This window comes from Triticum urartu, chromosome 4A (genome assembly GCF_056163025.1).
Source record: "Triticum urartu cultivar PI428250 chromosome 4A, HENAU_Tu73, whole genome shotgun sequence".
Taxonomy (NCBI): Eukaryota; Viridiplantae; Streptophyta; class Magnoliopsida; order Poales; family Poaceae; genus Triticum; species Triticum urartu.
Window position 1 is genome coordinate 559,613,436 of NC_141876.1, and position 288,358 is coordinate 559,901,793.

At 47.3% G+C, this 288,358-nt stretch overlaps 11 protein-coding genes, 1 long non-coding RNA gene, 2 other non-coding genes and 3 pseudogenes across 16 annotated transcripts; 8 read left to right on the forward strand and 9 right to left on the reverse strand.

Moving 5' to 3' along the window:
• Nucleotides 1–105,975: 105,975 nt before the first annotated feature.
• Nucleotides 105,976–139,269, forward strand: LOC147976608 (GPN-loop GTPase QQT2-like; annotated as a pseudogene).
• Nucleotides 106,287–110,195, reverse strand: LOC147976609 (uncharacterized). Its single transcript, XM_087519816.1, has 11 exons — nt 110,049–110,195; nt 109,829–109,954; nt 109,602–109,732; nt 109,339; nt 108,441–108,515; nt 108,074–108,366; nt 107,805–107,991; nt 107,617–107,736; nt 107,305–107,534; nt 107,153–107,228; nt 106,287–107,072 (listed from the first exon to the last, which is right to left on the reverse strand). Exons 1-11 carry the CDS (start codon nt 110,178–110,180, stop codon nt 106,914–106,916), a joined length of 1,530 nt encoding a protein of 509 aa, XP_087375942.1. The 5' UTR covers nt 110,181–110,195; the 3' UTR covers nt 106,287–106,913.
• Nucleotides 139,270–145,303: 6,034 nt separating the features above from the next.
• On the reverse strand, nt 145,304–147,393 carry LOC147976610 (uncharacterized). Its single transcript, XM_087518919.1, has one exon. It carries the CDS (start codon nt 147,391–147,393, stop codon nt 146,428–146,430), a length of 966 nt encoding a protein of 321 aa, XP_087375045.1. The 3' UTR covers nt 145,304–146,427.
• A 131-nt stretch (nt 147,394–147,524) lies between these two features.
• Nucleotides 147,525–152,833, forward strand: LOC125552765 (Pentatricopeptide repeat (PPR) superfamily protein). 2 transcript variants are annotated; one of them, XM_048716431.2, is made up of 5 exons: nt 147,527–147,913; nt 148,002–149,036; nt 149,379–152,052; nt 152,146–152,312; nt 152,405–152,833. In XM_048716431.2, the coding sequence occupies exons 1-3, from the start codon at nt 147,858–147,860 to the stop codon at nt 151,783–151,785; spliced, it is 3,498 nt and encodes a 1,165-aa protein (XP_048572388.2). In that variant the 5' UTR covers nt 147,527–147,857; the 3' UTR covers nt 151,786–152,052; nt 152,146–152,312; nt 152,405–152,833. The 2 variants fall into 2 exon arrangements, with proteins under 2 accessions (XP_087375044.1, XP_048572388.2); XM_087518918.1 differs by having other exon boundaries at nt 147,525–147,913; nt 148,002–152,052.
• Nucleotides 152,834–154,206: 1,373 nt separating this feature from the next.
• Nucleotides 154,207–156,139, forward strand: LOC147976611 (uncharacterized). Its single transcript, XM_087518920.1, has 5 exons — nt 154,207–154,339; nt 154,425–154,590; nt 154,704–154,932; nt 155,113–155,306; nt 155,376–156,139. Coding segments are annotated over exons 1-5 (741 nt in total). The 5' UTR covers nt 154,207–154,337; the 3' UTR covers nt 155,526–156,139.
• Nucleotides 156,140–157,944: 1,805 nt separating this feature from the next.
• LOC125552767 (uncharacterized) lies at nt 157,945–160,983 on the forward strand. The gene is made up of 3 exons (XM_087518921.1): nt 157,945–159,716; nt 159,984–160,142; nt 160,502–160,983. The coding sequence occupies exons 1-3, from the start codon at nt 159,439–159,441 to the stop codon at nt 160,551–160,553; spliced, it is 489 nt and encodes a 162-aa protein (XP_087375047.1). The 5' UTR covers nt 157,945–159,438; the 3' UTR covers nt 160,554–160,983.
• A 448-nt stretch (nt 160,984–161,431) lies between these two features.
• LOC125552764 (uncharacterized) lies at nt 161,432–168,646 on the forward strand. Its single transcript, XM_087520918.1, has 5 exons — nt 161,432–162,896; nt 162,981–163,212; nt 167,454–167,682; nt 167,980–168,193; nt 168,263–168,646. Exons 1-4 carry the CDS (start codon nt 162,604–162,606, stop codon nt 168,177–168,179), a joined length of 954 nt encoding a protein of 317 aa, XP_087377044.1. The 5' UTR covers nt 161,432–162,603; the 3' UTR covers nt 168,180–168,193; nt 168,263–168,646.
• Nucleotides 162,943–167,311, reverse strand: LOC147976612 (uncharacterized). The gene is made up of 4 exons (XR_015601603.1): nt 166,919–167,311; nt 166,606–166,822; nt 163,683–163,970; nt 162,943–163,542 (listed from the first exon to the last, which is right to left on the reverse strand). It is a non-coding gene; the product is annotated as an uncharacterized LOC147976612 (long non-coding RNA).
• Nucleotides 168,316–170,795, forward strand: LOC147976613 (uncharacterized). Its single transcript, XM_087520919.1, has 2 exons — nt 168,316–168,406; nt 170,086–170,795. Exons 1-2 carry the CDS (start codon nt 168,316–168,318, stop codon nt 170,793–170,795), a joined length of 801 nt encoding a protein of 266 aa, XP_087377045.1.
• A 15,132-nt stretch (nt 170,796–185,927) lies between these two features.
• Nucleotides 185,928–193,092, forward strand: LOC147976614 (uncharacterized). Its single transcript, XM_087520920.1, has 8 exons — nt 185,928–187,041; nt 188,431–189,457; nt 189,694–189,761; nt 190,173–190,369; nt 190,540–190,616; nt 190,893–191,029; nt 191,238–191,431; nt 191,501–193,092. The coding sequence occupies exons 1-8, from the start codon at nt 185,928–185,930 to the stop codon at nt 191,672–191,674; spliced, it is 2,988 nt and encodes a 995-aa protein (XP_087377046.1). The 3' UTR covers nt 191,675–193,092.
• Nucleotides 186,404–186,546, forward strand: LOC125555132 (small nucleolar RNA Z247; annotated as a pseudogene).
• On the reverse strand, nt 189,277–194,801 carry LOC125554188 (Pentatricopeptide repeat (PPR) superfamily protein). Of its 2 annotated transcripts, none has more exons than XM_087518923.1 (2): nt 193,099–194,801; nt 189,277–189,443 (listed from the first exon to the last, which is right to left on the reverse strand). In XM_087518923.1, exon 1 carries the CDS (start codon nt 194,734–194,736, stop codon nt 193,099–193,101), a length of 1,638 nt encoding a protein of 545 aa, XP_087375049.1. In that variant the 5' UTR covers nt 194,737–194,801; the 3' UTR covers nt 189,277–189,443. The 2 variants fall into 2 exon arrangements, with proteins under 2 accessions (XP_087375049.1, XP_048573738.2); XM_048717781.2 differs by lacking the exon at nt 189,277–189,443 and adding an exon at nt 191,236–191,363.
• Nucleotides 194,802–196,527: 1,726 nt separating this feature from the next.
• CYP704B1 (cytochrome P450, family 704, subfamily B, polypeptide 1) lies at nt 196,528–198,791 on the reverse strand. Its single transcript, XM_048717780.2, has 4 exons — nt 198,384–198,791; nt 198,080–198,295; nt 197,699–197,995; nt 196,528–197,605 (listed from the first exon to the last, which is right to left on the reverse strand). Exons 1-4 carry the CDS (start codon nt 198,729–198,731, stop codon nt 196,808–196,810), a joined length of 1,659 nt encoding a protein of 552 aa, XP_048573737.1. The 5' UTR covers nt 198,732–198,791; the 3' UTR covers nt 196,528–196,807.
• A 1,299-nt stretch (nt 198,792–200,090) lies between these two features.
• SDG35 (SET domain protein 35) lies at nt 200,091–202,114 on the reverse strand. The gene has a single exon (XM_048717779.2). The coding sequence runs from the start codon at nt 201,942–201,944 to the stop codon at nt 200,328–200,330; it is 1,617 nt and encodes a 538-aa protein (XP_048573736.1). The 5' UTR covers nt 201,945–202,114; the 3' UTR covers nt 200,091–200,327.
• Nucleotides 202,115–243,804: 41,690 nt separating this feature from the next.
• Nucleotides 243,805–243,878, reverse strand: TRNAI-GAU (transfer RNA isoleucine (anticodon GAU)). Its single transcript has one exon. It is a non-coding gene; the product is annotated as a tRNA-Ile (tRNA).
• A 1,322-nt stretch (nt 243,879–245,200) lies between these two features.
• LOC125552761 (uncharacterized) lies at nt 245,201–252,062 on the reverse strand (annotated as a pseudogene).
• A 4,008-nt stretch (nt 252,063–256,070) lies between these two features.
• Nucleotides 256,071–256,144, reverse strand: TRNAI-GAU (transfer RNA isoleucine (anticodon GAU)). The gene has a single exon. It is a non-coding gene; the product is annotated as a tRNA-Ile (tRNA).
• Nucleotides 256,145–288,358: the final 32,214 nt, after the last annotated feature.

Genomic DNA, 288,358 nt, shown 5'->3' on the forward strand with positions numbered 1-288,358 from the left:
TCACTCCGATGAACCGTTTGCTATTAGGGAGTGCAGCATAAACGGTTAGCCAGATCAAGGTGTGTGTGATATAGGGCATACAGTTCACTCGGAAAAACTATTTTTGATTAGCGAACGCAATAGAAATGGTTCAACTTAACAAGATGTGTGTGATATGTGGCAAACAGCCGACTCGGATGAACTATTTTCGATGAGAAATTACAACACAGACGGTTAATACAGTTAATTCGTGTGCGATTCTGTGTGTACAAAAAACTTTGAAAAATGCAAACTAGTTGCTTGCGGTGGCTAGGAGTATCACACACGATGCGTCTGCGAGACTCGTGTGTGATGATTAGTAAGTTACACATACGTTTCCTTATGTTAACACTTGTGTGATAAATAACACGTGGCACCGGATATGGTATTTGGGTTGTGTGTGCTCCACTTAGTCTTCCCGCGCTCCAACGAATGCTTCCCGCGCTCCACATGGATGAATTGTAAAATCCACACCTATTCCCTCACCGGTTTCCCGCCACCAGCTAACGGCTTGCTGCATATAACCCAGGCGGCAATGCACCGCCGCGGCACTCTGCGAAGATCTAGTCCTCACCCATCTACCATTAGTAATTCCAAGCATGTCAGGCAACGACCAAAGCTTCGAGGTCGACGCCTACCTGCTTTACATCTTCGGCGAGGAGAACGAGCTGGAGCAGGTCGGGGAGCAAGAGCTTCATCGGCCGGCGCAGGCACCATGGCCCATCGGCAACGATATCGGCGTCATAGTCCTTGGGAGCACAATCGACATATTGTAGAGGAGGTGTGATGAGCAGTTTGCCATCCACCATGCAAAAGATCCAGAGCTGCTCGGTGGCATGATTGACGACCCACCCGAAGAGCCGCCGTCACCAGTGCTCATCGAGAGCCTGATGCCCCGCAAGGAATGGGTAGAGGACCTCTGTGATTCAGTCAAGATAAAGGCAGCCTACGGCTTCATCATTGCCCGCGGCGGCCGTGTCAACCTTGATCCTGATGATGTGGTGGCCAGGCTCGAGCGCATCCTTGGTAGAGTTGACGTCCCTGACAAAGTAGAATATCGCCAACGTGATATCTTGAGGATGCAGGTGATCGACGGAATTTGCTACCAGGACAGAGACATGGAAATGGAGCGGTTCCGCGAAGTTGTCATGCGCGTGATTGCACGCTGTCAAGCTCTTCTGGAAGAGGCCCAGCAGCCCCAAGAGCCTCCCAGCGCCAGCAGCTCCGTAGGCGGAGGCGGGTCGGGACACTCGGAGTGAACGGCCGCAAGGGTGCTATGCTGATCATGGGGTCCGAGAAGACCATCGTTGGAAGGCCGCCAGCTCAGCCTTTTAGCTTATATTTTATTATAATTGTATGCATATGTAGGTCATCAGTGTTCTGGGCCTTGCTGCATTTGCATTTTAAATTATCCTGAATATGTAAGACAATTATTAAGAATTATTAACAGTTGCCATTGTAACTTTGCCTCAACGGCGAGCAGAGTGCACGCAGGGACGCCAGAGCGGAGCGCGCCGCGGCCGCCTCAACGGCAAGCAACCACGTGGTTAACCTTCTGTCATCAATAAATTTTGACCTTGTTTCTCGTCACATTGTTGATTACAATGCAATAAGTAATTGCAAATCTGTTCACACCTATCAAACTAATATGTGTTCACACTTAGCACCGGGCTATAAAAACGACCCACTCGAAAATTACTTCACAGTTCCTCTCCTCATCACCCACAAAACTGGTTTTCTGTGTCAAGTCGTTCCACCATGACCGGTAGGAGGAGTTTAGGGTGGACATGCATATAACCAGGCAGCAAAGACCAAGGCCGCGGAAGCACTAGAGGGGTCCCGCCGCGAAGCCGCAGCAGAGATGTACGGGCGCGCCGCGGAGCCCTCGAACGAGCTCTCATGGGCACACGAGAGCTCTCACAAGCGCATTCACAATGTCGGCCATCGCGACGAGCCGGTGTTCCTGAAGACCTTCGCCGGCAACGACGACATTCTCGCTGGCGTCACTACGCAGTAGGAGCTGGTCGACGGCTTGATGAAGCTGCTCAAGATCAGTGATGCCTCGGTTGACAAGTTGACCGGCCTCGTCGAGCAACTCATGGATGACAATGTGAAGCTCCTCAAGTTGGTCTCCAAGAAGGAGGAGGAGGAGGCCGCCGGCTGGAAGATGTTGCATGAGCAGAGCAGTGCCTCGGAGATGACGCTGAAAGCGGTCGTCGAGGAACTGATGTGTGGCTTGAGGAAGCTCCGGATCGAGTGCGAGCAGGAGGTGGAGGAATCCGTGGCTGCTTTCAAGCAAAGTTGTGAGGAATCGAAGAAGGAGCTGGAGGATTTCGCTGCCCGGCGATCCATCGACGAGTAGAGACAGTAGCGACCCAGATCGTTGTCTGCAATTTCCTTATTCTCTTGCCCCCGTGTCTTCCGGGATTTGCCGCATGTGGCATTTTAAATTATCGGGAATATGTAAGACAATTATTATGTGCGCCATTGTAAATTTGTCGTCGTATTATCCATTGCCATTTTATTTGTGGTTGTATTATCCGTTGCACTATGTGGCAATTTAAATCAGGGCGGAATACTAGTTGAAAACACGAACAAAGCAAATGTTGCCATGGGATCACAAGCAAACACCCTCCGTCCAGGTGCTTCAATTAACCCATTAATGGATAAGTTGTGAGCGACGCGGGCGGCGGCTGGTGCATGGAGGTCAAAGAGCTCGCTTTCCGGTGAGCATGGGTAGCCTTGCTGCTTGCTACCTCTTGAGCATGCGTTGGTTTTCCCTTGAAGAGGAAAGGGTGATGCAGCAAAGTAGCGTAAGTATTTCCCTCAATTTTTGAGAACCAAGGTATCAATCAAGTAGGAGATTACACGCAAGTCCCTCGTACCTGCACAAACAATCAATAACCTTGCAACCAACGCGATAAAGGGGTTGTCAGTCCCTTCACGGCCACTTGCAAAAAGTGAGATCTGATCAAGATAATAAGATAAATATTTTTGGTATTTTTGTTGTATAGATTGAAAAGTAAAGATTGCAAAATAAACGGCAACAGAAATAGCAAGTTGATAGGAAAATAATATGATGGAGAATAGACCCGGGGCCATAGGTTTTACTAGTGGCTTCTCTCAAGATAGCATATTCTACGGTGGGTGGACAAATTAATGCCGAGCAATTGATAGAAAAGTGCATAGTTATGAGAATATCTAGGCATGATCATGTATATAGGCATCACGTCCGTGACAAGTAGACCGAAACGATTCTGCATCTACTACTATTACACCACACATCGACCGCTATCCAGCATTCATCTAGAGTATTAAGTTCATAAGAACAGAGTAACGCATTAGGCAAGATGACATGATGTAGAGGGATAAACTCAAGAAATATGATATAAACCCCATATTTTTATCCTCGATGGCAGCAATACAATACGTGCCTTGCTGTCCCTGCTGTCACTGGGAAAGGACACCGCAAGATTGAACCCAAAGCTAAGCACTTCTCCCATTGCAAGAAAGATCAATCTAATAGGCCAAACCAAACTTATAATTCGAAGAGACTTGAAAAGATATTTAAATCATGCATAAAAGAATTCAGAGAATAATGAAATATTGTTTATAGATAAACTTGATCATAAATCCACAATACATCGAATCTCGACAAACATACCGCAAAAAGAATTACATCGAATAGATCTCCAAGAGAATCGAGGAGAACTTTGTATTCAGATCCAAAGAGAGAGAAGAAGCCATATAGCTAATAACTATGGACCCGAAGGTCTATGGTAAAATACTTACACATCATCGGAGAGGCTATGGTGTTGATGTAGAAACCCTCCGTGATCGATCCCCCCTTCGGCGGAGCGCCGGAAAAGGCCCAAAGATGGGATCTCACGGGTACAGAAGGTTGCGGCGGTGGAAACAGGGTTTCATGGTGCTCCTAGATGTTTTTGGGGTATATGAGTATATATATGAGGAAGAAGTAGGTCGGTGGAGCTGCGAGGGGCCCATGAGGGTGGGGGTGCGCCCAACCTCCTAGGGCGCGCCCTCCTGCCTCGTGGCCTCCTCGCTCCTTTCTTGACGTCCAGTCCAAGTCTCCTGGATCACGTTTGTTCCAAAAATGATCCTCGCGAAGGTTTCATTCCGTTTGGATTCCGTTTGATATTCCTTTTCTGTGAAACACTGAAATAGGCAAAAAACAACAATTTGCATTGGTCTTCGGTTAATAGGTTAGTCCCAAAAATAATATGAAAGTGCATAATAAAGATCATTAAACATCCAAAACATATAATATAATAGCATGGGACAATCAAAAATTATAGATACATTGGAGACGTATCAAGCATCCCCAAGCTTAATTCCTGCTCGTCCTCGAGTAGGTAAATGATAAAAACAGAATTTTTGATGTGGAATGCTACCTAACATAATTTTCAAATTGATTCTCTTTATTGTGGCATGAATGTTCGGATCCGAAAGATTCAAGATAAAAGTTTAATATTGACATAAAAATAATAATACTTCAAGCATACTAACTAAGCAATTATGTCTTTTCAAAATAGCATGGCCAAAGAAAGCTTATCCCTACAAAACCATATAGTTTGGCTATGCTTCATTTTCATCACACAAAAATGCTCTCATCTTGCACAACCCCGATGACAAGCCAAGCAATTGTTTCATACTTTAGTAATCTCAAACTTTTTTCAACTTTCACGCAATACATGAGCGTGAGCCATGTATATAGCACTATGGGTGGAATAGAATATAATGATGGGGGTTATGTGGAGAAGACAAAAAAGGAGAAAGTCTCACATTGACGCGGCTAATCAACGGGCTAGGGAGATTCCCATCAATTGATGTCAATGCAAGGAGTAGGGATTGCCATGCAACGGATGCACTAGAGCTATAAATGTATGAAAGCTTAACAAAAGAAACTAAGTGGGTGTGCATCCAACTTGCTTTCTCACGAAGACCTATGGCATTTGAGGAAGCCCATTGTTGCAATATACAAGCCAAGTTCTATAATGAAAAATTCCCACTAGTATATGAAAGTGACAAAGCAAGAGACTCTCTATCATAAAGATCATGGTGCTACATTGAAGCACAAGTGTGGAAAAAAGGATAGTAGCATTGCCCCTTTTATTTCTTTCTATTTTTTGGGCCTTATTTTTTTGGCCTTTTTTTATTTGGGACAATGCTCTATTAATGATGATCATCACACTTCTATTTATTTACAACTCAATGATTACAACTCGACACTAGAACAAAATATGACTCTATATGAGTGCCTCCGGTGGTGTACCGGGATGGGCAATGAATAAAGAGTGACATGTATGAAAAATTATGCATGGTGGCTTTGCCACAAATACGATGTCAACTACATGATCATGCAAGGCAATATGAAAATTATGAAGCGTGTCATAATAAATGAAGCGGTGGAAAGTTGCATGGCAATATATCTCGGAATGGCTATGGAAATGCCATAATAGGTAGGTATGGTGGCTGTTTTGAGGAAGATATAAGGAGGTTTATGTGTGATAGAGCATATCATATCACGGGGGTTGAATGCACCAGCGAAGTTTGCACCAACTCTCAAGGTGAGAAAGGGCAATGCACGCGGTACCGAAGAGGCTAGCAATGATGGAAAGGTGAGAGTGCGTATAATCCATGGACTCAACATTAGTCATAAAGAACTCACATACTTATTGCAAAAATCTACAAGTCATAAAAAACCAAGCATTAGGTGCATGCTCCTAGGGGGATAGATTGGTAGGAAAAGACCATCGCTCATCCCCGACCGCCACTCATAAGGATGACAATCAAAGAACACCTCATGTTTCAAATTTGTCACACAACGGTCACCACACGTGCATGCTACGGGACTTGCAAACTTCAACACAAGTATTTCTCAAATTCACAACTACTCAACTAGCACGGCTCTAATATTACCATCTTCATATCTCAAAACAATCATCAAGTATCAAACTTCTCATAGTATTCAATGCATTTTTTATAAAAGTTTTTATTATACCCATCTTGGATGCCTATAATATTAGGACTAATTTTATAGCCAAAGCAAACTACCATGCTGTTCTAAAATACTCTCAAAATAATATAAGTGAAGCATGAGAGATCAATAACTTCTACAAAATAAAACCACCACCGTGCTCTAAAAAGATATAAGTGAAGCACTAGAGCAAAATTATCTAGCTCAAAAGATATAAGTGAAGCACATAGAGTATTCTAATAAATTATGATTCATGTGTGTCTCTCCTAAAGGTGTGTACAGAAAGGATGATTGTGGTAAACTAAAATTCAAAGACTCAAATCATACAAGACGCTCCAAGCAAAACACATATCATGTGGTGAATAAAAATATAGCCTCAAGTAAAGTTACCGATGGACGAAGACGAAAGAGGGGATACCTTCCGGGGCATCCCCAAGCTTAGGATTTTGGTTGTCCTTGAATTTTACCTTGGGTTGCCTTGGGCATACCCAATCTTAGTCTATTGCCACTCCTTGTTCCAAAATCCATCAAATCTTTACCCAAAAACTTGAAAACTTCACAACACAAAACTCAACAGAAAATCTCATGAGCTCCGTTAGTATAAGAAAACAAACCACCACTTCAAGGTACTGTAATGAACTCATTCTTTATTTATATTGATGGTAAACCTACTGTATTCCAACTTCTCTATGGTTCATACCCCCCGATACTAGCTATAGATTCATCAAAATAAGCAAACAACACACGAAAAACAGAATCTATCAAAAACAGAAGAGTCTGTAGTAATCTGTAGGTTTCGAATACTTATGTAACTCCAAAAATCCTACCAAATTAGTAAGACCTAAATAATTTGTATATTGATCTACTGTAGTTGGAATTGGTAATTTATCGCTCTCTGGTTAAAAATGAAAATTATTCTCGTGAGCGCATACTTTCTGTTTTTTTCAGCAAGATCAAACAACTATCACACAAGAAGATCCTAAAGGCTTTACTTGGCACAAACACTAACTAAAACACAAAAAACACAATCATAACAGAGGATAGATGAATTATTTATCACTAAACAGGAACAAAAATAAAATTGGGTTGCCTCCCAACAAGCGCTATCGTTTAACGCCCCTAGCTAGGCATAAAAGCAAGAATAGATCTAGGTATTATCATGTTTGGTATGAAATTATTCAATAGAACAATTATAACCCTTGGGAGTTTCCTTATTTTTATTAATGATCAAACTCCTAGGCAAGAAATCAAGAAATTCATTTGTAGCAAAAGGTTCCTTAATAATAGCGAAAAAGTTGGGGTGAACACTTATTGATTTGAGATCCGCATTTTCCTTACTAGAAGATTCACCTTTATTTTTAGGCACATACATAAGCTTGGCAACTTTAGTAATAAGAGGATTTGGAGTATTTTTCACGGAAGAAAAGGCAGACCCTAAGTTGGTAATAAGATCCTCAAGTTTATCAGTTCTTGTGCAATCTTGATCTATCTTTTCGTTAACTATGGGTTACTTTTCTTTAAAAAAATCAGAGTAATAACTCCTACCTTAGATCCATATTGGGTAATTTGGTTGTGGATATTTTTATCCAAATTCTCAACCAACTCAATAGTGGCAACTTTGTTTTCAATAATTTCAAGGCTTTGCATCACATGTTCCAAAGTCAAAATAGTTCCATTAACCAAAAGAGGTGGTGGGCCAAACAAATCTAACATAGCATTATAAGAATCAAAAGTATGGATACCCAAGAAATTCCCTCCGGTAATGGTGTCAAGAATATATCTGTTCCAAGGAGTGATGCCTACATAAAAATTGCGAAGAAGAACGGAAGTAGATTGCTTCCTAGTAGATCTATTCTAAGCATTGCAAATTCTATGCCAAGCATCTTTTACATTTTCTCCTCCCTTTGTTTAAAATTAAGCACTTCATGATCGGGAGTACTAACAATGATAGAAAGACTAACCAAAACGACGAAACAAACGATCTAACACACTGACACACAAGAAGCAAACGGAAAGAGACGGGCGGAAAAGAGGCGAACGGAAAAGAGGGTGAATAAAAAGGCTGAAGTGGGGGAGAGGAAAACGAGAGGCAAATGGAAAATAATGTAATGCGAGGGAGAAGAGTTTGTGATGGGTACTTGGTATGTCTTAACTTGTGCGTAAATCTCCCCGGCAACGGCACCAGAAATCCTTCTTGCTACCTCTTGAGCATGTGTTCGTTTTCCCTTGAAGAGGAAAGGGTGATGCAGCAAAGTAGCGTAAATATTTCCCTACGTTTTTTAGAACCAAGGTATCAATCCAGTAGGAGATTACATGCAAGTCCCTCGTACATGCACAAACAATCAAGAACCTTGCAACCAACGCGATAAAGGGGTTGTCAGTCCCTTCACGGCCACTTCCAAAAGTGAGATCTGATAAACATAATAAGATAAATATTTTTGGTATTTTTGTTGTATAGATTGAAAAGTAAAGATTGAAAAATAAATGGCAACAGAAATAGCAAGTTGATAGGAAAATAATATGATGGAGAATAGACCCAGGGGCCATAGGTTTCACTAGTGGCTTATCTCAAGATAGAATATTCTACGGTGGGTGAACAAATTATTGTCGAGCTATCGATAGAAAATCGCATAGTTATGGAATATCTAGGCATGATCATGTATATAGGCTTCACGTCCGTGACAAGTAGAATGAAACAATTCTGCATCTACTACTATTACTCCACACATCGACCGCTATCCAGCATGCATCTAGAGTATTAAGTTCATAAGAACAGAGTAACGCATTAGGCAAGATGACATGATGTAGAGGGATAAACTCCAGAAATATGATATAAACCCCATCTTTTTATCCTCGATGGAAACAATACAATATGTGCCTTGCTGCCCCTGCTGTCACTGGGAAAGGACACCGCAAGATTGAACCCAAAGCTAAGCACTTCTCCCATTGCAAGAAAGATCAAACTAGTAGGCCAAACCAAACTGATAATTCGAAGAGACTTGCAAAGATATTTAAATCATGCGTAAAAGAATTCAGAGAAGAATCAAATATTTTTCATAGATAAACTTGATCATAAACCCACAATTCGTCGGATCTCGACAAACACACCGCAAATAGAATTACATCGAATAGATCTCCAAGAGAATCGAGGAGAACTTTCTATTGAGATCCAAAGAGAGAGAAGAAGCCATATAGCTAATAACTACGGACCAGAAGTTCTATGGTAAACTACTCACACATTATCGGAGAGGCTATGGTGTTGATGTAGAAGCCCTCCGTGATCGATTCCCCCTCCGGCGGAGCGCCGGAAAAGTCCCCAAGATGGGATCTCACGGGTACAGAAGGTTGCGGCGGTGGAAATAGGGTTTCGTGGTGCTCCTGGATGTTTTCGGGGTATATGAGTATATATATGAGGAAGAAGTAGGTCGGTGGAGCTGCGAGGGGCCCACGAGGGTGGGGGCACCCCCCCTAGGGTGTGCCCTCCTGCCTCGTGGCCTCCTCGCTTCTTTCTTGACGTCTACTCCAAGTCTCCTGGATCACGTTTGTTCCCAAAATGATCCTCGCGAAGGTTTCATTCTGTTTGATATTCCTTTTCTACGAAACACTGAAATAGGCAAAAAAAATAGCAATTTGCACTGGGCCTTCGGTTAATAGGTTAGTCCCAAAAATAATATAAAAGTGCATAATAAAGCCCATTAAACATCCAACACAGATAATATAATAGCATGGAACAATCAAAAATTGTAGATACGTTGGAGACGTATCACTTCTCGCACGTGTCCCATCGAGCCTGCGAGGTGGACAGGATGCACGTGTCCCGTCGAGCCTGCGTGGCGGACTGCTCGCACACGTCCCGTCGAGCCTGCACGGCGGACTTCTCGCACTCGTCCCGTCTAATTAAACAGCTGCATGCACGCCACCGAGTATTGTTAAATTTTGACACGGTAAATATAATACAACTGTTTGCGATATTAACGTGTCAGCTTTTTGTTTCAAAAAGGACTTCGTTGGCTACTAATGTGTGAGCCTCTTCACAAACTGGATGATTTTTTTTTACCATGGCATATATGTGCCATGTCATGAAACCATGCCAAGTTCCATGTTTTTCGGTGACTTTTTTATTTACTAGGATTTAAAAACCGAGATTCTCATTGTTTTAGGATGATGAAAAGTTTGTAATTCATTCTCATTCCTTAAACGAGACCTAAACATGCACCCAATGACACATGTACGATTTCCCACCCATTTTGCTTCACTGGAGCATGTGGTTGTAGTTCAAATTTGAATTATGGACTACATTAAATGCATTGAAAACTTAGTAATTAGTAATATATATAAAATGGCCAAACGAACCCTGAACAGTTTCAAATTTCAGCCCGGCACTCCTGTTATTCTATGTTGCCTGTAGAAAAATAAGTTCAAGGCGAGAAGAGGCATCGATTATCGTTTTGCCCACAAGAGGGGCATGTTTCCCTACCGGAACCATGAGGGTTGCGACAGGCTCCGGTTCGTAAAAGGCTTGTAATATAGATTCACCCAAATTGGACAATTATATATACCATGTAGTGACACCATGCCAAGTTTCATGATTTCCTGGTGAGTTTTGGATATACAGACATTTAAAAACCGAGATTCGCAATGTTTGTGCCCAGGCCAGGACGGTGAGACGGTTGAATTCATTCTCATTCAGACCATGGGACCTAAACATGCACCCCAAGGAAACATGTATGTTTTTTCTAGCCATTTTGGTGCACTGGATCAGTTATTTGTAGTTCGGATTTGAATGATCGACATTAAATGCCTAGAAAACTCAATTAATGAATAAAAAAGGTCAAAGAACCCTGAATAATTTCAAAGTTCAGCATGAATCTCTAGTTGTTCCGTGTCGCATGTATAAGAAAATACGAGGCTAGAAGAGGGAGTGATTATCGTTTGGCCCACAAGGGGACACGTTTCCCTATCGAAACCATGAGGGTTCTTGCGACAGGCTCCGGTTTGTAAGAGGTTTGTAATAAAGCTTGGCCCAAATTGGCAATGTTTTACCACGACATATATGTGCCATGACATGACACCTTGCCACCTTTGATGACTTTTTGGTGAGTTTAAGATTTATGGGGACTTAAAAACCAAGATTTGAAATGTTTGAGGAAGAGCCAGGACACCGGTACGGTTGTAATTCATTCCCATTCCTGGCATGAGACCTAAACATGCACCCAAGGACACATGTATAATTTTTCTAGCCATTTTGGTGAACTGGAGCATGTATTTGTAGTTCAAATTTGAATTATGGACATTAAATGCCTACGAAACTCAATTAGTGGATAAAAAGGACAAGCGAACCCTGAATAAGTTTAAATTTCAGCACGGATATCTTGTGGTTCCATGTTGCCCGTGGAAGAAAATACAAGGCGAAAAGAGGCAGTGATTACGTTTCACCCACAAGGGGAACACGTTTCCCTATCAGAACCACGAGGCTTCTTTGAGAGAAGCTCCAGTTTTTGTAAGAGCTTTGTAATAAAGCTTGGCCCAGATTGGACAATGTTTTAACCATGACATATATGTGCCATGACGTGACACCTTGCCACCTTTGATGACTTTCTGGTGAGTTTAGGATTTATGGGGACTTAAAAACCGAGATTCGAAATGTTTGAGTACGAGCCATGACACCACTACGGTTGTAGTTCGTTCCCATTCCTGGCATGGGACCTAAACATGCACCCAAGGACACATGTATACTTTTTCTAGTCATTTTGGTGAACTGGAGCATGTATTTGTAGTTCATATTTGAAATATGGACATTAAATGCCTAGGAAACTCAATTAGTGTATAAAAAGGCCAAACGAACCCTGAATAAGTTTAAATTTCAGCACGGATATCCTATTGTTCCATGTTGCCCGTAGAAGAAAATACAAGGTGAAAAGTGGCAGTGACTACGTTTCTCCCACAAGGGGGACACGTTTCCCTATCGGAACCACGAGGCTTCTTTGAGAGAAGCTCCGGTTTGTAAGAGGCTTGTAATAAAACCTGCGCCACAATGGACGAAAAAAATTCCTCGACATATAAGTGCGTTGTCGTGACACCATGGTAGGTTTCATGATTTTTAGCTTAGTTTTGGATTTACGGGGATTTAAAAACCGAGATTCTTCTCACAAAATTTTTCAAATAGCACATGGTTCACTCACGAAAGCCGATATTCAATGAAAACTTCATGGAAACCGTATTTTAAAGTTTCATAAAAATCCAAAAACAAAAATGTGGGATGTTAAGAAGGTGATGTTTTATAGCGACACAAAATTTCAAGTTGAAAAACATTACGAGATGTGAGCTATGAAAAAGACAAATTCCGCCCTGAATAGTGACATTACTATTTGGCACTATTCAACACTGATTTTGTCTTTTTCATAGCTCACATCTCTTAATGTGTTTCAACTTGAAATTTTGTGTGCCAATATAACATCATCCTCTTAACATCCCGTATTTTTTTGTAACTTCAAAACATCTTTATCTCGTGGTTTTCACCGGTTTCCACCGAATGTTGGTTTCCGTATGATATCCCCCCCCCCGCTGCGCGTGCGATCTGAGTCATGTGTTCTGACTGGCCAGAACCCAAACCCCACGGATCATACGGGTGCACCGTTGGATGCTCCCAGATCGAACGGCAACCCTGAGCCCTTTTGACAGCATATGCAGTACATGGGTAAGCACTCTGCGCATGCGTCGTGTATCTCATGCTTCCTTCTCTACTAGGTTTTCATTCAAAACAGGCTACCGTTTCTCACCACTCCTCTCATTGGTTTCCCGCCTCTTCTCCCAGATATGCATGATGTATATGTTCATTTAATTCTTATAGTTCATCTCATCCAAAATCAACTAGTTTTGTAAAAAAACTATTTTAAGATTCATGGAATTCTGCATTGTAAAGGTAAAAACAAAAGGTGACAATTCATTTACAAAAAAAGGTTTGGGAAATTAAGATATGGAAGATTTTAGAGAACAAAGGAGAAGTGCTTGTGTTTAGAGGTTTGTGCATTATGCTTAAGTTCAACCATGGAGTCTTCTAGATTGTGCATGTGGCAGAATCTGGTGGAATGTAGATGATATCCAACGGCCAGTAGTGCTCGGATTTGCCATCTCTGTACCGTCGGATTGGCTTCACCCAACGAGCAACTTTCATAGTCATTCGCACACTATATATGTGTATAGATGTACAGATGTATAGATGTATAGATATAAATAGATGTGTCACATGGTAGAAAAAATAAACTTTGAGCGCATGCGTGGGACGACCCCCCCCCCCCCGTTGTCGCCTCGAAGTTGGGAAACTGACATCATAGGTATTGAACCAGGCGTGGAGTCGGGTACGGTGTTCTGTTTGTAATGTACTTGGTGTGGGCCATCGAAGTTGTGCATTTGGGATTTAAACACACCATACACTGATACGTCTCCAATGTATCTATAATTTTTGATTGTTCCATGCTATTATATATTCTGTTTTGGATGTTTAATGGGCTTATTTATACACTTTTATATTATTATTGGGACTAGCCTATTAACCGGAGGCCTAGCCCAAATTGCTGGGGTTTTTTGCCTATTTCAGTGTTTCGCAGAAAAAGAATATCAAATGGAATGAAACCTTCGGGAGCGTGATTTTTGGAACAAACGTGATTCAGAGGACTTGGAGTGGACGTCAAGTAATCAACGAGGATGCCACGAGGCAGGGGGGCGCGCCTACCCCCTGGGCGCGCCCTCCACCCTCGTGGGCCTCTCGTGGCTCCACCGACCTACTTCTTCCTCCTATATATACCTATGTACCCTGAAAACATTAGAGGGAACCACGAAAACCTAATTCCACCACTGCAACCTTCTGTACCCGTGAGATCCCATCTTGGGGCCTTTTCCGGCGCTCCGCCGGAGGGGGCATTTATCATGGAGGGCTTTTACATCAACACTATAGCCTCTCCGATGATGTGTGATTAGTTTACCTCAGACCTTCGGGTCCATAGTTATTAGCTAGATGGCTTCTTCTCTCTCTTTGGATCTCAATACAAAGTTCTCCTTGATTCTCTTGGAGATCTATTCGATGTAATCTTCTTTTGCGGTGTGTTTGTCGAGATCCGATGAATTGTCCGTTTATGATCAAGATTATCTATGAACAATATTTGAATCTTCTCTGAATTCTTTTATGTATGATTGATTATCTTTGCAAGTCTCTTCGAATTATCAGTTTGGTTTGGCCTACTAGATTGATCTTTCTTGCAATGGGAGAAGTGCTTAGCTTTGGGCTCAATCTTGTGGTGCTCGATCCTAGTTACAGTAGGGGAAACGACACATATTGTATTGTTGCCATCGAGGATAAAAAGATGGGGTTTATATCATATTGCATGAGTTTATCCCTCTACATCATGTCATCTTGCTTAAAGTGTTACTCCGTTCTTATGAACTTAATACTCTAGATGCATGCTGGATAGCGGTCGATGTGCGGAGTAATAGTAGTAGATGCAGGCAGGAGTCGGTCTACTTGTCACAGACGTGATGCCTATATACATGATCATACCTAGATATTCTCATTTCTATCAATTGCTCGACAGTAATTTGTTCACCCACCATAATACTTATGCTATCTTGAGAGAAGCCACTGGTGAAACCTATGGCCACGGGGTCTATTCTCCATCATATAAGTTTCCAATCTATTTTATTTTGCAATCTTTACTTTCAACTTATATCATAAAAATACCAAAAATATTTATCTTATTATTATCTCTATCAGATCTCACTCTTGCAAGTGGCCGTGAAGGGATTGACAACCCCTTTATCACGTTGGTTGCGAGGTTCTTATTTGTTTGTGTAGGTATGAGGTGACTCGTGCATGGTCTCCTACTGGATTGATACCTTGGTTCTCAAAAACTAAGGGAAATACTTACGCTGCTTTGCTGCATCACCCTTTCCTCTTCAAGGGAAAACCAACGCATGCTCAAGAGGTAGCAAGAAGGATTTCTGGCGCCGTTGTCAGGGAGATCTACGCCAAGTCAAGACATACCAAGTACCCATGACAACTCTTACCCATCGCATTACATTATTTGCCATTTGCCTCTCATTTTCCTCTCCCCCACTTCACCCTTGCCGTTTTATTCGCCCTCTTTTCCTTTCGCCCTCCCTTTCCGTTTGCTTTTTCTTCGCTTGTTTGCTTGTGTGTTGGATTGCTTGCTTGTCACGGTGGCTCAAGATAATACTAAATTGTGTAACTTTGCCAATACCAACAATAATTATTTTATTAGCACTCCGATTGCTCCTCTTACCGATGTCTAATCTTGTGAAATTAATACTGCTTTGCTGAATCTTGTCATGAAAGATCCGTTTTCTGACCTTCCTAGTGAAGATGCCGCTACCCATCTAAACAACTTTGTTGATTTGTGTGATATGCAAAAGAAGAAAGATGTGGATAATGATATTGTTAATCTTAAGCTATTTCCGTTTTTGCTTAGAGATCGTGCTAAAGCTTGGTTTTCGTCTTTGCCTAAAAATAGTATTGATTCATGGAATAAGTGCAAAGATGCTTTTATCTCTAAGTATTTTCCTCCCGCTAAGATCATCTCTCTTAGAAACGATATTACGATTTTTATGCAACTTGATCGTGAGCATGTTGCACAATCTTGGGAGAGGATGAAATTAATGTTACGTAATTGCCCTACACATGGTTTGAATTTATGGATGATTATACAAAAAATTATGCCAGATTGAATTTTGCTTCTAGAAATCTTTTAGATTTGGCCGCGGGAGGAACTTTTATGGAAATCACTTTAGGAGAAGCTACCAAACTCCTAGATAATATTATGGTTAATTATTCTCAATGGCACACTGAAAGATCTACTAGTAAAAAGGTGCATGCCATTGAAGAGATTAATGTTTTGAGTGGAAAGATGGATGAACTTCTGAAATTGTTTGCTAATAAGAGTACTCTTACTGATCCCAATGATATGCCTTTGTCTACTTTAATTGAGAATAATAATGAATCTATGGATGTGAATTCTGTTGGTAGGAACAATTTTGGTAACAACGCGTATAGAGGTAATTTTTCTAGGCCGTTTCCTAGTAATTCCTCTAATAATTATGGTAATTCCTACAACAATTCTTATGGAAATTATAATAAGATGCCCTCTGATTTTGAATCTAGTATTAAAGAATTTATTAGTTCGCAAAAGAGTTTCAATGCTTTGATTGAAGAAAAATTGCTTAAGATTGATGAATTGGCTAGGAACGTGGATAGAATTTCTCTTGATGTTGATTCTTTGAAACTTAGATCTATTCCACCTAAGCATGACATCAATGAGTCTATCAAAGCCATGAGAATTTCCATTATGAGTGCAAAGAAAGAACCGCTAGGATGCGTGCTAAGAAAGATTGCTTTGTGAAAGCATGTTCTTCTAGTTTTCACGATAATAAAGATGAAGATGGGACTGGAGATGAGTCAACTTTAGTTAGAAGGCGTTCCAAAAATTCAGAGTTTTTAGATCTTGATGCAAAAATTGGTAAAAGTGGGATTGAAGAGGTTAAAACTTTAGATAGCAATGAACCCACTATCTTGGATTTCAAGGAATTTAATTATGATAATTGCTCTTTGATAGATTGTATTTCCTTGTTGCAATCCGTTCTAAATTCTCCTCATGCTTATAGTCAAAATAAAGCTTTTACTAAACATATCTTTGATGCTTTAATGCAATCTTATGAAGAAAAACTTGAGTCGGAAGTTTCTATCCCTAGAAAACTTTATGATGAGTGGGAACCTACAATTAAAATTAAAATTAAAGATCATGAATGCTATGCTTTGTGTGATTTGTGTCGGAGTAAATAGCTATGGGTAGCCAGGCCGGCTTCCCCTGGCCCTTCTGAAAAAAATACGAGCCCGTCCGGCTCTCTAGAACCCAAGATGTGGGGCCGCCTTCCCCTTGCTGGCCGTCACCCAGGCCGGCTGCCGGAAGGCGGCCCGACTATAGCCCTCGCAAAGGAAGCCACGGGAGGGCCGGCTTCGAGAAGCCGGCCATGAGAAGGCCGACTCCAAGAAGCCGGCTCCCACAAAGCGGTCGAGACCATACCCTCAAAGTTTGCATCCACCTAACGGCGGTGTGGCAGGGCGCGGCTACAGTAAAGCCTGCCACCCCTAAATCCCGGAGCACGACCGGCACAGTGTGCCGTACGGGTGACCATGACCCGTCCGGCGCAACACTGTTGCCATATTGACCTTGATGCCATCCACGATGGGTTGCCAGTACAGCCCACGGGCGGTGGGCCCCTTCGGGCAGAGAGACACCCGAAGGCAGCCACGCCTCCCCCAGTCGGCCCAAGACAGAGCCGGCTCCCCGCAGCCGGCTTGCCGCCTCCCTCGAAGGAGACGCCCCATTAAGGAGACAAGACGCGGTGAGGCTACAGCAACCGCCCGCCGGGCGGCGGCACTGTAGCCACGCCTACCTCGACGAAGCCCACGTCACCAAGATAGAGCAACAGTAACCCGCCGACGACCACGTCCTGGACAGTGGGGCCTTCCTGTCGACCAAGGGGCCGGCAGCCGGCGGGACCCACCAGTCGGCGGGCCCCAGCAGCCGGCACAGAAGCCGGCGAGCGCAGTCACAGACGGCTGGGCCCCGCACCCAGTCGGATTACCATTGTACCCCCGGGGGGTAGGCCTATATAAACCCCCGGGGCGCCCATGCAAAGGGTTCGTCCCCCAGCTAGTTTTAGACACCTCACAAGGAGAAGAAGCAGACCAGCCGACCCTTCTTTCTCCTCCCACCGAACAGCTCAAGGAGCATTGTGTAGTTACTTGTCCATCTAGTGATCATGCGGAGACCCCGCAGAGCAGCAGTAGAGGTGTTATCTCCACGGAGAGCCCCGAAGCTGGGTAAGATCCGCTGGCGTGCATGTCTTCGCCTCATCCCGTTTCCAGGCACCGGCGATGTCTTACTGGCTCCCACAATGATAAGCCACCCGTTGGCATATGTCGCACCTACCACCCGACATTTGGCGCCCACTGTGGGGCCAAGTGCACCGTGGTCCGGAGACCTGTTCTGGACAGGAACCCTCTTCCTCCCCAGCGAGCGTAGCCAGCCCGGCACACCCGATGGCGCTTGCCACGACGCGCTGCAAGGCGTCACCAGCATCTGCGCGGCGAGCAGCCTCGCCGATCTCCTCGACGAGACCCTCATCTCCGACGAGCTCGCCTCCGATGCGGGCACCGACCACCTCGCCAACCTCCTTGGTCAGCTCCGTGTCTCCAGCGAGCCTGCTGTGGATTTGGAGTCGGTCGGCTCCACTGACCCGATGCCCGTCGACTCCGACACGGCCTCACTCGACACCTTCCCCACCAACGTCGCGATCTACAACGACCCGCTTCCTCGGACCGATGGCTGCGGCACTGTCACCACTGAGGTGATGGTCATCGGCCATGGCGGCACGGCTGATGAGAGCGCCCACGACACCCCGCACGCGGCGGCCCATGACTTGTCCATCCCCCTCCCTGCTGATGCCGACGACGAAGCACTGGAGGCACGCCGCCTCGCTCTCCTCGCGGAGGGCCGGAGGCTGGCTTCCGTGAGACGCCTCACTGAAGCCTACCAGCGCGAAGCTGACCGCGCCGCCTTCGGCACGCCGGCCCCGGGCGGGCCAAGCCGGGCTGGCGTTGTCATCGCCGACACGCTGGGAGTCGACCGCCCAGTCTATGCCACTCCACTCGAGAACTTGCGTGCCGCCCAGGCGGCCGTAGACGAGTTGGACGGATTGGAGGCCGAAGAACTCCCCCACATGACCCGGCGCATCCAACAGCTGATTGATGCAGCCGCACGGTGGCACGAAGCCGACGCCCGTGCGGGAAGCCCTCCCCCGCGCTGAGATCACGGCGCGACGTCCCGGGCACCGACTACGAGCAACACCCACGCGCGGCGCGAGAAAGAGCCAGCGGCCAGCCGAAGCCGGACCCGAATCTCCATCGAGCAAGACGCAGAAGGCCATCCCCGAGCCGTGGAATTGTGGGGCAACCCGCCTCCGCCTCGACCCCGTGGAGAGATATATCCCACTCCGCCGCCTGTGGCGCACCCGACTCACAGCGGCCGACTAGGTCGCCGCGAAGGAGTCGGCGAGAACGACGCCCGCCATCGGATCGACCGCCTGGCGCGATCCCTGGCGCTGGAAGAAGAAGATGATGTCGGCCCGCCTTGTTTCGGCCCCCGAATCCGCGACGAGCCTTTCCCCAAAGGGTTCTCGCTCCCAAGAGACACGCCCAAGTACAACGGCTCCGTGAAGGCGGAAGATTGGTTGATCGACTACTCCACGGCGGTTAGCATAGCCAACGGCAACCGGCGCGTTGCCGTGAAGTACGTGCCCCTCATGCTGCAAGGCACGGCGCGGACCTGGCTCAACAGCCTCAAGCCTTTCAGCATCAATAGCTGGCTAGATTTCACTGAAGCTTTCATCCACAACTTCACCAGCACCTACAAGCGGGCTCCCAAGCCCAGGCAGCTCTCCTTGTGCGTGCAGGGCCCAGCCGAGTCCACTCGCGACTACCTCACGCGTTGGGCCGAGCTCCGCAATTCTTGCGAGGGGGTGCACGAGGTGCAAGCCATAGAATACTTCACTGCCGGGTGTCGGGAAGGCACCCTCCTCAAGCACAAGCTCCTCTGCTACGAGCCGACTACCCTCGACGAGCTTCTGGACATAGCGGACAAATATGCCACCGCCGACTCTTCGATGAAGACCGAGCTCCGGGTAGACACGTCCGGGAAAGTACTCAACCCGGCGCCCAAGACGCCGGCAGGGGATTCCGGCCGACGCCCACACCCGAACGACCACAAGCGCAAGGGCCCTGCGCCGCCTCCCGCCAGTTGGCAAGTGGCCACGGTCGAAGACGCGCCGACTGAAGGGCGGCCCGCGCTCAAGAAGCCCAAGGGCGGGCGGTCGACTTGGCAGCCGGCTTTCTCCTACGAGCAAACTCTCGACGCCCCGTGCAAATTCCACAGCGGCGCGAAGCCGTCCAACCACACAACCCGGAAGTGCCATTGGCTCACCCGAATCTCTAAAGGCGAAGGGCTCGCGCCGCCTCCGCCTGCCGGCCCGCCGCCTCCGGTCGCTCGTCCCGCAGTCGGAGCCGTGCACGACGAATTCCCCGACGAGTATGCGACCTACATCATCTTTACAAGCCAGCTCGAAGACCGGCGCGGCAAACGCCGAGAGCACCAGGAAGTCAGCGTGGTCGCTGCCAACCCCGCCGGACACATGCATTGGTCAGAAAAACCCATCAGCTGGAGCCGAGCCGACCACCCAGAGGTGATGCCGTCTCCCGGCTCTTATGCATTGGTCCTGGAAGCCACCCTCGCGACGGACAGACGCGCCGCCCGTTTCTCCTGTGTGCTGATAGACGGCGGGAGCAGCATCAACATCCTGTACCGTGACACCCTGGAGAAGCTAAATGTCAAGACGAAGCAACTCATGCCTACTCGGACAGTGTTCAATGGCATCGTACCCGGCTTGTCCTGCGCCCCCATTGGCAAGATCAAGATTGATGTACTCTTTGGGGACAAGGAGCATTTCCGTCGGGAAGCGATCTGGTTTGAAGTGGTGGACCTGGAGAGCCCCTACCATGTGTTGCTTGGCCGACCTGCCTTGGCCAGGTTCATGGCAGTTCCCCACTATGCATACCTCAAGATGAAGATACCGAGTTCCAAGGGCGTCATCACCATAGCTGGCGATTACAAGAAATCCTCCGAGTGCGCTGCCGCCAGTAGCCGGCTGGCCGAGTCCCTTGTGATTGCCGAAGAGAAGAAGATGTTGGACCGGGTCGTGGCCATGGCCGGCAAGCAGCCGAACCTGTCCCCCGACCCCAAGGAGTATGATGCCCAAGGATCTTTCTAGCCGGCCAAAGAAACCAAGAAGATACCCCTTGACCCCGAGCACCCCGAGAGGTTTGCCGTCATCGGGGCAAGCCTGAACAGCAAATAGGAAGGCGAGCTCGCCGATTTCCTCCGTGAGAATCGGGACATCTTTGCATGGTCCCCCAAGGACATGCCGGGAGTTCCAAAGGAATTCGCCGAGCACAAACTACACGTCCGAGAAGACGCAAAACCAGTCAAGCAGCCCCTCCGCCGACTATCAGAGGAAAAGAGAAGGATTGTAGGGGAGGAGATAGCCCGGCTTCTGGCAGCCAGCTTCATTATGGAAGTTTTCTTTCCAGAGTGGCTCGCCAACCCAGTCCTCGTGCTAAAGAAGAACAACAAGTGGCGCATGTGTATAGACTACACAAGCCTCAACAAGGCCTGCCCTAAAGATCCCTTTGCCTGCCGAGGATTGACCAAGTGATAGACTCCACGGCCGGATGCGAGCTGTTGAGTTTCTTGGATGCTTACTCAGGATATCACCAGATAAAGCTAGATCCGGCTGACCGCCTGAAGACTGCCTTCATCACGCCATTTGGAGCCTTCTGCTACCTGACTATGACATTCGGCTTAAGAAATGCCGGTGCCACTTTTCAGCGTTGCATGCAGAAGTGCCTCCTCAAGCAACTCGGCAGAAACGCTCACGTCTACATAGACGACATTGTGGTGAAGACGGAGAAGCGCGGCACCTTGCTGGAAGACCTCAAAGAAACATTTGAGAACCTACGCTGGTTCCAAATCAAGCTCAACCCCGAGAAATACGTGTTCGGAGTGCCAGCCGGCCAGCTCCTAGGCTTCCTGGTCTCCGAACACGGCATCGAATGCAACCCGGTGAAGATCAAGGCCATCGAGAGAATGGTGATCCCCACCAAGCTTCGAGACATCCAGAAGTTCACCGGATGCTTGGCCTCCTTGAACCGCTTCATCAGCCGGCTCGGAGAGAAAGCTCTCCCCCTCTACCGCCTCATGAAGAAGAGCACTCACTTCGAGTGGAATGACCAGGCCGACCAAGCTTTTCACGAGCTGAAGAAGATGCTGGCCACGCCGCCTGTCCTAGCGGCGCCGACTGATAAAGAGCCCATGCTCCTTTACATTGCCGCAACCAGCCGGGTGGTCAGCACCGTCATCGTAGTCCAACGCCCAGAAGAAGGCCGAGCCTAGCCGCTCCAAAGGCCAATGTGATATTTGAGCGAGGTGTTGTCCGCCTCAAAGAAGAACTACCCGCACTACCAGAAGATGTGTTACGGCGTGTACTTCACCGCCAAGAAGCTGAAGCCCTACTTTCAAGAGCATCCCATCATGGTCGTATGCACCACCCCGCTGGCCGAGATCATAGGCAGCCGGGATGCATCCTGCCGAGTGGCAAAATGGGCCATCGAGCTGGCCCCTTACACGATCTTCTACCAGCCCCGCACCGCCATCAAGTCCCAAGCACTGGCCGACTTCCTCGTCGACTGGGCCGAGACCCAATACCTGCCACCGGCTCCCGACTCCACCCATTGGCGCATGCACTTCGACGGGTCCAAGATGCGCACCGGCTTGGGAGCCGGCGTCATCCTTACCTCTCCCAAAGGCGACAAGCTCAGATACACGCTAAAGATTCACTTTGCCGCCTCCAACAATGTAGCCGAGTACGAGGCGCTCATACACGGGCTCCGGCTTGCCAAGGAACTCGGCATTCGCCGGATCCTATGTTATGGCGACTCGGACTTGGTGGTTCAGAAATCATCCGACGACTGGGACGCCAAGGACGCAAATATGGCAAGCTACCGCTTCCTGGTTCAGCAACACAGTGGATACTTTGAAGGATGCGAGTTCCTCCACGTACCGCAAGCCGACAACGAGCCAGCCGATGCCCTGGCTCGAATAGGCTCCACTCGGCAAGCAATACCAATCGGCGTCGCTCTACGACGCCTCCTCAAGCCGTCCATCAAGCCGTCTCCAGAGTCTTATTCCATCTTCGTATCGCTTGACCCCGACGTGGCCGGGTCCGGCTCGAAGAACCAAGCTGGCGACCCAGGGACTTCCGCAGTCGGCCCGGGGACTTCGGTAGCCGGCTCGGGGACTGCCACACCCGGCTCGAGGACTGCAGTAGTCGGCCCGGGGACTGCACCAACACAACAGCCGGCGGCCGACTCTAGCATTTCACCACCCAGCCCGCCCACCCTGGTGGCAGTAGCCACATTGGCAATAGGAGAAGTCGCGGCTCCATCATGGGCTCAGTCCATCCTCAACTTCCTAGTAAACCAAGATCTGCCGGCTGACGAAACAGAGGCAAGACAAGTCCAACGCCGAGCCGGAGCATACACAATCATCAACAAAGAGCTCGTCAAGCGCAATGTCACTGGAGTCCTCCAACGATGCGTCGAGCAAGAGAAGGGCATTGCAATCCTCAGAGACATCCACTAAGGAGAATGCAACCACCATGCGGCTTCAAGATCACTCGTCGCCAAAGCTTTCCACCATGGTTTATTTTGGCCGACTGCTTTGGATGACGCCAAAGAATTGGTTAAATATTGCAAAGGGTGCCAACTCTTCAGCTCCAAGCAACACATGCCGGCTTCGGCACTCAAGACCATTCCCCTCACCTGGCCCTTCGCCGTTTGGGGACTGGACATGGTGGGCCCATTCAAGACGGCGCGCGGCGGCATGACGCATTTGCTCGTCGCCGTGGACAAATTCACCAAGTGGATTGAGGCAAAGCCGATCAAGAAGCTGAATGGGCCGACTGCCATGACATTCATCACAGATATAACAACTCGGTACGGCGTGCCACACAACATCATCACCGACAATGGCACGAATTTCGCCAAAGGAGCCTTGGCACGTTTCTGCGCAATGCAAGGTATCCGGCTGGACTTAGCGTCCGTTGCCCACCCACAGTCAAACGGCCAGGTCGAGCAAGCCAACGGCCTCATCCTCTCCGGCATCAAGCCCCGACTGGTCGTACCACTGGAGCGTTCAGCCGGCTGTTGGCTCGACGAGCTGCCGGCTGTCCTCTGGAGTCAGCGCACTACCCCAAACAAGTCAACCGGCTTCACTCCTTTCTTCCTCGTGTACCGTGCCGAGGCGATCATCCCAACAGACATCGAGTTCGACTCGCCCCGGGTAACCATGTACATGGAGGCGGAGGCCAAGGAAGCACGAGAAGATGGCGTCGACCTGCTGGAAGAAGGCCGGCTGTTAGCCCTCAGCCGGTCTGCCATCTACCAGCCGGGTTTGCGCCGCTACCACAGCCGGAAGGTCAGACCAAGATCCTTCCAAGAGGGCGACCTTGTGCTCCGGCTGATCCAGCGAACAGCCGGCCAGCACAAGCTCTCGGCCCCTTGGGAGGGCCCCTTCGTCATCAGCAGAGCTTTAGGCAACGACTCCTACTACCTAATCGACGCACAGAAACCCAAGGCACGCAAGAGAGACGACTCCGGCAAGGAGTCGGAACGACCATGGAACGCCAACCTCCTTCGAAGATTTTACAGTTGAAATGCAGTATGCATCACGCTAACTTTTGTACTGAGTACGAGACAATAGGCCCCCCGAGGAGGGCTCGGGGACTGCCATCTTTTATTTATGAATGAAGAGTATCATGCTTATGACCTTGTCATTTCATTTACTTGTTCCGTCCGGCACCGGGTTCGACTAGTCGGCCTGGGGACTGGCCGACTGGAGTTATATTAGAAGTCCTACCCGCGGTCAGAAAAGTAGTGTGCCGACACCCAAGCTCAGCTCTTGCCAAAGTCGCAGTTCGAAGAATCGGCTGTCCGGCTGGCAAGAGTTAAGAGCAGGAAAGGATGCCCACACGAAAAATGGCTAGGGACTAACGGACTAATATAACGAAAGCGGGTTTGCCTCCTACCACCGACCGACTACCAGAGTAGCCGGCCGGCCGGTTTCCATTCACTTCACTTCAATCCAAGAAAGCTCGAGTACTTGCCTCCCCAAAGAGGGAAGTCGACAAAGGAAAAAGCCTCAGGATAAAAAGCATACGCGAATGGAAACCAAGCATGCACACAATAATATTTACATAAAAGACCTCCAAGAGGCCAGCATTCAACATAGTTTGGATACACCCACAGTGGGTGGAACCGCAAAAGCTTAATAAAAATTGTTCAAAAGGCAACAAGCAGGAAAAACAAGGACGGCAGATTAAGCCGGCGGAGTGACCGACGAGCCGGGCTGGTCGGTGGAGACGGTTGTGCCGGCTGAAGGAGTGGCCGGCTGGCGAACCTCGGCTTGATCACCGCCTCCTGCAGAGGGTGCGCTTGCGCGCGCCTCGTTGCTGGAGGCACGGTCAGCCTGAGGCCGGCCGGTTGTTCCACCGGCCGGCTCGACGTCTTCACCATCCTCTTCTTCGTCGTCTTCGCATTTGTCGCTGGAGGCGATCTCCTCCGCCGAGTCCTCGCCCACCGCCGGGTTCAGCCCGAACCACTCCTCCTGCTGGGCAACGCCGTCATCGTTGATTTTAGGCGCAAAAACGCTGATGTCGGTGCACTCGGCGATCGTCGAAGCACGCTGAGCGATAGCCGGCCGCACCTCCTCCAGCTCCGCGCCGGCCTCCAGCCGCCAAGTGCGCAGCTGGTCCAGGTTCAGCCCTGGGTACCAGGCTCGGACGAACTCCAACGCCCGCCCGGCTCCAAGCCGGGCCGCCGACGCCTTCCAAGCTTCAAAGCGACCGACTGCAACCTCTAGCCAGTTGGCAGTCCGGCTCGGGGTGCGGGGGATCGTCTCGCCGGGCCAGAGGGCGGCCAACACCTGCGCTCCGGCATGTTGGAGGCGGCGAAGCATACGATGAGCCGGCTGCAGCCGCGCTTGGACCGCCAAGAGCTGCTCCTCAGGCGTCTGATTCGTGTCCGGCGCGATGTTGACCCCCGCCTGACGGCGCGCCTCGCGGTGGGCCTCGATGGTTTGGGCGGCGAAGACGGAGTAGCCGGGAAAGTAGTCTGCATAGAGAACAGGAAGAAGCACAAGTCAGAGCAAAAACCAGGCGGCCAGGGGCAGGAGAGGAGCGAGGAAGGCGGCTTACCGTCGACCAAGTCCTCGATGCGGCCGAAGCCTTCATCCAGCGCTTGCCGGGTCTCAGCCCAGCCCGCCGCCTCAGTCTCGAACTCTGCCTTCAGGGCGGCTTCGCTATCCTGCGCTTTCTTCAGGTCCGCCTTGTGGCTCTCCTCCTGGTCAGCCAGCTTCTTGGTCAGGCTGTCACACTCCTGGACCAAGGCAGTGTACTCAGCATCCTTGGTGTGAAGGGCGGCCTGCGCTTCACTGAGCTCCCTCCTCAAGTCGGCGTTGGCCCCTGAAAGCACGAAAGACAAAAAGAAAAAAGCCGATGAGGAAAAAGTCATCAGGGAAGATCCAACCCGGCTGCTCAGCAGCCGGCCCGAATCTCGGGGACTACACCCAGTGGGTGCGCTCACGGGCCCCCACAGGAGACAAACAAGATCAAGTACTTACTTCGGCTGTTGACCAGGTCTTCGGTCTTCCGACCCAACTCCTGAGCCTGAGAGTTGAAGGCGGCAGCACGGGAGTTATGATACTCCTGGAAGATCAAACAGGAGGCGAGAATAAGGTAATCGTCAAGGAAGATCCGACCCGACTGCTCAGCAGTCGGCCCGAATCTCGGGGACTACACCCAGTGGGTGCACTGACGCGCCCCCACGGAAGAAATCAAGAGAACAAAGCGACTGAGGATAAAAGACTCACCCGGATGGCGGCCCGCGTCGAAAGGAACTCCTGGGTGTATTGCTGCAGCAAGGCAGCCTGGGCTTGAAGCCGGCTCCGGACCTCTTGGGCCGCCACGTTCAGCTCACCCGTCCCCCCGCTGGGAGTCCACTCGGACGTAGCGGTGCTGGCCGCCTCCAGGGCCTCCGCCGACTGGCCGACGCCCGCAACTCGGCGCGGCTCCGGCACAGCAGTGCCTCCTCCTACGCGCCGGCGCGTTACCGGCTGCACCTCAAGGCCGATTCCGACCTCCGGCTCGCCCCCGGCCGGCTCCTCTGGCGCCGCTGATGATTGGCCGCCTTGGCCCGCTCCGGTTGGCGCTGCCAGCAGCGCCCTCTCCACGAAGACCACGGAGTCCTCCCTCCTCTCCATCAGTGGAGGGTCTTGGCCGATTTCCTCCGCCAGGGGCAACGGGGTGTCAGGGGCCACGGCTCGGCGGGGAATGGCGAGCAGCGGAGGCTGGTTATGCGAGCCCTCCGCCTCCGTCTCCGTAGCCACCACCTCCGCTTGGGCCATGGCTGCCGCGTCGGCCTGCTCCTTCGCCGCCTGGGCGGCCGCTTGTTTCGCCGCCTCCCGATCCTCCCGCGCCTCACGGGCGTTCCGCTCCGTGGCCTCCCTGAGGTCGGCACAAGGGTCCACGCGGCGGGAGCCTGAAGACCCTCCAGTCGGCCCAACTACGGAGCCGCCCGGACCCCGCTCAAGGGAAAGCGGCGCCCTGTCCAGCGAGCGAGGAAAGGTTAGGAAGAGTGTTCAACAGAAGAGAACAATGAAAAGCACGTGTCCAAGCAATCGATGACTTACGCTGAGACCGCCTGAGGCTGCTTCACCGCCTTGCGGAAGCGGGCCGCCTTCGCGGCCGCCTCATCTCGTTTGGTCACCGCGGTGGAGGCCTTGGACTTCTTCGGCCGGCTGCCGAAGAGGATTGACGCGGCCCGGCGCTTTTGTGCACCGCCGCTGACAGCCGGCGCGGTGGACGAGCCCGCGCCTTGATGGTCAGGCGCCGGCTGGCAGCGCGGGCGACTTCGACTTCGGCATCATCCGGCCAGTCCTCGAAGCCGGCAGTAAGCCCCGTGCCTTCGGGCTCGTCGTTGTCCCCCACGACGGCGTCTTCCATGGCGGCCGCTCCCAAATCCGGGTCGTCGACGTCATCCACCGTGCGGTCGGGGACGTATTGGCGCTCTATCCCTGCTGCCCCATTCGTCGGCGGAAGGAGGGGGTTCTGCTAAGGAGAACCGACTGATCAGAAGCCGGCCATCATGAGGCCGGCTACCAACAAAAAGAAGAAAGAGAGGAAAAATTACCACGGGCGGACGGTTGGCGCGAGAATATGGCGCCTTGCCATATCGCCAGTCCTCGGCGAGCTTGCAATTAGAGATATAATTCACCATGTACGACACCTCCGAATGAGGTATCTCCCTGGTGCTTAGCCGGCTTGGGTCGAAGCGGCCGCTCATCTGACACATCATGTGGGGCTAGCTTTGGAGAGGAAGTAGCCGGCGCTCCACGAAGGCGGCCACCAAGTCGGCCTCGGTCAGGCCTTCCGACTAGATCATCACCCGAAGCCGAGAGACGGCTGCGTTCCCGGCCTGAGACAGTGACCTGGACCGGAAACTCCATGAGGGTTGCCTCCCAGCCGGCGGGCCGGCTACGTAAGCCGGCAGGTTGACGTGGTCTCCTTGCTGGGCGACGTTCTTCACGTAGAAGTACAACTTCTGCCAGATCTTCACCGACTAGATCAGGGGGATGGACGGGAACGGGTTGTTATCGCCCGACCTCCTCATGGCGATGTAGGCCCCGCAGGGGGCGGGCACGCCTGCGACGATGGTGCCGAGTTTGCTCTGGAAGAATTCCCCCCAGAGCTCCAGCGTGGGGAGCACCCCCAAGAAACCTTCGCAGAGAGAGAGACAAAGGCCGACGGCAGCATCACCGCGTTGGGCGTGAGGTGATGCGGCTGAAGATTGTAGAATTCGAGGAAGGAGCGCAGGAACCCGCTCGCCGGAAGGCCGAAGCCGTGCAGGAAGTGCGAGCGGAAGACGACCCGCTCGCCCTCCTCCGGTGCCGGCGAAATCTCCCTCTCCGGCGCCAGGCGGACCCGCACGAGGTTGGCGTCGGGTAGGCGCCGAGTCCGGCGGAGGAACTCAACGTGGTCCTCATGGACGTTGGAGCCGTCCCACGAGCTCGACAGCGCCATGGGAGCGAGACGAAGTGGCGGCGCGGCGGCGCTGAGACGGGAAGCTGCGGCAGCAACGAGAGGAAGAAGGAAGACGAGGGGGGCAGAGTGAGAGAGAGCGTGCGAACCTCTGTCTCTCCCCCTCCTCCCCCTACTTATAGGCTTGCGTGGCGGAGCCGAGGAGGCGTGGCATGGGGAAACGTGGGGATCGACTATGCCCACTCCCCCACGTCCCGCATTTATTGCGCCCCAACGGCGAAATAAAATCGCCACGGGGAGGCGAGGGGTCCACCTGGGCCGCAGAAGATCAGCGCTCGGGCCGAGGCCTAGGAGTGGCGGGCCCGGGCCTGCGGCGGCGTCCCGTCGCGCGCGTGCACTGGCAGGGTTTCGCTGGCACGTGGCCCGCGGGAGGGCCCACAGTCAGCACGCGGGTCAACCACGTTCCCACCTGCAAGACACAGAGCTCTTCGAAATCGGCATACACCAGCAAAGTCGGCTCCTCAGGGTAGGAAGCTGACCAAGCTTCTCGTCCCTCTGTCCGCCTCGAAGCTCGATCAGCTTCGGGGACTACTGTCGGAGTAAATAGCCATGGGTAGCCAGGCCGGCTTCCCCTGGCCCTTCTGAAAAAATTACGAGCCCGTCCGGCTCTTAAGAACCCAAGACGTGGGGCCGCCTTCCCCTTGGTGGCCGTCACCCAGGCCGGCTGCCAGAAGGCGGCCCGACTTTAGCCCTTGCAAAGGAAGCCACGGGAGGGCCGGCTTCGAGAAGCCGGCCGCGAGAAGGCCGACTCCAAGAAGCCGACTCCCACAAAGCGGTTGGGACCGTACCCTCAAAGTTTGCATCCACCTAACGGCGATGTGACAGGGCGCGGCTACAGTAAAGCCTGCCACCCCAGAGCACGACCCGCACAGTGCGCCGTACGGGTGACCATGACCCGTCCGGCGCAACACTGTTGCCATGTTGACCCTGATGCCATCCACGATGGGCTGCCAGTACGGCCCACGGGCGGTGGGCCCCTTCGGGCAGAGAGACACCCGAAGGCGGCCACGTCTCCCCTAGTCGGCCCAAGACAGAGCCGGCTTGCCGCCTCCCTCGAAGGAGATGCCCCATTAAGGAGACAAGACGCGGTGAGGCTACAACAATCGCCCGCCGGGCGGTGGCACTGTAGCCACGCCTACCTCGACGAAGCCCACGTCACCAAGATAGAGCAACAGTAACCCGCCGACGACCAGGTCCTGGACAGTGGGGCCTTCCTGTCGACCAAGGGGCCGGCAGCCGGCGGGACCCACCAGTCGGCGGGCCCCAGCAGCCGGCGCAGAAGCCGGCGAGCGCAGTCACAGACGGCTGGGCCCCGCGCCCAGTCGGATTACCATTGTACCCCTGGGGGTAGGCCTATATAAACCCCCCGGGGCGCCCATGCAAAGGGTTCGACCCCCAGCTAGTTTTAGACACCTCACAAGGAGAAGAAGCAGGCCAGCTGACCCTTCTTTCTCCTCCCACCGAACAGCTCAAGGAGCATTGTGTAGTTACTTGTCCATCTAGTGATCATGCGGAGACCCCGCAGAGCAGTAGTAGGGGTGTTATCTCCACAGAGAGCCCCGAAGCTGGGTAAGATCCGCTGGCGTGCATGTCTTCGCCTCATCCCGTTTCCAGGCACCGGCGATGTCTTACTGGCTCCCACAATGATAAGCCACCCGTTGGCATATGTCGCACCTACCACCCGACAATTTGGGTGCTAGTGTTTCCACAATCCCAAAAACTTTGTGTGATTTGCTAGGTTTCCGTGAATTTGATGATTGTTCTTTAAACTTGCACCTTGCGGATTCCACTATTAAGAAACCTATGGGAAAAATTAATGATGTTCTTATTGTTGCAAATAGGAATTATGTGCCTGTATATTTCATTGTTCTTGATGTAGATTGCAATCCTTCATGTCCTATTATTCTTGGTAGACCTTTCCTTAGAACGATTGGTGCAATTATTGATATGAAGGAAGGGAATATTAGATTCCAATTTCCGTTAAGGAAAAGCATGGAACACTTCCCTAGAAAGAAAATTAAATTACCATATGAATCTATTATGAGAGCCACTTATGGATTGCCTACCAAAGATGGCAATACCTAGATCTATCCTCGCTTTTATGCCTAGCTAGGGGCGTTAAACGATAGCGCTTGTTGGGAGGCAACCCAATTTTATTTTTATTCCTTGCTATTCGTTCCTGTTTAGTAATAAATAATTTATCTATCCTCTATTTTGGTTGTGTTTTTTGTGTTTAATTAGTGTTTGTGCCAAGTAGAACCGTTGGGAAGACTTGGGGAAAGACTTTTTGATCTTGCTGTAAAAAACAGAAACTTTAGCGCTCACGAGAATTTCTGCCATTTTTATTGGAGAGTGATATTTAGTTAATTATTTTTGAATATGATTAATATATAAATTCCTCACGTACATAAATTTATTTTAGAATTTTTTGGGTTCCAGAAGTTTGCGTTAGTTATAGATTACTACAAACTGTTCTGTTTTTGACAGATTCTGTTTTTTGTGTGTTGTTTGCTTATTTTGATGAATCTATGGCTAGTAATGGAGTTTATAAACCATAGAAAAGTTGTAATACAGTAGGTTTAACACCAATATAAATAAAGAATGAGTTCATTACAGTACCTTGAAGTGGTGTTTTGTTTTCTTTAGCTAACGGAGCTCACGAGACTTTCTGTTAAGTTTTGTGTTGTGAAGTTTTCAAGTTTTGGGTAAAGATTTGATGGATTATGGAACAAGGAGTGGCAAGAGCCTAAGCTTGGGGATTCCCAAGGCACCCCAAGGTAAAATCCAAGGACACAAAAAAGCCTAAGCTTGGGGATGCCCCGGAAGGCATCCCCTCTTTTGTCTTCGTTCATCGGTAACTTTACTTGGAGCTATATTTTTATTCACCACATGATATGTGTTTTGCATGGAGCGTCTTGTATGATTTGAGTCTTTGCTTTTTAGTTTAACAAAATCATCCTTGCTGTACACACCTTTTGAGAGAGACACACATGAATCGGAATTTATTAGAATACTCTATGTGCTTCACTTATATCTTTTGAGCTATATAGTTTTTGCTCTAGTGCTTCACTTTTATCTTTTAGAGCACGGTGGTGGTTTTATTTTATAGAAATAATTGATCTCTCATGCTTCACTTATATTATTTTGAGAGTCCTTTAGAACAGCATGGTAATTTGCTTCTAGGCATAATAAAAACTTTCATATAAGTGCATTGAATACTATGAGAAGTTTGATACTTGATAATTGTTTTGAGATATGGAGATGGTGATATTAGAGTCATGCTAGTTGAGTAGTTGTGAATTTGAGAAATACTTGTGTTGAAGTTTGTGATTCCCATAGCATGCACGTCTGGTGAACCGTTATGTGATGAAGTCGGAGCATGATTTATTTATTGATTGTCTTCCTTATGAGTGGCAGTTGGGGACGGGCAATGATCATTTCCTACCAATCTATCCCCCTAGGAGCATGCGCGTAGTACTTTGTTTCGATAACTAATAGATTTTTGCAATAAGTACGTGAGTTGTTTATGACTAATGTTGAGTCCATGAATTATACGCACCCTCACCCTTCCACATTTGCTAGCCTCTCTATTACCGCGCACTTTTCGCCGGTATCATACACCCACCATATACCTTCCTCAAAACAGCCACCATACCTACCTATTATGGCATTTCCATAGCCATTCCGAAATATATTGCCATGCTACTTTCCACCGTTCCGTTTGTTATGACACGCTTCATCATTGTCATATTGCCATGCATGATCATGTAGTTGACATCGTATTTGTGGCAAAGCCACCTTTCATATTTTTTTTCCATACATGTCACTCTTGATTCATTGCATATCCCGGTACACCACCGGAGGCATTCACATAGAGTCATATTTTGTTCTAAGTATTGAGTTGTAATTCTTGAGTTGTAAGTAAAAAAGAAGTGTGATGATCATCATTATTAGAGCATTGTCCCAGTTAGGAAAGGATGATGGAGACTATGATACCCCCACAAGTCGGGATGAGACTCCGGACGAACAAAAAGGAGAAAAGAGGCCAAAAGAAAAAAAGAAAGAAGGCCCAAATAAAAAAGAGAGAAGGGACAATGTTACTATCCTTTTTCCACACTTGTGCTTCAAAGTAGCACCATGATCTTCATGATAGAGAGTCTCCTATGTTTTCACTTTCATAAACTAGTGGGAATTTTACATTATAGAACTTTGGCTTTTATATTCCAATGATGGGCTTCCTCAAATTGCCCTAGGTCTTCGTGAGCAAGCAAGTTGGATGCACACCCACTTAGTTTCTTTTGTTGAGCTTTCATACAATTATAGCTCTAGTGCATCCGTTGCATGGCAATCCCTACTCACTCATATTGATATCTATTTATGGGCATCTCCATAACCTGTTGATACGCCTAGTTGATGTGAGACTATCTTCTCCTTTTTGTCTTCTCCACAACCACCATTCTATTCCACCTATAGTGCTATGTCCATGGCTCACGCTCATGTATTGCGTGAAAGTTGAAAAAGTTTGAGAACATCAAAAGTATGAAACAATTGCTTGGCTTGTCATTGGGGTTGTGCATGATTTAATATTTTGTGTGATGAAGATAGAGCATAGCCAGACTATATGATTTTGTAGGGATAACTTTCTTTGGCCATGTTATTTTGAGAAGACATGATTGCTTAGTTAGTATGCTTGAAGTATTATCAGGCCCGTCAATGAGGGGGAGCGAGGTGAGCGACCGCATAGGGCCCCCAAAATCATGGGGCCCCCATCGAGAGAAAAACCGCTTTGTGTATGATGCCTCCTTCCGCTGAAAGATCGCTAGAAAAACCAGAAAACTAACATATGTTTCTTTGAGGAAAAACTATGTGTGTTAACTAGATTTACGTGGTGAGAAAATCGCTTCGTGTATGATGCCTCCTTTATACGGGGCATCCGGGCTGCTAGTTATAGAGGCCCAAAAAACATATACTTACAAACAAGAAAAGAAGGTTAGAATATTTCACAAAAAAAGAAGAAGGTTAGAGGCCTAGTAGCACGATCAGAAGACTGGATACAAATCACTCGATTCTAGTGATTGCAACCGAACAGGCAGCGAACTGCCATCTCCGTCTCGCGACCGGCGATCCGGGATTGACGAAGCACCAGACCCTCGCCCTACGCGTGGCCCTAGCAGTCGTGTCGGCGCCGGCGTAGTCACCTCTGATCCAATACATTGCTGATCATCTTACCGCGTGAAGATGCAACAGTATGGACTGCGGATCCATTGGTTGCTTCAATTAGGATTGAGGAACACATCAGGCCAAACTACAGACTATGTTCTAATCTCCAAAAGCAAGGTTCTTTTGCAATTCATTTTCTTTGTTTTGAATGATCTAGTCATCTAGCGATCGATGCTATTAGAAACTAATTAGATTCTGTTTGATTAATAGTCACTTATAATTTGTTAGGTTTTGTTTCTGAATCTTCATCATGTCTACTAGAATTAGGAAGCATACATATGGTTCTGCAAAGCGTAAGGTACATGTGAAGATTTTATTTCAAGAAATACTAGACGGATGCTCCTTTTTGGTAAAACATGAGGTATGTTCATTGCTTTGCAATCCCTTCACCTTTTTAGCATTAGAGATTGATATATGCCTAAATAAGGTACAAATAAAACAGACTCAAAATTATATAACGAAGTGAGAGTATGATGTACGCATACTAATACTTATGTTACGTGAATTATTCGAAATTTTGGGCCACAATTTGGTTTTCGCCAGGGGCCCTGAATTTTTGGAGACGGCCCTGAGTATTATTATTTTTATGTCAATATTAAACTTTTATCTTGAATCTTTCGGATCTGAAAATTCAAGCCACAATAAAGGAAATTGCATTGAGAAATATGTTAGGAAGCATTCCAGATCAAAAATTCTGTTTTAAACATTTACCTACTCGAGGAGGAGCAGGAATTAAGTTTGGGGATTCTTGATACGTCTCCAACATATCTATAATTTTTGATTGTTTCATGCTATTATATATTCTGTTTTGGATGTTTAATGGGATTATTTATACACTTTTATATTATTTTTGGGACTAACCTATTAACCGGAGGCCCAGCCCAAATTGCTGTTTTTTTGCCTATTTCAGTGTTTCGCAGAAAAAGAATATCAAATGGAGTCCAAACGGAATGAAACCTTCGGGAGCGTGATTTTGGAACAAACATGATCTGGAGGACTTGGAGTGGACGTCAAGCAATCAACGAGGAGGCCACGAGGCAGGGGGACGCGCCTACCCCCCTGGGCGCGCCCTCCACCCTCATGGGCCCCTCGTGGCTCCACCGACCTACTTCTTCCTCCTATATATACCTACGTACCCTGAAAACATCAAAGGGCACCACGAAAACCTAATTCCACTGCCGCAACCTTCTGTACCCGTGAGATCCCATCTTGGGGCCTTTTCCGGCGCTCCGCCAGAGGGGGCATTGATCACGGAGGGCTTCTACATCAACACCATAGCCTCTCCGATGATGTGTGAGTAGTTTACCTCAAACCTTCGGGTCCATAGTTATTAGCTAGATGGCTTCTTCTCTCTCTTTGGATCTCAATACAAAGTTCTCCTCGATTCTCTTGGAGATCTATTTGATGTAATCTTCTTTTGCGGTGTGTTTGTCGAGATCCGATGAATTGTGGGTTTATGATCAAGATTATCTATGAAAAATATTTGAATCTTCTCTGAATTCTTTTATGTGTGATTGGGTATCTTTGTAAGTCTCTTCGAATTATCAGTTTGGTTTGGCCTACTAGATTGACTTTCTTGCAATGGGAGAAGTACTTAGATTTGGGTTCAATCTTGCGGTGCTCGATACTAGTGACAGTAGGGGAAACGACACGTATCGTATTGCTGCCATCGAGGATAAAAAGATGGGGTTTATATCATATTGCATGAGTTTATCCCTCTACATCATGTCATCTTGCTTAAAGCGTTACTCCGTTCTTATGAACTTAATACTCTAGATGCATGCTGGATAGCGGTCGATGTGTGGAGTAATAGTAGTAGATGCAGGCAAGAGTCGGTCTACTTGCCACAGACGTGATGCCTATATACATGATCATACCTAGATATTCTCATAATTATTCGGTTTTCTATCAATTGCTCGACAGTAATTTGTTCACCCATCGTAATTCTTATGCTATCTTGAGAGAAGCCACTAGTGAAACCTATGGCCCCCGGGTCTATTCTCCATCATATAAGTTTCCAATCTATTTTACTTTGCAATCTTTACTTTCAACTTATATCATAAAAATACCAAAAATATTTATCTTATTATTATCTCTATCAGATCTCACTCTTGCAAGTGGCCGTGAAGGGATTGACAACCCCTTTATCATGTTGGTTGCGAGGTTCTTATTTGTTTGTGTAGGTACGAGGTGACTCGCGCGTGGTCTCCTACTGGATTGATACCTTGGTTCTCAAAAACTGAGGGAAATACTTACGCTGCTTTGTTGCATCACACTTTCCTCTTCAAGGGAAAACCAACGCATGCTCAAGAGGTAGCATACACCATCGTACCCATACATATTTTCGAGCCGCATGCAGTGTATACGGGGTCTTCTGATCGACCATGTCTCCCTTGTGCGGTTTTTTGTGACGACACGGATATCTGTGGGCTCCCTTAGTGTATATATATCATCCCTTTGACCGATAATGAGGGGTATGTGTTGGCCATGAATGGTTTCCTCCTAGTTCATGTCAGGGCCGGTCACCATCAAATGTCGGTCAACCAAAGCTCGAGCTCATGCGTTGTCAGGATTCCCTCCCAGATGCTCATTGCTGGGGTCAACCTACATCAAACCCTGCATACGTATCTCGTCCTTAACTACCTTGCCTTCATGGTTGTTGTCTGTATCAAGAGGTAGGCACCACATCCAAATTGTACATTATTCTATATTGAAAACACACATCACCCCTTCCCAACGTACATCATTTTGGGCCGCATGCAAGAGGTGCTGGTTTTGTGGTCCCTCTCGTGCGATGTTTATGATGGTTTAATCTATTGGCCCAAGCGGTTTATCGACAACAACAACTGTCATTTGACCAAACAAAAGATTCATTGGTCCGTCTTATGGTAGGTCATGGCGACATGCATGTATGACCAAAGTATCGATCATTACGTGCATCCGCCCCGCTGACACGAAGTGGGAGGTGGTGTGCCAAGCATGCTAGCTAGGTACGACATTATGTCATTATATATATCCTAGCTAGGTGGTTGTTAGGGTGCATTCGGGTTTGCGAGGCAGGTGCCACCAAAGTTATGCATTTTGTATTTAAAGTTTTAAACATCCCCAATATTCGTACATATATTTGGCCACTCCCAGGTGGTTCTTGACTTCTGGACCCTCTCATCGATCTTCAATGACGCGCCCAACCGTGGGCCCGCGGGGTCAAAGTTGTGCATTGGAATTTTGAACATCACATACCACCCTTTTCACTCATATATATTTGGGCCACATGCTGGTATGGCTGTCTTTTGACCCTCCCTAATGTTATTTTTTGCCGCAAAGACCCTGATGATCCTCAACGGACACGGGGTATAATATCTAAACCGTGTGCGATACAAGTGCGATGTGAATCACCACGACCATGCAAGCGCAAGCAAATTAAGGTGGAGGTACTGGCTCAACCGTGTGCGATGCAAGTGCGCTGAAATCACCACGACCGCGCAAGTGCGAGCAAAGGGTGGAGGTACTAGCTCAACCGTGTGCGATGCAAGTGCGCTGAAATCACCACAACCGCGCAAGCGCGAGCAAAGGGTGGAGGTACTGGCTTAACCGTGTGCGATGCAAGTGCGCTCTAAAACCACCACCCGTGGAAGCTAAATGCAGGTAAGTTTATTTGGAAAATAGGACGAACCGTGTGCGATAGACCAGCTATCTAGAAATATAAAAACAAACTACCCGCCTTGAGTATTGCAAAAATCGACGGATCCGCGCCACTTTTCCTTATTATCATACACGCATATTGTTATTGGACCATGCGTGATCTTGGGCACTCCCTCCCCGCATCAATTCCTTTACCCAAATTTTAGTAGCTGTCGTACTTCAACCGTCGCCCACACTCCTCCAGCACCAACCTTATAGTAAAATTTTAGCAGCCGAGGCATTAGAACCGTCGTCCTCCCTCGTCCACCACCATCTCCACCCACCATTAGTAAATTTTCAGTAGCCGTTGAGTATCCTCAAACACCACCCCCCCCCCCCTCCATAGTTCCCCACCCGCCCCCTCCCCCCTTCGAACCCTAGCTCGCGGCCGCCGCCAACCCTGCCGGTCTTCCTGTTCCTCCTAGCTTAGATAATAAAGTTCAGCTTATCCAGCGATTCCCATACCGTCGCCCCACTACCCTGAGTTTTTAGATGAGGCCTGCGATGTCCCTCCCCACCAGATCCACATCCCTTGCTCCAGAATGTCGCAGCCTAAGCTCGACCACGTATCCCGGGAGCCCTACGAGCATTCGGCCAAGAAGAGGTTTATCATAGCCTCGCCGGTGGACGTTGGCGAGGTGGCCGCCGTTCGCCCCAACCTGTCGATCCCAGAGCAACACGTCGCCGTGGAAGTCGGCGAAGACGTTGACTACATTTCCATGTCGAAGGCTTCATGTCAGCGGGCTAGCGTATTACTGTATCTCGGGAAAGCTGGCTACGACATCAAGCTCGTCCACACCGATGGCTTCACGCGGGCCATGTCACAGGTTAAGTGGTCCATCCCCAACCCCTCTGGTTCAACCATTGCCGATCTCTTCGACGGCCCTGCCGCTGATCTCCTCCGCCAAGCGGTCAAGGATTTGCGAGCTTTATACGCCATCGAGCCAATTTTGTCACTTCTGAAGGACACGTTCTACGGCGGCGGCTTGGGATCCTCAATTGCCAAGTCAGATCTCATCGGCCACGACCACGACCACGAGGAGGGCACCCATGAAGGTTCTTCCAAGGTGAAACAGCCCATCTGTGACATCAGAGAGCGCACTGATGTCTACTACAGAACCTTCTTCTTGTAGACATTGTTGGGCCTCCAAGTGCAGAGGTTTGTAGGATAGTAGCAAATTTCCCTCAAGTGGATGACCTAAGGTTTATCAATCCGTAGGAGGCGTAGGATGAAGATGGTCTCTCTCAAGCAACCCTGCAACCAAATAACAAAGAGTCTCTTGTGTCCCCAACACACCCAATACAATGGTAAATTGTATAGGTGCACTAGTTCGGTGAAGAGATGGTGATACAAGTGGTATATGGATAGTAGATAAAGGTTTTTGTAATCTGAAAATATAAAAACAGCAAGGTAACTAATGATAAAAGTGAGGTAGACGGTATTGCAATGCGTGGAAATAAGGCCTAGGGTTCATACTTTCGCTAGTGCAAGTCCTCTCAACAATAATAACATAATTGGATCACATAACTATCCCTCAACATGCAACAAAGAGTCACTCCAAAGTCACTAATAGTGGAGAACGAACAAAGAGATTATGGTAGGGTACGAAAAAACCTCAAAGTTATTCTTTCCAATCAATCCGTTGGGCTATACCTATAAGTGTCACAAACATCCCTAGAGTTCGTACTAGAATAACACCTTAAGACACAAATCAACCAAAACCCTAATGTCACCTAGATACTCTAATGTCACCTCAAGTATCCATGGGTATGATTATACGATATGCATCACACAATCTCAGATTCATCTATTCAACCAACACATAGAACCTCAAAGAGTGCCCCAAAGTTCTACCGAAGAATCACGATGAAAACGTGTGCCAACCCCTATGCATAGGTTCATGGGCGGAACCCGCAAGTTGATCACCAAAACATACATCAAGTGAATCACGTGGTATCCCATTATCACCACAGATACGCACGGCAAGACATACATCAAGTGTTCTCAAATCTTTAAAGACTCAATCCGATAAGCTAGCTTCAAAGGGGAAACTCAATCCATTACAAGAGAGTAGAGGGGGGAGAAAACATCATAGGATCCAAATATAATAGCAAAGCTCACGATACATCAAGATCGTATCACCTCAAGAACACGAGAGAGAGAGAGATCAAACACATAGCTACTGGTACATACCCTCAGCCCCGAGGGAGAACTACTCCCTCCTCGTCATGGAGAGCACCGGGATGATGAAGATGGCCACCGGAGAGGGGTTGCCCCCTCCGGCAGGGTGCCGGAACGGGTCTAGATTGGTTTTCGGTGGCTACGGAGGCTTCTGGCAGCGGAACTCCCGATCTATTCTCTGTTCTGGAAGTTTTAGGATACGTGGGTATATATGGGTGAAAGGAGTACGTCGGTGGACCGAAGGGGTGGCCACGAGGCAGGGGGGCGCGCCCCAGGGGGGTGGGAGCGCCCCTACCCTCGTGAGCTCCTCCTTCATCTTCTGCCGTAGGGTCCAAGTCTATCCGGTAGGTTTCCTTCCAAAAATAACTTCTCCAGTTGATTTCGTTCCGTTTCGACTCCGTTTGATATTCCTTTTCTTCGAAACACTGAAAATAGGCATAAAACAACAAATCTGGGCTGGGCCTCCGGTTAATAGGTTACTCCCAAAAATAATATAAAAGTGGAAAATAAAGCCCAATATTGCCCAAAACAGTAGATAATATAGCATGGAGCAATCAAAAATTATAGATACGTTGGAGACGTATCAAGCATCCCCAAGCTTAATTCCTGCTCGTCCTCAAGTAGGTAAATGATAAAAAAATAATTTTTGATGTGGAATGCTAGTTGGCATAATTTCAGTGTAATTCTTCTTACTTGTGATCTGAATATTCAGATCCGAAAGATTCAAGACAAAAGTTCATATTGACATAAAAATAATAATACTTCAAGCAAACTAATAAAGCAATTGTGTCTTCTCAAAATAACATGGCCAAAGAAAGTTATCCCTAGAAAATCATATAGTCTGGCTATGCTCTATCTTCACCACACAAAGTATTTAAATCATGCACAACCCCGATGACAAGCCAAGCAATTGTTTCATACTTTTGACATTCTCAAAAAAATTTCAATCTTCACGCAATACATGAGCATGAGCCATGTATATAGCACTATATGTGGAATAGAAGGGTGGTTGTGGAGAAGACAAAAAGGGAGAAGATAGTCTCACATCAACTAGGCGTATCAACGGGCTATGGAGATGCCCATCAATAGATATCAATGTGAGTGAGTAGGGATTGCCATGCAACGGATGCACTAGAGCTATAAGTGTATGAAAGCTCAACAAAAGAAACTAGTGGGTGTGCATCCAACTCGCTTGCTCACGAAGACCTAGGGCATTTTGAGGAAGCCCATCATTGGAATATACAAGCCAAGTTCTATAATGAAAGATTCCCACTAGTATATGAAAGTGACAACATAGGAGACTCTCTATCATGAAGATCATGGTGCTACTTTGAAGAACAAGTGTGGTAAAAGGATAGTAGCATTGCCCCTTCTCTCTTTTTCTCTCATTTTTTTATTTTTTTATTTTCTATTTGGGCCTTCTCTTTTTTTATGGCCTCTTTTTTTATTTGGGCTTCTTTGGCCTCTTTTTTTTCGTCTGGAGTCTCATCCCGACTTGTGGGGGAATCATAGTCTCCATCATCCTTTCCTCACTGGGACAATGCTCTAATAATGATGATCATCACACTTTTATTTACTTACAACTCAAGAATTACAACTCGATACTTAGAACAAGATATGACTCTATATGAATGCCTCCGGCGGTGTACCGGGATGTGCAATGATGCATGAGTGACATGTATGATAGAATTATGAACGGTGGCTTTGCCACAAATACGATGTCAACTACATGATCATGCAAAGCAATATGACAATGATGAAGCGTGTCATAATAAACGGAACGGTGGAAAGTTGCATGGCAATATATCTCGGAATGGCTATGGAAATGCCATAATAGGTAGGTATGGTGGCTGTTTTGAGGAAGGTATATGGTGGGTTTATGGTACTGGTGAAAGTTGTGCGGTACTAGAGAGGCTAGCAATGGTGGAAGGGTGAGAGTGCGTATAATCCATGGACTCAACATTAGTCGTAAAGAACTCACATACTTATTGCAAAAATCTATTAGTTATCGAAACAAAGTATTACGCGCATGCTCCTAGGGGGTAGATTGGTAGGAAAAGACCATCGCTCATCCCCGACCGCCACTCATAAGGAAGGCAATCAATAAATAAATCATGCTTCGACTTCATCACATAACGGTTCACCATACCTGCATGCTACGGGAATCACAAACTTCAACACAAGTATTTCTCAAATTCACAACTACTCAACTAGCATGACTCTAATAGTACCATCCTCATATCTCAAAACAATCATCAAGTATCAAACTTCTCTTAGTATTCAACACACTCATAAGAGAATTTTATTATTCTTGAATACCTAGCATATTAGGATTTTAAGCAAATTACCATGCTATTTAAGACTCTCAAAATAATCTAAGTGAAGCATGAGAGTTCATTTCTTTCTTCAAAATAAAACTACCACCATGCTCTAAAAGATATAAGTGAAGCACTAGAGCAAATGACACACTACTCCGAAAGATGTAAGTGAAGATCAATGAGTAGTCGAATAATTATGCAACTATGCGAAGACTCTCTCTCATTTAATAATTTCAGATCTTGATAATTTATTCAAACAGCAAGCAAAGCAAAATAAAATGACATTCTAATAATGGCAAACATCATGTGAAGAAGCGAAAACTTAGGATCAACCGAAACTAACCGATAGTTGTTGAAGAAGAAAGGTGGGATGCCAACCGGGCATCCCCAAGCTTAGACGCTTGAGACTTCTTGAAATATTATCTTGGGGTGCCTTGGGCATCCCCAAGCTTGAGCTTTTGTGTCTCCTTAATTCCTCTCATATCACGGTCTCCCTAAATCTCAAAAGCTTCATCCACACAAAACTCAACAAGGACTCATGAGATAAGTTAGTATAAACCATTGCAAAAACCTTATCATACTCTACTGTAGCTAATCACTAAAATTATTATTCAACATTGCATACTAAATTCCTCTGCATATTTAATAGTCGTACACTCAAATAGAATCATTAAAGAAGCAAACATATGCAAACAATGCAAACATAACAGCAATCTGCCTAAACAGGATAGTCTGTAAAGAATGCAGCAACATCCATACTTCCCTAGCTCCAAAAATTATGAAAAAAAATTACCACTGTAGTAAATTGATCATAGCTTAATATTCAAAATGTTTCAACATTTTATCACATTCTGACTTTTCTAGGGAATTATTGCAACAGCGGTAAACTTTCTGTTTTCAAACAGTAACATGTATACTTGTAACATAGGCATAGTAAAGACTATCAATGCCACTTTTATTGAAATAAAAGGTGCAAAACATTGTTCTAAATAACAGCAAGACAATCCTAAGAAAATGAATTGACGCTCCAAGAAAAACACATATCATGTGGTGAATAAAAATATAGCTCCAAGTAAAGTTACCGATGAACGAAGACGAAAGAGGGGATGCCTTCCGGGGCATCCCCAAGTTTAGGCTCTTGGCTATCCTTGAATATTACCTTGGGGTGCCTTGGGAATCCCCAAGCTTAGGCTCTTGCCACTCCTTATTCCACAATCCATCGAATCTTTACCCAAAACTTGAAAACTTCACAACACAAAACTTAACAGAAAACTCGTAAGCTCCGTTAGTATAAGAAAATAAATCACCACTTCAAGGTACTGTAATGAACTCATTCTTTATTTATATTGGTGTTATAACTTATACTGTAGGATCTAGAAGTAGATGTGTCTAGAGGGGGGGATTAGACACTAAATGCTAAAGTTGCAATTTTTAAGCTTTTTCGGTTTAAGTGGAGTTTAGGCATAATTTTAGCATTCACAATACATATCAAGCAAGTATGCAAAGAGTGTATAGGCAGCGGAAAGTAAAGCATGCAACTTGAAAGAATGTAAAGGGAAGGGTTTGGAGAATTCAAACGCAATTGGAGACACGGATGTTTTTCCCGTGGTTCGGATAGGTGGTGCTATCCTACATCCACGTTGATGGAGACTTCAACCCACGAAGGGTAACGGTTGCGCGAGTCCACGGAGGGCTCCACCCACGAAGGGTCCACGAAGAAGCAACCTTGTCTATCCCACCATGGCCATCACCCACGAAGGACTTGCCTCACTAGCGATAGATCTTCACGAAGTAGGCGATCTCCTTGCCCTTACAAACTCCTTGGTTCAACTCCACAATCTTGTCGGAGGCTCCCAAGTGACACCTAGCCAATCTAGGAGACACCACTCTCCAAGAAGTAACAAATGGTGTGTTGATGATGAACTCCTTGCTCTTGTGCTTCAAATGATAGTCTCCCCAACACTCAACTCTCTCTCATAGGATTTGGATCTGGTGGAAAGAAGATTTGAGTGGAAAGCAACCTGGGGAAGGCTAGAGATCAAGATTCATATGGTAGGAATGGAATATCTTGATCTCAACACATGAGTAGGTGGTTCTTTCTCAGAACATATGAGTTGGAATGGTGTATGTGTTCTGATGGCTCTATCTCTCGAGTGAAGAGGAGGTGGAGGGGTATTTATAGCCCCCACACAAAAACTAACCGTTACACACAATTTACCAATCTCGGTGGGACCGAATCAGAAAACTTGGTCGGACCGAAATAGTAAACCTAGTGACCGTTAGTGATTTTGGTGGGACCGACTGGAACAACTCGGTGGGACCGATGTGCTAGGGTTAGGGAAAATCCAAAACTCGGTTTGACCGATTACTCAAACTCGGTGGGACCGATTTGGGTAATAAGTGAAACAGAGAGTTGGCCAAGCAAACTCGGTGGGACCGATTGCATATCTCGGTGGGACCGAAGATATTGTAACAGGTAACAGAGAGTTTGCAAGCCCATCTCGGTGAGACCGAGATCCGTATCGGTAGGACCGAATTGCTAGGGTTTGGCAGTGGCAAATGACAAGTGAAACTCGGTGGCGCCGGATAGAAAGAACCGGTAGGACCGAGTTTGGCTTAGGGTTTAGGTCATATGAGGATGTGGGAAAGTAGCTGAGGATTTTGGAGCATATCATTAAGCACTTTGAGCAAGAGGCTCATTATCAACACCTCATCCCTTCTTGATAGTATTGGCTTTCCTATGGACTCAATGTGATCTTGGATCACTAAAAGTGTAAAATGAAGAGTCCTGAGCTTGAAGCTTTAGCCAATCCTTTGTCCTTAGCATCTTGAAGGAGTTCCCACAATCTTTAGTCCATGCCACTCCATTGTTGAACTTATCTGAAACATGCTAGATGAAAACGTTAGTCCAACAAGAGATATGTTGACATTAATTACCAAAACCACCTGGAGAGCACTTGTGATTTCAATCTCCCCCTTTTTGGTAATTGATGACAACATACATCAAAGCTTTAGATGAAGATATAAAGACTAGCAAATAAAGCTTTGGAAGGACATGTAATAAGCATAGGCTCCCCCTACATGTATGCACTCATGTGAATGTGAAAAATAGAGACATGTGAGAGCATAACAATGACAGAGTGGGCAATGTCTTACATGTATCTTGGTCATATGAATCAGAGCAAAATATTTGTTAAGGAAAATACCTTCATGCTCATGAGTCCTTCTTGCAAACAGTATGTACATAAGCAAGAATTCCTCATACTCATGATTTTGATGCATATACTTACCTTGTAGTCTTTGGTTGGCTTAGGATGTAATGAACCTGCACAAACAAGGTTAGATAACACAGGTACACCTACTAACCAGAGCAAACAAAAGAAACCACAAGAATACCAAGACTGGGATGACATGTAGAGAGTAAGTACTAGGTACTACATTGAATTCAACATGTCCCCAAGAGTAAAGATATGCAATGAATCGGACTGATTTCTTTCCCTTTAGGTGTCTTGCTCCCCCTGAATCTTACATGGGATATTGGGAGAAGATAGGGAACAGAAAACCAGAGCTAAAAGATACAAATGAATATGTCTTTCCCCCTAAAAAGACATGTGACATCTCTCCTCTTGAACATCAAGCATCTGGGATCCTTGAGTATTTTCTCTCCCCCTAGAGATCTCTTTCTCCCCCTTAATACATTATCTGGGACATCTGGGATCCTTGAGACTTTCTCTCCCCCTTTAGTGCTTTGATGTGATCTCTCTCTCCCCGAAGATAAGCTTTGATTTGATCTCTCTCTCCCCCTTTGACATCAATTTCCAAGAAGGTTTTTCTGGAATCCGTCGAATAGGTTTGGTCCTTGAGACTCATCATAAAGCAAAGAATAAAATTGGGATGCTTGTAGAGGACAAGATTCATTGAGTGGAGCTGGATCAGAGGAAATATAGATTATGTGACAAACTGTTTTTCCTGTAGCGAAATCGGTGGCACCGAGTGGTATGTTTCGGTGGTACCGAAGGGATTCGGTTAGACCGAAAATTACAAATCGGTGAAGCCGAGTTCATTACAGAGAAGGCACTTGTCAGCTCAGCTCACTGGTCAAATAAGATCTCACAAAGATTTGCAATGAATTAAATGCAGAAAATGCAGAACAAAAAGAAAGAAGAAGCTGAAAGATCTAGATGAAGTTTTTTTTTGTTGTTGTTTTTTTTAAAAAGAGAAGGAAACAAATAAACAAGCATGAGACAAATGCAATAACACAGAAAAGAACACAAGAGAACTTCATCTAGAGTTGGGCGGTGACATAGTCACCTATGTTAGAGTATATTGACTTAGGAGTCAAGTGAGAATACTTGATCGTAGGTCATACTCATCATTTAAGCTCAGAATGGGGTTACCATTTTTCGTTTAAGCATCTTGATGTATTCACATCTTGTTGAGTTGCTTTGACTCATGTCTTGGAGTAAAGCTTCTCTAAGATGGAATAACATACCTTGGGTGGTGGTGTGGTTCTTGCTCATGTAGTTGAACTTGTGTGGGTGCTCAAGGTTGATGTAGCTCATCAAAAGTTGGGAGCACCACTTGGAGTGTGAGTTCATCTACCTACATGGGTTAGTTCTTGCAAGGAAGAGCACTTGTGTATCCAAAAATGACAGTCATGAAGCTTAACATAGAATTTGTCGAGGGATATGTTTGAATGACTTTGTGCCTCCTTGTCTTCAACCACCTTTGTGTAGAGACTTGGTGATGTAGAGATCGCTCAAGATGTGAGTGTGTTGCAATCTCATAGAATTAGATTCAACCAAGCACCTACATGGGTTAGACAACATGCAAGGTACAAATATATCCAAGACATAAGATATTCATCATAAGAGATATATCATGGATTAGTCATAAGCTCATGTCTTGCATATATCTAATGGAGTTCCTACTCCACGTTTGAAGCATCAATGATGTTCAATTCTCCTCTAAACCTGCAAAACACTTTCTCATCAAGTGGTTTAGTGAATATATCCGCTAATTGCTTATCAGTGCGAACATGCTTAAGATTAATGTCACCCTTAGCAACATGATCTCGAATGAAATGATGACGAACTTCAATATGCTTAGTTCGAGAATGTTGTACAGGATTATGGCCAATTTTAATAGCACTTTCATTGTCACAAAGCAGTGGAACATGTTTCACATAGATTCCATAATCTTTAAGAGTTTGGGTCATCCAAAGTAATTGAGCACAACATGAACCAGCGGCAATGTATTCTGCTTCGGCGGTGGATAAGGATACCGAGTTTTGTTTCTTGGAGGACGAAGACACAAGAGATCTACCAAGAAATTGAAAAGTACCCGAAGTGGACTTCCTATCGAACTTGTCTCCAGCATAATCCGAGTCGGAATAGCCAACAAGATCAAAAGAAGACCTCTTAGGATACCAAATGCCAAAGTTTGGTGTATGAATTAAGTATCTCACTATTCTTTTTACAGCCTTAAGATGACATTCTTTAGGGGCAGCTTGATATCGTGCACACATGCACACACTTAGCATAATATCGGGACGTGAAGCACATAGGTATAGCAATGAACCAATCATAGAGCGATAAACTTTTTGATCAACCGGTTCACCACCTTTGGTCAAATCATTATGTCCACTAGTGGGCATGGGCGTAGACATACCTTTGCATTCTTGCATATTGAACTTCTTGAATAAGTCCTTGGTGTACTTCGTTTGAGAGACAAATGTACCTTCCTTAGTTTGCTTGATTTGCAAACCGAGAAAGAATTTGAGTTTACTCATCATAGACATCTCAAACTTATCTGACATTAGCTTTCCAAACTTTTCACTAAAGAGAGGGTTAGTTGAACCAAATATGATATCATCAACATAAATTTGGCATACAAATAGTTCTCCATTAACCCTTTTAGTAAAAAGAGTAGAATCAATTTTACCAATTTCGAAACCACTTGCAATAAGGAACTTGGTCAAGCATTTATACCATGCTCTAGGAGCTTGTTTAAGACCATAAAGAGCTTTGTGAAGTTTGTAAACATGATTTGGTTTCTTAGGATTGATAAAACCAGGAGGTTGTTTAACATAAACTTCCTCTTCTATTTCGCCATTTAGAAAAGCACTTTTAATGTCCATTTGGTACAAGGTGATATTATAGTGATTAGCATAGGCAAGTAAGATGCGAATGGACTCAAGTCTAGCAACGGGAGCATATGTCTCACCATAGTCCATACCTTCGACTTGTGTGTATCCTTGGGTGACGAGACGTGCTTTGTTGCGAACCACTTGTCCATCTTCATCTTGCTTGTTGCGAAACACCCATTTAGTACCAATGATGTTGTGGTTGTTGTCGGGCTTCTCAACCAATGTCCAAACTTGGTTTCTCTCAAAGTTGTGTAGCTCTTCATGCATAGTGTTTATCCAATCCGGATCTTCCAATGCTTCTTCAACCTTCATAGGTTCAATGCTAGAGATGAATGAATAATTTTCACAAAAGTTAGCTAAACGAGTTTTTGAGCGAGTGATTCTCCCGGTGTGTATATCATTGAGGATTTGCTCGACGGGATGATCTTTGGCGATTCTTGCTCAAACTCGTGAGAGCTTTTGCTTGGGTCTTCGTTGAGCATCTTCTTCATCTTGTTCTTCTTCTTGGCCTTCTTAATTGTTGACGTTGTCATTCTCTTGTCGTGGTGGAGAAGGAGGTTGTTGATGTTCGTCTTGATGTACTTCCTTGTCTTCTTCATCTTGGCGTGTCCCACTTATGGATGCCTCCGTGTTGAATCTTGGTTCACCCTGTCGTGAAGTAGAAGCTTCCACTTGGACGGATGACGTACTCTCCTTCACCTCCGTTGGACGAACTTTGCCAATGGACAAGTCTTGGATTGCTTTTGAAGGGTCTTTGTCTCCTACATCAATTGGCAATTGCTCTACTTGCGAGCCATTAGATTCATCAAACTTCACATCTACCATCTCTTCAACCTTTCGGGTGAAGTTGTTGTAGACACGGTAAGTGTGAGAGTTTGATCCATAACCGAGTAGGAAACCTTCATGAGATTTAGGAGCAAACTTTGAACGACGATGCTTATCAAGAATGTAGCACTTTGAGCCGAATACTCGAAAGTATCCAACTTGGGGTTTTTTACCAGTGAGGAGCTCGTATGCCGTCTTGCCGAGTAGCTTGTGAAGATACAAGCGATTTGTTGCGTGACAAGCTGTCTCAACCGCCTCTGCCCAAAAGTGCTTCGGCGTCTTGTATTCATCAAGCATCGTTCTTGCCATTTCGATGAGCGTCCGGTTCTTCCTCTCAACAACTCCATTTTGTTGAGGTGTGTATGTAGCTGAGAACTCGTGTGAAATACCTTCCTCGTCAAGAAAGGTATCCACATTTGCGTTCTTGAACTCCGTTCCGTTGTCACTTCGAACCTTCTTGATCTTCATGTCAAACTGATTTTGGGCCTTCCTAGCGAAGTTTTTGAAGATCTTCTGGACCTGCGACTTGTCATTGAGAAAGAACACCCACGTAAATCTTGAAAAATCATCAACTATAACTAGACCAAAAGAATTTCCACCGAGACTCTTGTAGGCGTTGGGACCAAAAAGATCCATATGAAGTATCTCGAGTGGTCTCCTTGTGGTCATGATATTCTTCACGGGATGCCTTCCTCCAACCTGTTTACCTGCTTGACAAGCACTGCAAAGTCTATCCTTATCAAATATGACATCGTTAACTCCAAGGATATGATTTCCTTTAATAAGCTTGTCAAGGTTTCTCATGCCAACGTGACCTAGTCGTCTATGCCACAACCAACCTTTTGAGGATTTAGCAATAAAGCAAGTTTTAGGTTGTGCCTTTTCAGAGAAATCGACAATGTAAAGATCACCTCTACGCATACCGGTAAAGACCATTTTATGATTGTCTCGACGAAACACTTGGCAATCTACCTTAGTAAATAGAACATTCAAACCAAAATCAGCAAGTCTAGATACTGAAAGTAAGTTGTAGCCGAGAGATTCAACGAGCATGACATTTTGAATGGAGCTATCATGTGAGATGGCCACCTTACCAAGGCCAACCACTTTACCCTTTGAATTATCACCAAAGGTGACATATTTCCGAGGGTCGTCATTTTCAGCAAGCTCACGGAACATCTCTTCATCTCCAGTCATATGATCAGTACATCCACTATCAAGAGCCCATTCCTTTCCTCCTGACACATATCCCCGAAGATTTGCCGTAAGACCAAAATGTCTCATTGCATCATCAAGATCGAAGTCGCTATCATCATCATCAACATAGTATCCATGTTCACCATGATCTTGTGACTTATCATTTCCTAGAGAGGGTAATTCATTAGATAAATGATCATCAAGGTGGTCACTTTTATGAATTTTTATAGCTTCGAATATGATATCATTAATGATTCCAACATCTCCTTTAGCATGCTTGAGATTGGTAAGTTCAAATAGACAATTACCAAAACTAGGATCACTAGAGTTCATCTTACTCAAGGCAATAGATTTATGGAGAATTTCATCCAAATTTTTCAAGGAATGATCGGGAAATCGTTCCTCAAGAAATTTCCATATAGTATAGGCACAATTAAGAGTAGGCAAATTAGCAATCAAATTTTTGGGCAATCCTCTAATGATGAGCTCAATAGTTCTAAGATTGCGAATCATGTCAATATCTTCATCTAGGGTAGGATGCAAAGGATCAATATGAGGTGCACAAGGGCTAGCAATATACTTGTTTAAATGATATTGATTGAGGATTACAAGCATCTCATTTTTCCACTCATGAAAATACTCTCCATCAAGAATAGGCACTCCATGTCTAAGACTCCCTAAAGTAGACACATCCATCTTCCTTCAATGGCGATTAAACCAAGGCAATGGAGACCAAAGCTCTGATACCACTTGTAGGATCTAGAAGTAGATGTGTCTAGAGGGGGGGATTAGACACTAAATGCTAAAGTTGCAATTTTTAAGCTTTTTCGGTTTAAGTGGAGTTTAGGCATAATTTCAGCATTCACAATACATATCAAGCAAGTATGCAAAGAGTGTATAGGCAGCGGAAAGTAAAGCATGCAACTTGCAAGAATGTAAAGGGAAGGGTTTGGAGAATTCAAACGCAATTGGAGACACGGATGTTTTTCCCGTGGTTCGGATAGGTGGTGCTATCCTACATCCACGTTGATGGAGACTTCAACCCACGAAGGGTAACGGTTGCGCGAGTCCACGGAGGGCTCCACCCACGAAGGGTCCACGAAGAAGCAACCTTGTCTATCCCACCATGGCCATCGCCCACGAAGGACTTGCCTCACTAGCGCTAGATCTTCACGAAGTAGGCGATCTCCTTGCCCTTACAAACTCCTTGGTTCAACTCCACAATCTTGTAGGAGGCTCCCAAGTGACACCTAGCCAATCTAGGAGACACCACTCTCCAAGAAGTAACAAATGGTGTGTTGATGATGAACTCCTTGCTCTTGTGCTTCAAATGATAGTCTCCCCAACACTCAACTCTCTCTCATAGGATTTGGATCTGGTGGAAAGAAGATTTGAGTGGAAAGCAACCTGGGGAAGGCTAGAGATCAAGATTCATATGGTAGGAATGGAATATCTTGATCTCAACACATGAGTAGGTGGTTCTTTCTCAGAACATATGAGTTGGAATGGTGTATGTGTTCTGATGGCTCTATCTCTCGAGTGAAGAGGAGGTGGAGGGGTATTTATAGCCCCCACACAAAAACTAACCATTACACACAATTTACCAATCTCAGTGGGACCGAATCAGAAAACTCGGTCGGACCGAAATAGTAAACCTAGTGACCGTTAGTGATTTCGGTGGGACCGACTAGAACAACTCGGTGGGACCGATGTGCTAGGGTTAGGGAAAATCCAAAACTCGGTTTGACCGATTACTCAAACTCGGTGGGACCGATTTGGGTAATAAGTGAAACAGAGAGTTGGCCAAGCAAACTCGGTGGGACCGATTGCATATCTCGGTGGGACCGAAGATATTGTAACAGGTAACAGAGAGTTTGCAAGCCCATCTCGGTGAGACCGAGATCCGTATCAGTAGGACCGAATTGCTAGTGTTTGGGAGTGGCAAATGACAAGTGAAACTCGGTGGCGCCGGATAGAAAGAATAGGTAGGACCGAGTTTGGCTTAGGCTTTAGGTCATATGAGGATGTGGGAAAGTAGCTGAGGATTTTGGAGCATATCATTAAGCACTTTGAGCAAGAGGCTCATTATCAACACCTCATCCCTTCTTGATAGTATTGGCTTTCCTATGGACTCAATGTGATCTTGGATCACTAGAAGTGTAAAATGAAGAGTCCTGAGCTTGAAGCTTTAGCCAATCCTTTGTCCTTAGCATCTTGAAGGAGTTCCCACAATCTTTAGTCCATGCCACTCCATTGTTGAACTTATCTGAAACATGCTAGATGAAAACGTTAGTCCAACAAGAGATATGTTGACATTAATTACCAAAACCACCTGGAGAGCACTTGTGCTTTCATATACCTACTGTATTCCAACATCTCTATGGTTTATAAACTAATTTACTAGCCATAGATTCATCAAAATAAGCAAACAACACACGCAAAACAGAATCTGTCAAAAACAGAACAGTCTGTAGTAATCTGGACCAAACGTATACTTCTGGAACTCATAAAATTCTCAAATAAATTGCTGGACCTGAGTAATTTATCTATTAATCATCTGAAAAAAGAATTAACTAAATATCACTCTCCAAATAAAAATGGCAGCAATTCTCGTGAGCGCTAAAGTTTCTGTTTTTTACAGCATGATCGCAAAGACTTTCCCCAAGTCTTCCCAACGGTTCTACTTGGCACAAACACTAATTAAACACATAAAACCACATCTAAACAGAGGCTATATGGATTATTTATTACTAAAAAGTAACAAAAAGCAAGGAACAAAAATAAAATTGGGTTGCCTCCCAACAAGCGCTATCGTTTAACGCCCCTAGCTAGGCATGATGATTTCAATGATGCTCATATAAAGGATAAGAATTGAAACATAAATAGAGCATCATGAAGAATATGACTATCACATTTAAGCCTAACATACTTCATATTCATAGGGATTTTGTGAGCAAACAACTTGTGGGAACAATAATCAACTAGCATAGGAGGGTAAAACAAGCATAACTTCAAAACTTTAAGCACATAGAGAGGAAACTTGATATTATTGCAATTCCCACAAGCATATATTCCTCCCTCATAATAATTTTCAGTAGCATCATGAATGAATTCAACAATATAACCAGCACCTAAAGCATTCTTTTCATGATCTACAAGCATAGAAAATTTACTACTCTCCACACAAGCAAAATTCTTCTCATGAATATAGTGGGAGCAAACTCAACAAAGTAACTATCATGTGATTGAAAATTAAGATCAAGATGAAAAGTATCATGGTTATCATTATTCTTTAAAGCATACGTGTCATCACAATAATCATCATAGATAGGAGGCATGCTTTTATCATAATAAATTTGCTCATCAAAACTTGGGGGACAAAAAATATCATCTTCATCAAACATAGCTTCCCCAAGCTTGTGGATTTGCATATCATTAGCATCATGGATATTCAAGGAATTCATACTAACAACATTGCACTCATGCTCATCATTCAAATATTTAGTGCCAAACATTTTATATATTTCTTCTTCTAGCACTTGAGAATTATCCTTTCCATCATACTCACGAAAGATATTAAAAAGGTGAAGCGTATGACACAAACTCAATTCCATTTTTTATAGTTTTCTTTTGTAAACTAAACTAGTGATAAAACAAGAAACTAAAAGAATCGATTGCAAGATCTAAAGATATACCTTCAAGCGCTAACCTCCCCGGCAATGGCGCCAGAAAAGAGCTTGATGTCTACTACACAACCTTCTTCTTGTAGATGTTGTTGGGCCTCAAAGTGCAGAGGTTTGTAGGATAGTAGCAAATTTCCCTCAAGTGGATGACCTAAGGTTTATCAATCCGTAGAAGGCGTAGGATGAAGATGGTCTCTCTCAAGCAACCCTGCAACCAAATAACAAAGAGTCTCTTGTGTCCCCAACACACCCAATACAATGGTAAATTGTATAGGTGCACTAGTTCGGCGAAGAGATGGTGATACAAGTGGTATATGGATAGTAGATAAAGGTTTTTGTAATCTGAAAATATAAAAACAGCAAGGTAACTAATGATAAAAGTGAGCGTAGACGGTATTGCAATGTGTGGAAATAAGGCCTGGGATTCATACTTTCGCTGGTGCAAGTCCTCTCAACAATAATAACATAATTGGATCACATAACTATCCCTCAAAATGCAACAAAGAGTCACTCCAAAGTCACTAATAGCGGAGAACGAACGAAGAGATTATGGTAGGGTACGAAACTACCTCAAAGTTATTCTTTCCAATCAATCCGTTGGGCTATTCCTATAAGTGTCACAAACAGCCCTAGAGTTCGTACTAGAATAACACCTTAAGACACAAATCAACCAAAACCCTAATGTCACCTAGATACTCCAATGTCACCTCAAGTATCCGTGGATATGATTATACGATATGCATCACACAATATCAGATTCATCTATTCAACCAACACATAGAACCTCAAAGAGTGCCCCTAAGTTCTACCGGAGAATCACGACGAAAACGTGTGCCAACCCCTATGCATAGGTTCATGGGCAGAACCCGCAAGTTGATCACCAAAACATACATCAAGTGAATCACGTGGTATCCCATTGTCACCACAGATACGCACGGCAAGACATACATCAAGTGTTCTCAAATCTTTAAAGACTCAATCCGATAAGATAATTTCAAAGGGGAAACTCAATCCATTGCAAGAGAGTAGAGGGGGAGAAAACATCATAGGATCCAAATATAATAGTAAAGCTCGCGATACATCAAGATCGTATCACCTCAAGAACACGAGAGAGAGAGAGAGGTCAAACACATAGCTACTAGTACATACCCTCAGCCCCGAGGGAGAACTACTCCCTCCTCGTCATGGAGAGCACCGGGATGATGAAGATGGCCACCGGAGAGGGATTGCCCCCTCCGGCAGGGTGCCGAAATGGGTCTAGATTTGTTTTCGGTGGCTACGGAGGCTTCTGGTGGCAGAACTCCCGATCTATTCTCCGTTCTGGAAGTTTTAGGATACGTGGGTATATATGGGTGAAAGGAGTACGTCGGTGGACCGAATGGGTGGCCACGAGGCAGGGGGGCGCGCCCTAGGGGGTGGGCGCGCCCCTACCCTCATGAGCTCCTCCTTCATCTTCTGACGTAGGGTCCAAGTCTATCCGGTAGGTTTCCTTCCAAAAATAACTTCTCTAGTTGATTTCATTTCATTTCGACTCCGTTTGATACTCCTTTTCTTCGAAACACTGAAAATAGGCATAAAACAGCAAATCTGGGCTGGGCCCCCAGTTAATAGGTTAGTCCCAAAAATAATATAAAAGTGGAAAATAAAGCCCAATATTGCCCAAAACAGTAGATAATATAGCATGGAGCAATCAAAAATTATAGATACGTTGGAGACGTATCACGCACCATGGGTTTGTGCTCTTCCAACTGGAAGGATCCCGTCCAGGAAATGTGAGGCAACATTCTATCAGCAAATATTACCTTTTCTAGCTTGCCAACCCGTAACCTTTGTTGTAGTAGCATTTGTCGTGCGGTGCTTTAACTATACCATGTTTAATTATTTTAGTTATGAAAAAATGTATAGTTCAATAGGTCTATGTGATGTTTAAGTATGCATTGTCCACTTTAGTTTCATGAATGGCTATATTTGGTTGTTTATAGTGATTAGATGCCTTGTTTATCTGTATTTGATTGTTATGTTGGTTGGAGTGAGCATTTTTTTAGTTATCGAGCAGATGCCTTATTTATCTATATTTGGTTCTTAGTTTGGTTGCAGTGAGTATTTGTCCAGTTATCAAGCAGATGCCTTGTTTATCTACATTTGGTTGTTAGGTTGCTTTTTTTAGCATTTGTCCAGTTATCAAGCAGATGCCTTGTTTATCTGTATTTGGTTGTTAGGTTGCTTTTTTTTAGCATTTTTCCAGTTATCAAGCAGATGCCTTGTTTATCTTTATCTGCTTGTTAGGTTGGTTGCAGTGAGCATTTGTCCAGTTTTCAAGCATATGCCATGTTTATCTGTATTTTCTTGTTAGGTTGGTTGCAGTGAGACTCTGTCCAGTTGTCAATGGCTATATTTGGTTGTTATACTGGTCATTTACGCCTTGTTTATTTCAGTCATTCACAATGTGTGGTTCATTATGTGCAAGTCGGAACTGTGCCGCTCGACTACATCAATACCAGTTTGAACGGCTATATTTGGTTCCAGTTATTCCTGGTGTAGTTAACACATGCCCTTTATTTCAGTTTTACACATTTATCCAGTGTGATGTTTAAGCATTACCTACGTTCTATTCATTTTCAACAATACCAGTTTGAATTGCAATATTTGATGGCTGTTAAGCCTGCTGTCGATAACATTGCCTTCCATTTTATATCTGCTTTAACAGCATGATGAAACCAACTCATTCAAGCTATCATTTGGAGACGATGTTGTTTACCTTTGCTATATTTGTTTGATGTTAAGATTGTTATACTTATCATGCCTTTCCACTACTTATGCAGGACAACAATGGGAGTGGCCACCATTTTCCGCCGAGATTAGCTTCATCCCTCGACTTGTACTCCCCCCGTCGTTCCATAATGTAGTTCACATAGATTCAGGCATGGACACTAGTTAGCTTCTAATATTGACTTGTTGCTTGTAGGTACATATGCCCTTGGCAAGGATCCACGCATCGACCCTTTTTGCGTATGGGGCAATGAGATATTGATGAACAAGCATCAAGTGAGGAAACTGATAAGGATTATTAGCAAAAAGATACGAAAGGTGGCAAGCAAATTATTTGTTTATGCTCTATCGAACACAACAGTGAGCTATAGGATGGTAACTACAAACTCTGAAGCCTTCTCTTTTTACTACCCAAAATGAGTTGTTAGACAACAATGTCTGAATCTTTTTCGTTCCCAGTGCTTCCCGAAGCAGTTCACTCAAGATTAACTCGCAAAGTACATGATTGGTGGACACACAATGAAGGTTAAAGTATTTCATCTAGACTACAATGAGCATCGAGAAGTCCTAATGAAGATAGTGAAGGATGGACGGGCAGCCATCACAAAGGGTTGGCCTAGAGTCGTGTGTGCCTTACGCATGGAGGAGGGCACAATATGGGCATTTCACTTCACCTTCTCCAGCAACCAGAATGCCTTTCGCCTCTCTCTTTACAGTCTTTAGTACAATTGTGGTTCATCGTTCTTTACTTGGTGCTTCTGTAGTTCTTCAGTATATGTACCTGTGCATTGAATTGTGGATTCGTGGTTGAACCTATATTTGTCATAAACATGGTTGGATATGAAATAAGTGATTGCCTACTTTCAAATTCATAACATGTGATTTTTAAATTAGGGATTAATTGGATTAATTATGGATTAAATAGGGATTACACTGCACACGGTTTGCGAAAGCGAAACGTCTGTGATATACATGGAGATCAGAAACGTTTCTAGGATCCACTACGTGTGCGATCAATCCCCACTGCACACATGACTTTCTCTTGAAAACTGTCTGTGTTAGGCCACCTTGCGCAAACGTTTATCACATAAAAAGTGTGTGTGATGGACAGCCTTTGCCACACAGTTTCTTTATACACACCGTGTGTGATGCATTCAATAACGCAAATGATAAAATTATTAATATCCTGTGCAATGGCAATGCTATCACAAACGATTTAACGGGAAACATTGTGTGTGATGTACCTGTGAATGGAAACGTTTTCCTTGGAGCGACTGTGTGGGATGTACATACGAACGGAAATGTTTAGCGGGGACTGACTGTGTGGGATGTACTTGCGACCGGAAACAATTTTGCCGTATAATTGTATTTTTTAGTTGTACTGTACGTATTTCCGTATTTGAGTGCTCACCGGTCGCACACGACCTCATTTTGCCGAACGTGTGTGCCAGGAGGGCATATCCCCGACGGTTTCTAGGTCGTGTGGGAAGGACCCCCCTATCGCCCACACTCACTTGGCGATGGTTCCAGATGCCGTCGCGGAAAGGGGTTAAAAACCGTTTGTTTAGGACCGACGCGCACCAGTGTGTGCCTGGACATGTAAAGTTGGTCCGGGACACTTCATCCCACAATACCGTCGAATCAAAATAAGACGTTGGTGATAAGCAGTATGACTATCACCGTCCACAACTCTTTGTGTTCTACTTGTGCATATCATCTACGCATAGACCTGCTCGAATGCCACTGTTGGGAAATGTTGCATGGAAAACAAAAAAATCTACACACACGCAAGATCTATCCATGGAGATGCATAGCAACGAGAGGGGAGACTGTGTCTACGTACCCTCATAGACCGTAAGCGGAAGCGTTTAGTAATGCAGGTGATGTAGTCGAACTTCTTCTCGCTCCAACCGATCAAGTACCGAACGTACGACACCTCCGCGTTCAGCACACGTTCAGCTCGGTGACGTCCTCCGCCTTCTCGAGCCAGCAAGACAGCAAGGTAGTAGATGAGTTCCGGCAGCACGACGACATGGTGACAATGATGATGAAGTTATCTCCACATGGCTTCGCCTAAGCACTACAAAAATATAACCGGGGTGTAAACGGTGGAGGGGGCGCCGCAAATGGCTAAGACAATGTTGTGGTTGTGCTAGGCACCCCCTTCCCACATATATATAGGTGGGGAAGGTAGGAGGCAGCCTGGAGGCACCCCAAGTGGGGCCGAACCCCACTTGGGGTCCTGCCCCAAGCCGCGCCCCCTGCCATGTATAGGTGCGGGGGAAAGGCAGGGGAGGGAGCCCCCCTTTCCTTTCTCCCATGAGAATGGGAAGGCAGGAGGGGCTAGCCCTCCCCCCTTTCCTTCCCTAGGTCCGGCCTGCCAGAGAGAGGGGAACACTAGCCCCCTTTAAGCTGGTCTATACCCCCTTGGCCCATTAGGCCCATACATCTACCGTGGGTGTCCGGAACCCCTTGCGGTGACCCGATGACTACCCGGTGCATCCTGAAACTCTTCCGGTGTCCGAATATTATAGTCCTATATATCAATATTTACCTCTCGACCATTTCGAGACTCCTCATCATGTCCATGATCTCATCCGGGACTCCGAACAACATTCGGTCACCAAATCATATAACTCATATAACACTATATCGTTAACAAACGTTAAGCGTGTGGACCCTATGGGTTCGAGAACTATCTAGACATGACTGAGACACCTCTCCGGTCAATAACCAATAGCGGAACCTGGATGCCCTTATTGGCTCCTACATATTCTACAAAGATCTTTATTGGTCGAACCTTATGACAACATATGTAATTCCCTTTGTCCATCGGTATGTTACTTGCCTGAGATTAATTCGATCGTCGGTATCTTCATACCTATTTCAATCTCATTACCGGCAAGTCTCTTTACTCATTCCGTAATACATCATCCTACAACTAACTCATTAGCCACTTTGCTTGCAAGGCTTCTTATGTATTACCGAGGGGGCCCAGAGATACCTCTCCGATACTCGAAGTGACAAATCCTAATCTCGATCTATGCCAACTCAACAAACACCTTCGGAGATACCTGTAGAGCATCTTTATGATCCCCAAGTTACTTTGTGATGTTTTATAGCACACAAGGTATTCCTTTGGTATCCGGGAGTTGCATAATCTCATAGTCAAAGGAATATGTATTTGACATTAAGAAAGCAATAACAATAAACTGAACGATCAATATGCTAAGCTAACGGATGGGTCTTGTCCATCACATCATTCTCCTAATGACGTGACCCTGTTATCAAATGACAACACATGTCTATGGTTAGGAAATCTTAACCATCTTTGATCAACGAGCTTGTGTAGTCGAGGCTTACTAGGGACATGGTATTTGTTTATGTATTCACACATGTATTTGAGTTTCCGATCAATACAATTCTAGTATTCTCGGGTGGTTGGTGCGACATATGCCAATGGATGGCTTATCATTGTGGGAGCCAATAAAACATCGCCGGTGCCTGGAAACGGGATAACGCGAAGACATGCACGCCGGCGAATCTTACCCAGCTTCAGGGCTCTCCGTGGAGATAACACCCCTAATGCTGCTCTGCGGGGTCTCCGCATGATCACTATCTCGACGGGTAGCTACAGGATGCTCCTTGAGCTGTTCGGTGAAAGGATGAAGAAGGGCAAGGCTAGCCCGCTCCTCTTCTCCTTGTGGTGTCTAAGAACTATCCAAAGAGAGATCTCCCTGCATAGGAGCCTGGGGGGTTTATATAGGCCTACCCCCCAGGGGTACAATGGTAATCCGATAGGCGTGGGCCCCAGCCGTCTGTGTCTATGCCCACCGGCTTCTTTGCCGATAGGTGGGGCCTGCCGATAGGTGGGTCCCGCCGATTGGTGGGCCCTGCCGGCTGCCGGTCCTCTAGTCGACAGGCCGGCCCCACCGCTCAGGGGCTCTGTCGGGGGCTGGTTACTATGGCCCCGCCTTTAGTGGCGAGGGCTTCGTCTTGGCAAGCATGGCTATAGTGCCGCCGCCGGGCGGCTTATCACTGTAGCCTTACCTTGTCTTATCTCCTTAATGGGGCGCCTCCTTCGAGGGAGTGGACTGGTCGGCTACTGGGAATCGGCCGTACCCCAGGCCGACTGGGGGTGGCCCGGCCGCCTTCGGGTGTCTCCATGACGGATGGGACCCGCCGCCCATGGGTCGTACTGACGGCTCGCCGTGGGTGACATCATGGTCAATATGGCAACAGTGCCGTGCCGAACAGGTGAAGGCCACCCGTACGACGTACAATGGCCAGGCGTGCTCCGGGATTCGGGGGTGGCAGGTTTCGCCGTAGCCACGCCCCATCTCATCGCCGTTATGTGGGTGCAGATTTTGAGGGCACGATCTGGGCTGCCTGCTGAGGGGGGCGGCTTCTTGGAGTCGGCCTTCTCGTGGCCGGCTTCGTGGAGCCGGCCCTCTCCGGGCTTTCTTCTTGGAGATTTTTAGGCCTAGGCCGCCTTCGCACAGCCAGCCTGAGGGGCAGTCGGCTGGAGGAAGGCGGCCCCATGTCTTGGAAGCTTGAAGGCTTGATTGGCCTATAATATTTCCGAAGTGCCAGGGGGAGCCGGCTAGGCTACCCATGGTCATTTACTCTGTCAGTAGTCCCCGAAGCTGGTTGGGCTCCGAGGCAGAAAAAGGAGTCGAGAAGCTCAAACAGCTTCATGTCTTGAGGAGCCGGAGCCGGCTTTGATTAGGTGCGCCGTCTTCTGGAGGGCGTCGAAGTTCGTGGCCGGGAACCAAGCGGCGCGCGAGTTAGGCTGCGGGCTGACCACCCGCGCGCCATGTGGCACCCAGTGGCTGGACGGGCCTGCCAGCCCACACGCGCGACGGGACGCCGCCGCAGTCCGGGGCTAGCCACTACGAGGCCACGGCCCACGCTCGGATCTTCTGCGGCCCGGGCAGACCGCGCACCTCCCTGCGGCGGTTGCCACACGCCGTGGAAGCGCAACAAGCTCAGGACGTGGGGGGAGTGGGCGCAGTTAATCTCACATTCCCCCACGCCTCGCCTCCTTGGCTTCGTCGTACGAGGCTTATAAGTAGGGGGGAGGAGGCGGAGCGGCAAACGCTCGCCCTCGCCCCGTCCCTTCCGTTTCTTCTTCTCTGTCGCCACAACTCCCCGCCGCCGCCCGGCTCTTCCGCCAACCTCCTTGACTCACTGTTGCTTTGCCGCGGCAGGGTCGCGTGTCTCTCCATCGCCGCATCTTTCTCGTCGCAGCTCCTGGGATGGCTCCAATGTCCACGACGACCATGTCGACTTTCTTCGCTGGACGCGGCGGCTGCTGGGCAAAGACTACGTGCGGGTCCGTCTCGCGCCGGAGAGGGAGATCTCGCCGGCACCGGAAGAGGACGAGCGGGTAATCTTCCGCTCGCATTGCCTGCACAGCTTCGGCCTGCCGGCGAGCAGGTTCTTCTGCTCCTTCCTCGAATTCTATCATCTCCAGCTGCATCACCTCACTCCCAATGCGGTGATGCTGCTGTCGGCCTTCGTCACCCTGTGCGAGGGTTTTCTTGGCGTCCTCCCCACCCTTGAACTGTGGGGAGAGTTCTTCCAGTGCAACTTGGCACTGTTGTTGCGGGCGTGCCCGCCCCATGCGGCGCCTTCATCGCCGTGCGGAGGACGGGCGACAACAACCCGTTTCCGTCCATCCCGCTAATCCAGTCGGTGAAGCTCTGGCAGAAGTCTTACTTCTACGTGAAGAATATCGCTCCGCAAGGCGACTTCGTCAACCTGCTGGCTTATGTAGCCGGCCCGCCGGCTGGGAGGCAGCCTTCATGGTCCTTCGGGTCCAGGTCATTGTCTCCAGGCGGGGCCGCCTCCGTTGCCCGGCTCCGGGTGATGATCCAGTCGGAGGGTCTGTCCGGGGCCGACCTGGTGGCCGCCTTCGTGGAGCATCGGGTGCTTCCACTCCAGGGCCGTCCTCACATGATCGGCCAGATGAGCAGCCGCTTCGACCCATGCCGGCTAAGCACCAAGGAGATGCCTCACGCCGAGGTGTCTTATATGGTGAATTATATTTCCAACTACAAGCTCACCGAGGAGTGGCAGTACGGCAAGGTGTCGTACTCTCGCGCCAATCCTCCGCTGGTAGTAAGTTTCTCTTCTTTTCTTCTTTCCTTGTCGACGGGTTCATGATGGCCGACTCCTAACCAGTCGGCCTATTTTGGCAGAATCCCGTGCTTCCGCCGGCAACCGGGGCTGCGGGGGTGGAACGCCAGTTCCTCCCTGACCGCACGATGGACGACGTAAATGACCCAGACCTGGGGGCGGCCGCCATGGAAGATGACGTCGCGGGGGAAGGCGGCGACGCAGGCGGGTCCGGGCTCGGGGCCGCCTTTGAGGACTGGCTAGATGACGACGAAGCCGAAGTCATTCCGCGCCGCCGACCGGCGCCCGATCACCAAGGCGCGGGTCCATCTGCCGGGCCGGCTGCCCATGGCGGCGCACAGAAGTGCCGGGCCGCGACGACCCACTTCGGCAGTCGGCCGAAGAAGCCCAAGAGTACCACAGCGGCGACCAAGCGGGACAAGGCGGCCGCGAAGGCAGCCCGCTTCCGCAAGGTGGTGAAGCAGCCGCAGGCGGTCTCAGCATAAGTGTCGCTGTTCTCATGCCTTTCTTTTTTCTTCTTCTTCGGTTGGTGTTTTTCCAAACCCTTTTTCTCAATTTATCAAACATGGACCCTCTTTCCCTTGGGCGGGTCCCGGCCGCCTCCATAGTTGGAGCCATGGGAGGGTCTTCAAGCTCCCGCCGGGTGGATCCCCGCGCCAACCTCCTAGAGGCGACGAAGCGGAACGCGCGGGAAGTGCGGGAGGAGCGGGAGGCGGAGGAGCGGAGGGCGGCTCGAGAGGCGAAGCAAAAGTCGGCGGAGGCGCGAGCCATCGCGGCCGCCAAGGCCCAGGCGGAGGCCGCAGACGCGGAGAGGGAGGCGGAGGCCCAGCAGAACCAGCCTCCGCAGTTCATCATTCCCCTCCGCGCCGCGGCTCCCGGCACCCCTGTGCCCCCGTTGGAGGAGGCCGGCCGCAGCCAGCCGAAGATGGAGAGGGAGGTGGCGCCATCGCCGCCGACTGGAGCGGGCCGAGGAAGTCGGCCTGAAGTGCCGCCCATGCAGCCGGCTGGAGGCGAGCCGTCCGTGGGAGGGGATCTTGTGATCTCATCGCCGTCTCGCCGGCGCGCGGGGAAGGTGACTTCAGTGCCGTACGCGCAGAAAACCGTGGACGCCGGCTCGTCGGCCCAGGACCTAGAAGCAGCCAGCGATAGCTCGTCCGGGTGGACGCCAGGCGGCGGGACAACCGTGCTGAATGTGGCGGCGCAGGACGTCCGGAACCGGCTTCAGGCCCAAGCCACCGTGCTAAAGCAGTACACCCAGGAGTTTCTCACGACGCGATCGGTTATCCGGGTGAGTCCTCCTGCTCTTTGTTGATTGCTTTTGATTTCTTCCGTGGGGGCGCGTCAGCGCACCCACTGGGTGTAGTCCCTGAGTTCCAAGCCGGCTGCTAAGCAGGCGGCTTGGAACTTCTTGGAAAGCTTGATTGCCGTTTTATTCTTACTCGCGTCCCTTGTCTTATCTGCAGGAGTACCGCAACCTCCGCGCGGCTGCTTTCAACTCCCAGGCCCAGGAGTTGCATCAGAACGCCACTGATCTGACCGAAAGCCGGAGTAAGCGCTTCGTTTTTCTTTTAAGTGGGGGCTCGTCAGCGCACCCACTGGGTGTAGTCCCCGAGATTCGGGCCAGCTACCGAGTAGTCGGGTCGGATCTTTTCCTGACGACTTCTTTCTTCATATTTGCAGGGGCCAATGCTGACTTGAGGAGCCAGCTAAGCGGAGCCCAGTCCTCCCTTCGTGCCAAGGAAGACGAGTGCGCCGCCCTATCCCAGGAGCATGATCGCCTGGCCAAGAAGCTGGCTGTTGGTGTCAAAACCGGCGGATCTCGGGTAGGGGGTCCCGAACTGTGCGTCTAGGCCGGATGGTAATAGGAGGCAAGGGACACGAAGTTTTACCCAGGTTCGGGCCCTCTCGTTGGAGGTAAAACCCTACGTCCTACTTGATTAATATTGATGATATGGGTAGTACAAGATTAGATCTACCACGAGATCAGAGAGGCTAAACCCTAGAAGCTAGCCTATGGTATGATTGTTGATGTGTATGTTGTCCTATGGACTAAAACCCTCCGGTTTATATAGACACCGGAGAGGGTTAGGGTTACATAGAGTCGATTACAATGGTAGGAGATCTGAACATCCGTATCGCCAAGCTTGCCTTCCACGCCAAGGAAAGTCCCTTCCGGACATGGGACGGAGTCTTCAATCTTGTATCTTCATAGTCCAGGAGTCTGGCTGAAGGTATAGTTCGGCTATCCGAACACCCCCTAATCCAGGACTCCCTCAGTAGCCCCCGAACCAGGCTTCAATGACGATGAGTCCGGCGCGTAGATTGTCTTCGGCATTGCAAGGCGGGTTCTCCTCCAAATTCCATGTACCTGTTTGAATAAAGTCTGGTTTCTTGTAGATGTTGCGCTCCTTGGCTTCTACGCCCAATAATGGCCGTCTCCCACGTGTCAAATGAATATGAAAAGTCTGTGTGTTTTTTCATTCACACCCCTAGCCACGTAAATGAGCTGCCCTATTTAAGGGGACGAGGATTTAGATCCAATCCACACCTTCTCCCCTCCACGAGTGTTCATCAGAGCGCATCCGACAAAGGTCCATTCCACATGGCCAGCCGCTGCAACTCCTCTGCTCGCCCTTCTAGCCCTAAGCCTGGATATTGGGAGAGATGTTCCAATCTGCATAGCGAGCTAGTGACGCTCCAGACCAAGGGATTTCTCCCCCCGGCCTATATGGTCCCAGTTCGAGCCGGTCTTGCCGTCTACAACGGCGGAGAGCAAGCAGAGAATGCCCCTAATCCATCCAAAGGAGAGCGGGTGTGCCTTGTCCCTTACTTAATAAGGGGGCTCGGATTTCCCATCCACCCATTTCTCCGGGGGCTGCTGGAGTTCTACGGCCTCCAGCTACATCATCTCACGCCTGCCTCAGTATTGCATATCGCGGGCTTTGTAGCCCTCTGCGAGTTGTTCTTGGGTATTGAAGCTCATTTCGGACTGTGGAAGGAGCTATTTGCCTCGTGCCCCATTCCAAGAAAGGGTCAATGTATCAAGTGGGCAGAGCCGAAGTATGGCGCATCGCCGGGACCGGATATCTGTCCGGAACCCCAAAGAAGGCGTCCGAAGATTGGCCCTCGGAATGGTTCTATATAGAAGACGTCCCGCTGCCAGATCCTGTCCGGATCGGCCTCCCAGAATTCGATAGTGCTCCCTTAAAGAAGCGCCTAAGCTGGCATCCACGAATCCCTCAAAGGGAAAGTGACAGGAACATCATTTACTTGATGGGCCGAATAAGATTGTTGGCCCATTCCGGACTAACCATGATCGGAGTTATGGCCGAATGCATCATGCGGGGGGTGCAGCCGCTTCAGTATAAAAGTCACCCCATGTGGGATTTCAACGGGGAGGACGACGCCACCCACTACGGCCGTAAAGGGCCAGATTCAGTTGCCGCTCTATTAAAGATCTTGTCCACTTTGTACAAGGGAGAAGAGGAGGAATTTCTCCACGTCAACCCACAGGGTGGATTCACTATGCACAATCCCCCAAGCTGGGTAAGTGGTCGCATTTACTTGCCCATCCATTTAGTGTTCCCATTGTTAAATACTTAGTCCGATGACTTCAACGCAGGAACTGCGCCGGGCTGTTAAGGAAATAAGCAGCCCGCCTCCACAACCCGAGGACCCAGGACAGTCTCTCGACCCGGCCTCTCAAGAGGATCCGGACATATCTATGGAGCTGATTGATGGAGTGTTCCATCAATTGAGCGAGGACAACGCTTTGGTGGCCATTACGGCCGATTACCCAGGGCTAATCCCGACGCCCCAGGTACTTGAGATCGAAGTCCCAGTACCCCGGATAGGGGTTCGTCCACACGTGTTCAATTTCCTGATTGCAACCGAACTTTGCAGGGGAGGTTGTTGAGGCGGAAGGCCGAACCTGCGGCGACAAGCCAACGAGGGGCCGCAGGGCCCCGTGGGTAGAAAAGAGGTGCAATCCGGACCGAGGCATCAGCGCAAAGGTATGGCGCGCCCTCTATCCCAGTTGTTATACCTTCGAGGCACATTTGACACTCGTGCCCTCTTCAGGACAAAGAGACCTCGCCGGACTATATCCGGAGAGGCTGCCAATCGCGCCTCCACCAGCCAGGCTCCAAAGCCTGGTTCAGGGGCGGAGGCTAACGCAAGGCGCGTGCCGGACGTTCCTCCGACGGAGGATGAGGACGGGTTGTCTGCCACCAACTCTGAGGTGGAAAGTGCCATGAACCACAGGCGTCGCCGGACAATTCTTCGCGACGCTTGCTTCTCCCAAGAGGCGTTAGATGCCTTCAATTTGGGAGATGCGCACCTCCGTGCTGCTCAAAATAGTCTGGCCAGAGCCACGGAGCAATATGTAAAAGACATACGGGTAAGAAAATTTTGGTAAATATATATGTAGCAGTAGCCCCCGAGACTTGAAACAGTTAGAATAACTGGTTTAAGGATCATTTGATATGCAGGTTCTTACAAAAAAGAATTCCCTACTATCCCAGGACCTGGAAGAGTGCAAAGCCCAACTGGAGGCCGCACTAGCCGTGGCAGGGGAGCCTAAGGAGGCCCCCTCTGGTAATATACATTTCGAAAGATAAGTATTTTGCGAAGCACGGCTTTGGTGCGAATCTGACAAATAAAATTGCAGATGGCGCCGGATTGAATCCAGAGAAGCAACATCTCCTATGCCAGCTAAAGGCTGGTGAGAGGGTGCTATTAAAGGTGATGGGGGAGAAGAACGTTCTCCAAGATGCCAACACCCGGCTGGGCGTCGAGCTGAAAGACGTTCGTGCCCAGCTATCAGACTCCGTGAAGGAGAATCGGCGGCTTCGGCGCGGCATATTTAGTAAGTTCTTGAATGAACCTTTTGAAAGAAAGTTCAGCGGGGAAGTCGACTGACAGAGCAATGTCTGTAGGTGTGTTAACAGGTCGTCCGGCGGAGGAGATGCCCGGTTCTATGGGTGACCTTCTTCCCGAGCTCTCGCAACTGCTCGACCGAGTTCGGCAGGCGATGCAAGGCGTCGCCCATGCCCTGTGGCCATCCGTCTCCATGCCCGAAGGTATTGGAGAGCTTGCGGGGAAGCTAAAGGGAGCACGGCGGCGCTTCCAATTGTTGAAGATATCAGCCTGCCGTCAAGGCGCTAGGGAGGCCTGGGCCATGGTGAAGACGCGGTACTCAAAGGCTGACCCCAACCACATGGCCGAGGTCGGTCCTATAGGGCCCGATGGGAAGGAGGTCCCTGTAAGCTTAGTGTACGGCCAAGTAGAGTTGGCCGCAAAGTACTCCCAGCAGGACTGTAAATTAGACAGCCTGTTAGATGGTATTGAAGAGGAATACAATCAGTCAAAATGACTATGTAATCGAATTGACATTTATAATGCCTTCTAGCCGGATTGTAGATCATTTGTCATGGCCGACCTTTTCGCTTCAACCTTGGGGCCTGATGGTCCGGAGTGTGTCTGAATTCCCATGTAGTTATATAGGAACCGGGGAATGCGTGGAGACCAGGCGTAGGGGTCATTAATGCGTGAATAGACAAGTGCCCGACTAGTTATGTTATATTACATGGTTAGTAAGAAACATCTTCCAGGGAGAATAGTTCCGTTAGGGGTTCCTTTCCCTGGGGGGCATGCCCTAAAGTGCATGTCCATGCTGCGAAAAGAAACGCAGGAAAAACGCCTAGGGGCACATAGATAAAGAAAAAGATCATCTTTAGTTCACCGACCGAATATTCTCTTAAGAACGCTAGCTTTCGGCTTCACCCAGTCTGAGGTACACGTCCGGCTTATCCGGCAGTAACAATCGCAGAGGTGCTCCCTTTACCACCTAGCCGAATAATCGGGGACGTAGGGGTAAGCACAGGAGCCAGGCAACCCAGCTTGGCCAAAACTTAAGTCATATCGATGCATATAATGGTGAATAAAAGGTACATGCGGAAGTTTGACACATGTGTTAGGCATGAAGCCCGTATAAATAAGCTTCTGTTTAAAGAAGCCCCCAGGTTTACTGAGCGCGGATAGCGCGTCAATTTGTGAGCCTTTAAAGGTTATAAGAGAGAGGAAAGGGAGAAGGAGAGAAATGTAAGACGGACAGTATATAAAAAATGGACAGAGTAAGGAGACAAACACAGGATCCGCCGCTAGGCATAGAATCTTCGGAGACGGGCTGCGCTCCATGGGTTCGGCTCGAGTCAGTTATCCGATGCGTTTCGCAGGCAGTACGCTCCACCAGTCAGGACTTGGTCAATTATGAAGGGACCTTCCCACTTGGGCTTGAGTTTGTCCTTTTTCTTGTCCGGCAGGCGTAGAACTAATTCGCCAACGTTGTAATTTTTGGCCCGTACTTCTCTGCTTTGGTATGTTCAAGCTTGCTGTTGATAGAATGTGGAATGGGCTTTCGCCACGTCATGCTCCTCCTCTAATGCGTCCAAACTGTCGTGCCGATCGAGATCGGCTTCTCTTTCCTCGTACATGCGCACTCGAGGTGAGTCATGAATTATGTCGCAAGGCAGAACTGCCTCTGCGTCATACACCATGAAGAATGATGTGTATCCGGTGGTGCGATTCGGCGTGGTCCGCAGCCCCCAGTGTACAGAGTCGAGCTCCTCTACCCGGTGCGTGTTAGATTCCTTGAGGGACCGCACTAGTCTGGGTTTGATGCCGCTCATGATAAGACCATTTGCACGTTCGACCTGGCCGTTAGTTTGTGGGTGATAGACAGAAGCATAATCGAGCTTTATGCCCATGTTTTTGCACCAGAGTTTTACCTTGTCGGCCGTAAAGTTCGTGCCATTATCAGTGATGATGCTGTGGGGGACGCCGTAACGGTGTACAACCCCGGATATGAAGTCTATCACAGGTCCAGATTCGACCGTCTTAACAGGCTTGGCTTCTATCCATTTGGTGAACTTATCCACCATGACCAGTAAGTATTTGTGCTTGCGGGTTCCGCCTTTAAGGGGTCCAACCATATCAAGCCCCCAGACCGCAAAGGGCCAAGTGATGGGGATAATTTGGAGGGCGGTGGGTGGCATATGGCTTTGGTTTGCAAAGAGCTGGCAACCGGTGCATCGTTGGACTAAGTCCTGAGCGTCTGCCCGGGCCGTCGGCCGATAAAAGCTTGTATGGAAAGCCTTGCTTACCAGGGACCGGGCTGCAGCATGATGACCGCCGAGTCCGGCATGGATTTCAGCCAGGAGATTCCGCCCCTCCTCTTCAGAGATGCACCTTTGAAGGACTCCCGTAGTGCTTTTCTTATAAAGCTCTCCCTCGTGGCTCTGTAGGCTTTGTATCGCCGCACTATGCAGCGTGCCTCATTCTGGTCCTCAGGGAGTTCCTGCCTAGTAAGGTAGGCAAGGAATGGTTCTGTCCACGGGGCGATGACGGCCATTATTACATGGGCTGAAGGTGTTATTTCAATGGCAGAGCCTCCAATTGTGTCAGAATGTTCGGTGTCGGGCAGTGCGGTTGGGTCCGGGCTGTTATTGTTTGGCTCCCCTTCCCATGCCACGGATGGCTTGAAAAGCCTTTCCAGGAAGATGTTGGGGGGGACTACATCGCGTTTTGCGCCGATGCGTGCCAGGACATCTGCCGCCTGATTATTTTCCCGGGCTATATGGTGAAATTCAAGCCCCTCGAACCGAGCTGACATTTTTAGGATGGCGTTGCGGTAAGCTGCCATTTTTGGATCCTTGGCATCGAAGTCTCCATTTATTTGGGAGATTGCGAGGTTCGAGTCCCCGCGCACCTCTAGGCGTTGGATGCCCATGGATACTGCCATCCGGAGACCATGTAGAAGGGCCTCATATTCAGCTGCATTGTTGGAGTCCATGTACAGAATCTGTAGTACGTATTGAACTGTGTCTCCTGTGGGGGACGTCAAAACGACGCCGGCCCCCAGTCCAGCCAACATTTTGGAACCGTCGAAATGCATGATCCGGTTTGAATATGTGCCGTACTCTTTAGGGAGTTCGGCCTCCGTCCATTCTGCGACGAAGTCGGCCAAAACTTGTGACTTGATGGCTCGTCGTGGCTTATAAGTTATGTCGAATGGGAGGAGCTCGATGGCCCATTTCGCAATCCGGCCCGTTGCGTCACGGTTGTTTATAAAGTCGTTAAGTGGTACTTCCGAGGCTACTATTATTGAACACTCTTGAAAGTAGTGTCGTAGCTTCCGGGATGCCATGAATACCGCGTACGCAATCTTTTGATAATGCGGGTACCATGATTTGCAGGGAGTGAGGACAGTGGACACATAATAGACCGTCCTTTGAAGGGGGAATTTGTGTCCGTCCGCTTCTCGTTCGACGACGAGCACTGCGCTTACAACCTGATGTGTTGCTGCGATGTATAATAGCATTGGTTCGCAGGTGTTTGGCGCGGCCAGGACTGGGTTTGTTGCCAGTATGGCTTTTATTTCGTCGAGTCCGGCCGTGGCTGCGTCCGTCCATTTGAAGTGTTCGGTGCGCCGAAGGAGGCGGTAAAGGGGAAGGGCCTTTTCTCCCAAGCGGGAGATAAAGCGGCTTAGAGCCGCCACACATCCGGTTAACTTTTGTATTTGTTTGAGGTCCTTTGGGATATCCAGTTGTGACAGAGCTCGGATCTTGGCTGGATTTGCTTCAATTCCTCTACTGGATACAATGAAGCCCAAGAGCTTTCCGGCTGGAACGCCGAAAACGCATTTTTCCGGGTTGAGCTTGATGTCGTATGTTCGGAGATTATCGAATGTGAGCCTCAAGTCGTCTACTAGAGATTCAACATGTCTTGTTTTGACGACCACATCATCTACGTATGCCTCCACTGTTTTACCGATCTGGCTTGCTAGACATGTCTGAATCATGCGCTGATATGTTGCGCCGGCGTTTTTGAGCCTGAAGGGCATTGTGTTGAAGCAGAATGGCCCGTATGGTGTGATAAATGCCGTTGTGGCTTGGTCTGGTTCTGCCATCTTGATTTGATGGTAGCCAGAATATGCTTCGAGGAAACACAATGAATCGTGTCCTGCGGTAGCATCGATAATTTGATCGATGCGGGGGAGGGGGAAGGGATCCTTTGGGCAAGCCTTGTTAAGGTCTTTAAAATCAACACACAGGCGCCAGGATTTGTCCTTCTTTGGTACCATCACCAGGTTTGCTAGCCAGTCCGGATGTTTTATATCTCTGATGAATCCGGCCTCTAATAGCTTTGCTAGCTCCTCTCCCATAGCCTGTCTCTTAGGTTCGGAAAAACGCCGAAGAGCCTGTTTGACAGGTTTGAATCCTGTTTGGATATTTAAGCTGTGCTCGGACAGCCTGCGTGGGATTCCTGGCGTGTCTGAAGGGTGCGAGGCGAAAATGTCCCAGTTCTCTCGTAGGAACTCTCGCAATGCGGTGTTGACATCATGGTTTAACTGTGCCCCAATGGAAGCTGTTTTATTGTGGTCCATTGGATGGACTTGGAATTTGACTATTTCATCCGCTGGTTTAAAGGAGGTGGATTTGGATCGTTTGTCGAGTACCACATCGTCCCTATTCATCGTAGAGCGCAGCGCAGTCAGCTCCTCAGCCGCTAGGGCTTCGGATAGTGCCTCGAGGGCCAGTGCGGCTGTCTTGTTTTTGGCGCGGAGTGCTACGTCCGAATCACTAGCGAGAGTGATGATCCCATTAGGCCCGGGCATCTTGAGCTTCATGTACCCGTAATGGGGTATTGCTTGGAAGATTGTGAATGCTTCCCGCCCTAACAGAGCGTGATAACCGCTGCTGAACGGGGCCACATGGAACGTGACCTCTTCGGACCTGTAATTGTCCGTCGTGCCGAACACCACATCTAGTGTGATTTTTCCTGTATAGCGCGCTTCCCGACTAGGGATTATTCCTCTAAAGGTTGTGCTGCTTCGCATGATGCGGTTCCAGTCTATATCCATTTTTTGAAGAGTTTCCTCATAGATGAGGTTCAATCCGCTGCCGCCGTCCATGAGTACCTTGGTAAGACGAAAGTCGTCCACTATTTGACTGAGGACCAATGCAACTGGTGCTCAGGCTATTCAGAATTTAGGTTCATCACTGGCATTAAAGGTAATGGCCGTGTCACTCCATGGGTTTATTGTTGCTACTTGGTAGACTTCGGCAAGGCTGCGGAGTGTCCTTTTTCGCATATTATTTGATGCGAAGGTCTCGAAGACTGTTAATACCGTATTGGTGTCTCTAGGGTGGCTTTCTGTGGCCTCTGGAATTAGGAGGTTTTTGCCAATTTTGGCCACCTGCCGGAGTATCCAACATGCTCTAAGGCTGTGAGTTGGTGTGGCGTCCTCTGTACTATGAATTTTACAGGGTCCGTTAAGCCATCCTTCCAGTACGGTTCCATGCCCTGTAGAGGGTTTTTGCCTTTTGGTGTTTGACCCGGGTGTCTGGCGATGATGCACCCTTTTATTTCGGACTGGGCTTGCCTTGAGGGCCGGATTGTCCCAAAATTTTGTTTCGGTTTTCCGGGCGCTTTCCATCGCACCGTACATTCGTACTATGGACGCTAAGTCAGCGAAGCCTGTAATATCACGGCGACTTATGGCGTTGAGTATTCCCTTGTCCGTGCAATTATTGCAGAAGAATGAAATTGCGTCTTCCTCGCAGCAGCCCTTTATCTTGTTCATAACCAGGAGGAATCTGGCCCAGTAATGATGTACTGTTTCTTTGGGCTCTTGCCTGATTTGGGATAGATCGCTAATGTTCGGGTGGGTGGGTGGAATTAAATCCGAAGCCTTACCCCTTCTGAGGCTTAGAGGCCGAGGAATTTCCGAACTCAAGAATTTGGATTCCTGGATGTCGTCCAATGAATCCAGTCTGCCGCCTGATTCTAGGTTCAGGTCTTGAGTGATATCCTCCCCTCCGCGGACATCCGGCTTGGAGGGATCGGGAATCCGGACGTAGCGAGTCCTTAAGATAGATGAAGGGTCGTCGCACTGTCCCTCTACCACGGCGACGTGATGGGTGGCTTGGGAAGAGTTAATCTCTCTCAGATCGGTTTTAGGCCCAATCTGGTCGTAATCCGTAGCGACTCCCAGGGCGGCGAAGCGATCCAAGAGCTCATTTATGGAGGAAAGCTCTATTGGATCTAACTGCTCGGCAAGTTCCGAGTTGACATGAAGATTGTTTTCGATGGCTCCAGAGGTCATCGTCGGCGCAGAAGCCGAACAGGTGGTCATAAGAAAACCACCTAGCCGGAGGGTTTGGCCGACAGCCAAAGCTCCCTTAGCAATGGTGCCGTCTTTAAAGACGGGGCGAGGCATCCTTCCTGATGGTGATGACACAGAGGAACTCTCAATGAAAGCACCAATGTCGGTGTCAAAACCGGCGGATCTCGGGTAGGGGGTCCCGAACTGTGCGTCTAGGCCGGATGGTAACAGGAGGCAAGGGACATGAAGTTTTACCCAGGTTCGGGCCCTCTCGATGGAGGTAAAACCCTACATCCTGCTTGATTAATATTGATGATATGGGTAGTACAAGAGTAGATCTACCACGAGATCAGAGAGGCTAAACCCTAGAAGCTAGCCTATGGGTATGATTGTTGATGTGTATGTTGTCCTACGTACTAAAACCCTCCGGTTTATATAGACACCGGAGAGGGTTAGGGTTACATAGAGTCGGTTACAATGGTAGGAGATCTGAACATCCGTATCGCCAAGCTTGCCTTCCACGCCAAGGAAAGTCCCTTCCGGACACGGGACGGAGTCTTCAATATTGTATCTTCATAGTCCAGGAGTCCGGTTGAAGGTATAGTTCGGCTATCCGAACACCCCCTAATACAGGACTCCCTCACTGGCCGACTAGGAGGAGAGCCACAAGGCGGCCCTGAAGGCGGCACAGGACAGCGAGGCCGCCCTCAAAGCCGAATATGAGACCGAGGCGGCAAACTGGGCTGAGACGAGGCAGGCGCTGAGCCAAGGCTACAGCCGTGTCGAAGACTTGATTGACGGTAGGCCGCCTTCTTCTTTGCTTCCATGCCTGCCTCCCACTATCTGATTCATTTTTTGACTTTGTGCCACTGCTTTCCTCTTTGTGCAGATTACTTTCCCAGCTACTCTGCCACCGCCACCCAAGCCATCGAGGCCTACCGCGACACGCGATGGCAGGCGGGGGCCGAGATCGCGCCGGGTGCTAGCCGGTCACTTGAGGAGCAGCTTCTGGGGCTTCAAGCCCGCCTACAGCCGGCCCACCGCATGCTCCGCCGTCTTCAGCGCGCCGGGCGCAAGTGCTGGCCGCCCTCTGGCCCGGCGAGGTGATCCCGCGCACCCCAAGTTGGACCGCCGACTGGCTGGAGGTCACAGTCGGCCACTTCGAGGCTTGGAAGGCGTCAGCGGCCCGGTCCGGCACTGGGCGGGCACTGGAGTTCGTCCGAGCTTGGTATCCTGGGCTGAACTTGGACCAGCTGAGCACCTGGCGGCAGGAGGCTGGCGAGGAGCTGGAGGCGGTGCGGACGGCTATCATCCAGCGTGCCTCGGCGATCGCCGAGTATACCGACACCAGCGCCTTTGCTCCTGAGGTGGATGACTCCAGCGTCGCTCAGCCGGAGGAGTGGTTCGAGCTGAACCCGGCCGAAGGTGAGGACTCGGTGGAGGAGATTGCCTCCAGTGATGAGGGCGAAGGGGAAGAGGGAGAGGATGATGAAGACGTTGCGCCAGATGGTGAAGCGACCAGCCCGCCTCAGCCCGATCGTGCCTCTAGCAATGATGCCGAGACTCGCCAGCCGGTCACTCCTCCAGCCGGCACCGCCGACTCCACCAACCTGCCCAACTCGCCCGTTGTCCCCCTGGCTTGATCCGCCGTCCTTGATTTCCTGCTTGTTACTCTTTTGGACAATCTTTAAATTTGCACAGTTACACCCACTGGGGGTGTATTCAGACTATGTTGAATGCTGGCCTTTCGAAGGTCTTTTGTGTAAATATTATGCATGTGTTTCGCTTCCGTTCACGTTTGCTTTTTATCCTTTGGCTTTTTCCTTTGCCGCCTTCCCTTGGCCGCTGCCTTCCCAGCCATACAGCTGCTCTGCAGTCTGTGGCCGGAGAAGGACTTGGTCGTTTTGGGAAGGCAAGTACTCGAGCTTTCTCAGATTGCAGCAAGGTGAATGGGAAGCCGGCCAGCCGACTGCTCTAGTAGCCGGCTGGCAGGGTGGGAGGCCGGCTCGCATTATATAAGTTCGTTGGTCCTTAGCCGTTTTTCGCGTGGGCATCCTTTCCTGCCCTTGGCTCTTGCCAGTCGGATAGTCGATTCTTCGAGCTGCGACTTTTGGCAAGAAGGGGCTTGGGTGCCGGCACACTACTTGTCTGACTGCAGGTGGAACTTCAGATATAACTTGAGGCGGCGAGTCCCCGGGCCGACTGGTCGAACCCGGTGCCGGATGAAGAAAGCAAATGTAGTAACATAATCGTATGCGTGATACTCATCATTCATAGATAAAAGAGGGTAGTCCCCAAGTGCTCCTTGGGGCACCCCTTGTCTCGTACTTTAGTACAAAAGGTAGCGTGCTACGTACTGCTTTTTAACTGTAAAATCTTCGGAGGAGATTGGCGTTCCACGGTCGTTCCGACTCCTTGTCGGAATCATGTCTCTTGCGTGCCTTCGGCTTCTGCGTGTCGATTAGGTAGTAGGAGTCGTTGCCTAAAGCTCTGCTGATGATGAAGGGGCCCTCCCAAGGGGCCGAGAGCTTGTGCTGGCCGGCTGTTCGCTGGATCAGCCAGAGCACAAGATCACCCTCTTGGAAAGATCTTGGCCTGACCTTCCGGCTGTGGTAGCGGCGCAGACCCTGCTGATAGATGGCGGACTGACTGAGGGCTAACAGCCGGCCTTCTTCCAGCAGGTCAACGCCATCTTCTCGTGCTTCCTTGGCTTCCGCCTCCGTGTACATGGTGACCCGAGGCGAGTCGAACTCGATGTCAATTGGGATGACAGCCTCGGCACCATATACAAGGAAGAAAGGGGTGAAGCCGGTTGACTTGTTTGGGGTAGTGCGCAAACTCCAGAGGACGGCCGGCAGCTCGTCGAGCCAACAGCCGGCCGAACGCTCCAGTGGCACGACCATTCGGGGCTTGATGCCGGAGATGATGAGGCCGTTTGCTCGCTCGACCTGGCCGTTTGACTGCGGGTGGGCAACGGACGCTAGGTCCAGCCGGATGCCGTGTGTTGCGCAGAAAGGTGCCAGTGCTCCCTTTGCAAAATTTGTGCCGTTGTCGGTGATGATGCTATGCGGCACGCCATACAGGGTTGTAATATCTGCGATGAAAGTAACGGCAGTCGGCCCATTCAGCTTCTTGATCAGCTTTGCCTCAATCCACTTGGTAAATTTGTCCACAGCGACGAGCAGATGTGTCATGCCGCCGCGTGCCGTCTTGAACGGGCCCACCATGTCCAGCCCCCAGACAGCAAAGGGCCAGGTGAGGGGGATGGTCTTGAGTGCAGAAGCTGGCAAGTGTTTCTTGGAGCTGAAAACTTGGCACCCTTTGCAGTGTTTGACTAGTTCCTTGGCGTCTTCCAAAGCAGTCGGCCAGAAGAATCCATGGTGAAAAGCTTTGGCGATGAGTGATCTTGAGGCTACATGGTGGCCGCATTCGCCTTGGTGGATGTCCCTGAGGATTGCTATGCCCTTCTCTGGTTCGACGCAGCGCTGGAAGACTCCAGTGAAGCTGCGCCTAACAAGCTCTCGGCTGACGATTGTGTAAGCTCCGGGTCGGCGTTGAACCTGTCTTGCCGAGATCTCTGTCGGAGTAATAGGCCACGGGTAGGCCAACCCGAGCCCCAGAACCTTTCAAGACATCGGGGCAGGCTGTGCCCCTCAAGACCCCAGGACGAAGAGCCGCCTTCTGAGAAGTCGGCGGCAAGACGGCCGACTGCCCACTCGCGGCCGAGTCCCATGGACGACTTCAGGATAAGCCGACTCCTGACTGGCGACCTCCAGAGAAGCCGGCTTTGGGGAGTCGGCCCGTGACTCCAGCAAAACCCCATGTCCTCATCAAGAGGGACAGGACAGGGGAGTGGCTACAGTGAAGACTGCTCCCACCCCTCTCCAGAGGCAGGCATGGCTACAGTACGCCGTACTCGCGGAGATCTCCGAGAGGCGTGGCACTGTTGCCATGCCAGCCCTGCCATCAGCACTAGTGGACCGAATCCTGCGCCCACGACGGCTTGTCCGTACGGCCTTGGGGCAGCAGGTCCCACCAGCCAGCGGGACCCCAGAAGACGGCAAGTGCGCCACCAGTCGGACTCGTTGGGAGTCGGCCCCCGGGAGTCGGCCAGCTCCTCCCCCGGGGCCCACGCGCAATTAATCAGATGTGACGGAGAGTGGCAATAGTGATCGCCTGCCAAGCAGCGGGGCTGTTGCCACGACTCCATGACGAAGCCCGCGTGATTAGAAGCATGGCTACAGTAATCAGCAGCCGGCAAGACCCGCCCGCGGCGGACGCGGCCTGTTGGCTCCGTACCTAGCCAGTCGGCGGGCCCCACCAGTCGGCGGAGAATACGGAGGCTAGAGGCACTAACGGCTGGGCCCGCGTCCAGCCAGATTACCATTGTACCCCTGGGGGGTAGGCCTATATAAACCCCCCAGGGCACCCATGCAAAGGGTTGGAACCCATTAGCTCTAGACCAGATCATATAGGAGGGAGAGAGCTAGCCTTGCCCTCTCCTACCTCTAGGAAACAACTGAAGGAGCAATCGTGTAAACACTTCGCCATAGTGATCATGCGGAGACCCCATAGAGCAGCAGTAGGGGTGTTATCTCCCCGGAGAGCCCTGAAGCTGGGTAAGATTCGCCGGCGTGCATGTCTACGCCTCATCCCGTTTCCAGGCACCGGCGACGTTCTACTCACCCCCACCATGATAAGCCATCCTTTGGCATATGTCGCACCCAACCCCCGACATTTGGCCCCCACCGTGGGGCCTGGTGCACCGCCGTCCGGAGACCTGTTCTGGACGGGAACCCTTTTCCTCCCTGGCGAGCGCAGCCAGCCAGGCACGCTAGATGGAGTTTGCGCCGACGCACTGCACGGCGTTGAGATCGCCTGCGCAGCTAGCTGCCTCGCCGAACTTGTCGGCGAGGTTTGGCTCTCCGACGAACCTGCATCCAACGCAGGCACGGGCGGCTCCGAGAGCCTCCTCGCGGGCCTCCTCAATCAACTCCACATCTCCGGCGAGCCTGCCGTGGACTTGGAGTCTGTAGGCTCCACAGACCCGATGCTGGTCGACTCCGACACCGCGTCGCTGGACGCGTTCCCCACTAATGTGGTGGTCTATGACGAGCCTCTCCCTCGCGCGGAGAGCGACGGAAGCACCGTCACCGAGGTGCTCGTCATCAGTCATGGCGAGCTCTCCAGCGGAGGAGTGCATGACCCGCTTGGCACGGCGCTGCAAGACCTAACTGCGCCCATTCCGGGAGACGCTGACGCAGAGACGTTGGAGGCGCGCCGCCTTCAGCTCATCGAAGGCGCGAAGAAGCTGGCTAGCATGAGACGCTTGTCAGAAGCCTACCAGCGAGAGATGGATCGCGCTGTTGGCGGCTCGCCAGCCCCGGCTGGGCCCAGCCGCCTTGGCACGATCCAGCAGCGCGGCGTAGCCATCGCCGACCTGTTCGGGGCAAGACGTCCTGTGTACGCTACACCAGCGCAGAACATCCGAGCCGCCCAGGCGGCGGCGGACGAGCTGGACAATTTCGAGGGCAAAGAACGCCGCCTGATGATGGAGCGAGTCCAGCGGCTCCTCGACGCGGCTGCCGCACGGAGGCGCCGCAGCGGCAGAATGACAACCTGCGCCGAGATCAAGGCGCGACGTCTCGGACGCCGACTAGCGGTGCCCGAAGAAGAAAAGACCAGGATCCGGCTGTCAGCCACAGTCAGACTCACATTACCATAGAGCGCGACCGAGACAGCCGCCCGAGAGTAGTGGAACGATGGGACGACTGTCCGCCTCCTCCTCCTCGCAAGGAGAGGCGAGTCTCCCCGCCACCTGTTGACCATCCGACTCTCAGCGACCGCCTTGGCCGTCGAGAGGGAGTCGGAGAAAATGACGCCCGCCACCGGATCGACCGACTTCATCGATCCCTGGCGCTGGAAGAAGAAGATGAGTTGGGTCCGCCTTGTTTCGGGCCCCGCATTTGAGACAAGCCCTTTCCCAAAGGGTTCATGCTCCCAAGAGACACGCCTAAATATACCGGCTCCGTGAAGCCGGAAGACTGGCTAGTCGACTACTCTACGGCTGTCAGCATAGCGAACGGAAACAAGCGTGTCGTTGTAAAGTACGTTCCGCTCATGCTCCAGGGCACGGCCCGGACATGGCTGAACAGCCTGAAGCCCCGCAGCATCAACAGCTGGGTCGACTTCACCGAAGCGTTCGTCCGCAACTTCACCAACACGTACAAGCGTCCTCCCAAGCCTCGTCAGCTCTCCTTGTGCATGCAAGGTCCCGACGAGTCGACTCGCGACTACCTTACGCGTTGGACCGAGCTTCGGAACTCCTGTGAGGGCGTGCACGAGGTGCAGGCTATCGAGTACTTCACCGCCGGGTGCAGAGAAGGCACCCTCCTCAAGCACAAGCTCCTCTGCGACGAGCCAGAAACCCTCGACGAGCTACTGATCATAGCAGACAAGTACGCCACGGCCGACTCCTCCATGAAGACAGAGATTCAAGTCAGCGCAACTGGCAAAGTGGCCCCTCAAGCTCCAAGAACTCCGGCGGGAGACACCAGTCGGCGGCAACAGCAGAGCGACCACAAGCGCAAAGCCTCGCAGCTGGCTTCCAGCAGCCGGCAGGTCGCGACAGTTGAAGCCCAGCAGCCGGATGGGCAGCCTCTGCCCAAGCGACAGAAAGGCGGCAAGCCCAACTGGTTGCCGGCCTTCTCCTACGAGCAGACTCTGGATGGACCTTGCAAGTTCCATAGCGGCACAAAGCCGTCGAATCACACCACCCGTAAGTGCCACTGGCTCACCAGGATCGCCAAGGGAGACGGCCTCCTACCTCCCCCGCTTGCTGGGCAGCCGCCTCCGCCTCCGCCCCAGCAGCCGGCTGTCAGGCCAGTCGGTGCGGTACAAGACGAATACCCTGAAGAACACGGAGCCTACATGGTGTTTACCAGTATGGCTGATGATCGACGCAGCAGGCGACTGCAGCGACAAGAGGTGAATGCAGTAGCATCAGAGACACCATAGTTCATGCACTGGTCCGAGAAGCCAATCAGCTGGAGCCGGGCTGACCACCCAGAGGTGATGCCGAGTCCGTGCTCCTATGCCTTGGTCTTGGATGCCACCTTTGCTATGAATAGACGAGCCGCGCGTTTCTCGCGAGTTCTGATAGACGGAGGCAGCAGCATCAACATCATGTACAAAGACACCATGGAGAAGTTAGGAATCAAGCAAAGACAGCTTCAAAACAGCCGGACTGTGTTCCACGGCATTGTTCCTGGGCTTTGCTACTCACTAATCGGCAAGATCCTGATGGACGTCCTCTTTGGAGACAAAGATCACTTCCGCCGAGAGTCAGTTTGGTTTGAGGTGGTGGACCTTGAGAGCCCATACCATGCGCTACTCGGCCGACCCGCCTTGGCCAAGTTCATGGCGGTCCCCCACTATGCCTACCTCAAAATGAAGATGCCCAGTTCCAGGGGAATTCTGGCTGTAGCTGGCGACCACCGGAAGTGGTCTGCCTGTGCGGCTGAGAGCAGTCGGCTAGCCGAGTCCCTGGTGATCGCAGCCGAGAAGCGGCTCCTGGAGCGGGTTGTGGCGATGGCCGGCAAGCAGCCTGAGGTGTCGCCCAACCCAAAGGAGTCGGAGGCTGAGGGTTCGTTCAAACCAGCCAAAGAGACAAAGAAGATACCCTTGGATCCGGAGCACCTGGAGAGGTACGCTGTCGTAGGGGCAAACCTCGAAAGCAAATAGGAAGGCGAGCTCGTCGATTTCCTCCGTGAGAATCGGGACATCTTCGCATGGTCCCCCAAAGACATGCCAGGTGTACCGACGGAATTCGCCGAGCACAAGTTACATGTACGATCTGATGCAAAGCCGGTCAGGCAGCCCCTGTGCCGCCTATCAGAAGAGAAGAGAAGAGTTGTCGGAGAAGAGATAGCCCGACTCCTAGCAGCCGTCTTCATTATGGAAGTATTCTTTCCAGAATGGCTAGCAAATCCAATCCTGGTACTGAAGAAGAACAAGTAGTGGAGAATGTGTATTGACTACACGAGCCTCAACAAGGCCTGCCCCAAGGACCCATTTGCTCTACCAAGAATTGATCAGGTGATAGACTCCACAGCCGGATGGGAGCTGTTGAGTGTTTTGGATGCATACTCAGGATATCACCAGATCAAGCTGAATCCGGCTGATAGACTGAAGACCACCTTCATCACGCCATTTGGAGCCTTCTGCTACCTCACCATGACGTTCGGCTTCAGGAATGCCGGCGCCACCTTTCAGCGTTGCATGCAGAAGTGCCTCCTCAAGCAGCTCGGCAGGAACGCCCACGTCTACGTGGACAACGTGGTGGTGAAGACAGAAAAGCGTGGAACACTGCTGGAAGACCTCAAGGAGACCTTTGAGAACCTGCGCCGATTCCAGATCAAGCTCAACCCCGAGAAGTGTGTCTTCGGAGTACCAGCCGGCCAGCTCCTTGGCTTCCTGGTCTCTGAACGCGGCATCTAATGCAACCCTGTAAAGATCAAGGCCATTGAGAGAATGGAGGTACCCAGCCGACTGCTGGATGTGCAAAAATTCACTGGCTGCTTGGCGTCCATCAGCCGATTCATCAGTCGTCTAGGCGAGAAAGCTCTCCCCTTATACCAACTCATGAAGAAGACCACTTTTTTCGAGTGCAACCACAAGGCGGACGAAGCTTTTCTCCAGTTGAAAAAGATGCTGACTACTCCACCCGTTCTGGCGGCTCCGACTCCTAAGGAACCTATGCTCCTGTACATCGCCGCCACCAGCCGGGTAGTCAGCACGGTCATTGTAGTGGAACGCAAGGAGGAAGGCAAGGCACTACCTGTCCAGAGACCAGTATATTACCTGAGCGAAGTACTGTCGACTTCCAAGCAGAACTACCCCCACTACCAGAAGATGTGCTATGGCATACACTTTACCGCCAAGAAATTGAAGCCTTACTTTCAAGAGCATCCAATCACTGTGGTCTGCACGGCCCCACTTGCCGAGATCATCGGAAGCCGAGATGCTTCTGGCCGAGTGGCCAAGTGGGCCATAGAGCTGGCTCCTTACACCATCCACTACCAGCCCCGCACCGCCATCAAGTCACAAGCACTGGCCGACTTTCTCATCGACTGGGCCGAGGCCCAGTACCTGCCTCTAGCGCCCGACTCCACCCATTGGCGTATGCATTTCGACGGTTCCAAGATGCGCACTGGCTTGGGAGCCGGCGTCGTCCTCACTTCCCCTAAAGGCGACAAGCTCAAATACGCACTGCAAATCCATTTTGCTACCTCCAACAACGTCGCCGAGTACGAGGCGCTCATTCACGGGCTCCGGCTTGCCGAAGAAGTCGGCATTCGCCGGATCCTGTGTTATGGCGACTCGGACTTAGTGGTCCAACAGTCATCTGGCGACTGGGACGCCAAAGATGCGAACATGGCGAGTTACCGTTTATTTGTGCAGCAACTCAGCGGGTATTTTGAGGGGTGCGAGTTCCTCCATGTGCCAAGAAACGACAACGACCAAGCAGACGCCTTGGCACGAATCGGTTCTACCCACCAAGCGATACCATCCGGCGTGGCCCTTCAGCGCCTCCTCAAGCCGTCTGTCAAGCCTTCACCAGAATCAGACTCCATCTTCGTGCCGGCTCCTCCTGAAGAAGTCGGATCCGACTCCAGAGCCCCAGCAGATGGTACGAGGATTTTGGCAGATGGCTCCAAAGGCGCCACAGCCGAAGCCGGTCCAGGGACTGCAGTACCCGGCCCGGGGACTGCGGCAGCAGACTCGAAGACTCCAGAACTCGGCCCAAGAACCGCGCCAGTCAGCCTGGGGACTTCATTAACCCAGCAAGCGGTTGTTGATTCCAACCCACCACCTCCTAGCCCAACCGCCCTCGTCCAAATCGCAGTTCTGGCAGTCGAAGAAATAGCAGCACCCTCATGGGCCCAGCCCATCCTCAAATTCTTGGTGAGCAAAGAGCTGCCGACTGATGAGACCTCAGCTCGGCAAGTACAACGCCGAGCGGCAGCCTACACCATAGTCAACAAAGAGCTGGTCAGGCGCAGCGTAATTGGTGTTTACCAGCGCTGCGTAGAGCCAGAGCAAGGCCAAGCAATTCTCAAAGACATCCATCAAGGCGAGTGCGGCCACCATGCGGCTTCAAGAGCACTTGTCGCCAAAGCCTTTCGACACGGTTTCTTCTGGCCGACTGCCTTAGAAAAGGCCAAGGAATTGGTCCCAAAATGCAAAGGGTGCCAGAAGTTCAGCTCCAAGCCGCACCAGCTGGCTTCTGCACTCAAGACCATCCCCATTGCCTGGCCTTTCACAGTTTGGGGTCTAGACATGGTGGGACCATTCAAGATGGCACGAGGTGGCCTAACTCACTTACTTGTCGCAGTGGACAAGGTCACCAAGTGGATAGAAGCGAAGCCAATCAAGAAACTGAACGGTCCGACTGCCGTGACTTTCATCTCCGATATCACAATTCGGTACGGAATACCACACAGCATCATCACCGACAATGGCACAAATTTTGCCAAAGGCGCCTTGGCCCGTTTTTGCGCAACACAGGGCATCCGACTGGACCTAGCATTCGTCGCCCATCCTCAGTCAAACGGCCAGGTGGAGCGAGCAAACGGCCTCATCCTGTCTGGCATCAAGCCCCGGCTGATCGAGCCTCTGGAGCGCTCGGCTGGCTGCTGGCTCGACGAGCTGCCAGCCGTCCTCTGGAGTCTGCGCACGACTCCAAACAAGGAACCAGCTTCATGCCTTTCTTCCTTGTCTACGGTGCCGAAGCCGTCATCCCAACGGACATAGAGTTCGACACCCCACGAGTCACCATGTACACCGAGGAGGAAGCAGAAAAGCACGACAAGACGGCGTCGATCTGCTGGAAGAGGGCCGGCTGTTGGCACTCAGCCGGTCCAGCATCTATCAGCAGAGCCTGCGCCGATACCACAACAGGAAGGTTAAGCCAAGATCTTTCCAAGAAGGCGACCTTGTGCTCCGGCTGATCCAGCGAACAGCCGGCCAGCACAAGCTGTCGACGCCTTGGGAAGGCCCTTTCATCATCAGCAAAGTGTTGGGCAACGACTCCTACTACTTGATTGACGCTCAAAAGCCCCGAGCACGCAAGAGGGACGACTCCGGCAAGGAGACAGAACGGCCATGGAATGCAAATCTCCTCCGAAGATTTTACAGTTGATGCAGTATGTACCACGCCACCTTTTGTATTTAAGTACCAAGACTTCGAGCCCCCCAAGACGAGCTCGGGGACTGCCCTCTTTTGTCCGTATGATACAAATTATGCCTACAAGTATGTTACTCTTTGCTATGCCGCTTGGCACTGGGCTCGACAAGTCAGCTCGGGGACTTGCCGCCTTGCACTATGAAATCCTTCCTGCAGCCGGACAAGTAGTGCGTAACGCCTAAACCGTCTCCTGTCAGAAGCCGCAGCTCGTAGAGCGATTGTACGGTGGGCAGGAGTAAGGTAGAATGGGCGTTCGCATGAAAAATGGCTAAGGACTCAAAGCATAAAACATAGCTCAAGACGGCTTCCAGCCTTTTTTCGCAAACCGACTCTTGAATAGTCGGATTGCCGCCTTCTATTCAACTTGCTCAAAAACTCTTAAAAACGGCTAAGTACTTGCCTTCCCAATGTAGCCAAGCATTTGATCCAACGGCAGTCCGCAGAGCGGCTGTCCGATTGGTAAAGCAGGCAATTAAGGGAAAGCGGCAAAGGAAAAAAAGCCAAAAGAACAATGAGCAAGAAAAGATAGAATTTGGATAAATATTTACATAACTTAGGCCCTTGGCCGAATCTTCGAGCAGAAGTTCAAAATACACCCCACGTGTGGAATTGTGCAAATTAACAAGTTCTTCAAAGACTACTAAAGCAGATAAAATAAAGATAAGGCGGCAGCTTAGGAAGCAGCAGACGGATTCGGAGGGTCGGAGGAGGCGGCAGCGTCAGGCGTTGGGGCGGTCGGCTGGGCAGTTTCGGCTTGATCGCCTCCGGCGGCAGTCGGCTCGGTCGCACGCGGCTCGTTGCTGGAGGCGCGGTCGAGCTGAGGCTGGCCGTCCGTTTCGTCTTCTAGCACTTCCGTCTCACCTCCGTCCTCCGCCTCGCCTTCCTCCTCGACGCTGGAGCCGATCACCTCCGCCGAGTCCTCGCCGTAGTCTGGGTTCATCCCAAACCACTCCGGCAGTACCTCCTCGCTGTCTTCAGACCACTCGGGGACGAAGATGTTGGTGTCGGTATACTCAATGATCGTCGTGGCATGCTTGACAAGGGCGTCTTCCGCGGCTACCAGCTCCGGCTGGGCCTCTGACCGGAGGGTGGCCAGCCGGTCTAGATCCAGCCCCGGATACCACGCCTTGACGAACTCCAAGGCCCGGCGCGCTCCAGCTCAGGCCGAGGAACCCTTCCAGGCCTCAAGACGACCAGCCGCGACCTCTAGCCAGTTGGCAGTCAGGCTGGGGGTGCGCGTAGCCTGCATGTCTGGCCATAGGGCGGCAACCGCCTGGGCGCCGACACGTTGAAGCCGGCGCAGCATCCGGTGAGTCAGCCAAAGGCGAGCCTCAATGCTCAGGATATGCTCATCAAGGGTTCGGGGGGCGTCGGCGGAGATCTCTGCACCTTCCGCTCTCCGACCTTCACGGTCAGCCTCGATGGCTTGGATGGCGGCCTGCGAGTGCCCAGGGAAGAAGTCTGCCAAGACGGAAGAAACGAAGAAGCAAGTCAAAAACCAGGAGTCGGCACGACTTATAATCGGCAGCTCGAAGAAAGAAAGTAAAGAAACTCACCATCAACGATGTCTTCAATCTCATGGAAGCCGGAGGCCAACATCGCCTCCTTGTCAGTCCAAGAGGAGCGCTCGCTCGCGAACTCGGCTAGGAGGGCGGTTTTCGCTTCCTCCGCCTCCTTCTGCGTCTTCGCAAGCAGCCCCATCTGCTCTGCCAATTGAGTGGCCAGCAGATCGCGCTCTATGGCGAGCTTGATGCACTCCTCCCCCTTGGCGCGCAACGCGGAGTTGGCGTCGCTCAGCTACTGTTGAAGAACAGCGTTGGCTTCTGAAGAGAAGGAAGAAAGAAGGCGTTAAGTCATCAATAAAGAAGGTCGCCGGGGAGATCCGGCCCGACTGCTCAGCAGTCGGCCCGAATCTCGGGGACTACAGCCCACGGGTGCGCCAGCGCGCCCCCCAAAGAAGAAAAAAGGACTTACTCCGGCTCTCCGACAAGTCGGCGGTCCGCTTGCCCAGCTCTTCAACGTTATGGTTGAAGGCAGTAACGCGGAGGTTGTGGTAGTCCTGCGACAAGTGTTTCAGACGAAAGTTAGTACCCGGAGCTCACCAATTGGAGTTCCGGGCCGCCTGCGCAGCAGCCGTCCCGAAACTCGGGGACTACACCCAGTGGGTGCGCTGGCGCCCCCCCACAGAGAGGAACAAGAAAACAAGGACCAAAGAAAAAACATACCCGGACGGCTGCCCGCGATGCCAGGTACGCCTTGGTGCAGTTATGGAGGGCGTCGCCCTCAGCTCGAAGCTTCGCCTGGACGTCCAGAAGCGCCTGGTTCAGCGGCCCTGTGCCGCCTCCTTGCACCCACCGAATGGGCGCGGCGCTCGTCGCTTCGGCGTCTGGGATCGCCGAGCTGGCGGTGCCGGCCTCCAGGGGGCGGGGCGCCGAAGTCGCCTTCTCCAGATGGCGGAGCGTTGACGAGCCGACTTGGAGGAGTAACCTCGCCACGGCCTCATCTTCGGTCGGCGGCACCAGAGGGTCCGCTGGCTGTTTGCCCTGCGCACTCCCAGACGGCGGCGGAGGCGGCGGCAGAATGATCACGTCCGGCGTAGAGGAGTCGACGCCTTCCTTCTCCATGATGGGGTTCTCGCGGCCGGCTTCCCCAGTCTGCCCCGTGAACTCTGGAGGTGGCGGCGCAGAGTTCAGCGGGGTAACAAGCACCGCCGATTGGCGGCGCACGGCCTCCTCAGCCTGCCGCTTCGTCGCGGCGGCGGCTTCGGCCTCCGCCAGTTTCTTCTTGGCGGAGGCCTCCGCCTTATCGGCCTCCGCTTTCTCCAAGCGGGCGGCCTCTTCCTCGTTGCGCTTCTCCTGCGCATTCCGCTCCATCGCCTCCCGGAGGTCAGCAGTAGGGTCAATCCGCCGAGTGGTGGCGGACGTCTCCGCTGACCCCATGACGGAGGCGGCGGCAACCCTCTCAAGAGTAAGGGGAGCCCTGAAGCAAGGGAAGCAAGCAAAAGACTCAGACAAAGCTACAGAGAAAGAATAAAGCGTTAAGATGGAATACTCACGCGGAGACCAGTGGCGGCTTCTTCACTTCCTTACAGAAGCGGATGGCCTTCGCAGCCGCCTCGTCCCGCCGGGTCGCCGCAGCCAAACCCTTGGGCTTCTTCGGCCGACTGTCGAACAAGGTCGGCACGGCCCTACGCTTCTTCCCGCCGCCTGGAGCACCCGGCACGGCAGAAGAGCCTACGCCAGGCTGGCTGGCTCCTGGCCATTGGCGGGGAGCGACTTCTCCCTCGGCCTCGTCGTCAGGCCAGTCGGCAAAAGTGGTCGAAGGCCTGGAGCTGCCTGCTGCTCCTCCTCCTCCCTCCGCGTCGTCTTCCAAAGCCGCCGCTCCCAGATCAGGGTTGTCGACGTCGCTCTCTGCCCGGTCGGCAAGGAACTCGCGGGCCGGCCCCGAGGTGCCGGCTGGTGGATGGAGGAGGGGATTCTGTGAAGGAAATATGCCCTAGAGGCAATAATAATGTTATTATTTTATTTCCTTATATCATGATAAATGTTTATTATTCATGCTAGAATTGTATTATCCGGAAACATAATACTTGTGTGAATACATAGACAAACCAAACGTCACTAGTATGCCTCTACTTGACTAGCTCATTAATCAAAGATGGTTATGTTTCCTAACCATAGACATGTGTTGTCATTTGATTAACGGGATCACATTATTAGGAGAATGATGTGATTGACATGACCCATTCCATTAGCTTAGCACCCGATCGTTTAGTATGTTGCTATTGCTTTCTTCATGACTTATACATGTTCCTATGACTATGAGATTATGCAACTCCCGTTTTGCCGGAGGAACACTTTGTGTGCTACCAAACGTCACAATGTAACTGGGTGATTATAAAGGAGCTCTACAGGTGTCTCCAAAGGTACATGTTGGGTTCGCGTATTTCGAGATTAGGATTTGTCACTCCGATTGTCGGAGAGGTATCTCTGGGCCCTCTCGGTAATGCACATCACATAAGCCTTGCAAGCATTGCAACTAATGAGTTAGTTGCGAGATGATGTATTACGAAATGAGTAAAGAGACTTGCCGGTAACGAGATTGAACTAGGTATTGAGATACCAACGATCGAATCTCGGGCAAGTAACATACCGATGACAAAGGGAACAACGTATGTTGTTATGCGGTCTGACCGATAAAGATCATTGTAGAATATGTAGAGCCAATATGAGCATCCAGGTTCCGCTATTGGTTATTGACCGGAGACGTGTCTCGGTCATGTCTACATTGTTCTCGAACAAGTAGGGTCCGCACGCTTAAGGTTTCGATGACAGTTATATTATGAGTTTATGAGTTTTGATGTACCGAAGTTAGTTCGGAGTCCCGGATGTGATCACAGAAATAACGAGGAGTCTTGAAATGGTCGAGACATAAAGATTGATATATTGGACGGCTATATTCAGACACCGGAAGTGTTCCGGGTGATTTCGGAGAAAACCGGAGAGCCAGAGGGTTACTGGAACCCCCCGGGGAGAAGTAATGGGCCATATGGGCTTTAGTGGAGAGAGAGAGGGGCAGCCAAAGGTGGGCCGTGCGCCTCCTCCCCCCTGGTCCGAATTGGACTAGGAGAGGGGGGGCGGCGGCCCCCTTTCCTTCTCCCTCCCCACTTCTTTCCCCCTCCTAGTAGGAGTCCTACTCCTACTAGGAGGAGGACTCCTCCTTGGCGCGCCATAGGGGCCGGCCGGCCTCCTCCCCTTGATCCTTTATATACGGGGGCAGGGGGGCACCCCTAGACACATAAGTTGATCCACGTGATCATATTCTTAATCGTGTGCGGTGCCCCCTTCCACTATAATCCACGATAATATTGTAGTGGTTCTTAGGCGAAGCTCTGCGGTGGTAGTACATCAAGATCATCACCACGCCGTTGTGCTGATGGAACTCTTCCCCGACACTTTGCTGGATCGGAGTCCGGGGATCGTCATCGAGCTGAACGTGTGCTAGAACTCGGAGGTGTCGTAGTTTCGGTGCTTGATCGGTCGGGCCGTGAAGACGTACGACTACATCAACCGCGTTGTCATAACGCTTCCGCTGTCGGTCTACAAGGGTACGTAGATCACACTCTCCCCTCTCGTTGCTATGCATCACCATGATCTTGCGTGTGCGTAGGAATTTTTTTTGAAATTACTACGTTCCCCAACAGTGGCATCCGAGCCTAGGTTTTATGTGTTGATGTTATATGCACGAGTAGAACACAAGTGAGTTGTGGGTGATATAAGTCATACTTCTTACCAGCATGTCATACTTTGGTTCGGCGGTATTGTTGGACGAAGCGGCCCGGACCGACCTTACGCGAGACCGGTTCTCCCGACGTGCTTTGCACAAAGGTGGCTAGCGGGTGACAGTTTCTCCAACTTTAGTTGAACCGAGTTTGGCTACGCCCGGTCCTTACGAAGGTTAAAACAGCACCAACTTGACAAACTATCGTTGCGGTTTTGATGCGTAGGTAAGATTGGTTCTTCTTAAGCCCGTAGCAGCCACGTAAAACTTGCAACAACAAAGTAGAGGACGTCTAACTTGTTTTTGCAGGGCATGTTGTGATGTGATATGGTCAAGACAGGATGCTAAATTTTATTGTATGAGATGATCATGTTTTGTAACCAAGTTATCGGCAACTGGCAGGAGCCATATGGTTGTCGCTTTATTGTATGCAATGCAATTGCGCTGTAATGCTTTACTTTATCACTAAACGGTAGCGATAGTCATGGAAGCATAAGATTGGCGAGACGACAACGATGCTACGATGGTGATCAAGGTGTCGCGCCGGTGACGATGGTAATCACGACGGTGCTTCGAAGATGGAGATCACAAGCACAAGATGATGATGGCCATATCATATCACTTATATTGATTGCATGTGATGTTTATCTTTTATGCATCTTATCTTGCATTGATTGACGGTAGCATTTTAAGATGATCTCTCACTAATTATCAAGAAGCGTTCTCCCTGAGTATGCACCGTTGCGAAAGTTCTTCGTGCTGAGACACCATGTGATGATCGGGTGTGATAGGCTCTATGTTCAAATACAACGGGTGCAAAACAGTTGCACACGCAGAATACTCAGGTTATACTTGACGAGCCAAGCATATACAGATATGGCCTCGGAACACAGAGACCGAAAGGTCGAGCGTGAATCATATAGTAGATATGATCAACATAGCTATGTTCACCAATGAAACTACTCCATCTCACGTGATGATCGGACATGGTTTAGTTGATTTGGATCACGTAATCACTTAGAGGATTAGAGGGATGTCTATCTAAGTGGGAGTTCTTAAGTAATATGATTAATTGAACCTAAATTTATCATGAACTTAGTACCTGATAGTATCTTGCTTGTTTATGTTTGATTGTAGATAGATGGCCCGTGCTGTTGTTCCGTTGAATTTTAATGCGTTCCTTGAGAAAGCAAAGCTGAAAGATGATGGTAGCAATTACACGAACTGGGTCCGTAACTTGAGGATTATCCTCATTGCTGCACAGAAGAATTACATCCTGGAAGCACCGCTGGGTGCCAGGCCTGCTGCTGGAGCAACACCAGATGTTATGAACGTCTGGCAGAGCAAAGCTCATGACTACTCGATAGTTCAGTGTGCCATGCTTTACGGCTTAGAATCGGGAACGACGTTTTAAACGTCATGGAGCATATGAGATGTTCCAGGAGTTGAAGTTAATATTTCAAGCAAATGCCCGGATTGAGAGATATGAAGTCTCCAATAAGTTCTATAGCTGCAAGATGGAGGAGAATAGTTCTGTCAGTGAGCATATACTCAAAATGTCTGGATATAATAATCACTTGATTCAATTGGGAGTTAATCTTCCAGATGATTGCGTCATTGACAGAATTCTCCAATTACTACCACCAAGCTACAAGAGCTTCGTGATGAACTATAATATGCAAGGGATGAATAAGACTATTCCCGAGCTCTTCGCAATGCTGAAAGCTACGGAGGTAGAAATCAAGAAGGAGCATCAAGTGTTGATGGTCAACAAGACCACTAGTTTCAAGAAAAAGGGCAAAGGGAAGAAGAAGGGGAACTTCAAAAAGAACAACAAGCAAGTTGCTACTCAAGAGAAGAAACGCAAACCTGGACCTAAGCCTGAAACTGAGTGCTTCTACTGCAAGTAGACTGGTCACTGGAAGCGGAACTGCCCCAAGTATTTGGCGGATAAGAAGGATGGCAAGGTGAACAAAGGTATATGTGATATACATGTTATTGATGTGTACCTTACTAATGCTCGCAGTAGCACCTGGGTATTTGATACTAGTTCTATTGCTAATATTTGCAACTCAAAACAGGGACTACGGATTAAGCGAAGATTGGCTAAGGACGAGGTGACAATGCACGTGGGAAATGGTTCCAAAGTCGATGTGATCGCAGTCGGCACGCTACCTCTACATCTACCTTCGGGATTAGTATTAGACCTAAATAATTGTTATTTGGTGCCAGCGTTAAGCATGAACATTATATCTGGATCTTGTTTGATGCGAGACGGTTATTCATTTAAATCAGAGAATAATGGTTGTTCTATTTATATGAGTAATATCTTTTATGGTCATGCACCCTTAAAGAGTGGTCTATTCTTATTAAATCTCGATAGTAGTGACACACATATTCATAGTGTTGAATCCAAAAGATGCAGAGTTGATAATGATAGTGCAATTTATTTGTGGCACTGCCGTTTGGGTCATATCGGTGTAAAGCGCATGAAGAAACTCCATACTGATGGGCTTTTGGAACCACTTGATTATGAATCACTTGGTACTTGCGAACCGTGCCTTATGGGTAAGATGACAAAAACACCGTTCTCCGGTAATATGGAGAGAGTAACAGATTTGTTGGAAATCATACATACAGATGTATGTGGTCCGATGAATGTTGAGGCTCGTGGCGGATATCGTTATTTTCTCACCTTCACAGATGACTTAAGCAGATATGGGTATATCTACTTGATGAAACATAAGTCTGAAACATTTGAAAAGTTCAAAGAATTTCAGAGTGAAGTTGAAAATCATCGTAACAAGAAAATAAAATTCCTACGATCTGATCGTGGAGGAGAATATTTGAGTTACGAGTTTGGTGTACATTTGAAACAATGTGGAATACTTTCGCAACTCACGCCACCCGAAACACCACAGCGTAATGGTGTGTCCGAACGTCGTAATCGTACTTTACTAGATATGGTGCGATCTATGATGTCTCTTACTGATTTACCGCTATCGTTTTGGGGATATGCTCTAGAGACGGCCGCATTCACGTTAAATAGGGCACCATCAAAATCCGTTGAGACGACGCCTTATGAACTGTGGTTTGGCAAGAAACCAAAGTTGTCGTTTCTGAAAGTTTGGGGCTGCGATGCTTATGTGAAAAAGCTTCAACCTGATAAGCTCGAACCCAAATCGGAGAAATGTGTCTTCATAGGATATCCAAAGGAAACTATTGGATACACCTTCTATCACAGATCCGAAGGCAAGACTTTTGTTGCTAAATTCGGAAACTTCCTGGAGAAGGAGTTTCTCTCGAAAGAAGTGAGTGGGAGGAAAGTAGAACTTGACGAGGTAACTGAACCTGCTCCCTTATTGGAAAGTAGTACATCACAGAAACCTGTTTCTGTGACACCTACACCAATTAGTGAGGAAGCTAATGATAATGATCATGAAACTTCAGAACAAGTTACTACTGAACCTCGTAGATCAACCAGAGTAAGATCCGCGCCAGAGTGGTATGGTAATCTTGTTCTGGAAGTCATGCTACTAGATCATGATGAACCTACGAACTATGAAGAAGCGATGGTGAGCCCAGATTCCGCAAAATGGCTTGAAGCCATGAAATCTGAGATGGGATCCATGTATGAGAACAAAGTATGGACTTTGGTTGACTTGCCCAATGATCGGCAAGCAATTGAGAATAAATGGATCTTCAAGAAGAAGACTGACGCTGACGGTAATATTACTGTCTATAAAGCTTGACTTGTCGCAAAAGGTTTTTGGCAAGTTCAAGGGATTGACTACGATGAGACCTTCTCACCCGTAGCGATGCTTAAGCCTGTTCGAATCATGTTAGCAATTGCTGCATTTTATGATTATGAAATTTGGCAAATGGATGTCAAAACTGCATTCCTGAATGGATTTCTGCAAGAAGAATTGTATATGATGCAGCCGGAAGGTTTTGTCGATCCAAAGGGAGCTAACAAAGTGTGCAAGCTCCAGTGATCCATTTATGGACTGGTGCAAGCCTCTCGGAGTTGGAATAAATGCTTTGATAGTGTGATCAAAGCATTTGGTTTTATACGTACTTTTGGAGAAGCCTGTATTTACAAAAAAGTGAGTGGGAGCTCTGTAGCATTTCTGATATTATATGTAGATGACATATTACTAATCGGAAATGATATAGAATTTCTGGATAGCATAAAAGGATACTTGAATAAAAGTTTTTCAATGAAAGACCTCGGTGAAGCTACCTACATATTGGGCATCAAGATCTATAGAGACAGATTGAGACGCTTAATTGGAATTTCACAAAGCACATACGTTGACAAAGTTTTGAAAAAGTACAAAATGGATCAAGCAAAGAAAGGATTCTTGCCTGTGTTACAAGGTGTGAAATTGAGTAAGACTCAAAGTCCGACCAATGCAGAAGATAGAGAGAAAATGAAAGATGTTCCCTATGCTTCAGCCATAGGCTCTATCATGTATGCAATGCTGTGTACCAGACCTGATGTGTGTCTTGCTATAAGTCTAGAAGGGAGGTACCAAAGTAATCCAGGAGTGGATCACTGGACAACGGTCAAGAACATCCTGAAATACCTGAAAAGGACTAAGGATATGTTTCTCATATATGGAGCTGACAAAGAGCTCATCGTAAATGGTTACGTTGATGCAAGCTTTGACACTGATCCGGACGATTCTAAATCGCAAACCGGATACGTGTTTACATTAAACGGTGGAGCTGTTAGTTGGTGCAGTTCTAAACAAAGCGTTGTGGCGGGATCTACATGTGAAGCGGAGTACATAGCTGCTTCGGAAGCAGCAAACGAAGGAGTCTGGATGAAGGAATTCATATCCAATCTAGGTGTCATACCTAGTGCATCGGGTCCAATGAAAACCTTTTGTGACAATACTGGTGCAATTGCCTTGGCAAAGGAATCCAGATTTCACAAAAGAACCAAGCACATCAAGAGACGCTTCAATTCCATCCGGGATCTAGTCCAGGGGGGAGACATAGAGATTTGCAAGATACATACGGATCTAAATGTAGCAGACCTGTTGACTAAGCCTCTTCCACGAGCAAAACATGATCAGCACCAAAGCTCCATGGGTGTTAGAATCATTATTGTGTAATCTAGATTATTGACTCTAGTGCAAGTGGGAGACTGAAGGAAATATGCCCTAGAGGCAATAATAATGTTACTATTTTATTTCCTTATATCATGATAAATGTTTATTATTCATGCTAGAATTGTATTATCCGGAAAAATAATACTTGTGTGAATACATAGACAAACCAAACGTCACTAGTATGCCTCTACTTGACTAGCTCGTTAATCGAAGATGGTTATGTTTCCTAACCATAGACATGTGTTGTCATTTGATTAACGGGATCACATCATTAGGAGAATGATGTGATTGACATGACCCATTCCATTAGCTTAGCACCCGACCGTTTAGTATGTTGCTATTGCTTTCTTCATGACTTATACATGTTCCTACGACTATGAGATTATGCAACTCCCATTTACCGGAGGAACACTTTGTGTGCTACCAAACGTCACAATGTAACTGGGTGATTATAAAGGAGCTCTACAGGTGTCTCCAAAGGTGAATGTTGGGTTGGCATATTTCGAGATTAGGATTTGTCACTCCGATTGTTGGAGAGGTATCTCTGGGCCCTCTCGGTAATGCACATCACATAAGCCTTGCAAGCATTACAACTAATGAGTTAGTTGCAAGATGATGTATTACGAAACGAGTAAAGAGACTTGCCGATAACAAGATTGAACTAGGTATTGAGATACCGACCATCGAATCTCGGGCAAGTAACATACCGATGACAAAGGGAACAACGTATGTTGTTATGCGGTCTGACCGATAAAGATCTTCGTGGAATATGTAGGAGCCAATATGAGCATCCAGGTTCCGCTATTGGTTATTGACCGGAGATGTGTCTCGGTCATGTCTACATTGTTCTCAAACCCGTAGGGTCCGCACGCTTAAGGTTTCGATGACAGTTATATTATGAGTTTATGAGTTTTGATGTACCGAAGTTAGTTCGGAGTCCCGGATGTGATCACGGACATGACAAGGAGTCTCGAAATGGTCGAGACATAAAGATTGATATATTGGACGGCTATATTCGGATACCGGAAGTGTTCCGGGTGATTTCGGAGAAAACCGGAGAGCCGGAGGGTTACCGGAACCCCCCCCCCCCCCCCCGAGAGAAGTAATGGGCCATATGGGCTTTAGTGGAGAGAGAGGGGCAGCCAAAGGTGGGCCGCGCGCCTCCTCCCCCCTGGTCCGAATTGGACTAGGAGAGGGGGGGCGGCGGCCCCCTTTCCTTCTCCCTCCCCACTTCTTTCCCCCTCCTAGTAGGAGTCCTACTCCTACTAGGAGGAGGACTCCTCCTTGGCGCGCCATAGGGGCCGGCCGGCCTCCTCCCCTTGATCCTTTATATACGGGGGCAGGGGGGCACCCCTAGACACACAAGTTGATCCACGTGATCATATTCTTAACCGTGTGCGGTGCCCCCTTCCACTATAATCCACGATAATATTGTAGCGCTGCTTAGGCGAAGCTCTGCGACGGTAGTACATCAAGATCGTCACCACACCGTCGTGCTGACGGAACTCTTCCCCGACACTTTGCTGGATTGGAGTCCGGGGATCGTCATCGAGCTGAATGTGTGCTAGAACTCGGAGGTGCCGTAGTTTCGGTGCTTGATCGGTCGGGCCGTGAAGACGTACGACTACATCAACCGCGTTGTCATAACGCTTCCGCTGTCGGTCTACAAGGGTACGTAGATCACACTCTCCCCTCTCGTTGCTATGCATCACCATGATCTTGCGTGTGCGTAGGAATGTTTTTTGAAATTACTATGTTCCCCAATATTCTGACCAAGGCCGACTGGTCAGGTCGCACAAAACAGACTCGGCAAGAAAGAAGACAATCCAAAGAAAGAAAAGGCAACTCACTTCGGGCGGGGGGGTTGGCGCGGGAGTACGGCTCCTTGCCGAACCGCCAATCCTCCAGGAGCTTGCTGTCCGAGAGGTAGTTCACCATGTAGGCCACCTCCTCGTGAGGCATGTCCTTGGTGCACATCCGACTCGGGTCACGGTGCCCGCTCATTTGGCATATCATGTGGGGGCGACCTTGGAGCGGGAGAACTCGGTGCGCCACGAAGGCGGCCAGCAGGTCTGGACCAGTCAAGCCCTCCGACTGCGTCAGCACTCGGAGTCGCGTGACGGCACCGGCTCCCGCAGGCGTCAGCGACTTGGCCCGGTACGACCAGTTGGGCAGTCTCCCAGCCGGCGGGCCGGCTACGAAAGCCGGCAGGTTGACCCAGTCGCCCCTCGCGGAGACGCTCCTGACGTAGAAGTACGAGCGCTGCCACATCTTCACCGACTTTATCAGCGAGATGGCGGGGAAGGGGTTGTCGGCCCCCGACCTTCGCACGGCGATGAAAGCGCCGCATTGAGCCGGCACGCCAGCAGCCTGGGTGCCGAGCTTGGAGAAGAAGAACTCCCCCCAGAGCTCGAGGGTGGGGAGGACTCCGAGGAAGCCTTCGCACAAGGCCATGAAGGCGGATAGCAGCACCATCGTGTTGGGCGTGAGGTGGTGCGGCTGGAGGCAGTAGAACTCTAGAAAAGAGCGGAAGAAGTTGCTCGCCGGCAGCCCCAACCCGCGCAGGCAGTGCGAGCGGAAGATGACCCGCTCGCCCTCCTGCGGCACGGGGGAAATCTCCCCCCTCGGCGCAAGACGCACCCACACGTAATCTTCGCCGGGGAGCCGACGAGTCTTGCGGAGAAACTCGATGTGGTCGTCGTGAACTTCTGAGCCATCCCAGGTGCCGGAGTGCACCGGGGGAGGCGCGGTGGCAGAAGAAGAACTCATCACGAGCTGATCGCCGCGGCGTTCGTCGAAGCTTGGGCGCGCGGCGGAGCAAAGAAGAAGAAGAAGGAGAAGAGCAAGGAGTAGTGAGAAGGAGGGACGCGTGTGCGCTGCCGCGCCCCCCTCTTTCCCCTACTTACAGCCTCATGGGCTGCGAAGCTGAGGGGGCGGTCGTGGGATTTACTGCGCCCACGACCCCACGACCCCCACATTTCCATGACAAGTTACTGTGCGCAGTAACTCCACGGGAATCCCAACCGTCCGCCTGGGCCACAGCGGATCTGCTCGGGTGCCGAGGCGTGGTAGTGGCGGGCCCCGCCTACGGGCCTGTCCCGTCGCACGCGTAGGCTGGCAGAATGGCCCGACCACGTGTTATCACATGACAGGCCTGGAACGGGCGGCAGCCTGGAGGCTTAGCCAGCATGCTACTTGGATCCCGCCGCGATGTTCGAAACATTATGCGAGTCAAAGTTGGGCGAGTCCGACTCCTTCTAGTCGGCCCAGTGGAAGTCAAGCAAGAACCATGTGTCAAGCACCTGGAAAGAGAAACTGCTGAGGCTTCTCGGTCGATCGTCCGCGGCGCCTCACCAGCTTCGGGGACTATTGTCGGAGAAATGGACCACGGGTAGGCCAACCCGAGCCCCAGAACCTTTCAAGACATCGGGGCAGGCTGCGCCCCTAAAGACCCCAGGACGAAGAGCCGCCTTCTAAGAAGTCGGCGGCAAGACGGCCGACTGCCCACTCGCGGCCGAGTCCCATGGACGACTTCAGGATAAGCCGACTCCTGACTGGCGACCTCCAGAGAAGCCGGCTTTGGGGAGTCGGCCCGTGACTCCAGCAAAAACCCATGTCCTCATCAAGAGGGACAGGACAGGGGAGTGGCTACAGTGAAGACTGCTCCCACCCCTCTCCAGAGGCAGGCATGCCTACAGTACACCGTACTCGCGGAGATCTCCGAGCGGCGTGGCACTGTTGCCATGCCAGCCATGCCATCAGCACTAGTGGACCGAATCCTGCGCCCCCGACGGCTTGTCCGTACGGCCTTGGGGCAGTAGGTCCCACCAGCCAGCGGGACCCCAGAAGATGGCAAGTGCACCACCAGTCGGACTCGTTGGGAGTCGGCCCCCGGGAGACGGCCAGCTCCTCCCCCGGGGCCCACGCGCCATTAATCAGATGTGACGGAGAGTGGCAATAGTGATCGCCCGCCAAGCGGCGGGGCTGTTGCCACGACTCCATGACGAAGCCCGCGTCATTAGAAGCACGGCTACAGTAATCAGCAGCCGGCAAGACCCGCCAGCGGCGGACGCGGCCTGTCGGCTCCGTACCTAGCTAGTCGGCGGGCCCCAGCAGTCAGTGGAGAAGACGGAGGGCAAAGGCACTGATGGCTGGGCCCGCGTCCAGCCAGATTACCATTGTACCCCTAGGGGGTAGGCCTATATAAACCCCCCAGGGCACCCATGCAAAGGGTTGGAACCCATTAGCTCTAGACCAGATCATATAGGAGGGAGAGAGCTAGCCTTGCCCTCTCCTACCTCTAGGAAATAGCTCAAGGAGCAATCGTGTAAACACTTTGCCATAGTGATCATGCGGAGACCCCGTAGAGCAGCAGTAGGGGTGTTATCTCCCCGGAGAGCCCTGAAGCTGGGTAAGATTCGCCGGTGTGCATGTCTATGCCTCATCCCGTTTCCAGGCACCGGCGACATTCTACTCTCCCCCACCATGATAGGCCATCCTTTGGCATATGTCGCACCCAACCCCCGACAATCTCGTTGGTTGGCAGCTCTCTGTTTACTAAGAAGTTGAGGATGGGCTAGGCCCATGATGGAGCTGTGACTTCTTCTATTGTCAGGACTGCCACTGTGATAGGGGTGGGTGGGCTGGGTGGTGAAGAGTTGGAGTCAGAGTCGGCCACCGCCTGTTGTGTTGATGCAGTCCCCGGGCCGCCTGCAGTAGCCCCCGGGCCGAGTTCCGAATTCCCCGGGCCGGGTGCGACTATGGCAGTCCTAGGGCCACCTGTTGGAGTCCCCGCGCCGCCTGCTTGGTTTCCCAAGTCGGATCCGACTTCGTCGGGGTCAGGCGGCACGAAGATGGAATCAGATTCTGGAGACAGCTTGATAGACGGCTTGAGGAGGCGGTGGAGAGAAACGCCGGCTGGTATAGCTTGCCGGGTGGATCCTACTCGTGGGGCATCTGCTTGCATGTTGTCGGCACATGGTACATGAAGGAACTCACATCCTTCAAAATATCCACTGATTTGCTGGACGAGGAAACGATAGCTCGCCATGTTTGCGTCCTTGGCGTCCCAGTCGCCAGATGACTGCTGGACCACCAAATCCGAGTCGCCATAGCACATGATCTTCTGGCTGGCTTGTAAAGACGACGTAGGCAGCATGCTCGTCGGGGTACTCGTCTTGAACTGCCCCGACCGCTAGTCGAGCAGCCGGCTGCGGAGGAGCCGGAGGCGGCTGACCAGCAGGCGGAGGTGGCGCCATCCCCTCACCCTAGGAGATCCGTGTGAGCCAGTGGCATTTTCGGGTTGTGTGGTTTGGAGGCTTTGCGCCACTGTGAAACTTGCAGGGGGCATCAAGTGCTTGCTCGTAGGAGAAAGCCGGCTGCCAAGCCGGCCTGCCGCCCTTTTGCTTCTTGGGTGCGGGCCGCCCTTCGGGTTGTTCGTCTACGACTGTGGCCACCTGCCGACTGGTGGAAGGCGGCAGGGGAGCCTTGCGCTTGTGGTCGTTCTGGTACGGGCATCGGCTGGACTCTCCAGCCGGTGTCTTGGGACTTCGAGCGAGCACCTTCCCGGAGGCGTCTACTTGGAGCTCGGTCTTCATTGAGGAATCGGCCGTGGCGTATTTATCAGCTATGATCAGCAGCTCGTCAAGCGTAGTCGGCTCGTCGTAGAGGAGTCGGTGCTTGAGGAGGGTGCCTTCTCGGCACCCGGCGATGAAGTACTCTATAGCTTGAACCTCATGTACTCCCTCGCAGGAATTGCGGAGCTCGGCCCAACGCATGAGGTAGTCGCGAGTCGATTCGTTGGGTCCTTGGACACACAAGAGAGCTGTCGGGGCTTGGGAGCCCGCTTGTAGGTGCTGGTGAAGTTACGGATGAAGGCTTCAGTGAAGTCTAGCCAGCTGTTGACGCTGTAAGGTTTGAGGCTGTTAAGCCAGGTGCGCGCCGTGCCTTGGAGCATGAGGGGCACATATTTTACGGCAACACGCCTGTTGCCGTTCGCGATGCTAACCGCGATGGAGTAGTCGATCAACCAATCCTCCGGCTTCACGAAACCATTGTACTTGGGCGTGTCTCTTGGGAGCGAGAACCCTTTGGGGAAGGGCTCATCGCGGATGCGGGGGCCGAAGCAAGGCGGGCCGACATCATCTTCTTCTTCCAGGGCCAGGGATCGCGCAAGGCGGTCGATCCGGTGGCGGGCATCATTCTCGCCGACTCCTTCACGGTGACCCAGCCGGCCGCTGAGAGTCGGATGCGTGACAGGCGGCGGGGTAGGGTATGTTTCCCCACGAGGCAGAGGAGGAGGGGGGTTGCCCTGCCACTCCATGGCTCGAGGGCGGCCCTCTGCGTCACGCTCGATGGAGATTCGAGTCTGGCTGCGGCTGGCAGCCGGCTCCTTTTCTTTTCTTGCGCGGGTGTTTCCCGCGGTCGGTGTTCGGGACGTCGCGCCGTGCTCTCGGCGCGGGGGGGGGGGGCTCTCAGCGCAGATGCCGGCTTCATGCCGCTCCGTGGCCACGTCGATAAGTTGCTGGATGCGCCTGGTCATGTAGGGGAGCTCATCAGGCCCCAGCCCATTCAATTCGGCTGCGGCCGCCTGGGCGGCGCGCAGGTTCTCGAGAGGCGTGGCATAGACTGGGCGGTCTGCTCCCAGCATGTCAGCGATAGCCGCGCCGTGTTTCTTGATGATGCCGACGCGGCTCGGCCCGTCGGGAGGCGGCGTGCCGAAGGCGGCACGGTCGACCTCGCGCTGGTGAGCCTCGGTGAGGTGTCTCATGGTGGCTAGCTTCTGGCCCTCCGCAACGAGGGCTAAGGGGCGCGCCTCCAATGTCTTGGCGTCCACGTCGGCTGGGACGGGGACGGACAAGTCGTGCAGCGCTGTCTGCAGGGTGTCGTGGGCGTTTTCGCCTGAGGCGGTGCCGTGGCTGATGACCAGTACCTCAGTGATGGCACTGCCGCTGCTGTCGGCTTGAGGAAGAGGGTCATTGATGATTACCACATTGGTGGGAAAGGCGTCAAGGGATGCCGTGTCGGAGTCGACAAGCATCGGGTCAGTGGAGCCAACTAACTCCAAGTCCGCGGCAAGCTCGCCGGAGACGTGGAGCTGGTCGAGGAGGCTGGCGAGGTGGCTCTTGGGGCAATGCGGGCTCGTCGGAAATGCGAGCCTCGCCAAGAAGATCGGCGAGGCAGCTCGCTGCGCAGGCGTCGGTGACGTCTTGCAGCGCGTCGTGGCAAGCGCCATCGGGCGAGCCGGGCTGGCTACGCACGTTGGGAAGGAAGAGGGTTCCCGTCCAGAACAGGTCTTCGGACGACGGTGCACCTGGCCCACGGTGGGCGCCAAATTTCGGGTGGTTGGTGCGACATATGCCAATGGATGGCTTATCATTGTGGGAGCCAATAAAACATCGCCGGTGCCTGGAAACGGGATAACGCGAAGACATGCACGCCGGCGAATCTTACCCAGCTTCAGGGCTCTCCGTGGAGATAACACCCCTAATGCTGCTCTGCGGGGTCTCCGCATGATCACTATCTTGACGGGTAGCTACAGGATGCTCCTTGAGCTGTTCGGTGAAAGGATGAAGGAGGGCAAGGCCAGCCCGCTCCTCTTCTCCTTGTGGTGTCTAAAAACTATCCATAGAGAGATCGCCCTGCATGGGAGCCCTGGGGGGTTTATATAGGCCTACCCCCCAGGGGTACAATGGTAATCCGACTGGGCATGGGCCCCAGCCGTCTGTGCCTATGCCCACTGGCTTCTTTGCCGACTGGTGGGGCTCGCCGACTGGTGGGCCCCGCCGGCTGCCGGTCCTCTGGTCGACAGGCCGGCCCCACCGCTCGGGGGCTCTGTTGGGGGCTGGTTACTGTGGCCCCGCCTTTAGTGGCGAGGGCTTCGTCTTGGCAAGCATGGCTACAGTGATAAGCCGCCCGGCGGCTTATCACTGTAGCCTTACCTTGTCTTATCTCCTTAATGGGGCGCCTCCTTCGAGGGAGTGGATTGGCCGGCTACTGGGAATCGGTCGTACCCCAGGCCGACTGGGGGTGGCCTGGCCGCCTTCGGGTGTCTCCATGATGGATGAGACCCGCCACCCACGGGTCGTACTGACGGCTCGCCGTGGGTGACATCATGGTCAATATGGCAACAGTGCCGCGCTGAACGGGTGATGGCCGCCCGTACGGCGTACTGTGGCCAGGCGTGCTCCGGGATTAGGGGATGGCAGGTTTTGATGTAGCCACGCCCCGTCTCATCGCCGTTATGTGGGTGCAGATTTTGAGGGCACGATCTGGGCCGCCTGCTGAGGGGGGGTCGGCTTCTTGGAGTCGGCCTTCTGGTGGCCGGCTTCGTGGAGCCGGCCCTCTCGGGGCTTTCTTCTTGGCGATTTTTAGGCCTAGGCCGCCTTCGCACAGCCGGCCTGAGGGGTAGTCGGCTGGAGGAAGGCGGCCCCACATCTTGGAAGCTTGAAGGCTCGATTGGCCTATAATTTTTCCGAAGTGCCAGGGGGAGCCGGCTAGGCTACCCATGGTCATTTACTCCGTCAAGCATGAATAATAAATCTTTATCATGAATAAGGAAATATAAAATAACAACTTTATTATTGCCTCTAGGGCATATTTCCTTCACCGACATGAACAACAACAGTTGGGTGATACTCGAATGATTTCCTCGAGTGTTTGCCTGAGTGCGATTTTGGGAAAAGAATATCATTCGACTGAGATGTGTTTGTCGTAGAAGCTCGGGTCCTAGTTTTGGCGGCCAGGGTTACCTGATATCAACAAAAATCCAGTTCCACTGGAAGCTCGAAATAATAATTCGATAAAAAGAGCTTGTGACTGCCTGGGTGAAGACGATTCGACGACACATTTCTGTGTCATGATCTGCGGCAGTGGAGATTAGGCCCTGAACCCTATCTAGCCACTACCCAAAGAAAGTCAAAGGGGGGGGGTCGGCATGAGCGTTGATATTCAACACCGAGCTCGCTCCCCCCTCGAAAGGATCCATCAGTCAGCGCAGGCTCTGTAGCGATTCCATCCCCTATAACCATCTCTCAATGTAGGGTGCTGGAGCTCCTTAGTGAACCCTATCTAGCCACTACCCAAAGAAAGTCAAAAGGGGGGTCGGCATGAGCGTTGATATTCAACACCGAGCTCGCTCCCCCCCCCCCCTCGAAAGGATCCATCAGTCGGCGCAAGCTCTGTAGCAATTCCATCCCCTATAACCATCTCTCAATGTAGGGGGCCGGAGCTCCTTAGTGCGGGTACAATAATTCCATACATGCACACTCATGGGCGTGTAAGATGACCTTATAGCAATAGTCGTCATATCTTCCCCTAATAATAAAGCACGGGTTGAGTCTGTCGGCTTCATCGTCGCGCCCTTTTTGCAGAAAAGCCCCTACTGTTTTCTGGTAATTAACCCGCGGTACTAATTTAAGTGGTCAATGGTGAAAAAACGTTTCGTTCATGGGATGACGCACGGGCTCTCCTCCCCCCGTGCAGTGCCCCCCCCCCCCGAACTCTAAATCGGGAGGGGAGCTCCCGATCCAGAGCCCCTCGCCGCCCCACTGCCTTCGCGCTCGGCCTCGCCACCGGCCGCCGCGCCGCCGTCGACCATAGCCGGACCTCCACGCCTCGCGCCCCCTCTTATGGTTGTCCCTCTTCTCCGTTTCCTTCCCCTTTGTTTCTCTCCCTCACACAAGGATTGCCTCTCCCCTTATTCTACAGGAGCAGCCATGGCCACCAATGACCGCCGCCTCGCCCGGATCCAGTCGGAATCGACCTCCTGCGGCTGTATCCGCCCCATCCCGACCTCGCCGACCTTCCTCCCGCTCTTCATCGCGATCCATCGCCGGTCTCGAAGACCAGCGCCTCCCTCCGAATTTTAGTAAGTTTTGTATGTCCGTCCCACAATCCCATTATCTAGCAGCAACCGCCGCTGCCGCCAGCAGCAGCAGGCGCGGCTGGAGATCCCCTCGTGGGCCAGCGCCGGCCAAAGAAGCCCATGCGCGATGACGATTAGCACGAGGGCGTCGCCAACTCGGACACCCTGCTCGCCTTCCCTCAGGACAACGAGCACGACAAGGCGGCAGCGGAGGACGAGGCCAAGGACAGCGTGCAGGACAAGGTGAGCCGCTATTCAGTTGCCATTTTAGTAGGATGGATGGCCGACCGAACCGGTGATATGTCGAGCTTTTATTGAGATTTTGTGATTGGAAGCTTACTCTGTTTTGGCCTACAATGTAGGGACGGGGAAGACCAGCTTAATGCACCGTCTGGTGTGTCATATGCAAGCATCGGCGAATATGAGGGGTTATGTGCTCAACCTTGACCCTGCGGTGATGACACTGCCATTTGGAGCCAACATTGATATCTGTGATACTGTGCGTTACAAGGAGGTGATGAAAGAGTACGGACTTAGTCCCAATGATGGCATTCTTACCTCACTCAACCTGTTCTCGACCAAGTTTGATGAGGTACGCATCTTATATGCATCTCGAATGTTTAGAATGGTAATGTGCACTGTTTACGTACTCTGCTAGGCTATAAAATTCAAGGCAGTACAAACGTACAACCACTCAGTAAACTGGGTTGTTTCATTTTTGCGGGTAACTGATTCATGTAATTCCATCATTCAATGTAAGATGTTGCAGAAATTGTGCTTAATTTATAGTGTGATGCAGAGTTTGTAAAAATTATCTGATTCTGCTATGAATAGTGACAACTTATTTTTGCGAAATTGTATATTTATGCTACATTTATGGTATGTGAGACATCTTTTTCCCCCTCTATCATGTGCCATTCAGCTAATAGATGTCCAATATTCATCCTTGAAGGTTATATCTATTATTAAAACTAGTAAGCATGCACGTGCAACGCACGTCTCAAACAAAACATGTTCACATGATATAATACTAAAATGATTTTTACAAAAAATTCAGATCGCTACAAAATGTTATCATATCACTCAAATTGTATTTTCAAAAAGTGCGACATATTTGTGATCCAACACACATATCATAAACATGTCTTCGCATAAAATTCACTGTCACATAATAATTGTATTATAATTGCTACAAGAATATATTCTCAAATCCGCAACTAAGCATGTTTTGAAGGTCCATCTTTTGAAGCAATGAAGGTCCATCTATAGATGCGATCAATGATGCTTCGTTCAATGTATGGGATATTATTTTTAGCTTCATTCTCTTCGTACTTTAAAATATGCACCAAAAATTGCTTCCTCAGTTGAAAACCATCCTACATTGGCATTATACAACATTGTTATAACAAGTTGTATGTGCAATGTGTATACAAATAAGCATGGTGTAAATAGTCACCTGGGGTATGGGAAAATATAGATTTCCATCGCGCAATGAGTGCCTGTAATTAAAAACCAAATAACCAGACAAGGCACTGCATATATGAAATAAACACATAATGTGCGTTGAGTGAATCAATTAATATTGTAATGCGTTTAAAAGATTCATACCAGCATGAGTTTGTTGGAGCATCAGGAACTATGCATTCCCATTTAGAGATATCATCCTTGAATGCAGGGTTTGCAACTTTAAGCGCAAGGTTTAGATTATCGGCCACAGTTTTAAGTACATTCTTTCCAAAAGTAGGTATTGGTATCGGATCAAAAATTAAGACAACTTTTCTATTTTGATCCAAGACAAACAATAGAAATAACCCAAACATATACCAAGGCAATAAAATCTGCAATGATGAAATAGTTTAGAAACACATAGAATATTAATTAAGACCAAGTAAAGCACTGTGACAAATGAAAAAATCTTACCATATCACATTGAGAGATATGATAATCATTACTGTCAGGCCAGCTATGAAACAACCGTTTCAATGTAGCAATTTCCATATGTTCACGATGGCTTGAGTCTCGTGCATAGTGGAACATGGACTAAAGTAAGAATGAGAAAATATTAGTGCAATGAGAAAAAAATGTAGTACGTAATTATAGTAACTTACACAAAAGTTCAGATCCATATAGTGAGATGGAATGTCTCTGAGAAGCTGGACTTCGTGGCGCGCTAGTATTCGCACAGCCACATTAAAGCAATGAATATCCATGTATTCATCATTGCTTAATATGTTTTTAATTTGTCTCAAATTTAAGCTAATAGGGTACGGATCAGAGCTTTTCACCCATTCGCTCCTGTAAAATCAAAATTCTATAAATTATAATGACATCAAAGTAATTTGTTGGAATATAAAATAAACTAAAAAATATGGCTTACTCTAGTAGAGCGACATCATCAACCATACTGATGAACAAACAAAGTTCATCTATTAAATCATCGTTTGTTGGGTTGACAGACGGTGAAAGAATAAATGACCGCGGGATGAGCTCAACTTCTGTTGATGTATTTGATGTTTTGAAATTCTTAGGGGGTCTATCCAGAATCATACATTCTGTGGGATCTGTGTTGTTTTTGTCCTCTTCCATGTCTCGATTTCTTATATTATCATCATTCAATTCTGAGTCCACCAAAATGACAGCTAGTTTTGTTCTAAAATCTGTCATATGTTCCTATTAAAATAGTAATAAAAGTTAAATAGTGATACAACATAGAATAAATGTAATGATACACAGTAAAAAAATACCTGTGTAGGAATGTCAGACAATATAACTCCTGTGAAGTACTCCATAAAATTTACCATCCACAGACCACAAGATGACTTGCATGATTACAAATATAAAACTTAAATAAACTCAATCATTTTTTATCAAATTTATAGATATTTGTATAAAAGAACTTTTAGAATCATCAAATGATCATGACTGAAACAAGCCGTGATGAAAACAAAATTTTCACAAACTTAGTGAACCGGATATGCCCTATGAAATATAATGTTTATTTCGAAGGTGTAATACAGTACGGTATATTTTTGTAGTATTTTTATTTGGACAACGCCGCACTCAGTGAAACTCCCACCGCCCCCTCATTTCTCCTTTCCTCCCCATTCTTCCCTCGTTCGTGGCCAAGAGATCCCCATCCACAGCCGGCGGCCCGGCGATCTGCTCTGCGCCACCCCTCACTCCTACTGGCGACACCGGGGCCATCCGTCGCGTGCGCTCTCTGGTGGCCGCTCCCCCCCACCCCCCTCCCCTCGTCACCAGCGCTGGCGGACGGGTAGGCCCTGCTCTGCCCCGCCCCGCCCCTCCCTCCTCCTGGCGACGCCGGGGCGCTCGAGGTCGGCATGGTCGCCGGCGACGCCTTGGCCCTCCGTCGTCCTGATGCGATGTAGCTGCCAGGAGCCTATCCAACCTCTCCCGCGCATCACGAATTTCCCTCCCCCCTGCTTGGGACGCTATCAAGGTCTGGTTCCAAGTCTTCTTCTCCCCTGGATCCGGATGCTCTACTCTCCGATCCCATCTAATTTTCCATGTTTGATTCGGTCAGGAGCAGGAGCAGTTGCTGCTCGCGACCTCCATCTTGATTAAGATGACAATGAAGACCTCCGCGTGTTGTGCTGCTGCTCGGGGGATGACCCTCCCTACGCTTCTCCTCACTCGTCCGGGTCCAGGTTAGTCTCTCTGACCCCACCGCCTGCTCCTCCCCGTCAAATTGGTGCATAGCCTCACTGTGTGCAATGTTCGTCCCCTAGGGTTAGCTGCTCGGGGGCCATGGCGTGTTCCGAGCAGGCGCTGCCTTCGGCGCCGCTGTTGATGATGTGTCCCTTAATAATTCAGATATCTTGAAGGAGAACAAGGAGGTGCCTAAAGGGGATGAGAGCAAAAAGTTTCAATCGAAAGAGGTATACCCATCTGTCTGCAGTTTGATCTTAAGACACTCCTCCCTTGGCCATGCTGTGATGTTTACATCTTTCCACTTATCCAATTTTAGTTCCATTTGAAGCGATGCATATTGGAACATATTTTTCAGTCCTTCCAGCTATTACATGAATAAATGACCAAGTATTAGCATCAGAATCAAAGAATGATAGAAATTGTCTTATCAAAAGATGGTGCAGTGGGACTAATAACTAACCATAGCGGTAAGGTCTTGGCAGGGCATTCCTGGGCCTAGCGAGTCGAGCACCTGGATACGTTTCACCCGGGTATTTATAACTGCTAGGTACCAATGAAAGTGTTCAATGTTTACTGGAATGAATATCTGAAAAAGGGATTTGTTAGTTTAGGTCTCATCTATACAAACATCCGTCCTCGATTGAATTCATCATAGTAATATGTACGGAACTGAGACTCACCATATCATGTTCTAAATAAGTTGTAGCTCTCTTTAATACCCATCTTGGTACGTCATCCCGTATAGAGCTAAATTCCTTTATCATTTTAGAGATGCATGCATTCTCTAAGAACACACTTCCAACTGACCTCATCTATAGATGCTCTTTAGCACTTGTGCAATGTATGTATGCGTCTATGATCTACAATATCAAGTGCACACCTTGGTTATAAGAGATATATGAACTTATGTTAAAATCGTCTTGTCATAAAACTACATATACTTACTTCGTCGCCAACAAATTCTCCGGCGGTTAAAAGACATAGTAACTATTTTTTTAGATATGAGTCATTGATGCTCACTAAATTTCTTTTATCACTTGGTTCAGACATGATATTTTCAATGACGGACCAATCATCGCCGGTGCAGGCGTAATCTATCATGATGTAAGCAAGAAGAATTATTAATAATGAAGAAAATTAGTGTAGCAAAAGCAGGGTATAGAAGGATTTGTTCATGCCTTCTGGAGCCACCACGTAGTCTTGTGCCTTCTTAGGTTTGTTATGCATTCGGATAGGGATAGGCTTCCCTGTTTGTGCCCCTTTCATGCCGGATGTGTGTGCTAATTCTTCGTCCTCTGATGCCTCTGTCACTTCGGAGACTTTGGAATCAGTGGACTGCATGCTATGCTTTTTCTCCACTTCTTCTTCGTCAGCTATTCCATTTGATTCTGGCATCGTCTCCCCTATAGTTTCTGCCCCTTCTGCGCCGAATTTTTGTGCTAATTCCTCATCCTGAGCTGGCTGCATTTGTTCACTTGTTTCATTGAAGGTTAATTCCTGAGAGCAACATTACAAGATATAATATAATTAGAATTAGAACTATATGGGACATAGTTGAAAAAATATATATGCCTATGTCACCTCGGATTCAGTGAACCGTGAGCTCTTCATTTTGTGCACTTCATCTTTGTCGGCTATTCCATTTGATTATGCCAGCTTGTCCCCTATATTTTCTCCCCCTTCGGTGTCGAATCTTTGTGCTAATTCATTGTCTTGAGTTGGCTGCATTTGTTCACTTTTTTCCTTGAAGGTTAATTCCTGAGAGGAACATTACAAAGAATAATTTGTATGGAGGATATAAAATAATTAGAATTAGAACTATTTTGGATACCCGAAAAGAAAGCATGCCTTTGTCACTTCACAATCAGTAGCTTGTGTGCTATTTTTTTTCTCTACTCCATCTTTGTTGTCTATTCCATTTGATTCTTCCTCGCTTACTAACTGAAACACACAATAATACAATATTATCCAGTAATTATAAAACAGAAAATATTATTAAGGTGAGCAAAGAATTGTAGGCATGATATTATTATACTACAAATTACATATTGTTTTGTCCCACTAGAATAAAAATAATAATGACATGTGAAAATAAAAATCGCCTTTGTCGACTTAGAGTATCACCTCATCAATCTCCATATTTTCTGTATCATCCTTGATGGTTTGGTCTTCTATCGCCTTTGTTGACTCGGTGTTCATATCCTCATCTTTGATTATCATGCCTTCAATCTGAATATTTTGTGTATGCTCGTCCTTGGCTCCCTTGTCGATGAGTTCCTGAAAACCCAAGCATATATAAATCGTATGCTGCTGGTGGTATGATATTCTGTTAAATACATATATATCACGCACCTACAGATTCTATGGATTTGCAGATGTTTTGATTACACAATAGCGTTGTTTACCGAACTGAAGTTGTGTCATATTCAGAGGGTTAGTATAGTCCTGATATGACTGGCACCTCACGGCCAGGCAAGTTAAATTCTGTTCTGGAATAGATATCCATCTGACATAATTTTGCCATTGTTTCATGTTCAATGGTTACTTGGGCTGAATTGGTGAATGAATTGATGGCAGAGCTCATGTGGTAAATAAGCACTCCTATTTGTGTGTGGAAACCACAGTTTCTGATCTGCTCTTACCATTAGACCCTATGTTTTGTACATCACAACTGGATGCAGATATCCGTACACGTTTACTTAACATAGTGCTACCAGAATATTGTTTTCACCTAAATTATAATGATCTATTTCTTTGTTCAATTATCCAGTCAACCTTTTGAGATTCACTTGCATGACTAATCATCTGGATGTTGCAATAATAAGAATTTCCTAAGTCACACGGAGCATGTTGGTAATTTTGTAGGGTCACACAGATCATCTAGATGTTGCAATAATAAGAATTTCCTAAGTCACACGGAGCATGTTGGTAATTTGGTAGGGTCACACAGATCATGTTGTTTTACTTAGTTGGATCCCCTTGTTGTTTTGCAGATGCGAAATCATGAATAGGATGAAATTGCAGAGAGATACCATTACCATGATTATTGTAGATTGATCCGTACAGGCCACCGGGGATTGTGGCGCAGACATGGAGGACGATGGTAGGTCACCACTGGCAGATGTGTGCGGCAAGGTGGAGGCCTTCGCGGCGGAGGAGACCTTCGCGGTGGAGGAGTGTGAGGATGTGGCAGCGAGCTCGCAAAGCAGGATTCAGGGGAGGTTGAAGGGAAACCCTACGGTGCAAAACCCTTTGCTTATTTGGGCTCCTGATGGAGAGGTCGTTAGGTCTAGGCAATATACAAGGTGGAAGTCACGGGAAGGACTTCCATAGCGTGAGGAAGAAAGGGAATCATGATCGCTATGTCAGGCCCCACACTTCCCTTTGATTTATCTCTAGCCCCACGCTTTCCTTTGATTTATCTCAGGCCCCACATTGTTTTTCCTTTTTATTTATACCCAAGCACATTAAATTAATTGAGTTATTTTCATAATACATTTTATACAGAAATATTGAGTTAAGCTAATTGGAAGGTTTCTTCGATTTTGTGTCTTCTTTCCTTTACCATTTTGTACAGATAAAACTTAAACCTTTCCGTAAAGAAATATAATTCGTGTTTCCTTTCTCTTGCCAGTTTATTGTACCATCAGTGGCCGTGCTGGATAGGAGGGGCCAGCTAAGTGCTTTTAGTTATGAGTTTGCTAACCCGGCGGAATCTAATATTCCAGAGATTGAAGGATGTAACATTGCAAATGTTGTACTACAGCTGAAAACTCTTGGCATTGATGTGTAACCATCAAGATGAGTTTAGTAATTTTGTTTTCTCATTATCCCTGGTCATAAGTACAAGGAAAATTTGCATTGAGAAGATAGACGCTAGTAAATCCAGCCATCATAAAGTTACAATATTTCAGGTGTGCTAGTGTGCCTTTTATTTACAAATAAATAAATCACACAAATAAACGACATAGACATGCAGATTCGAAGGTCACATCGACATCCTTCTTCTTTTATGATTATTATATAGTGCTATCTGATAAAAACCTGGAAGTAAAGAAAAGATAAGTGCTAGTAAATCCAGCCATCATAAAGTTACAATATTTCAGGTGTGCTGGTGTGCTTTTTGTTTACAAATAAATAAATCACACAAATAAACGACACAGATATGCAGAGTAGAAGGTCACATTGACATCCTTCTTTTTTCATGATTATTATATAGTGCGATCTGATAAAAACCTGGAAGTAAAAAAAACAAAGATAAGTGCTAGTAAATCCAGCCATCATAAAGTTACAATACTTCAGGTGTGCTGTTGTGATTTTTATTTACAAATAACTAAATCACACAAATAAACAATACAGATATGTAGAGTCAAAAGTCAAATCGACATCCTTCTTCTTTCATGATTATTATATAGTGCGATCTGATGAAAACCTGGAAGTAAAGAAAAAAGATAAGTGCTAGGTCCAGAATTAGTTATAGAAAAGTAAAAGGTGCAAAGAAAATACGAACGATCGCACGTACCTCACCCCTCTAAAACATCTGTGTACATAATGTTTTTGGTGCTTCTCCAAGATTTATCAACCTCCCTGTTAGGCTTGGCTAAAATCCGCGTTGTCTGTCTTGAGACACCTCTTGACAATGCAACATATACCTGGCCATGTGAGAATACAGGCTCTGGAAGGTAAATACCAACGTTTGGGATGGTTTCACGCTGTGCCTTGTTAATGGTCATCGCAAAACTCAGGCAGATGGGGAACTATTTTCTCTTAAGCTTGAAGGGAAGTGAGGTGTCCTCCGAGGGTGGCATAGGGATCCTAGGTATGAACACCCTCTTTCCGGCATGCTGACCACCAACAATCTCCGCATCGATTGCATTATCCTGGAAAGCTCTGATCGTAAGTCGTATTCCATTACATAGCCCATTATGAGGGTCGAGGTTCCGTAGCAAAATGACCGGGCAGTTCATTTTTACTCTCAACACATGCGGGGGAAACCCATTTGGTGTGAGCGAGTTCAGCAAATCAATCGTGTAATTATTTTGGAAGTCATCCTCGATAGAGTCAAAGCTTTGGTACACCTTTTCTTCGTCTGGAAACCTGGAGATCATCTTGTCATTCAGGTCATCCACATGCTCGTTTTTGGTCGAGAGGATTGCACGTGTGCTCATATACTCTCTCGACATAGCATTGGTGTGCAGGGATGGGAAGACATCTTTGATGAGCTTGTTAACAGGTTCTTCGTCCTCGGTATAAGTAATCACAATGTCTTCAGGGAGACACACATAGTCATCGCCAATTGTTTCTTCCATTCCATCGCCTATCCTAAGGAGGTATTCAGAGAACCAAGGGTCCGCTTGTGCTCGCATATTACGCGTGAGGCGTATCTTGCGGATGTTCTCCCACAAATAGGATCTCAAAAGTGTAGCATCCGTGATCTGTGCTCTTGTCCCCCAGGTCACAACGGGGAGGACCTGCCTAAAATCCCCACCAAAGACGACAACCTTTCCACCAAACGGTAGAGGACATTCCATTATATCCTGCAGCGATCTGTCAAGCGTCTCAACTGCTTAATGCTTTGTCATAGCAAATTCATCCCAAATTATCAAGGATGCCTGTTTAAGCAACTCTGTCGTACCACTCTGCTTTGTGAAACTACACATGTTGCTGTCAGTGAGCTTGATTGGAATTTTGAACCTGGAGTGTGCAGTCCGGCCTCCGGGCATTATCGACGCTGTAATACCTGACGTAGCAGTTGCGATCGCTATTAGGCCCATCAAACGGACCCTCGCAAGCAATGCCTTGTACAAGTACGTCTTCCCAGTGCCTCCAGGACCATCAACAAAGAATATCTGGCTTTTTTGGTTCGTCACATGATCCATTATGTCATTGAAACCAGCCAGTTGCTCATTGTTCAGGTAGTTGAATAGATCTAGATGTTCTTGATCTGCTTTAACTTGCCTCTCCTCTTTTACCTCCCTATACTCGGCGTCTGAAGAACCATCTGTGTCAACCAAATCCGGAAGCCCATACATTTTAATATCCTTTCCCATGGATTGCATCAGATCCCTGATATCCCTAAGGACCATCTACTCAAGTGCTGCCTCATTCGATTGAGTACAGCGGTAATCTTCAGACATCGATGCTAGGTGTTTGTCCCACAACTGACGGATTTATGTTGCCTCACAGAATACCATTATAGTTGCAAACAACCGTCTAAGAGCAGAAGGCATCTGAAATGTTGTTGCCTCTGTCATGCAATCATCAAGTGTCCTGTCATGCTCAATGAGTCCTAAGTGCTCACACGCCTCTCTGAAGGAATTGCATGGATTGTCATTCACTGTTTTTAAATCATCAAATGAAGTGGCACCTCGGACATGGCTGAGGAGCACCCGCAAGTAGTACCTCTCTCCTTCATCAGGGTGTGCATACACCAGTCTTCCAATCTGTGGTCTATTATTTTTTCTTGGTTGCCACTTCTTATTACTGGCAATCCACCTATAATGTTCTGGGATCTCTCTGTACAGCCATTTCCGTGCCTCTGGATACTTCTGGTTCATCTCAAAGTACTCGGTAAGCATGGATTTGGAAGAAGATGACCGAGCAACAACATCTTCCAGATTTTCATAAGCCCTAAATGCAAATGTATGCATGTTTGGTAGATGAAGTTGGAGCTGCAACACAGATGGACTGACACCAAACATTTTAAAGCCAAATATCCTATAAATAGCTTCCGGAGGAGATATATAGTGTGCATCCCTATACTATCGGATTTCGTTGATGATTCCCCCATCATTGATAATATCTTGCTCGAATGCAAATGATGCCTTATCATGCCCTTTGTAGATGCATTTGAACAAGTACTTGACTGCCTTGATGCTCGAGCATGCTTCGACATTAATGTGACGGTTGTATGTCATTAGCAGGAAGGGGTTGTAAGGGACCACCCATCTGTTGTCCAAATCTACTCCTCTGATCCTAACTCGAACCCCATCGTCCCTCCTTCTGTAGATCGGATATGAATCTTTCCCTTGTAATGTGGCATCACAGAAATCTCGTGGGTAATGAAACCGACATTGTCCATCTATCATGCAAGGGGAAATCTTCTTCAGCGCACCACATGGTCCGTGCAACATGTGTTTGACTACCAGATCATGGAGAACAGGATATTTCTTCTTCTCGGGTATCTCTGCAGATATCACCCGATCATAGTCATCTGGGGTCCTTAACTTGCTTTTGGCTTTCATGATTAAAAGTATATGCTCATGAGGGAGACCTCGTTTCTGAAACTCGGTGACATGTACATAAGTCACAACTTCTTCGAAATGCTTACCCTTAATTAGTAGGTCCATCATACTTCGCTATTTAGCTTTGTATACTCTTGCCACAAGGTCTGGACGGTCTTGCGGCAGTTGTCCAGGCAACATTTCCTTAGTTATCTCCTCCCAGTAGGGATTGCATGTCATGGTGATAAAATAATCCGGTTTACCCCATCGTTGTACTATTGCCATCGCATCCAGAAACCTGCGCTGCATGTCACGGTCACCACAAGAAAATGTACGTGGAAGCACTATTCTCTTGCCAATCCTATCACCATGTGACTCGCCGGCATAGACGGTGTCAACAAGACCCTATAACGAATCAATATTTGACGCTAAGTAGTGTACAAGGTTGAAGCAAAGAGTGCATCATATATAATGTGATTTATTGGTATTAACAGAAGCATGTTACCTGGTATAGGTCAGCACATATAACCTTTTGATTTTCTGGCCATGAGTACCAGTCAAGCCTCATTGTCTCAATCTTGATGTACATGTCAACAGCCCACTATTGGAAAAGGCGCCCCCCGAATAAGATGATGTTAAAAAGCTTTTTTCGGACCTGTAGCTTGAAGCAATAGTACTCCCTCGCGCTAACAAATTTCCTGGATTTTGTGGCATTAATCTCATTGTCTCCAAACTCCTCCAGGTTATCATCATTGTCATCTAAAAATTGATTAACAAAAAAAGTTGGTATGATAGATAGAATCATAAGAATATAAAAAACAGCAACTACGTGCAAAACCTGCAGGTAAATCAGTGCCCTGGTCTTCAAGCTGTGTGGTATGAGTATGACCAACTTGTTCTCCCATCATGTTGTTGTCTGAAATATGGACGACTGACTAAGTTTTAATTTGACCCAATATGTATATAAATCTGCTATGAACATCATACCTGAATGAAAAGCAGTAGGTTGGTTCCTTTGTGGTACAGAATCATGCACTGAACCTTGGGTTGTGGCATCGGGGAGCCCAATATATGGCATCCAACGATTCCAACCAATCTCCCCATGTGGGAAGAATAGTGGATATGACAAAGGGTCGTAGCAGCCATAGTATGCTCTCATATACACGGGACGATCTCCTTTGCCGTACACGAAAACACTCCTATCAAAGGTATTTTGAGGGTCACTTCCTTCAACCCATATTGCTGCTACCTGCGAAGTAGTTGGCGCATTGTACCTTTGCTGATCAAGGTTGATATCTGTGTTCAGTGAGATCCTATATTCATCCAGATTCGGAACAGCACCAATGCTTCTAAAAGCCTGAGCATAAGGGTTATGTTGTAGTATTGTCAGAATCTTCTGTATGAGATCTAGCCTAAGATCTGGAGACCTCTTAACCCTGTGAATCAAGTTTTCATCCGTATCGTAAATATATAGTTGCAGATGCCGAGGGCCATATTCACCGAACATCAGATCATCAAGAGCGTGGTACAACTGGGCACACTCACGAAAAGTGTAGACGTCGGTTCCTGCGGCAGTACTGACTTGACGATCAAGAGTGACACCAAGGGTTGTGAATGAGAAGTGCGAGTTGAAATAACGTATATTCTCTCTGAAATATTTAGCATCATCATCCGATTGAGTTGTAAACAACCGTTTCAACTCGTCAGAAACTTCTGGAGTAAACACACCCACTTTGCCCTTTCTGCAACAAAATGCAGGCCCCTCGTATTGAAACCGCAATGCTCCACAGTGGCAGCAGTCGCTAACCTTTCTAAGGACATGGTGCTTTTTGGGCAGATTCATGTATACCCTGTCATGAGTGTCATTAGTGCGAGTTCCATCACCATGATTCCGATCCACAAGGTAGGATTGAAAATCAACATCTGGAAAAGTGTAGACATTTGCATTAAATTAATTTGCAAAACAAACCATTTTGTTGTATTATATATTCTATTGGTACATCATGATAGAAACAATAGACCTGGTTGGGCGAACATCCTAGCTTCCTCATCAGGGTCATCATCTCCAAGGTTGTTGCCTGCCAAGCAGTCTAGCCGCCAACACATTCGATTATGCAAAAGGTGTTTCAAATAACACTTAGGACATGAAACAAAGGTAACCGGGGGAGAGGAGACTTAAAATGATATTATGTGTACCATCAATATTAATCTTGTGGGCATCAGGCTCTAGTATTCCATATGGATCTTCGCCGTGGTTGTCGCCTGATAACATTTTATATGGGAAAAATGAGTAAGAATCAGAGATGAATTGAAGTTAGTAAAAATATACCAATTAGATTCTGAGTGGCACGACTCGCATCAGGGATCGTTTTCATTCCTGGACTATTGTAAGTTGTTTGGATCAGTATAGGTTGTTTCCTTCCATAAGTAGACTTCGTTCCTGAATGAACAAAAGAGGGCCCAAATACAGAAGAAATAAACACTATTGAAATTATTGTAGCAACAATAGACCTGAATGAACAAAAGAGAACCCCCAACTCAGTGCAATCACTCAAAAGAGGGCCCATTTTGTTGTATTATAAATCAGTACTTTTACATCATGACATTATTGTAGCTGAATGAACTATTATATTTGTAGCCTAAATATTTCAATGAACTAACCTTTGTTTTGTAAAGACTCATCTGGGTCATGTAGGTTCATGATTGTACTGAGTTGGGGGTTCTCCTCCCCTGACAGTTGGGTGAATGGCAATCGTCGTGAATGTCGCTGCATCTGGTACGCATCATTTCTGTGCAACCAATTGGTCTCATTGTCGTCATAGATATTCTCGTTGAGCTGCATTGAACTTGGCCTAGGCTCTTCTTCACATGTTATGGTTTGCAGTTGTGTGACTGCCGTTTGTCCGGTAGCTCGCACCTGTGAGACAATGTTACTGCCATCGGCGACGGCATCAATATGCTTATTGTGCTCACTGGATTTGGGTTGTCCCTCACATAGTTCATTTGTATTGTGTGCAGACTGCTCCCTTTTCCCCCGTATCTCCAGCCCATTATGGTATGAATAGACAAATAGTAGATCATTAAATGGTAATACCATTGGGCTATAAATCACCAAAGTCGACAATCATTACCTTGTGACACAGCCGACTCTGTGTGTGTTTTGTTTTCCAGTCCATTGACGTCTGCTGCGCCATTTTTTTTGTTTGTAGGCTTCACGTCGTCTCTTATTTATCCCATCCCTATTTTGTGCATACCGCTCTCTTTCCCTCTGCCTTTTTATCTCTTTACAGTCTGCAAGTCATGACATAGTTCAGCAGCTGAGCAAAATAAATAAGAAATTGAGTGATTGGGTTAAGTACCCAAGGAGTGGTTGTTGGTTATATCCTGGAATGGTGTGCATGCCCCGTTGGGAGTGGTAGGGGCCATACGAAGTTCTTGAACCCTCTGAATGGCAAATTGTTATAATACAATTATATTTGAAGTGGACACTGACTGAGGACTTTCAGATCTAAAAGTACTAATTTGTTCTGCAAGTTCTGACTAATTTTCTTATGAAATTCATCTTCAGCAGTTATAGGGATGAGTTTTCATAGGTGCCTCATTATTCGTCAGCAATTTACAGAGAGTCTAACAAATCTAGGATGTAACAATGGTTCTTAACTGCTTTCATGTGTTGGTTAAATTACAAACTGGCCGTCGCTGATGTGTTTTAGTATATATCGCAGGATGAAGACAAGAGGAAATGAGGGCGCACCTGCGTTGCAGAGGAGTTCGTGGATGGTGACGCCGTGGTATGAGCTCAACGACGATAAGGCAGGACAGCCTGGGCGGTGGCGTCTCAAAGCGTCACCAAGCCTGGACGGTAGCGGCATGTAAAAGCCTTAGGAAGTCCAGAAGAGCATAGACCTGTGATGGCAAAGTACTCATCGTCGCGTCCGTCGTCGGGTGCCTCGCCGACTGCGTAGGGCGTACTCCTCGCCGCGTCCGTCGTCGGGTGCCTCGCCGGCTGCGTAGGGCGTAGGTCAATCTGGATGCCTCGAGGGCCGGCTCAGATTTTTGTGTGTTCAGTTGAATAACCCAGCTGGAGATTACGTGATGTTTCCCTTGTAAGCATAAGCATTATTTTTAATAGTAGTAGATAGATAGTAGAGAAACAACCCAGCCGGAGATTACGTGATGTTTCCCTTGTAATCATAAGCATTATTTTTTTCACCGAACATGGGAGGGCAGTTTTCGTCTGCCCCTTGTTGGCTATTTTAATAGTAGTAGAGAAGCGAGCAGACCAACTGGATTATGTGCTGATGGACACTGAGGGAGTCCTGGATTAGGGGGTCTCCGTACAGCCGGACTATCTCCATTGGCCGGACTGTTAGACTATGAAGATACAAGATTGAAGACTTAGTCTCGTATCCGGATGGGACTCTACTTGGCGTGGAAGGCAAGCTAGGCAATACGTATATGGATATCTTCTCCTTTGTAACCGACCTTGTGTAACCCTAACCTTCTTCGGTGTCTATATAAACCGAAGGGTTTTAGTCCGTAGGACAAGAATCACAACATACAATCATACCGTAGGCTAGCTTCTAGGGTTTAGCCTCTCTGATCTCATGGTAGATCTACTCTTGTAACACTCATATCTTCAATATTAATCAAGCAGGACATAGGGTTTTACCTCCATCAAGAGGGCCCGAACCTGGGTAAAACTTTGTGTCCCTTGCCTCCTGTTACCATCCGGCCTAGACGCACAGTTCGGAACCCCCTACCCGAAATCCGTCGTTTTTGACACCGACATTGGTGCTTTCATTGAGAGTTCCTTTGTGTCGTCGCCGTTAGGCTTGATGGCTCCTACTATCATCAATAGCGATGCGGTCCAGGGTGAGACTTTTCTCCCCAGATAGATCTTCGTATTCGGCGGCTTTGCACTGCGGGCTAATTCGCTTGGCCATCTGAAGCAGATTGAAAGCTACGCCCCTGGCCATCAGGTCAGATTTGGATGTTTGAATTACACGGCCAACATCCGTGGGGACTTGATCTTCGACGGATTCGAGCCACAGCCGGGCGTGCCGCACTGTCGCGATGGGTATGACCTAGCTCTGCCATTGGACGGTACCCCTGAGAGAGCAGCTGGCGGAGAGGAGGAGGATGACAATTACATGCCCCCCTCCGAAGACGAGGCAAGCCTCGGCGATGATGAATTCGTCGTACCAGAGGATCCCGTCGAACAAGAGCGCTTCAAGCGCAGGCTTATGGCCACGGCAAATAGCCTGAAGAAAAAGCAGCAGCAGCTTCAAGCTGATCAAGACCTGCTAGCTGACAAATGGACTGAAGTCCTCGCGGCTGAGGAATATAAACTCGATCGTCCCTCCAAGAGTTACCCAAGGCGCAGGTTACTACCCCGACTGGAGGAAGAAGCGTATGATACAGCTGATCGGCCACCTCGTGGCCGCGATAGAGAGGCATTCCAGCCAAAAGCTCAGCCTCCACCCCAACGCTATCCAAATAAAAAGGCATGGGGAGATACGCCAGACCTGCCAGACATATTGGAGGACAAAGCAAAGCATTCAAGATCGATCTACGGATCACGAGGGCGCACCACTCTACGAGACGGTAAACGTCACGCCGGATACAGTAAAAGCAAATCCGGCCAGGCCGAACACAGCGGGCAGGACCCATACGAGCTGCGTCGCGATATAGCCCAATACATAGGCGCCGCACACCCCTTATGCTTCACAGACGAAGTAATGGAACATCAATTCCCAGAAGGTTTCAAACCTGTAAACATTGAATCATACGACGGCACAACAGATCCCGTAGTATGGATTGAGGACTTCCTCCTCCACATCCACATGTCTCGCAGTGATGACTTACATGCCATCAAATACCTCCCACTAAAACTCAAAGGACCAGCGCGACATTGGCTTAATAGCTTGCCGGCGGACTCCATTAGCTGTTGGGAAGATCTGGAAGCCGCATTCCTCAACAACTTTCAGGGCACTTATGTGCGACCACCAGACGCCGATGACTTGAGCCACATAATTCAGCAGCCAGAAGAGTCGGCCAGGCAATTCTGGACTCGGTTCCTTACAAAGAAAAATCAAATCGTCGACTGTCCGGATGCGGAGGCCTTAGCGGCTTTCAAGCACAACATCCGAGACGAGTGGCTAGCCCGGCACCTTGGTCAGGAAAAGCCGAAATCTATGGCAGCCCTCACGACGCTCATGACCCGCTTTTGTGCGGGAGAAGACAGCTGGCTGGCTCGCAGTAACAACATATCAAAGAACCATGTTACCTCAGATACCAAGGACGGCAACAGCAGGTCACGTCGCAACAAGCATAAGCGCCACATTAACGGCGAAAGTACTGAGGATACGACAGTCAATGCCAGATTCAAAGGCTCTAAACCCGTTCAGCGGAAAAAGCCATTCAAGCAAAGTATGCCGGGTCCGTCCAGCTTGGACCGTATAATCGATCGCTCGTGTCAAATACACGGCACCCCAGACAAGCCAGCCAATCACACCAACAGGGATTGTTGGGTGTTCAAGCAGGCCGGCAATTTAATTGCCGAAAACAAGGACAAGGGGCTGCATAGCGATGACGAGGAAGAACCCCGGCAGCCGCACACTCGAGGATGGAAGAGGTTTCCCCCGCAAATGCGGACGGTGAACATGATATATGCAACCCACATCCCCAAGAGGGAATGGAAGCGTGCGCTCAGGGACGTATATGCGTTGGAGCCAGTCGCCCCAAAAGTTCAACCCTTGGTCCTCCTGTCCGATCACCTTCGATCGCAGGGACCACCCCACTAGTATCCGTCATGGCGGATTCGCCGCACTGGTCCTAGACCCAATCATCGACGGATTTCACCTCACTCGAGCCCTTATGGACGGCGGCAGCAGCCTGAACCTGCTTTATTAGGACACAGTGCGCAAAATGGGTATAGACCCCTCAAGGATCACGTCATTCCAGGCATAGAGGCCCACTGCACAGGCTCAATTACACTGGAAGTGGTCTTCGGATCCCCGGATAACTTCCGAAGTGAAGAGTTAATCTTCGATATAGTCCCGTTCCACAGTGGTTATCACGCGCTGCTCGGATGAACCGCATTCGCTAGATTCAATGCGGTACCACATTATGCATACCTCAAGCTCAAGATGCCAGGACCTCGTGGAGTTATTACAGTCAATGAAAACACAAAGCGCTCTCTCCGAATAGAGGATCACACCGCGGCCCTCGCAGCAGAAGAGCAAAGCAGCCTCTCAAGGCAATCTAGCAGTTCGGCGTTTCAAAGCCCGGACACCTTCAAGCGCGCTCGGGGCAATCGGCGAACAGACCGCCTAGCGTGATCTGAGCTCGCGTAGCAATACGGCGGCCACCCCAATCCCAGCCCAACGGCGTTGTTCGTGTCGCGCGTACATAATTACGCAATAAAAATACCATGGGCACAGATGGGGAGGGGGAGGCACAACTACGGCACGCCCCAAAATGCGGCCTAAACCGCACCAGGGGCTTCCCGTTTGGTTATTTTTTTTCTTTCAGGACTTCAATCTCTGGAAACACTGTCCGGCAGCTCTATTGCCGAACACATGATACAGCAACCAAGGAGGCCGACAACTACGGAATTCCCAGGTGGATTACAGATTTTGTTGGAAATATGCCCTAGAGGCAATAATAAATTGATTATTATTATATTTCCTTGTTCATGATAATCGTTTATTATCCATGCTAGAATTGTATTGATAGGAAACTCAGATACATGTGTGGATACATAGACAACACCATGTCCCTAGTAAGCCTCTAGTTGACTAGTTCGTTGATCAATAGATGGTTACGGTTTCCTGACCATGGACATTGGATGTCATTGATAACGGGATCACATCATTAGGAGAATGATGTGATGGACAAGACCCAATCCTAAGCATAGCACTAGATCGTGTAGTTCGTATGCTAAAGCTTTTCTAATGTCAAGTATCATTTCCTTAGACCATGAGATTGTGAAACTCCCGGATACCGTAGGAGTGCTTTGGGTGTGCCAAACGTCACAACGTAACTGGGTGACTATAAAGGTGCACTACGGGTATCTCTGAAAGTGTCTGTTGGGTTGGCACGAATCGAGACTGGGATTTGTCACTCCGTGTGACGGAGAGGTATCTCTGGGCCCACTCGGTAGGACATCATCATAATGTGCACAATGTGATCAAGGAGTTGATCACGGGATGATGTGTTACGGAACGAGTAAAGAGACTTGTCGGTAACGAGATTGAACAAGGTATCGGGATACCGACGATCGAATCTCGGGCAAGTATCGTATCGATAGACAAAGGGAATTGTATACGGGATTGATCGAATCCTCGACATCATGGTTCATCCGATGAGATCATCGTGGAACATGTGGGAACCAACATGGGTATCCAGATCCCGCTGTTGGTTATTGACTGGAGAATGTCTCGGTCATGTCTGCATGGTTCCCAAACCCGTAGGGTCTACACACTTAAGGTTCGGTGACGCTAGGGTTATAGAGATATTAGTATGCGGTAACCCGAATGTTGTTCGGAGTCCCGGATGAGATCCCGGACGTCACGAGGAGTTCCGGAATGGTCCGGAGGTAAAGAATTATATATAGGAAGTGCTATTTCGGCCATCGGGACAAGTTTCGGGGTCACCGGAAGGGTCCCGGGGGTCCACCGGGTGGAGCCACCTGCCCCGGGGGCCACATGGGCTGTAGGGGGTGCGCCTTGGCCTATATGGGCCAAGGGCACCAGCCCCAAGAGGCCCATGCGCCAAGAGAAGAGGGAAAAGGAAGAGTCCTAAAGGGGGAAGGCACCTCCGAGGTGCCTTGGGGAGGAGGGACTCCTCCCTAGCCGCACCCTTCCTTGGAGGAAGGGCCAAGGCTGCGCCCCCCCCCCCTCTCCCTTGGCCCTATATATAGTGGGGGGAAGGGAGGGCAATCACATCTAAGGCCTGGCGCCTCCCTCTCCCTCCCGTGACACATCTCCCTCCTCCTGCAGCGCTTGGCGAAGCCCTGTTGGAATCCCGCTACTTCCACCACCACGCCGTCGTGCTGCTGGATCTCCATTAACCTCTCCTCCCCCCTTGCTGGATCAAGAAGGAGGAGACGTCGCTGCTCCGTACGTGTGTTGAACGCGGAGGTGCCGTCCGTTCGGCGCTAGGATCATCGGTGATTTGGATCACGACGAGTACGACTCCATCAACCCCGTTCTCTTGAACGCTTCCGTGCGCGATCTACAAGGGAATGTAGATCCTCTCCTTCCCCTCGTTGCTGGTCTCTCCATAGATAGATCTTGGTGACACGTAGGAAAATTTTGAATTATTGCTACGTTCCCCAACAGTGGCATCATGAGCTAGGTCTATGCGTAGTTACTATGCATGAGTAGAACACAAAGTAGTTGTGGGCGTTGATTTTGTTCAATATGCTTACCGTTACTAGTCCAATCTTGATTCGGCGGCATCGTGGGATGAAGCGGCCCGAACCAACCTTACACGTACGCTTACGTGAGACCGGTTCCACCGACAAACATGCACTAGTTGCATAAGGTGGCTGGCGGGTGTCTGTCTCTCCCACTTTAGTGGGATCGAATTCGATGAACAGGGTCCTTATGAAGGGTAAGTAGCAATTGGCATATCACGTTGTGGTTTTTGCGTAGGTAAGAAACGTTCTTGCTAGAAACCCATAGCAGCCACGTAAAACATGCAAACAACAATTAGAGGACGTCTAACTTGTTTTTGCAGGGTATGCTATGTGATGTGATATGGCCAAAGGATGTGATGAATGATATATGTGATGTATGAGATTGATCATGTTCTTGTAATAGGAATCACGACTTGCATGTCGATGACAACCGGCAGGAGCCATAGGAGTTGTCTTTATTTATTTATGACCTGCGTGTCAACTTAAACGTCATGTAATTACTTTACTTTATTGCTAACCGTTAGCTGTAGAAGTAGAAGTAATAGTTGGCGAGACAACTTCATGAAGACACGATGATGGAGATCATGATGATGGAGATCATGGTGTCATGCCGGTGACGATGATGATCATGGAGCCCCGAAGATGGAGATCAAAAGGAGCAATATGATATTGGCCATATCATGTCACTATTTGATTGCATGTGATGTTTATCATGATTATGCATCTTGTTTGCTTAGAACAATGGTAGTAAATAAGATGATCCCTCTTTAAAATTTCAAGAAAGTGTTCCCCCTAACTGTGCACCGTTGCGACAGTTCGTTGTTTCAAAGCACCACGTGATGATCGGGTGTTTCATTCAGGCGTTCACATACAACGGGTGTAAGCCAGATTTACACACGCGAAACACTTTGGTTGACTTGACGAGCCTAGCATGTACAGACATGGCCTCGGAACACAAGAGACCGAAAGGTCGAGCATGAGTCGTATGGTAGATACGATCAACATGAAGATGTTCACCAATGATGACTAGTCCGTCTCACGTGATGATCGGACACAGCCTAGTTGACTCGGATCATGTAATCACTTAGATGACTAGAGGGATGTCTATCTGAGTGGGAGTTCATAAGATGAACTTAATTATCCTGAACATAGTCAAAAGGTCTTCGCAAATTATGTCGTAGCTCGCGCTTCAGTTCTACTGTTTAGTTACGTTCCTATAGAAAATTTAGTTGAAAGTTGATAGTAGCAATTATGCGGACTAGGTCCGTAAACTGAGGATTGTCCTCATTGCTTCATAGAAGGCTTATGTCCTTAATGCACCGCTCAGTGTGCTGAACCTCGAACGTTGTCTGTGGATGTTGCGAACATCTGACATACACATTTTGATAACTACGTGATAGTTCAGTTAAACGGTTTAGAGTTGAGGCACCGAAGACGGTTTTGAAACGTCACGAAACATATGAGATGTTTCCAGGGCTGAAATTGGAATTTCAGGCTCGTGCCCACGTCAAGAGGTATAAGACCTCCGACGATTTTCTTAGCCTGCAAACTAAGGGAGTAAAGCTCAATTGTTGAGCTTGTGCTCAGATTGTCTGAGTACAACAATCATTTGAATCGAGTGGGAGTTGATCTTCCAGATGAGACAGTGATGTTTCTCCGAAGTAATTACCACCAAGCTGCTAGAGCTTCGTGATGAACTATAATCGGGGACATATATGATGATCCTTGAAATATTCGTGATGTTTGACACCGCGAAAGTAGAAATCAAAAGGAGCATCAATTGTTGATGGTTGGTGAAACCACTAGTTTCAAGAAGGGCAAGGGCAAGAAGGGATACTTCATGAAACGGCAATTCAGCTGCTGCTCTAGTGAAGAAACCCAAGGTTGAACCCAAACCCGAGACTGAGTGCTTCTGTAATAAAGGGAACAGCCACTGGAGCAGAATTATCCTAGATACTTGGTAAATAAGAAGGCTGGCAAGGTCGATAGAAGTATATTGGATATACATTATGTTAATGTGTACTTTACTAGTACTCCTAGTAGCACCAGGGTATTAGATACCGGTTCGGTTGCTAAGTGTTAGTAACTCGAAATAAAAGCTACGGAATAAACGGAGACTAGCTAAAGGTGAGCTGACGATATGTGTTGGAAGTGTTTCCAATGTTGATATGATCAAATATCGTACGCTCCCTCTACCATCGAGATTGGTATTAAAACCTAAATAATTGTTATTTGGTGTTTGCGTTGAGCATAGACATGATTGGATTATGTCTATCGCGATACGGTTATTCATTTAAGGAGAATAATGGTTACTCTGTTTATTTGAATAATACCTTCAATGGTCTTACGCCTAAAATGAATGGTTTATTGAATCTCGATCATAGTGATACACATGTTCATGCCAAAAGATATAAGATAGTAATGATAGTACCACCTACTTGTGGCACTGCCAATTAATTCATATCGGTATAAAACGCATGAAGAAGCTCCATGTTGATGGATCTTTGGGCTCACTCGTTTTTGAAAAGTTTGAGACATGCGAACCATGTCTATTGGTGTATATGCATGAAGAAACTCCATGCAAATGGACCGTTTGGACTCACTTGATTTTGAATCACTTGAGACATGCAAATCATACCACATGGGCAAGATGACTGAAAGCCTCGTTTTCAGTAAAATGGAACTAGAAAGCAACTTGTTGGAAGTAATACATTTTGATATGTGCAGTCCAATGAGTGCTGAGGCGTGTAGTGGATATCGTTATGTTCTTACTTCACAGATGATTTGAGTAGATGTTGAGTATATTTACTTGATGAATCACGAGTCTGAATTATTGAAAGGTTCAAGTAATTTCAGGGTGAAGTTGAAAGATCGTCGTGACAAGAGGATAAAGTATCTATGATATGATCATAGAGATGAATATCTGAATTACGAGTTTGGCACAGAATTAAGACATTGTGGAAATTGTTTCACAACTGATACATCCTGGAACACCATAGTGTGATGGTGTGTCCGAACATCATAACTGCACCCTATTGGATATGATGCATACCATGATGTCTCTTATCGAATTACCACAATAGTTTATGGGTTAGGCATTAGAGACAACCACATTCACTTTAAATAGGACACCACGTAATTCCGATGAGATGACACCGTATGAACTATGGTTTAGAGAAACCTAAGCTGTCATTTTTTTAAAAGGTTTGGGGCTGCGATGCTTATGTGTAAAAGTTTTAGGCTGATAAGCTCGAACCCAAAGCGGATAAATGCATCTTCATAGGACACCCAAAACAGTTGGGTATGCCTCCTGTCTCAGATTCGAAAGCAATAAGGGATTGTTTCTAGAATCGGGTCATTTCTCGAGGAAAGGTTTGTCTCGAAAGAATTGAGTGGGAGGATGGTGGAGACTTGATAAGGTTATTGAACCGTTACTTCAACTAGTGTATAGCAGGGCACAAAGAGTTGTTCCTGTGGCACCTACACCAATTGAAGTGGAAGCTTATGATATTGATCATGAGACTTCGGATCAAGTCACTCCCAAACCTCGTAGGATGACAAGGATGCGTACTACTTCTGAGTGGTACGTAATCCTGTCTTGGAAGTCATGTTGCTAGACAACAATGAGCCTACAAGCTATGGAGAAGCGATGGTGGGCCCGGATTCCGATAAATGGCTCGAGGCCATAAAATCCGAGAGAGGATCCATGTATGGAAACAAAGTGTAGACTTTGACAGAACAGCTCGATGGTCGTGAGGCTGTTGAGTATAGATGGATTTTAAAAGGAAGACGGACAATGATGGTAAATGTCACCATTAAGAAAGCTCGACTTGTCGTTAAGATGTTTTCTGACAAGTTCAAGGAGTTGACTACGGTGAGATTTTCTCACTCGTAGCGATGCTAAGAGTCTGTTGGAATTATATTAGCAGTCACTGCATTATTTATGAAATCTTGCAGATAGGATGTCAAAACATTGTTTCCTCGACGATTTTCTTGAGGAAAGGTTGTATGTGATACAACCGGAAGATTTTGCCAATCCTGAAAGATGCTAATAAGTATGCAAAGCTCCAGCGATCCTTCTAAGGACTGGAGTAAGCATCTCGGAGTTGGAATGTATGCTTTGATGATGATCAAAGATTTTGGGTTTATACAAAGTTTATGAGAAACTTGTATTTCCAAAGAAGTGAGTGGGAGCACTATAGAATTTCTGATGAGTATATGTTGTTGACATATTGTTGATCAGAATGACGTAGAATTTCTGGAAAGCATATAGGGTTATTTGGAAAGTGTTTTTCAATGGAAAGCCTGGATCAAGCTACTTGAACATGGAGCATCAAGATCTATAAGGATAGATCAAAACGCTTAATGGTACTTTCAAATGAGCACATACCTTGACATGATCTTGAAGGTGTTCAAGTTGGATCAGTCAAAGAAGGAGTTCTTGCCTGAGTTGTAAGGTATGAAGTTAAGACTTAAAGCTCGACCACGGCAGAATAGAGAGAAAGGACGAAGGTCGTCCCCTATGCTTAAAACGTAGGCTCTACAGTATGCTATGCTGTGTACCGCACCTGAAGTGTGCCTTGCCATGAGTCAGTCAAGGGGTACAAGAGTGATCCAGGAATGGATCACAAGACAGCGGTCAAAGTTATCCTTAGTTACTAGTGGACTAAGGAATTTTCTCGATTATGGTGGTGGTAAAAGAGTTCGTCGTAAAGGGTTACGTCGATGCAAGCTTAACACCTATCCGGATAGCTCTGAGTAGAGATACCGGATACGTATAATGGAGCAACAATTTAGAATAGCTCCAAGTAGAACAATTATTTGGAATAGCTCCAAATAGAACGTGGTAGCTACATCTAGGAGATGACATAGAGATTTGTAAAGCACACACGGATCTGAAAGGTTCAGACCCGTTGACTAAAACCTCTCTCACAAGCAACATGATCAAACCTAGAACTCATTGAGTGCTAATCACATAGTGATGTGAACTAGATTATTGACTTTAGTAAACTCTTTGGATATTGGTTACATGGCGATGTGACCTGTGAGTGTTAATCACATGGCGATGTGAACTAGATTATTGACTCTAGTGCAAGTGGGAGACTGTTGGAAATATGCCCTAGAGGCAATAATAAATTGATTATTATTATATTTCCTTGTTCATGATAATCGTTTATTATCCATGCTAGAATTGTATTGATAGGAAACTCAGATACATGTGTGGATACATAGACAACACCATGTCCCTAGTAAGCCTCTAGTTGACTAGTTCGTTGATCAATAGATGGTTACGGTTTCCTGACCATGGACATTGGATGTCATTGATAACGGGATCACATCATTAGGAGAATGATGTGATGGACAAGACCCAATCCTAAGCATAGCACTAGATCGTGTAGTTCGTATGCTAAAGCTTTTCTAATGTCAAGTATCATTTCCTTAGACCATGAGATTGTGAAACTCCCGGATACCGTAGGAGTGCTTTGGGTGTGCCAAACGTCACAACGTAACTGGGTGACTATAAAGGTGCACTACGGGTATCTCCGAAAGTGTCTGTTGGGTTGGCACGAATCGAGACTGGGATTTGTCACTCTGTGTGACGGAGAGGTATCTCTGGGCCCACTCGGTAGGACATCATCATAATGTGCACAATGTGATCAAGGAGTTGATCACGGGATGATGTGTTACGGAACGAGTAAAGAGACTTGTCGGTAACGAGATTGAACAAGGTATCGGGATACCGACGATCGAATCTCGGGCAAGTATTGTACCGATAGACAAAGGGAATTGTATACGGGATTGATCGAATCCTCGACATCGTGGTTCACCCAATGAGATCATCGTGGAACATGTGGGAACCAACATGGGTATCCAGATCCTGCTGTTGGTTATTGACCGGAGAACGTCTCGGTCATGTCTGCATGGTTCCCGAACCCGTAGGGTCTACACACTTAAGGTTCGGTGACGCTAGGGTTATAGAGATATTAGTATGCGGTAACCCGAATGTTGTTCGGAGTCCCGGATGAGATCCCGGACGTCACGAGGAGTTCCGGAATGGTCCGGAGGTAAAGAATTATATATAGGAAGTGCTATTTCGGCCATCGGGACAAGTTTCGGGGTACCGGTATTGTACCGGGACCACCGGAAGGGTCCCGGGGGTCCACCGGGTGGGGCCACCTGCCCCGGGGGCCACATGGGCTGTAGGGGGTGCGCCTTGGCCTATATGGGCCAAGGGCACCAGCCCCAAGAGGCCCATGCGCCAAGAGAAGAGGGAAAAGGAAGAGTCCTAAAGGGGGAAGGCACCTCCGAGGTGCCTTGGGGAGGAGGGACTCCTCCCTAGCCGCACCCTTCCTTGGAGGAAGGGACAAGGCTGCGCCCCCCCCCCCTCTCCCTTGGCCCTATATATAGTGGGGGGAAGGGAGGGCAATCACATCTAAGGCCTGGCGCCTCCCTCTCCCTCCCGTGACACATCTCCCTCCTCCCGCAGCGCTTGGCGAAGCCCTGTTGGAATCCCGCTACTTCCACCACCACGCCGTCGTGCTGCTGGATCTCCATTAACCTCTCCTCCCCCCTTGCTGGATCAAGAAGGAGGAGACGTCGCTGCTCCTTACGTGTGTTGAACGCGGAGGTGCCGTCCGTTCGGCGCTAGGATCATCGGTGATTTGGATCACGACGAGTACGACTCCATCAACCCCGTTCTCTTGAACGCTTCCGCGCGCGATCTACAAGGGAATGTAGATCCTCTCCTTCCCCTCGTTGCTAGTCTCTCCATAGATAGATCTTGGTGACATGTAGGAAAATTTTGAATTATTGCTACGTTCCCCAACAAATTTCATATAATTCCTCAGCTCGCCCTTGGAAGGGACATAGTCCTACTCTTTTGCTTATTACACTATCTGTATCACTCTGCTTTAATGCAATTTTTTAATATACAATGCATGACATTACGACTACTATCGCATTTTTGTTATATGTATACATATCTATGTGTTCATTAATGACGCCTAGCAACCGTACACTCTGGTACGGCCAATGCACTAGGGGCTTACGTACCCACAATATGGTGTGAAAAGTCCGAACACTTTCACAAGTGCGGCACCCCGAACTTATAGCATTATATGCATCAGCTCCAAATCATGTCTTTGGTCAAATGTTGGGTTTGCCCGGCTCCTATGTTTTGGTACCTTACGTTCCGCTCTATCGGCTAAGGTAGCGCTAGGAGAACTACTGCGATTGTGCCCCGGTTCTGCCGGGCCGAGCACCTTAGTAGAGAAAGTTAAACTGACTGTCATGATAAGGCGAGAGACTGGTCGCTGTTCGGCGAGGTTTTTCGAGTCCCTAAAGACTTATGCCGCTTAGGGCGAGGGGCCGGCTCCGTCCGGCTTACAGGCGTGTATCGCGCCCCAAATTCGGCCTTCCGAATACCAGGGGCTTCGCCGAAATTTAAAATTATAGAATTCTATGGCTAAGTGAGAGTGATAAAGCATTATTAGTCTGGTTGCCTTGTTCGTTGTGCTGAGCACCTCCCTCGAAGGACCCAAACATGGGAACAAGAGTGCTCAGGTTTATCCCGAACACCCCGGCACTCGTGGCATGGGGGTAGAAGTCGAGGACTAGCCATCTCTCAGATTGGATAAACAGCCAAACAGAAGGTAATATTTTAAATTCACACAAGCGTTGCATAGCGAATACGATACAAGTTTTCATACACACAGGACAAAACGAGCAAGTCTCATTCAAATATTACATTTTGCGAACACTCATCCACGATAAGACGGGCGCCCGGCAAAACACCCTCGTAGTACATCTCGGGGTGGCGGTGCTCCTTGCCCTCCGGCGGCCCCTCCTTGATCAGCTTCACGGCGTCTAGCTTGACCCACTGCGTTTTTACACGGGCAAAGGCCCGGCGTGCACCTTCAATGCAGACGGATCGCTTGACGACCTCTAGCCGTGGGCAGGCATCCACAAGCCGCCTCACCAGGCCAAAGAAGCTGTTAGGAAGGGCATCGCCAGGCCACCGGACTATGAAGCCCTTCATGGCCTGATCGGCCGCCTTATGTAGCTCGGCCATCTGCTTCAGCTAGTCACTCATCGGCATCGGATGTTCGGCCTCAGCATACTGAGATCAGAACAGCTTCTCCGTTGAGCTGCCGTCCTCGGCCTGGTAAAATTTTGCAGCATCGGACACACTGCGGGGCAAATCTGCGAATGCTCCTGAAGAGCTCCGGATCCGGGTAAGTAATCGATAATTTACTTTTACATGCTTGCTTTGCATATAGAAAGCCTTACCCGCCGCTATCTTCTTTATTGTGTCGATCTCCTGAAGGGCCTTCTGGGCCTCGGCCTTGGCACTCTTCGCGCTCTCACGGGCCGCGGCAAGCTCAGACTCTCGCGTCTTCAAGTCAAGCTCCAACGCCTCGTGCTTCGTCACGAGAGCCTGGAGCTCTTGCTGCACCTCGCCCACCCGAGCCTCGTGCCTCTCTCGCTCGGTGCGCTCCTGGGCCGCCTTCTCTTCGGCCTGGGACAACGCTTGCTTCAGGGTCGCCACCTCGGTCGTGGCCCCTGGCAAACATACAATGATCCTGTCATTTAGCAATCGCGTCCTTTTTCTCATCTATAGACGGGGTATTACTTACCCTTGTTCTCCTCGAGCTGCCTCTTAGCGAGGCCGAGCTCTTTCTAGGACCCCTCGAGGGCCTCCTTCAGTACGGCGACCTCCGCAGTTAGTGCGGCGGACGCCGGCAACAAAGCCTGCATATGCATATTGACATACTTATATTAGACTCCTGTGATATTATTTGATCCTCTGTTCAGCTTTTCTTTGTGAACACCGAACAAAGCATCAGGGGCTACTGTCTATGCGGTAATATTTCTACTATATTAATTTAAAACACTTACCTCGAAGCCTGTTAGAAGGCTAGCACAGGCTTCAGTCAATCCGCTCTTGGCGGACTGAACCTTCTGGATCACCGCACTCATGATAGTGCGGTGCTCCTCCTCGATGGAAGTGCTGCGAAGCGCTTCCAACATAGTGTCCGGCGCCTCTGGATGGACAGAGGTCACCGGCACAGGCGTCTCACCCCCCTTAGAAGGGGACCGCCTACCCGAGCTCTGAGCCATTGGAGGGTCCGGCGCGGTGTTCGGCTGAAGGCCGAACTCGGAGCTCTTGGGGGGCCCGTCCCCTCGGCTCCCAGAGTCCGGAAGGTCGCCTTGAGGTGCCTCCGGGACTGTCCCCCCTTGATCCGGTGCCTCTTGAGACAGCACCTCGGCATCGTCGGCTGGATGAGGGGAGGTGGCGGTCGGGACTGGATCGCTATCCATGTCCGACGAGCCCAGGGAGCCGTCCGAGGATACCTCGATATTGGCTCGGGGCGGCCTGCACAATTGAGTTTGACGTTAGGGAAAGCAATGCGACAAAGGAATCCTATGGGTTACTTTGGTATCCGAATACTTATGATCTCCCCTGGGGCTTGGCCCTGGGCAACCACTCGTCTTCACTTTCGTCGGCGGCGGTAGAGCTGTCCGGAAGGAGCGTCCTTCCCTTCTTGGACCCTCCGGCCTCCCCAGTTGGGGTGGCCTTCCTTTTCTTGTCTCCCCCAGTTGGTGGGGGAGCCTCTCCTTCCTCTTCCTCGCCTTCGGGGGAAGAGTGCGCCGCAAACTCATCGGACGGTGAGTCCGACGACGCCTGGCGTCGGGAACTCTTTCGAGCTCCCTTGGCCTTCTGGGTCTTCTCCGGCACCTTATAAGGGGCCGGAGTCAACATCTTCGCCAGAAGGGCGTCTGCAGGGCCTTCGGGCAAGGGAGCCGGACAGTCGATTTGTCCGGCCATCTTCTGCCAGTCCTGTTAACCGCACGGGAGTTTAGATCCCGCATAGAATCAATCTATATAGAAAACAAGTATCCCGTGAAAGGTAAAACAACTTACCGCATTGGCGTGGCGCTTCGCGCTATATCCGCGATCCTCAGTAATGGGGGAGGGACCGCGGCGCCCTTGAACAGCACTCTCCAGGCATCTTCATGAGTCGTGTCGAAGAGCCTGTTCAGAGTTCGGTGCTGCGCCGGATTGAACTCCCACAAGGTAAACTCCCGTTGTTGGCACGGGAGTATCCGGCGGACGAGCATAACCTGGACTATGTTGACAAGCTTGAACTTCTTATCCACCATGTTCTGAATACATGACTGGAGTCCGGTCAGCTCTTTTGAATTACCCCAGGACAGGCCCTTCTCTTTCTAGGAGGTGAGCCGCATGGGGATGCCAGATCAGAACTCGGGGGCCGCTACCCATGCAGGGTCGCGCGGCTCGGTGATATAGAACCACCCCGATTGCCACCCCTTTATGGTGTCCACGAAGGTGCCCTCGAGCCATGTGATGTTGGGCATCTTGCCCACCATGGTGCATCCGCACTCCGCCTGGCGGCCGCTCACTACCTTCGGCTTGACATTGAAGGTCTTCAGCCATAAGCCGAAGTGGGGCTTGATGCGGAGGAAGGCCTCGCACACAGCGATGAACGCCGAGATGTTGAGGATGAAGTTCGGGGCCAGATCATGGAAATCCAGGCCGTAATAAAACATGAGCCCCCGGACGAAGGGATGGAGAGGGAATCCTAGTCCGCGGAGGAAATGGCTGAGGAATACCACCCTCTCATGAGGCTCGGGGGTGGGGATGAGCTGTCCCTCATCTGGGAGCCGGTGCGCGATATCGTCGGGAAGGTATCCGGCTCTCCTCAGTTTCTTGACGTCTCCCTCCGTGACGGAGGAGACCATCCACTTGCCTCCCGCTCTGGACATGGTTGGAGAAGGTTGAGATGGAAGTGAGGACTTGGGCGCTAGAGCTTGAGTGTGCGGGAGCGGATGAGCAGAGGAGGAAGAAGGCGTGGATAGAAAGGTGAATCCTTATCCCTTTATATGGGCGGACAAAATTAAACGTCCCCACTTGCCTGGTAAAACTCGCTTATCCCCCAAGCGCCGCAATTGATGGCACGGTTGGGTTACCCACGCCCGTATTGATGAGAATCCCGTAATAAGGGGAAACGATCTCTGCTTTGACAAGACGTGTCGAAAAACTGCCTCGCGTTATGTGCGGGGCTGGTTAAAAGAAACGGTTTGAATAATCACCGGGCCATGACGTGACATCATGTTGCCAAAACAAGCTAGCGGATTAGATCTGCGAAAACATTATTCTCTCTACAGTGAAATGGGGGACTTATTTTGCAGGGTCGGACACTATCCTCGTATTCGAATTCTTCTGTGATGTATTCGGAGAAGGAACCCGCCTTGCAATGCCGAAGACAACTGCGCGCCGGACTCATCGTCATTGAAGCCTGGTTCAGGGGCTACTGAGGGAGTCCTGGATTAGGGGGTCTCCGGACAGCCGGACTATCTCCATTGGCCGGACTGTTAGACTATGAAGATACAAGATTGAAGACTTCGTCTCGTATCCGGATGGGACTCTACTTGGCGTGGAAGGCAAGCTAGGCAATACGTATATGGATATCTCCTCCTTTGTAACCGACCTTGTGTAACCCTAACCTTCTTCGATGTCTATATAAACCGAAGGGTTTTAGTCCATAGGACAAGAATCACAACATACAATCATACCGTAGGCTAGCTTCTAGGGTTTAGCCTCTCTGATCTCGTGGTAGATCTACTCTTGTAACACCCATATCTTCAATATTAATCAAGCAGGACGTAGGGTTTTACCTCCATCAAGAGGGCCCGAAACTGGGTAAAACTTCGTGTCCCTTGCCTCCTGTTACCATCCGGCCTAGACGCACAGTTCGGGACCCCCTACTCGAGATCCGCCGGTTTTGACACCGACAGACACCCCAGGGTAGATTGAAATCTTTACTTGGTCGGCTTCAGGAGCTAGCTATCATAGCCGAAGCTTGTGCTCGACATTTCCAAAGGTTGTTGCATATGTGGTAGACACCCCCAGGTCGACAAACCCTGTTACCTTTATGAGCAACATGATGTAAGCATGCAGTATCCTCTACAAGACCCGTTTGGCTCTGGTGCTGACATTTAATAAGGTTGATGTAGCCAAGCATGAGTTTGATCTTGAGGTAAGTACACCCTTGTGATGATTTCAGTTTCACTGTTCTTGATTATGTACACTGGTATTGCATTTAGCTGCTAACATGTATTCACATTGTGTTGTATGGAGTGTGCACTGGTTCACTTTTTGGTATACTTTTGTCAATATGTAACATTTGAGTTGCCATGTTGAGCCATATGATTTAGGTTTATTGAACATCTATATTAATTGACAATGCACAAACAAGGCATTTGTCCATGATGTTTCTTCAGTTTTGCGCTTGGTTTACGTTTTTTTCTTCAATTTTTGGTAACTTGGCCATCATTTATTTGCTGGACCAGTTGATGCAAGACTTTGAAGCATTTCAGACAGCTTTGGACTCCGACTCATCGAACTCATCGTCATTTACCCGGAGTCTCTCTCTTGTGTTGGACGAATTCTACAATAACCTACGCTCTGTTGGAGTACCAGCGGGTCAATGGCCGTCCACCCTGGGCCAAGGTGAGCGTGCCTGAAAATCTTTTCTCGCTGTACAATTTCTCTGCCTCGATTCTTCCATACGTGCCAGATGAATAAACAAAGCACCATTATTTTGCTGGTAGAGAAAACAAAGCGCCATGATAGGCAGCTCCACGGTGTTGATATGATACATCAGAAAATAATACAGTGTGCTGGCATCCCAAAATTTCGATCCAGATGACTCATTTATTCAACTGAAAAAACACTCGCTCTAAACAACATCACCATGAAATTACTTGATCTGGACCGTGTCGTGTCGGCTCTGATTCAGTTGCAATTGAGTTTGTGTTGTTATCGCAGAAGAATATTGTTCTAACTTATGGTTACTAGATTAGCTAAATTCTGATCAATGACTAGCTATTTATGCTAACTGCCTGCTTGCTTTGGGGAGTGTGGATGACTGTCATTTTCTATGTGCTTACTCTGCTTATTATCTGCATGTATAATGTTCTTTGCACGAGTATGATTTTCTATGTAGTGATAATTAGAGAGTAAACTGTAGGTGCCTTGCACGATGGTTGGTCTACATTGATGGAGATGATTGTTTAATCAGGGTGTTTCCACCCTTGGCCTTCAGTACAACTCAAACATGAGATATAGTTTTAACCCTCCACCTAACACAGATATTTCGTGTGTTTTCTGAATAATAAAAGTATCAAGCATTTGGTTTACTGGTTGTAATTGCTGTTTCAGGTTGATGTTTCACTGGACCCGGTGAAGGAGTTGAGCAGAGTACTATCCGAGCGAAAATTTTGAAATGTAGTTGTTCGCATATTCCCCATTTTCTTATTTCTGCTTGAGAAAATCAAACGACGCCTACAAATACATAGAGTTTTGCATCTCATAGTTAGTCCATCTCATGCACCCACGCTTCTGTTACACGGAGAACCACTTTTATCAGTTTATCCAGTGTTTTAATTAGCATATGTATCACTGTGGATACCGGATACTCTAATATCCTTTCGGCTAGGTTATTTTGCGAGGGTTGTGTGCACCGTACCCCATTTATCTGGACCAACGTGTTCTTCTGGCCCTTTTCCAGCAACTGACATGCGACATAGCCAACTACATATCCCTGAAGCTTCAATGGATACAAAAGGTTTACAGAATCTTCACACGTAGGATTTGGTTTATATCTCCAACTCTTTAATGTTCGATTACCTGGTACTCCTTGATTGTGCAGTTCTCTTAAATATTTTGGACCACTAAGCATTTTAGGAAACTGTAGTGGTGGTATATGCACAATATATCTGACAACATAAGTATGAAAAATTGAAAAAAAGTATAATTTCAGGTAATTTGTGTGTCATACTTAACCGCGGATGCTGCTTTGGGTTGTCGTTTTAGTTGATCAAAAAATTCAAAGAATTTTTGTAATAATTCCGACAATTGCACAAGCCGGTCATTCCGAGGTTCAGTATATTTTTATAGCAGAATAATGTACTTGACTAGATGCTACTAGCGTAAATCATTTAAGTTTATTGATCTTCTAGATGAGCTTTTGTGAAACCATGTATCTGTTTGTAGAAAAAAATAGTCCAACATGAAGATAATATTTTCAAGTATGTCGCATTTGTTTTATTTTCCTGCAAATTGCTATCAAGGTGAAGGACAGATACATCACTATGGATTATCTACATATATCAGCAGCACTTGCTTTTCAAATTGGCGAAACATGGCTTGCCTATTCAATTGTCCATTACTCAACATTTCAAAATGCTTGAAGGTTTTAGTATACCCAGTGCCCTTTTATAGAGTTGCAATGAAATTCCTGTTAGATGTTAATGTCCTTTAGGAATTGTACATTGAACTACTGACACATTATCATGCAGGTCATTCATCTTGGGGCACAATTATACGAAGATCAGTGGCAAAACATGAGCTGCATAACTGGTAATGTAATGCTAGAATCAAGTTTCACTTGTAAATTTCAAAGTGATTCCATGATTTTGTTTTCTGTGTACTATGGCTGTGTTGTAACTTGTAACACATACCCTGAGATTTCAAGTGTGCTTCTGTGTACTATGGCTGTGTTGTAACACATACCATGAGATTTCAAGTACGCGAGCAGTTGATTTGAGTTACAAATTATTATTTTCATGTCTATCCATTGAAATATACTCCCTTCGTTCCCAAATATAAGTCTTTCTAGAGATTCCAACAAGTGACTACATACGGAACAAAATGAGTGAATCTATACTCTAAAATATGTCTACATACATCCGTATGTTATAATCCATTTGAAAACCATTGACTGCTTATCTGTCCTTCTATAGCTTCTACTTGAAGAAATGCTCCAAGAATTAGGCCACCATCAATATATTTGTTCATTTATGGGCAAAAGTGTCTGAACGTGAATTATCACTTTTTATTTGTTGAGAAGTTTCTTACCTTTGTGCTGGTCAATAATTTTTATGTAGATTCTGATATTATATTTCTAGCTAAGATGCATTAAATCATTGTAGTATAGTCGAAGGGGATGTTACAGATGATCATTTGTGTACTGTTTGTAGAGAACATATCTCCAATTGTATTATTGATAAATGAAGGAAATTTTTGGCGTTTGCTCCATCAATATATTTGTTCATTTATGGGCAAAAGTGTCTGCACGTGAATTATCACTTTTTATTTGTTGAGAAGTTTCTTACCTTTGTGCTGGTCAATAATTTTTATGTAGATTAGGATATTATATTTTTAGCTAATATGCATTAGATCATTGTAGTATAGTCGAAGGGGAAGTTACAGATGATCATTTGTGTACTGTTTATAGAGAACATATCTCCAATTGTATTATTGATAAATGAAGGAAATTTTTGGCGTTTGCTCCATAGCGAAGCACTAAAGAGGCACGTGGCGACACGTGCATGACTCACCCCTCTCCCCCTCTATTAAACAAGCCCACAACATTGCAAGTTAAAAGCGAGATGGAGTATTGGGGCGGTATATGGATGCAGGAGTAGATCGGTGTATAGACTAGGTGCAGGAGTAGCTCAGAGAGGGTGACCCTCATATCCAGCTTGACAAGATTATTTTTTTGAAGTTTTAAACATTCCACTGAGCAATTCAATGACAAGTGTGTCATGCGGTGGTTGACCTCATCACCTTGCAATCGATCACGTTCCAACGTGCTTTGATCAGGTAAATAACACAACCATCGTTGTCAAGGGCTGAATGAAGGATAAGTGGCAACATGGGCAGGCTATCGTGTTGACATAGATGTCATGGACGAAAGGAGCATGTAGGCACGCTTTATTGGGTTAGAGGGAGTATTTTTTTTCTTCCGTTGCAATGCATGGACATTTTTGCTAATAATCATTATAAAAGGAATGATCTTTCTTGTTATCTATATTTAAACATATCACTGGTTTCAAAATTTCCCCAATTATTGGAAGCTTCTCATCTAAAGAAAAAAGGTTGGCGTGCGCAAAACTGTCGCAAAGAGGGAAACTATGCGCACTAATGAGAGGGAAATTGGTTATATGTGTTTGTAAATTCTTCATTTATAGGTTTTTGATCCATTTATATATATTGAATCACTCTATTGTCATTTGGCCACTTTTGAGTAATATATTCAGGTGGATGAACTCCTCCCCGGTGATTTCTCAAAAAAATAACCTTCCTTTAAGTACATGGTTGGTGTGAGCTTGCCAGAGCAATTTCTCACACTTTTGAACGGCTTTTGGATTGGCTAAGATGTCGCAAATACAAGTTAGAAATGCGACCTTTAGAAATTTGTCGGGAATAGATAGATCTATGTTGACTAGATACAATGCTAACTGTGTGAAGCTAGTCTATTTAGAACTCAGGTTTATACCGAAAACCCAATTCGGTGCCAGACTCACCCGGTCATAAAAAATTTAAAACAAATACTAAAAAAATTCAAAAAATCTAATTTTTTATGTGATAGGCAATTTTGTGCGTGAGGTTCGCTCCACATTTCAACTTATTTGGACATCTGAACAGCTCTCAGCAAAAAAAAACAAATCGGGTCAGAACTGTGTGTGAATAGTAAACTTTTTTATAGACCCTGAATTTGTCTTTTTTGCTGAGAGTTGCTCAGATGTCCAAATGAGTTGAAACTTGGAGCGCACCTCACACATAAACTTATCTACCACATAATTTTTTTTAGAATTTTTGGATTTACTTAGTATTTGTTTTGATTTTTTTCGTCAAGGGGGTGCAGATGAGCTCGGAAGCAGAAACACTGCACTCGGGTTATACAAGATATTCATGCTAAAGTAGTCCTGGCCATCTCAGGCCCGGCCCTGTCGACCCACCCAGGCCCGGCCCTAAAATCCAGGGCCTAGGCCCGATGGGCTTGATCGTAGGTCGGGCTTGGGTCTGAGTTTTGAGCCCACCAGCAGGGCCTGGGCGGGCTTGGGCTTAGCATATTGACATTTTAAGGAAGAGGCCCAGCCCACGGCCCTAAGCCCTAAGGGATTTTCAAGGCTTTTTACCAGATAGGCCGGGCTTGGGCTTGAAAAGTAGGCCCGATGGTAGGGCCTGGGAGGGCCTAGGCCTCAGTTTTTCTGCCATGGGCTTTTTTAGGCCCGACCCAAGCCCGGCCCGGCCCGGCCCATGGCCAGATATATGCTAAAGTAACTCTACCAGGCACTTGATGTCTTTGCCATGGTAATCGGATGGCATTTGCCTCCGTGTTGCTCCGCTTGTGCCAATTCAGGGGTGCCGATCCCGGAGGCACCAAAGAAGCAAGTTGTGGCGACCCCTGCCCCGGTGGCACTGCGAGCCATGATTGGCCACTCAGCAGGGGAGTTGCCTCCCCACGAAGGAATAGATGGCGTGTTGATCTGCTGTGTTGTCTTCTTTTTTCTTTTTTCTTTTGCTCGCACCGGGGAAAATGATGTGGCATAGCCCAGCGAGCGCACTTTGCGCGACTGTTAATGGGTTTAATTAATGGGCGTCTGTGTAAACCACTGGCACGGGGTACCTTGATTGGCTAGCATGCATTGAACGAAGACAACCCTCAACAAAAGCAACATTGGCATTGCCTGGGTGTGTGCCTTGTTGGTAAATTTGACTGCCCCGACACTGGATGTTGGTAATTGCTATCGTTGTAGTCTAGGTGTGCACCATGAGCATCTTATCAGAACTACCTTGGTACAGGCCATGTATGCTCGACGTATTTTGTTGCGGTGGCTGCAAAGAAAGTCATATTTAAATGTCACCGCATGAACATGGAAACATGGATGCATCTACAACAGAATGATAGTTGATTACAACACACCGGTAATCCACTTCTGAATCCAGGCTCAGCTGCACCCGCCCTTATGAAAAAAATCAAAATAAATATTAGAATAAGTCAAAAAAATTCAAATTTTCTGTGTGGCAGATAATTTGATGCGTGAGGTACGCTATAATTTTCAAATCATTTGAACATCTAAGAAGCTCTCGGCAAAAAAAAACAAATTCAGGGTCTGTAAAATTGTTTACTGTTCATGCACTGTTCTGACCCGATTTGTCTATTTTGCTGAGAGCTTCTCATAAGTCCAAATGATCTCAAATTTGGAGCATACCTCACGTGATAAATTTTCTACCATGCAAAAAAAGATTGGAATTTTTTGAATTTGTTTTGAATTTTTTGTGAGTTTTTTTCCTGGACGGGTTCAGATGAGTCTAGGCACCGAAATGCCGCACTCACAACATACCTCGTTGTTTTGAGTAATACTTCCGGGTGTATGTTGATAATTCTGAGGCCCTTTTAGTGCACTGATGACTTTGTCCGCACTACATAATATCAAGGAAGCAAACATGTCCATATATCATAATCATCACGTAAAATAATTAGTATGAAAAGATGAAGAAATTAAAACAATGCATACGGATCCAAAGAGACTTGCCTTGGAGAAGTATTAAGATATTGTGAGAATGCAGAGGACAGAAATATCTGTTAGAAATGATAGGCTCTCTCCGTGGAATATGGTTTCAGTATCTCCACGGTCTTCTTCCGGAGAACAACACCAACCATCCAGTAAGGGCTCCTTTGATTCAAAGGATATCTTTAGGAATTTTGGAGGATTGAAATCCTTAGGATTTTTTCTTATGTTGGCCCTTTGATTCATAGGATTGGATCCTATAGGAATTTATCCTATGGAATCTTTTGTACTACATTTCATAGGAAATCTAACATCCACTCCAACCTCTTTTTACATTTCTTTTGTTTTTCATGTGGAGTCAAACACTCTTTGCTAATCCTATAGGATTCAAGTTGACATGCCACTGCAATCCTATACTTTTCATATTCCTACATTTTCAAAATCCTGTGAATCAAAGAGGCCCAATTCTTTTCGTGACACTTCACCATCATGTAGACAACATCGTCCCCATTAGTGTCGAGGATCGGGAAATTTGTTGTGAGGTTCCTCAATGTTATTCTTCCAACATTACGATCCCACATCTTACTCAACGCCAATGTTTCAGCAAAATCATCCCCCATTGATGCGACAACACATAATGCTTCAGGGCATCATCGACCAAGATGTGAGTTATTTACCCAAAACCACCACACTTAGGGCTAGGGTAACCACTTGGTCCACATTGAAGGCAGAGCACAAAAAACCACCGAAAATGTGCCTAATGCGTAACGCGGAGCACTGATAGTCAGATTACCTCGCGAAAACAGTCAAACTGACTGGTTGGGTCCACCTATAAGGTTGATGTGGAATGCCTATGTGGAAATTTTGCTGAGTTGGACCTAGGTCCCCCTGTCATCCATCCATTGTCTTCTTCCTCCCCATCTCTTCAACCGGTCAAGTAGAGGACGGGAGCTCCGGGGGAGAGGTGCTCGCCGGCGGCAGCCTGGACGGTGCAGGCCACCGCGCTCCCATAACTGAAAAAAGCAGGCCACTCTGGTGATGGAGTGGTGCTCGTCCGCGTCATCCCCTTGGCCAGAAGAGAAATAGCACGGCAGACGCGTGGCGGCGGCGCTCCGGTCACTGAACGGCGGCGGCGGTCGGTGTTGGTGGCGTGGAGCTCCGCGGCGGCGGTGGCGCTCAGGAGTGGGAGCGAGGAGGCAGGGAGAGCGCGGCAGGGAGAGCGCTATGCGAGCGCGGAACAAGCTCGCACGTCCTGCTGCCGGCGCTGCTCCCGCTTGCTGTGTCTCTGCCTCGTCCCTTCATTCCGTGCCGGCGGCGGCGGTCGGTGTTGGCGGTGTGGAGCTCCGCGGCAGCAACGGCGCTCGGGAGTGGAAGCGAGGAGGCGGGGCCGTACGCTGAGCTCGGGCGAGATCCCGCCCCAGCCATGTCCGCGTCCACCGGAGGACGAGCAGCCACGCTTCCACGACGCGGCCCGCGGACGCGAGCTGGTTTCCCAGAGGAGCTCGCCGGCGGCAGCCAGGAGTGGTGCTGGCCAGGCATTACGCTGCACATGTCCTCTGTGGTGGTTGCGCCGGTGATGTCCGTGTCCAGTGCTCGTCCACAACCTGTTCGGTCAAATGCCCACAGAGAAAAAGAGAGAGAAATAAAAAAGAAAAGATGGAAAAAAACACTTCAAGTCATTGACAGGTAGGACCTAGGTCCAACTCAGAAAATTTTCCACATGGGCAATCCATGTCAGCCTTACAGGTGGGCCCAACCAGTCAGTTTGACTGTTTTCGCGAGGTTATCCGACTATCAGTGCTCCACGATATGCATTAGGCACATTTTCGATGGTTTTTTGTGATATGCCTTCAATGTGGTACCGAGTGGTTACCCTATCCCCAAGTGTGGTGGTTTTGGATAAATAACTCCCAAGATGTCGTGGACATGAACAACATGTCCCTTGAACCAGTGGTCCCAGGAAAGATGCCTATAACATGTCTGGACCTTCCAACCATCACTGATATTATTGATTTGCTCTTGTTAATCATGTGTTCTTATGAAGTCATCATGTAGAGTGAGGAGAATGTCCACATCGTGCATCCTATCTATGCTATCAAGATCCTTTGTCACCTTGAACCTCTTGGTGACACCCTCCGGTCTATAAAGATGATGGTCCATCTCGACAAACTTGATGACATCATTGCAAAAGGTGACATCGTGGACCCGTGTCGGATCGCCCATCCGGTCCAAGTTGAATTCGGGCTTAGGCAGTGGGATGAAATAGATGAAGAGGTCGGCTTCCTCCTTGAGAATATTGCAAACGATGATGCCACGCCAGAGGTCGACCCATGCCACCATGCCTCCGCCAAGCGTGATCACCTTGTGAGGTGCAATGAACAGGTCATCTACCCTGATGCGGCTGAGCGGCGCCTGCACTTGCAGTTTCCTGGTGGTCCACGTAGCAGTCTTGGATGAAAAGACGGTGAGGTCATAGTTTGCAAGGGTAGGCATTGTATGCATGAGGTCAGCTAGGAGAAATCCCCCCTCGTCGTCGCATGACACGATACCGACGTTCCATGTGTTCCTGATACCTGGGGGGAGTGGCTGGGATCGGTGTGAGCGACGGCCCGCCGCCACGGCCAGCCTTGTAGATGAAGTACTCGGCGTGATCACGTCCTTGCACGTCGCTCCGGGGGCTGAGCCGGAGCCTAGGAGGACGAGGTCCTTGTCCGAGGATATAACCCAGGGCTCAACGGCGTAGTCCTCGATATTGAACCCGGTGCCGTGCACGCAGAAGTAGGAGACGGTCGGCGGGTCTGCGAGGCAGAAGGTGACCTTCACGGTGCGGCCGGTGATCGACTGCGCTTCGACGGTGGCGCCGTTCTCGCGGTCGGCGAAGTAGGCCTTGCTGTCGAGGAGAACCGAGCTGGGGTAGCCGGCTGCCTCGTCGACGGCGTGGGGCTGGAAGGAGTAGGCGGGGAAGGATCGCTTCGTCTTCGTGCCCATGATGGTCGGCGCTCATCGGGAGATTCGAAAGCGATTTGTATATGTTGCCGGGACGGTGGCTCGCGTTTGTGTCGGTTTTGAATTAGGCCTCGTTGGTGTTGTTGGTGGGCCTTGTTATCCAAAACATCAGAAAGAAGCAGCCCGACGACCTCCTGCGCCCGGCCCAGCGGCTCCCCTGACCCAACTCCGGTCATCTTCGCCGGGTGGATCGAACACCGCGCGCCTCCGCCGTCTCCCCCTCCCCCCGCGCTCCTTCTTCCGGCGGCCCCTACTCCCTCTTCCGCCGCTCCTTGCGCGCGGCGCCGCCTTCACCAGCACGCCCGCCCTGGCCGTCGCCGCCGCGGCCCGTCTCAGGAGAATACGGGGGGAGGAGGAAGGCCGCGCGCTAATGGGTCCGCCCACCAGCCTCGTTGGGTGAGCGATGCGGCGGCCCCAACCGCTCGCGAGGTATACGGGGAAATCACATGTGGAAGGCGTGGCAGTTGCGCCGAGCAATCCATCTACGGCGTCGTCGACCAAGGTGCGTCAGAGACAGAGCTTCTTTTCTCCAGAATGGCACTGCTGTTCCTGCTTGACACTAATTTTATTTCATTTTCAACCACTTCCAGCTCGAATCTAAGGAGAGAGCCCAAGATTGGACACCGAGGCTATGCCAATAATGCTCCGGAGTTGAACTCCAACAAAGGGAGCTTGTTTGATGGTGAACGCTGCTACACCCTGGGGAAGAAAGAAGGCACCTCTCTCTGCAATTCGGCCGTTGCCGGATCTTCGGAGGAAGCCGGATTTAGTGCGGAGCACGAAACTGGGGAAAAGTGCGAGGCTGATGTCCATTTGGTAGCAAAACTGGGCCCTGGTATTGGGAAATTGATTGTGTCCAAGTGCTCTTTCATTTTTGACACTGGAAGGGACACCTTTGAAGGGAATTGCAGCTTGCGGGATGTTCTTAAGCTTGGTCTCTGGCTCTCACCGGAGACCCTCCGCAGGTTCTGGCGTGCTTCGCGGCTGAGGCCTGAGGATTTTCTTGACATTTTGATCGGTTTCGGACCAGGTGCAGCAGAAGTTAGGAACGCAAGATTTCTGTGGAATATGTATAGGTGGGCTTCGTGGCAGAGCAAGGACTTCCGACATCTTCCAAGGTCGAATGACATCATGGTGTCAATACTTGCAGATGCTCATATGCTCAACCAAGCTGAATCGTTGCTTCTCTTGCTGGATGACAACAGGGCTCTGACCGATGCGAGTAGACTGTTCAGTCAGATTACCCAGATGTATTCCGAAGCTGGCCACCTCGACAAATCAGTGGCACTTTTTGATCGTGCAAGGTCCAAGTGTTTGGTTCCTTCAGCCTCATGCTATCAAGTACTTCTAAATCGTCTGGTCGGAAAGAGAAAAGAGGCGTTAGTATTAAGAGTATATGTGGACATGCTTGAAGTTGGATTAGGCTCTTGCACAGAAGGAGATGTTCTTGATTTTGTTGTCAATGATTTAGTCAAGGGAGACAAATTCTTACAGGCTATTCGTATAATTCGGCAGCTAAAGAGCTTGAACATTGAAATAAGCAAGGGATCATTGTCAACTGTCGCAAAAGAATTTTGCAAGAAGAAGGATATTGGTGATATGATGAATTTCTTGGAAGAGTGGAGGTATTTACCTGAGCTGCGTCTTTGCAATCGAATGCTTGCGTCTTTGTGCACAAATCTTGGTACTGACGAGGCATGGTTTGTCTTGCAAAGATTAGAGTCCTTAGGATTTGCCGCAGATGCTACAACCTTTGGCATTTTCATATGCCATAGCTGTAGAGAAATGAAACTCAAAGCTGCATTCCTCTATTTATCTGAGTGCTTTTCTAGACATATTGAACCTAAAGTTTGTGCTTATAATGCTATTATAGGTGGTGTTTTCACAGAGGGATTGTATAGACATGCGAAATATATCCTTGAAGACATGATTGAAAGAAAAATAATGCCAGAACTTTTAACATACAGGATACTTCTGGCAGGATATTGCAAGTATAGGCAGTTTGATGATATAGAGCATATCTTGAGAACAATGGAGACTAATGGTGTAAATGATCTTCCATCTGGAAATTGTGTGCTCTCTAAGGCCTTATCCTTCCTGGGGCTAGACCACTTAGGAGTGAAGGTCAAGAGAGATAACGCCACTGGCTTCCCGAAAGCTGAGTTTTTTGATTCAGTAGGCAATGGCCTGTATTTGGACACTGACTCCAAAAGGCTTGAGATTTCGTTGGTACAGATTCTTGATAATGCTCTTTACCTAGATATTAACTCGAAGATAGTCAGTGCGTGTCAGCAAGGCAATGTTGCAAGTGCTCTTCTGCTGAAAAATGAAGCTTTTCAATGGGGACATTACATTTCACCAGCTAGCTCTTCAGCACTAATCAAGTCCTTGTGCGCAAGCCCTGCGCATGTTATGGATGTTATTGACCTTATGAAGGAAATGCCATATACATTTGATAAATTGGATGCTCAAACTCTAAATTTAGTCGTCCAAACACTGAGTAAGAATGAGATGTCAGCTTGTGCAAGATTAGTTTTGGACAGGTTATTCAGAAGAGGCTTGCCAGTCAATCAAGATACATATACTTATTTGCTTTTAGGCTTCTGTACAGAAAGGAACATCGCAGGGTTTTGGGAGTGTTGGAATGTTGCAACAAAGTTTAGTTGGTCTCCTGATAAGAAGGATGTGATACCCCTCATCAGTCACTTGTGCAAATGGGGAGTAATGGAGGAAGCCTTGCAGCTTATAAGTGCGCTGCTGGACTGCTATCCATATTTGTTTTTTAGTGCATATTGTGCACTTCTCAAAGAGTTATGCAGGACAGGTTACACTAATGTTGGATGTGCGATGCTGGAGGCTCTCCTAGAAAAGGGTGTGGATGTGAGCCGTTCCCTGATTCTTAATGTGGCAGAGGGCTTCCTAAAGGAGCAGAGGACTGTCGAATCGATTGGATTGTATGACATCTGCCTTAACAAAATAAAAGTATCGGATGTGTTCACCCACCAATTTGCGTTCTCTTCACTAGCATGGTTTGATGCAGAACGATGCAAGGACTTGGTACAGTCTATGATGAAAACAGAATGTTCTGATGTCCCAGCTTGCAGCTGCATTGTGAACGAATTACTGCAGACAGGAAAAGTAAGCCAGGCAATATCAGTTGTTCAAGCATCCACTTTAGGGAAGAAATTAAGTGACAAATTGCTAAATTCCATCCTTCAATCATATTGTTGTCTAAACAATTGGAGAAAAGTAGACGCAGTTCTGTGTATCATGCTAAAGATACATGCTAGCATTTCTATTTCTAGCTACCGCCTACTTGTCCGCAGAATGTGTGAGCAGAGTCAGTTTTCTAGTGCGTTATGCCTTAAGGAGCTGATGCAAGACAGTGAGAAGTCAACAGATCTGATTTTATACAACATTCTGTTATTCTGTCTTTTCAAGAGAAGAAACATTTTGCAGGTTCATGAGTTGTTGAAGGATATGAAAGGTAACGGTATTTCTCCAGACAAAACAACATATGATTTCCTTGTTTATGGCTTTCACAAGTCTGGAGATACCGATCGTTCAGTTACTATGCTTGATGCTTGCATTGCTCAGGGATTAACACCAACCAACCGCAGTCTCAGAATAGTATTGAGTCACCACTGCATGTTAGGGAACCTCGAGAAAGCACTGGAATTATTTCATCTGATTGAGGGCAGTGGATGGAAGCATGGTTTAGTCATTGAGTTGACTCTCATTTCAGCTCTCCTTTCATTTGGAAGAAATTCTGAAGCAAAATCATGTCTGAACAACCTGAGCAGAAGTGCACTAACTACATCTTACATTAGTTTTGATGTGCTAATCAAGGAATTCTGCAGACAGGGTGACGTGGAAATGTCTGTTAATCTGATAAATACAATGTTGAAGCATGGTAGACTTCCAAGTGAAGCTAGCTACAGCTCTGTCATTCACAGGCTGTGTATACTGAAAGAATTTGACCGGGCGCTTGATTTTCTTGCTGAGATGCAGTTGGAAAACCTAAAACCAAGTGAGAGATCCTGTGATGTGCTCATGCGTGGCCTTTGTTCAATGGGAAGAACCAGTGACGCTAAGAAGATTTTGGATTTGCTAAGGACCTTTGGGTCTGCAGCATCCTTTGGCATGTATAGAACTGTTTTTGATAACTACCGTAGGTGTAACAACACACCGGAAGCCGCAGGACTTCTGCATGACATGCAGCAAGCAGGACACGTACCCAACTTTGAGATGCAGTGGTCTGTGATAAGCAATTTAAGCAGTACTGATAGGAAGACTGAAGGATATGAACAACCTATTTTGTCGAAAATTATTTCATCCAGTCAATTCCCCATGAAGGATAATAGGAGGAAATGATTTTTTTTCCCATGCAAAGATATAGCCAATGCTGATGGCAAGGGGATTATGGATGGCTGCCCTCCTACGAATAACCACCGCAAGGCGGCTGCGTCACTGCTACTGTGGCCGCACATCGGCTACCAGCTCGCACGCTAAAGCTCTGTAGAAGTGGAACAGTGGGCAATACATGGACATTGAGCCCGTGGCAAATCTCTTTCTGTTCATCATTTGTTGACCACAAATTGCAGTCCTGGATGCATCCCAGCGAATTGGCAACACAAAAAGGTAAATACCTTGTTATGTTTCTGTACAACATATTCTGGTCATATTGACTCGCGGAGTAGGTTTTAATAGAAATTGTGTTCTTTTACCTTGCAGTGTAGGGTCTTGCGAGCTCCGCAGCTAGAGAAACAAGAAGAGCATCAAGATGACCTTACTTCCGAAGCTGCTCCTCAAAAATATTGTCGTGATTTGATATCTCTCATGTTCTTCTCACGCGATTATTCCTTATATGAGGGTTTGGTGGATAGCCCAACGCCACAACAGTAATATCTCATAGCCTTTTCTTGTGTTCCTAGATGTCTTATTTCAACTTCTGCTATTGTTTTCGTCTGATCACATTGTGGTTCCACGCCAGCACCTTGAAGGAACCATCAGGATTCAGGGCCATTGTTGTAAGCGCCGAATCCTGATTGTGCTCCTACCCTGCCACACTAGGTCATGTGGTGCCCGCTTGCTCGCATACCCTGCTCCCGGTGACCAAAACGGGCTTCATCGTCGACGCTGCAACACTGGAGCTGTGTTGACGGTGTCCTCCGGCCGTCCATCGTCGTCCACTGCCCGTTTCCCCACATGTCCTGTCCCGGTCCTTCGACGATGTTTGTCTTTGTTTGATCTTTCTCTTCATGTTAACTTGTGACTTAACCACACGGTCAACCGAGCGTGTGCAATGTCCTATTTCGAGTCTCATCCAATGTGTTGTTGCTTTTTTCACCATGAAGCGATGTATCATAATATTCGAGGGGTCATCTTAGCAATTGAACGGGTTTGTTGGTTTGCTCGTGCTTTAGGGGGTGTTTGGTTTAGAGATTTTTTAGTCCCAGACACTAAAAAAAGTCCTTAAAAAGTCCCTAAGAACCAAACAGGAAGGACTTTTTCTACAGAGACTAGAAAAAGACTCTACTAGAGAGTCTTTTTTGATTAGTCCCTGGGACTAGAAAAAGTCCTAGGACTTCTAAACCAAACACCCCCTAGCACTTTTTATGCATGATTCGAGGGGTCTCTTAGTTGCAGCAAACATCCGCTTTCGTATCAGTTTCGGACCGTATTTGCTCCGTGCTCGTTTTTGGCAAGTATCCGTTTCCGTCCTGCTTTCCGAGAGGTCTATGTCCGTTTCCGCTTCCAAGCAAAACATGAAGAACAAATAGTACAGCACACGTCTGCTTTTTTCTCCTCGTCTCCCCACCAAAGCTCTCTTTACGCGGCCGCGACGACCACCGTCTCTGCAGAGAAGCCATCACCGACGTCCGGGCGGGGCGCCACCGTCGGCTGCATCCACCGCCGCACAACCCCTTCCTTCCCGTCATGCCTCCCGGCGGCCGCTATGTCCCCGCCGACGCAGATGGGATGCCTCGACGCGTAGCAGGTGCAAACGTGGAGGCCGGTGTCCAGACGAGGCTCCGCAGTTGGCCGCAGCCCCCACGGTATGAACTCTATTCCTTTCTCGCTCACTGCTCTATTTTTCTACTCCCTCCGTAAACTAATATAAGAACACTTAGATCACTACTTTAATGATCTAAACACTTTTATATTAGTTTACAGAGGGAGTACGAGCCAGCCACTGTCCCTCAAGCAACACGGCCAAATTCCCGGCACCTCGCTTCCACTTCCATTACTACATCTACACAAAGGAAATGTGCGATTCTCAGCTATATCCAAACTTAACCATGATCCACTGGCTTTCGGCTACTTGCTGTATCTGCTACTCTGCTATGCCGGTTTCTATATTATTCAGTAGATAGATGGTTAGTTGATGAATAAGTTGTTCTTTATCGACGTAACTCATCGAGCTTGTGTTCTTCTGCTTCAGACGGGAGCATCCGGCATCTGCAAAAACGTATATTCCTCCCGGCAAACAGTGGCGGCCTCGAGGCCGACGGTACGTATGTGACTCTTGCTCCATTGTTTCTATTTTATCCATCATACGATGGAATTATTCGTCTCCATAGTTTTAAACTTTCTTGTCTACCAACCTTCCGATCATGTTTCCATTTCAGATATGAGTACCCTTATCATGGTGTGCCCGCGGGGCGTTAGAGCCAAAGAACACCAACACTTCCTCTTCCTCCACGCAGGCAGAGGCGGCGGCTCACGACGTCTCGCCAACGTCAAGGCACTCGTCTCCATCTATTTTGGCTCCTTACTTTTCTGGTTGGCATTTACAGTTTTTCATCAGAACAGACCTTGTGGGTTCTTTCCACACGTATCCTCCTCTGGGTGGGCTGTTCCGGAGCTTGCAGGAAGCCAAGGATGCTATCGCTAGCCATCTCGACGACCTGCGCTCTCCAATAATGTGAATGTTCTCAACTTTATCATGGATTTTCGCATGTCAGAAATTACAATGTTTTTAACATATAGAATGCTCTGACCTGAACTAGGCGCAAGGATGGGCTTTCGGAGGCGGAGATAGCGGTTCGATATTGCCTTTACTGGCCTGATGGCACAAGGAAGATATCTTCCAAAGACAATCCGAAACCTGGGAATATCAGCCGATTGGTTCAAGCTTTACTGGACAAGTACAATGAAGATCACCATCTTTTAGGGGTTTGCTCTCTCTCCCTCCTCCTTGCCCTCAGTCTCTGTCCTATTACCAGGTCTGTGTTAATTGTCTTATATTCATGTACTAGGTGCTGATACAATCCATGCCTCCTTTTCAGGATCTTGCATATGAACTTGATGGTGTTGTGTGCTTCCAAGAATTTTATATGGGGGAGATTGGCTGCCTCAGTATGTACTATCATCTCAATTTTACTACAAAGACTAAAGGAGCTGATGATTTTCACGGTGGCATCAACAATCTATTCTTTGCTGAAGTCACACAAATAAAGGGTGAAAGTGCTGAATATGTGCTCAATTGTTTCTGTATGGTGAAACGCAATGACAATGGTATTTCTTCCGCCTTACGTTAAGTTTTGTTCATACGGTTCGTGCTCACATTTATATGGTAGATGTCATTTGGTTGCCCCTAGTGTCATGTTTACCTTAGCTTTCCTGTAGTTTTAATATCTAAGCTAGTTCATGCCCAGACATATGTAGTAACTGTCTACACATGTTTTTTTTCCTAAGGCCGATGCTATGAATGTATGAATTATGGAAATGTTGATTTGAAGCACCCTGTCAATGGTGATAAATATAAAGGTCGCCACTCTCACCCACACAAAGTAGGGTACGGTTTGGTCGATCGAGGGGTACCTGAATACATCCAGAATGAGGAGGATATGCTGGCGGATGAGGAGGCTAGGATAAGATATATATACAAGGTACTGTTTATATCTTTTGGGGTTGGTACTTGCCAGTAATTTTACTGAAGTGTTATTATTCTGTTTCAGTGCCCTGATGATCGTACTATTGTGGCAAAATCGGATGGTGCAAGAATGCCTGCAGTTTTGGCCAAGAGAGAGGATGTTGGTTTGGCCAAAAGAGATGATGGCCAGGGAAAAGGGAAATACATTGTACCTGCAAGGCGTCAGTTGGTTTGAGTATTCCCTTATGCATATGTTTTTTTTTACTAAGAAAGTGCAAGACTATAATTCCTAAACCCTACATATCTATATACCTTATGAAAATGTATTTCATGATAAATCTGATGATATTGCTTTTATAGTATGGTATTCAAAGTTCACAAAAAGTATAATATGCACTATATTTTAGGACGTAGAAGGTACCATCATTCTGTCCTACTAGTATAGTGCTCCCTTCGTCTTAAAAAAGTCTTGTAAATTTGGGCAATGCTACGCGTCGGTCGGCAGATTTTTTTAAAAAAATCCGCCGCCTCGCGAGCCATTGAATTCAACGTGGGGTGCATGTTAGATTTATAACAAGGAGGGTCTAGCAAGAGCAAGATCGACACCATCAATGAAATTTCGTCAAGCCTGTGATGCACAGCAACCAACAATGGTGGAGGAAAGTGAGTTGTACCTGAATAGTGCCCGACCGAAGCGACTCAGTCTGAGATTTCGTAGCCACAACATGGCAAGCATGCACGGCCTCACCATGAGCGAGAGAGGGCACCAAAGCCATTCTGGCTCAAATAGGATGGAGGTCTTAGTGCTAGGAGAAGCATATGCCCCCTGGCCGTTGCGTAGACAGCTCTCTACATGCAAATACAATACAAAAAATTGTTGGAATTGTCAGCTGAATAGCAAATTCAGTTAGAATTTCATGTGAACATAAAACCTCAATTTAATGAGATCAATAAATCTTATTTTTACAAAAATAATAAACACAAGTGCTAGAACAATACTTGTACCTAAATAAAGTTTACAGATGCACATGAATAGATCCACACGAACAGAGCCAAACAAAGGGTCGAGTTAGTAACCTCACCATGATCCCGAGATAATTGCTATCCATATGGAGGTGACTCCATCATTGCTATGGAGTAGAACTACAGAACCACAGAACAACATCTCTCCTCATGGAAACCGGGGTGAGAAGAACACGTAGAGGAGCATCATGTCACGTCACATAAGGCGCAATGTCAGGCACGCCGGCAACCAGCAATGCCATGGAGAAGAAACATAGCAGAACCAGCTGAGCAAGGATGTAGTGGATCAATGGGAAGGTCAACACAACAGCTTGGACCAATTGAATTGATGGCCATTAGATGGGTCGGTGAAAGAGAATTGGGTGGCACTTGGCCAGGGTCTTTCTTTGCAATGTTCTTCTTCTTCGGGATTGCACTCCATCGCCACACTTCCCTGTGGTCTTCTCCATCCCGCCAGACACCCCCTGCTTCTTCTCACGCCGTCCCGCGGTCTCGTGTCACTCGATGGCCTCGCTGCTTGGTAGCTACTTCACTGTAACAATGGGAACCAATCTTGTTTCAAGACAAGATTCTGTCAGTGAAAACTACAAAACGCATGAATCATCATGAAAACGAATAGCAGTACATCATAACCAAGTGAAGAAATAAATAAGAAGTGAAAGGAACTTGCAGAAATCAATTTCATATGTGAGGATAATCTGCAAAATATGTTTGTCAAGACAAATCTAAAAACCAAACTGCTTGTGTGACTTTAATATGAATTAAATTGCTGAACCAAATATGTTTGTCAAGACAAATCTGAAAACCAAACTGCTTGTGTGACCTTAATACGAATTAAATTGCTGAACCTCGGTATAGTGGAAAAGATATTACTAACCTACAGAGTAAGACTTCCAATCCTACTGTTTGCTAGCAGCATAATAATGTGACTCCCAGCATACACTAACAATGCGAAAAAATTAGAGCTGGAAGGCATGAATTCCTAATACAAAGAACATGATGATGAAAAACTAATTCAAGCTGAACAGAATCAAATCCTACAGCTCATCCATCTTATGAGGAAAGGATTCCTGCTTCCAAAATGAAGATACCCTGCAAATAACATGGAAAATACAAGTGAGTTTGTACAACAAAGCTGATCCTATTGGAAAGTGCCTAACTGCCTACTAATTCAGGATGAGCGGGTAAGAAAGCATCAGACTAATATGGTGCAGATTTTGATTGGCTATGGTACATGTAACTTTGAAATTGCCGTGAAGAAGCTAATATTCAAGGCACAAATGAGATCTGAGATACAGTATAAATTGACAAGTAGATCTCAGTTTATCATCTGCTTTGAAATTAATTGGAATATAAAGAACTCTGCCACAAGGAACCGCACCCATAGCAGATCAGTCTGAATACAGGTAGCAACAAATCGAATTTGCATCACAACCTTTTCAGTTTCTAAACGGATAGAAGGGAGGAAAGAGCCGGGAAGTCTTACCAAGCAGGATTGGTGTCCGAGACGAAGTCATACTCGAGGGACAGGTAGCTGAGGTATCCGTCCATGTTGCCCACCACGCTGTCCTTCCGAAAGAACTCTGCCCCGCCGATCATGCCCCCCTTCTCTCCCTGCCCGTGAAGAGCTGAAAATGTAGTTCTTGGTTGCCTTAGGAATTGATAATTTCTTGATTGTATCGCTGAAAATGTAGTTCTTACAAGATTCTCATTGCCAAATTGTTATGGCAGCATGAGTGAAAATATGTTCCTTTTAAATGCTTAGGTTCTATAGAGACCTCTGATGTATATCCTAAATTACTGTATTGTGTGCTTTTGTAAAATAAACTGTATTGATTCAATTTATATATTTAGTACAATGGTTTTGCTCACATCACAAATATCTAACAACAAGAGTGATTACTGAAAGCATAAAATATATTTCAATTTCTAGGCCGCTACATTATTTTGAAACATGAGCTTTTTTAAAACTGAGTGTTTGACGTAGCTTGTTGTTATTGTCAAAATGAAATAGCGAGTATATATTTGTTGCTTTTTGTTTAGGAAAGTGAAAAAAACAAGATGCCGTTTGTATGCCAGGAATGGCATATGTGAACGACTCAAGTGGTAGTTTTTAGGGTAGGGGCAAGGGGCATTTTTTATAAACTGCCATGGCAGTTCTTTAATTTAGTGCAATTTTTTGAGAAACAGCCATCCACAGGATCTTGATTGTGCGGTTCTGTGTGTGTTCACTGGGACCTCATCACCAGCGAACGTCCGCCGGGTATTGTTCAACATGGCTCTAATGATTCAATCAAATTTCATTGCAAAGTATACTGGACCAGGCTTTCCTTCTTTCTAATGCGGTGTTAGTTGGCATTAAGTTGTGAAATCCAAATCCATACATTTACAGTTCTTGTTGTTCTAATTACACAAGTATTTTCACTTTTTTTTGTTAACTAATCTTCACACCGAACACCATCTCAGTAACCAGACCTGATATAGTACTTAGTTTTGGCATTAGACACAACAACTTTGACATTGATAATTTCCTCATATATTTAGTAGGACAATAAACTTGTCTAGCATTTCATTATGAGTTGCAGGCTCTGAAAATAAATGTATGTGCCCCCTAAATGATTAAACATGTGGTTTTGGAATTATGCATGCTGACATGCATTGGCAATCATTATTCAACAGTATTCCTTTTCACTGAAATATAACCATGTAATGCTTACGATTTAATCTGGTTATCTAGACAACTAAATGGGTTAATGTTATGCTTAGTATCTTTTGGCATATGTAATGCATGGAAGGAAACCAGTGTCTTTTGATAGGGATTTCTGGAGGTAACACGCCTCTGACTGTATGCACTGAATTTCAGATGCTCTGTTTAGAAGATGTCTTCTTCAGTAGTACTACATATTTTTATGATTTCCTGTAACTTGCTGATATGGCACTGGTTTGCCGCATGGTGTGCTACAACTACACTCCAGGGGAATATTTGTTCAGAATCTTCAGTCTTGTAATTTTCTCCTTGATGACAATGACCATGCTGAGCTGGGGGATTTGGGATTCCATCCTTGCTGTTTGGACTTCCGCTGCCAAATCCAGATCTTATCCAAAGACTTGGGACTCCAAATTACATGCCCCAGAACATTGGCGACCAAACATCAGAGGCCCAATTAGTTACGAGACTGACTCGTTGGGGTTTCGCTTGGAGCATTCTTGAGATGTTCAGTGGCGTTCAGACTTGGTGTGCCAAATCACCAGATGAGATTTATCAGTCAGTTGTCCTGAAGAAAGAGAAACCGATGTTCCTGTACAATTTACCTACGGAGGTCGCTAATGTCCTCTCTGGCTGCTATGAGTATGAATTTCGGGATCACTCCTTGATGTTAGATATCTTACAGTCATTTGAAATGTAACATGCTAAAACTCTGTTTCTGCTTCTGCCTTGTTAACTTACATAATTTGGTTAAACTGCCATGGATGGGTGATTTTACCATATTTCATTTTCATATTTGCTTATATTATATTGTACAAACTACTAAGCATTATTGAAGTTTGTCACATGAAAGCATGGAACTGCTTTCTTAGCTGTGTCGTTTATAGTCATATATGGTCAATGCAGGTTTATTTTCCTCCAGAGTTTACTTTTACTATGTCCTGGTACTGGTTTTCTCTGCAGGTTTCTCTACATTAGCTTTGTGTATTCAAATTTTTTGTTCCTGACAAGAAGTGCATTGCACATGCACACTTATATGAACAAGCCTTACATGATTTGCTCTTTTACTGATGGACTGAGGAGGTCAGAGATGTATAACAGCCGTATTGATCCAAATGACAAGTACGGCAGTGCTAACCTGCTTACCTAGAATTTTACCACATCCTAAGACTTGCAAATCTGTATAATAGGAATGGCTAGCTGTTTTCTGGTCTACAACCGTGACATCTGGTGGCATCTCTCACCATGTCTGCACATAGTGTTTAGTCATGATTCTTGCATACTGTCGAGACTCGAGAAGGGCGTGACATTTTTTCCTGAACTGATTTCTAATTTTTTTTGCTTACCGGTTGAGCTCGGTTTCAACTCTTACCTGAGTAGTTGATAGGAAAGCCTGATGCAGGTGTATGGAAATTATGCAATTCCATGAGGTTTGGAGTTGTCCAGTATACTACTGAGGCCTACATATTTTGCTGATGCAGGTTGGAGGTGACACATGAACGCTGGCAACGCAAAATAGCAGATATAAAATAACTGCAGCTCAGGCCATGTAGTTCTACAACAACCAAGGAAGAAGTCCGTTTTTTAAGCCGACCTTGGCCAAGCATTTAAGCTTATATGGTTGCTCTCTATTTTTCAGAGGTGCGTGTACTGAGGACGCCCATGATTTGGGGCCAAAAATCTAGACAAAGTGACAAAACTTTGTACGAGACTTACTTGAAGCCAAGGAGGTCAGGGGAGGAGGACAACAAGGCTGGGGAGCGGAGGCGGAGACCGACGGGGAAGAGAATGATCAAGCATGTAAATCTAGAGCACAAGCTCGTGATTTATCAAGGGAGTGGCGCTGCCGCCGGATTAGAAAATCATATCTCACGTTAAGGTGTTTTTGTCTTTTGTTTCTGTACAAATTTGGTGCAGGCAAGTTTTTGATGATATATATAAGATGAATAGCATTATCTTTTTATTGAGTGCATGTTCTGATAGCATTATCTACTTAGAAAAAATTGCTATATGCGTGTAGTGAATAATATCTGTAGGCGGTTTCCCACCTTGTCCCTTGCTAACTGTCATGCCGGTGTTGAAAACTGGCTCACTTAGAACGGGAGTCAGTGGACTTTGTGATCAAAGTGAGGGTTGAGAGTGAGCACGGGTTGGGGTTGGGATTTGCAACAGGAGCAATACAGGTACTATGGATTATGGTCACTTCTGTAAGTACTCTCAACAATGCTAGAAGCACTACTCCATGATTACAGCAGCACATTTACTATGATATAAAGTAAGATTAAAATGTAGCTGACCAATGTAGGCTCAGGAAGAAGTTTTTATTATACTTACTTAAATATCATGTGAATGAAGCTAAAAACACCATTTTCTAATATTGTGTGAGAATTGCGTAAACACAACAACAAGGAACAATAGATATTAATTTGTAATAGAATTTTAATTGGATCATCGCTCTATATGTATACATTGTTAATTTATCTCTTTTATCAATTTTACAAGTGAATTGGACTTCAATAAATACCCCCATTGTGCCCGTGCTATCTTGTCTCTGCATGCAAAATTGGACATGCGTTGTGTTTACATAATTTTAGCAAAATATTTTCGTAACACGTGACAAAGCACCAACATTCCCGTACTATCTTATCTCTATATGTGAAAATTTACATCCATTATGTTTATACAACTCAACAAAAAAATTTTAAAAGCCCGTGACAACGCACGGGCGTTCTACTAGTACATATACATTGCTACGTTATAAACGGAGGCGATACGCGCGCGTTGAGGGCATAGGCGTAGCTTCCCTCTCCCTTCCCCTCGTCTCTCCCGCCGGACGACCATCATCTGTACTGTACAGAAAGGTCCACTCCGACCTCTTGACGGGGCCGCCTTCAACCCCGTCCGGTCATGCCTCGCCGCCGCGCTCGTGCGACAAGTCGTTCCGACAGTCGCTATGTCGGTGCCGGCGCTGACGGGGGTGGACGACTCCCCGCCGACGTGGACGGGATAGCTCGGCGCGTAGCAGATGTATACGCGGACGGCACCCGCTCCGGCGTCCAGACGAGGCCCCACGATCGGCGGCAGCCTCCACGGTATGAACTTCATAGCTTCGCCCCTCTCTCGCTTCTTTGTTTTGTAAGTCATTGTACTGTACCTGAATCAAATTTGGCCAAATTCTAGCACCTCGTCTTCACTTGAGTTACCACATGTACATCAAAGTAATGTGCAATCCTCCGCTATCATATCTTAATCATGATCCACCACTAGCTTTCTACTACTCGTGCCTGCTACTCTGCTATGCAGCTGGCTGCCATATTAAGTAGATGGTTGGTTCATTGATAAATAAGGTATTCCTCAACTGATCGAGCTTGTGTTCCGCTTCAGACGTGAGCAAGCGGCATCTGCAAAAACGTCTATTCCCCACCCTCAAATCTCCTGTTCCATGGAGAAAACCCGGGCTTCCCGCAATCTGTCGCTGCCTCCACGGTATGTGTCTCTGTTCCATTGTTTCTAGTTTATCCATGATAATACGGATTATTCAATCTCTGAAGATTAAAAAAATTTGTCTACTGACCTTCTGACAATGTTCCACTTCAGGTGCGAGTACCCTTATCGTGACGTGCCAAACAACAAAAACACTTCCTCTTCCTCCACGAAGGCGGAGGCGGTAACTCGTGACATCTCGCCAATGTCACGGCAATCGACTCCACCTGTTTTTGCTCGTAATCCTTCTGGTTGGCATATACAGTTTTTCATCAGAATAGATGTTGCGGGCTCATTCCACACGTATCCTCGTCTGGGTGGGCCATTCCAGAGCTTGCAGGAAGCTGAGAATGCTATCGTTAGCCATCTTGATGACCTGCGCTCTCCAATAATGTAAATTTTCTCTAATTTTACATGGATTGCTGCATGTCAGAAATTACAGTGTACTAACATGTAGAATGCTCTGACCTGAACTAGGTGCACAGATGGGCTTTCGCATGCGGAGATTGGAGTAAGACACGAGCTTTACTGGCTTGATGGCACGAGGAAGAACTCTTCCAAAGGAAATCCGGACCGTAGGAATATCAGCCTTTTGGTTCAAGCTTTACTGGACAAGTACAATGAGGATCGAAAGTCCTATTCTGAGCTCGAGCTCAGATGGACCTGTTATCCCAGCCATCGTCTGGCGCTAAGATTCGCATCAGGAGATGTATTTTACTGCGTATTCTGAGTAGTATGAGTTGCTTTTCCACAGACTAGGGCCCACTCACCGACCGCATTTATTGGGACGTCCATCATCCAGCACTAGCCGGCTCAGATGGACACTAGCGACGTGGTCCACGGCTCAGCCGTTACACACCGAACGGTGGATTCCAGCAAACATTTTTTAATATATACATGCACTGCATCGACCGCACACACCCTTGCTCTGGAAGATTCACTTTTCTTCCTCGCAGCCTCAGGAAGTGCTGCCACCCATCCCTTGCCCTGGCTACCTCGACAAGGTGGTCACCTTCGCCTCGCGCGCCGGAGCTTGCTTCTACAAATGCGTCAGGAAAGATGTAAGTGCCCATCTGCCATGAAGAACAATCTTTTGGAGCTTGGATCCCCACTCCGTGTCTGAAGTTAGAATCCATGCAGGCTGAGCTATGCGGGTTCATTAGATCCACGGACACGTACCTGCCGGAGCTGACTCGTGCAGGGCTGACGCAGCCGTACGTGCTGCAACCCCCCTTTGCTATGCACCCGTTGGCTCCCCTTCAGCAGAGATACAGGCGAGACCACAACTTCGACCATGGCAGCCAGGCGGAGATTCAGCCAGCACATGTGCGCATGCAGCCACAGGTGCAGCAGCCGAGCCTCCCCCGTGTCGCGCCTCCACGCTGCTCCACCGACAGCCAGCGCATGACGCTGCTCTTGGCCGGAACCAACTTCATCCTCGTCCTGCCAGCTAATCCAACCCTAGTCCTGCATGACAAATCAGCAAACTGATTACACATCCTGACCGAGACTGTTTGTTTGTAGTGGAGCACATATACTTAACACATTTCTTTCATCATACTTCTGCACAATCATGGAAATTTCAAAACATACTCGGAAAACATTACAATTAAACCTATTTTTTGGGCAAAAATGACTCCTGAAAAGCTCACCGGATATTCTTCACACAAAACGTAACTATCACTAGTGCCTAATCATAATTTGAACAAATATTTTTTGTACAAACACTTGATCTCTGGCTATGGTGATCGGTCACAACTTTATGTATTTTGCATAGTGCTACAGGGCCTAAATTTAGATGAAACACACTCGCTGCTGTCTAGCCGCTACATACATTCAGGAAAAGTGGAAAACCCATGCCTTCGAACTAGTTTTGTCTTAGTAAGTTTAGACATTTCCAAAATCAGCAGCACTAATTTATATGGTCAATTACTTCGAACTTCTGTTCATAATAAGCATCAATTTATAAAATCCAAGGGGCCCTACAGATTGCAATAAGCTGAATATTAACCGTTGACATTTCGAAAATTCAGCAGCACTAGTTTCCTAAAATTCAGCAGTAGTCTGTCATATTAAACCTACACATTCTGAAATTCAGCAGCAGTAGTTGTCCTCCCGTAGTCCTAGTCAATTTCTTAAAATCCAAGGCTAAGGGTTTTACCTTCAAAAGCATGCACAAATTCATGAAAACCTGGGGACAAGCCAACATTTGAAACTAAACCAGACATGCCAAGCTGGAACACAGTTCGACTTATTACATTACCTAGCCACTGGCCAAAATGCAGAGTTACGAAAAGCATGTCAACACCTAAAAATTAACCATGGTCTAGATTACGCCGAAGCTAAAACATGTCACCTACAGGCATATGCCTCAATAGCAAATAAGATAACTGAAAAGACTTCATGAGCCCATCAGCTCCTACCCAGTGCATTCCCCAAACTGCATTCTACTTGCCAGCCTTAGTTCCATTGCTTTATTTATTACAATTATTTTGCTGGTGCCCCTCAAACTGCATTCTACTTGCAAGCCACAGTTCTTACATTTGGCAGGCTTCTGAGGTTGCTTAGGGACATCACCACATCAGGGCATGTAGTTTGCTTATGCCCTTGTTTTCAGCATATCATGCAAAACCTAGTCCTCTTGCTTAGACCTTTCATATGGAGCCTTCTCCGTACTTGTCGTTGGCCATCCCATATCTTTCTTTTTCGCTGGAGCCAGCAGTCCTTCCAACCTGCTGCTTGTCCTCGAAACCGAATCATTGTTAGCTAAAACAGCAGTAGTTGCTTTGACGTTCATGTTTTGTTCCGCCGAAACCAGCTCCATGGGGGTCTGATTCACCACAGCCCCCCTGTCTGCCAGTCTATCCTCGAGGCCAAGACCATCCCTAACTTCTGTATAGGGTAATATCACTGTCAAATTCGACTTGAACAACTCCATTAATCGATTGTAGGCTTCAAAACTAGTGTCGCCCAGCCTGACTAGTTCCATTGCGTGCATGTACATCGTGAAGTTTCTGTACGAAAAAGGGTTGTTCTGCATACTGTCCTTCTGGTATTGTATCAGATGAGGTGGCAGAATGTCGCGAGCATCCCTCGTCCATGTCTTCACTATATGCTTAGCTGGTATTTTTTAGCCCTAATGAAACCAAGCATGTCTTCATTATGTGCACGCTTTTCATGAGCTTCTCAGATAAAAATTGTACTCCATTGTATCTGATTTACTAACAACAAATCAGTGAGAGCATCACCAGAAGCCTCGCCCAAGGAGTCGAATGTAATGCCGAGAACAGGTGTGATCACATTTTCAGCCAGTTTCTCTGCAAAACATCTGACAGCCTTGTCGAATGCACTGATTCGATTTGGGCATGGTGTCCTGCTTGGTGCAGCAGCACCAAGCCTCAGTCTGCGAACACCAGGCAGTAGGCATGATTTATCCAAATGCATTGTACCAACTGCTCTGAATCCACAAAGCTATAGCTGACTGATTTCTTTTCTGCAATCCAATTTTCTATAATAAAATCTTTGCATCTCTCATATCAAATGGTTTCATTTTAATACAGTTTGCTAACTACTCTGAACCCATACATCTCTAGCTGCCTGATTTCCATCTGTGATCACATAATTAAGCTTTTCATTATCTGACTATCAATAATTAGAATGCAGTGTACTTACTCCTCTGAACTCAGCAAACTGCAGCTGCCTGATTTCTTTACCGCACTCAATTTTTCTTTACTAAAATCTTTGCATCTCGCATATCAATGAGTTACAACTGAATGCAGTGCACAAACTACTCTGTTTTACTGAAATCTTTCCTTATCTGATGACATAAGGAAGTTTTTTCTCATCTGAATTTCAACTACGTGAATGCAATGGAGTTAACCCGCTGAACCCGGTAAATTACAGCTGCCTGATTTCATTAGGGCTACCAATTTTCCTCCACTAATTTCTTTGCATCTCTCGTATCAGGAGGGTTCAGCTAAATGCATTGTACTAAATACTCTGAATCTAGAAAGATATAGCTGCCTGATTTCTTTACTGATGTCAATTTTTCTTTACTAAAATCTTTGCATCTCTGATGACATACGGAAGCTTTTCCACTGACCTCTTATTCCATCCGGGCGCCTGGGGATTCGTCTTCCCCTCGGGCGTCGGAGGGGAGCTATCCCTTCTGCCCGCTGCGGCCTCCGCTCCTGATCTGTGCTTTGCCGCTGTCCGCCGCCCTGTGATGCTGCCGCACAGCATGCTCCGCCACCACTTCGCCATCGGCAACCAGAGGGACAGGCACCAGGCTCTCTTCTATCTCCTCAAGCACAGCAGATCTAAACCAAGGGAAAAAACAAATCGCTGTCAACAAGCTGACCCAGACGCCCGAAAAATGCAGACAACCTCGCGCGGCGAAGAAAGGATCGATGTACCTGCCGATCGGCTGCATCAAGAACTCCATGTTGGATCGCCGCTGCCGCTCCTGACCTTTATCTCCCAGTCGTCGCCTTCAAATCGTCAGTCGCTTTGCAAGAGAAGACGGCTGGACTCTGGATTCAACTCGACTCGTGCGGCGAGACGGTAAAGCGAATTTCCTGATCCACGGATCAGACGGCGGCTCTGATTCTGATCCATGGAACACCTCCCCGGTGGCAAACTGCCGTCCTCCCCAGCGTTAAATCTGGCCCACTGGACACCGCTGCCGGGGACGTATTTCGGAACAGTACCCGATTTCTGGATGACCACCGACGCTAGGATAAATTAATGGCACACATCTAGAGGGGCTAACCAACGACGTGGATAACAAGCTCATTTGAGCTCGTGCTCAATTACTCCACGTCCAATGAGGATCACCATTTTTGAGGGGTTTGCTCTCTCTCCCTCCTACCCACCCTCACTCTCTATCGTTTTCTTAATTGTTTTATATTCATGTACTAATTGTTGATACAATCCATGCCTCCTTTTCAGGATCTTGCATATGAACTTGATGCTGTTGTGATCTTCCGAGAATTTTATATGGGGGAGATGGGCTGCCTCAATATGTACTATCATCTCAATTTTACTACAAAGACTAAAAGAGCTGATGATTTTCACGGCGACATCAACAATCTATTCTTTGCTGAAGTGACACAAATAGAAGGAGAAAATGAAGAATATGTGCTCAATTGTATCCGTATGGTCAAACCTAGTGACAATGGTATTTCTTCCACCTTATATTAAGTTATGTTCATATAATTTGTGGTCACATTTCTCTGATCGACGTCATTTCGTTGCCCATAGTGTCATGTTTCCCATCATCTCATCCATTATCCTTGAGTTTTACTAATCCCTCCGATCCGAATTAATTGACGCAACCTCTATACAATATAAGTAAGATATTGTATAGAGGTTGCGTCAATTAATTTGGACCAGAGGGAGCATAGTTTTAATATCTAAGCCATTTCATGCCCAGACGTATGTACTGACTGTGTACACATGCTTTTTTTTGCCCAAGGGCGATGTTATGGCTGTATGAGTTACGGAAATGTTGATTTGAAGCACCCTGTCAATGCTGATAAATACTCTACGATGGTCTCTATTCTGGCCCATTCAACCTATGTTGTGGTATGGTTCCAGAACGAGATGTTGGCCATGATGTACCTACATACATCCAGAATGAGGATGATAGGCTGGCGGATGAGGAGGCTGAGATAAGACGTATATACAAGGTAATGTTTATATCTTGTGTAGTTGGTACTTATTAGTAATGTTACTGAAGTGTTATGATTCTCCTCCAGTGCCCTGAAGGCCTGAAGAACCTCCTATTCTGGCAAAATCGGATTGTGCAAGAATGTCTGCTAATTCGGCCAAGAGAGAGGATGCTGGTTTGGCCAAAAGAGATGATGGCCAGGGAAGCGGGAAGTACATTGTACCTGCTAGGCGTCAGTTGGTTTGAGTATCCCTCAAGCATATGTTCGCTTTTGGGATCTGTTTTAAATTTTTTATATGAAAGTGCAAAACTATAATCACTAAACTCTCTATATATATCTATATTACCAAATATTCACTATATGAAAAAAAAGTATTTTCTTAGAAAATCTGAGGTGCAAACGAACAAGTCCGTAATATATTTTCCCAAATCTAATATCTATAATAAAATATATATACCATATGAAAATATATTGCACGATAAATGCGATGGTATTGCAATATATTTAGATAAAAATATAAGTACAACTTTAGTACGATGAAAATATATTTGGGAAAATATATTATGATGAAAATATGTTGTCTCAACTTTAGTATGATGAAAATATATTTGGGAAAGTACATGTACGATGGAAATATATTTTCATCATATTAAAGTTGTACCATATGAAAATATGCATGATAAATGCAATGGTGTTGCTATCATACCATCGCATTTATCATGCAATATATATAGCAATACCATCACATTTATCATGTAATATATTTTCATATGGATTTAGTACAACTTTAGTACGATGAAAATATATTTGGGAAAATACATTTACATGAAAATATATTGCAATACCATCGCATTTATCTTACGTCCCAAAATAAGTGTGTAAACTTTAGTACAACTTTGTATCAAAGTTAGTACAAAGTTGAAACACTTATTTTGACACGAAGGGAGTAGTATTTATGCATTTTTTTATGTTTAAAAGATATTAATTTCGAACAAAAAATGGATATGTGTAGCTAAATAGCAATTATATTTCAATCAATTTGTCCAAATAAGCTACAAAATTCAGGTTACTACTGGAAACATGTATAATATTTACTTAATTTTCTCTGGATGTTTTAAGAAATATCAAATGTTGAACGAAAATTTGGATAGGTAAATAGCCATTGTCTCCCGGTCCTTTTGTCCAAATAATCTCATAATTTTCTGGATTACTATTGAAATTTGGAAACATGTAATATTTACTGAATGTTTTCTGATTTTTTGCAAAATACAGTTTTTATACCAAAATTTAAATTTGTTTAGCAAAATAGTCATTATATCTCCCAATTCTCTTGTCCAAACAAGCTCAAAATTTCCTACTCTCTCCCTTCCGGATTATAGGGCTTAAATCTCAAATCTCATCAACCAAAACATTTTGTGAGTGAAGAAATGTATCTTGTACTTTACAAAATTACCTCAATTAAACTCATGCATTAATTTGGATTAAATACAGTGCATGCATGCTTGGCCACTAGATGAGTAGGAACATTGCATGCATTGGTGTGTTTCTTTTTTATTCCTGCATGCAAAGATTTAATGCACATTAGAAACTAAAAATGAGATGGAGATGAGCCCTTTTAAATTGAAAAAACAAAAAAAATTAAGATAAGCCTTATAAACCGAAAATGAGGGAGTACTCCATAGTATATTATTTTAGTCTGTCTTGTTAACTATAATTAGTAATAGCATCTCCAACGGCCGCGCCAAACGACGCGCGCGTGGGGTAAACCCAGCTTTTAGCGCGCGCGGGGCGTTTTGCCGTGCTCCAGCGGCGGCGGGAAACTCGCGCACGCGGGAACTGTTTGCGCGCGCGCGAAAAGGCGCCAGCTCGCGCGTCATTTTTTGCGCATCGCTTTCGACGCGCCTATAAAGTGCGGCGCGCGCCACGCGCCTTCTCCACGCCACCTCTTCTCCTCTTCCTCTCCCTCTCTGCCACGCGCCGCTCCAGCGCCCCACCACCGACGCGCCTCCACCGCTCCAGCGCCCCTCCACCGACACGCCGCCGAGGAGCGTCTGGCTACCGCGGCGTCCGCCTGCGCCTCAACGGCGGCTACTACTCGGAGATATGCTCCGGCGATCTCCGGCTCGGCCTCGGCACCTACGGGACGGCGCGCGAGGCCGCCCGCGCGTACGACGCGGCGACGTGGCGCCTAGGCCGGCCGCGCGGCCAGATGAACTTCCAAGATGTGTACACGCTCCAGCAGACGCTCGACGTCGCCCCGCCGCCTCGTCTGAACACGGCGCAAGATCGTGCGGAGCACGCCGAGCGGCAGTGTCGCCTCCTCGTCGCCCAGGAGGACGAGCGGGTCATGGCGGAGTGGCGCCGGCGCCACCCGGAGGACGTCGCCTACGAGCAGGTCTACTGGGCAAGGCGCCGCGAGGAGGACACACGAAGGCGCCGCGAGGAGCGGTTGGACAGGCGTCGGCGGAAGGCGTTGGTGAATGCGCAGTCCGATCTCGTTGCAGCAGGTGGGCAGTCGTTCTTCACGCCGGACGATGATCGGTGGCTGGACATCTGGCTAGATACCTCGAACGACACCGCCGAGGATGATAATGGTGATGATGATAGCGACTTAGAGTAGTTTTTTTATGCAATCTATCTCGTTTTTTATCGTTTGTCGTTTTTATTATTATGCAATCTATGTTTCCGATGTAAAATACCTTTGTATCGTTTAAAATCTATGCAATCTATCTAGTTTTTATGCTTCTAATGCCTACATTTCTAGTTTGTAGAATGAGCGTGCATGCTACATTTTTTGCGCGCTGCTGGAGCGGCGCGCGCGCTGCATTTTAGCGCGGCTGCTGGAGCGGTTGCTGCGCGCCGCACCAAACCAGACGATGGGCGCGCGCTAAAGCTGTTTTTTGCGCGTGCTGCGTTCAACGCTTGTTGGAGATGCTCTAAGGCCGACTGTCAGTTTAGGCGTGGTCACACGATACTCCCCGCCGGCTGCAGCTTGCCCTCCACGTCCGCTCGCTAGGGTTGGAGCTTTGTGATTCAATCCCCTTGTTCGCTCATGCTGGCGACTGTTCTTGTACGCAATAATGTTGTACGAGACCATCGTTCACTCAACACCATTGATCTCTAGACACCATTTTTTAGGATATGTGCATGGCAGGAATATTATACTGGATGGTGGGAACAATTATATATGGCATCAATAGTTTAGTGAAAGTTAAGAGTCCTACATTTAATCATCCTATTCAAGAATTCATCCGATTAACCAGTTAACTTGCCGATTAATCCCTACTCATAGGGTCCCCGAGTAGCCGATTACCCGATAAATCATCCGATTAATTGATTAAATGGCCGATTAACTTGCCGATTAGCCTATTAATCTCCTACTCACCAGCCGACCGAGCAGCTACCAGTTAACGATTTCCTCAACAATGTTTAATCATAAAGTTCTTTTCCTGTACCTGACAACCGTGGAGAAGTGGGGTACATGGGCTGAGACATAGAGGGTGCTTGGATACGTTTTAGTCTCATGACTAAAAGTAGTGGGACTAAAACTTGCTAGCCTCATCCATGCTTGAATTCAAATACTAAAGAGACTAAAATCAAGTTATTGAGCATTTATTATCCTCCAAACTCTCCAATCCAGAACTCGCATGTGTTAAATGAGAGAAATTAAATGAGGAGAGAGAAGGCTAATACATATTTTAGTAGGTTTCCTATGACTAAAAAATTTTAGCCTCAAGACTAGTCCTAGCCTCTCTTTTAGTCAGGGGTGCTTGGAACTTTAGCCTCTAAAAGAGACTATTTTTAGTCAGACTAAAAATAGTCCCTTGGATCCAAGCACCCTCATAAGAGCTGTGCCAAGGGGCTAAGTTTTTTTTCTACGAATACACAAAACTTGCATATCATCTCATTGATAGAAGAAGTTTAGAACGAGTGTGAATATGGTACAACACATGACACAAACACAACAGCCATGAACATGGTGCCCGAAACAAAGAAGTAAGGGGTGCTCAGCCCAAACAGAGAAAAACACAACTAAACTCGTCATCATGAGAAGTAGTCAAAACCAACAACAAGACGGCGCATTCATGAAGAAAAATGATGCGGAGACGCCACCGCTATCCGATCCGGATAACTGGAGCTAGGGTTTCCTTTGATGCGTCTTCAAGAAGGGGACGCCACCCGCGGGTGTCACCGCTGCCAGCATAGCATGCAGGGATTTCGCTTTGGCCAGAATCCGAGCAATCCCAAGTTGTCGGATCACGAATCGAATAAGAGGACGGCAGGCTTCCGCCCAATAAACATGTGGTTTGAGCATGCTTGTAAGAAAAACGATCAATAACTACAAGTCTACAATACTAAATAGATATAATATAAAAAATAGATTCTAGTATGTATCTAGCGATATTAATATTGGGCTCGCTTCAGTGTTTCTGGCCGTCGCTATGTGGTTTACAGATATAGATAAAATTAAAAATTATTATTATCCATGATTGAAGATGAATAGATCAGAAGTTTTCCCGTAAAAAAATCAAGTTTTGATATCATAGTTTTCGATAGCTTTTCCTATAAATTTAATTAAAGAAATTCATCGCTCGGCTTCGGACAAAATTTATAGGACTACTTTTCAGAAATAGAGGGAGTAGCTTGTAGTAACAAGTTTTGCCCGGCTCCGGTGAGGTAGGGGCGTTGATGGTGACGCGTCCTCTGCCTGCTCCAATGCTTGTAGTCGTCTCTCTCGATGGTCTATGGATCTAGATTTTCTTTTCTGGTGTTTGTTGTACTGTCACGATTGATGATGAATCTTTCCCTAATAATAAAGCACAGATTGTTTCCATGGATTCACCGTCACAATACGCTTTTGCCCAGTCGTAATATGCTTTTACGATTCATATAAAAAATCGTAATATAAATAAGATGGTACTAATTTAGGGATATCCAACGACCCTTCCTCTCGATCCCATCTAGACCTCCAGCCTACCTCCACCTCCTGCCACGCTCTGCCTTGTCTCACCGCGCCACGACGGAGATCGGATCTGTGGGAATCCATCACCTGTTCTGGGAGTGAGTGGACGGGGACGTGAGGCGGCGGCGACGCTGGTGCTCCTCCAGCGAGGCGCTGGACTCCAGTGAGGCAAGAAACAGGAGGAGACGGCGGAGAACGGACCCGTGGGAATCCACCTCCTGTTCCGGGAGTGAGTAGACGGGTGATGTCGGGCGGCGGCAGTACTGGTTCGAGGAGATGCCGGTGCAACGTTTGCATGGTCAGGTGCACTTGGCTTCAGGCCCTGGGAGGCGCTAACAAATCCACGGCCGCGCTGCTGTGTTGACCAGCACGGCCTGCTCGTGCAGTGTGCCGTGACCGGCTACTAAAGCCAGGCAGCAGAGAGATGCAGGCCAAGGGTGAAGTCGGCGGGGTGCTTTAGATGGAATGTGCTTGGATGGGGCGGAGAGGTGAAGGAGGACGTGGTACAGATCAGGAGCGGTTGTGGTGCCTACATATGTGTACCCCGTTGTTTTCTCCAAGCCCATAAAATATGTAGCAATTCATATTGGGTCTTCTTTATTCAGGGTAAGATAGCGGAATATACCTCCGGTTAATTTTATATTGTTCACATGCATTTACTTTATTCAACTGACGATCGGGTCTTCTTTTACTTTTGTTCCTCAATCTTAGACTCGTAGTCTCGGTTGAGGCCATGCATGGAGAAGGTGAGCTTGCATTTTCTGAACATGCGTTATAAACTGAATCATCAAAAAGTATGGTGATAGCCAGCATTACGGTGCTCTAAAATTATGCAATGATGATCCCAAAAGAACGATAGCTATGCAACACAGTGGTGGACATTGACATTTTGGGTTTTTGTTGCGAGTTCTGTTGAATATTTCTCTAATTAATCTTCCATCAAAAAATCTAATTAAGCTTTCCTTATCAGTATTGTCAGAGGATGACTTGACTATTGGAAATTTGATTGAAGATCTCAATGATGGCAATTTTATGTACAGTTGTTCAAATTATGGCTATTCCATGTATTGTTATTCAGCTCCTGCTTTCTGACCAGTAGCAAATTTTCACTTACTAAGAGCATCTACAACCAGTCCATTCAAATCCTATCCAAACGTCTGGGCGGACAATCCGGACACCGTCTGGATAGGAGAGAGAAGGAAAAAAGGTAACCTAACCAGACCCCCAATAGGAAAATGAATGAAAAAAAAGGAATATGCAAAATAAGGGCTCAAAGCACATACACCACTGGTTGGACGCGTCCATGGACATTTGAGAAGCCAAATTTTCCCATTGTGGTTGTAGTGCCCTGAGCAAATGTATTATTTGGGATTTTGGTCCTTCTATATGTTTTACTTCCTACAATTACTAATGCATTCCTTTGGTCCACCCAATTTTAGTGCTTTCTTTAACCCGTTGCATCGCACAGACTTTTTTGCTAATAGATAAAAAAAATTCCCCCAAAAAAAAGAGTAGCTTGTATTTGTGGTAAGTAGCAGTAATACGTTTATAGGTTTATTATATACATATACATACTTATTCTCTCTCCTTTTTCCCGACCGCTTTGGCATCGATTGATGTGATTTCCAAGCTCTCTATGTATAGCAGAGCGTTTGCAAGTCCGAGTTTTTTTAAATAAACATTAACTTTATTGATTAAAGATAATTGTTACATCGTCAATCAGTAAACGTACAATATCCCTCATAGACTCCTCAAACCAGTCCTTCGCGACTGAAAATTTCGCTAGTCTGGCAAGTTCCTGAGCCACCTTATTTGCATCCCTATTACAATGTTCAAACCTAACAAAAGGAAATTCACAAGCTATAAAATAACAGTCATCAAACACTGTTGCCGCTGGTCCCGCCGAATGTCCTTCATTCTTCATTATTTCAATCACCTCTATATTGTTAGAGTTAACAACAAGACGATTGCACCCCGCCTTTTGTGTTAGGAATAGGCCAAACCTTAGAACCAACGCTTCTGTTGTTAATACATTGGCACACCAATCAATCCTCCAGTTCCACCAACGATGAATCTTCCATTATCATCTCTGAGACTAGCTCCAGATGTGCCCCTAAGTAAATTATGGTCAAAAGAGGCGTCAACATTAAGTTTAACAAAACCCATAGGCGGTCTGCTCCAACCCCCTGTTTTACTAGTTGCCTTTGGGTGGTGTGCATCAATATAGTTAGCCGTTATAGCCAGGGCACCCATAGAAGTTTGGAGTGCGTCTTGAACCTTTCCTTCATGAACCAGTTTACGTCTATCCCACCATAAATACCAAGATGTAACCGCGATCAGTTCACTTGCTTTCTGAGAACCCATTATTGTTAAGTCTTGTTCGGGCATTAATAGTAAGAATTCCAAAACCGCCTCTCCCGCACGATCAACAACACAAGCTTTATTGATCACCTCATGCAATCCTAGCTTGCCCCATACCTCTCTTGCCTTTCGACACAAGAGTAAAACGTGTTTCGTATCTTCTGCCCCATTGGAGCATGAAGGACAAGTGGGTGATACTTTTATGTGCCTATTAGCAAGTGTGGCACGGCACAGGAGGGTTCCATGTAAGGTACGCCAGATGAAAATCTTTACCTTTGTTGGACAGGATAATTTCCAAATCTTACGCCAAACAGGATTAACATTGGTTCTTCCCATACCATTAGTATGTTGTAGTTTTGTCCCATATTGTTTGTTCCATTCCGCCAAATAAGCTGATAGTACTGTAAAAAGACCATTTTTTGTATAACTCCAAGCAATGAAGTCTAACATATTATGCATCGGTAGGGGGATTGTGAGCACCCATTGAGCGTCAATTGGCCATAACGTTTCTTTCACCAAATCTTCATCCCAAGTACTCGTGATTTGATTAATAAGATCAGAGATCTTTGTTAGAAGTGAAGGAAATATGCCCTAGAGGCAATAATAAAGTTATTATTTATTTCCTTATATCATGATAAATGTTTATTATTCATGCTAGAATTGTATTAACCGGAAACATAATACATATGTGAATACATAGACAAACAGAGTGTCACTAGTATGCCTCTACTTGACTAGCTCGTTAATCAAAGATGGTTATGTTTCCTGACCATGGACAAAGAGTTGTTATTTGATTAACGGGATCACATCATTAGTTGAATGATCTGATTGACATGACCCATTCCATTAGCTTAGCACCCGATCGTTTAGTATGTTGCTATTGCTTTCTTCATGACTTATACATGTTCCTATGACTATGAGATTATGCAACTCCCGTTTGCCGGAGGAACACTTTGTGTGCTACCAAACGTCACAACGTAACTGGGTGATTATAAAGGAGCTCTACAGGTGTCTCCAAAGGTACATGTTGGGTTGGCGTATTTCGAGATTAGGATTTGTCACTCCGAATGTCGGAGAGGTATCTCTGGGCCCTCTCGGTAATGCACATCACTTAAGCCTTGCAAGCATTGCAACTAATGAATTAGTTGCGGGATGATGTATTACGGAACGAGTAAAGAGACTTGCCGGTAACGAGATTGAACTAGGTATTGGATACCGACGATCGAATCTCGGGCAAGTAACATACCGATGACAAAGGGAACAACGTATGTTGTTATGCGGTCTGACCGATAAAGATCTTCGTAGAATATGTAGGAGCCAATATGGGCATCTAGGTCCCGCTATTGGTTATTGATCGGAGACATGTCTCGGTCATGTCTACATTGTTCTCGAACCCGTAGGGTCCGCACGCTTAAGGTTTCGATGACAGTTATATTATGAGTTTATACGTTTTGATGTACCGAAGGTTGTTCGGAGTCCCGGATGTGATCACGGACATGACGAGGAGTCTCGAAATGGTCGAGACATAAAGATTGATATATTGGAAGCCTATGTTTGGATATCGGAAGTGTTCCGGGTGAAATCGGGATTTTACCGGAGTACCGGGAGGTTACCGGAACCCCCCGGGAGCTATATGGGCCTTAGTGGGCCTTAGTGGAAAAGAGAAGAGGCAGCCTGAGATGGGCCGCGCGCCCCTCCCCTCCCTTGGTCCGAATAGGACAAGGAGAGGGGGCCGGCCCCCCTTTCTCTTTTGCCCCCTCCGTGAATCCTATTCCAACTAGGATTGGGGGGGGGGGGGAATCCTACTCCCAGAGGGAGTAGGACTCCTCCTGGCGCGCCTCTCCTAGGCCGGCCGCACCCCCCCCCCCCTTGAGCCTTTATATACAGAGGCAGGGACACCCCAGAGGAACACAAGTTGATCCACGTGATCATATTCTTAGCCGTGTGCGGCTGCCCCTGCCACCATAGTCATCGATAATATTGTAGCGGTGCTTAGGCGAAGCCCTGCGACAGTAGTACATCAAGATCGTCACCACGCCGTCGTGCTGACGGAACTCTTCCCCGACACTTTGCTGGATCGGAGTCCGGGGATCGTCATCGAGCTGAACGTGTGCTAGAACTCAGAGGTGCCGTAGTTTCGGTGCTTGATCGGTCGGGCTGTGGAGACGTATGACTACATCAACCAAACGCTTCCGTTGTCGATCTACAAGGGTACGTATATCACACTCTCCCCTCTCGTTGCTATGCATCACCATGATGTTGCGTGTGCGTAGGAAATTTTTTGAAATTACTGCGTTCCCCAACAAGAAGGTGCCCCCTTCTTGGCGTAATGACCCTCCTATTCGCACAGTTTGGGATCCATATATCTCTCCAAATATTAATATTTTGTTCATTTCCAACCTGCCAAATATAACCATTTTTTTAGCAATTTTACTCCCGCCATAATACTTTGCCAAGTAAAAGAGGACCCCTTCTTTAGTTTTGCGTTCATTAAGTCCCCATCCGAAAAATAATTAGCTCTTAAGATACATGCACATAAGGACTCAGGATTATCAATCAGACGCCATACCTGTTTGGCTAATAAAGCTAGATTGAAGCAATGTATATCTCTAAAACACATGCCTCAAGCTATCCAATGCATTCTCTTCTTATTGTCCTCGTCACCCCATCAAAATTGCGACATCGCGTCTATGATTCCTTTACAATTTGTTTTTAGGAATTTTAAAGACGGACATGGCATAAGCTGAGATAGTTTGTACAACAGATTTGAGCAATATTTCTTTTCCTCCGGCGGATAATAATTTTTCTTTCCATCCACTTATTTTCATGATGATTCTATCAATCAGGATTTGGAAACAATCACTTTTATCCATACCAACATTTGCAGGCAGACCCAAATATTTATCACTGAGTGCTTCAGTCATAATATTTAGAATTATGCAAATTTGCGCCTTGTCTTCCACCTTTGTATTGGGAGTAAAGGAATATACTGGAGTTCTCAACACTTACCATTTGCCCCGAGGAGGCACAATATGATTCCAATACTGATATCAATGCCTCCGCATTCATAGCATTTGCCTTCATAAGAATCAGGGAATCGTCAGCAAAGAGAAGGTTTGAAACCGAGGGTGCATCTCTGCTGACCTTTATACCAGAAATATTTCCATTTTCCTCTGCATTTGCTAAAAGGGCAGTCAGACCATCCGTACATAATAAGAATAAGTATGGAGAGAGAGGGTCTCCTTGTCTCAATCCTTCAGTGGGTTTAAAACTCTCAGTTTCTTCCGTATTAAAACGAACACGGTATCCATAGAGGATACACACTGCATAATCAGGTTTACCCAGTTTTCTTGGAATCCCAATTTGAGCATAATCCTTCAAGAAAGACCACTCTACTCGGTCATACGCTTTGTGCATGTCCAACTTAATACGCTTTGCAAGTTCGAGTTGGAGTCACGGCCTGTTCTCCTGCGCACGCTATAAAACGGAGGTGATACGCGCGCGCTGGGGCCCGCCGTCGCTCCCTTCCCCTTCACAGGAAAGCTCCTTTATGCGGCCCGGTCGACAACGACTACCCTTCCTGCCATGCCTCGCCGCGCTCGTGCGGCATTTTTTTTCGAAATTGAGGCAAAAGAATTGTCTCATCGATTAATTAAAAAGAAGAAAATTGCCTAGTTAATTTAAAGAAAACTGGGCGAAAATCGATACAAACAACCCAAAAGAGGGCTACTCAGAGAGCACGAAGCACCACGAACACATACACTGTTCATCCAATGCTCCTAACACACAACACTCACACCCAATGCTCCTAACACACAACACGAACACATACGCTCGTGCGGCATGTCTTCCCGACGGCCGCTACATCCGTGCCGACGCTGATGGGGACGGGCAACCCTTCACCGACGTGGATTGGGCATCTCGACGGCGCGTAGCAGATGTAAACGTGGAAGCCGCCCGCTCCGACGTCCAGACGAGGCTCGAGCTCCGCGACCGGCGGCGGCCTCCACCACGGTATGAACTTTATCACACCGTCCCTCTCTCGCTTATAAAGTTACCCTCCCTAAAGCAACATGACCAAATTCTAGCACCTCGTCTTCACTTCCAGTTACTACGTCTACACAAAGTAATGTACAATCCTCAGTTCTCCTATCTCAAATTCTCAATCATGATCCACACTAGATTCGTACTGCCTGTTGTGTCGACATTCAGAAAAAACTAGTTTCTGTGTCTGCTGCCACACTAGTATTTTTCTCTCCCTCTCTCTCGGTGCTGCATTGTTGATCGATTCAACTTCGTGTATACATCTCCCATGATAAATAAGTTTGTCCTTTAACTCATCGAGCTTGTGTTCCACTTCAGATGGGAGCATGCGGCATCTGCAAAAACATCTATTCCTGACCCTCAACTGTCACGTTTCCAGGAGAAAACCCGGGCTTCCCGCACACCGTGGCTTCCCCGACACCGACGGTATGTGCCTCTTGTTCCCTTATTTCTACTATCTCTGTCCTATAATATAAAAACATTTTTAACTCTAGTGTAGTGCCAAAAACGTTCTTATATTATGGGACGGAGAGAGTAGTTTATATGTGCCTGCGCCATGATAATATTTGATTATTCATCTCCAAAGATTATTCATCTTCAAATCTTATATCCATGATAATATTTGATTATTCATCTCCAAAGATTATCTGTTGTCTACTAACCATGTGACATGTTTACACTTCAGGTGCGAGTACCCTTATCATGATCTGCCTGCGCCATTGGAAACGCCGCTGCTGGAGCCAAAAGGACCCCAATACATCCTCTTCCTCCATGCAGGCAGAGGCCTTAACTCATGACATCCCGCCAACGCCAAGGCACTCGTCTCCACCTATTTTGGCTTGTTACTTTTCTGGGTGGGCCATTCCAGAGCTTGCAGGAAGCTAAGAATGCCATTGCAAGCCATCTTGTTGACCTGCGCTCTCCAATAATGTGAATTTCCTCAACTTTTTCATGGATTTTCATCACAACAGAAAGTACAATCTACTAATAACATATATAATGCTCTGACCTAAACTAGGTGCACGGATGGGCTTTCGAAGGCGGAGATTTGTATACGAGAGGCCCTTTACCGGCCTGATGGTACAAGGAAGAAGTCTTCCGAAAGCAATTCGGAAGTAGGAATATCAGCCTATTAGTTCAAGCTTTACTGGACAAGTACAACGAAGATCACTGTCTTTTGGGGGTTTGCTCTCTCTCCCTCCTCGGCGTCTTCAATCCTTATCTTGTTACCAGGGTTGTCTTAATTGTTTTATATTCATGTACCAATTGTTGATACAATCCATGCATGCTTTTTAGGATCTTGCTTATGAACTTGATGATTTCGTGATCTTCCGAGAATTTTATATGGGGATGATTGGCTGCCTCAGTATGTACTATCATCTCAATTTTACTACAAAGACTAAAGGAGCTGATGATTTTCATGGTGACGCCAACAATCTATTCTTTGCTGAAGTCGCACGAATAAAGGGCGAAAAAGTAGAATATGTGCTCAATTGTTTACATATGGTGAAACAAAATGACAATGGTATTTCTTCTACCTTAGATTAAGTTCTGTTCATATAGTTTGTGGTCACGTTTGTCTGGTAGACGTCATTCGATTGCCCCTAGTGTCATGTTTCCCTTCATCTCATCCACCGTAATTTTAATATCTAAGCTAATTCATGCCCAGACATATGTAGTGACTGTGTACACTTTTTTTTTTGCCCAAGGCCGATGCTATGGCTGTATGAGTTACTGGAATGCTGATTTGAAGCACCCTGTCGATGCTGATAAATATGAAGGTCGCCATTCTCGTCCATTCACACTAGGTTGCGGTTTCGATCCATGGTTACCTGCATACATCGAGAATGAGGAGGAAAGGTTGGCGGATGAGGAGGATAGGATAAGACGTCTATACAAGGTAATGTCTATATCTTGTGCGGTTGGTACTTGTTAATAATATTACTGAAGTGTTATTATTCTCCTTCAGTGCCTTGATGAACCTCCTATTTTGTCAAAATCGGATGGATCAGATGGTGCAAGGATGTCTGTTGGTTTGGCCAAGAGAGAGGGTGTTGGTTTGGCCAAAAGAGATGGTGGTCAGGGAAGCGGGAAATACATTGTACCTGCTAGGCGTTAGTTGGTTTGAGTATCCCCTCAGGCATCAGGGTTTTTTTTTTGTTAAAAAAACACAAAGCTGTAATGCCTAAACCCTATATATGTAATACCAAATTGATACTATGTGAAAAAAATGTTTATTTTCTTAGAAGACCATGGCGGCCAAAGCCCCCACCCCCCTTCCATTGATCACAACAAAACCAGAGTAACGGATGTTCAAACGAACATGTCTGTAATATATTTCTCTTTTTGTTTTGCGGGTGTGTAATATATTTCCCACAATCTAATATCTATAATACCAAATAAATATCATATGAAAGTATATTTCATGATAAATATGATGATATAACTTTGATATTCTAGATATTCAAGTTCACAAAAAATCTAATATGCGCTATATTTTGGGATGTAAAAAATACTAACATTGTTTCCTACTATTGTAGTGTAGTACTCCCTTCGGCTCTAAAAAGGCTTATAAATTTTTTTCTAAAGTTAAACGGTGCATAGTTTGACCCTGCTTGTAAGGAAAACCATCAATAACTACAATACAACATAGATATAATATGAAAATGTGTTTTAGTATACATCTAATGATCAATTTGGTATTGTAGTTTCTGATAGTTATTCCCATAAATTTGGTCAAACTTCTCATCGTTCGACTTCAGGCAATTTTTTTTTGGAAATACTTCTATTCAGCTGGCCGCATAAAGTCTGCCATGCCGTCCTCGCGCCACGTGCCCCTGATTGATGAAGATGCAACACGAACTATATTGCAGATTGATGAAAGGAAGGTGCGCCACAACCTTGACTCTATATTCGTTTGCAACGTGAGACTTGTTGCAAAACACGCGAGCGCATAGGCTTCGTTGAGAAAACGATTCGAATGGAGCGCAACATGGATTATGTTGCAAAACCCCAAGCATAACACGAGCCATGTTGCAAATAGTAGTAGCTGACAATCGAACGACTGCCGTTGAGAAAAAATAAAAATAAAAACTGTTTGGGAATTGCAAGAAGGCTTGTGTTGCAAAGCATGAGCATAACACGAGACTTGTTGTAAAGACTCATCGACTCACACAGAAGAAGAAAAACTGTTTGACGGATTGCAACAAGGCTCGTTTTGTAAGGCATTGAGAGTAACATGAGGCTTGTTGCAAATGCTCACTGGCCCACGAGGAAGGAACAGATAGCTGTCCATGGCTCCATCAAACGGATGTCAGGGCGGTCATATCATTCGGCCAACATGTAGCATCCGCTGAATTTATAGCACTTTTCAAAAAGGAAAATGCTCAGAGTCAACCGGCTGAAAAATGGCGCCGCGTCCGCTGCCTTTTCCGATTCCCGAAACAATGCCTCAATCACATCATATTCCCCACGACTTTCCTCTTCCTCTCGCATCTCTCCACCTAGATCGGATGAGGCACTGGCAGCCGGCCGCCGCCATAGCTCACACCGCCACAACCCGGGCGCACACATTGGTGCTGGAGGCTTCTTCCCTCCCACACCTAGATTAGATTGCCGGCCAGTGTCGATGGTCGTGCCTGAGATCCCCGCGGCCCCCTCCTCCCGTGTTGCCCGCCTCTACGAGGCACACCTCCATTGGAGCCTCCTCCGCCGTCACACAACAGTTCTTGCAACATTATCTTTATTGCAAAAAAGAAACTGCATAAATTTTCTGCAACCTGACCTTTTGTTGCAAAGAGAATATGTTGATATTTCTGCAACATGATTTATGTCGTAAAAAAATTTCTACAACAGAACTTCTATTGCAAATGTTTCCACAATAAAATCTCTATTGCGAAGGATTCTACAACAAGATTTTTGTTGCAGAAACAGAGGACGACGCTCGGTCAGTAGATTGAGTCCGATCTAACGGCTCGCGAGGCAGAAAGATCCGCCGGCTGACAGGTAGCACGCCCGAGGTAGTACTCCCTCCGTTCGAAATTACTTGTCTCGGATATGGATGATCTAGAACTAAAATATGTCTAGATACATCCATTTCTGCGATAAGTAATTCCGAACGGAGGGAGTACCTTGCAGTAGTAATCCGTTTAGGATACTAGACGATGCCCCACACGTTGTTGCGGGAATATTTTGCAATACATTTCTAAGATATTAATAATTTTATAGAAATAAGAATATTCAGAGAAATAATATGTGAGCTAAAACTAAAAATACATATTGTTATTTGTGTTTGATTATTGTATTTTTGCAAAATATTTATTAGATATATCATGCATGTTTGCATGTTGAAGTTAATCTTTTCCTATGACTCATTGAATGTTGAAGTGGGTCTTTTCTAATGCATGTTGCTTGATGAGGTGTCATGCTTGCATGTTGAGAGAAATAGGTTAGTGGGGGCTAGCTATTTAGATATAGAAGATACGTACCGCTTTGGCTTTGATGATGTGTGCAGCAGAGCCCCAGAGCGTTTCCAGGTCCGAGTTGGAGTCATGGTCTGTTCTTTTGCACGTTATAAACGGAGGCGATACGCGCACGTTGGGACACCGCACCGCCGCTCCCCCTCCCTTCCCAGTAAAGCTCCTGTACGCCGCCCGGTCGACGACCACCCTCCCTGCCATGCCACGCCGCGCTCCTGCGGCATGTCCTCCCGACGGCCACCATATCCGTGCCGACGCTGGCGGCGGTGGACAACTCGTCGCCGGCGTGGACGGAACATCTCGACGCATTGCAGATGTAAACATGGAAGCCGCCCGCTCCGACGTTCAGACGAGGCTCCAGCTCCACGACCGGCGGCAGCCTCCACCGAGGTTTGAACTTCACCGCACCGTCCCTCTCTCGCTTTTATAAGTCACTGTCCCTGAAGCAACGTGACCAAAAATTCTAGCACCTCGCCTTCACTTCCAGTTATTACCACATCTACACAAAGTAATGTGCAATCCTCAGCTATCACATCTTAATCATGATCCACCACTAGATTTCTACTACTCGTGCCTGACACTCTGCTATATATGCTGGATGCCATATGCAGTACATTGTTGGTTAGTTGATAACTTGATAAGTAAGTTGTTCTTCAACTCATCGAGCTTGTGTTCCACTTCAGACGGGAGCATGCGGCATCTGGAAAAACGTCTGTTCCTGACCCTCAAATGTCACGTTTCCAGGAGAAAACCCGGGTTTCCCACACCCTGGTCGCCTCGACATCGACGGTATGTGCCTCTTGTCCCCTTATTTCTAGTTTATATCCATGATAATATTGGATTATTCATCTCCAAAGAGCAAAGATTATCTGTTGTCTACTAACCTTGTGACATGTGTTCCACTTCAGGTATGATGCCGAAGGACACCAACACATCCTCTTCCTCCACGCGGGCAGAGGCGGTAACTCATGACGTGCCGCCAATGCCAAGCCACTCGTCTCCACCTGTTTTGGCTTGGCTTTTTCCTGGTTGGCCTATACAGTTTCTCATCAGAACAGATCGTGGAGGTTCTTTCCACACGTATCCGCGCCTGAGCGGGCCATTCCAGAGCTTGCAGGAAGCCGAGAATGCTTTCGATAGCCATCTCGATGACCTGCGCTCTCCAATAATGTGATTTTTCTCAACTTTGTCATGGATTTCCAAGATAGCAGAAATTACAATCTACTGACATATAGAATGCTCTGACCTGAACTAGGTGCACAGATGGGCTTCCGCAAGCGGAAAAAGAGGTACGGCATGCTCTTTACTGGTCTGATGGCACAAGAAGGATGTCTTCCAGAAGCCATCCAAAATGTGGGAATATCAACCTATTGGTTCAAGCTTTACTGGACAAGTACAGTGAAGATCACTGTCTTTCAGGGGTTTGCTCTCTGCACCTCCTCCCGCCTTCAACCCTTGTCCTGTTACCAGGGTTGTCTTAATTGTCTTGTATTCATGTACTAATTGCCGATACAGTCCATGCCTGCTTTTTAGGATCTTGCATATGAACTTGATGATCTTGTGACCTTCCAAGAATTTTATATGGGGGAGACTGGCTGCCTCAAAATGTACTGTCATCTCTGTTGAACGTAACATTGTTCCATCCTCACGTGACAAGTTCGGCACGTTCTGGAGATAAGCATTGCGCGGAGGCCAACTAGATAGATTAGTCTCATATGGTTGTAACTCCCTTATCTCTTTCTCTCCAAGAATGTAATCTGAACAAACTTGTACGCTTCACCAGAGGTCGCGACCTGGTTATTTAACACGCAGCCGTCGCCCAGGTTGGGTACGATGTTCCTCCATATGGTATACAGAGCCTAACTCTTCCCATCTAGCCTTCCTCCTTCCACCGCAGCTTCCTGTCATGGCCTCATCCGCCGCCTCCTCCTCTCCCCTCTCCGGCCAGATCCCCGAGCGCCTTACCCGCACCAACTACGTCCTTTGGCGCACTCAGATCACGCCGCAGCTGAGAGGGGCTGGAGTTTTCGGGTACGTTGATGGAAGCATGGCGGAGCCGGCCGAGCTCATCGTCAGCAAGGACAAGGATGGAAAGGAGGAAACCATCCCCAACCCGCTCCATGCCGTCTGGTTCCGAGAGGATCAGCAGGTACTCGGTTATCTTCTGAGTAACCTATCCAAAGAGGTGCTAGTGCAGGTCACCTCCATCACGCACGCACGCGAACTCTGGACGGCGCTGGCGAGCATGTTCTCGTCGACGTCGCTGTCCCGCGTCAACAACATCCGCGCCGCCCTCTCCAATGCGCAGAAAGGAACGCAATCGGTGGCCACCTTCTTCGCGTATATGCGGGGACTCGCCGACGAGCTCGCTGCGGCTGGCAAGCCGTTGAGGGATGATGATGACTTAATCTCTTATATCCTCAACGGGCTTGACATGGAGTACCAGCCATTGGTGTCCGCCCTTGAAGCGCGCACCACTCCGGTCACCCTCGACGAGCTGTTCGGGCAGATGAGCAACTTCGACCAGCGGATGGCTCTTTTCCAGGGAGCGGGCGCGGCAGGCGGCTTCAAGTCGTCGGCAAACGTTGCCACTCGCGGCCGGGGCGGAGGCTCCCGCTACCGCGGTCCACCTCGGAACGGCAAGGGCCGGGGCAACGGGAACGGCAACAGCAACAACAGCGGCGCCAACAACACACGCGGCGGCCGGCCTTTCTCCTCCAACAACCGAGGCCGGCGGAACAACTCCTCCAACAACCGATCGCGCCCTGATGCAATCAGGTGCCAAATATGTGGCAAGCCAGGACACTCGGCGAAAGATTGTTGGTGTCGTTTTGAAGAAGATGAAGAAGATTCCTCCCAAGATGAGAAGGTGGCTGCAGCTGCTGATGGCTCCTACGGCATCGACACCAACTGGTACGTCGATAGCGGCGCCACAAACCACATCACCGGTGAGCTGGAGAAGGTGACCATGCGCGACAAATACCGTGGCAAAGATCACATCCACACAGCAAGTGGAGAAGGTATGAAAATTAGTCATGTTGGTCACTCAATTATTAAAACCCCTCATCGGAAAATTCACCTTAGGAAATTTTTGCATGTCCCTAGTGCTTCAAAAAGCCTTCTTTCCGTTCATCGCATTGCCATTGACAATCATGTCTTTCTTGAGTTTCACCCTTACTTCTTTTTGATCAAGGATTAGGCAACGAAGAAGGTGCTATATCGAGGTAGATGCGTTCGTGGGCTTTACCCTTTGATTCCGGAGATCCGAAGATTAAATAAACAAGTTTTTAGTGCCACCAAAGTGTCTTCAACACGATGGCACGATCGTTTAGGACATGCATCTTTTTCCTTAGTTGAGAGATTACTTAAGAAAAATAAGCTCCCGTATGTTGGAGAGCGTGATTTTGAGACAATTTGTGATTCTTGTCAAAGGGCTAAAAGCCATCAATTACCTTATCCAATTTCCACCAGTGTTTCTACCAAGCCTCTACAACTTGTTTTCTCTGATGTGTGGGGGCCTGCCCCCTCCTCTGTTGGTAGACACACGTATTATGTGAGTTTCATAGATGACTATAGCAAGTTTTCATGGATATATCTCCTTAAGAAAAGATCGGATGTGTTTCAAGTTTTTCTGAATTTCCAAGCTCTTGTTGAGCGCCAATTTGATTGCAAAATTTTAGCTCTCCAATCTGATTGGGGAGGGGAGTACGAGAAGTTAAACTCGTTCTTTCAGAAAATTGGCATATCCCATCACGTGTCATGTCCTCACGCCCATCAACAGAATGGGTCTGCTGAACGCAAACACAGACACATCGTTGAAGTCGGCCTAGCTCTCCTAGCCGGCGCCTCCATGCCCTTAAAATTCTGGGACAAGGCCTTTCTTGCTGCGGTACATATCATAAATATGCTCCCTAGCTGTGTCATTAACTATGAAACTCCTATTGAGCGTCTTCTTCACACAAAACTCGACTACACAACCCTTCGTGTGTTTGGTTGCGCTTGCTGGCCCAATCTCCGTCCATACAATGCTCGCAAGCTCATGTTTCGCTCTAAGCAATGCGCTTTTCTTGGCTATAGCGCCCAACACAAGGGTGTCAAGTGTCTTGATATCTCCACTGGTCGCGTTTATATTTCTCGCGACGTCGTTTTCGATGAGACCAAATTCCCTTTCTCTGAACTCCATCCAAATGCCGGTGCACTCCTTCGTAAAGAAATTCTTCTTCTACCATCTAGTCTTACCGGTATTTCTCATGGGGATAATGATTGTGGTGATCCAATATTGACTAATGTTTATAACCAAGTGCATGAGCTCTATGATGATGCAGATGAAAACAGCGCAGAAAATGGTGCACAACCCATCCAACATGGCAAAGAAAATATGCAAAATACGCCATATTTCATGTGTCCAGGGCTGGGGGACAGATCTTCCTCGGGATCTGTTCCACTGCAGCCTGCCAGCCGATCTTCCTCGGGATCGGAGTTGCATGGGAGCAGCGCTGCACGGAATTCCGCGTCGCCCGACAGCCAACTCCGCGGCGGGCCAGCATCTGCCACCCGGCGCATTACGACGGGCCCGGGTGATCAACCCCGCCTCCACCACTCGGACGCCTTCGCGCGGCGGCCCGAGACTCGCTGGGCCACTGATGGGCCCCGCCACTACGTGCGCCGCCAGCCGACTGGCGGGGAGGCAGGCGTGTCTCCCGATGCAGATTCGGCCCCGTCCATTGGCGCGCCTTCCAGGGTCAACCCGGCCCCATCCGCTGGCGTGCGATCTGATGATGTCGCGTCGGCTGTCTCCCGCGGCTCTGAATTGTCTGCGCCTGATTCCACCGCATCTTCCCCATCTCCAGTCCGTGTCGGTACAGAGGATCCGACTGGCTTGGTTGGCAGCGAGGCGGGGAATGCCACAGGATCCTCCTCGGATTCTGCTGCCCCTGACGCTGCAGCATCAGGATCTTCTGCACCAACACCTGTTGCTGCCCCACGTACACGTCTTCAAAAAGGGGTAATAAAGAAAATTAATTACAAACAGTTGACAAAGTTCAGTCTAATGTGCTCCACAGATGAACCAAGTACTCTTAGCGAGGCACTTAGCGACAACAATTGGAAGGCAGCCATGGAAGAAGAACACATGGCACTCCTCAAAAATAAAACGTGGCATCTGATTCCCCCACGGCATGGTAAAAATTTGATTGATTGCAAGTGGGTCTTTAGAATCAAAAAGAAGGCTGATGGAACCATTGATCGCTACAAAGCCAGACTAGTTGCAAAGGGTTTCAAACAACGGTATGGTATAGACTATGAGGATACCTTTAGTCCAGTTGTTAAAGCTGCAACTATTCGTCTTGTGCTCTCCATTGCTGTTTCCAGGGGATGGAGCCTTCGCCAGCTAGATGTCAAGAATGCGTTTCTTCATGGTGTTCTGGAAGAGGAAGTGTATATGAAACAACCTCCTGGTTTTGAAAACAAAAACAAACTGTTCCACATGTGCAAGCTTGATAAAGCGCTATATGGACTCAAACAAGCCCCAGGGCGTGGTACTCCAGGCTAAGTCACAAGTTACAAACTCTTGGCTTTGTTCCTTCTAAGTCTGACACATCCTTGTTTATTTACAATAAGCTGAAAACATCCGTATTTGTTCTTATATACGTTGATGATATTATTGTCACAAGCTCATCTGATGAGGCTATATCAGGACTGTTGAAGGATTTAAATGTTGAGTTTGCTCTCAAGGATCTAGGTGACTTGCATTTTTTCCTAGGGATTGAAGTTAAGAAACAAGGGAACAGTCTTCATTTATCTCAGGAAAAATATGCTACTGATCTGGTGAGAAGAGCTGGGCTACAGGGGTGTAAATCTTCATCAACTCCATTGTCCAGCATAGAAAAATTGTCACTTACAGAAGGAGAGCCCTTGGGTCAAGATGACAGTACTAGGTACAGGAGTCTGGTAGGTGCACTTCAGTATTTGACCTTGACAAGACCTGATCTCTCATTTGCAGTAAACAAGGTTTGTCAGTTTCTTCATGCACCCACTACAACTCATTGGACTGCTGCAAAACGCATAGTGAGATATGTAAAAGATACAGTCAATCTTGGTCTCACATTCCACAAGTCCTCATCTACACTTGTTAGTGCTTTCTCTGATTCAGATTGGGCAGGATGCTTAGATGACAGACGATCCACTGGTGGTTTTGCAGTATTTCTTGGTCCAAATCTAGTATCATGGTGTGCAAAGAAACAAGCCACTGTATCAAGATCAAGTACTGAGGCTGAGTACAAAGCTTTGGCCAATGCCACAGCTGAGATTATTTGGGTCCAGTCCATGTTGCGAGAGCTTGGTGTAAAGGTCACTCAAGCCCCATGTTTATGGTGCGATAACCTTGGTGCTACCTATTTATCTGCTAACCCTGTTTTTCATGCAAGGACAAAACACATTGAGATTGATTTCCACTTTGTCAGAGAACGAGTTGCAAGCAAACAGCTGGAAATTTTCGTTTCATTCATTCTCGTGATCAGGTTGCTGATGGTTTCACCAAAGCTTTGCCCATACGAAACTTTGAAGAGTTTAAGCGTAATCTCAACTTGACCAAATTGTGATTATGGGAGGGTGTTGAACGTAACATTGTTCCATCCTCACGTGACAGAGTTCGGCACGTTCTGGAGATAAGCATTGCGCAGGAGTCCAACTAGATAGATTAGAATCTTCTCATATGGTTGTAACTCCCTTATCTCTTTCTCTCCAAGAATGTAATCTGAACAAACTTGTACGCTTCACCAGGAGGTCGCGACCTGGTTATTTAACACGCAGCCGTCGCCCAGGTTGGGTACGACGTTCCTCCATAATCTCAATTTTACTACAAAAACTAAAGGACTACAAAAACTAAAGGAGCTGACGGTTCTCACGGTGGAAGCAACAATCTATTCTTTGCTGAGGTCGCACGAATAAAGCGCGAAAATGTAGAATATGTGCTCAATTGTTTCTGTATGGTGAAACGTAATGACAATGGTAATTTGTTCCGCCTTACATTAAGTTCTGCTCATACAATTCTGGGTCACATTTATGTGGTAGACGTCATTTGGTTGCCCCTAGTGTCATGTTTCCCTTCATCTCGTCCATTGTCCTTGAGTTTTACTGTAGTTTTAATATCTATAAGCTAGTTCATGCCCAGACATATGTAGTGACTGTCTACACATGTTTTGTTTTTTTGCCTAAGGCCAATGCTATGGTTGTACAACTTACGGAAATGTTGATTTGAAGCACCCTGTCAATGCTGATCAATACGAAGGTCGCCACTCTCGCCCGCACAAAACATGGTGCGGTGGCGTCGGTCTAGGGGTACCTGCATACATCAAGAATGAGGAGGATAGGCTGGCGGATGAGGAGGCTAGGATAAGGCGTATATACAAGGTAATGTTTATATCTTGTGCGGTTCGTACTTGTTAGTAATGTTACTGAGGTGTTATTATTCTCCTTCAGTGCCCTGATGAACCTCCTAGTCTGGCAAAATCGGATGGTGCAAGAATGCCTGCTGGTTTGGGCAAGAGAGAGGGTGCTGGTTTGGGCAAGAGAGAGGATGCTGGTTTGGCTAAAAGAGATGATGGCCAGGGAAGCGGGAAATGCATTGTACCTGCTAGGCGTCACTTGGTTTGAGTATCCTCTCAGGTATATATATGCTTAGTTAGATAAATTTGGTCTGGTTTAAGTATATGTTTGATCTCACTAAGATTATTGTATTCTTACAATCTACATTGCATATTTCCTGCAAGGTCAATGAATCTTTAGTTGATCAACTAGTGCATGGATCCTCTCTGTCAATAAAAGAAAAAGAAAAACTAGTGCCTGGTCCAAAAACATTATGGATTGCATGGTATTGACAGAGATTATCAAGTGTAAGGGCAATCGTTTCCAAATTTCTCTGAACATTTAAGAACCTGTGTCATTATGATCGATGCACTACCAATGCTCTCAAACTCTTTTAAGGCTTAATTTTCTTTTTAAGTATAGTGAACGAGGATGCATTATTAGAAATTAAAATATATGTTCCCGACATGTATTACATAATTTCAGCCGTCCTACCATTGCTCCCTGTAGGAAACTATGCCCAGTCTGTTTCTATCATGTACATGCCAAACTGCCAAAAATGAAGTTTCAATTGATGAGTTGTTTTCCTTCATAGCCCTCATATTTTCAGAACTTGAACTAGACAAGGAAAGTTGATGTTGCTTGGCACAACTGTCCTTTATGGGTAGTTCATATTCTCTGGCCATTAATCTCATAGCATGTTTTGGTTCATGACTCTCTCCACTCAGGGACCTGACTACATGGCAAAGACAGCAAAGGAATCTATGTGGGGGATATTGCTGTTTTTTATAATTTCCAACATCTTTGGGATGGGCAGAACTTGTCGTGCACCATCATTTGTCATTTGCTTTGGACTTAGTTGTATGTTGTTGTTGAACTGCCTGTAACTGCAGGAATGTTTAGTGCTTTACATCGGTAATGGAGTTATGTTTGATATTTGAGTTAGTGTCGGTAATGGAGCTGCCAGTATATATTCATCAGGCTTCAAAGTGACTAGCAATGTAATTAATTTTTATGTAATGCCATGTACAATGAAACTGCAAAACAAATGATGTGTTAGAAACAAGATTTAGGGTGGTTCAATATTTGTAGTTCAGAAAGCATATTTCTGCCCCTGCAAAGGAAAGAAAGAAAGCATGTCTCTCAAGGAGCCTGAGCCTAATCCTCCAGTCTAAAATAGTCAGAAGGCTAGTGCCGCATAACTAACCTTACTTGGGGAGGTCCTGTGTTGGACATTTTGCCTTGGTTTTATGTTGTTTTATTCTATTACTCGCCATAAGATGAGTAACAGAGAGAAATTCACAGTTTTAGGAATGTGTTTTTGATGTGCCATGTGCATTATTGGCGATTTTATATTGTGATGGTATTGCAATCAGATGCACATCTCAATTTTATCAGTGCTATATGTTCAGTTTCTGATCCAGAAGCTGGGAGCTCAAAAGTACTTATATTCAACCAATAAATCCAGAAGCTGGGAGCTCAAAAGTACTTACTCAACCAATAAATCCTTTCAGTCCAGGATGTGATTTCGACCCTCTGAAAGACTGCACTGAATCCTTTGTGCTGCCATCTACAACCGTGCGACCTGCCTCCTTGTTGACACCACTGTCATCCATCAACTTTCTCATCTTCTCCGACTCCAACCATTCTCCAGCTGAAGCATAGATGTTCGAGAGGAGCACATAATCCCCACTGTCATCGCTCCTCGCCTTTAGCAGCTGTCTGTTAGCGTGCTCAGCCAGTTCAATCTCACCATGGACCCTACAAGCCCCAAGAAGCGTCCTCCAGATGACAGAATTAGGCTCCACCTTCATGGTGTCAATGAACTCAAATGCTTCCTTCAGAAGCCCCGCGCGACCCAGCATGTCAACCATGCAACCGTAGTGCTTGACATTGGGCTCAATCCTGTACTGCTGTTGCATCAAATTGAAGTACTCACGTCCCTTGTCAACCATACCGCCGTGGCTGCATGCGATAAGGACAGCGACGAAGGTGATCTCATCAGGCCGGACTTTCTCTTTCAGCATTTTCTTGAACACGTCAACAGACTCCAGGGCATGACCATGCAATGCCAAACCTCCTATGATTGAGTTCCAAGTTGAGACATCCTTATCTCGCATCACCCAAAACACCTCCAGTGCACTCTTCATGCTCCCGCATTTCGCGTACATGTGAATCAGCGCATTGCCGAGGACGACAGTAAAACCAGTTCCTGAGAACTTCTCTGAAAGAGAGGAATGCAACCTTCGGCCGACATCTAAATCACCGGAGTCGGCACAGGCTGACAGTAAGCTCAGCATTGTGATAACATCTGGCTTTTTGCCCGTGCGCTGCATCTGCTCAAACAGGTCCATGGCATGCTTGTGCGAGCCACATCTCACATACCCAGAAATCATGGCGTTCCAGCACACAACATCACGCTCAGGTGCCCGGTCGAACAGCTCTCTTGCTGGGGCCATCTCCCCCCGCTTGGCATATGCGGTGATCATCACGTTCCAGGACACAAGGTCCTTCACAGGACACTCGTCGAACAGATCCCGGGCAGCACCAATATCCCCTCTCCTTGCACAGCCGCTGATCATCGCCGACCATGCCACGGCGTCCTCACGCGCCCTGCAGTCAAACAGAGCATCTGCAACACCCAGCTCTCCGCAGCTCGCGTGCATGCCGATGAGCGCGTTCTTGATGAACGCGTCGGACTCCAGTCCAGCCTTCACGACGTGGCCGTGCACCTGCGCCCCGGTGCCAGCCGCGCCCATGGCGGTGCACGCCCGGAGCACGAACGGGAAGGTGATCTTGTCGGGCCTCACGCCGCCGCAGCTGCTGAGCCGCGCCATGCGCGCGTAAAGGGAGACGGCGTCCCGGGGCGCGGAGGTGTGCGCGGCGCCGCGGATGAGGGTGTTGTACATGAAGAGGTCCGGGTGCGGGATTTGCTCGAACACGTGGTAGGCGTGGGCGATGGCGCCGCGCACGGCGACGGCGGACGCGAAGAGGAGCTCGCGGAGCGCGGAGGGGTCCGAGAGGAAGCCCCGGAGGACCAGGAGTGTGTGGACCTGCTTGATTTGGCGGAGGCTACGGCACCGCCGCCACAGCGCCGGCTGCCGGCGCTGGGTGCCGGACTTCCGCAGCATCTGCGTTGTGTGCCTGTCAAATTGCGACAGAGCGCGGCGAGTGCACTTTTCCCCTAGAACTAGCAAGTGGCCATAAGCACGCTCAGGCGGTCATGCCTCGCTGGTAACACAAAACTCCCACATTAGATTATTTTTTGGCAGGGACCATACGAAATTTGATTCTTATTATGGGAATAGATTGATTAGTACTAGAACTGAATTATACAAGAAAGTTTTTAAAGTATTTCTTATGACTATGTTTATAGAGAAAAAATGATGCAGTTGAACTTAGAAACTATTCTTTTGCCTTTTAGTACTACTACTAGTTTTTTCAACACGGTACAAACGTAGACGCTCATATATACGTGCATACACTCACACTTATAAATAGGCACACGCACACCTATCCCTACGAGCACCGATAAGAGACTGAGTCAACACATCATCTTGAAATTGGTGAAGTCATCACAATCGCTTTTGTAGTCGACGGGAACGTCTCTTCCCACAGCACATCGCCGAAAGATCTGAAATAAATTCAGAAAAACGCGAGTATCAATATCAGGACTTAAATTCTGATGGACTGAAATATCACTGTCCTAACCATTCAACTAAAGGTTGGTCGCGCCTTTTCTTAATGTTCAACCAAACAAAGTTTGATGCAAACACAATCTGAATCAACTGGGCATGATACTGTAGTGATATGTTTTTCTTATTCACGTATTTATGGAATCATGCAAATCAAAGCTAAGATCCCCTAAAGCTTTGGTTGTAATTTTTCTTTTTTTGTGTAGCTCTGATTGTAAGGTCATGCGAACTTTAATATATGGACTTAGGCCTTTTCACAACAACAACAAAAAAAGCTAAAATCACTTAATCTCATAAAAAAATCTTCTTCAAAAGGCCCAAGGCCAAATATTAAGTATTACAGGCCCTTTCAAACACGCTGACATAAAAAAATTAAATTTACATTCAAATCCTTGGGTATGCTAAAGTCTTCTTCCTCTGCATCCACCGACGACGCATCGTGAGCATAGCTCGATGTCGCTCTGGGCTTTCACCTCAAAGAAGCAAACTTTCCTAAACCGATGAGCTTGTAGAAGCATCGGTCAGGAAGTCATTGATCTACACTAGAAGATGCCGGCGATCGCAGTTTGCGAAGCAAAATCGCCATCTTATTTAAGAAAACACCGATAAGGACATGTAGAAATTCCGTAGACTATGAAAGTCGAAAGAATCCAAATGTATCCGGCCAAAAATGTAAGCCTGCTAGATCCTAGAAGAAAATCGAAGACGTGGCTCCACATGTCCTCCGCCGATGATAACACACCAACCAAACTGGCAAAACATTACTCATAAAACTGGAACTTCCTAAAGTAAATCCGAAGAAGAAGAAAACATGCCGCTGCATGATAGGACCGAGTCTAATATCGAGCTTGTCACCATTCAGGACCATGCATCGACGCCCGCTTCTCCGATGTCCGGGCATGACCGTCCCACTGGATATGTGAACCTCCGACCAATGTCGGCTTCACCAGCGCCGCCAGCGAGCATCACCTGCCGACAGTCGTAATCCAACCACTCATCGTCGTCGCCCTCCTCCATATTGGGCTCCCCACAAGCAGCAGCCTCCCTGTCATGTCAGTGTAGCACCCTAGCGGCGGCGGCGAGAGGGATCGAATCATGTGTGACGGCACCCTCCCCGCCGGTGTCGCACGCTGGCGGCGGCAAGAGGGATCGAATCATGTGTGACGGCCAGGGTTTGGTCGACAAAATAAATCTACGAAAATACTGCCCTTAGAAAACACCCAAAAAAGACAATTGCATACATTTGTCATTTTTGAAATGTGCAATAAATACTTAGGCTCAAGAACAAACACGAACTATAAAGTGATCTAGAAGCAATACAAACATGGTACGATGGTAACAACGGACGAGCAACGTCCATGGCGAATCGATCAACACCCTCTCCACTCTGCCTACATATACGAGTTTATCACAGTTGCCAAGCTAAATCGAGCTTGTCATAACGCGCCGGCCGTCCGGCCAGCCAGCCACCGGAGCGTCCATCACCGTCGCCGGAACCAGGTCAAGATCAGGCGAGCGGCGCCCTGGAGACGCGGACCTTGAGGCCGTGCGCCATGGAGAGGATGGTCATCATGCGGTACTTGACGGGGTGGCCCTCCACGAGCTCGAACCTGAAGAACCTGCACAGTATGGCCAGCGCCATCTTCATCTGCAGGTACGCCGAGTCCTTGCCGAGGCAGATCCGCGGCCCCGCCTGGAACGCCGTGAACTTGAACGGCGACGCGTTGCGGAACGCGCCGTCGTCGCCGATCCACCGCTCCGGCCGGAAGCTGGCGGCGTCGGGGCCCCAGTTATACTCCATCCGCCCCATGGAGTAGGGCACGTAAGTCACCATCCCGCCGGCGCGCACCTTGGTGCCGTCCGGGAGCACGTCGTCCTCCGCGATGCCCTTGGGGTCCTGCGGCACCGCCGGGTACAGCCGCAGCGTCTCCGTCACGCACGCGTGGAGGTACACCAGCTTCCCGAGCCCGTCGTAGCTCAGGAGCCCCGCGAACTGCGCCACGCGGGCGGCGAAGGCCTCGTCGGCGCCCTCGCCGTCGCTGCAGGGGACCAGAGCGACGCCCTCCTCGCGGGCGCGATCCGCCTCGAAGGCGGCCAGCTCGCGGCGGAGCTTCTCGGCCACGGCCGGGTGCGTCATGGCCATGTAGGTGAACCAGGACAGCGTCGTGGCCGTGGTGTCCCGCCCGGCGATCACGAAGTTGAGCACCACGTCGCGGAGGCCCTTGTCGTTCCCGAACAGGCTGCCGCCGTCGTCGCCGCCGGCCTCGCCCAGCTCGATGAACCGCGACAGTATGTCGTGCTTGATCTGCGCACCCAGTTAACGTGTCAGTGATCAATGGCACCTACTACACAAACCAGCGATCCGGAGCTTGACGAATGACGATGATCACGCACGCACCTTCTCCTGCTTGCCGCTGGCCCGGGCCTGCACGATCTCGGCCTTGCGCCGGCGGATGACGCTGTAGGTGAACTCGTCGACGAGCTTGATGCTCTGCTCCAGCAGCGCCTCCGAGCCGACGTGCAGGAACTTCTTCACGCGCCACAGCGGGTCGATGAACCGCAGCGTCACGATGATGTTGGCGGCGTCGAACGCCTGCGCGAAGCTGTTCTCCGGCAGCTCCGGCGACAGCGTGCCGATCTCGACCCCGAACCCGACCTTGCAGATCGAGTCCAGCGTCATCCTCATGTACAGCTCCTGAATTCGTCCGCTCGCGTCAGAATCTTGAAATTTTGTCCAAGAAATCAACGTTCAGATGACCAAGGGAATGAGTTCAGTTGCCTGCATGTCCACGACTTTGCCGGCCTTGCAAGCCTGGCTCAGGATGCTGGACAGCTTCAGCGAGTACTCCCTGAACACGATCGTGCTGAAGTCTCTCAGGTTCTTGGAAGCGAACTCGAAGCTCGCCGTCTTCCTCTGCTTCCTCCAGAGCTCGCCGTCGGCGTTGAATATGCCGTCGCCGAGCAGCACGTCCATGTAGGACCTGTACACCTCCCCCTAGACATACAATTTCAGATTTCAGACATTTGTAACACTGTCAGTACCGATTACTGAACCTTGTCTGACATCTCGAGGATTGTTTCACCTTGGGGTAATTGTTGAAATTGGTCTTGAGCACATGCTCGACGTTCACGGGGTCGGCGATGTAGGTGTAGGAGGTGAAGGGCATGTCGACGGTGACCGTCCGGTGCTTGGACAGGTACTCCACGAGCCAGTCGTGCATCCGGTAGTAGTTCCTCAGCTGCTCCAGCGTCGCGCCGATGACCGGCCATGACCTCGGCCCCTTCTGCTTCCTCAGGCTCCACCAGTGGACCAAGATCCACGAGAGGAACACGAGGAAGATGGCCATGAACTTGTGGAGCCCTGCCAGCGGGAAGAACGCCGTCGTCGTCGACGGCATGCCGCCGTGAGCTTCCTCCATGGGGCTGCTCATCAGGTGGGTTCAGTCTACAGGAGGATTAATTCTATGTAGCATTTGGATGGCTCGGTTAGGTAATATATTGGGCATTAGTGGCGCCGAGCACCAAACAATCTTGGTGTGGCCGAGAATTAAGATTGCCTCATCCACATGGTGTCCCTAACCTAACCCCCTGACTAGATGGAACCTACCGTTTGTGTCCTTTTTGTGATCTGCTGACCAAGAAAATACTCATTTTTATATGCATAACTAGAAATGTTAGTATGTCCTTGGTGCTAAGCTAGGTCATGGATTCTGCATTTTCCTTCTGTTTTACTGTACATGTAGGTGATGCACTGATGCATTTTATTTTCATTTTGCAGGGAATGTAGGTGATGCATTTGATGGCAGTTAGCATTGTGATGATGATCTCATCTTCACAGTTGGAACCATGGTTATGGTCCATCTGATGGCAGTTAGCATTGTGATGAACCCGCGCTAACCAATACAAAGTGCATCTTTCAGTGAAACAGTTTTTGAAGTCAAAGCAGAACAAGTTGAGAAATTTGGAAATCTGATCTTCAATGAACCCGCGCTAACCAATACAAAGTGCATCTTTCAGTGAAACAGTTTTTGAAGTCAAAGCAGAACAAGTTGAGAAATTTGGAATGAAGGGGTGTCAACTGTCAAGGGGTGCTCTGATGTTCTCCCTAAATGGAAAAAGCCTGAAAATCACAAAGATAGAACATCTTGCTGAAAGTCCCCCCCCCCCCCCCCCCTTCTATATTTATAAGCAGAACCAAACAAATGATTTTTTATGAAAGTGGTCACCTTTTATTTATTAGAAACTTGTAACAGAAAAAATAAACATTGAAAACCTTGCGATATATGGAAGCATCTAATAATGTGCTGCCAAATAAATATGTTCCACAGATCAGAACACTTCTATCACATATATGCTCTACTTAACAGTACTCCCTAACATTGCATTCCAAAACTTTCAAGCTGATCATTTTCTGTTGGTACTGCCGTAGGAGTTGCGGATGATGTACAATAAATGAAGAACACTTTAAATTTGACAATGATCTGATGAAGATAATTCATGTCTCTATGGCAAACAATGAAAGAATAACCAAACATTGTGTTCCTACGACCTTCAAGTTGATCACAATTGATTCCTACCAGCTGAGAATTATGTGTAGGGCGGAGTTCACTCCTAAGTCCTAATCCAGTATACTTTAAAGAACATCATCACTTGATAAATGACATGTATATACAATGGGAGTTCATGACAAACATGTCTCTATGCCAAACACTGAATGAATAGCCCAACATCGCTAAGATTTTCAAGTTGAGCACAATTGGAGTATGTGTAAGGCACAATTTCATTCCTGATTCATTGCTTTGAAGAACATCACTTGATAAATGACATGCATAAAATGGGAGAATACATGTCAAACAATGAAAGAATTACCCGAAACCAAGACCAAGAGAGCGTAAAAATAGAGCTCTCTATGATCTTGATATTCGACCATCCTCTTAGTACAAAACACTGAGCAAACAGAACATTTGCTGTTAGAAACCTATCTGAACCAACGAATAAAGAATAAGATTAAGAGCAAGAATGAAAATCTAGAGGCTTTTGCAGTTGTCACTCTCCAGTGTAAGTCTGAAGAGAGCCCTCATTGCCTGCCTCTTCACTACCTTGCCATAGGTAGCCCTCCCAATCCTCACCACCTTGTCCTCAACCTCCAGCCGATTGCCGCAGCCATTGCCTTCGTTGGCGCCCCTCAGCATTGCCCTCAGCACACTCTCGCCCCCGCCGACCGCGCCGGCGACGCTCTCTGCGACGACGGCCTCTCCGAGAACCTTCCTCCCCCATTTCCTCATCAACCTGCCATTGTCGAACAAGGAAGAGTACGCGCTCCAGAAGGATGCACGCACGAATGCCTTTCGCCTCTCCTTCACCATGGACTTCCTCATCTTGTCCTCAAGCCTCACCACCAGCGCTCCCATGTCTGCCCCTCCATTGACCAACTCGTTCTCTGATCTCACGAGCTCCTGCCTGAGAACGGCGTCCTCGGCTTCGAACCGGCACCGGTCACACCGGCACTCGAACCCCCACGCCCTTGCTGCCTCCCGGCGCTTCCCCACCGGCGTGAGCACGTCGAAGTAGGGGAACGTGACCTCCTCGCCGGCCTTGATGTCCCTCGAGGCGTGAACAATGGCGTGGTCGCCGACGTGGGTGCGCCGGGCATTGGGGTGGCAGGAGTGGTTTAGGAACGACGGCAAGATCCACAACCCCACGCCGCAGTTGACGATGCCATTGTTGCCGAGCAGATTGGCAGACGGCGCGTCCTCGGTCAAGCAATTGACGTCGAGCGCCTTCATGACCCTGTCCACATCGAGAGCCTCTCGTGTGCCAGTGCCAGCCTCTAGTACGCCGTCGCTGAGATCCTCTGATTCTTGCTTGAACACTGCCATGTCCGGCACGGCGAGCTCGTCTTCCTGCTCCTCGCCGGTGGACAGAGTGTAGATCAAAGACGCCGTCCTCGGGCACTTCTCCGCGGCGTCGAGCACCTTGTCTACGAAGTCCTTCCAGACGACCATCTTCTCGTCGCTGTCTGCCGCATCCGGGATCACCCCCCTCCCGGTCGCCACCGCCTTGGAGATCATCAGCGTGGCCCCCGCCTCAACGCCCTTCACCGCAAAGACCCCTCGGCCGTCGTGCGCGGACCGGCGCACCTCCACCGGGCCGACGAACTCCGCGAGGTCCGGGCACTTGCCGGAGAACCCGGCGAGGACCCAGTCCGACAGGTCCACCGCCCCGCTCCTGGCCTGCGCCTCGAGGCGCCTGCACTGGTCGAGCATCTCCCGCGCCTCGTCGGCGCCCGAGGCGCCGGGCGGGAGCGCGGCGCGGAAGCAGTCGGCGGCGAGAGCGTAGCGGCCGAGGCCGCGGAGGAGCGCGCCCTTGGCGAGCAGCGCGGCCGGGTGGGCCGGGTCGGCGGCGAGCGCGGCGTCGCAGTCGGCGAGCGCGCCGGGGCGGTCGCCGAGGCGCGCGCGGGCGTCGGCGCGGTGGGCGAGCGCGGAGCAGAGCACCCGGCGGTCCGTCGCGGCGGCGCCGCGCACGATGCGGGAGCAGACAGCGGCGTACCCCTCCCAGTCCTCCTTGAGCAGCAGCCGCGTCGCCTGGCTCCGCAGCTCCTGCAGCGACTCCTCGTCGAGGCCGTCCATGGCTGCGGCGGCCATCGCCGGGGCCGTGGTGTGGTGGGTGGGCGGGCTCGCGCGAGGTCGGCCGACGCCCTCCTTTTTTGGCTGGGTTCGTTGGTGGGCAGCGAGTAGCGACTGGCGAGTGAGCTGCGAGTGGTGTGGAGCACGAGCACTGTGGCGGCTATGTCGGGTTGAACGCCTTTTGGATTGTAACGTTCGGATCTTGGGGGATACGGTGGGGTGTGGAGTGGCAACGGCTACGAGCTGTCACTGTAGGTCAGGTGATTTTATTGCGGTCAACACAAAGGACTGACAGAATGGCTGGCTGGATTTAAGACTCTGTGAAGTAACAGGAAATTATCCCTCTCTCTAACGTTAAATACGCTCTTATATTATACTCCATCCGTCTAAAAATAAGTGTCTCAAATTTAATAATAACTTTAATAGAAAGTTGATACACTTATTTTAGGACGGATGAAGTAGGATGGAGGGAATACAATATTGTTTTCATGAAAAATTATAAGCTTTTTTCAGCGGATATACAATGAAAAACATGATGGTCTCAGAGGGAGGGTAGTTGAAAAAAATCGCAATATACTCTAAGCAGCTGAGCTATGAAACAACTAATCGCATTATTAAATATAAATGAAAATGAAAATCAAAGGATTAGAGAAAACGGTTTTTTCCCGCCAATACGCAAGGATTGTGTATCTTTTCATTGATAGATAGGAGAGAACAAACATATACAGAAGAAGGGAGACACCGTACAAAGTGTGGGCTGGAGCAGAACAAGGAGCACAAAAGGCCGCGTCACATCAAAATCCGGACACTCCGGCAGCACAACCGAAACATGGGGCCGAACTGGATCAATGTACCCTCCACCTAAAGCGCCAAGGAACGGCAAGTGGACAACAGGAACTAGTCGGACCTGAGGAAGGTGTCGTCTGATGACCCACAAGTATAGGCGATCTATCGTAGTCCTTTCGATAAGTAAGAGTGTCGAACCCAACGAGGAGCAGAAGGAAATGATAAGCGGTTTCCAGCAAGGTATTCTCTGCAAGTACTGAAACAAGTGGTAACAGATAGTTTTGTGATAGGATAATTCGTAACGAGCAACAAGTAACAAAAGTAAATAAAGTGCAGCAAGGTGGCACAATCCTTTTTGTAGCAAAGGACAAGCCTGGGCAAACTCTTATATAGAGAAAAGCGCTCCCGATGACACATGGGAATATCGTCAAGTTAGTTTTCATCACGTTCATATGATTCGCGTTTGGTACTTTGATAATTTGGTATGTGGGTGGACCGGTGCTTGGGTACTGTCCTTACTTGGACAAGCATCCCACTTATGATTAACCTCTATTGCAAGCATCCGCAACTACAACAAAAGTATTAAGGTAAACCTAACCATAGCATGAAACATATGGATCCAAATCAGCCCCTTACGAAGCAACGCATAAACTAGGGTTTAAACTTCTGTCACTCTACCAACCCATCATCTACTTATTACTTCTCAATGCCTTCCTCTAGGCCCAAATAATGGTGAAGTGTTATGTAGTCAACGTTCACATAACACCACTAAAGGAGAGACAACATACATCTCATCAAAAAATCAAACGAATACCAAATTCACATGACTACTAATAGCAAGACTTCTCCCATGTCCTCAGGAACAAACGTAACTACTCACAAAGCATATTCATGTTCATAATCAGAGGGGTAGTATTATGCATATAGGATCTGAACATATAATCTTCCACCAAATAAACCAACTAGCATCAACTACAAGGAGTAATTAACACTACTAGCAACCTACTAGTACCAATCCCGGACTTGGAGACAAGAATTGGATACAAGAGATGAACTAGGGTTTTGAGAGGAGATGGTGGTGGTGAAGATGTTGATGGAGATTGCCCTCTCTCGATGAGAGGAGCGTTGGTGATGATGTTGGCGATGATTTCCCCTCCCGGAGGGAAGTTTCCCGGCAGAACAGCTCCGCCGGAGCCCTAGATTGGTTCCGCCTCGTGGCGGCGGAGTTTCGTCCGAGAAGATGACTTATGATTTTTTTCCTCATCGAAAGACTCCATATAGCAGAAGATGGCCATCGGAGGGCCACCAGGGTGAAGGAAATATGCCCTAGAGGCAATAGTAATGTTATTATTTTATTTCCTTATATCATGATAAATGTTTATTATTCATGCTAGAATTGTATTATCCGGAAACATAATACTTGTGTGAATACATAGACAAACCAAACGTCACTAGTATGCCTCTACTTGACTAGCTCGTTGATCAAAGATGGTTATGTTTCCTAGCCATAGACATGTGTTGTCATTTGATTAATGGGATCACATCATTAGGAGAATGATGTGATTGACATGACTCATTCCATTAGCTTAGCACCCAATCGTTTAGTATGTTGCTATTGCTTTCTTCATGACTTATACATGTTCCTATGACTATGAGATTATGCAACTCCCGTTTACCGGAGGAACACTTTGTGTGCTACCAAACGTCACAACGTAACTGGGTGATTATAAAGGAGCTCTACAGGTGTCTCCAAAGGTAAATGTTGGGTTGGCGTATTTCGAGATTAGGAGTTGTCACTCCGATTGTCGGAGAGGTATCTCTGGGCCCTCTCGGTAATGCACATCACATAAGCCTTGCAAGCATTGCAACTAATGAGTTAGTTGCGAGATGATGTATTACGAAACGAGTAAAGAGACTTGCCGGTAACGAGATTGAACTAGGTATTGAGATACCGACGATCGAATCTCGGGCAAGTAACATACCGATGACAAAGGGAACAAAGTATGTTGTTATGCGGTCTGACCGATAAAGATCTTCGTAGAATATGTAGGAGCCAATATGAGCATCCAGGTTCCGCTATTGGTTATTGACCGGAGACGTGTCTCGGTCATGTCTACATTGTTCTCGAACCCGTAGGGTCCGCACGCTTAAGGTTTCGATGACAGTTATATTATGAGTTTATGCTTTTTGATGTACCGAAGTTTGTTCGGAGTCCCGGATGTGATCACGGACATGACGAGGAGTCTCGAAATGGTCAAGACATAAAGGTTGATATATTGGAAGCCTATATTTGGATATCGGAAGTGTTCCGGGTGAAATCGGGATTTTGCCGGAGTACCGGGAGGTTACCGGAACCCCCCCGGGAGGTATATGGGCCTTAGTGGGCTTTAGTGGAAGAGAGGAGAGGTGGCCAGGGCTGGGCCGCGCGCCCCTCCCTCCCCTAGTCCGAATAGGACAAGGAGAGGGGGGGGGCGCCCCCCTTCCTTCTCTCTCTCCTCTTTCCCCCTTCCCGAATCCTATTCCAACTAGGAAAGGGGGGGAATCCTACTCCCGGTGGGAGTAGGACTCCTCCTGGCGTGCCCTCCTCCTGGCCGGCCGCACCCCCCCTTGATCCTTTATATACGGGGGCAGGGGGGCACCCCTAGACACACAAGTTGATCCACGTGATCATATTCTTAGCCGTGTGCGATGCCCCCTTCCACCATAATCCTCGATAATATTGTAGCGGTGCTTAGGCAAAGCCCTGCGACGATAGTACATCAAGATCGTCACCACGCCGTCGTGCTGACGGAACTCTTCCCCGACACTTTGCTGGATCGGAGTCCGGGGATCGTCATCGAGCTGAACGTGTGCTAGAACTCGGAGATGCCGTAGTTTCGGTGCTTGATCGGTCGGGCCGTGAAGACGTACGACTACATCAACCGCGTTGTGCTAACTCTGCCGCTGTCGGTCTACAAGGGTACGTAGATCACACTCTCCCCTCTCGTTGCTATGCATCACCATGATCTTGCGTGTGCGTAGGAAATTTTTTGAAATTACTACGTTCCCCAACAGTGGCATCCGAGCCTAGGTTTTATGTGTTGATGTTATATGCACGAGTAGAACACAAGTGAGTTGTGGGCGATATAAGTCATACTGCTTACCAGCATGTCATACTTTGGTTCGGCGGTATTGTTGGACGAAGCGGCCCGGACCGACATTACGCGTACGCTTACGCGAGACCGGTTCTCCCGACGTGCTTTGCACATAGGTGGCTTGCGGGTGACAGTTTCTCCAACTTTAGTTGAACCGAGTGTGGCTACGCCCGGTCCTTGCGAAGGTTAAAACAGCACCAACTTGACAAACTATCGTTGTGGTTTTGATGCGTAGGTAAGATTGGTCCTTGCTTAAGCCCGTAGCAGCCATGTAAAACTTGCAACAACAAAGTAGAGGACGTCTAACTTGTTTTTGCAGGGCATGTTGTGATGTGATATGGTCAAGACATGATGCTAAATTTTATTGTATGAGATGATCATGTTTTGTAACCGAGTTATCGGCAACTGGCAGGAGCCATATGGTTGTCGCTTTATTGTATGCAATGCAATCGCGCTGTAATGCTTTACTTTATCACTAAGCGGTAGCGATAGTCGTGGAAGCATAAGATTGGCGAGACGACAACGATGCTATGATGGAGATCAAGGTGTCGCGTCGGTGACGATGGTGATCACGACGGTGCTTCGAAGATGGAGATCACAAGCACAAGATGATGATGTCCATATCATATCACTTATATTGATTGCATGTGATGTTTATCTTGTATGCATCTTATCTTGCTTTGATTGACGGTAGCATTATAAGATGATCTCTCACTAATTATCAAGAAGTGTTCTCCCTGAGTATGCACCGTTGCGAAAGTTCTTCGTGCTGAGACACCACGTGATGATCGGGTGTGATAGGCTCTACGTTCAGATACAACGGGTGCAAAACAGTTGCACACGCGGAATACTCAGGTTATACTTGACGAGCCAAGCATATACAGATATGGCCTCGGAACACGGAGACCGAAAGGTCGAGCGTGAATCATATAGTAGATATGATCAACATAGTGATGTTCACCAATGAAACTACTCCATCTCACGTGATGATCGGACATGGTTTAGTTGATTTGGATCACGTAATCACTTAGAGGATTAGAGGGATGTCTATCTAAGTGGGAGTTCTTTAAGTAATATGATTAATTGAACCTAAATTTATCATGAAACTTAGTACCTGATAGTATCTTGCTTGTTTATGCTTGATTGTAGATAGATGGCTCGTGCTGTTGTTCCATTGAATTTTAATGTGTTCCTTGAGAAAGCAAAGTTGAAAGATGATGGTAGCAATTACACGGACTGGGTCCGTAACTTGAGGATTATCCTCATTGCTGCACAGAAGAATTACGTCCTGGAAGCACCGCTGGGTGCCAGGCCTGCTGCTGGAGCAACACCAGATGTTATGAACGTCTGGCAGAGCAAAGCTGATGACTACTCGATAGTTCAGTGTGTCATGCTTTACGGCTTAGAATCGGGACTTCAACGACGTTTTGAACGTCATGGAGCATATGAGATGTTCCAGGAGTTGAAGTTAATATTTCAAGCAAATACCTGGATTGAGAGATATGAAGTCTCCAATAAGTTCTATAGCTGCAAGATGGAGGAGAACAGTTCTGTCAGTGAGAATATACTCAAAATGTCTGGGTATAATAATCACTTGATTCAATTGGGAGTTAACCTTCCAGATGATTGCGTCATTGACAGAATTCTCCAATCACTGCCACCAAGCTACAAGAGCTTTATGATGAACTATATGTTGGAAATATGCCCTAGAGGCAATAATAAAAGCGTTATTATTATATTTCCTTATTCATGATAATTGTCTTTATTCATGCTATAATTGTGTTATCCGGAAATCGTAATACATGTGTGAATAACAGACACCAACATGTCCCTAGTAAGCCTCTAGTTGACTAGCTCGTTGATCAACAGATAGTCATGGTTTCCTGACTATGGACATTGGATGTCATTGATAACGAGATCACATCATTAGGAGAATGATGTGATGGACAAGATCCAATCCTAAACATAGCACAAGATCGTATAGTTCGTTTGCTAGAGTTTTCCAATGTCAAAGTGTCTTTTCCTTAGACCATGAGATCGTGTAACTCCCGGATACCGTAGGAGTGCTTTGGGTATACCAAACGTCACAACGTAACTGGGTGGCTATAAAGGTAGACTACGGGTATCTCCGAAAGTGTCTGTTGGGTTGACATGGATCAAGACTGGGATTTGTCACTCCGTATGACGGAGAGGTATCACTGGGCCCACTCGGTAATGCATCATCATAATGAGCTCAAAGTGACCAAGTGTCTGGTCACGGGATCATGCATTACGGTACGAGTAAAGTGACTTGCCGGTAACGAGATTGAACGAGGTATTGGGATATCGACGATCGAATCTCGGGCAGGTAACATATCGATTGACAAAGGGAATTGTATACGGGGTTGATTGAATCCTCGACATCGTGGTTCATCCGATGAGATCATCGTGGAGCATGTGGGAACCAACATGGGTATCCAGATCCCGCTGTTGGTTATTGACCGGAGAGTCGTCTCGGTCATGTCTGCTTGTCTCCCGAACCCGTAGGGTCTACACACTTAAGGTTCGGTGACGCTAGGGTTGTGAAGATATGTATATGCAGTAACCCGAATATTGTTCGGAGTCCCGAATGAGATCCCGGACGTCACAAGGAGTTCCGGAATGGTCCGGAGGTAAATAATTATATATAGGAAGTGCTGTTTCGGCCATCGGGACAAGTTTCGGGGTCACCGGTATTGTACCGGGACCACCGGAAGGGTCCCGGGGCTCCACCGGGTGGGGCCACCTATCCCGGGGGGCCCCATGGGCTGAAGTGGGAGGGAACCCAGCCCAAAGTGGGCTGGGGCGCCACCCCCCAAGGGCCCATGCGCCTAGGGTTGGGGGGGAACCCTAAGGGGGGCGCCCCCTTGCTTGGGGGGCAAGCCCCCCACCCCTTGGCCGCCGCCCCCCCTAGGAGATCCCATCTCCTAGGGACGGCCACCCCCCTTGGCACCCCTATATATAGTTGAGGAGAGGGGAGGACTTCATACCTCAGCCTTGGCGCCTCCCTCTCTCCCCGTTACGTCTCTCCCTTGTAGTATAGGCGAAGCCCTGCTACTGTGACGCCCTGCATCCACCACCACGCCGTCGTGCTGCTGGATCTTCATCAACCTCTCCTCCTCCCCTTGCTGGATCAAGAAGGAGGAGACGTCTCCCATCCCGTACGTGTGTTGAACGCGGAGGTGCCGTCCGTTCGGCGCTTGGTCATCGGTGATTTGGATCACGTCGTGTTCGACTACATCATCACCGTTCTTTGAACGCTTCCGCACGCGATCTACAAAGGTATGTAGATGCATCTGATGAATCATTGCTAGATGAACTCCTAGATGGATCTTGGTGAAACGAGTAGGAAAATTTTTGTTTTCTGCAACGTTCCCCAACAGTGGCATCATGAGCTAGGTCTATGCGTAGTTCTTCTTGCGCGAGTAGAACACAATTTGTTGTGGGCGTAGATTTGTCAACTTTCTTGCCGCTACTAGTCTTTTCTTGCTTCAGCGGTATTGTGGGATGAAGCGTCCCGGACCAACCTTACACGTACGCTTACGTGAGACCGGTTCCACCGACTAACATGCACTAGTTGCATAAGGTGGCTGGCGGGTGTCTGTCTCTCCCACTTTAGTTGGAGCGGATTCGATGAACAGGGTCCTTATGAAGGGTAAATAGAAGTTGACAAATCACGTTGTGGCTTTAACGTAGGTAAGAAGACGTTCTTGCTAGAACCCTAAATTCAGCCACGTAAAACTTGCAACAACAATTAGAGGACGTCTAACTTGTTTTTGCAGCAAGTGGTTTGTGATATGATATGGCCAAAGTTGTGATGAATGATGAATGATCTATATGTGATGTATGAGATGTTCATGCTATTGTAATAGGAATCACGACTTGCATGTCGATGAGTATGACAACCGGCAGGATCCATAGGAGTTGTCTTTATTCTTTTATATGACCTGCGTGTCATTGAGAAACGCCATGTAAATTACTTTACTTTATTGCTAAACGCGTTAGCCATAGTAGTAGAAGTAATAGTTGGCGAGCAACTTCATGGAGACACGATGATGGAGATCATGATGATGGAGATCATGGTGTCAAGCCGGTGACAAGATGATCATGGAGCCCCAAGATGGAGATCAAAGGAGCTATATGATATTGGCCATATCATGTCACGTTTATTATTTGATTGCATGTGATGTTTATCATGTTTTGCATCTTGTTTACTTAGAACGACGGTAGTAAATAAGATGATCCCTCATACAATTTCAAGAAGTGTTCCCCCCTAACTGTGCACCGTTGCTAAAGTTCGTCGTTTCGAAGCACGCCGTGATGATCGGGTGTGATAGATCCTTACGTTCACATACAACGGGTGTAAGACAGTTTTACACATGCAAAACACTTGGGGTTAACTTGACGAGCCTAGCATGTATAGACATGGCCTCGGAACACAGAAGACCGAAAGGTCGAGCATGAGTCGTATAGAAGATACGATCAACATGAAGATGTTCACCGACGTTGACTAGTCCGTCTCACGTGATGATCGGACACGGTCTAGTTAACTCGGATCATGTAATACTTAGATAACTAGAGGGATGTCTAATCTAAGTGGGAGTTCATTAATAATTTGATTTGATGAACTTAATTATCATGAACTTAGTCTAAATTTTTTTTACAATATGTCTTGTAGATCAAATGGCCAACGTAGTCCTCAACTTCAACGCGTTCCTAGAGAAAACCAAGCTGAAAGACGATGGCAGCAACTATACGGACTGGGTCCGGAACCTGAGGATCATCCTCATAGCTGCCAAGAAAGATTATGTCCTACAAGCACCGCTAGGTGATCCACCCGTCCCACAGATCCAAGACGTTATGAACGCTTGGCAAACACGTGCTGATGACTACTCCCTCGTTCAGTGCGGCATGCTTTACAGCTTAGAGCCGGGGCTCCAAAAGCGTTTTGAGAGACATGGAGCATATGAGATGTTCGAAGAGCTGAAAATGGTTTTTCAAGCTCATGCCCGGATCGAGAGATATGAAGTCTCCGATAAGTTCTTCAGCTGTAAGATGGAGGAAAATAGTTCTGTCAGTGAGAACATACTCACTATGTCTGGGTTGCATAACCGCTTGTCTCAGCTGGGAGTTAATCTCCCGGATGATGCGGTCATTGACAGAATCCTCCAGTCGCTTCCACCAAGCTACAAGAGCTTTGTGATGAACTTCAACATGCAGGGAATGCAAAAGACCATTCCTGAGTTGTTCTCAATGCTGAAATCAGCGGAGGTAGAAGTCAAGAAGGAACATCAAGTGTTGATGGTCAATAAAACCACTAAGTTCAAGAAAGGCAAGGGTAAAAAGAACTTCAAGAAGGACGGCAAGGAGGTTGCCGCGCCCGGCAAGCAAGCTGCCGGGAAGAAGCCAAAGAATGGACCCAAGCCCGAGACTGAGTGCTTTTATTGCAAAGGGAAGGGTCACTGGAAGCGGAATTGCCCCAAATACTTAGCGGACAAGAAGGCCGGCAACACCAAAGGTATATTTGATATACATGTAATTGATGTGTACCTTACCAATACTCGTAGTAGCTCCTGGGTATTTGATACCGGTGCCGTTGCTCACATTTGTAACTCACAGCAGGAGCTGCGGAATAAACGGAGACTGGCGAAGGACGAGGTGACGATGCGCGTCGGGAATGGTTCCAAGGTCGATGTGATCGCCGTCGGCACGCTACCTTTACATTTACCTACGGGATTAGTTATAAACCTCAATAATTGTTATTTAGTGCCAAGTTTGAGCATGAACATTGTATCAGGATCTCGTTTAATACGAGATGGCTACTCATTTAAATCCGAGAATAATGGTTGTTCTATTTATATGAGAGATATGTTTTATGGTCATGCTCCTATGGTGAATGGTTTATTCTTTATGAATCTCGAACGTAATACTACACATGTTCATAATGTGAGTACCAAAAGATGTAAGGTTGATAATGATAGTCCCACATACTTGTGGCACTGCCGCCTTGGTCACATAGGTGTCAAACGCATGAAGAAGCTCCATGCAGATGGACTTTTAGAGTCTCTTGATTATGAATCATTTGACATGTGCGAACCATGCCTCATGGGTAAGATGACCAAGACTCCGTTCTCAGGAACAATGGAGCAAGCAACCAACTTATTGGAAATCATACATACTGATGTATACGGTCCAATGAGTGTTGAGGCTCGCGGTGGCTATTGTTATGTTCTCACCCTCACTGATGACTTGAGTAGATATGGGTATATCTACTTAATGAAACACAAGTCTGAAACCTTTGAAAAGTTCAAGGAATTTCAGAGTGAGGTTGAAAATCAACGTGACAGGAAAATCAAGTTTCTACGATCAGATCGTGGAGGAGAATACTTGAGTCACGAATTTGGCACACACTTAAGAAAATGTGGAATAGTTTCACAACTCACGCCGCCTGGAACACCTCAGTGTAACGGTGTGTCCGAACGTCGTAATCGCACTCTATTAGATATGGTGCGATCGATGATGTCTCTTACCGATTTACCGCTATCTTTTTGGGGCTATGCTTTAGAGACTGCTGCATTCACTTTAAATAGGGCTCCGTCGAAATCCGTTGAGACGACACCGTATGAATTATGGTTTGGGAAGAAACCTAAGCTGTCGTTTCTAAAAGTTTGGGGATGCGATGCTTATGTCAAGAAACTTCAACCTGAAAAGCTCGAACCCAAGTCGGAAAAATGCGTCCTCATAGGATACCCAAAAGAAACTATTGGGTACACCTTCTACCTCAGATCCGAAGGCAAGATCTTTGTTGCCAAGAATGGGTCCTTTCTAGAGAAAGAGTTTCTCTCGAAAGAAGTAAGTGGGAGGAAAGTAGAGCTTGATGAAGTATTACCTCTTGAACCGGAAAATGGCGCAACTCAAGAAAATGTTCCTGAGGTGCCTGCACCGACTAGAGAGGAAGTCAATGATAATGATCAAGATACTTCTGATCAAGCTCCTACTGAAATTCGAAGGTCCACAAGGACACGTTCCGCACCAGAGTGGTACGGCAACCCTGTCTTGGAAATCATGTTGTTAGACAACGGTGAACCTTCGAACTATGAAGAAGCAATGGCGGGCCCGGATTCTGACAAATGGCTAGAAGCCATGAAATCCGAGATAGGATCCATGTATGAAAATGAACTATGGACTTTGACTGACTTGCCCGTTGAACAGCGAGCCATAGAAAATAAATGGATCTTTAAGAAGAAGACAGACGCGGATGGTAATGTGACCATCTATAAAGCTCGACTTGTCGCTAAGGGTTATCGACAAGTTCAAGGGGTTGACTACGATGAGACTTTCTCACCGGTAGCGAAGCTAAAGTCCGTCCGAATCATGTTAGCAATTGCCGCATTCTACGATTATGAGATATGGCAAATGGACGTCAAAACGGCATTCCTTAATGGTTTCCTTAAGGAAGAATTGTATATGATGCAGCCGGAAGGTTTTGTCGATCCTAAAAATGCTGACAAGGTGTGCAAGCTCCAACGCTCGATTTATGGGCTGGTGCAAGCATCTCGGAGTTGGAACATTCACTTTGATGAGATGATCAAAGCGTTTGGGTTTACGCAGACTTATGGAGAAGCCTGCGTTTACAAGAAAGTGAGTGGGAGCTCTGTAGCATTTCTCATATTATATGTAGATGACATACTATTAATGGGAAATGATATAGAACTCTTGGACAGCATCAAGGCCTACTTGAATAAGAGTTTTTCAATGAAGGACCTTGGAGAAGCTGCTTATATATTAGGCATCAAAATCTATAGAGATAGATCGAGACGCCTCATAGGTCTTTCACAAAGCACATACCTTGATAAGATATTGAAGAAGTTCAATATGGATCAATCTAAGAAGGGGTTCTTGCCTGTGTTACAAGGTATGAAATTGAGCTCAGCTCAATGTCCAACCACGGCAGAAGATATAGAAGAGATGAGCGTCATCCCCTATGCATCAGCCATAGGTTCTATTATGTATGCCATGCTGTGTACCAGACCATATGTAAACCTTGCCGTAAGTTTGGTAGGAAGGTACCAAAGTAATCCCGGCAAGGAACACTGGACAGCGGTCAAGAATATCCTGAAGTACCTGAAAAGGACTAAGGAAATGTTTCTCGTTTATGGAGGTGACGAAGAGCTCGTCGTAAAGGGTTACGTCGACGCTAGCTTCGACACAGATCTGGATGACTCTAAGTCACAAACCGGATACGTGTATATTTTGAATGGTGGGGCAGTAAGCTGGTGCAGTTGCAAGCAAAGCGTCGTGGCGGGATCTACATGTGAAGCGGAGTACATGGCAGCCTCGGAGGCAACACATGAAGCAATATGGGTGAAGGAGTTCATCACCGACCTAGGAGTCATACCCAGTGCGTCGGGGCCAATCAAACTTTTCTGTGACAACACTGGAGCTATTGCACTTGCCAAGGAGCCCAGGTTTCACAAGAAGACAAGGCACATCAAGCGTCGCTTCAACTCCATTCGTGAAAATGTTCAAGATGGAGACATAGAGATTTGTAAAGTACATACGGACCTGAATGTAGCAGATCCGTTGACTAAACCTCTCCCTAGAGCAAAACATGATCAACACCAGAATTCCATGGGTGTTCGATTCATCACAATCTAACTAGATTATTGACTCTAGTGCAAGTGGGAGACTGTTGGAAATATGCCATAGAGGCAATAATAAAAGCGTTATTATTATATTTCCTTATTCATGATAATTGTCTTTATTCATGCTATAATTGTGTTATCCGGAAATCGTAATACATGTGTGAATAACAGACACCAACATGTCCCTAGTAAGTCTCTAGTTGACTAGCTCGTTGATCAACAGATAGTCATGGTTTCCTGACTATGGACATTGGATGTCATTGATAACGAGATCACATCATTAGGAGAATGATGTGATGGACAAGACCCAATCCTAAACATAGCACAAGATCGTATAGTTCGTTTGCTAGAGTTTTCCAATGTCAAAGTGTCTTTTCCTTAGACCATGAGATCGTGTAACTCCCGGATACCGTAGGAGTGCTTTGGGTATACCAAACGTCACAACGTAACTGGGTGGCTATAAAGGTAGACTACGGGTATCTCCGAAAGTGTCTGTTGGGTTGACATGGATCAAGACTGGGATTTGTCACTCCGTATGACGGAGAGGTATCACTGGGCCCACTCGGTAATGCATCATCATAATGAGCTCAAAGTGACCAAGTGTCTGGTCACGGGATCATGCATTACGGTACGAGTAAAGTGACTTGCCGGTAACGATATTGAACGAGGTATTGGGATACCGACGATCGAATCTCGGGCAGGTAACATATCGATTGACAAAGGGAATTGTATACGGGGTTGATTGAATCCTCGACATCGTGGTTCATCCGATGAGATCATCGTGGAGCATGTGGGAACCAACATGGGTATCCAGATCCCGCTGTTGGTTATTGACCGGAGAGTCGTCTCGGTCATGTCTGCTTGTCTCCCGAACCCGTAGGGTCTACACACTTAAGGTTCGGTGACGCTAGGGTTGTGAAGATATGTATATGCAGTAACCCGAATATTGTTCGGAGTCCCGGATGAGATCCCGGACGTCACAAGGAGTTCCGGAATGGTCCGGAGGTAAAGAATTATATATAGGAAGTGCTGTTTCGGCCATCGGGACAAGTTTCGGGGTCACCGGTATTGTACCGGGACCACCGGAAGGGTCCCGGGGGTCCACCGGGTGGGGCCACCTATCCCGGGGGCCCCATGGGCTGAAGTGGGAGGGAACCCAGCCCAAAGTGGGCTGGGGCGCCACCCCCCCAAGGGCCCATGCGCCTAGGGTTGGGGGGAACCCTAAGGGGGCGCCCCCTTGCTTGGGGGGCAAGCCCCCCACCCCTTGGCCGCCGCCCCCCCTAGGAGATCCCATCTCCTAGGGCCGGCCACCCCCCCTTGGCACCCCTATATATAGTTGAGGAGAGGGGAGGACTTCATACCTCAGCCTTGGCGCCTCCCTCTCTCCCCGTTACGTCTCTCCCTTGTAGTATAGGCGAAGCCCTGCTACTGTGACGCCCTGCATCCACCACCACGCCGTTGTGCTGCTGGATCTTCATCAACCTCTCCTCCTCCCCTTGCTGGATCAAGAAGGAGGAGACGTCTCCCGTCCCGTACATGTGTTGAACGCGGAGGTGCCGTCCGTTCGGCGCTTGGTCATCGGTGATTTGGATCACGTCGTGTTCGACTACATCATCACCGTTCTTTGAACGCTTCCGCACGCGATCTACAAAGGTATGTAGATGCATCTGATGACTCGTTGCTAGATGAACTCCTAGATGGATCTTGGTGAAACGAGTAGGAAAATTTTTGTTTTCTGCAACGTTCCCCAACACTATAATATGCAAGGGATGAATAAGACTATTCCCGAGCTCTTCGCAATGCTGAAAGCTGCGGAGGTAGAAATCAAGAAGGAGCATCAAGTGTTGATGGTCAACAAGACCACTAGTTTCAAGAAAAAGGGCAAAGGGAAGAAGAAGGGGAACTTCAAAAAGAACAGCAAGCAAGTTGCTACTCAAGAGAAGAAACCCAAACCTGGACCTAAGCCTGAAACTGAGTGCTTCTACTGCAAGCAGACTGGTCACTGGAAGCGGAACTGCCCCAAGTATTTGGCGGATAAGAAGGATGGCAAGGTGAACAAAGGTATATGTGATATACATGTTATTGATGTGTACCTTACTAATGCTCGCAGTAGCACCTGGGTATTTGATACTGGTTCTGTTGCTAATATTTGCAACTCGAAACAGGGACTACGGATTAAGCGAAGATAGGCTAAGGACGAGGTGACGATGCGCGTGGGAAATGGTTCCAAAGTCGATGTGATCGCAGTCGGCACGCTACCTCTACATCCACCTTCGGGATTAGTATTAGACCTAAATAATTGTTATTTGGTGCCAGCGTTAAGCATGAACATTATATCTGGATCTTGTTTGATGCGAGACGGTTATTTATTTAAATCTGAGAATAGTGGTTGTTCTATTTATATGAGTAATATCTTTTATGGTCATGCACCCTTAAAGAGTGGTCTATTCTTATTAAATCTCGATAGTAGTGACACACATATTCATAGTGTTGAAGCCAAAAGATGCAGAGTTGATAATGATAGTGCAACTTATTTGTGGCACTGCCGTTTAGGTCATATCGGTATAAAGCGCATGAAGAAACTCCATACTGATGGGCTTTTGGAACCACTTGATTATGAATCACTTGGTACTTGCGAACCGTGCCTTATGGGTAAGATGACAAAAACACCGTTCTCCGGTACTATGGAGAGAGCAACAGATTTATTGGAAATCATACATACAGATGTATGTGGTCCGATGAATGTTGAGGCTCGTGGCGGATATCGTTATTTTCTCACCTTCACAGATGACTTAAGCAGATATGGGTATATCTACTTAATGAAACATAAGTCTGAAACGTTTGAAAAGTTCAAAGAATTTCAGAGTGAAGTTGAAAATCACCGTAACAAGAAAATAAAATTCCTACGATCTGATCATGGAGGAGAATATTTGAGTTACGAGTTTGGTGTACATTTGAAACAATGTGGAATAGTTTCGCAACTCACGCCACTCGGAACACCACAGCGTAATGGTGTGTCCGAACGTCGTAATCGTACTTTACAAGATATGGTGCGATCTATGATGTCTCTTACTGATTTACCGCTATCGTTTTGGGGATATGCTCTAGAGACAGCCGCATTCACGTTAAATAGGGCACCATCAAAATCCGTTGAGACGACGCCTTATGAACTGTGGTTTGGCAAGAAACCAAAGTTGTCATTTCTGAAAGTTTGGGGCTGCGATGCTTATGTGAAAAAGCTTCAACCTGATAAGCTCAAACCCAAATCGGAGAAATGTGTCTTCATAGGATATCCAAAGGAAACCATTGGATACACCTTCTATCACAGATCCAAAGGCAAGACTTTTGTTGCTAAATTCGGAAACTTTCTGGAGAAGGAGTTTCTCTCGAAAGAAGTGAGTGGGAGGAAAGTAGAACTTGACGAGGTAACTGTACCTGCTCCCTTATTGGAAAGTAGTACATCACAGAAACCTGTTTCTGTGACACCTACACCAATTAGTGAGGAAGCTAATGATAATGATCATGAAACTTCAGAACAAGATACTACTGAACCTCGTAGATCAACCAGAGTAAGATCCGTGCCAGAGTGGTACGGTAATCCTGTTCTGGAAGTCATGCTACTAGATCATGATGAACCTATGAACTATGAAGAAGCGATGGTGAGCCCAGATTCCGCAAAATGGCTTGAAGCCATGAAATCTGAGATGGGATCCATGTATGAGAACAAAGTATGGACTTTGGTTGACTTGCCCAATGATCGACAAGCAATTGAGAATAAATGGATCTTCAAGAAGAAGACTGACGCTGACGGTAATGTTACTATCTACAAAGCTCAACTTGTCGCAAAAGGTTTTCGGCAAGTTCAAGGGATTGACTACGATGAGACCTTCTCACCCGTAGCGATGCTTAAGTCTGTCCGAATCATGTTAGCAATTGCCGCATTTTATGATTATGAAATTTGGCAAATGGATGTCAAAACTACATTCCTGAATGGATTTCTGCAAGAAGAGTTGTATATGATGCAGCCAGAAGGTTTTGTCCATCCAAAGGGAGCTAACAAAGTGTGCAAGCTCCAGCGATCCATTTATGGACTGGTGCAAGCCTCTCGGAGTTGTAATAAACGCTTTGATAGTGTGATCAAAGTATTTGGTTTTTTACAGACTTTTGGAGAAGCCTGTATTTACAAGAAAGTGAGTGGGAGCTCTGTAGCATTTCTGATATTATATGTAGATGACATATTGCTAATCGGAAATGATATAGAATTTCTGGATAGCATAAAAGGATACTTGAATAAGAGTTTTTCAATGAAAGACCTCGGTAAAGCTGCTTACATATTGGGCATTAAGATCTATAGAGATAGATCAAGACGCTTAATTGGACTTTCACAAAGCACATACCTTGACAAAGTTTTGAAGTAGTTCAAAATGGATCAAGCAAAGAAAGGATTCTTGCCTGTGTTACAAGGTGTGAAATTGAGTAAGACTCAATCCCCGACCAATGCAGAAGATAGAGAGAAAATGAAAGATGTTCCCTATGCTTTAGCCATAGGCTCTATCATGTATGCAATGCTGTGTACCAGACCTGATGTGTGTCTTGCTATAAGTCTAGCAGGGAGGTGCCAAAGTAATCCAAGAGTGGATCACTAGACAGCGGTCGAGAACATCCTGAAATACCTGAAAAGGACTAAGGATATGTTTCTCATATATGGAGGTGACAAAGAGCTCATCGTAAAAGGTTACGTTGATGCAAGCTTTGACACTGATCCGGACGATTCTAAATCGCAAACCGGATACGTGTTTACATTAAATGGTGGAGCTGTCAGTTGGTGCAGTTCTAAACAAAGCGTTGTGGCGGGATCTACATGTGAAGCGGAGTACATAGCTACTTCGGAAGCAGCAAACGAAGGAGTCTGGATGAAGGAGTTCATATTCGATCTAGGTGTCATACCTAGTGCATCGGGTCCAATGAAAATCTTTTGTGACAATACTAGTGCAATTGCCTTGGCAAAGGAATCCAGATTTCACAAGAGAACCAAGCACATCAAGAGACGCTTCAATTCCATCCGGGATCTAGTCCAGGTGGGAGACATAGAGATTTGCAAGATACATACGGATCTGAATATAGTAGACCCGTTGACTAAGCCTCTTCCACGAGCAAAACATGATCAGCACCAAAGCTCCATGGGTGTTAGAATCATTACTGTGTAATCTAGATTATTGACTCTAGTGCAAGTGGGAGACTGAAGGAAATATGCCCTAGAGGCAATAATAATGTTATTATTTTATTTCCTTATATCATGATAAATGTTTATTATTCATGCTAGAATTGTATTATCCGGAAACATAATACTTGTGTGAATACATAGACAAACCAAACGTCACTAGTATGCCTCTACTTGACTAGCTCGTTAATCAAAGATGGTTATGTTTCCTAGCCATAGACATGTGTTGTCATTTGATTAATGGGATCACATCATTAGGAGAATGATGTGATTGACATGACCCATTCCATTAGCTTAGCACCCGATCGTTTAGTATGTTGCTATTGCTTTCTTCATGACTTATACATGTTCCTATGACTATGAGATTATGCAACTCCCGTTTACCGGAGGAACACTTTGTGTGCTACCAAACGTCACAATGTAACTGGGTGATTATAAAGGAGCTCTACAGGTGTCTCCAAAGGTAAATGTTGGGTTGGCGTATTTCGAGATTAGGATTTGTCACTTCGATTGTCGGAGAGGTATCTCTGGGCCCTCTCGGTAATGCACATCACATAAGCCTTGTAAGCATTGCAACTAATGAGTTAGTTGCGAGATGATGTATTACGAAACGAGTAAAGAGACTTGCCGGTAACGAGATTGAACTAGGTATTGAGATACCAACGATCGAATCTCGGGCAAGTAACATACCGATGACAAAGGGAACAAAGTATGTTGTTATGCGGTCTGACCGATAAAGATCTTCGTAGAATATGTAGGAGCCAATATGAGCATCCAGGTTCCGCTATTGGTTATTGACCGGAAACGTGTCTCGGTCATGTCTACATTGTTCTCGAACCCGTAGGGTCCGCACGCTTAAGGTTTCGATGACAGTTATATTATGAGTTTATGCTTTTTGATGTACCGAAGTTTGTTTAGAGTCCCGGATGTGATCACGGACATGACGAGGAGTCTCAAAATGGTCGAGACATAAAGATTGATATATTGGAAGCCTATATTTGGACATCGGAAGTGTTCCGAGTGAAATCGGGATTTTGCCGGAGTACCGGGAGGTTACCGGAACCCCCCGGGAGGTATATGGGCCTTAGTGGGCTTTAGTGGAAGAGAGGAGAGGTGGCCAGGGCTGGGCCGCGCGCCCCTCCCTCCCCTAGTCCGAATAGGACAAGGAGAGGGGGGCGCCCCCCTTCCTTCTCTCTCTCCTCTTTCCCCCTTCCCGAATCCTATTCCAACTAGGAAAGGGGGGGAATCCTACTCCCGGTGGGAGTAGGACTCCTCCTGGCGCGCCCTCCTCCTGGCCGGCCGCACCCCCCCTTGATCCTTTATATACGGGGGCAGGGGGGCACCCCTAGACACACAAGTTGATCCACGTGATCATATTCTTAGCCGTGTGCGGTGCCCCCTTCCACCATAATCCTCGATAATATTGTAGCGGTGCTTAGGCGAAGCCCTGCGACGGTAGTACATCAAGATCGTCACCACGCCGTCGTGCTGACGGAACTCTTCCCCGACACTTTGCTGGATCGGAGTCCGGGGATCGTCATCGAGCTGAACGTGTGCTAGAACTCGGAGGTGCCGTAGTTTCGGTGCTTGATCGGTCGGGCCGTGAAGACGTATGACTACATCAACCGCGTTGTGCTAATGCTTCTGCTGTCGGTCTACAAGGGTACGTAGATCACACTCTCCCCTCTCGTTGCTATGCATCACCATGATCTTGCGTGCGCGTAGGAATTTTTTTGAAATTACTACGTTCCCCAACACAGGGGGCCCACGAGGTAGGGGGGCGTGCCCAGGGGGGTAGGGCGCGCCCCCACCCTCATGGGCAGGGTGTGGCCCCCTGGTGAACTTCTTGCACTCAGTATTTTTTATATATTCTGAAAACGTCTTCTGTGAAGTTTCAGGACTTTTGGAGTTGTGCAGAATAGGTCTCTAATATTTGCTCCTTTTCCAGGCCAAAATCCCAGCTGCCCGCATTCTCCCTCTTTATGTAAACCTTATAAAATAAGAGAGAATAGGCATAAGTATTTTGACATAATGTGTAATAACAGCCCATAATGCAATAAATATCGATATAAAAGCATTATGCAAAATGGACGTATCAACTCCCCCAAGATTAGACCTCGCTTGTCCTCAAGCGAAAGCCGAAATCGAAAAATATGTCCACATGTTTAGAGATAGAGGTGTCGATAAAAATAAAATACGGACATGAGGGCATCATGATTATTCTTAGAACAACAACTTATATAATTATTGTCATATGATCTCTTATGCTAGAGTAACAATTAAATCACAATTCCAAGTATGAATCATAAACTTCATTAAAAACTAACAAACTATAATCTCAGGCATTGGAGCAATTGCAACTTATCATAACATAGGAAAGAGTCAATATAAGAGCTTTTCAGCAAGTCCACATACTCAAGTATCATATAGTCTTTCACAATTGCTAACACTCACGCAATACTTATGGGTATGGAGTTTTAATCAGACACAGAGCAAGATAGGGGCTTATAGTTTTGCCTCCCAACGTTTTACCTCAAGGGTAATGTCAACAATAATAGTTCATGAAAACTCACATCTAATTAGCCATATATACCAGGATATTTCCAACATGTTGTGCTTGCCAAAAGATAAAATGTAAAAAGGAAGGGTGAAGATCACCATGACTCTTATGCAAGGTAGGGGATAAAAGTAAAAGATAGGCCCTTTGCAGAGGGAAGCAGAGGTTGTCATGCACTTTTATGGTTGGATGCACAAAATCTTAATGCGAAAGAATGTCACTTTATATTGCCACTTGTGATATGGACCTTTATTATGCAGTCCATCGCTTTTATTTCTTCCATATCACACGATCATATAAAGTTTATTTTCTCCCACACTAATAAGTTATACATATTTAGAGAGCAATTTTTATTGCTTGCACGGATGACAACTTACTTGAAGGATCTTACTCAATCCATAGGTAGGTATGGTGGACTCTCATGGCAAAACTGGTTTAAGGGTATTTGGAAGCACAAGTAGTATTTCTACTTGGTGCGATGAATTTGGCTAGCATGAGGGGGAATGGCAAGCTCAACCATGTTGGATGATCCATGACAATATCATTTATCTCAGATGTAAGAAAACATAACCCATTATGTTTTCTTCCTTGTCCAACATCAACTCTTTAGCATGTCATATTTTAATGAGTGCTCACAATCATAAAAGATGTCCAATATAGTATATTTATATGTGAAGACCTCTCTTTCTTTATTACTTCCTATTAATTGCAACAATGACCAAAACTATGTTTGTCAACTCTCAACAACTTTTATTCATCATACTTTTTCTATGTGAGCTCATTACTCTCCATAAGATCCATATGATCTCTTTGTTCCCTTTTTATTTATTTCTCTTTTCTTTTATTCACTTTGGATCATGGCAGAAATAATCAAGCCCTTGACTCAACACTAATCTTTATTATATATAGCTCACGGACTCGATTACATAGAGGGATCATAAAGAAAAACTCAAAACTATATCATGCTAAAAGACTTTTATTCTACTAGATCAAGATATTATCAAAAGGATCGAACTAAGAAAAACGGTAAAGATAGAAGTGATGGTGATACGATACCGGGGCACTCCCCCAAGCTTGGCAGTTGCCAAGGGGAGTGCCCATACCAGATACCCAGTTCTTCTTTGTTGGTGAAGAAGGTGGAGTTGTTGGTGATGGATAGTCGCACATCGAGCATAAGAGATCTTCTAACTTGCGGATAATGCCTTTAAGTGCGATGATATGCTCCTTCAACAAAATATTTTCACGTGTGAGATACTTATTTTGTATACGAGCTAACTCAATCATCTTGAAAGCTTCGATCTCAGTTGGGGTAAGAAGATTTTGATCATGTTGAAGGATGTCTTCTGTTGCCGGAACTTCGCCCTCCGTGGTCTTCTTGATCCCTTCATCCTTGTTGATCTCCATGGGTTCTTCTCTCTTCAGCTCTATCTTCATTAGCCAAGCATCGTTGCCCTCATGGTTGGAGGAGGAGGGAGACGACATAATGCCTGGCCTTGATAACCCTGACAGAAAACAACTCGAAACAAAGACAGGAGATTTTTGTGTGATACGATGGTCAAAACCTTCGGGAGGTTATATAATGAATTTTTACCAACCAAAATACGTGTTGTGTAAGAAAACGGAGTCCGGAGAGCGCACAAGGTGCCCATGAGGTAGGGGGCGCGCCCTCCACCCTCGTGGAGGCCTCGTGTCCTTCCCGGACTGCTACTTATTTTTCTATTTTTCTAAGTATTCCAAAATGGAGAAATATTGCCTTAAAACTGTTTTGGAGTCGGTTTACTTACCGTACCACATACCTATTCCTTTTCGGAGTATGAAACGTTCCAGAAAGTGTCCCTTATGTATTCCTCCGGGGTTACGGTTTCAATAACATTGGTTTCAACATTTATGGGATTACCTGAGATATAATGTTTGATTCTTTGACCGTTCACCACCTTCGGATTTGTGCCTTCGAAGTTGTTGATTTTTATGGCACCGGAACGATAGACCTCCTCGATAACGTAAGGACCTTCCCATTTAGAGAGAAGTTTTCCTGCAAAAAATCTTAAACGAGAGTTGTATAGCAATACATAATCACCTACATTAAACTCATGCTTTCGTATCCTTTTATCATGCCATCTTTTAACTTTTTCTTTAAACAACTTGGCATTTTCGTAGGCTTGGGTTCTCCATTCATCGAGTGAGCTAATATCAAATAACCTCTTCTCAACGCAAGTTTAAAATCATAATTGAGCTCTTTAATAGCCCAATATGCCTTGTGTTCTAGTTCGAGAGGTAAGTGACATGCTTTTCCATAAACCATTTTATACGGAGACATACCCATAGGATTTTTATATGCAGTTCTATAGGCCCATAATGCATCATCAAGTTTCTTGGACCAATTCTTTCTAGACCTATTGACAGTCTTTTGCAAAATTAATTTGAGCTCTCTATTGCTCAATTCTACTTGACCACTAGACTGAGGGTGATAAGGGGATGCAATTCTATGATTAACATCATACTTAGCAAGCATTTTACGGAAAGCACCATGAATAAAATGTGAACCACCATCAGTCATTAAATATCTAGGGACTCCAAATCTTGGAAAAATAACTTCTTTAAGCATTTTAATAGAAGTGTTATGATCAACACTACTAGTTGGAATAGCTTCTACCCACTTAGTAACGTAATCAACAACAACTAAAATGTGTGTATATCCATTAGAGGCAGGAAAAGGTCCCATATAATCAAAGCCCCAAACATCAAATGGTTCAATAACGAGTGAATAGTTCAGAGACATTTCTTGACGTCTACTAATATTACCAATTCTTTGACATTCATCACAAGATAAGACGAACTTACGGGCATCCTTGAAGAGAGTAGGCCAATAAAAACCAGATTGCAATAGCTTATGTGCAGTTCTATCTCCAGCATGGTGTTCTCCATAAGCTTCAGAGTGACACTTGCGTAGGATCTGTTCCTGTTCATGCTCAGGTACACAACGTCTAATAACACCATCTACTCCTGTTTCATAAAGATGTGGTTCATCCCAAAAGTAATGCCTCAAATCATAGAAGAATTTTTTCTTTTGCTGGTATGTGAAACTAGGTGGTATGAATTTGGCAACAATGTAATTAGCATAATCAGCATACCATGGAACAGTATGAGAAGCATTTATGACATTTAATTGCTCATCAGGAAAGCTATCATCAATAGGTAGTGGGTCATCAAGCACATTTTCTAACCTAGACAAGTTGTCTCCAATGGGGTTCTCAGCTCCCTTTCTATCAACAATATGTAAGTCAAATTCTTGTAGCAAGAGAACCCATCTAATAAGTCTAGGTTTAGCATCTTTCTTTTCCATAAGATATTTAATAGCAGCATGATCAGTGTGAATAGTTACTTTAGAATCAACAATATAAGGTATGAACTTATCACAAGCAAATACAACTGCTAAGAATTCTTTTTCAGTAGTAGCATAATTTCTTTGAGAATTGTCTAGGGTTTTACTAGCATATTGAATAATGTTTAATTTCTTATCAACTCTTTGCCCTAGAACATCACCTACAGCATAATCACTAGCATCACACATAATTTCAAAGGGTAAATTCCAATCAGGTGGCTAAACAATAGGTGCAGAGATCAATGCTTTCTTAAGTATTTCAAATGCTTCTACACAATCATCATCAAAGACAAATGGTATATCTTTTTGTAATAAATTAGTCAGAGGCCGAGAAATTTTTGAGAAGTCCTTAATGAACCTCCTATAAAATCCGGTGTGACAAAGGAAACTTCTTATACCTTTGATGTCCTTGGGGCATGGCGTCTTTTCAATAGCATCAACCTTGCCTTTATCAACTTCAATACCTCTTTCAGAAACTTTATGCCCCAAGACAATACCTTCATTAACCATAAAGTGGCACTTTTCCCAATTCAAGACAAGATTAGTTTCTTCACATCTCTGCAAAACTCGATCAAGGTTGCTCAAGCAATCATCAAAAGAAGATCCATAGACGGAGAAATCGTCCATGAAAACCTCACAAATCTTTTCACAAAAGTCAGAGAATATAGCCATCATGCATCTTTGAAAGGTAGCAGGTGCATTACATAAACCAAAAGGCATACGTCTATAAGCAGAAGTACCAAAAGGGCAAGTAAAATTAGTCTTTGATTGATCCTTGGCTGACACAGGTATTTGAGAGAAACCAGAATAACCATCTAGAAAGCAAAAATGTGTATGTTTGATCGATAAAAGGTAAGGGGTAATGATCCTTTTTAGTGGCCTTATTTAATTTACGGAAATCAATTACCATCCTATAACCTGTAATAATTCTTTGAGGAATCAATTCATCTTTATCATTAGGAACGACAGTAATACCTCCCTTCTTAGGGACATAATGGACAGGACTTACCCACTGACTATCAGCAACGGGATAGATTATACCTGCCTCAAGGAGCTTTAGTATTTCCTTTCTTACAACTTCTTTCATTTTAGTATTCAGCCGTCGTTGATGATCACGAACTGGTTTAACATCTTCTTCCAAATTTATTTTATGTTGACATAGAGTGGGACTAATGCCCTTAAGATCATCAAGAGTATACCCAATAGCAGCACGGTGCTTCTTCAGAGTTTTCAATAATCTCTCTTCCTCATGCTCTGAAAGGTTAGCACTAATAATAACAAGATATATCTTTTTCTCATCAAGATAAGCATATTTAAGAGTATCAGGCAATGGTTTAAGCTCAAACACGGGATCACCCTTGGGTGGAGGAGGATCCCCTAGGATTTCAACAGGCAAATTGTGTTTCAGGATAGGTTCCTGTTTAAAGAATACTTCCATCTATTTCCCTTCTTTCATTCATAAACATATCATTTTCATGGTCTAGCAAATATTGTTCTAAAGGATCACTAGGAGGTACGACAATAGAAGCAAGACCAATAATTTCATCCTTACTAGGTAATTCTTCTTCACGGTGTTGTCTACTAAATTTAGAGAAATTAAATTCATGAGACATATTATCTAAACCGATAGTAACAACATCCTTTTTGCAATCTATCTTACCATTAACAGTGTTTAAGAAGGGTCTACCAAATATAATGGGGCAAAAGCTATCTTGTGGGGAACCAAGAACAAGAAAATCAGCAGGATATTTAGTTTTCCCACACAAGACTTCAACATCTCTAACAATTCCCATTGGTGAAATAGTATCTTTATTGGCAAGTTTAATTGTGACATCAATATCTTCTAACTCAGCGGGTGCAATGTCAAGCATAATTTCTTTGTATAAGTCGTAAGGTATTGCACTAGCACTAGCACCCATATCACATAAGCCATGATAACAGTGATCTCCTATTTTAACAGAAATAACAGGCATGCCTACCAAAGGTCTGTTTTTATCTTTAGCACTAGGTTTAGCAATTCTAGCAGTCTCATCAAGGAAATGAATAACATGCCCATCAATATTATCAGACAAGAGATCTTTAACAATAGCAATATTAGGTTCAACTTTAACTTTCTCAGGAGGTGTATATGTTCTAATATTGCTTTTACGAACCACAGTTGAAGCTTTAGCATGATCCTTTATCCTAACAGGGAAAGGTGGTTTCTCAACATAAGAAGTAGGAACAATAGGATCATTATAAATGATAGTCTTTTCTTCAACTTTAATAGGTGCAGCTACTTTTACTTCTATGGGAGGATGATATTTAAACCACTTCTCCTTGGGGAGATCAACATAAGTAGCAAAAGATTCACAGAAAGAAGCTACTATCTCAGAGTCAAGTCCATATTTAGTGCTAAATTTACAGAAAACATCGGTATCCATAAAAGATTTAACACAATCAAACTTAGGTGTCATACCTGACTCCTTACCTTCGTTGAGGTCCCAATCTTCAGAGTTGCGTTTAATTCTTTCCAATAAATCCCATTTGAATTCAATAGTCTTGTTCATAAAAGAGCCAGCACAAGAAGTATCGAGCATGGTGCGATTGTTATTAGAAAGCTGAGCATATAAATTTTGAATAATCATCTCTCTTGAGAGCTCATGATTGGGGCATGAATATAACATTGATTTAAGCCTCCCCCAAGCTTGAGCGATGCTTTCTCCTTCGCGAGGCCAAAAATTATATATATAATTGTGATCACGATGAACAAGATGCATATGATAAAACATCTGATGAAATTCCAATTTCAATCGTTTGTAGTTCCATGACCCCGTATCATCACATAGCCTATACCATGTCAATGCATCTTCCTTCAAAGATAAAGGGAAGACCTTCTTCTTAATAACATCTCCGGGTACACCTGCAAGCTGAAATAATCCACAAACTTCATCGACATATATTACGTGCTCATCAGGATGCGTTGTTCCGTCTCCTGCAAAAGGATTAGCTAGTAGTTTTTCTATCATACCCAAAGGAATTTCAAAGCAGACATTTTCATTTTCAGTAGGTTCAGTAGGTTGAGGAGCAACTCTTTGCTCTACTGGTCGGGGAGAAGATACCCCGAACAAGCCCCTCAGAGGATTACTTTCCATAGTAACAAGTGACAGTAAATTTCAGCACACTATATAAATTTTTCCTTACCAAATTCCACCTACCAAAGGCTCTTCACTCCCCGGCAACGGCGCCAGAAAAGAGTCTTGATGACCCACAAGTATAGGGGATCTATCGTAGTCCCTTCGGTAAGTAAGAGTGTCGAACCCAGCGAGGAGCAGAAGGAAATGATAAGCGGTTTCCAGCAAGGTATTCTCTGCAAGTACTGAAACAAGTGGTAACAGATAGTTTTGTGATAGGATAATTTGTAAGGAGCAACAAGTAACAAAAGTAAATAAAGTGCAGCAAGGTGGCCCAATCCTTTTTGTAGCAAAGGACAAGCCTGGACAAACTCTTATATAGAGAAAAGCGCTCCCGAGGACACATGGGAATATCGTCAAGCTAGTTTTCATCACGTTCATATGATTCGCGTTCGGTACTTTGATAATTTGGTATGTGGGTGGACCGGTGCTTGGGTACTGTCCTTACTTGGACAAGCATCCCACTTATGATTAACCTCTATTACAAGAATCTGCAACTACAACAAAAGTATTAAGGTAAACCTAACCATAGCATGAAACATATGGATCCAAATCAGCCCCTTACGAAGCAATGCATAAACTAGGGTTTAAGATTCTGTCACTCTAGCAACCCATCATCTACTTATTACTTCCCAATGCTTTCCTCTAGGCCCAAATAATGGTGAAGTGTTATGTAGTCGACGTTCACATAACACCACTAGAGGAGAGACAACATACATCTCATCAAAATATCGAACGAATACCAAATTCACATGACTACTAATAGCAAGACTTCTCCCATGTCCTCAGGAAAAAACATAACTACTCACAAAGCATATTCATGTTCATAATCAGAGGAGTATTAATATGCATATAGGATCTGAACATATGATCTTCCACCAAATAAACCAACTAGCATCAACTACAAGGAGTAATTAACACTACTAGCAACCTACTAGTACCAATCCCGGACTTGGAGACAAGAATTGGATACAAGAGATGAACTAGGGTTTTGAGAGGAGATGGTGCTGGTGAAGATGTTGATGGAGATTGCCCTCTCCCGATGAGAGGAGCGTTGGTGATGACGATGGCAATGATTTCCCCCTCCCGGAGGGAAGTTTCCCCAGGAGAACAGCTCCGCCGAAGCCCTAGATTGGTTCCGCCAAGGTTCCACCTCGTGGTGGCGGAGTTTCGTCCGAGAAGATGGCTTATGATTTTTTCCTCATCGAAAGACTCCATATAGCAGAAGATGGCCATCAGAGGGCCACCAGGGGGCCCATGAGGTAGGGGGGCGCACCCAGGGGGTAGGGCGCGCCCCCACCCTCGTGGGCAGGGTGTGGCCCCCCTGGTGAACTTCTTGCGCTCAGTATTTTTTATATATTCTGAAAACGTCTTCCGTGAAGTTTTAGGACTTTTGGAGCTGTGCAGAATAGGTCTCTAATATTTGCACCTTTTCCAGCCCAGAATCCCAACTGTCGACATTCTCCCTCTTTATGTAAACCTTGTAAAATAAGAGAGAATAGGCATAAGTATTGTGACATAATGTGTAATAACAGCCCATAATGCAATAAATATTGATATAAAAGCATGATGCAAAATGGACGTATCATCGTCAAAGAGTCATCGATGACGGAGTACATTGCGTCCCAAAGGCTCATGTCCACGGCTGTGAAGTTCACTGGAAGAAGACGAGGAATCGAGCAATGAAGGCGACGCAACAAGACTAACTCGAGTGGATTGGGCAGAAACTAGAGCCCGACGAAATCACCGATGCCGATTATGAAAGGGGATTGGGGTTCCACAGAGACGCTTCTAAGGAAGTGTGTGATGCCCATGGGCGTTCCCGTCGCTGGCAGAGACCAAGGATAGTGTAATGGTTTTCACCTGAACCCAAAACCGCCTTTGTGAGAGCCTGGCTTAATAGGAATGATAGACTACTCATATCAACAAGGAATTCCTTCTTTTTTAGAAACCCATTCGAAAAGAACTCCAAAAGTTAAGCGTGCTTGGCTTGGAGTAATTCTAGGATGGATGACTGACCAGGAAGTTGGTCCTGGGTGCGCATGAGTGAGGACAAAGTGCGCATGAAAGACTAGTGTTAGTCTGTGGGCCAGTCTTGAACTCGCCACGCGTAACAGGGCGTTACAGCCTTCAACATCGGACCACGAAGAGGTTCCATCATGATGCCTCCCGGGGAGAAAATGACGCCCTCGAGTGACATCATCACTGAGATTTCGCCGGGAACCCGAATACCACCTTAGAAGTCCCACATCAACATCACAACACAGAGATCTAAAGGAAAGAGACACATGTGGGCTAAGGCGAGAGGAACCCTACACCTAGCAAAGAGCACACACAACAATGACCCCCGGGACGCTGAGAGCAGGGGCATTGGACTTGGAGGACAACGAGCATATGTGCCTGTCGAATGGCGCGGAAGGAGGCCAGCAAAACACCGATGACAATAGATGCGGCGACAACAGACGACTCAGACGAGAAAATGGATCTTGCCATGGAAGGGGTAGTGGACTGTGAGTGGACGGGGACGGAGGAAGCGGCGGGCGGGGAGAACCGCGCCGGCGCCGAACGCAGGCAGCGACAGTGGCAAGGTGATGTCTATATGAAGATTGCCCTTTTGAGATTGCAAGCCGCTTCACCCAGATTGGCAATACGAGCACATGCCTGTGAAATTTAATGCTCTTAAGCGTCCAGGGAGGTGAGGAGATGTTCGTCATGATAGAAATATGTCGGTTCATGATGTCTATCAAATCTGCGGCAACATTGATTCCTGGAAGCATTCTCTTGTTGAGTGAACCATGGCGAGATGTGTATGGGCCTTTGGTGATGAGGAACTTTTTGAACACTTGGTGGCTTCGAGGGAACCAAATGCAAAGAACTGTATGTTGGGGATGATCGATGCATTATCAAATGTTGTTTTCGTTAAGCTTGCGATTACACTTTGGGTTATTTGGACGACAAGAAAAAAAGTGGTCCATGACTGTATTTTCCAAAGTCCTCTATCTGTGCACCTTTTTGTGGAATGGTGTCTGGTAGAGCTGGAAGGAATCAAGTCCATATCAAGCACTCTTGTGTGTAGGCATCTACTATTCCGGCCTCTCGATAGCCTTGGCAAGCAACTTGAAAACCCCCACTCGATGGCTATGCTAAGATAAATGTGGACGAGGGACTATCCCATAATGGTGATGTTGGAGCCGACGTGGCGGTGTGTTGTGATGAAGGGGGAAACTTCCTCGGCTCCTCGGTACTCGTCCTCCCAGGTTTGACTGAATCAACTACTTTGGAGGCCATCACTTGTCGTGAAGCACTCACACTGGTGGCGGGTCTTTGATACGTCTCCAACGTATCTACTTTTCCAAACACTTTTGCCCTTGTTTTGGACTCTAACTTACATGATTTGAATGGAACTAACCCGGACTGACGCTGTTTCCAGCAGAACTACCATGGTGTTATTTATGTGCAGGAGCAAACGTTCTCGGAATGACCTAAAACTTCACGGAGACACTTTTCAGAAAATAAGAAAAATACCTGCCAAAGATGAAGGCCAGGGGGCCCACCACCTTGCCACGAGGGTGGGGGGCGCGCCTGCCCCCCTAGGGCGCGCCCCCTACCTCGTGGGCCTCCTGTTGCCTCTCCGACTCCGACTCCACCTCCATATATTGAGTTTCGGGGAGAGAAAAATCAGAGAGAAGAAATCATCGCTTTTTACGATACGGAGCCGCCCCCAAGCCCTAAAACCTCTCGGGAGGGCTGATCTGGAGTCCGTTCGAGGCTCCGGAGAGGGGAATCCGTCGCCATCGTCATCATCAACCATCTTCCATCACCAATTTCATGATGCTCACCGCCGTGCGTGAGTAATTCCATCGTAGGCTTACTGGACGGTGATGGGTTGGATGGGATCTATCATGTAATCGAGTTAGTTTTGTTAGGGTTTGATCCCTAATGTCCACTATGTTCTGAGATTGATGTTGCTATGACTTTGCTATGCTTAATGCTTGTCACTAGGGCCCGAGTGCCATGATTTCAGATCTGAACCTATTATGTTTTCATCAATATATGAATGTTCTTGATCCTATCTTGCAAGTCTATAGTCACCTATTATGTGTTATGATCCGTTAACCCCGAAGTGACAATAATCGGGATACTTACCGGTGATGACCGTAGTTTGAGGAGTTCATGTATTCACCATGTGTTAATGCTTTGTTCCGGTTCTCTATTAAAAGGAGGCCTTAATATCCCTTAGTTTCCGTAAGGACCCCGCTGCCACGGGAGGGTAGGACAAAAGATGTCATGCAAGTTCTTTTCCATAAGCGCGTATGACTATATTCGGAATACATGCCTACATTATATCAATGAACTGGAGCTAGTTCTGTGTCACCCTAGGTTATGACTTTTACATGATGAACCGCATCCGGCATAATTCTTCATCACCGATCCATTGCCTACGAGCTTTCCATATATTGTACTTCGCTTATTTACTTTTCCATTGCTATTGCTATCATCACTACAAAATACCAAAAATATTACTTTTACTACTGTTACCTTTTGCTACCGTTATCACTACTATCGTATTACTTTGCTACTAAATACTTTGCTGCAGATATTAAGTTTCCAGGTGTGGTTGAATTGACAACTCAGCTGCTAATACTTGAGAATATTCTTTGGCTCCCCTTGTGTCGAATCCATAAATTTGGGTTGAATACTCTACCCTCGAAAACTGTTGCGATCCCCTATACTTGTGGGTTATCAAGACCATTTTCTGGCGCCATTGCCGGGGAGCATAGCTCTATTCTTTGAGTCACCTGGGATATATATCTGCTTATCATTATGAAGAACTTGAGAGATCCGAAAACCAAGATCTATCCCTTAACTACGAGGGGAGGTAAGGAACTGCCATCTAGCTCTGCACTTGATTCACCTTCTGTTTTGAGTAAGCTTGCGACACCTACACCTGCTTCTGCTATTCGTTCTGATATGTCGCATATTATTGATGATGCCACTTCTGCTATGCATGATACTTATGATGAAACAACCTCTATGCCTGATACTACTATGTCACTTAGTGCTTTTCTTGATGAACAACTTGCTAGGGCTAGAGAAATTGAAAATATTGAATCTGATGATACTGATGAAAGTGATGATGAAGAACCACTTGCCATTCCTAAGGGTTATGTTTTTGATCAAGATGCTTCTTTAGCCATTTTAGCTTGCAGAAATAGAACTGAACTTAAAAGATTATTAGCTAAATGGAGTAAGCAATCTCTAAATGCTAGAACGAAATCTGACCCTGCTTTTGCTACTTCACCTATCTTTGTTACTGATAAGGATTATGAATTATCTGTTGATCCTGATATAATTACTTTGGTTGAATCTGATCCTTTTCATGGTTATGAATTTGAAATTGTTGTGGCACATCTTACTAAATTGAATGATATAGCCACCCTATTCATTAAAGATGAGAGAACTCGCTACTTTTATATCCTCAAAATATTTCCGTTCTCATTAAAGGGTGATGCTAAGATATGGTTTAATTATCTTGATCCTGGTTGTGTGCGTAATCCCCAGGATATGATTTATTACTTCTCTGCTAAATATTTCCCTGCTCATAAGAAACAAGCTGCTTTAAGGGATATATATAATTTTGTGCAAATTGAAGAAGAGAGTCTCCCACAAGCTTGGGGGAGGCTTCTCCAATTACTTAATGCTTTGCTTGATCATCCTCTTAAGAAAAATGAAATACTTGATATCTTTTATAATGGACTAACCGATGCCTCTAGAGATTACCTGGATAGTTGTGCTGGTTTTGTCCGAAGAGCCAATTCCTGAGCCAATTCCTAAACCAACTCCGAAGAAGAGGGGTATTCTATTTCTCAGTCCTGAAGATATGCAAGAGGCAAAGAAATCTATGAAAGAAAAGGGTATTAAAGCTGAAGATGTTAATAATTTACCTCCTATTGAAGAAATACACGGTCTTAATTTACCGCATGTTGAAGAAACATATAATCTTAATCCTTTACCTATTGAAGAAACTCATGGTCTTGATAACCCGACACAGGTAGTAAAGGTAAATTCTCTCTATAGATATGATAAAGTTGTAATCCCATTTACTAAAATTGCTAGCCCATGCTTAGATGAGTTTGATAAATTTATGGCTAAGCAAGAAGATTTTAATGCTTATTTTGGTAGACAATTGAAATACAATTCAAATATGCTTGGACACTTGGGTGATTATATGGCTAATGTTAAAGGTGAACTTAAACTTATTAGTAAGCATGCTTCTATGGTTACCACTCAAGTAGAACAAGTACTTAAAGCTCAGAATGATTTGCTCAATGAATTGAACAGTAAGAATAATGATAATGCTGTTAGAGTTATGACTAGAGGTGGTAGAATGACTCAGGAACCTTTGTATCCTGAAGGCTATCCTAAAATAATTGAGCAAGATTCTCAGAGAAATAATATAGATGCACCTAGCTCTTCTAAAAAGAAGAAAAAGAAAAATGATAGGACTTTGCATGCTTCTAGTGATCCTATTGTTGAAACACCTGAGAATTGAAATGATATTTCTATTTCTGATGCTGAAACACAATCTGGTAATGAACCTGAAACTAGTGATAATGTTAATGATAATGTTCATGATGATGCTCAACCTAGTAATGATAATGATATAGAAATTGAACCTGTTGTTGATCTTGATAACCCACAATCAAAGAATCAACGTTATGATAAGAAAGACTTCGTTGCTAGGAAACATGGTAAAGAAAGAGAACCTTGGGTTCAGAAACCCATGCCCTTTCCTCCTAAACCATCCAAGAAAAAGGATGATGAGGATTTTGAGCGCTTTGCTGAAATGATTAGACCTATCTTTTTACGTATGCGATTAACTAATATGCTCAAAACCAATCCTTATTCTAAGTATATGAAAGATATTATTACAAATAAGAGAAAAATACCGGAAGCTGAAATTTCCACCATGCTTGCTAATTATACTTTTAAGGGTGGAATACCAAAGAAACTTGGAGATCCTGGAGTACCCACTATACCATGCTCCATTAAAATCAACTATGTTAAAACTGCTTTATGTGATCTTGGAGCCGGTGTTAGTGTTATGCCTCTCTCTTTATATCGTCGACTTGATTTGAATAAGTTGACACCTACTGAAATATCTTTGCAAATGGCTGATAAATCAACTGCTATACCTGTCGGTATTTGTGAGGATGTGCCTGTTGTAGTTGCAAACGTTACTATTTTAACGGACTTTGTTATTCTTGATATTCCCGAGGACGATAGTATGTCTATTATTCTTGGAAGACCCTTTTTGAATACTGCAGGGGCTGTTATTGATTGCACTAAAGGCAATGTCACTTTTCATGTTAATGGTAATGAGCATATGGTACACTTTCCGAGGAAACAACCTCAAGTTCATAGTATCAACTCTATTGGAAAAATTCCATCGATTATATTTGGAGATTTTGAATTTCCTCTTCCTACTGTCAAGAAGAAATATGATATTCTTATTATTGGGGATGTGCATATCCCCATTGAGGTAACATAGTGTTATTCGAAATTTCTCCGGTTCCATGTTATTCGGAATGAGTTCGTTAACAAGACTTGATCAACCTTATTAGTGGATTTCTTTTGATGATCATGAGATGGATGAAACTAAAAGGCACAACCTTCTGTACCCCACTTTTACTTTCTGTTATTTATATTAAATAAAATAAAAATAATTTTTTCCTGTCTGTTATCTGATTATCCGTGCAATATAAAAATACCTTAAAATAAAAGTTCTCCAAATGCCCTGAAAATCAAATATGATTTTTTCTAGAATATTTGGGGATTTATGGAACTGAGAACACACCAGGGGGGTCAACCACCTGCCCACGAGGGTGGAGGGCGCGCCCCCTGCCTCGTGGGCCCACGGTGGCCCTCCTCCACTTATTCTTGCACCCATACACTCCATCTTCCTCCCCCAAACACGAAAAACCAGCTCAAACCCGAGTCCAAGCTCGTTTTGCTGCCATTTTCGATCTCCTTGCTCAAAGCACCTCTCACAAAACTGCTTGGGGAGATTGTTCCTTGGTATGTGACTCCTCCATTGGTCCAATTAGTTTTTGTTCTAGTGCTTTATTCATTGCAATTTTGTGTTGCTTAGGTGACCCTGTTCTTGAGCTTGCATGTCAAATTTATATGGTCAAAAGTAGTTTTAATGCATGATATAGGCCCTAGGCACTTATAGGAGTAGTTGCTATCAATATTATTGAGTTTGGTTTACTTTTATTTTGAAGTTACTAAAAATTTCAGAATTTTTCAGAAAATGATGAGGAGACTTTTGAGAGGCTCATTGAGCCAAAGCTCGAAGGAGAAGGCACCGAAGCCTAAGTATAATTTGCCTCGCACCGCGGAGGTTCGGGCGTGTGAATGGCCTTCCGAGGATTTCTTGAGAGCGACCGGGATTTATGAAGATTTTCATGAATTGGCTTGGACTGCAGGCCTTACTACTTTCCTCCACGACCAATGCGATCAGTATCTCTTGCTCACAAATACCTTTGTGCAAAACTTTCATTTCCATTCTAGGAGCTCACCACCTACGGTGGAGTTTTATTTATATGATGAGCATAAGGAGATGTCACTTTATGATTTCTGTCGGATTTGTTTAGTCCCTTTTGAGGGTAATACAGAAGAACCACATCGTGATGACGTGGAGGGATTTATTGACACTATCACTGTAGGGGAAACAAGGAAGGTTTCCGATGCACGAATCACTAGCATACACTTTCCTGTTTTACGTTATTTTGCATTATTTGCTAGTCGTTGCTTAATTGGTCGCGGAAACTGTGAAAACCTGAGTATCCCTGATATTATTATTTTGCACCACGGTTTATACGGTGATAACTCTTTTAGTATGGGCGACATTATTGCCAAACGGTTAAGTCTGAACCGTACCAAGGGCCCCATCTTTGGAGGCATCTATGCTACACGCCTAGCTGCACATTTTAACATACCTATTATGAGAAGGAAGAAAAGGTGCTGCCTCGTGTTTATTTAGATTATAAAAGTATGGTAGCACATGATTTTATTGTCAAGAATAGGGAAGGAGAGCTTAAATATCAATTGTTCTTTAATAAACATCATCCTGAGACTATTACCTTGCCTGCTCCTTCTTTGTTTGATTTGACTGTAGGCACGTACCTTGTTCCGTTGACGGCTATCCACGCCTACCGGAACCCTGCCCCAGCCGAGGAGCCAAAGCCGGAACCACAGTTTGATCCTTCACGACAGTCTAATTACCAGTGGGATCCGGAGATGATTGTCAGCTAGTGGCAATCGAAGCCTTCCTCATCTACATCACAGTACGACCCCAACAACTATTATTATGGATATCCGCCAGGCCAGTCGTGGCCATAGACCATCTTAGTCCAAAAGCCTAAGCTTGGGGGACTACGTATTTCTCACCGACATTATATTTATGCTCACACACTCATTGCTAGATGTCGGTGCTCATACTTTTTCATTGTATCACCCATGCTAGTTTACTTCCCTTTTTATGCCTTCTTCTTGTGTGTTTAATAAACCTTAAGAAAACCCCCCCAAAAAATAGGTGTAGCTTTTAATTAATTTACTTTCCATGCTTGTAGTAGTAACTAAAAAGAAAATCCAAACAGATTTCATGTTCTTCTTTTGCTTGTTGGGAGCTTTCCCGTGTAAATAGTTTTATTTCTTTTCTTTGGGGGTCGATAGGAGAATACCATAATTAAATTGTTGAAGTGGCTCTTATATGCATTATTGTTGATCTGACAAAAGAGCCCATATTGCCTTGTCTTCTCCTGTTTATCGAATGCCTGCAGATTCCAGCTTAGTCCAATGCACGTGCACTATTATTATTATTGACACTATTCGGTCGTGCAAGTGAAAGGCAATTATGATGATATATGATGGACTGGCTGAGATGAGAAAAGCTGGTATGAACTCGACCTCTTTTATTTTTGTAAATATGATTAGTTCATCGCTCCTGATTCAGCCTATTATGAATAAACATGTTTGCAATGACAACTAGAGATCATAGTTTCTTGTGCCATGCTTGATTAGCTATGAGTTATAATGGTTTACCTTGCATGCCAACATGCTATTGAGATGGTTATGATGTGGTATGATAGGGTGGTATCCTCCTCTGAATGATTTAAGTGACTTGACTTGGCACATGTTCACGCATGTAGTTGAAACAAAATCAACATAGCCTTCACGATATTTATGTTCATGGTGGATTATATCCTACTCATGCTTGCATTCGATGTTGATTAATTTTAATGCATGTTCATGACTGTTGTCGCTCTCTAGCTGGTCGCTTCCTAGTCTTTTGCTAGCCTTCACCTGTACTAAGCGGGAATACTGCTTGTGCATCCAAACTCCTTAAACCCCAAAGTTATTCCACATGAGTCCACTATACCTACCTATATACGGTATATACCTGCCGTTCCAAGTAAATTTGTATGTGCCAAACTCTAAACCTTCAAATAAATATCCTGTTTTGTATGCTCGAATAGCTCATGTATCAACTAGGGCTGTCTGTATCTTCCATGTTAGGCGGGTTATTCTCAAGAGGAGTGGACTCCGCTCCTCACTCACGAGATAAATGGCTGGTCACCGGGATGCCCAGTCCCATGCTTTATGCAAACTAAATCAAAATAATTGCAAACAAAACTCCCCCTGGGACTCTTGTTAGTTGGAGGCACTCGTTGTTTCAAGCAAGCCATGGATTGATACTTGTGGTGGAAGGGGGAGCATAAACTTTACCATTCTGTTTGGGAACCGCCTATAATGTGTGTAGCATGGAAGATATCGCCATCCCTTGGTTGTTATGTTGACAATGAAAGTATACCGCTCAAAATATTATTCACCTCTGTTTCAAAACCGAGCTCTGGCACCTCTACAAATCCCTGCTTCCCTCTGCGAAGGGCCTATCTATTTACTTTTATGCTGAGTCATCATCCTCTTATTAAAAAGCACCAGTTGGAGAGCACTGCTGTCATTTGCATTCATTATTGTTAGTTTACACTGAGTATGACTTGACTAGATCTCTTTTACCATGAATTACAATGTCTAGTCAGTCATTGGTCTTTAAAGGTGCTCTGCATTTATGTTTTGCGGTCTCAGAAAGGGCTAGCGAGATACCACCTTGTTATATCATATTATGATTGTTTCGAGAAAGTGTTGTCATCCGAGTTTTATTATTATGGCTCGCTAGTTGATTATGCTATTGATATGAGTAAACTTGAGACCTATGCGTTATTGCGAATGTGGTTAGTTATAATCTTTGCTGAAAACTTGAATGCTGGCTTTACATATTTACAACAACAAGAGCAAACAGAGTTTGTAAAATTTTTTCTTTATCACTTTCAGTTTGTCAACTGAATTGCTTGAGGACAAGCAAATGTTTAAGCTTGGGGGCATTGATACGTCTCCAACGTATCTACTTTTCCAAACACTTTTGCCCTTGTTTTGGACTCTAACATGCATGATTTGAATGGAACTAACCTAGACTGACGCTGTTTTCACTAGAACTACCATGGTGTTATTTATGTGCAGGAGAAAACATTCTCGGAATGACCTGAAACTTCACGGAGACACTTTTCAGAAAATAAGAAAAATACCTGCCAAAGATGAAGGCCAGGGGGCCCACCACCTTACCACAAGGGTGGGGGGTGCGCCCCCTACCTCGTGGGCCCACTGTTGCCTCTCCGACTCCAACTCCACCTCCATATATTGAGTTTCGGGGAGAAAAAAATCAGAGAGAAGAAATCATCGCGTTTTACGATACGGAGCCGCCGCCAAGCCCTGAAACCTCTCGGGAGGGCTGATCTAGAGTCCGTTTGGGGCTCTGAGAGGGGAATCCGTCGTCATCGTCATCATCAACCATCCTCCATCACCAATTTCATGATGCTCACCGCCGTGCGTGAGTAATTCTATCGTAGGCTTGCTGGACGGTGATGGGTTGGATGGGATCTATCATGTAAGAGAGTTAGTTTTGTTAGGGTTTGATCCCTAGTGTCCACTATGTTCTAAGATTGATGTTGCTATGACTTTGCTATGCTTAATGCTTGTCACTAGGGCCCAAGTGTAAGTGCATCTAGTGCCATCCCTAGTTGGTTTTGGAGTATTGACGACAAACCTAGTTGAGGGACTAATGTGTTTGTGAGAATTGCAGGATAACACAGGTAGAAGTCCCTCATTGATTCGGTTTTCCTACCAGAGATGACCCCTAAAAATGTAAGAAGACATTGAAGTCAAAGGTGGTATGTGAAGACATTCATATTGAAGACTATAACAAGAGAAGACATCACATGAAGACTATGGAGCGCGAAGACTTAGTTTTTCGTCGTTCTTTTTCTTCTTTGTTGAGTCATAGGAACCACCGTATTGTTAAGTGGGGTCCAAGTGAACCAGTCAGAATGACTGAAGTGATGCTTAACCAAAATCCTATGTCTTCGAGTGAAGACTATGAGAGCAAATTTTGTCCAGAGTTGGATAAGTCAGCTTTGCTTGTAGCTCAAGTAAAGTTGCCGTGTGTGTTTGAAATCTGACCGTTGGAACACGTGTCAGTTCCTTAGTGACCAAGGGTCATTTCGGACAAATCAGGTCGGGTTGCCTAGTGGCTATAAATAGCCCACCCCCTACAACCATAAACGGTTGGCTGCTCAGAGTTAGTGCACGACTTTTGTCGTTTGAGAGCAACCCACCTCGAAGCCTTTGAGAGAGAATTCCTTGCGAGGATAAATCCCTAAACACCCAGAGCCAAAGAGTGTTAGGCATCACTTAAGTCTTCCTGTCTGTGTGATCTGAAGACTTATTACACTTGAGGACTGTGAATCCTCCAGCCGGTTAGGCGTCGCGTTCTGAGCATCCAAGAGTCATTATGGATCGCCGTTGAACGAAGTCTGTGAAGGTTTGGAAGTCTACCTTGAAGACTTACCAGAGTGATTGAGCAAGGACTGGGTGTCCTTAGCTCAAGGGGAATAAGGTGAAGACGAGGTCTTCTGAGTTGAATCTCAGCCTCCCTAACCAGACGTACAGTTGTCACAGCAACTGGAACTGGTCCAACAAATCATTGTCTTCAACGAGTTACTGGTTTCATCCTTCCCTTCCCTTTACTTACTGTTGGTCCTTGTGAAGTCATTGTATGATTGCTTTATCTTTTGTCTTCACTGAGTGACTGCTTGTTCTGATTGGCTTCACAATATCTTCCTACATGATCTTTACTGCCTAGCTGCTATTAGTCATTGTTCTTTCACTCCATTGACTACTTGACTATGGTTTGCCTAGTGTAGTCTACCTTCCGCTGCATGGTAATAGGTTTATTTCTATCGTTTGTCTTCGAAACTTCCATGTTTTGAAGACTTTCATAAAAATCGCCTATTCACCCCCCCTCTAGTCGATCACTAGCACTTTCACCAAGTGCCATGTTTTTAGATCTGAATCTATTATGTTTTCATCAATATATGAGTGTTCTTGATCCTATCTTGCAAGTCTATAGTCACCTATTATGTGTTATGATCCGTTAACCCCGAAATGACAATAATCGGGATACTTACCGGTGATGACCGTAGTTTGAGGAGTTCATGTATTCACCATGTGTTAATGCTTTGTTCCGGTTCTCTATTAAAAGGAGGCCTTAATATCCCTTAGTTTCCGTAAGGACCCCGCTGCCACGGGAGGGTAGGACAAAAGATGTCATGCAAGTTCTTTTCCATAAGCACGTATGACTATATTCAGAATACATGCCTATATTATATCAATGAACTGGAGCTAGTTCTGTGTCACCCTAGGTTATGACTATTACATGATGAACCACATCCGGCATAATTCTCCATCACTGATCCATTGCCTACGAGCTTTTCATATATTGTGCTTCGCTTATTTACTTTTCTGTTGCTATTGCTATCATCACTACAAAATACCAAAAATATTACTTTTACTACTGTTACCTTTTGCTGCCGTTATCACTACTATCATATTACTTTGCTACTAAATATTTTGCTGTAAATATTAAGTTTCCAGCTATGGTTGAATTGACAACTCAGCTGCTAATAGTTGAGAATATTCTTTGGCTCCCCCTGTGTCGAATCAATAAATTTGGGTCGAATACTCTACCCTCGAAAACTGTTGTGATCCCCTATACTTGTGGGTTATCAGTCTTTTTCTAGCGAGGATTTTTATCGCGTGTGACTCTAGATCTTTAGTACATGACATCAACGAAGGAAGTGACGGTATCTTTGCCTCCATTATCAAAGAGATCAATGCTAGGAGATGCTTTTTGGCAGCTGCATCATAATCTTTGAAGGCGTGCTTCAAATCATGAAGCCCACAATCTTGTTAGATATCTTTCGCTCATCTAGAGTCGTCACTTGTGGCTTGCTATTTCTCATAACCCTATTTGTATCCCTATAATCCATACCGTTGAGCAATAAAGTTCGGTTTATCCCTAAAAAAGCAAGAGAAATAACATAAAACTCCACTTTTGAAGCTCAGTATATGATGTCTATGAAGATTAAAAAATGAACTAGAGTTACCAAAATCGTGTAGCCATGGGCTTATAATGAAAGATTGTATTTTTACAAGATTTATTTTTTATTCTGGTGTCTTTCACAAAAAATTCAAGCTTATTTTCAGCTGGCACAACAACAAAAATATTATATGCCCTAAAACAATTACAGAGAATACTAAAAAAATAATTGTAATTAAATTTATAAACTAGCGTTATCAAAATCATGTGGCCATGAGCTTATATACCATAAAGAAAAATATGGTGTTCTTAGAAGATTTATTTATTTTAGTTCTGATGTCTTTCATGAAAAAATCAAAACTTATTTTCAGCCGGCACAACAAAAAAATAGTATATGCCCCGAAAAAAATGATGTGAGAATACTTGAAAAATAATCGTAATTAAATTCGAAACCAAAAAAAAAATTGGTCCCGATGGGGCTTGAACCCATGACCTTCCGTACATCGGACGGAAACTCTAACCAACTGAGCTACGGGACCTCAACACGTAAGCGTATTCTTAAGCAAATAAAAATTAATAATCAAAGGTTTAGAGAAAATGATGGCGAACCGTATAGTTATATCATACTCCTAATGACGAACAAAATTTCTGTCGCTAACCATCCGATGATCCGATCCGCTGGATAAAACTGGACGGTCGGATCGGGCCGTCTCCCACTCTGCTCGCAGCCTCGCCGAAACCCCACGAACCCCGAAGGCGATGGCGATCCATGCGGCGGCGGGTTGGCTCCGGCGAGCGGCATCAGCGGCGGCGTTGCCTCGCCTATCTTATGGACTCACCATCATCCCAACCCACAGAGAAGAAGCTCTCGTCGCTTATCCTCCCGTTATATTCCGTTTTTTGTCCCTGACACCTACATGTGCGTGCTCTGTTCTCGGTGATCCCTTTGCCATTGCTGTTACGTAGTACCAAGAGGATGCACACTAGGTGTTCGGCGAATTGCCTAGTGCGGTAGAAACTGGAAAGCGCGACCTTCCTAAATGTTTCAACATAGTCGACAGCCTTATGGTGCAGATCGCCTGTTTTGTTGATTATTACTTGGCAGGTATAAGTGATAGATATAGTGTTTGGCAGCCTCAGTTAGAGCAGTGTCTTATTCAGGGTAATGTTGCTGTTTGAAGACATAGGTTAATGTAGATGCAAATTTGACAGAATGTGATTTACGAATTAGTATTAATAATATTAACAACAACATATGAAGAACCTACAATCGTGCATCATCGGTGCTACTTAGTAGGATATCATGCCTACACTCCCGCATCCTCAACGCTACGTAGTAGGATATATCATATTTCGGCCTGCTATCTATGTGTTCTTCAGATAGATAGTTCTTGTTGCCGGCTTGTTATCCTTGTAGACAATGGCCGTTGCTGCCCTAATACTATCTTGTGCATTTCAGATCTAGAAATATAAGAAGGGTTTGAGAAATGGGCCCAAAGCCCTGAAGCCTGTTCCAGTAATTGCCCGTTGCAGGTACGGTTTTGGAACTTGAGATATCCTTGTCAGTGCTTCTAATTCTTGTGCTTTTACTAACGTAGTAATATTCATCTTTGTGTAAAATTAATAAAAAGAAATCAAATGATTAGAGAAAACGATGGCGGATCTTAATTAACGCAATTCTGCCGCTAGCCGTAATAATTCATCTTTCATAGGCGTTTGACTTGATTTCGTTTCATGTTTGTGTATGTCCTACTGCGTAATAAATCTTGATGAAAGTGGCTCCCTCCTATTTATTAGAAACTTGTAACTTAAAGAAAATTTGAAATCACAAATATTGGAAACCTTCCGGAGCTGCCGACGGTGTAGTACAGCAGCTGTGGACGGATGCCAAGCTTGGTGAGGTACACACCGAGTAGCACCTACCTTGCGGTGAGATAGAGATACGCGCTTTATGGAGCAAGCTCGATTATACATTCCGATCTTATCGGTCGTGCGGGAATATGGCAATAGGCGGCAAAAAATGCACACTTTCACGGGGCTAGCCTAATGAAGCAGACAGCTTGATTGATTTCGATGACCGCAAAAAGAAAAAGAAAAAGAAGCTTGATTATTGATTTCGCGAGGAGGCTTGCTAGCTAGATATGCCAAGCACCAAAACCGATCGCGACACCCAGCTTCGCCGGAACCAAACTACCTAGGTCCACCACAACACTTAACGCTTGCTGAAGGGTGCTGCGACCGGCAAGGCGTCCAGGCCGTTCCAGCGCGGAGCTGGCCACCATATTTCGACGGTGATGCCATTGGCGTGGACGCACCTGGAGAGAACTAGTGTATATCATGTCGCAAGGTTGTGGACTGAAGTGAAACCGTGGAACAAGTTAGTGTACTTCCAGTAGAATTACCTGTTTCGTTACTCAGTTTACAAAGAGTAGCGATTGGTAGGAGAAGAGATGCTCACGCAAGAAAGGACACAATGGGATGTACGAACTGAATGACCAGTTTGACAGACAGAAAAGAACATCTGAGAGTGCATGGCAGTCTGTGGGAGGGACTAAAACATTTGGATTATTCCAGCAAAACCTGCAACGAAGTTGAACAACAGAACCCACCAGCAAGAAACTTGCTGTATGCATGCACTGAAAAAGAAGAGAGGAAACATTTGATTTTCAAGCATTCATCGTCAGACTGACCATTCAACTTCATGTACATTTATGCAACGTTACTTGGCAAATTGGCAACAATACCCTGCTCATAAATAAACTTCTCGAACAGCAGATAATATCTGACTAGATTACAAAATGGTACTCCCTCCGTCCCATAATGTAAGTGTCAAAAACGTCTTACATTTATGGGACGGAGGGAGTAATAAATTGCAATAACACAAAACACAATTTGAAAGAGGCTTGTATCTCAGCGTGCCATTTGATTTGAGAGATTGGTCGGATCGTAAATAAGGCAAAGGAAGAATGGCATTGTTCCATGATCAGGAGGAGCATTGTTCCTCTAGCTTTAAGACAGATTCATTGGTATGGCTGGAAATTTGCTGCCGCAAATCTTGCTCGAGTTCATCATCATAGGAACCATTAAGCCACACTTCTTTCAGATGCAGTAAATTCTTGAGCTCAGAAACCATCAATGACGACCCACGAGAGCAATGAACCATCAGCACCTCAATAAAGCTCACTCGTAATATCCAAGAGAAACATGTAACCTGGAGGTGCAATCAATCTAGAGGATCCGGGACGACAAGACGTTCCCAGACCACGACATAGAGTGCGGCTTACCAACCTGGAGTGCCCCATCTTGAATCGGTTTCACACAAAGACAATGAAAGCCATCTTTGAATAGCAACTCTTCAAGGGCGTCTGCATCCTCTTGCATTAATATGGTCATCTCAAGATTACCCTTTTTGAGGTTGTCAAGTTGCTTCATCCAGATTGGCAATGTGAGTACATGTCCATGAAACTTAATGCTCTTGAGGGTCTGGGGAGGTGAGGAGATGTCACCGAAACGGGCGAAATGACCCTCTTTGTCCTTATCGAGTTGCACTAACAAGGACTCCAAATGGGCATGGCCTAAGATGGCAAAACACAAGTCATGCCAGTTTCCCCGGTTGATGCCGGATACACCAAGCTTGCGCATTTGGTTAAGGGTTTTGAGCTCCTTCAGCATTACCAAGAGTATGTAAAAACGTAAGCTTTCCAATCCCGACAGGAACCTTCACACCGCCATTATTAAGTAGGCATCTTTGGAACTTCAACAACCAGCCAGATGCCAAACTATGTGGCCTGCAGATCCAAGATGGTGTTGATGTCCTGACATTACCTCCTACAGCTCGGATCATCGATGTGTCATAAATGTCCTCCTGTGATGGTGATGATGTCTGGTTTACAACAGTCTCATTGTCTTCATTCCACAACCAGTTGGTGCCCGCACGAATGTATTGCAGCTTTTGTAGTTTGATGATAGCCAGTGGCAGTGTGACAATGGAGGTGTGTCTGACATCTAGAGTATGTAGCTGCCTAAGGCCATCCAAGGATTCTGGCAGCCGACTAATCTCTTTACATCCTCGTAGGCAGAGGAACTTAAGGCGAGGTAGTAGTTTCCCGATATGATCAAGGTCGTCACTTTTTACACCTAATGCGTCGGCTAAATCCAACACCCGAACCAGCCCCATCTTATCAGATATGAGGAATGATTTCCAATCACCAAACACAGTCAATGATCGTATCCGTGAGAAATCGATGCCCTTGAATACAATCTCATCTCTGCCCAGCTACTCCTTATGATGAGGTGTTGTCCTGAATGTTGTGAGTTGAGGTTGCAGTGCCCCTCCAGTGCAAGGACAAGGTTATCTTCCATTGGTTGTGAGAAGATGTACTCATGGAAGAAACCATTTACTTGGTATCGGGCCTTGGATTCTGGCTGTTGGGTTATGCTCAAATTGACAAGCTCAGAAAACAAGCTCTCCGCATTTTCCTCAGTCACTCTACCAGATGTATTCCTAGAGTAACATTCTGCAATCCAACGCCTTAGCAAATGCCTCCTTCTGATGTGTTTTGCAGGAAAAACAGAAATATAGAAGATACATGGCTTGAGTGAATCAGAGCAAGCCTCAAAGTAAGACTGCATCCAAAGCAAATAGGCCCCTTAAACTATGGAATAATCTTCGGTCCCTCTCCAGGGTTCCTATAAAGTCAACATTTATATCCTTCAACACATATGTGGTTGCCGAGGAGATGTCTTCAAATTGGGTTATTTCTTTTTCTATAGCTGCTATAATCTTGAGAATCCCCCCACATATACGATATGTTTTGAGAGCTCCATCTCGTTATGAGCCATTTCCTTGCTGCTACAAATTATCTAAAATTCGAAACAATAATTACTTTTGGGAGCAACCAGTTAAACCGTTAAAAATATATTTATATAATTTATTTGATTTCACCACGAAAACTAAATACAAGGGTGTATTTTCAAAAGAGAATTTTAGAATCAAATTCAAAGGTAATAGAATAAAGAGTATATGGATGTATTTCCAACATCGGCCATGGTCCGAAAACTAGATGTTGAAAAACAAAACCCAAAATTACCAAGTTTAATCTCATCCAATCCAACTTGTGAATTTTCTTGATCATCCCATCTAGTAATATTTTTGAATTTTTTGCAAGAGCTAGACCTACACATGGACAGACGATCCCAACCGGATCCGATTTCTGCAGCGAAGCTCAGACGAGTCTTATTAATTAAAGTACACCATCAGATCTCTATCAAGATAACAAATTGATCATCATCAATATGTTCTAATCCATGAGCATAAATATAAAATTATATAGAGTTTTCCCAAAAAAAATCCAGCATTTTTGCTATCGTGAAATATCAAAAAACTTATTTCTGGCCGGTAAAGTAAAAATATTATGGTCTCACATAGGCTTGAGAATCTAAAAAAAAATTAATTGCAATTAAATTAAAATAAAAAGTGGGTCCTAGTGGGCTTTGATTGCAATTAAATTAAAAAAACTTGGTCCCCATGAGGATTGAATTAGATTCTGGACACGTGTGGCCTGACGGATCTCGGGGAAGGAGTTGGACTTTTGAGAAAAAAGTTTCTGGAGAAACTTTTACTAAAGTGCGGCTTGATAGAAGTGTAGCAAACATGGCCCCATGAGGATTGAATTAGATTCTGGACACGTGTGGCCTGACGGATCTCGGGGAAGGAGTTGGACTTTTGAGAAAAAAGTTTCTGGAGAAACTTTTACTAAAGTGCGGCTTGATAGAAGTGTAGCAAACATGGCCTGCCCCCCCCCCCCCCCCCCCCTTGAAGATTTAAATATGAAGTGTGCTGGGAGAGCGACCCAGCGCTGGTGGATGTTGTGCATGCCGGATGGACAAAAACCCCGAGTGATTCGGTAGCACAGGTGGGGGACAAACTCAGAAACCTGGTTGGCGACCTGACACATTGGGATCGGGTGCACTTTGGCAATATTCGGATGCAGATTCGCCAGCTCCAGGTTCAGCTACAGGAGATGTGTGACTCTCGAGGAAGATCGGGTCCCTCATTGGCTGAATTAAAAACTGTGGACAACCTGGTAGAACTTTTTCACCGGGAGGAGATATTGTGGCGCTCGAGAGCCAGAATAGAATAGCTTATGCATGGTGATAAAAATACCTATTTTTTCACCTACGGGCCAGCCGTCGTAGGAGAAAGAACCAGATGAAATCCCTCCAGCGGCTAGATGGGCAGTTGACCACGGGATGAGATGGAAACAATGACCACAGACTTCTACAAAGACTTGTATACATCTCAAGGGGTTCATGACATGGACAGGGTTCTAGACACAGTGCCTCGGAAGGTTACGACAGCGATGAACGATAGTTTAAACGCTCCATACAGTGCCCAGGAGCAAAACCGCACTTTTTCAAATGTACCCCACAAAGGCACCGGATCCCGACGGCTTTCCAGCTCACTTCTTTCAGCGTCACTGGGATGTGTGCGGAGATGAGGTCACCAAAGCAGTCCTTAAAATTGTTGAGGGGAAAGAGTCACCGGAGAGCATCAACGAAACTACTTTGGTTCTTATTCTAAAGGTGAAAAATCCTACACTTTTGTCCCAATTCCGGCCAATCAGCTTATGCAATGTACTTTACAAGATTGCTTCAGAGATAATTTCAGAGGAACAGTCAGCCTTTGTACCCGGCAGGCTGATTACTGACAATATTATCATGGCCTATGAATGTCTACATTTTATGAAAAGGAACAAAGCAAAGAAACACCAATCCTGCGCCTTAAAGCTAGACATGATGAAGGCTTACGATAGAGTTGAGTGGGACTACCTCAAGGCTATTATGCTAAAGTTGGGTTTCACCGGAAACTGGGTAAGTATTGTCATGAGCCTTGTTACCACAGTTAATTTTTCTGTGTTGTTTAATGGGAAGAAGCTTGAAGGTTTTAAACCATCCAGAGGAATCAGATAGGGGGACCCAATATCCCCGTACTTGTTCTTGATAACAGCAGAGGGCCTGTCGTGCCTGTTAAAATTGAGAAGTGAGTCATCCAACTTGGAGGGGTTACAGGTGGCACCGTTGGCTCCACCAGTTAACCATCTCTTATTCGTTGATGACAGCCTGCTGTTTTTCAAGGCAAATAGTGCGGGTGCTACTGAGGTGAACCAAGTTCTGGAATATTATTGCCAAGCTTCGGGGCAGAGAATAAACAATATGAAGTCACCAATTTATTTCAGCAAGGGGGTTCCGGAGAGTATTCGGAACGAAATAAAGATCCTGTTAAATGTACCCAACAAAACCCTTAATGAAAAGTACCTTGGAATGCCGTCTGATATAGGTAACAGCAAGAATGGTTCCTTCAAGAATCTTAAAGATAGACTGTGGAGCAAAGTCCAAGGCTGGATTGAGACCACCATGTCGAGAGCAGGTAAAGAGGTACTTGTCAAATCAGTAGCTCAGGCGGTGCCAGTCTACTCAATGTCATGTTTTAAGCTTCCTCGAGGCTTGTGTGAACATCTCAACAAGCTTATTAGGAAGTTCTTGTGGGGTAGTAAAGAAGGAAAGATGAAATCTCATTGGGTCTCTTGGAAGGAGATGACTCAGCCAAAAGGAATGGGGGGGGGGGTCTGGGCTTCAAAGATTTCAAGCTCTTTAACCTCTCAATGCTTGCCAGACAGGCTTGGCACATCTTGCAGAACCCTGACAGCATGTGCGCTTGCTTGCTCAAAGGTATTTACTATCCCAATGGAACCATTTTAAATGCTCACCTCGGCAGCACCCCGAGCCAAGTGTGGAGAGCAATATTCGAAGGTAGAGACATCCTGCAACAGGGTTTGATCCGTCGCATTGGTAATGGAGCGAGCACAAGAATATGGGAAGACAACTGGTTGCCCCGACCAGAGATGATGAGGCCTTATGGCTGTTTGCTTAATGACCCACTGAATTATGTTTCAGAGTTGATTGATATGACCTCGGCTACATGGGACAGAGAGAGGGTTCAAGCAACCTTTCTGGACATGGATGCTAAAGTCATCTTGGGTATCCCTTTGTGCACAATGAATGTTGATGATTTTTGGAGCTAGAGCCAGGAGAAGAATGGCATCTTTTCCGTCAAATCAGTTTATCGCATGCTAGTGGAGTGAATTGCAAAAAATATCGACACTTCAGGCTAGGTTTGCAGGAACCACACATTTACGGAATTGTGCCAAAAAGCACTGTTTATTTTCATAATTTTTTTGCAAAAAACACTAGTCGTTGGCTTAGGCCATTTTGAGCACGATTATGACAGGTGGGTCCTGCCAGAAGGGGTGAGGTGGCACAACATAACGGTTCGCAAAAAGACAGAATAACAGGGACTGATTTGAAAAAGAGCCTGAGAGGATAAGGTCATCTTTCAAATAAAAAAAAGAGGATAAGGTCATCTCCTCAGCCGTGCGCACGAGCTCCCGGCCGGCGAGCTCGGCATGGACGACGGCTCCGCGACGCCCCTCCTCCTCCTTCTCCTCCTCTATTCCCCCGCCCCCACCTTCCTCCCACTCCCCGGCCTCGGCCTCCCCTTGTTGCTCACCTGCATCGGCTCCGGCAAGGAGAAGAGGACGCGCGACGGCGGCCGCGTAGGCGTGAAGAGGAGGCGCGACAACGGCGGCCATGGATGAGCTCTGGCCGGAGCTGCGCATCAACGAGGCAAATCCACTGACGGTGGGCATGGAGGTGTGGTCCATGTCCCTCGACCGTGAGCTCCGCTGTCGGCGCCCCCTATCTCTCCCATCTCTCTCTGAGGTCGGTGCCTTCCCCAATCTCTCCCGTCTCTCTCTGATGCGTGCCTGATGCTCAAGCCGACGGCACCGGAGCTCAATCATGGTTGCTCGATGCCCAAGCTGGATCAGCCTGAGCTCATCCATGGCCGCTGATGCTCAAGCCGCCGCTGGAGCTCCATTGCCTCGCCGTCCTAACCGACACCGCCGCTGGATCCAGGCCCTCTTGCCCGTCCGAGACCACGCGGACCTCCCTGTGCCCCGTCGCCGGCGTCCACCACCGAACTGGAGGACCCGATTGCTTTTTCTTCAGGGGTCCTTTTGCAAAATAAAACTGTAGCGGGATGTAATTGACTATTTTTTTGCCACGTCACTCCTTCTGACGGGACCCACCTGTCATAATCGTGCTCAAAACGGCCTAAGCCAGTGACTAGTGTTTTTTGCAAAAAATTATGAAAAAAAGTAGTGCTTTTTGGCACAATTCCGTAAATGTATGGTTTCTGCAAACCTTACCTGAAGTGTCGATGTTTCTTGCAATTCACTCCATGCTAGTGAGTACAAGACAGAGGCACGAAGCGTGGTTGGAAAACAGGGTTCGGCCCTCCAACACGGCGACAGAAGAATTGCAATGAAAAAGGCTATGAAAAACAGAAGTATCGGGGAAGGTTCGCATGTTCCTTTGGAGGTTATCTAAACACTCTATACCAACTAATGACGTTAGGGCGCACCGACACATGTCAGACTCCAGCGCATGCGGCATTTGCGGCGCCCCAGATTCATGGAGACATTCCCTCTTGGAATGCGGTTTCATCAACAGGTATCTTCAAGATCTGAACCTGCTGGCTGCACCTACTCTTAACCAGACTCAGCAAGCTGCTCATTTGGCCAATGCAAATACTCGACGCCCAAAAGCACCACCAGCGGGCCATGCAAAGATTCATGTCGATGCTGCTTGTCGTAAGGGACTAGGAAGCGCAGTGGCAGCTGTTTGCTGTGATGAAACGGGCGCTTATCTGGGAAACTCAGCCCTCGTGATTGCAGGAGTTGACGACCCTGAAATTCTGGAAACAATAGCCTGCAAGGAGGCGCTAGCATTGGCACAGGATCTCAACATCCAAAGCCTTGTTGTTGCATCAGGCTCTAAGGGAGCATACGGAGCTATCAACAACAGAAACGGTGGAACCAATGGTGCAATCATCTCGGAGATTCATAGTATAGCTTTTACTTTGAGTTGTAGTTTTACATTTGAAGGTCGTGCCGTTAATGTTGAGGCACATAGATTAGCCAAGTATACATTTTCTTTAGGTCCGGGACGACACATTTGGCTAGGCCAACCCCATGACCAAAGATGTATCCCACTTTATGTGGTCTTTGCTGAATAAAACTTGATTTTATCCTAAAAAAAGATTCACGAGAATCTAAAATGTGTATAACACACTTGCCAATCACCACCGTCAGCGGAGGACAGAATCACGAGAGAAATGATGCAAATTCTACTTTAAAGTGCACATCGAATCTCTATCAAGATAACAAATTAGTTGGCATCAATATGTTATAATCCATGAGCTTAAATCTAAAAATACATCGTGTTTTCCCATGTTTTTACATCATTTTTGCTGTTGGAAAAAATAAATCAAAAACCTTATTTTGGCCTGCAGAGTAAAAGTATTATGGTCACAGAGGCTTGAGAATCTAAAAAACATTAATCACAATTAAACTAAAATAAAAAATGGGTCCCGATGGGCTTTAATCACAACTAAATTAAAAAATAAAAACTTGGTCCCGATGGGGAATGAGTTAGAGTCACGAGAATCTAAAATGTGTATAACACACTTGCAAGTCCTTGCAAATCACCACTGTTAGCGGAGGAGAAAATCACGAGAGAAATAAGCAAACTCTACTTTAAAGCGCACCATCAGATCTCTGTTAAGATAACAAATGAGCATAAATCTAAAAATATTGTGTTTTCCATGTTTCTTACATCATTTTTGCTATCGTGAAAAAAAACTACTTTTAGCCTGTAGAGTGAAAATGTTATGGTCTCGTAGAGACTTGAGAATCTGAAAACATTAATCGCAATTAAACAAAAATAAAAATCTAGGTCCAGGTGGGCTTTAATCTGAATTAAATTTAAAACAAAAAAATTGGTCCCGATGGGGATTGAGTTAGATTCATGAGAATCTAAAATGTGTATAACACACTTCCCAATCACCACTGTTAGCAGAGGAGAGAATCATGAGAGAAATAATGCAAACTCTACTTTAAAGCGAATCATCGGATCTCTATCAAGATAAAAAATTAGTCATCATGAATATGTTGTAATCCATGAGCTTGAATCTAAAAAATATGTGTTTTCCCATGGATTTTTACATCATTTTTGGTATCGTGTAAAAAAAACTATATTTGGCCTGTAGAGTAAAAATATTATGGTCTCACAGAGACTTGAAAAAACTAAAAAACATTAATCACAATTAAATTAAAATAAAAATGTGTCCCCATGGGCTTTGATCGCAATAAATTTTAAAATAAATCAACTATCCCTATGGGGATTGAGTTAGATTCACAAAAATCGAAAAAGTGCATAACACACTTGCCATTCCCCACTGCTAGCAGAGGAGAGAATCACGAGAGAAATAGTGCAAGCTCTACTTTAAAGCGCACCATCGGATCTCTATCAAGACAACAAATTAGTCGTCATCAAAATGTTGTAGTCTACGAGCTTAGTAAATCTAACAATATACCGTGTTTTTCTATGGTTTTTCACATCATTTTTTCTATCGTGAAAAATCATAAAACTTATTTTTACCATGTAGAGTAAAAATATTATGGTCTCACATAGACTTGAGTATCTAAAAAAAATTAATCAAAATTAAATTAAAATTAAAAAAGGGTCCCAATGGGCTTTAATCTCAATTAAATTTAAAACAAAAAATTGGTACGATGGGGATTGAACCCGTGACCTTCCACATATCAAACGGATACTCTAACCAACTTTTTTTTGAACACGATACTCTAACAAGCTAGGCTATGGGACCTCGACACATAGTCGTATTATCAAATTAATATAAATTAAAACCAAAGTTTTAAAGAAAATGATGGCGAACTTTAAATTAAAATAACTTTTTTTGTCACTAACCATCTGATGATACTAGAAGATACCTCATGCATTGCGCCAGAAATCCAGCAATGGAGAGATATGAAAAAAAAGGAAAATGGTAATATGTGATCATTATTAGATTGACACATTTCAGTGCAAAAAAATTAACATTGACCCATTTTCTCAATTCGAAGTTCATCAAACTACAGAAATTGCAACGTAAATCTGGAGCTCATTTAGAGGGTTTGAAGAATATTTCGTTGCGACTTACAGTGAGGAGGTTAGTAGAAGATTGGCCAGAAAATTGTCGCAATTTTTTTTAACATTGACCCATTTTCTCAATTCGAAGTTCATCAAACTACAAAAATTGCAGCGTAAAACTAGAGCTCACTTAGAGGGTTTGAAGAATATTTCGTTGCGACTTACAGTGAGGAGGTTGGCATAAGATTGGCCAGAAAATTGTCATGCTTGCAAACTAAATTTGACATCATCGCGCCAATATAAATCGGCCATGAAAAACTTCATGTTTGTCATCATTTTCAAAAATACATTGTCCCCCTAAAAAATTATGAAGAATACTGAAAAAAATATTGTGCTTGCAAACTAAACTTCATGATTTTTAACGTTTCCAAAAGTATATTTGTGCCCCTAAATAATTATGAAGAATATAATAAAAAACTGGTCCCGATGGGGCTTGAACCCATGACCTTCCGTGTATCAGACGGAAACTTCATGATTTATTTATTTTAGTTCCGATGTCTTTCATGAAAAATTCAAAACTTATTTTCAGCCGACACAAAAAAAAGTGCCCCCCAAAAAATGATGTAAGAATACTTCAAAAACTAATTGTAATTAAATTCGAAACCAAAACAAAAAATTGGTCCCGATGGGGCTTGAACCCATGACCTTCCGTACATCGGACGGAAACTCTAACCAACTGAGCTACGGGACCTCAACACATAAGCGTGTTCTTGAGCAAATAAAAATTAATAATCAAAGGTTTAGAGAAAATGATGACGAACCTTATTTATAATACTCCTAATAATTAACAAAACTAGATGACACCCCGCGCGTTGTTGCGGGAATTGTAGCAATTAAAAAATTGGAAAATGGACAAATGAAAAGATAATTTGAATATAATTGTTAATTGTGTTGTCTCTCGGCTAAATTAAACCCATTTCATGACACCGAGCAATACACAATACAAATATTTTCCATTTTGCTTTAAGAAATATCAACATTACTACTCTTTCAATTGTCCAGTGACTAAATATAGTGAGCATGAAATCATCTGTTCATCCAAAACATCTCACAAAAGGAGCAAATAAAAATAGAACAAATCAAATAGGCATCGATGATTGCCTTGGGAGGTGATAATGCTTCTTAGTCACCTACATTATACTCACTTCTTATCTTCAGTCGATGACCATAGCACAGTGTTGGCAATTGAAAACTGGAAAGGAAACAACGTGTGAGAAGAGGTGCATGATGTCAAGAACGTAGGCATACCAATTCTGGTTGTGACATTATTACAGCCAGGTAATTAAACCTGTACTACATTTAGTGAAGGAAATATTAGACAACAATTAGCAAGAAATTAACAATATTAGAGCAATTTGCAAGAAAGGTCAGTTTCAACAGGAAATAAAATAGTGAGGCAATCTAACAGTTCAGTGGACAGAGAGTTAGCCCTCCATCTCAACTTGAAACTTCAATGCAATATTGGGAGGAAATTGTCCCGATAGTAACTGAAAAGGGAATGAAAATTAATACAATACATGAAAATAGAATGACATTAAAATATAAAGAATATATGTATCCTGATGCTAACAGAACGTAGAAGATTAAAAGAGAACACATCACCTCTGCTTATGATAAGAGAAGGACCTCAAACGCTACACAGAAGGCATAGTAGAGCAAAGAACAAAGCATGTTAGTTAATGTTTGGGATTACCTGCCTGAGTTCGGCTGGCAACAAACTCGAACAGTGTCCTGGATTGCAAAGTATTGCGTCACCAGTCCACTGCAGTGCCTCCAATGGGTGGCTGCATCAAGGACGAAGACAATCCGATCTGCTTAAAATTGTTGTCCACATTCTACTATTATGGGCTCGATTAGCCTTACAGACTTGAAATAAGGTGTTATGAAGATCTGCAGTTATGCCGCACACATACATGTTCAGAAGATTTTTAAGGTCTGGGATGTAGGAACTCGTGGTTGGAGCATGGCATGTTATAATACTGCCAGAAAAAAACAACGTACCTGAAAATGAACTGGACTACTCTGATCCTCTGGTCCTACAAAACAATCATAATAGTTCAAATTGAATACAGATAAAATTTGTACTAATCAAACATGAGAGAGAGATATGCAGGTCTGTAGTTGAGCAAATATCAGAACATCCAACCAAGCTGACTCGGGACTGAGAGGGAGGAGAGTCCCAACCTCTTATCCACGTGACATTCAAGGAGGACGTCGGCGCCCGGCGGCAGCACATCTAGTTCAATGGGTGTCTGGTTCGACGCCTGGGCGCGGGATTTGGGCAGCAGAGCCGACGGTGGTGGCAAAATAGGGATTCAGGTTGGCAGCAACACAGAAATCCGGCAGCCACGAACTTCTTACCCAACCATGGCATGCGTTTCGATCTCATGGCGTGAGTGGAACCGATGAGCCCGGAAGAGAGGTTAATAACAGAGGAGATCAACCGTGTGGTGGAGAAAATAACTTGGAGGATACCAAAGGGTGTCGTGGAGACCATTATTTCTTAGGGAAAGAAGCTGAAATATCATATATGTAATCTAGGAAAAAAAGTTTAATTTGCTTATGTGGTGGTTTGCTGAGTTGGATAGGTTGTTGCTCCCTGAAGTTTCACCTTCCGCCACAAGACATGAAGAGACAACTAAACGTTTGGGCTTCTTTTTGTTTTAGACGATCGGGCTTCGGTGCACAGTATATAAGACTGTAATCCGTTTTTTTTTTGCATGGAGGATATGGCGGGCCAAAGAATGAATGTCTCATGGCTGTATGCGGACGCATTGCTATGATGAAGAATTGATGACATGGCCAAGTGCTGATGTGGACAGCTTGCATGTCTAGATAAATAAGGTAGTGGGGTGAACTTCTTAGGTATATAGGATTTTTGTCGCTAACCATCTGATGATCTGATCCGCCGGATAAAACTGGACGGTCGGATCGGCGCGTCTCCCACTCTCCTCACGACCTCGCCGAAACCTCATTCCCAAGTCCTAAGAGCAACTCTAGCAGACCCCGCATCCCGTCCCGACTCGTAAAATAACTGCCAAAATGCGGGTTGGGGCGGAAAAACCAGCCCAATCAGACCCCGCATCTCGCCCTGGCCCGCAAAAAATTTTAGGGGGCGCGACAAAATCCCGAGCCCAACTCGGGAAAACGCGGGTTTCCCCCTCGCGGCTGCGGTGCCCTGCATATAAGCAGAAGCGGTTGGTGGGGGGGGGGGAGGGCATTTCATCCCGCGCTTTCTTCCACCAACCACCCCTCCTCTCCTCCCTCGCGCCGCCGCCGGCCGCCGCCCAAGATTCCGACGAAAGCAGCCGGCAGGAGCACGCCGAAAGGCCGCCACGGGCACTAGGCCTCCCCTCCCTTCCCCCTTGCGTCGGCGGGCCGCCGGATTTTGCAGATCTGCGGCACTTCATCGCGAGCCGTTGGATTTGGCTTTTCCGGCCGCCGGTTGTTGCCCCAAGCGATGCAGTGGTCGGGGAGCCTCTCCCGCAGCCCAGGCAAAGGCGCATCGCCGCATGCAGGTACTGCTTCGTCCGCCCGCCGCCGTGGAAGGTTTGCGGGCATGGATTCATCCGGCCGTCCACCGGGCTCGGCGCTCGCGCAACGTCTTTGTGGCTTGCCGATGCCGCTCATAGAGTGCGACGACTGCACGCGGAAAGTGTTGCGGCTCACTTCGGGCACGCCGAAGCACCCCGGATGGGTGTTCTTCAAATGCGAAAACGACGGGGTACGTGCACTTGTGGTAGCGCATTTTGATAGCTCATTATTTGGTTCAATTGCGATAGCTCATTTTGAACATGCTCACTCATGTGTGTAGGAAGATGGATGCTCATTTTGGTTTTGGGAAGGCGAATACATTGATTTGTTGATAGAAAGAAACATAATAGATGTTGACGCACTCCTTAGAAGAATCGAAGGCAATGATGCGGCTGCATGGGAAACTAGAGGGGAAGCGACGTCTACTTTTTTTGAACCAAGGATGAAGAAAGAAGAATGCAAAATCAAGAATCTGCAGATCAACAATGAATGCATGGAGAAGATATTAGTCCAACTAGTGGGAACAATTATGAAAGTTGGAAATATTCTAAAATACATACTTGTAGTTCTTGTTTTCTTTGGTCTTGCTATTCCAGCAAACATTTGGTGATGTCTTATCTATCCAATATTATTGAAAAAGTAAAGAAATACATTATGTTGGATCAAATTAAGGTGCAAATTTAGATTTTTCTGGTCGGGACGAGCTGCGCCAGATCAGATCCCGCAAAACCGACCCGTAAAAAAACATGTTCCGTGAATATCCTTTTTACGGGTCCGTTATGCGGGGTCTGCATCTGCGGCCGTCCGCGTCGTCTCATAAAAGCGGTTTTGCGCGAACTGCAAACGCGTTTTGTGGGCCGGCGGGATGCAGGGTCTGCTAGAGTTGCTCTAACCCCACCATTTAAAAAAAAGTCCTAATAGCATCTCCAGCCGTTGGCCCCCCAGGGGGCGCCTAAAATCACCCCCTGGGGGTGAGCCGGCGCAAAAACTCGGGCTGGGGCCGAGTTGGTCCCCAGCCGCCGGTCCCAGGGCCGTCCCCAGGCGCGGTCAAAAAAAAATTAAATATGTTGCAAAGTTCAAAGTTCGGCGAAGTTCGGCATATATTACATTTAAAAAGCGGGTTTTTATTACATATATAATTAAAAAAGAACTGGCTAAAAGCCGAGTAGTCGTCGTCGTCGTCCGGCTCCTCCTCCTTGACGCGGCCGTCCCTGGTGGACCCCTGACCGGCGTCGCCTATGCGGGCTGGTGGCGGCGGCGCGTCGTCGTCGTCGCTGTCCTCAATGACGACGATTCCTCCCTCGCCGCGGCCCCGGCGGCGCTGCGTGAATCGCCGCAGGGCGACGCACTGGCGCTCCCTCGCCATCTTTAGGGAGTCCGCACGCGCCCATTCTAGGGCCGCGTCGTCGTAGAGCTCGACGTCGGCGCCGTGCTCCGTCTTCACCTCGGGGAGGCCCGGCTCTGTCTTCACCGGCACCAGGCCCGACTCCGTCTTGGGCTTGACGAAGCGCGGAGGAGCCGACGAGGGGGCGCGCCGGCCGCCCTCATTGATGACGATGCCGGCGCTGCGAGTGCGCCGGCCGAACGGCGTCTCCGCCGCGGGCTCGGCCTTGACACTGAGCAGCGCCGGAGCGCCGGACGAGTGTGAGGAAGAGCAGGAGGAGGAGGAAGAAGAGGAGGCGCCGAACCTCCTGGGCAACCATTGCCCGTCGCGTCGGCGGTGAGCCGTGGCTGTGTCAGCCGCCCTCGCCAGGGGGTATGCCAACGGCGGGTCGTTGCCGCCCTCGAGGTACGTCAGAACGCCCTCGAGGGTCCGGCCGGGGACACCCCACCACAGGCGGCGTCCGTCGCTGTTCTTCGGTCCGGCCACCATCGGCGCGCCGTTGGTGGACGCCAGCCTCTGCTGCTGCCGGCGCTGGAAGTACGCCGTCCACGCCGCTGTGTTGTCGGCGGCGTACTCGGGGAGGACGAGCTGGGCGGCGGTGAGGGAGGCGCGCACGACGTCGACCTCGTCGGTGAAGTAGCTCGGTTTCGCCACGGCGTCGGGCAATGGGGGAATGGGCACTCCCCCGTTGCTGAGTCTCCACCCCGTTGTCCCGGCGCGCATGTCCGGCGGCGCCGGGATGTTTGTCTGGAACAGGAGCCAAGACTCCTGTTCGCGAAGCGATCGGCGGCCGAAGCCGTTGGCCGCGGCCTCATCGCCGAGGAATCGCTCGGCCATCGGGAGAGGGAGGGCTCGGCGGCGGCGCTCGGGAGAGGTAGAGGGCGGGTTAGGGCTGGTGTGGCTGGTGTAGCCAGAGGCGAGGGAGGCCACCGGCTTATATAGCGGCGCCGCCCCGTGTGTACGCGTGCGTGGGAGGGGAGGCGTCGGCGCGCCGCCCCGTGAACGCGCCGTCCGTGAGGAATCACTGGTAAGGCTGACCGGCGGCAGCCTTGCCATTGATTCCCTGCGGGAAACCGAGGCGTTCGGGGAAGAAGACGCGCGGTGTCGCTGACGCGGCGGGCCCGCGGCTCTTTCGCGCCAAAACCGCTTGCCCCGGCGTCCCCGAGCGTCCTCCAGCACGCCGGATTCAGCCTAGGTCCGCCGACGCTAAATTCGGGCTCCTAAGGGCGCGACTGGGCCGATTTTTAAGCGCCAGCACGAAAAAAACGCGTGGGGAGGTCTTTCCGGGGGCACGGCTAGAGATGCTCTAACCTCACGAACCCCGAAGCCGATCCATGGCGGCTGCGGCGGCGGCGGGTTGGCTCCAGCGAGCGGCATCATTGGCGGCGTTGCCTCGCCTGCCTTCTGGAATCACCCTCACGCCAACCCTTCCCCCTCTGCTCTCTCCGAGGCTCAGCCCATGTGCTCCCCTGCCTTGGCGCCGCCATCGCCCCTGCTATGGGACTCATGGCCGTCCCCAAGAAGAAGGTCTCGTCTCTTTTCCTCCCCGTTATATTCCGTGTTTGTCCCTGTCACTTACATGTGCGTGCTCTGTTCTCGGTGATCTCTTGGCCATTGGTGCAACTTAGTACTAAGAGGATGCACTCTAGGTGTTCGGTGAATTGTCTGCTGTGTTTCACAAGTGGAACATAATTAATAGGATTATGGTGCAGGTCACCTGCTCTTTGATTACTTGGTAGGTCAGTGATAGATATCGTGTCTGGCGTTTAGCCGGTTTCAGTTAGAGCATAGAGTCTTATTCATGGGCTATGTTGGTTTATACTGCTGTTTGAAGACATAGGTTCTGGTAGTCAAACACATTTTGTCATTCATGTGCATGCAAATTTGCAAGAATGTGATGAACGAGCTAATATTAACAACATATGAAGAACCTCCAATCCCACATCCTCAACACTACCTATTAGAATATATAGCATGTATTGGCTTGCTATCTGTGTGTTCTTCAGGCAAATTATTCTCTGGTTTCTGCTTGTTATCCTTGTAGCTCATCGCCATTGCTGCCAAACAGAAAAGGCAGCATCAAGATAATTTGCATTGAACCTGAGCGGATTAAAATTCCACTATTTGATTAACCAATTAAAATTTTCATATTTGATTGCCAAACAATGTTGGGAATTTTTAAAAAAATAATCACATGTCTCATATCTTCATATATTTATAGAAATAACGATCATTCTATAGTAAAAATAGACAGGTGCGGCCACGGTCTGCGCCGCAGGTGATTGCTGATTGATTCACAATCCAGTTTGGACCTTACTTATTCCGTGCAAGTCTAGTGACGCCCTTTTCCATGCTAGTTTATTTTGGAAATGCACTTTATGTATCAAATGAAACTGCCGGTGTGACACTCCCTTACATATAGCTTTCAGCTAGGTTGCTCTTGTACAAAATAATCAAATAAAAATGAAATATCTGATTACTGCATATCCCCACACCTCCTCGTATGGTAATATGTAGTTATTTTTTATTGTATTTCCTAACTAATAATCCTTGTTAGCACTCTTCTCCCATGAATGTGATGCACTCCACAAGAAATGGCGTTCACCTAATTCTTCTTTGTTGCTGAACATGCCGAAGCTTTGGGTAGAGCAGTAGAGGCATGTGAAGATTTCATTAATGCACCATGTATACAATGTACAATGCAATTTGTGTCTCCTGCTACATGTTTATTTTTCTGTTGTTTATCTCTTGGCAGAACTGATTAGTTATAATTACTATAAACACTGGTGTGTATGTTGTCATACCAAGCCAATTTGTATCTATGAACCTCGAGATTTACCTTGATCACTGAATAATGTGTGATTATGTTTATGTGAATTCAATATGTTTTGTCTAACCATTTATTTAATAAATTTCACATAATTGTATTGTATAAACAGATAGGGCGCGGCATCGCGTGCTATCAATGATTAGTCATATAAAGAAAACTCTTAGCTAAAGGAATGTCTCGTGTCATCTAAGGGCTCCTTTTATTCAAAGGGATTATATAGGAGCTTGGTAGGATTAGAATCCTTAGGGAAAAAAAAAATTCTACGTCGGTCGTTTAATTCATTGGATTGAACCGTGTAGGAATTTTTCCAAAAAAAATATATATCATGTGTAGCACTTCCTCCATTCCTAAATATAAGTCTTTTTTAGAGATTCCACTATAGAGAATACACTCGGATGTGAATATAGACGCCTTTTAGAGTATAGGTTCACTTATTTTGCTCCGTATGTAATCTATAAGTGGAATCTCTAAAAGGACTTGTATTTAGGAACAGGGAGTACATTTCATCAGACTTTTTATAATTCATTTGTTTTTTCTCTGGTAGCAAACACTCTATACTAATAATATAGGATTCAAGTGAACATGTCACTCCAATCATGTATCTTTTTTTTCGTATTTTTGCGTTTTGAGAATCCTACCTACGAATCGAAGAGGGCCTGATCTTCTTTATTGACTCCCTTCTCAAACTCACACATACATGTGGCCGGGCTATGTATACATACACGGGCGACCCACTAGGATTGAACATACTCAAACAACAAGCTTATTGCTTTCCTGAACAAGGCTAGCAACTCCACGGTTTGCTGATCGATCGAGGACCAGCACTCAGTACATGACTTTGAACGCTTGGACAGTGTTACCCGCTGGCGCACTTGGCCTCGCAGTCCTTGACGCAGGCGTTGAGGCAGTCGTTCATGCCCATGCTCCAGCAGCCGTTGCATCCCACCTGCCCATCCCCTCTGCATAGGGGGGCGCACTGAAGGCCGACGGTGGTCTGGCACGTCGAATTCATGGGGCAGTAATTCCTACAGTACTCACCGCATGATGCTTTCGCCGGGGCCAGGGCTGGGACAGGAGCCGGCGCCGGTGCTGGCGGGTCGAGTGGCGGACGGCAACGCCCCAGGGAAGGCAGAACCAGCGTGGCGAGGAGGGCGGCGACGACGGCTGCCTTGAGCGTGAGAGTCGGTGAACCTGAAGCCATTGGCTAGAGGGGAGAGGAAATGGAGCAAGAGAAGGTGTGTACAACTGTACACAGCTAACACAGGTGATATGTAGAAGCGGGTGCGATGCTATTTATAGCCAGGCGTCTAGGAACTCTAGGTAATTTGCTATCATAGTTAACTGACTAGCTATGAATACATGGACGGGTTACTTATCGATCGACGCAAAATGCACATGGTTACAGCTTACAAGTCAAGATCTGAGCCATGGCTGAGTTTACCAATTGCAAGTTGCACTTGTAAGAGAAAGTTGACTTGAGGATATAGAAGTACACATAAACAGCTTGCAAAACAATCTTATATTATGAGATGAAGAGAGTACTTGTATGTTCGAACAAGGCAGATTTTAGGGGAGGAGCATACGACTTCCAAGGCAGACTTCGTTTGAGCAAGCCATTACGTGCCACACACTTTTTTTTTCTGACATTACGTGCCACGCACTAAGGAGTATAAATTACTCATTTGGTAGCGCTAGATGGGGGTCAATCCGAGCACCCCTGGCTAAGAGCAACTCTAGCAAACCCCGCAAAATGCTGGCCCGCAAAACGCGTTTACAGTTCGCGCAAAACCGTTTTTGCGGACCGGCGAGGGCTAGCACAGATGCAGACCCCTCAAACGAACCCGTAAAAAAGTATATTTGCGAATATGTTTTTTTATGGGTCGGCTATACGGATTTTGCTCGGGCAACAACGCAACGACCCGCAAATAGAAAAACTGTAAATCTGAAATTTGTTATAGGGTTTCACAAACAAGTTCAAATTCAAATGACATAAACACTTTGCACGTGAATAAAAGTGAAATTCATTACGCAAAAGAGGGCATGCAAAGGTATGCGCCCATGTCCGGCATCATCTTGGGGGTCGATCTTCACTCGACGCCATGGAGTCCATCTTGAAGTTCATCGGCGCCACCGTAGCCACCTCCGTCGCTTGTTCCAACTCCTGCACCGAAATCATCCACATTGCCACCGTATGGAGCAGAGAAAACATCACCGGAACTGGCAGATGGACCGGCCGAGGCGACCATTCTCCTCTTCAAGATCTCTCTCCTTGCCATATCATGCCATGTTTTGGTGACGTCGTCCATGTCATTGCGGTTCATTGACATGATCTTGTTCTCTTCGGCGAGCAACAATGACAGCGATTTGTTTCCAGAGACACGTACTTTTCTCTCCTCAATGGCAGCTCTGCGCAGCCCCTCTTCCTTGAGCATTTGCCATTTTTCTTGCTTCTCTTTTGCCTTTTTTTCGGCCAACTCTTTCTTGATCTCCAACGACTTCAACAACATTACCTCGTTTGATTGCACCATGGCATCAATCTTGTCCCTCAAGCTCGATGCTTCTTGCTCTCTCTTTATCTTCTCTCTAGTCTTCTTGTCGCCATTGGGCTTGTTCAAATTTCTTGGGCCATCATCATCCTCATCTTCATCCATGTTTGTAAGTGAGCCTCTCTTTGGTGGGGACTCTTTGTCGATCAACCTCCACTTGTCGCACTTTTGGAGCAACTCCCAACAATGCTCTAATTTGAAGAATCTGCCTTCCGAAGCTTTCATGTCCTTGTATCTTTGTTGAGCAATCTTGTCCTACACAATGCGAACAAGGTGATGCAATCATTTTTCATGATACATTATGATGATGCACAACTTGAACAAAGGAAAAGCAAACTCACATAGTCGAACTCCATGGTGCCACTTGGAGGTGCCTTGCGTACTTGCTCCAAGCAAGCTGCACATAGGCTTGATGTTCTCCCAACGACCTTGAAGCGACCGAAATGTGCGTGGAGTCTTGTTGGGGTAGTTTTTCATAATGCGGAAGTATTGATCTTCGATCCTTGCCAATATCCCTTGGCGGTTTGATTAGTACCCGTGCATGCATCAAGAGATACCGCACTCCATGCTTTGATCAAAGCTTGATCTTCCAAGATGGTGTAGTTCTTCGATCTTTGGCTTTTCGCAGCTTTTGCTTGTGAATTCTCAAACGCTTCTGCTTCGATCTCCGCCAAGTCATCCGCACAACCATGATTGTCCACGCCGCCCTCCGTTCATTGTAGTCGAAAGGTTCGAAAGGGGCTTGATCAATGTCAACCGCGTTCGTGTCCAACAAGTTCACGAACTCGGTTGTTGCATTGTTCGAACCACCGCTATACCGAACGATAACAAGTCATGAGCTATCGAAAAACAATGGCGAAAATGAAAGAGAATCACCAAAGTCCGAAGAGATATACCTTCCGGCCATTTCGTCGAACACCTCGCTCGCGGGGGGGAGCGGCACCGTTGAACGGCATCGCCGGAGCACCTCCTTGCGGGGGGATGGAGTGAGAGGTTGAAGAAGATTTGTTCCTTGAAGTCGGAACCTTCCTCCGCTTTGCGCCCGCGGCCTTGCCGGCCTTCTTCGCCGCCGGCCGGGATCGCACAACGGCATTGGCGCCCGGAGCGTGGGCCATCACGGCGGGGGTAGCCGGATTCCCGCCCTGCACAAGCATGTTGCCCTGCCGCTTGCGGGCAGGCATGGCGTGTGCTTGGGTGACGCTGGCGGGGCCTACATGGCCGGCAACGAGATCCGCCCGAGGGGAAGGGGCGTGCGCGACCTCGACGGTGACGGGGGACAGCATGGGGTCGTCCATGGCGGCGAGGGACGGCCGGGGAGGAGCAGCCGGAGCTTTCGGGGGGGGGGGGGGGGGCAATGGTGGCGGAGGGTGCGGGGAGCGGGAAAGGGGTCGCGGAAGTCCCTCCCGCCAAATCTCGCGCCGGATGGGGGTTGAGCTCGGGTCGGCCTCCCAACCCGTGAAGATAGAGGTTGGGGGAGAAGATTTGCCGCGCCCCGCAAATTTTTTTGCAGGCCGAAGCGTTTTGCGGGGTTTGCTCGTGCAGATTTTTTGGCCCTGACCCGCAATTTGGCGGTTATTTTGCGGGCCGGGCGTTTTGCGGGGTCTGCTAGAGTTGCTCTAAGGACTATAAATTACTCATTTTCACCGGGCAACCATGTTGCTTCATGCTACTGAACAGATCAAGATCTTTTGTCATTTAGACGGGCAAGGATGTGATAGGTAAAAATGTGCAAATGATTATTTATGTAAAAATATGCAAAAAAAAATGTTGAGGCTGTCCAGAATGCAAAATGAATGCTTCAATTGATATATATAGGTTAGGCTTCGGTTTGAACAGATGTTCTGCAAAAACTAAATCGAATAAGCCAATAAAACCTCGCGTTGGATGACAAATTGACAACGGATCAACGTGCCATTCAGCTGGGTGCTTCAACATTGTAGGAAGTACTCAATACAGATAATCCTAATTTTACTTATTTTTAATAAAAAAATATAGTTTCATCTTATACTATGATTTTCTAATTTATACCCAAGCGTATTTGGTAGCTGATCCCGGGCACAAATCCTGGTGGGAGCGGCTGTACTATGGTGGTCGCTATGTCGACTAGGTAGAATTGATGTGGTCTTTCTCCATTACTTAGGCCATTTACTCATGAGTGGGAGCTCTAAGTTTTACTCCGGGAATTTAAGTCAAGTCTGAGGAGTTTTGAACAACTCGGCTGCCGACATCGTAGAAGAGAAGTTTGGAGTTTGCCTCAAGGAGTCTCGTATGAGACAAGCCGTCGACCAAACCCTAACAAAGGATTAAGTCACGGCCTACCGAGACGGCCCAACCTATTAAAAAAGATCGAAGTGTCAATTTTGTCTGTACAACGACCTTGCCTATAAGTAGCCTCTTCCCCCGTGAGGTAGGCTAGGGTTCCTCCCCCCCCCCCCCCCCCCCCCCCCCCCCGCCGGCTGCGCGCGCCCCGCCTCCCTCTCCCCACCCCTTCCCCGCACGTTCCCGTCCGCTCGCCCCCCCCCCCCCCCCCGTGACAGGCGGGCCCCGCTCCCTCTCCTCCGGTACCTCTTTCCATCCCTCTCCCTCCCGCCGTCGTCGGCGTGGTCCGTCGGGCCCTACTCGCGTGGCGCTGGCGGTGGCGGGCTGTCCCTTTCCCGCACGCTCATTGGGGGGGGGGGGGCTCCCGATGGCGGTGGTGCAGCTCGGCCGGCTGCGGTGTGGCTCGGCGGCGGGCTTCGAGGTCCTTGGTGCGGCGGCGCGGCCGTTGGCCGCGGGGAGGCGTGGCGGTGTTGGTGGCCGGCGGCGCCCGCGCGGCCTAGATCTGGGCCCTTTCGGGCTCCATCTATGCTAGGGCGGGCCAGCGACGCGGTGCGTGGCGACGCTGCTCCCTGGTTGGTGGCGAGGAGGCGGTGGTCTGCGGGCGGTGGCGGCTTCGTCGGCCGGCGAGCTGCAGCGTGACGGCAGGGGCTGTACGGACCCTTTTGGGGTCCGGTCGGGCATCGGCGCCTGGCAGGCCCCTTGTCCGTGCGTCCGGTCGGCTCCGCGGCGGCGGCGGTGGTTGTCCCCTCACATTGACGATGTTGCGGATGCCTCGATCCCGCTATCTCTTCTCCCATCCTCCAGGTCTCGTGTCGGTGACCTCAGGGAGACGACGAAGTTGATTCGGTGACCGTGGTGGCACATGTTGGTGGGCAGCGTGATGGGCGGTGCACTATGGTTCATCTGGGGTGGTGGTGGGGGTTTGGGTTGGGAGAAATCTCTGGCGGCTCGTCCGGCCCCTACGCGGCGACGTCTGTGGGTGACGCCGAACCTTCCTGAAGGGCGTCGGGTACACCCTCCCCCCACTGCCCCCCGCGTACCGGGGGAAACCCTAGGACTAGTCCGGGCAACAGCGGCGTCGTCGTCGCCTCCTTCTTGAAGGTGTTGCTTGGTACATGGCGCTTCAGAGTGTTGGAAGCGGGGTGGTACTTCTCCGGAGGATGCAACGGTTGCCGGTCATCTCTGTTTCGTTGATCTGTCGTTGTTGGCATTTATTTCTCTTTCTTTTTTCTCTGTTTTTTTTCTTTGGACTTGTTTGTGTTGCGGCCCTAGCACCTATCGTTGGCTATATCGGTGGTTGATTTGTAGTACAAAGCGGGGGAACCCTTTTTCTTCGAATCATTGGTGCAACTATGTAACTACAACACCCCTTAATATCTTGTTGTCTTGGAGGTGACACCTATTTTCAAAATAAATTTCTAGTGTTGGTCAAAGGTACATACTGAAGACCGTCTCAAAATCTAAAATCTCATCTTCTTTAGAACGGGGGGAGTAGATATTTCTAAGTACAACATGTAACATGTGTTTTGCGATTGTATGGTTTTGATGAACTTATTTCAGTGTCAAAGGTAACTTTTTTTTTCTTATTATTGGAGCTATAAGAAATTGAAGGTAGGCCAAAGATTGTTACAAAGACATATGCTATATGACATGAAAGCATGTATATCATGTTGATTGTTGCTAGTTAAGGAGAGGATCATGAGAAATATAAATGCAAAGCTCTATTCTAAACGCTCACCATCAGATTTCTATCTAGATAAAAAAATAGTCGTCATAAAATTGTGCAAGCCATGCTTGGCTAAACCCTATAAAAACATTGTATTTTCCAAATAAACTTGTTTTTTTTTTACATTTTGTTGGCTATCATGAAAAATGTAAGCTTGTTTTTAGTCGGTACAATAGAAAATATCATTGTCACAAATGAGCTTGAGAATACCTAAAAGGGGTAATCCCAGTTAAACTTAAATAAAAGTTTGGTCAAATTAAAGACTGCGTTGATGTCTAAAGGCAATATTTTGTGAACAATGGAATAGCTATGCCTAAATACAATATATAACAAGTGTTAATGCGATTAGCAAGATTTTGATGAACTTACTTCAATATCAAAGATAACTTCATAGTGTTTTCTGTGACATGATGACTTATATTATTTTTCTTGTTGGAGCTATAAGAAATTAAAGTTTGGCCAAAGATTTCTTACATGTACATATGATATACATCATGAGAAATGCATGCCGAAGGAGAGAATCGTGGGAGAGACAATAAAAAACTCTATTGTAAAACACACAATCACATTTCTGTCAGGATGCCAAATTAGTCACCATCAGAATTGCGTAAGTCGCCAGCTTGCCTAAATCCTACAAAAACATGGTATTTTCCCAAGATTATTTTTATGTTGTGTTGCCTATCATGAAAAGTTAGAAGCTTATTTTTTAGACAGTATAGTAAAAATATTTTACTGTCTTAAAGGGGTTATCACGGTTAAATTTAAATAACCTTTATTGACATTAAGACCAAGTCGATTTAGAAAAGGTCACTTTTTTTTTCAAATCAATCGAGTAGATCTGTCAAAATACAACATGTACCATGTTTGTTTGTGATTCACATGATTTGATGGAATTATTTCAATGTCAGGGGAAATTTCATAGTGTTGAAGGAAATATGCCCTAGAGGCAATAATAAAGTTGTTATTTATAATTTCTTATATCATGATAAATATTTATTATTCATGCTAGAATTGTATTAACCGGAAATTTGATACATGTGTGGATATATAGACAAAACACATTGTCCCTAGTAAGCCTCTATTAGACTAGCTCGTTAATAAAAGGTGGTTAAGTTTCCTAATCATAGATATGTGTTGTCATTTGATGAACGGGATCACATCATTAGGAGAATGATATGATGGACAAGACCCATCCGTTAGCTTAGCATAACGATCGTTAAGTTTTATTGCTATTGCTTTCTTCATGACTTATACATATTCCTTTGACTATGAGATTATGCAACTCCCGAATACCGGAGGAAGACCTTGTGTGCTATCAAACGTCAAAATGTAACTGGTGATTATAAAGCTCTACAGATGTCTCCGAAGGTGTTTGTTGGGTTGTAATAGATCGAGATTAGGATTTGTCACTCCAAGTATCGGAGAGGTATCTCTGGCCCCTCTCGGTAATGCACATCATATAAGCCTTGCAAGCAATGTGACTAATGAGTTAGTTTTGGGATGAAGCATTACGGAACGAGTAAAGAGACTTGCCAGTAACGAGATTGAACTAGGTATGGAGATACCGACGATCGAATCTCGGGCAAGTAACATACCGATGACAAAGGAAATAACGTATGTTGTCATAACGGTTTGACCGATAAAGATCTTCGTAGAATATGTGGGAACCAATATGACATCCAGGTTCCGCTATTGGTTATTGACCGGAGAGGTGTCTCGGTCATGTCTACATAATTCTCGAACCCGTAGGGTCTGCACGCTTAACGTTCGATGACGATTTCTATTTATGAGTTATGTGTTTTGGTGACCGAAGTTTGTTCTGAAGGAAATATGCCCTAGAGGCAATAATAAAGTTATTATTTATTTCCTTATATCATGATAAATGTTTATTATTCATGCTAGAATTGTATTAACCGGAAACTTAGTACATGTGTCAATTCATACACAAACAGAGTGTCACTAGTATGCCTCTACTTGACTAGCTCGTTGAATCAAAGATGGTTAAGTTTCCTAGCCATAGACATGAGTTGTCATTTGATTAACGGGATCACATCATTAGAGAATGATGTGATTGACTTGACCCATTATGTTAGCTTAGCACGATGATCATTTAGTTTGTTGCTACTGCTTTCTTCATGACTTATACATGTTCCTCTGAGTATGAGATTATGCAACTCCCGAATACCTGAGGAACACTTTGTGTGCTACCAAATGTCACAACGTAACTGGGTGATTATAAAGGTGCTCTCCAGGTGTCTCCGATGGTACTTGTTGAGTTTGCATAGATCGAGATTAGGATTTGTCACTCCGATTGTCGGAGAGGTATCTCTAGGCCCTCTCGGTAATGCACATCACTATAAGCCTTGCAAGCAATGTGACTAATGAGTTAGTTGCGGGATGATGCATTACGGAACGAGTAAAGAGACTTGCCGATAACGATATTGAACTAGGTATTGAGATACCGACGATCGAATCTCGAGCAAGTAACATACCGATGACAAAGGGAACAAGGTATACCGTTATGCGGTTTGACCGATAAAGATCTTCGTAGAATATGTAGGAGCCAATATGAGCATCCAGGTTTCTCTATTGGTTATTGACCGGAGATGAGTCTCGGTCATGTCTACATAGTTCTCGAACCCGTAGGGTCCGCACGCTTAACGTTCGGTGATGCTCGGTATTATGAGTTTATGTGTTTTGATGTACCGAAGGTTGTTCAAAGTCCCGGATGAGATCAGGGACATGACGAGGAGTCTCGAAATGTTCGAGATGTAAAGATCGATATATTGGAAGGCTATATTCGGACATTGGAAAGGTTCTGAGTGGTTCGGGTATTTATCCGAGTACCGGAGAGTTACGGGAATTCGTCGGGGAGTATATGGGCATTATTGTGCTTTAGGGGAAAGAGAGAGGGGAGGCTGCGCCCCCCAAGGGCTAGTCCGAATTGGACTAGGAGGAGGGGCGGTGCCCCCTCCTTCCTTCTCTTCTCTTTTTCCCTTTCCTTCTCTCCTACTCCTACTACATGGAAGGGGAGGAATCCTACTCCCGATGGGAGTAGGACTCCCCAGGGCGCGCCATAGTAGAGGGTCGGGCCTCCCCCTCCTCCACTCCTTTATATACGGGGGGGGGGGGGGGCACCCATGGACACACAAGTTGATCATTGATCTTTTAGCCGTGTGCGGTGCCCCCCTCCACTATAATCCACCTCGGTTATATCGTAGCGGTGCTTAGGCGAAGCCCTCTTCCGGTAGCATCATCATCACCGTCATCACGCCGTCGTGCTGACGAAACTCTCCCTCGGAGCTCTACTGGATTGTGAGTTCACGGGACGTCACCGAGCCGAACGTGTGCAGATCGCGGAGGTGTCGTACCTTCGGTGCTAGATCGGTCGATCCTGAAGACGTACGACTACATCAACCGCGTTGTCATAACGCTTTCGCTTACGGTCTACAAGGGTATCTAGACGATACTCTCCCCTCTCGTTGCTATGCATCACCATGATGTTGCGTGTGCGTAGATTTCTTTTTATAAATTACTCGTTCCCTAACAGTGGCATCCGAGCCAGGTTTATGCGTAGATGTTATATGCACGAGTAGAACACAAAGGAGTTGTGGGCGTGGGTATATACATATTGCTTGCCGTCACTAGTTGATTCTTGATTCAGCGGCATTGTTGGATGAATCGTCCCAGACCGACATTACGCGTATGCTTACGCGAGACTAGTTCTACCGACGTGCTTCGCACACAGGTGGCTAGTGGGTGTCTGTTTCTCCAGCTTTAGTTGAATCGGATTCAATAAGCAGGGTTCTTTCTGAAGATCAAAAAGCAATCACTATACCGCGTTGTGGTTTTTTATGCGTAGGTAAGAATGGTTCTTGCTCAGCCCGTAGCAGCCACATAAAACTTGCAACAACAAAGTAGAGGACGTCTAACTTGTTTTTGCAGGGCTTGTTGTGATGTGATATGGTCAAGACGTGATAAGATATTAGTTGTTGTATGAGATGATTATGTTTTTGTTGAAGTTATCGACAACTGGCAGAAGCCTTATGGTTGTCTCTTTATTACATAAGATGCAAACGCCAAATAATTGCTTTACATTATCGCTATGTGATAGCAATAGTTGGCGAGACAACCATGTGATGACACGTTGATACAGATCAAGATGATGAAGATCATGGTGTCATGCCGATGACGATATATGTCGGCGTTCTGGGAACGGGGGTCCCCAGACTTGCCTGCCTGCGGCCTGTGGCGTGGCTCAAAGGGGGGCCCAGCACGGCCCATCTTCATCAACACAGACTTAAGACCCTCGCGAGGGGCCAAGCCTCGCGGGGCGGACGATGCAGAGCTTCCTCAGGCACGGCCTCACCAGGCTGGCTCACAAGGAGGCGGAGAGATCAAGGCGGGGTACCTCACGAGGAGCCCGTGACGCAAGCCATGACGACCAAGGGAGCCAGGCGGGCGCCAGCCCGCGCAGTGTCCTCCTTTCCCCTTTGGTGCAAAGGGGGCAAGCGCAGCCGTGGAGTACCGAGGCATCAGGCAAAGGTTGCCATTTCGGTGCAACAAGACCAAGACCAGGAGGATTGCAGGACGGAGGTCATTGTGGAGCCCAAGACGGCGTCACCACTAGAGCTTTGTGCAGGCGAGGACCAACTTTAATCAGGATAAGTGTACTAGATGTTCCCCTTCAAAATGGCCAATTGTTGGCGCCCTTCCCGCTCAATATTTGGGAAGAGGCCCAGGGCCTTTGCATATAAATAGGACCGGCCACCCACAGGGTAGGGGGGATCGGATCGAAATCAGAGAGAGAAGGGTGACTGAACTCCTCCTAGCAGTTCGTCCCCCCCAGAAAAGAACAGACCCTCGTGAGGCTGTTCTTCCTTGTATTGTTCATCATCATCAGCCCAAGATGCAATCCACCACACCACACACTAGAGTAGGGTATTACACCACAACGGTGGCCCGAACCAGTATAAACCCTGTGTCCCTTGTGTTGTTCTTTCCATAGCTTAGATCTTAGCGAGGCGGAGGGGTGCAGGTAGGTAGAAGGCGAAATCTCCGCGCGCACCCCAGTGTTCGAACCTCAAGGGTCTGCCGAAACCCAAAATCCGACATTTGGCGCGCCAGGTAGGGGTGCACCGGAGTTTTCCCTTCTGCCACCGCCACGACCTACCTCGCGATGAGTAGCGCGTCGCCCGCTCCGGCCGCCGGCGCCAGCACTGGGGCCAGGGGGCTCCGAGCCCTGGCCACAGCCCTGCAACGGGTACGGTGACCGGACAAGTTCAATCCAACGACGCCGCCGCGCTATGGCGGCGCGACTGATCCGCTGGCCTTCTTGCTGGCGTACGAGGAGGCCAATCTCGAAGCTGGAGGTGACGATAGGGTCATGGCCAACTGGCTCCCCATGGCCCTCACCGGCGCTCCGCGCGCATGGCTGCTCCACCTGCCGGCAGCCCCCGTGGCCTCTTGGGAAGAGCCCCGCGGACTCTTCCTCGCCCATCACGCTACACCAACACCCCCGGTCGTCGCGGCCCTCCTGGGCGGCTCGCAGGCGCCGCCTACAAGTCACCACGTCAAGCCGTTCATCCACCGGGTCAGCACCGCTTCCACGCGGTAGGGGGCTCTCCCGGACCGGGCAGCGCCCAAGGCCGGCCTGACCTTCAGCTCGGAGGACCACCCCTCCAACTCGGCCTGCTCGGGTGCGCTCCCCATGCCGTGCACCCCCACCATCTGCCAGGTGGCCGTCACCAAAACTCTCATCGATGGCGGTGCGGGCCTCAGCGTGCTCTCAGTCGAGGCCTTCAACCTCCTCTGCATACCCCTGGAACGGCTGCAACCCAGCCGGCCCTTCTCAGGCGTTGGGGGCGGATCATCCAGCTCCTTGGGACAGATCCGGCTCCCAGTAACCTTCGACACCTACAACAACTTCCGCACGGAGCTGGTCGACTTCGACATCGCCCCCATCGGCCTCCCCTACAACGCCATCCTCGGCTACCCAGCACTGGCCCAGTTCATGGCCGCGACGCACCCGGCGTACAACCTCATGAAGATGCCCGGGAGCAGCGGTGTCCTCACCGTGCACGGGGACACCGGAGACGCGCTGCGGGTGCTCAAGCTCGCCTACAAGACGGCGGCGTCGGCACAGCCCGCCAACTCGGAGACCCCCGAGCCCAAGGGGTCTGCACCCGCCAAGAAGAAACAGTTGTTCACCCAAGACAAGGCAGAAACCAAGCAGATACCCGTCGATGAGGACGGGTCCACCAACGCCACTTTCACCATAGGCGCCAACCTCGAACCCGAGCAAGAGGAGGCCCTGGTTGGGTTCCTGCGCGCGAACAAGAAGGTATTCGCTTGGGAGCCTGACCAGTTGGCGGGGATCCCTAGGAGTGTAATCGAGCATCACCTCAACGTGTGCCCCAACGTGCGCCCTGTGAAGCAGAAGGCAAGGCGGCAGTCCACAGAAAAGCAGGCCTTCATCGTCCAAGAGACCCACAAATTAGAAGCCGCTGGGGTCATTCGCGAGGTCCGATACCCGGATTGGTTGGCCAACCCTGTCATTGTGCCAAAGAAGGGAGGGAAGGAGCGCATGTGTGTCGACTTCACCAACCTCAACAAGGCATGCCCGCAAGATCCGTTCCCGCTCCCCTGCATCGACCAGATCGTCGATTCCACCGCGGAATGCGACCTGCTATGCTTCTTGGATGCCTTCTCCGGGTATCACCAGATCAAGATGGCGGTAGAGGACGTCGAAAAGACAGCCTTCCTAACCCCATGTGGGGTGTACTGCTACACATGCATGCCATTCGGGTTGCGTAACGCAGGGCGACCTTTCAGCGGCTGATGCACATCACCTTGGGCCCGCAACTCGGGAAGAATGTTGAGGCTTACGTTGATGACATTGTGGTAAAGTCTCGGGAGGCCAGGACCCTGATACAAGACCTGGAGGAGACCTTCGCGAGCCTCAACGCAGTGAACCCACGGCTCAACCTAGAGAAGTGTGTGTTCGGAGTCCCCTCGGGCAAGCTCTTGGGTTTCCTCGTGTCCCACCGAGGCATCAAGGCTAACCCAGAAAAGGTCAAGGCGGTCGAGGACATGAGCCCGCCAAAGACCCTCAGAGAAATGCAGAAGCTCACTAGGCGCGTGACCGCGCTAGGGCGCTTCATCTCCAAGTTGGAGGAGCGAGCGCTGCCTTTCTTCCAGCTAATGAAGAAAAAGGGGCCCTTTGAGTGGACTGAAGAGGCCGACAGGGCGTTCCAGGATCTCAAGAGATACCTGACCAGACCACCGGTCATGGTGGCTCCGCGCCCTCAAGAGCCCCTGGTGCTTTACCTCACCGCCACTCCCTACTCCGCCAGCGCAGCCCTGGTGGCGGTTAGAGAGGAGCGTCGCATCAAAACCATAGCAGTAGCCCGGGACAAGGCAAAACAGGAACAAGGAAGGCCCACAGAAACCGCCACCGCGGCTGAGGAGGATCAGCCGCCGCAGAGGAGTGCACTGGAGGCGGGAGAGGCCCCTCTCCTAGATGGCCAGCCTCAGGAGGCCTCATCACCTCAGGAGGCGCCATGGTTTCCCACGGGAGCCACCAGCACCGACGCACCCAACCTCGTTGAGCACCCAGTGTACTTCGTCAGCACGGTGTTGCGGGACGCGAGGGCACGGTACCCCATGCCTCAGAAACTCCTCCTCGCGCTACTGGTGGCCTCGCGCAAGCTGCGGCACTATTTTCAGGGTCACCCCATCAAGGTCGTCTCGTCATACCCCCTGGAGAGAGTGCTCAGGATCCCTAACTCAGCTGGAAGGGTCGCTAAGTGGAACATAGAACTGCAAGCGTTTCAGCTCGAATTCAGCACGACCAGAGTCATCAAGGGAGTAGCATTGGCGGATTTTGTGGCAGAATGGACGGAGGCACCAGGCCTCAAGGCCGACGAGGATCGGTCCCTCTCTCCGGGAAGCGAGGCGCCAGAAGGCTGGGTCATGTACTTCGATGGGGCGTTCTCCAGGCATGGCGCTGGGGCTGGGGCGGTGCTTATATCGCCCACTCAGGATAAGCTCTACTACGCTGTGCAGCTCTGTTTCCAGCAAGGTGAAAAGGTCTCCAACAACATAGCGGAGTATGAAGGTTTAATAGCAGGCTTGAAGGCCGCAGCTGCCCTGGGGGTGAAACGCCTCACCATCAAGGGCGATTCACAGCTCCTTGTCAATTTCTCCAACAAGGTGTACGAGCCGAAAGATGAGCACATGGAAGCCTACCTTGTGGAGGTCCGTAGGATGGAGAAGCAGTTCTGGGGGTTGGAGTTGCAGCATGTGCCCCGTGACACCAATCAGGAGGCCGACGACATCGCCAAACGGGCGTCCAGGCGGTTACCTTAGGAGCCTGGCGTTTTTGAGGAGCGGCTCTTCAAGGCCTCAGCCCTGCCGTCATTGTCAAACACGACTCAGCCTCGGGAGGAGCTCCCCCAGCCACCTGCCTCAGGAGCCCCAGCCTGTGGCCCGGCCTCAGGAGCACGCCTGCTCCTGACGATGGAACCTCAGGAGGGGTGCTGGATCACGGAGCTCCGGAGTTACTTAACACAAGGGACCCTGCTGGAGAAGGAGGAGGAAGCGGAGCGTGTGGCACGGGAGGCCACGGCATACTGCATCAAGGATGGAGAGCTCTACCGGAAGCGACCAAACGGTGTATCCCTGCGCCGCATCTCCAGGGAGCAAGGAAAGGAACTGCTAGAAGATATACACGGCGGAGACTGTGGACATCATTCATCATCACAGACCCTCGTCGGCAAGGCGTTCCGCAGTGGGTTTTATTGGCCCACCACACTCAATGACGCCGTCGAACTAGTGAAAGCTTGTGAGGCCTGCCAGTTCCACGCCAAGCAGATCCATCAGCTGGTAGGAGGCCTGCAGACTATACCCCTTTCATGGCCATTCGCAGTCTGGGGGCTGGACATCCTGGGCCCGTTTCCTCGGGCGCCAGGGGGCTACCGCTACCTCTACGTCGCCGTGGACAAGTTCACCAAGTGGGCTGAAGTAGAGGCCGTCCGCACCATCCCCGCGGGTTCCGCGGTCAAGTTCATTAGGGGCATCGTGAGCCGGTTCGGGGTGCCGAACCGCATCATCACGGACAACGGTTCGCAGTTCACCAGTAACCTTTTCAAAACATACTGTGCTAACCTTGGAACGCAGATATGCTACGCTTCGGTGGCGCACCCCCGAAGCAACGGCCAGGCCGAGCGAGCCAACGCAGAGGTCCTGAGAGGCCTAAAGACCAGGATGTTCAAGAAGAAGCTGGAGGCCTGCAGCAGAGGTTGGTATGACGAGCTTCAGTCCGTGTTGTGGTCCATCCGCACAACCGCGACCAAGCCGACTGGAGAGACCCCGTTCTTCCTGGTCTACGGAGCCGAAGCGGTCCTCCCTCACGAGGTCAGACGTCGCTCTGCGCGGGTCCTGGCGTTCGACGAGGCGCAACAGGACGCCATGCGGGGGATGGACCTCGTGCTGGGGGAGGAACGTCGCCGAGAAGCCGCGCTGCGAGCGGCGAGGTACCAACAAGCACTGCGACGATATCACTGCCGCAACATCCGCCCCAGAACTCTCGAGGTAGGAGACCTCGTGCTCAGGCGGTTTCTCTCCAGGGAGGGATTGCACAAGCTCTCTCCCATGTGGGAGGGCCCGTTCAAGGTTGTTCATGTTTCCAGGCCCGGCTCCGCGCGCTTGGAGACTCAGGAGGGGGTGCCGGTCCAGAACGCATGGAACATCCAGCACTTCCGTAGGTTCTACCCCTAAAAAGGCCCAGAGCCTGTGAAGCTGTCACATTTTGGAAAAGGCCCAGAGCCTGTGAAGAAGGCGAATGCCTGTGAAGCTGTCGCGTTTTGGAAAAGGCCCAGAGCCTGTGAAGAAGGCGAATGCCTGTGAAGCTGTCGCGTTTTGGAAAAGGCCCAGAGCCTGTGAAGAAGGCGAATGCCTGTGAAGCCGTCGCGTTTTGGAAAAGGCCCAGAGCCTGTGAAGAAGGCCAACGCCTGTGAAGCTCGCCGCCTGTGACACTCTCACGTAATAATGAGTTGGGGCTGTACACGCCCCGGAGTCTTAGGAGCGCCGGCCTCAGGCCCTGGGGCTCCCTCCCACGCCCAGTGGCAGCACTTAGCTCCGCGCTGGTGAGAAGACGTTGAAGACTAGATTAGGTGCTGGACGCGGCTTTTTCATTTGCTTTCCGCAGTTGGCTTGTTCATTCTCATTCGAAGTTTTATTGAAGTTGTTGCCGTCTTTGGCTTGTGGTTCTTCGACTTTTCACTCTCCTGCCTCGATTTCTCTTATGCAAGGCCTCGCGAGAGGGGCAGCCGAGCGCCCTCACGAGTGTTCCTGTCCTAGTCGTTCAAAGGTTTCGTGACCTGGGTCCATTACAGGAGCACCCCTCCAGTCCGTGCCCCACGGGCACCGCGACTTGAACACAGGGCCTGGGTCGGTCGCCCCCCACGGCTGGGGCCGGGAACTATCCACGCGCAGGCACGTAGCCGGAAGGCACGATAACGGAAGCAAAATGATGATTAACAGCAATAACCCAAACACGCCCCCGCGGGGCTCCACACTACTGTCTTTTTACGCAGGAAAAAGGGAAAGAAAGAACGAATCAGGCGCAGCTCGCCTCACACCGGCCTGCAGGGAAGACTCGAGCTGCCTCCGGGGCTCAGGCCGACTCCCTCTCGCGCTTCACCGAGGCGCGACGGCGGGCAGACACGCTACCACCTCCCAAGCAGATACGACGGCGTGGAGGCTAACCGCGGCCACCGCTAGGAGAGTCGTCGCCTGAAGAAGAACCGGAGAAGCTTGGGGAACCCTGAGCGCCGCCAGTCGCGCGAGCGCTGTCCTCTCTATCATCGCCGGAGCTGGGTTCCCGGCCGCGGTCGTCGTCCTCAGGGCAGCACCCTGCACGGCGACCATCTTCCCCAAACACCCTCACGTAGAGGGTGGCATCGCCGTCGAACTTGAAGTGCAGGGTGCACCGACGGCTCAGGCCACGCGCGCGGGCAAACGTCTGCCAACCGCGGGCCAAGGCCAGGCTACCGGTTGTGGAGACCTCCAACGAAGCCCATGAGGCCCGGCTGCAGCAGCCATCAGCCTGGAGCCAGAGGCCGCCAGGGGCGCCGGCCGGGAGCTCGCCGAGGAGGAAGCGAGGAAGTGGAAGCCGGGTGCTAGTCGGCTCCGCCGACCACACAACGAACTCCGGCAGCACCTCTGCAGCGCGAAAGCGCGGCCTAGGGGGACGCGCGACCGAAGCGCGCCCCCCGGCTGCAGCAGTCCGCCCGTCACCATGCTGGAAATCATCTCCGCGGCCGCGAGGAGCTGACGTGGTGGCCACAGGATGTTTGTGAGGGCGCCCTCGGCCGCGCTTGGGCGGGGGAGAGGCAGGCTCTACCCGGCGAGCCTTCCCCTTCTCTGCGGCCGAGAACCTCCTCGACGGGGCCATTAAGAAGAAGGAGAAGCAAAGGGGATGAACTGGAAGGGCGCGCGCCGATCCGTACTTATAGCCGGCGAGGGCCAACCATCGGCCCCCACTATCGCAGGTAATCATGACCCGCTTTGCATGTAGGGACTTGTCCAATCCGTGCAGTTGCCGAGGCGCCATGGGGAAGTGGAGATGCCCACGTCCAATCAACTGCCACGCGGCACCCAAGACCGCAGGCTGTTAGGGCCCGCGGTGCTTCGCGCTTACCCTTTCGCCTCCCTGCACAGCCAAGTCCGGGTGCGCCTTGGGCCTGGGGGCTGCTGTCGGCGTTCTGGGAACGGGGGTCCCCAGACATGCCTGCCTGTGGCCTGTGGCGTGGCTCAAAGGGGGGCCCAGCACGGCCCATCTTCATCAACACAGACTTAAGACCCTCGCGGGGCGGACGACGCGGAGCTTCCTCAGGCACGGCCTCACCAGGCTGGCTCGCGAGGAGGTGGAGAGATCAAGGCGGGGTACCTCACGAGGAGCCCGTTACGCAAGCCATGATGACCAAGGGCGCCAGGCAGGCGCCAGCCCGCGCAGTGTCCTCCTTTCCCCTTTGGTGCAAAGGGGGCAAGCGCAGCCGCAGAGTACCGAGGCATCAGGCAAAGGTTGTCATTTCGGTGCAACAAGACCAAGACCAGGAAGATTGCAGGACGGAGGTCATCGTGGAGCCCAAGACGGCGTCACCACCAGAGATTTGTGCAGGCGAGGACAAACTTTAGTCAGGATAAGTGTACTAGATGTTCCCCTTCAAAATGGCCAATTGTTGGCGCCCTTCCCGCTTAATATTTGGGAAGAGGCCCAGTGCCTTTGCATATAAATTGGACCGGCCACCCACAGGGTAGGGGGGATCGGATCGAAATCAGAGAGAGAGAAGGGTGACTGAACTCCTCCTAGCAGTTCGTCCCCCCAGAAAAGAACAGACCCTCGCGAGGCTGTTCTTCCTTGTATTGTTCATCATCATTAGCCCAAGAGGCAATCCACCACACCACACACTGGAGTAGGGTATTACACCACAACGGTGGCCCGAACTAGTATAAACCCTGCGTCCCTTGTGTTGTTCTTTCCATAGCTTAGATATTAGTGAGGCGGAGGGGTGCAGGTAGGTACAAGGCGAAATCTCCACACGCACCCCAGTGTTCGAACCTCAAGGGTCTGCCAGAACCCGAAATCCGACAATATAGATCATGACAGTACTTTGTGAAAGGATCGATATGGTTGACTAGAGGGGGGGGAGTGAATAGGCAACTAACAATTTTTAGCTTCTCTTTAACAATTTAAACTTTGCATCAAAGTAGGTTGTCTAGATATGCAACTAGGTGAGCAACCTATATGATGCAACAAGGATAGGAACACAAGCAAGCAAGTGATATGAAACAAATAAGCTTGCTCAAATAAAGGCACGAGATAACCAAGAGTGGAGACGGTGGAGACGAGGATGTGTTGCCGAAGTTCCTTCCCTTTGAGAGGAAGTACGTCTCTGTTGGAGCGGTGTGGAGGCACAATGCTCCCCAAGAAGCCACTAGGGCCACCGTATTCTCCTCACACCCTCACACAATGCGAGATGCCGTGATTCCACTATTGGTGCCCTTGAAGGCGGCGACCGAACCTTTACAAACAAGGTTGGGGCTCTCTCCACAACTTAATTGGAGGCTCCCAACGAAACCATGAAGCTTCACCACAATGGAATATGGCTCCGAGGTGACCCAACCGTCTAGGGTGCTCAAACACCCAAGAGTAACAAAATCCACACAAGAAAGTATGGGGGAAGCAAATATCCTTTGGTGGAAGTGTAGATCTAGGCCTCCTCCTTCAATCCCTAGCAAATCAACAAGTTTGAGTGGCTAGAGAGAGAGATCGGGCAAGAGAGCTTGAAGTGCATTAATGGTGGAGTGAGAGAGGTCAAAGGTGAGAGTGGTAGGTGGGAGAAGCTCACTTATATAGTCACCCACAATTCCAACCTTACTGCGTTTTTTGCACTACAGCGGTACAACCGGTCCTCATCCCGGTACAACCGGGACTCATGGTGTATCTGCAGAACCCTACCAAGTGGTACAACCGGACAGGCGGGCGGTAGTACCGGCTAAGAAAAATAACCGGACTAACCGCCTGGCCATCGCACAACCACCGCATCAAAACAGGAGCTTGACCGGTACTTGGGCGGTGCCTGGCCGGAACAACCGCATGGCCTTGATCTCTTGGGCGGCTAAGTTCTGAGCGGAAGAACCGCTCGGACCACAGGTGGTACCGGTCATCGTGGAATGATCGGACCAACCGGGCCACTATCGCCCAAGAACCGCATCAAAACAGAAGCGCAAGCGGTACTTGAGCGGTGCATGGACGGAACCACTGCCCTAGCATTTGCAGAGCATGGTGGCGGTACCACCGCCCGGAGGCAGTGGTACAACCGCTCGAGCAAAGCTGGTGAGCGACAAGACCCAGCGGTACAACCGCTCCAGAGGGCGGTACAACCGCTGGGCAGAAACAGTGAGCAGGAAGGATAGGGGAAGAGACAAGGAAAAACTCTCACTCTCTAACACCTGAGGAAGACAAAGTAGGGGTGATGAACGTGTACGTGAAAAGATTCCCCCAGTGCTTTCTAATGAGTATTCCCTCTTGATAGTACGGGTTCCCTACGACCAAAGAGAATAAAAGCGTAGAGGACACGTCTTCGATCTTTTCCTACGAGAGGCAATAGCAATCCGATGTAAGCCTAAGCATCGAGAACCTGAAATGTATAGCACACGATTAGACCAACAAAGGGTTGTCATCATCATCCAAAACATAAAGTAGGGAAATGCCCTTTCAATCTCCCCTTTTTTGGTGGATGATGACAACAACACGAATTGCAAGAGATAAGTCAACAAAATCTAGACGGAACTCCCCCTGAATATTTGCCCCAATAGGAACTAGCTGTTAGAAAGCATGGGCACACTTTCAAGACTAGACTCCCCCTAGATTTTGTAGACTCACCACTCTGACAATATGAAGCTTAGAGTGCAATAATAACGATAATGACCGATGAACGGAAAGGTAACAGGAGTAACAAGTCTCACAAACAGCAAGGAATGAAACAAGTCCACGAACAAAGACCAACACGAGAAAACGAGAAAAAGAAAAACCCATCCACGAGACCTATAGAACCCTCTCCCCCTTTGGCATCAAGACACCAAAAAGGAAAAGAGCGAAGCTAGCTTCCCAAAGCTCAGGCGTCCTCCTCTGACTCCTCGGTCGCATCTGGATCCTCATCATCAGAGTCGTCATCGTCGTCGTGATCAGATTCTTCCATGGCATTGTCAGCTGCTGCAAACGAGGAGGATGGCTGGGGAGGGGCTTCATCATCAGTCCAGGCGCTATGGGTAGATATCCAACGCTCCTCCGGGGTGATGCTCTTCTCAGAGCCACTCTGAACCGGCATGTTGAGGTGCTTCATCATTGCAATTTGGCGACGTCGTGCAAGCTTCTCATTGACATGTGCCTCATACATCCTCTTCTGGATGTCAGCCTGGTGACAAAAGGTCTTCTTCACCTTGGCAGTGAGTTTGGCCACCCACGAAGGCTTGACCCCTGGCTCCAGCTCAAAGTCCTCATCGTCAGAAGTAGCATAGACATCCTCAGGAGCCTTTGCAGGGAAGCGAGGCTCGGCATGCTTCTTCTTCTTAAGGAGCTTGACCTCATGAATAGTGAGGTTGTCTGGAGAAGTGAGGAGCTCTCCAGGACGACGAACAGCCCACACAGAGTTCAGAAAGCACATGACAAATGGAGCATAGATTGGGACTTTATGGTAGATGACCATGTTGTACATCTCATGCCACATCCAATTTGACACATCAAACATTGCCCCTGTCCCCACCATGGTCTTCATAGCAACCATCAAATCAACCAGGTAACCATGAATCTCATCTTGATTGCCCACCTTGGGCAAGAGCACATTGCGGAACACTTGGTGCATGATGTCATAGACCTTCTCCAAATCCTTGGATTCTCCAATAATCCCACGGCCCCGAATGTACATAGGGGCAAGCTTCTCCTTAAGCATGGACTCAGGAAAGTCATGAGGACGAATGCCACCCCTTCCTTCCAGACCGGTATCCTCGTACCCAATAGCGTTGCAGAATGCCCTCCAGGGAACGTGAAACAATTCATCACGACACATGAAGGTGAGAGTGCGTGCATCATCTTCCCCAAAATGAACCGTGGCATAGAACTGATGGATGAGTTGAACATCAAAGTCACAGTTGACTGACATGAGCTTGACAAGATCAAACTCCTCGCAGAGAGCCAGCGCCTCACCAAAATACTCCATGTTGTTCCTCCAATGGTCAAGATCAATTGTCCACTGCTTGGCATATCTGTTCTTGTTGTGCTCAAAGAGTTCATGAACAATCCGCACTTGCATCTCATTCCGGAACTGAACGGTGGTCCAACGAGGAGCAATGGGAACCTCATACGGATTCTTTGATCGGAAGGCTTCCCAATCCTTGGCTTTCCAACGATGCAACGGCATAACCACACGTTGCTTAGCAGCTGCAGAATTTTCATGGCGAGTGGGCTTGGTGGGAATCACAACTTCTTCTTCATCATCAGACACAACCGAGCGCAAGGTCCTTCGTGCCCTCTTCTTGGTCTTGCGAGGAGCAGAGCGAGAACTAGAGCCCCCTAAACACACACACGAAAAAGCACAAAAAACCCAGCAAGGATGAGAGGATTGCACACACCAGCAGAAAAGGAACATGTTGCGGCAACAGAGAAGATAGAACAGTGCTGGGTGGTTGATATACTCCGGTTGTACCGGTTCCTCCGCCGGTAGTACCGCTCCAGTGGTTGTACCGCCCGTAGGGGCGGTAGAACCGCTGACAGTGGCACTACTAGGGGAGAGAGGTCTTACCGAGGCATACTAATCACACAAGTAATATTCTGAATTCTAAGTGCTGCAAATAAGACAGGAGGCAAACAAAAATCTCTTCTACTCCATAGATCAAACACTAATCGCGGAAAGTTAAGTAATGCCCTAGACAAAGGAAGAACCCTAGAAAGATCTAGGAGCAAAGAGCATGAGGCATTACCACCATCCATGGGAAGAGATTGGGAGGCTTCCACGGAGAGAATCCACGGAGAGCCCAAGGATCCGAAGTGCGAGACACACTCCGGGGCAGGGGCAAAGAGGGCCGGCGGCTAGGGCACAGAGAAGAGGAACGAGGGCGAAGGGAAAAAGAAAACCATTCAGCCCCGTTGAGTATATATAGGCCCGTAGACACGCCCCGGTAGAACCGCTCCGGGGAGCGGTTGTACCGCTCGTCTGGTACAGACCGGTGGTTGGAGATAGTACTTCTGGTGCTTGGAAGGCAGCGGTAGTACCGCCCAGAGTCCACCGGTAGTACCGGACGTAGGTTACCATGGGTTTGAGCGGTGGAACCGCCCAAACACCGAATGGAGTCCCATTGGGACGGCACAACCAGGTACCAGCGGTGGAACCGCCCGTGATCCCGGTTGTACCGCCCGACCACCTATGCCCAAGCCAAGATCAAATGAGTGCAATCCGAAGGGGGGAAGAAAGAGCACGAAACAGGAGAGAAGCAACACCCTAGGAGAACCCAACGCAAAGAGCAAAGAAGGAACGAGAGAAAACAACACGAGAACAAAAGGCTAACTCCAACCTCCCCAAGAGAGGATGGTGGCCGAGGCCACCTATGTTTGAGTCAATTGGTATGGCACCGCGAAGAATTATCCTTGGGTCCATGACCAAAACTCATCTTTGAAGCACAAGTACCATCAAACATGGCTAATGTGGAAGACTTGATCAATTTATGCATAATGGGGGGAGGGAGAGTTCATTGAGAGAACATCACTCCCCCTATGTTCATGCCTACATCTAAACAAGACAACATGTTGAGTACGGTGGGGTGTGCAAGAGTTCAAGCAACATTGCTCGAATCAATGATATTTAGCTCATGCCTTAACTCGCGAAATCTTGCTTCATCCAAGGGCTTCGTGAAGATATCTGCAAGGTTATCATGAGTGTTGACATAGTTGAGCTCGATCTCTCCTCGCCTAATGTGATCCCGGATGAAGTGATACCGGATCTCAATATGCTTCGTCTTGAAGTGTCGCACCGGGTTGAGAGAAATCTTGATGGCACTTTCATTATCACACCAAAGAGGCACTTTGTCACAAATGACACTGTAATCCTTTAAAGTTTGCCTCATCCATAAGAGTTGTGCACAAAAACTCCCGGCTGCAACATACTCCGCCTCGGTGGACGAGAGAGACACACAACTTTGCTTTTTGGAAGACCAACTTACCAAAGAGCAACCAAGGAATTGGCACCCTCCGGAAGTGGACTTCCTATCCACTTTGTCTCCCGCCCAATCGGAATCTGAGTACCCTACAAGCTTGAAGTTTGATCCTCTGGGATACCATAAGCCAAAGTTTGGGGTATGAGCCAAATATGGAAAGATTCGTTTGACCGCCACATAGTGACTTTCCTTAGGTGCGGCTTGAAACCGTGCACAAATTCCCACACTCAACATGATATCCGATCTAGATGCACAAAGGTAAAGCAAGGAACCAATCATGGAGCGATATACCTTTTGATCCACCACTTTACCATTGGGATCTAAGTCAAGTTGGCACTTGGTGGGCATTGGAGTGGAAGCCGGCTTGACGTCACTTAGTTTTAATCTCTTGAGCATGTCTTGAGTGTATTTGGATTAATTGATGAAGGTTCCTTCTCTTCTTTGCTTCACTTCGAACCCTAGAAAGAACTTCAACTCTCCCATGGAGGACATCTCGAACTTCGAGGTCATGAGAGCGGCAAATTCCTCATTGAAAGCTTTGTTAGGTGAACCAAAGATAATGTCATCAACATATAATTGGCACACAAACAACTCCCCTTTGACCTTCTTAGTAAAAAGAGTGGGATCGATGAGCCCAACTTCAAAACCACGATCTTGTAACAACTCGGTAAGGTGGTCATACCACGCACGTGGGGCTTGTTTAAGGCCATAGAGTGCCTTATCGAGTTGATACACATGATCGGGAAGGTAGGGATCCTCGAACTCGGGGGGTTGCTTGACGTAAACCAATT

Bases quoted from the DNA above. Each gene is read 5' to 3' on its own strand.
- LOC147976609 (XM_087519816.1), bottom strand. From the start codon at position 110,180: ATGAGGTCAGTTGGAAGTGTGTTCTTAGAGAATGCATGCATCTCTAAA. The intron at 109,955-110,048 runs GTGAGTCTCAGT...TCCCTTTTTCAG, and splicing joins CTTATTTAGAACATGATATG to ATATTCATTCCAGTAAACAT. The intron at 107,073-107,152 runs GTGACTATTTAC...ATGCCAATGTAG, and splicing joins TATATTTTCCCATACCCCAG to GATGGTTTTCAACTGAGGAA.
- LOC147976610 (XM_087518919.1), bottom strand. From the start codon at position 147,393: ATGGGCACGAAGACGAAGCGATCCTTCCCCGCCTACTCCTTCCAGCCC.
- LOC125552765 (XM_087518918.1), top strand. From the start codon at position 147,858: ATGTGGAAGGCGTGGCAGTTGCGCCGAGCAATCCATCTACGGCGTCGT. The intron at 147,914-148,001 runs GTGCGTCAGAGA...AACCACTTCCAG, and splicing joins CTACGGCGTCGTCGACCAAG to CTCGAATCTAAGGAGAGAGC.
- LOC147976611 (XM_087518920.1), top strand. The intron at 154,933-155,112 runs GTATTTCTTCCG...TTTTTTCCTAAG, and splicing joins GGTGAAACGCAATGACAATG to GCCGATGCTATGAATGTATG. The intron at 155,307-155,375 runs GTACTGTTTATA...ATTCTGTTTCAG, and splicing joins GGATAAGATATATATACAAG to TGCCCTGATGATCGTACTAT.
- LOC125552767 (XM_087518921.1), top strand. From the start codon at position 159,439: ATGCCCCAGAACATTGGCGACCAAACATCAGAGGCCCAATTAGTTACG. The intron at 159,717-159,983 runs GTAACATGCTAA...TTTTCTCTGCAG, and splicing joins ATCTTACAGTCATTTGAAAT to GTTTCTCTACATTAGCTTTG. The intron at 160,143-160,501 runs GTACGGCAGTGC...TTGCTGATGCAG, and splicing joins CGTATTGATCCAAATGACAA to GTTGGAGGTGACACATGAAC.
- LOC125552764 (XM_087520918.1), top strand. From the start codon at position 162,604: ATGTTCCACTTCAGGTGCGAGTACCCTTATCGTGACGTGCCAAACAAC. The intron at 162,897-162,980 runs GTAAATTTTCTC...GACCTGAACTAG, and splicing joins GACCTGCGCTCTCCAATAAT to GTGCACAGATGGGCTTTCGC. The intron at 163,213-167,453 runs GTATTTTACTGC...CCTCCTTTTCAG, and splicing joins TAAGATTCGCATCAGGAGAT to GATCTTGCATATGAACTTGA.
- LOC147976613 (XM_087520919.1), top strand. From the start codon at position 168,316: ATGTCTGCTAATTCGGCCAAGAGAGAGGATGCTGGTTTGGCCAAAAGA. The intron at 168,407-170,085 runs GTCAGTTGGTTT...GCGCCTATAAAG, and splicing joins GTACATTGTACCTGCTAGGC to TGCGGCGCGCGCCACGCGCC.
- LOC147976614 (XM_087520920.1), top strand. From the start codon at position 185,928: ATGGCCTCATCCGCCGCCTCCTCCTCTCCCCTCTCCGGCCAGATCCCC. The intron at 189,458-189,693 runs GTATATGAAACA...TATTGTCACAAG, and splicing joins GGTGTTCTGGAAGAGGAAGT to CTCATCTGATGAGGCTATAT. The intron at 191,432-191,500 runs GTAATGTTTATA...ATTCTCCTTCAG, and splicing joins GGATAAGGCGTATATACAAG to TGCCCTGATGAACCTCCTAG.
- LOC125554188 (XM_087518923.1), bottom strand. From the start codon at position 194,736: ATGCTGCGGAAGTCCGGCACCCAGCGCCGGCAGCCGGCGCTGTGGCGG.
- CYP704B1 (XM_048717780.2), bottom strand. From the start codon at position 198,731: ATGAGCAGCCCCATGGAGGAAGCTCACGGCGGCATGCCGTCGACGACG. The intron at 197,996-198,079 runs GCAACTGAACTC...GGACGAATTCAG, and splicing joins GCAAAGTCGTGGACATGCAG to GAGCTGTACATGAGGATGAC. The intron at 197,606-197,698 runs GTGCGTGCGTGA...CTGGGTGCGCAG, and splicing joins CCAGCGGCAAGCAGGAGAAG to ATCAAGCACGACATACTGTC.
- SDG35 (XM_048717779.2), bottom strand. From the start codon at position 201,944: ATGGCCGCCGCAGCCATGGACGGCCTCGACGAGGAGTCGCTGCAGGAG.